The sequence below is a fragment of the Lithobates pipiens genome, unplaced genomic scaffold (assembly GCF_037356315.1).
Source record: "Lithobates pipiens isolate NorthernLeopardFrog02 unplaced genomic scaffold, aLitPip1_a1.2 Scaffold_27, whole genome shotgun sequence".
Classification (NCBI taxonomy): Eukaryota; Metazoa; Chordata; class Amphibia; order Anura; family Ranidae; genus Lithobates; species Lithobates pipiens.
In genome coordinates, this window is record NW_027507788.1 from 153,467,583 (window position 1) to 153,755,940 (window position 288,358).

At 43.6% G+C, this 288,358-nt stretch overlaps 3 protein-coding genes and 2 long non-coding RNA genes across 7 annotated transcripts; 3 read left to right on the plus strand and 2 right to left on the minus strand.

Annotated features, from left to right (window-relative positions):
* The first annotated feature begins 21,611 nt into the window (after positions 1-21,611).
* Positions 21,612-114,242, plus strand: LOC143934237 (putative glutamate receptor). Its single transcript, XM_077457677.1, has 12 exons — positions 21,612-21,763; positions 41,155-41,220; positions 65,781-65,812; positions 66,122-66,172; positions 66,431-66,613; positions 74,602-74,828; positions 77,608-77,705; positions 92,199-92,419; positions 101,487-101,712; positions 103,803-104,050; positions 109,066-109,143; positions 111,545-114,242. Exons 2-12 carry the CDS (start codon positions 41,163-41,165, stop codon positions 111,584-111,586), a joined length of 1,464 nt encoding a protein of 487 aa, XP_077313803.1. The 5' UTR covers positions 21,612-21,763; positions 41,155-41,162; the 3' UTR covers positions 111,587-114,242.
* A 3,045-nt stretch (positions 114,243-117,287) lies between these two features.
* Positions 117,288-230,189, minus strand: PANK4 (pantothenate kinase 4 (inactive)). 3 transcript variants are annotated; one of them, XM_077457678.1, is made up of 19 exons: positions 230,035-230,189; positions 192,422-192,504; positions 190,936-191,144; positions 182,651-182,834; positions 182,251-182,343; positions 181,947-182,100; positions 175,720-175,901; positions 156,508-156,589; positions 155,651-155,751; positions 148,111-148,266; positions 144,850-144,962; positions 143,612-143,699; positions 139,026-139,177; positions 133,606-133,661; positions 132,396-132,445; positions 129,010-129,114; positions 128,156-128,256; positions 118,916-118,984; positions 117,288-117,677 (listed from the first exon to the last, which is right to left on the minus strand). In XM_077457678.1, exons 1-19 carry the CDS (start codon positions 230,150-230,152, stop codon positions 117,464-117,466), a joined length of 2,310 nt encoding a protein of 769 aa, XP_077313804.1. In that variant the 5' UTR covers positions 230,153-230,189; the 3' UTR covers positions 117,288-117,463. The 3 variants fall into 3 exon arrangements, 2 of the variants coding, with proteins under 2 accessions (XP_077313804.1, XP_077313805.1); XR_013263231.1 differs by lacking the exon at positions 117,288-117,677 and having other exon boundaries at positions 129,018-129,114; XM_077457679.1 differs by lacking the exons at positions 117,288-117,677; positions 118,916-118,984; positions 128,156-128,256; positions 129,010-129,114 and adding an exon at positions 129,150-129,194.
* On the plus strand, positions 131,606-135,077 carry LOC143934240 (uncharacterized). The gene is made up of 2 exons (XR_013263232.1): positions 131,606-134,211; positions 134,392-135,077. It is a non-coding gene; the product is annotated as an uncharacterized LOC143934240 (long non-coding RNA).
* A 9,030-nt stretch (positions 230,190-239,219) lies between the features above and the next one.
* On the minus strand, positions 239,220-240,910 carry HES5 (hes family bHLH transcription factor 5). Its single transcript, XM_077457680.1, has 3 exons — positions 240,753-240,910; positions 240,457-240,622; positions 239,220-240,344 (listed from the first exon to the last, which is right to left on the minus strand). The coding sequence occupies exons 1-3, from the start codon at positions 240,804-240,806 to the stop codon at positions 240,100-240,102; spliced, it is 465 nt and encodes a 154-aa protein (XP_077313806.1). The 5' UTR covers positions 240,807-240,910; the 3' UTR covers positions 239,220-240,099.
* A 4,638-nt stretch (positions 240,911-245,548) lies between these two features.
* LOC143934242 (uncharacterized) lies at positions 245,549-251,132 on the plus strand. The gene is made up of 3 exons (XR_013263233.1): positions 245,549-246,072; positions 249,144-249,254; positions 250,437-251,132. It is a non-coding gene; the product is annotated as an uncharacterized LOC143934242 (long non-coding RNA).
* The last annotated feature ends 37,226 nt before the right edge of the window (positions 251,133-288,358 follow it).

The window sequence follows — 288,358 nt, forward strand, 5'->3', positions numbered from 1 at the left end:
AGTTGTGCAAATCACTGTTTTCACAAAAAAACACTAAAATCGTTATTAGCGCATGTAAACACAACATAACTTACACAATTCCTGGTAAATTCCTACTAAGGCCTCATTCACATGGGGTGTACTAAAGTGTTAGGGTCCTTTCACACGGGGCGGATCAGTTCTGATCCGCCCCGTGGATATCCGTTTGCTCAGCGGGGATCACTCCGCCGATCCCCGCTGAGCAGGGAGATGACCGGTCCGTCTCTGCACACTGCGCAGGGACGGATCTGTCACAGCGCCGCTCTCCCCTATGGGAGATCGGATGACGACGGACCGCAGTGCCCGTCGTCACCCGATCCGATCCGCAGACGGATGGAAAAATAGCTTTTTCCTCCGTCACACTTTTTCGGATCGGAGCGGGTCGGATGTCCGCGGACATGTCACCGCTGACATCCGACGCTCCATAGAGCTCTATGGAGCACCCGTTCAGGTCCGCCTGAAAAACTGACAGGCGGGCCTGAACGGGACGTTAGTGTGAAAGGGGCCTTACCCGTGTGAGGGCCATGTTTATGTGCATGGTAATGCACAGCCGTTCTGTGCATCCATGTGCAGGCAATCCCATTCATGTTAATTGGGATACAGCAGCTGTACAGACACACTTGCTGCTCCCAAGTAGACACCTATGGGAAATAATAATATCCCATATTATTTTCCTTGCATGTCCCCATCGGATTTACAGCAACTGCACTTTCAAGTGCACTTGCAGTGCAAAGTGGATTTTACTTTAGTAAATAACCCCCAATGCTTTCCTTACTATTGGCCAGTGCAGAATTTCCCCTCATTGTGAAGCCTCTTACACCCACTTGTAAGAGAAGGCTTGTAGTATCTGCTCCATGTTCCCCTCCTCATTGCGCACCCCGGAGTAGGTTCTTCTGGGCTCTGCTAGTTAAAGTAATATTAAAGTCTTGTTTTTTTTGTTACTTACCTGTTCTGTGCAGTGGTTTTGTATAGAGCGGCCCGGATCCTCCTCTTCTCGGGAACCATGCAGGTGCTCATGTCTCCTCCCTATTGCTGGGTGCCCCCACAGCAAGCAGCGTGCACTCCCAACCTGCGGCTTTGCATGTGAATAGGCTTGGCCCTGCTCCATCCATCTCCTGATTGGCTCACTGGCTGTGATTGACAACAGTGGGAGCCAATCGGGAGTGCGAGTCCCCGGAGAGGCAAGGCTCTCTTGGAAATCACTGGATCAAGAGGGGGCTCAGGTAAGTATTAGTGGGGGCTGCTGCACACAGAAGGTTATTTACCTTCATACATATGCATCAAGGTAAAAAGCCTTGTGCCTTTACGATCACTTTAACACTCTTCACGTTAACATACACCACTGAGGTCACTTTTGCATTTAAGAGATACACACAGAACCGATGCTCTCTCCACCTGTCCAGCGTATATCTCTGCTACCTCATTCCCAGTAAAGGAATGGGATCCTGCCATATGCCTTGTCCGGACTCCATGTGTGCTCTCACTTAACTCTTCCTCTTCCGTAACTGTGCACATGCTAAGAACATCTGTGTTGCTGATCTGCTCCCACTGCTATGGGAGGCAGACCACTCATGGAGAGAGTGTGGACCACAACTACAACCTGCCACAGGCACACACTTATGACATGCCGCTGATGTAAACATTGTAACCCTTGGTAACCACTTGTTTCTTCATACCCCAATGTGTTTACTGACCTGAGCTGTAACCCTTTAGTTAATTCAGACCAGGCAAAGACAGAGTTTCAAAAGCTTTACCTAAATAACTTGGTATGACTATCAAAGGCAACAGTCTTTCACTAAACTAATCCCTATCTCATGCTTGTGGCTTCTCCATCATTCATATACAGGAAAAAGTAAAATTTTGGCAAAGTCCAAGGTGGCAGTATCCAGGGTTGGTATCTTCAGGGCGAACTGCAGGTTCCAGCAATCCCCTACGCTGTGGAATGCTTCTGAAACCAGATGTTCATTAGCGGGCACTCCAAGCCAAGTATTGCACAAGCGTTTTGACACGTATAAGTTCATATTAATTTATTCTGCCCATTGGAGTGCATTAATGCGCAAATGCACCTAAACGCATCTAGCTTTCAGACATGCTTTTCTTCTCCTGAACACACTTTGGATGTTTTTTTTCAGCCTGTAGACACTCCTCTTCTAAGAAGTGACTTTGGAGGGTATTTTTCAGCCTGTGAACACCTGCTAAAGCCATATTTTTTAAGGCCCAGTGTGCATGAGCCCTTATTGTGTACATTACTAAAATATCAACTGCTTTTACCGTGCATCACTAAGGCTAAATTTACACTAGTGCAGCTGCGACTTTCAGATTTTCAGTGCGATTTTGTAGAACGACAAACTATGCCAGGCCCTATAGGTCTGGTATGAATTTTAAGGGGGATCCAGAAAAAAAAACATAGTGTGAGGTCCCCTCCTTAAATCCATACTAGACCCTTATCTGAACATGCAGCCTGGCAAGCCTGGAAAAAGGAGCTCAAGAGTGTGAACCCCACACCTTGAACCATTACCGAGGCATATGCCCTAAACATGGAGGATGCCACAGGTTAAGGGTTCCTAGCCTGGAGGTTGTGTGGTCTGTAGTAGTGATGGACGAACTTCCGACGGGACGTTTCGCGAACGCGAAACGCGAACGGACACAAACGTTCGCGAAAACGACCGTTCGCCGCGGGCTCCATTGACTTCAATGGGAGGCGAATTTCGCAAACCTTTAGGTCGAATTTGCGGCCACGGGGTAATTATTAGGGGGTAGCACGTAGTCCCACCACCTGGACAATAGCATAATACATGTATGAGGTGAATTTGGGATCGATAACTACAAGCATTTTTTTTTTATTTGGGAAATTGTTCTGACAATTCAGGACTATGGAGCTAATGAAGGCAATGGAGGAGAGGGAAGGTCAGGGACCAGGGTAGGCAAACAAGAGGGTGCAGGAGATACAGAGCACTGACAGCAGCACCGTAATACAGAGCACTGACATCAGCACCGTGACATACAGCGCTGACAGCAGCTCCGTGACATACAGCGCTGACAGCAGCTCCGTGACATACAGCGCTGACAGCATCTCCGTGACATACAGCGCTGACAGCAGCTCCGTGACATACAGCGCTGACAGCAGCTCCGTGACATACAGCGCTGACAGCAGCACCGTGACATACAGCGCTGACAGCAGCTCCGTGACATACAGCGCTGACAGCAGCTCCGTGACATACAGCGCTGACAGCAGCTCCGTGACATACAGCACTGACAGCAGCTCCGTGACATACAGCGCTGACAGCAGCTCCGTGACATACAGCGCTGACAGCAGCACCGTGACATACAGCGCTGACAGCAGCTCCGTGACATACAGCGCTGACAGCAGCTCCGTGACATACAGCACTGACAGCAGCTCCGTGACATACAGCGCTGACAGCAGCTCCGTGACATACAGCGCTGACAGCAGCACCGTGACATACAGCGCTGACAGCAGCTCCGTGACATACAGCGCTGACAGCAGCTCCGTGACATACAGCGCTGACAGCAGCTCCGTGACATACAGCGCTGACAGCAGCTCCGTGACATACAGCGCTGACAGCAGCTCCGTGACATACAGCGCTGACAGCAGCTCCGTGACATACAGCGCTGACAGCAGCTCCGTGACATACAGCGCTGACAGCAGCACCGTGACATACAGCGCTGACAGCAGCTCCGTGACATACAGCGCTGACAGCAGCACCGTGACATACAGCGCTGACAGCAGCTCCGTGACATACAGCGCTGACAGCAGCTCCGTGACATACAGCACTGACAGCAGCTCCGTGACATACAGCGCTGACAGCAGCTCCGTGACATACAGCGCTGACAGCAGCACCGTGACATACAGCGCTGACAGCAGCTCCGTGACATACAGCGCTGACAGCAGCTCCGTGACATACAGCGCTGACAGCAGCTCCGTGACATACAGCGCTGACAGCAGCTCCGTGACATACAGCGCTGACAGCAGCTCCGTGACATACAGCGCTGACAGCAGCTCCGTGACATACAGCGCTGACAGCAGCTCCGTGACATACAGCGCTGACAGCAGCACCGTGACATACAGCGCTGACAGCAGCTCCGTGACATACAGCGCTGACAGCAGCTCCGTGACATACAGCGCTGACAGCAGCACCGTGACATACAGCGCTGACAGCAGCTCCGTGACATACAGCGCTGACAGCAGCTCCGTGACATACAGCGCTGACAGCAGCTCCGTGACATACAGCGCTGACAGCAGCTCCGTGACATACAGCGCTGACAGCAGCTCCGTGACATACAGCGCTGACAGCAGCTCCGTGACATACAGCGCTGACAGCAGCTCCGTGACATACAGCGCTGACAGCAGCTCCGTGACATACAGCGCTGACAGCAGCTCCGTGACATACAGCGCTGACAGCAGCTCCGTGACATACAGCGCTGACAGCAGCTCCGTGACATACAGCGCTGACAGCAGCTCCGTGACATACAGCGCTGACAGCAGCTCCGTGACATACAGCGCTGACAGCAGCACCGTAAGCAGCCCCAGGAGGAAGTCAGCACAGCACAGGGATGGTGTGATCCCCTCATAATAAGAACCCCCAGGAGGAAGTCAGCACAGCACAGGGATGGTGGGAGCCCCTCATAATAAGAACACCCAGGAGGAAGTCAGCACAGCACAGGGATGGTGGGAACCCCTCATAATAAGCAGCCCCAGTAGAAATATGACACCGCTCAACCTCTTCAAAGAGGAGGGTAGGGGCATATAGTACGGTGTGCTTTTTTGGGTCAGGGAAGTGAGCCAAATGAATTAAGAAGGTCTGTGTGCTTGATTCCAAAAATTGTTTATAGACATATACATGGTCTACTGATCACATGTGTTGAATTCCTCCGAGATCCATGCCTCATTCATTTTTAGAAATGTGAGGTAGTTAACACTGTGGTGAGCTAGGCGAGTACGCTTATCGGTCACAATCCCCCCTGCTGCGCTGAACGTCCTTTCGGACAGGACACTGGATGAGGGGCAAGCCAACAGTTCGATTGCAAATTGGGCAAGCTCTGGCCAGAGGTCAAGCCTGCCCACCCAGTAGTCTAGGGGTTCATCACTCCTCAGAGCGTCCACATCGGCCGTTAACCCAATGTAGTCGGACACCTGACGGTCTAGGCGTTCCCTGATGCTGGATCCGGATGACACCTGTCGATGGGTCGGCTGAAAGAATGACCTCATATCCGAAGTCACCAACACATCTTCAAACCGGCCTCTTCTTGCAGGCGCTGTTGGATTGGTACCCGCAAATCCTTCTCTGGGAGTGGGAATTGCTCCTCTGCCAGCGCACGCAAAAGCAGAATGCAGCATTTCTCGAAGCAAGGCCTGGAAGTGCTGCATTCTGACAGCCCTCTGCGACGGCGGTAACATTTCCGCCATTTTGTGTTTGTACCGGGGGTCTAAGTACGTTGCCACCCAGTACTGGTCCTTGACCCTCATGCTTTTTATACGGGGGTCCCTATTAAAACACTGGAGCATGAAGGCCCCCATTTGCACTAAAGTGGAAGCGGTGTGGTGGCCTGGCTCCTGCTCATCATCCAGGATAATGTCGTCCTCTTCATTCTCCTCTCCCCATCCTCGCACAACAGGGATCCCAGAAAGGTTTAAAGCATGCTCTTCTTGCTCCTGCTCATCCGCCCCGGCACCATCCTCCTCTGACTCCTCATCAGACTCCTGTTGTTGACTTGTCTCAGATAGAGTAGCCCCCCCTGGGAATTCATCCAGCATTGCGACTTCCTCATCTTCCCGCTCCTGCTCCTCCACAGCCTGATCAATGACACGACGCAATGCACGCTCCAGAAAGAAGGCATAAGGTACCATGTCACTGATGGCGCCATGGCTGCGACTGACCAGTTTGGTGATCTCCTCAAATGGCCGCAGAAGTCTGCATGTGTCGCGCATGAGCAGCCACTGGCGCGGTGAAAAAAAACCCAGCTCCCCAGAACCGTTTCTTTCGCAGAGTTCATACAGGTAGACGTTAACTGCACGTTTCTGCTGGAGCAGCCTATCAAGCATATAGAAGGTTGAGTTCCATCGCGTCGGGCAATCGCAAATAAGACGTCTGACCGGCAGATGGTGTCGCCGCTGAATGTCAGCAAGGCGAGCCATGGCCGTGTAAGATCTTCTGAAATGGGCCGAGATTTTCCTTGCCTGCCGCAAGATGTCCTGGACCCCAGGGTATTTGACAAGGAATCGCTGCACGACCAAGTTTAAGACGTGTGCCATGCACGGCACGTGCGTGATTTTGCCCTGTTTCAATGCGCTAAGCAGATTGGCACCGTTGTCACACACCACTTTACCAACTGTCAAATTGAGCGGTGTTAGCCACTCATCTGCCTGTGAACGCAAAGCTGAAAGGAGTGCCGGGCCAGTGTGGCTCTTTGCTTCCAGGCACAACAGACGCAGCACGGCATGGCAACGTCTCACCTGGCATGTGGAATAGGTTCTGGGGAGCTTGGGCGGTGCAGTGGAAGAGACGCTAGCAGCGGAAAAGGAGGAGGCAGCTGAGGAGGAGAGGGAGGAGGATGGAGTAGGAGGAGGAGAAGAAGAGTCAGGCCTGCATGCAATCCGTGGCGGTAAAACCAAATCTACACGGGTGCCACGGGTTACATGCTTGACGGCCGTCAGAAGGTTCACCCAGTGGGCAGTAAAACTGATATACCTTCCCTGCCCGTGTTTGCTAGACCACGTGTCTGTGGTCAGATGTATCTTGGCACCGACACTGTGTGCCAGAGATACATTCACTTGCCGCTGAACATGGCCATATAGCTCTGGGATGCCCTTCTCTGAGAAATACTTCCTTCCTGGGACCTTCCATTGTGGTGTTCCAATGGCCACAAATTTGCGAAAGGCCTCCGAGTCCACCAGTTTATATGGCAGTAGTTGGCGGGCTATGAGTTCTGACAAGCCAGCCGCCAACCGTTGGGCAAGAGGGTTATCCGGCGTCATCATTTTTTTACGCTCAAACATTAGGCCCACGGAAGCCTGCCTTTTTGCAGAAAAATGTGAGCTTGGCGTGATGGAAGGTGGAGTGGAGGACAATTGTGAGGAGAGAGGAGAAGGAGAAGTAGAAGACGAGGCTGGACGGTGAGAGCCTGCAGTGTGGCTTTGTGTGTTCCGTTGCTCCCACTGGGCTCGGTGATGGCTGCTCATGTGCCTTCTTAAGGCGGTCGTCCCTAGGTGAGTATTGGGCTTACCGCGACTAACGCGTTGACTGCAAAGATTGCAGATGGCAACGCTATTGTCAGCAGCGGACACGTTAAAAAAAGCCCACACTGCGGAGCCATGTGCCGGTGTCCTGGGAGCGCCAGATGTGACCGTACATGGTCGATGACTCGCTCCTGATACATTTGCAGTCTGCTTTGTCCCTGCTGTGCAATGTAAGTCATTGCTGCTTCTCCTCCCTATCTGCTGGTCCATATCTCCCTCTGAACTCCCCTCCTCTTCCTCTCTTGTGGGCACCCACGTGACATCACTAGACACGTCATCATCAACGTCACCTTCCCCACCGCTATAAGTAGAGTAGGCAGCAACACCGGGGACCAACCTCCTCCTTGGGCTGATCTGGGTACTGGCGTCAGACTGCTGAGTAGCGCTTGTTGCTACCTCCTCTTCCTGATCCAATACCAAGAGTGGCTGCGCATCAGAAATGTCCTCTTGATATGGATCGGAAAATAATTCCAGTGACTCAAGCGGAAGGTATGTGGTGGTGGTGGTGGTGGTCGTGTTGTTGGTGGTAGTGTCTTTGGGGGTGCACATAGCAGAGAGTGAAGAAGAGGGTGCAGATCGAGAGGATGAGGAGGGTGCAGAAGAGTAAGGCTGAGCGAGCCACTCAACCAAGTCTGGTGCATCCTTTAAAGTAATTGAACGCACCTTCTGCAACTTCCCACTTTGGCTCAAGCCTGTTGCTCCTGCCCTACCCCTACCACCCCTGCGGAAGGGCCTGCCTCTTCCTCTGCATGTCATTTTTTAAATGACCCTGTGACAAAACTCTTAGTCCCTATACCGCTGAAGGACTGCTGCAGTATAGGTGAGCGGTCAGCAGTGGTGCACGTCAACCCTATCTATTGTGGACCTATAGCGGTCCTTACAGAACAGCAGACTGTACCGCACTCAAGCCTATGTACCGTAGCACCCTATACCAAGTTACCAGTCCTTATAAGAACTTTTGTGGACCAAGCAGGTTGTGTATTAGTGTTTAGCAGACTGTACGTCAGTCCCTATACCGCTGAAGGACTGCTGCAGTATAGGGCAGCGGTCAGCAGTGGTGCACGTCAACCCTATCTATTGTGGACCGATAGCGGTCCTTACAGAACAGCAGACTGTACCGCACTCAAGCCTATGTACCGTAGCACCCTATACCAAGTTACCAGTCCTTATAAGAACTTTTGTGGACCAAGCAGGTTGTGTATTAGTGTTTAGCAGACTGTACGTCAGTCCCTATACCGCTGAAGGACTGCTGCAGTATAGGGCAGCGGTCAGCAGTGGTGCACGTCAACCCTATCTATTGTGGACCGATAGCGGTCCTTACAGAACAGCAGACTGTACCGCACTCAAGCCTATGTACCGTAGCACCCTATACCAAGTTACCAGTCCTTATAAGAACTTTTGTGGAACAAGCAGGTTGTGTGTTAGTGATTAGCAGACTGTACGTCAGTCCCTATACCAATGAAGGACTGCTGCAGTATAGGGCAGCGGTCAGCAGTAGTGCACGGCAACCCTATGTATTGTGGACCGATAGCGGTCCTTACAGAACAGCAGACTGTACCGCACTCAAGCCTATGTACCGTAGCACCCTATACCAAGTTACCAGTCCTTATAAGAACTTTTGTGGACCAAGCAGGTTGTGTATTAGTGTTTAGCAGACTGTACGTCAGTCCCTATACCGCTGAAGGACTGCTGCAGTATAGGGCAGCGGTCAGCAGTGGTGCACGTCAACCCTATGTATTGTGGACCGATAGCGGTCCTTACAGAACAGCAGACTGTAACGCACTCAGGCCTATGTACCGTAGCACCCTATACCAAGTTACCAGTCCTTATAAGAACTTTTGTGGACCAAGCAGGTTGTGTGTTAGTGATTAGCAGACTGTACGTCAGTCCCTATACCAATGAAGGACTGCTGCAGTATAGGGCAGCGGTCAGCAGTAGTGCACGGCAACCCTATGTATTGTGGACCGATAGCGGTCCTTACAGAACAGCAGACTGTAACGCACTCAGGCCTATGTACCGTAGCACCCTATACCAAGTTACCAGTCCTTATAAAAACTTTTGTGGACCAAGCAGGTTGTGTGTTAGTGTTTAGCAGACTGTGCGTCAGTCCCTATACCGCTGAAGGACTGCTGCAGTATAGGGCAGCGGTCAGCAGTGGTGCACGTCAACCCTATCTATTGTGGACCGATAGCGGTCCTTACAGAACAGCAGACTGTACCGCACTCAAGCCTATGTACCGTAGCACCCTATACCAAGTTACCAGTCCTTATAAGAACTTTTGTGGACCAAGCAGGTTGTGTATTAGTGTTTAGCAGACTGTACGTCAGTCCCTATACCGCTGAAGGACTGCTGCAGTATAGGGCAGCGGTCAGCAGTGGTGCACGTCAACCCTATCTATTGTGGACCGATAGCGGTCCTTACAGAACAGCAGACTGTACCGCACTCAAGCCTATGTACCGTAGCACCCTATACCAAGTTACCAGTCCTTATAAGAACTTTTGTGGACCAAGCAGGTTGTGTATTAGTGTTTAGCAGACTGTACGTCAGTCCCTATACCGCTGAAGGACTGCTGCAGTATAGGGCAGCGGTCAGCAGTGGTGCACGTCAACCCTATCTATTGTGGACCGATAGCGGTCCTTACAGAACAGCAGACTGTACCGCACTCAAGCCTATGTACCGTAGCACCCTATACCAAGTTACCAGTCCTTATAAGAACTTTTGTGGAACAAGCAGGTTGTGTGTTAGTGATTAGCAGACTGTACGTCAGTCCCTATACCAATGAAGGACTGCTGCAGTATAGGGCAGCGGTCAGCAGTAGTGCACGGCAACCCTATGTATTGTGGACCGATAGCGGTCCTTACAGAACAGCAGACTGTACCGCACTCAAGCCTATGTACCGTAGCACCCTATACCAAGTTACCAGTCCTTATAAGAACTTTTGTGGACCAAGCAGGTTGTGTGTTAGTGATTAGCAGACTGTACGTCAGTCCCTATACCAATGAAGGACTGCTGCAGTATAGGGCAGCGGTCAGCAGTAGTGCACGGCAACCCTATGTATTGTGGACCGATAGCGGTCCTTACAGAACAGCAGACTGTACCGCACTCAAGCCTATGTACCGTAGCACCCTATACCAAGTTACCAGTCCTTATAAGAACTTTTGTGGACCAAGCAGGTTGTGTGTTAGTGATTAGCAGACTGTACGTCAGTCCCTATACCAATGAAGGACTGCTGCAGTATAGGGCAGCGGTCAGCAGTAGTGCACGGCAACCCTATGTATTGTGGACCGATAGCGGTCCTTACAGAACAGCAGACTGTACCGCACCCAAGCCTATGTACCGTAGCACCCTAGACAGACCAAGTTACCAGTCCTGATAAAGAGCTTTGTGGAACAAGTGAGTTGTGAATGATTAGCAGACTGCAGCAGAAGGGCAGCAGTCAAGTATAATATTCTTTCTATATTTGGAAGAAAGAATATTATACGTGTACAAGCCTATTACCGTACCACTGATACCAGTCCTGAAAAGAACCTTTGTGGAACTAATAGTAACAGCAAGTCTTTAAAATTATCCTCACTGCCTGACACACTGCTTCCTGCCTGTCCCTATACAAATTGGCAAAAAAGAGTAGGCTGGAACGATTAGCTGGAACAGCTCTTTTGTGGACCTGATAGTAACAGCTAATGATGATGATGATGATGATGATGAAGAAAGACTAATCTGGCTGAGCTGTCCCTAAAATAGCAGCATACAGCGCTCTGTCCCTTTATCTAAACTGACAAAAGAAACTCAGGCTGCTGACCTAACACCTATACCAGTCCTGAAAAGAACTTTTGTGTACCAAATAGCTAGCGTTTTCTCTGTCCCTACTCCACACAGGATCCTTTCCCTACAGTGACAGAAGAAAGAATGTAAAATGGCCACCGGATCGGGTGTATTTATAGGTTAGGGGGAATGTCCAAGTGTCCATGAGCTGTCATGTCTCAATTGGTTGTCCTGTAACACATGATAAACGTGTCACGAAAGGTTAAAGTTCTTGTATACATTAAACACGTAAGTCCGCCGGGGCGAACGACGGAAAAAGGCGTTCGAACCCGCGGACGGCGAAAGTCGGAAATTCGCCGCGAAACGACCGCCGGGCGAACCGTTCGGCCATCACTAGTCTGTAGGCAAGGGGCTTATCTGAATCTAGAAGCCCCATTTAAGAATAAGGGTGGCCCCCCAGATACCACCTCCCTCATGTGAATGAGTAAAGGGGTACATAGTATCCCTACTCATTCACAAAAAAATAGCAAAAAAATTGGGATGAATTAGAGCAGAGATGGGGAACCAGACTTTCCTGTCCAACATCAGTGCCTGACCTCACATATGTGTTTCTGGAAGAATGGTCAAACATTTCCATAGACACACTCCTAAACCTTGTGGACAGTCTTCCCAAAAGAGTTGAAGCTGTTATAGGTGGGAAAGGTGGGCCAACTTAATATTTCACCCTACGGACTAAGACTGGGATGCCATTAAAGTGCACGTGTGTGTAAAGGCAGGCGTCCCTATACTTTTTGTAATATAGTGTAGGTAGGCTTGTGCTGTAAAAGGGGGGGGGGATATAAAGGTAGTACTGTGATGTAAGGGGGGGGAGGAGAGTGTGTTATAAAGGAAGACTATGATGTAAGGGGAAGGAGGGGTTAACGTGAACTAAAAGGAGGACTATGATGCAAGCGGGGCTATAATATGGGGAGGGCTACATATAATATAAAGGGAGGACTGTGCTCTGAGGGTAGGGGCTTTAATATGAGACTGAGGACACAGATGTAAAGAGGAATTGTGATGTGAAGGGGAGACTTAAGGACATTGGGTTGGGGGGGGGGGGGGGACTGTTGACACTGATGTAAGAGCTTATTCAAACTTGTGAAGTGACCTGCATTTCTCTACACTAGAAAAACACAGGTCTCTGAAAGGGCACATAAAACTCAATTGTTTTCTATGTCCTTTGTTCACACTGCAGAGGCGCCCCTGGGTGCCAAGCAGTGCAGCATGGCAATGTGCTGACTGTATAAATTTTTCGTCAATAAACCAGAGCTCGCCAGAAAGCTCCATGTACTGTTTGTTTCCTCACATCACTGACAAGCTGCGGTGCATAGAAACAAATAAAATTAAATTTTGATATTTCAATAAAGTTAAATGAAAAAAAATTCACAATGTGACGTGCTTAAAAGCCCCTTTCCAAGACCTTACAATGACAGGCGCCTGTCATTGTAAGGCTTGCATTTTTCTATGTAGGCCAATATGACGAGCCCTAAAAGGGGGTACTGGGGCTGTGAAAGATCAAACATGGAAATTTGGACTGCTGCTGGAAGAAAATTTTACAGAGTGAACCTTCCTGAATTTGAATTCAATGCACTAGGCCCAAACAATGAGAAATAACAAATGTGTTTTTTTTTTAGTTAGTTTACTTTTATGATTTACGTAAATTTATGTGGCATTTACTGCACATGTTTACGGAATTAGTGAAAATAATCAGAATTTTGTTATTTTACTTTGATGAATTTGCTCTTGCTATAACAGTCAGTAAATTTACCCCCCTAAGTCCTCTAAGCTGTCTACTTTTGCAGTGGGAAAGCATCCATGACAGACCAAGTCAGCAGAGACCCCCTCCTCCACGAGAAATGTCATCACCACTTGATAAACTAAAGTTTGGAGGACAACTTCTAACATTTGTAAACTATTGTTTAGACCATATGTTAGTCAAATGGGTTTGAAAATTGGTTTTGCAAGTCTACATTTTTGGTCCTTCATAAGGACAAGGTTTTTCTGCCTAGAGCGATATCAAATTTCCACTTGAAAGAAGAAATCGTACTTTCACCATTTTCCAAACCAGTCTACTCTATGGTAGCTGCCTTACATTCTCTGGATATTGCCAGGTCAATTTTGGTCTATTTGAATGTCATGTCTGGGTTTCATAGGTCAGATTTCTTGTTTGTGGTTATAGAAGATCCATGTAGGACTACTGCAGCTTGACTGCTACTATGTCACGCTAGAGCTGGCAAGGTATTTCCAATTGCCATAAGCTATAATATCTTATCTAGCATAGAGGAACACTGTTTCCAGTTACAGAGCATTCTATGTGAGTAGCAAGAGCATCCTGGTCTTTCTTTCACTTACCTATAATTTCGGAGGTTTTTTACAACAGTTTGACATGATTGTCAGTTTATATGTGTAGCGCTGGCATCCTTGCCTTCTAAATTATGTTAGCATTTACAATGAAAGTCTATGGACATTTCTATGGCTTAGTGTTTGGCGTCATCTAGCGGCCAAACACTGACAGTGGACTTAAATAATTTTTGCTTTATCAAAGCATTTAACTTGGTACAGGAAGTGACTGTTATTTACCCTGGAGAGTTGACCTTTTTACCCAGGATGCCGGGTGACCTACCCATGGACACTCTCTCTGACAGTGCATGCTGGGTAGGACATAAATGGAGCCTGAGCGGTCATCTTAGGTCTCTGGGGAACGCATGGCCTGCCTGTGAGGACTTGGGAGGAGGCCCCCCGGAGGAAGCGGCTTATTGCACTTGCGGAGCAAAACCCTTCTCGGTTGTGTGAGTTACCTGAAGTGCCAGAGACACAGTGATCAGATTGGGAAGATCCAGAGACACTCGTTTGAGCATCGGAAGACCAGGTTCACCTATCGGAATGGAATGGAGTGACGGAGCCGGCTGACATAGAAGCAAGCTGCAAACACCGGACCAAAGTTACCATACCGAGTTTTTGATCCAGTTGGTGAGTGGGTTGCGGCTCACGGTTTACTAAACTTTGCACCTAGTCAGACTTGTATACAGGCCTCGCTGGGATCCATGGTCCCACGGAGGAGGAGCAACTGACACTAGGCAGGCATAAGGCCTACTTACTATCGCATCTCAAGTATTGTATTATAATTACAGAAGCAACACTGAGATTATCCTTAACTCAACTTTAATTACTTTAACCCTTGGATTACAAATTATAAGGAATTATCATTGCTAGCGAAGACAAGAAGACCAAAAAGACTGAGTACTTTAAATGAGATCTCACACAGCTATCTCACACAGATATAAAAGTAGGGGGAGCTCCTTTGTAATTATATTGTTTATAATTATTATATTAAAAGTCATTGTTCTGTCATTCTATTTTGGGATGACAGCACAATTTTTGTAACCACCTGTTTTCCAATACTTATAGTAAAATATACTTTGGTTAAGTACACCGTTGTGTGGAGTATTGTTTTCCCCCAGCAGGTGGAGCCAATGGATCCTGAAGTGTCAATACAGGTATATTGTGTTATATTGTACTGTATTTTATTGCACCACAGCTGTCAAGGAGACTGAGTCAAGTTAGTGGGGTTTATTAACAGAGTGCAGGCCCAAATCAAACCAGCAGCTCCTTCGGGGGTCTGTGCTACATATGTTTATCAAGTTTTGAAAAGTGGATGTGCTAGCATTAGCTGATGCCAGGTCTGGGTGTAAAGTTTTGCAGGTGAAAGTCCAGTTGGCCTGTATACCTTTCTTTTAAGACTTTCAGTCTGGTTTTATTTTTGCCTCCTCTGTTGTAACACTGTCCCAGTAAGTGATGGTCTAAAAGTAGAAATTGTCCTCCAGTTAAAAGAAAAAAATAGGGTTCACAGAAAAATTATTTTTTTCTGCATTTATTGGAGAACACAGCACGCACCTTCTAATTTTCTGCTGCCTGTGTGTATAAATACTAGACATGTGCAGAGTAAAATATTTCGTTTCGGAATTTCGTTTTCGTCTGAAAACTTAATTTATTTAGTTACTCCCGAAATTCGTTTTTATTTATTTCGTTTTTCGTTCAAAAATTGCATTCGTCCGAAAATCCACATGAATTACGGTCGAATCTGTCTTGGAAGGCTTATGGTGTCTGTCGAATGTATAAAGAAGATTCGACGGAGCTAACTATATAGCATACTTTAGAACCCTATTAAAGTCTATGGGACTCCAACGTTCAAAATCTAAAGTGCTAATTTTAAAGGCTAATTTGCAAGTTACTGTCCTAAAAAGTGTTTGGGGACCCGGGTCCTGCCCCAGGGGACATGTATCAATGCAAAAAAAAGTTTTAAAAACGGCCGTTTTTTCGGGAGCAGTGATTTTAATAATGATTAAAGTGAAACAATAAAAGTGTAATATTCCTTTAAATTTCGTAGGGGGGGGTTGTCTATAGTATGCCTGTGAAGGGGCACATGTTTCCCGTGCTTAGAATTGTCCCTGCACAAAGTGTCATTTATGCAGGAAAAAAAGTCCTTTAAAATCACTCGCAGCTATTATGAATTGTCGGCTCCCGTAATACAGAGAACACTCATTGAAAGTCATTGATAAAAAAATAAATAAATAAATAAATAAATTAAAAAAAAAGCGTGGGGGTCCCCCAAATTCAATTACCAGGCCCTTCAGGTCTGGTATGGATATTAAGGAGAACCCTGCCTCAAATTTAAGAAAAAATTTGACGTGGGGTTCCCCCTAAATATCCATAACCAGACCCTTCAGGTCTGGTATGGATATTAAGGGGAACCCCGCGTCAAATTAAAAAAAAAATTGACGTAGGGTTCCCCCTAAAAATCCATACCAGACCCTTTATCCGAGCACGCAACCTGGCAGGCCGCAGGAAAAGAGGGGGGGACGAGAGAGCGGCCCCCCCTCCCTCCTGAACCGTACCAGGCCACATGCCCTCAACATTGGGAGGATGCTTTGGGGGTCCGTGACCCCTCAAAGCACCTTGTCCCCATGTTGATGAGGACAAGGGCCTCATCCCCACAACCCTGGCCGGTGGTTGTGGAGGTCTGCGGGCGGGGGGCTTATCAGAATCTGGAAGCCCCCTTTAACAAGGGGACCCCCAGATCCCGGCCCCCCCCCTGTTTGAAATGGTAAGGGGGTACAAAAGTACCCCTACCATTTCACAAAGAAAGTGTAAAAAATGTTTAAATAAAACAAACACACTTTTTAAAAATTCCTTTATTAAAAATAAAAAAAAGATTCCAGCGGCGGTAATCCACTCTTGCTATCCAGCGACGGACGGTCAGCTCTCCATCGATGTCTAATGTCATCCAGCGCAGCGCAGCATTCTTCTTCTGTCTCCTCCACGGAGACACTGGAGGCATTCCGGCGCTGACGTTTCTTATATACGGAGGGCGGGGCCACCCGTCACCTGACCCCGCCCCCCTCTGACGCAAGGGGAAACCCGGGGTTCCCTGTGACGTAGGGGTGACCCGCACCCCTCTGATGTAACACAGGCAGGTTTCCGTTACATCAGAGGGGGGCGGGGTCACCCATACGTCACTGGGAACCCCGGGTTTCCCCTTGCGTCAGAGGGGGGCGGGGTCAGGTGACGGGTGGCCCCGCCCTCCGTATATAAGAAACGTCAGCGCCGGAATGCCTCCAGTGTCTCCGTGGAGGAGACAGAAGAAGAATGCTGCGCTGCGCTGGATGACATTAGACATCGATGGAGAGCTGACCGTCCGTCGCTGGATAGCAAGAGTGGATTACCGCCGCTGGAATCTTTTTTTTATTTTTAATAAAGGAATTTTTAAAAAGTGTGTTTGTTTTATTTAAACATTTTTTACACTTTCTTTGTGAAATGGTAGGGGTACTTTTGTACCCCCTTACCATTTCAAACAGGGGGGGGCCGGGATCTGGGGGTCCCCTTGTTAAAGGGGGCTTCCAGATTCTGATAAGCCCCCCGCCCGCAGACCTCCACAACCACCGGCCAGGGTTGTGGGGATGAGGCCCTTGTCCTCATCAACATGGGGACAAGGTGCTTTGAGGGGTCACGGACCCCCAAAGCATCCTCCCAATGTTGAGGGCATGTGGCCTGGTACGGTTCAGGAGGGAGGGGGGGCCGCTCTCTCGTCCCCCCCTCTTTTCCTGCGGCCTGCCAGGTTGCGTGCTCGGATAAAGGGTCTGGTATGGATTTTTAGGGGGAACCCCATGTCAAATTTTTTTTAAATTTGATGCGGGGTTCCCCTTAATATCCATACCAGACCTGAAGGGTCTGGTTATGGATATTTAGGGGGAACCCCACGTCAAATTTTTTCTTAAATTTGAGGCAGGGTTCCCCTTAATATCCATACCAGACCTGAAGGGCCTGGAAATTGAATTTGGGGGACCCCCACGCTTTTTTATTTATTTATTTATTTATTTTTTTATCAATGACTTTCAATGAGTGTTCTCTGTATTACGGGAGCCGACAATTCATAATAGCTGCGAGTGATTTTAAAGGACTTTTTTTCCTGCATAAATGACACTTTGTGCAGGGACAATTCTAAGCACGGGAAACATGCGCCCCTTCACAGGCATACTATAGACAACCCCCCCCCCTACGAAATTTAAAGGAATATTACACTTTTATTGTTTCACTTTAATCATTATTAAAATCACTGCTCCCGAACAAACGGCCGTTTTTAAAACTTTTTTTTGCATTGATCCATGTCCCCTGGGGCAGGACCCGGGTCCCCAAACACTTTTTAGGACAGTAACTTGCAGAATCTTTTCTCTCTGTCAAATCTTTTTTCTCTGTCGAATATTTTCTCTATATAATCTTGGACTAATAGAGGTAAGGTTAAGCAAATTCGACCACAGGTTCTATAGAGATTGTTATCGTCAGAGTCATGTCGAATCTCCTATTCTATATCGAACTGTTGTAACAATGAAAACGAAAATAAAGCATTTATTTATGTCGGATCTTTCGTTTTTCGGATTTTGTGCTTTCGTTATCGTTTGTCAAAACGAAAACGAAAATAGCTGAAATTCGGACGAAAATGCATTCGGACGAAAACGAATGCACATGTCTAATAAATACTGTATTTTGTTTGGTATGTAATGCTATGCCATTTAAGTTGTTCCAGAGTGTGGGGGTTCTGCTTATCAGCTGGGTCCTTCCTTGTCTTTAGTTTTTAATTTTTACCTATCACCCTATACCTGCAGGTGGCACTATACCCCATTAGGTGATCAAAAGCAGAAGCTGTGTCCTCCAGTGAATGCAGAGAAAAGGAGTTTACAATAAGTACAATTTTTTTTTTTTTTAAGTTGAGTAGAGGAATGCTTGAACTTGCTTTTTACTGTTTGCTGTGTTCCTGTTGCTGATTTTACCCACACTTCCTATTTCTTCCTATTTAGTAAAACATAATCCCCAGAACAGAAAGTGAGGGGAAATCTTTCCAACGGAGACCTGGTTGGCAAACCTGACAGTGGTTCTCCTTTTACTATTCTATACAAAAAAAAAAAAAAAAGGAAAGTTTTGGATATAGATACACTTTAATGGGTACTCAACATACTGGTAAGAACAGGGTGGTCTAGGCAATTCAGAAATGTTCCAAGTGATTTATATTTGTCTAGTGTCCTGATTTTCTACGCATTAAGGTAAAACAACTTTCTGCGTGCACCCCTTATCCCCACCTTATAATTACCTGAGCTCGATATCGATCCAGTGATGTGTACGAGAGCAGACACTCTCCCGGCTCTCTCTGTCCTCATTGGATCAGACACAACAGGGGAAGCCATTAGCATCAATCACAGCCAGTGAGGAGGGAGTGGGGGGGGGTTCGGGAGTAAGCATGTGTAAGAGAGGGGGTGTAGGTGGGTGATACCTCCCTCCAAACTCCTCTTCTCAAGTGGGTCACATGGAAGGCCTACCCCTTTGGGTTTTTCTAGGATACACAAGGCACCTGTTACAGGATCACTTTACTTCACATGGGGTACCTTTACTTTAGTACCGTTATTATCAATGCCTGCGACAAGGCTGAGGCTGCTGTGGGGAAATACTTGACCTTAAGGTGGACCTCTGGTTTCAGAGATGAACTTTACACCAACGTTACACTTGCACTGTAACTGTTCTCCAGTCAACTCTCGGGTCCCTGTGACAATGTACACTTTCTCTGTAAATTGCATGTGGGAGGTACACACTGAGCCTTGTCCAGATCCACCTGTCTAGTGTACTACCGCTACCTTCTGTTACCCTAGGTAACCCTTTTGCCTTCACGCTGTATTACTCTTGTACCAATATCTTCATAACCCCAAAGAGCCTTATTAACCTGATCTATAGAAGGTTGCCAGTTACTTCCATTATACCCCTTTCAATAACCTCAGACCAAGCGGGAACAAGGTTTCAAACTTTACTTGAAAAAGTGCAAAAGGCATTACAAGTCCAACATACAGAAACATTCTTCCTTTCTATGTCCCTAACCCCAACTCCGGCTATGTGCTGCCTTGGCATACCTGCATGTATAATACAGAGTCCATCAGTGGCATACTCTAGCAACTGGTATCTTCGGGGCGAATCCCAACATTTTTGATGACTTTTAAAAGAGAAGTATGGGTTTGGGTCCCCCCCCCCCCCCCCCCATTATACTTACCTAGATCGATGCTGCATCTGTACGCCAGCGCCTCTACACTGAGAACCGAGCGATCAAACGTGGCTCAGTTCTCACAGCTCCCCGAGCAGAGAGCTGCTGACTGCATCTCTCCTCTCTGCTTCTCCATGTTCACTGGAGTGCTGAGCTGTGGAGGGGCAGGGAGCGGCCGTCTTAGCCTCTCAGCTGGGAGCTGAGAGGCTGAGACGGGTGTCAGTCCAGGCACCTGGCAGATCCAGGCTGTATTGTCGTGATGACGCAGTGCCTGAACTGATTCCTGTGACGTCAGCAGAGAGCAGATTTCAGGCCACTCTCTCCTGAAAATGGAACACAGGAGTGCAAAACAAATTGCACTCCTGTGACCCATAGGAAAAGCCCAGCCAAACAAGCTCAAACTGGAATTCTTTAAATCTCGGCAGTAGTAAGCGACATTCTTTTGCTCCTCCTGGGTGCTGTTCTCTGACTCTTACTTTTGCTTTCTCTCTGGGCTCTCTTGCACACCCGTGAAAGGGGCTCTCTGTTCTGTCCATTGTACCTCTTTTATAACACAGGATTAGTGAGTCAGACCTAGGGACAATCTGCCAAAACCAAAGAACTGGGAAAGTATTAACTGTTGCCCTCCTATCCGGGACAGCACCTAACTGGTGTAACTTTCAACCCGCTTACACACGCACAAATCTGTAGCAAGCTGATTGTTATAGGGGCACTCGGCCGGGTGGGAGGGGCCAGGAACGTCAGCAGGGAACCCATGAAGTGGATGACCGGGGCTGCTCTGTGCAAAACTATTGCCCAGAGCAGGTAAGTATAACATGTTTGTTATTTTTTTTAAAATATAATGTAAACCTTTATAATCACTTTAAAATGTATAGTCAAAATCATAAATTCTTTTCCACATTGTATTTTAATTATTTCTAACCTACTCCTGTTATTCTGAACGTTCTTGAATTTTGTAAGCTTACTTTGTGAAGACCCTCACACATTTACTTGCATGTATTCAGTATGCCCTGTGGGTAACCACTGCCGTGTCACACATTTCACAGCGCCTGCCTTCTGAACTACAGAGGTACTAAGAGGAGGAGTTTCAGGAGGCGGAGTCAGTACAGGAATCACTGTTTGCAGGCAGCAAAGTACCATGGGATGTGTAGTCCTTAGAAATTTTAATAAACAGCAGAGAAGAACCTGTTGAGCATGCTGGGAGCCCCGAAGATTGTGGAAAGAGATGGCCAACAGACAGACAGCACTCACAACATGAACATAGATTTTTCAAGTAAGCTTATATTGGATTGTCAGCAATCATTGTTAGTATTACTAGTACAGTGCTGATGTAGTAAAATGAATGTGTATACTGTCTGCCCTGTAAAGCGCTGTGCAAAACTGTTGGCGCTATATAAATACTGTATAATAATAATACGGTGACCATAGAACTCTCTTAAATATGGCAGTTTTTGGAAAGTGACCAATGCTTACTAGTACAATACTAGTGGAATGCTTAAAAAAAAAAAACTGATAATTCTAAAATCATAATAAACAAGTCTAATATTATACAGGATTTTATATAAATTTATTATAACAGATTTTTATTTGGCATGTAAACTTTTCTCACATTCTGCCACATTATGGTAATAATATTTTTTACAGCTATAATAGAGAGAGAGAGATTGAGATCACAGTGTGTGTGGGTGTTCTATGTAAATATACTATATTTTGCTATATGCGAGGCAAAACCACTTCCACGCACGTTGTGCTGTAATTGCACAGAATCCAATGCTTTTCAAATCTTATATTTTCTTTCCCCTATGAGTTTATGAATGCTTCTCCCAACACAGTCTGGTTGTATAATATTACTCTATATTATTATTCTCCCAAAGGGAGCAAATAATTATCCTCCAGTCAATCACTGTGAACAACAGAAGCAGTAATACTCACATTCCAATAAGGGGCCACTAAGCCATAAGTCTTGCTCGCTCCTCCTTCTTCAATCCTCAACATCTCCTATTGAACCGAAAGATTTGCAGCTTTTTCTTGAGCAGATCTCTCCTCTTGCATTGCTGTTCAGGAGTGAGTAAGAGACGGAGGAGGCTCAAACACTGCTGGAAAAAAATGTAAGTGCAACATTTTTTCAATTTATCTATTGTGCTTTTTTTTTTTTTCTCCTTTTTACTATATTACATTTAGATTTTTTTTATATATATTTTTTTCTTTCTGCTTTGTTGACTTTTCTAGGATAAGCATGCCTTTATGTACATTTTTAATGTTCACCTATTTTTTGAATCATGTGTTTATCCAACAGATGCATAGTTTATTCATAATAGCTGAAGCTACTGAACAGAAAATGCTAATGCAAATATATATATATATATATATATATATATATATATATATATATATATATATATATATATATATATATATATATTATTATTTACCAAATATGAATATATTGTCCTTTGCTAGGAAAAAAAATAGAATTTAAAGGCGGACAGTATTTTTAGCAGAAATTTTATTTTTAGATCACATTGAAAGTTTTGAGAAGTTTACTATCAGTCTAAAATTAGAATAATTTAGTAATTAAGACAAAGCAGAGCCCCTGTATCCTATTGTAGGTTTCTATGATAACTCTGTGAATGTCCATTCAGAAACAGAGCAGGTTAAGGTGGGAGAAAAAAAAGGATGCTATTTTTAGTCAATGTGGTACTGATTCAATTACCTAGCAACGCATCAGAAATCTATGATAGCTCGCATACCAAAGATTTTATTAATTAAAAAAAAAAAAGTCTTGTGAATTTGTGATTAGTAGCCAATGACTTTATCCAGATTGCTGCCTACTCCCTAATACCGGGGAGGGAAACACCCACATATATATATATATATATATATATATATATATATATATATATATATATATATATATATATGTTTTATATAAACACTGAATCTTGCATAAGAAAATGAAACACAACATTTTTCAATGCAAATTTCAGCAACATTGGTTTAGCTATTAAAATTCTGTAGGTGAGAAATTTAAATATAACCTATTACATATGTAATTCTTATTTGGCTGCACCTTTTTAAAATATTTTCTTCTTGGGTCCTTCAATATTTTATACTTTTTTTGATGTGGGGTTCTTGAAAAGATGCAAGCTTTGATTTATCCTCAAAGCATTGTTTTTTTACTCATATGCATATATGCCTAGTATATAAACAGCACAATGCATGTCTTTTGATCTCCCGATATCACTAGCCATGGCTCTGGCTTATCTCTGTTCTTTACGGAATCTATCAGGATAGGAATATGGGAGCTGCCATTACTGACTTGTTTTTTTTATTTTTTAAGTGCATGTTCCTGAGCTATCATCCTTATCCTGCACTGAATCATTGACCTGGAATAAGCATGCAGACAGTGTGAGAAAACCTAATGGACAGTTGTGAGCAAGCTGACAATTTCTAAGGTCACTTAGAATTTCTAAAATTGATGGGCAAGAAAACATCTTGTGATTGTTGTGTTGCCCCTCGAGGCAGTTCCTATTGATTTTGTAAAATTTTCTTTACCACATTGATGACAGAAAATTAAAATGTGTATTTTTTTGTTATGCAAACACAATATAATGCATGTGAATACTTAAAGCGGAGGTCCACCCTAAAATGGACCTCCGCTCATCGGAATCCCCCCCCCCCCTCGGGCGCCACAATTGGCACCTTTCAGGGGGGAGGGGGGTGCAGTTACCTGGATAATCCAGGTAACTGCACCCACTTCCGGGATAGCTGTCTGCGGAAAGGGGCGTAGATTACGCCCCTTTCCGCAACTGCCCGCCCCTTTGCGCAAGTGCCCCGCTGCCTGCTGGGAAACACACAGTTCCCAGAGGCAGCGGGGACCGTCCGGATTGCGCCGCGCGGCTCGCGCATGCGCAGTAGGGAACCGGGAAATTAAGACGAAAGGCTCCATTTCCTGATTCCCATACCCAAGATGGCGGCGGCAGGACCCGACAGACGACCTAGCGATCGGCTTCGGGTGCCGACATCGCGGGCGCGCTGGACAGGTAAGTGTCACTATTTTAAAAGTCAGCAGCTGCAGTATTTGTAGCTGCTGGCTTTTAAAAAAAAAAAAAAAACGCGGAGTCCCAGTGGACTCCCGCTTTAAAATGTACCATGTGCATTCAGTATATTAAGCTCTAGACTAGAGTCTGCTGAATACAACTTTTTGCAGTTCTTCACTTCTGTAAATAGAGTATTTTGGATCTCCCACTGTTCAATTCTATTCAGAACACACACAGATGTCAAGGAAGTGACGCATTCTCTCCCTGTCTCCCGTTCATACAACTGTATATGGTTTTCAGTTACAGAGAGACAGTCCACAAGCGAGCAGCTGCTACTTGGCAGCTTTATTAGAAATCCCAGAATGCTCTGTGAACACAGTATCATATAGTACCCTGAATTAAATATTTATTGCTAAAATACAGATTTTATACAAGTAATTAATGACGTTACACAATAAGCTTTTTTTTTTTTTTACCGAAAAAAAGTTCCTATTCACATTTTTTCTATCTCTTTGCCACCTTGTTCCCAAAAAAATCTTGATATTTACATAGCTTAGTCATTCAAACTGAATGTACATACAGTACACAAGTAAATGACTCATTGCAATGTCTACTTCCTAATACAACAGCTCAAAGTTTTAGCTAACCCATAGTGTTCTGGAAATCCTTTGCCATTTATTTATACACGATTTATATAGCGCCAACAGTTTATGCATCGCTTTACAATGTATAAGGGGGTCAACACAATTACAGTACAGTACAAAAGATACAGGAGGGCCCTGCTCATAGAGCTTACATTCTAAAGGGAGGTGGTGGTGGTACAAAAAGGTAATAGCTGCAGAGAATGATTTGATGGGGGTGTATCCAATTAATGTAAAATTAACCAACATCAACTTATAAAACCTAAAGAAAAAATATGTTTTAGCACGAAATATTAACACTACCACTGTAAAACATTTCCAAATGGTTATTTACAATACATATCTGCGCTCACATTCTTAGTGGTTTTTAAGCTCTCTGGTGAAGTTTTTTTAAGTGCTGCTTAGCCTCTCTTTTGAAAAGCTTGTTTTATACAGAGCTCAGTGGCACAAGCTGAAATTTACCTGGTTTTAACCTTCTACGTGGCATTACCCCTTCCCTCATTGTCTGAAGTTTTAAAGCGAGAAGGAGGGAGCTGTTTATAGCATAGCGACCTTTGTCTTCTCTCCAACAGGCACTGCAGTGTTGCATTTTATGTGCCATGCATAAAATGCAGGCTGTGGTATAAAGCTTATGATGCCCATTGGAATGTTTTGTGGCTAATGCTGTAGAAAACATTTTGTGATAAGAGAAGAAGCAAGTCATGTGACTTTGACAGATTTTAATTTCCATGACTCGTAGAACTGTGGTTAGAGAATACCGCTTAGAGAGGAGTTCCAGGCTTCCCCCCCCAAACAATTTAAAGTCAGCAGCTACAAATACTGTAGCTGCTGACTTATAGTATAAGGACACTTACCTGTCCAGGAATCCAGCGATGTCCTCATCCGAGCCAGCTCTTTAAGCAACTTTGGGTGCAGGCGCTGGCATCTGAAGTAAGGGAAACAGAAACTGAAGCCTTGCAGCTTCACAGTCAGTTTGCTACTGCGCATGTGCCTTGTGAATGGTTCCGTAGTCTTCTGGGACCTGTGATATATCCCAGAAGACTGAGGCCGCGTACACACGCGGGGACTGTTCGCTCAACTTTGTCCGCTGAACAGTGTTTCGGCAGACAGTCCGCTCGTGTGTGGGCTTTCAGCGGACAGTTTCAGCGGACAGTCTGCTGAACAAAGTTTTTCGGAAATTCCGAAAAACTGTCCGCTGAAACTTTGTTTCAGCGAACAGTCCCCTCGTGTGTACGCGGCCTGAGGGTGAAGGAGGGGTGCTGATCTGAGCTGGAAGTGGGAGCAGGTGCTTGTCAAAACCAGTCACCCACCCGCCAAAAAGTGCCAAATGTGGCAGTGGAGGGTGCAAACAAGTGGAACTTCCCCTTTTGGGTGGGGCTCCACTTTAAGCACTTATGGACCGCCTGCCACATTTTTACGCTGGCTGTTTGAAGAAGGATATCATTGTTATGGCAGCAGCTAGCTGCCATAACCCCGGTATCCCCTTCCTCAGCAGGCAGTCCGCTACAAGATAAAAGTGGTATCTGAGGCGCATTCGCTGCAAGATCACTTTTATCAGCAGCGGGAGGGGAGACCCGATCCGGTGCCCTCCGCCGCTGCCAACGGCTCTGGTACGTGATCACGTCCTGTCACTAGCTGGGTATGGAGATGAGTGAGGGGAAGATGGCCCCCACCCGTCCCCATACAATTTCTGGGCAGAAGCAACGTCAAAACATCACTTCCGCCCACAGCTCTTAAAGGGCCATTTTTTTTTTAAATTACAATTTATTTTTACTTTTTTATTGTATTTTAGTCTAAATATGAGATCTGAGGTCTTTTTGACTACAGATCTCATATTTAAGAGGTCCTGTCATTCTTTTTTCTATTACAAGGGATGTTTACATTCCTTGTAATAGGAATAAAAGTGACAATTATTATTATTTTTTTTAAAAACAGTGTAAAAATAAAAGGTAAAATAATTGAAAACATTTTTTAAACGAGCCCCGTCTCGACGAGCTCACGTGCAGAAGCGAACGCATACATGAGTAGCACCTGCATATGAAAACGGTGTTCAAACCACATTTGAGGTATCGCCGCAATCGATAGAGCAATTATTCTAGCACTAGATCTCCTCTGTAACTTAAAACATGCAACCTGTAGAATTTTTTTAAACGTCGCCTATGGAGATTTTTAAGGGTAAAAGTTTGTCGCCATTCCACGAGCGGGTGTAATTTTGAAGCGTGACATGTTGGGTATCAATTTACTCGGCGTAACATTATCTTTCACAATATAAAAAAAATTGGGCCAACTTTACTGTTGTCTTATTTTTTTAATTCAAATAATTTCCAAAAAGAAGTGCGCTTGTAAGACAGTTGCACAAATACGGTGAGGCAGAAAGTATTGCAACGACCACCATTTTATTTGCTAGGGTTTTAGAAAAAAAAATTATACTGTTTGGGAGTTCTAAATAATTTTCTAGCAAAAGAAAAACTTTTTTTTAACTTGTAAACAACAAATCTCAGAAAGAGGCTTGGTCCTTAAGTTAAAATCTAGAATGGACTACTGCTTATGTGGGTTTGTGGTGGACAAATGCAGAAGGTGTACAAACTACAATGAGCTTTCTAAATACAGGTCAGACTCCAGTACAATTGCAGCTTCTCCTCCCATTGACTAACCAGTCCATCATGTAAATGGTACACATGTCAAATTTGCCAGTCCTGGCCAGACTGTGTTTCACTCTTTCTGTGTTTAAATCCATGTATGGGCCAGGGGCAAGTAGAAATTATTTGCATGGCTTTTCCCACTAAATAAGGAATAACCCTCTTATGGTTTGGATTTGTAAGGACCTGATGTTTAAGTCTATGTAAAAGCGTTTTTGTATGAAATGAATAGGTGCCCAATTAGCTTAAGCAAAATTACTCTCAATAAAATTACTTGAAAACAAACAATTTTTACCTTTTATGCAGTTAGAAACATAGAAAAGTGACAGCAAAAAAAAAGACTGAGTAGTCCATTGAGTCTGCCAGTTTTATTTTTGTTTGTTTGTTTCTTTTTTTTGTGTTTTTGCTTTGTTTCGTTAACTTTTTGTCTAAGTATAGCTTTATGTTGTCCCAAGCATGTTTGGAAGTGTTTACTGTTGACTGTCTTAATACCTTTCAGTAAAATAATGCTTTCTATTTTTTTATTGGTAAGAAAAGAAAAAACATTTTTATTCAACAGATGATTTTGGAAAAATAATGCTTTCTGAATTAGCTTTTAATATCTAGAATTAGTTGTTGACGTGTGTTTGATGTGATCAGCACACGGTTATATTATGATTTACCGCCAGGTAAAGGGAGAGGGGCTGAACAGAGCTGCTTGACAAACTATATCTTCCATGAGTAAAAGGAGATGTATAAGTGTCTTGTGATCAGTGAGTAGGAAGGTGGACCTAGGTACGACCAAGTGCTAATTGACAATCTACAGGCTTAGTATAGTAATAGCAGCAATGCTGCAAGCCATGCCCATGCCATGGATCAGCTTGTACCTCTGTAATTGTGGAAATAACGGTTGTAAGCATGACAATTGAGCTGTCATATTGTTAGGACAAGCTAAGTGTTGTCACCTTAAAGCAGGAAGTGAAAATCCAGTGGTTCTACTGGCAGGAACAACAGTTAACATATAACAGTGCAAGGGTTTAGATGAAATCAGAAAGGGCAGTTTTTCTGATGCGTTGCGTAACTTATCTAATTTTATAATGTGCCTGTAGTTTTACTTTCACAAACATTTAAAAGGAAAATTTAGATTTTTTTTCTATTAACCCTTCTGTGTAGCAGTCTATCCTCCCATCACTCTATGCCCTTGTACACACGGTTGGATATTCCGACGGAAAATGTCCGATCGGACCGTGTTGTCTGATAATCCGACCATGTGTGGGCTCCATCGGACTGTTTCCGCCGGAATATCCGACCGACAAAGTTTGAGCTGAGCTATAAAATTTTCAGACAACATGGTCCGATGGGACTTTGTCCTATCGTTTGTAGAGAATTCCGATCGGACAAAGTGCCACGCATGCTCAGATCAAATTCCTAGACCAAAGCTATTGGCTACTAGCCTGAACGTAGTCCCGTCGTAACAAAATAACGCCATCATATTCTGAACGGTCGGATTTTCCGACAACTTTGTCCGACCGTGTGTACGCAACACAAGTTTCGATGGATTTTGTTGTCGGAATGTCCGACCGTGTGTACAAGGGCTATTGATGACCTTGCTTCGGTGTAGGGAGTTGTGGAATGTTTTTTGAAATGGGTGCAACAAGATTCACCAGCCTGATACTGCAGACCTAGCATCATTTTATCGGGATGGTCACGACTCTCTTTCTATTAGAATTATAGTTCATAAGCCTTATCTGGAGGGCTAGGTCCAGTAGATCAATGAAAGGCCAAAAATACTAGCCATCACTTTATCAATGTGATGTCTGCAAGGTTCCTCATCACTACAAAAAGGAACACAAGTAAGTGCAGCATTTATGGAGCCATGTGCAATCTCATATACAGGTGCAGCTCAAAAAATTAGAATATCATTAAAGTTAATTTATTTCAGTAATTAAATTCCAAACGTGAAACTCATATATTTTATAGGTTCATTACAAACAGAGTAATATATTTCAAGCATTTCTTTCTTTTTAATTTTCATGATTATGGCTTACAGCTAAGTGAAAACTCAAAATTCAGTATCTCATAAAATTAGAATATTGTGAAAAAGTTAAATTTTGTAGACTCATGGTGTCACACTCTAATTAGCTAATTAACTCAAAACACCTGAAACCGGAGCCTCTACATTTTTTGAGATGCACCTGTAAATATAAAATCAAACAGTTTTTCTGCAGCTATACCTCACTGGATGAAAGAGCCGCTTGTGACAGCAAACAGTGTGTTCTCACTTACAGTGGACGATTTCCATCCAATGTGGCATGGTTGAGGATAAGATCTTTGATTTTATATTTCTGTAAGTTTACACTCTGCTTTTTAATTGTAATAAACCCATTGATACTGTGCTTTGCTGGCGCCCCCTTGTGTTACTTTTTTCAAATTTCAGAGATCCGTTCCTGTCTCGGGTGGAACTGCCTACTGAAGTACAGAACCCTTCCTATGGGATTTTTATGGACTCCCTATAAACTTTTTATGTAGGTAGTTCATAAAGCTACTCTTTATGTTTATCTGGGGGGTAGAGGCTAACTTATGTAGATGGTGCTTTAGCATTTGTTTGTGCCACAATTTCATTTGTTGTTTGAAGATTCCTCACCACCACTGACATCTTATTTTTTTCTTCTGTTCAAAATCTTCGACCATCTTGATTAGCCAAGCCGAGATAATGTAACTCCTGTACATGCTTCTGGGAGGTGTACATAGAAAATGCTCAGGCTGTACACAGCACATTGTACGTGCGCAGCTCAGCATACACTGTAGACAAGTTTGTTAGGAGGGTCAAAATCCTTTATTGCAGAAGAGACATAACTATGTCTCTTATATAATAAAATAAAAAACCTTCCAGCTCACAAATTTTGTATTTTTGCTAAGGTTCCACTTTGTAGTGTATGTAAACCATGAAAATCCACTTCTTTTATTTGTTCTCTGTGTGTTATATATACTATTAAACATTTTCATATATCTGTTGTGCAAAGAAATACCTGTTGATCCTACCAGAAATCCAGTGCTACCTTGTGTACTCTGCAGTGTTTTGTCGAGCATTGTTAACAGCCCTGCCCAAATTAATTCTGTAGACTACAGGACACCTCCACCTATGTTACTGAGATAAAAAAAAAGATCCTTTTTTAAGGATCAATAAGGTCATAGGTTCTGCAAGTATTATCTATTATTACTGTTTTACCCAACCATTTTTGGTGCACTCTGGAAGGATATTACCTGTTATATTTTGTGACACTGTCTTGAAGATTTTATGCACTGTATTATTATTGTACTATTGTACATTGACTACATGCTTACATGTGTTTTATCCGGTTGTAACTTCTGGTTAATAAATATCCAAGCAGGTTCACCAATATTACTCTTTTGCATTCTCGTGCTTCATAAAAAGTCCCACCCCATGTTCTCTTTTTTTTTTATGACTGATAGGGATGGAACTGTGTGACCTTACCGGGCCACAGTTTCATTTAAAGTCCCAAGTGATGGAATTACTAGCCTTACCAGGCCATGTGTTCTTAAAGTCCCTCAATAAATCCTTGATTCCTATGTTACTGAGATGAATAAATTACTTGGTTGGCTTTAAAATGGCACATCCCAATCTGAAAGCATAAAGAGAAGAAACAGTTGTTTTTTTTTGTACCCCCCCTAGATATGGTGGGATTTTAACGGTACTAGTCCATATACTGTATAGTTAAAATATACAATGTTTATTACAAAAATATGTTTTCTGACAAAATAAACAACATTTAAGTAAAACAGAACTTTTTTGTCAATCCTTAGGGGTTTACACCAAACACGCCATTACAGCATACAGACTTATGTCCAGTTGTGAGTTTTAAGCATTATATATTTTATATCAAAATCTCTGTAGAACTCAGCGCGTTTCTTGGACTTTGGTCCACTTCATCAGGAGCTTACTAGAGAAACATGTAATACTTGATTGGATGGGGTGGGGAGAGTCGTATCAATACCTCATAGATGGTGAACAAGTGAGCACCTAGACTGGAGGGATGGAACAGGGGGATCCACACAGATATGTATTATATGAAGACCTCTAAAATGTGTTTTATGGTATATTGGTCTATATATAAGGTAATATCTGTTGCATTATAGCATATGCCATACAAAACATTTTAGCAGTGGTCCTGCTAGCATGTCAATAGGTGGCCTTTATCCCTTGGTCTTCATATATTACATAACTGTGTGGATCCCCCTGTTCCATCCCTCCAGTCTGGGTGCTCGCTTGTTCGTAATACCTATGGCTTGATGAACAAGTTGTGTTTTAATGAAAGTGTTGTTTATTTTTTTTAGAAAACTTATTTTTGAAATAAACTTTATATATTTTAACTATATATGGACTAGTGCCCTTAAAATTCCGCCATATCTAGGGGGTTAAAAAAACAAAAACATTTCCTTCTCTTTATGTTACTGAGATGAGAGCGAAAATAGTTCTGAAGTCCTAATAACTTCTTGGGGTAGGGTGACAATGCTGCTGCTCCATAGAATGCAGTACAGTAAGTAAGCGTTGCCACCCTAGTACAGAAAGGCCTTTTTTCTATGGGTTTCAGCTTGTATATGAGTGGTATGTATGGTAAGGTTTTTCAAAGCATTTGCAGAATTGCAAGCTTTGAAGAAACCTTAATTGTACCATTTTGCTCCATTTCTGCAATATCAAACACAGATTTTAATGCGAAAGCTGACGGCCATTTTAAACAAGCTTCTAGTGATATTGATTAACTTTCTGCACTATGTGTTACCAGCAAGATCACCAGGGGAAAAGGAAAGAGAGCCTGAAAACAATATTTCATATATCCCTAAACAACCATTTACTGTTCAATATACTTTATAACTTGTAAGCCAAAGTGTTGTAGAACAGTAAGAAACAACTAGCAGAGCGTTGGCTTATCGAGACATGAAATCTGCTTTTAAATTCCACCTTTGTATTTCTTGCTCCATCTGCTGTCTCAAGGAGTGGGTAGAGATATATAATTCACCCCTTATGGTAGACCTGGCCAGATATTGCATGCAATGTGAATATTTTTCTTAAAGTCCTTTTGATGCATAGCCAACTTCTGTTCCCTTGGGTGGGTTTTTCAGCCACATTGCTATTTATCAAATATAAATTTTATTGAAAAGTTTTAAGACTAACGGTTTCCTTCAGACTATTTTTCCTCCGCGACCTTCTCCAGGGAACAAGGAGTTATGCAAGCCAAGCCTTTCTTAGCAGCTAGTCTGCTTTCAAGATGGACAAACAGTGAGGGCTATGAATCACATTAGTTAATCAAATATGAATGCAGATCACTGCCAGATTGTTTAGCAGAACATATGTCCGCTATAAAACAAAGATGAGCTTGTTTGACTGAAGGCCTGGAACCCACCTGGTTTCTTCCAAATAGTATCAATCAGATTTCACACATAGGACTGAACACTCTAACCTCCTTGTAAAAAAAAAAGAAATATGGGTTATGAAGTTCCTAAGCTTTTAACGTTCAGGTGTATGAGCACAAATTCGAATTTTACCCTAGGTTTACAATCTACGCGGCTCTGGTTAATGCATTTTTCCAGCACGTTTTGTGTTTTGAACCCATGTTTTTGCAGGCAGTTTTCATGAGTTTAGATTTTTTTTTCTCTTTAACCACTTCCCTACCGGCCTATTGTGGAATGACGTCCACAAGGTGACGGGGCGGCATATGACATCCAGCAGGATAAGCCACTCGTGCGTGCCCCTGGGGGCGTGCAGAGCCGTGATCGGTCTTGTGTTTTTTTGCTCTGACACACAACATCTCCTATCCTGTTAAAGAGCCGCTAGATTTAATTTGAGGGACATTATTTTTGTTTTGTTTTTTAATAAAGGGTTTTTCAAAAACTGCCTACTGTAATTTTTACACTACACTGGTGAATAAGTAGGAGTACTATGTACCCCATACTCACATAAGGGGCCTCCAGACTCCAATAAGCCAACCCACCCCACAGACCCCCACAACCACCTGCCATGGTTGTGGGAAAGAGGCCCTTGTCCCCATCAACATGGGTACAAGGTGCTTTGGGGGGCAGATCCCCCCTTGCCCCAAAGCACACCCCCATGTTGAAGGCATGTAGCCTGATATAGTTCAGGAGGGAGGGGGACTGCTCACTCATCCCCACCCTTTCCTGACTTGCCGGGCTACATGCTCAGATAAGGGTCTGGTATGGATATGGGGGGGACCCCATGCCATTTTTTTAAAAATGTTGGTGTGGAGTTCCCCTCAAAATCCAAACCAGACCCGAGGAGCCTGGTATGGATTGGGGGGCATGTTGTTTTTTTCCCAATTTTTTTTCCCTGCTGATAGCTGAATCTAAAATTGGTTGCTAAAGACACGGAGGCCAATCGGTTGTTAAAGACACTTCCTGGACCGCTCCTTAACCAGCTATTCACAGTTTGGTATTGAAAAATAAAAACGCATGTAAAAACACATCAAAAACACAACACTTGCATTTTTGGTGCCGATCCATTGAAGTCTATTACACACAAAACGCAATCTGCTCTGGGATCCCTTCCAAAAACGCACTAGCTGAAAAACACATAAATGTGAACATGTGCCATAGAAAACCATGTTAAAGAGACTGTAGTGCGTTTGTGCAAACAGCAAAAAACTAAAAAATGCATAGGTGTGAACCTAGTGTTAGCTCAAATCAGTGCTGGGACAAGACCATTTGGTGCCCAGGGCGAAGATGGCAAACTGCACCCCCCCCCCCTTTTTAAGAAAGAATCAATGTTGTTTCAAAACAAGAATATACTTGTTATTATTATATTAAGGGACACGCTGATGGGCAAATTGTATGTTAAGGGGCACCCTGATGGGCACATTTTATATTTAGGGGCACTCTGATGGGCACAACAAAACTTTTCCCCTTAACGTAAAATCTGCCCATCAGAGTGCCCCTTAATACAAAATATGCCCATCAATGTTGCTCTTAAAATAAAATATGCCCATCGGAGTGCCCCTTAACATAAAATGTGCCCATCAGCGTGCCCCTTAACATAAAATAAGGGTCACGCTGATGGGCACCTTTTATGTTAAGGGGCACTCTGATGGGCACATTTTATTTTAAGTGGCACGGTGATGGGTGTATTTTTAATGTGCATGCTGATGGATATATTTTTAATGTGCACGCTGATGGGCACATTTTATGTTAAGGGACATTCTGATGGGCACACCAAAATGTGTCCATCAGTGTCCATCAGAGTGCCCCTTAACATAAAAAAATGTGCCCATCAGCGTGACATTTAACAAAATATGCCCAGCAGTGTGCACAATAAAAATATGCTGATTAGTGATCACTGGTTAACATGTGGCCCACATACCTTGAATGCAGGAGGGCATAACTGAAATACCAAAGGAGCGGAAGCTGCGAGATATGCAGAGCCAGAACTTGGAAACCGCGAGTAGCAGGAGGGCGGGGAGCGCACGTTACGTCACATCCCTACTCGCGACCTGTGAGTGCGAGCTGTTCTTCTTTCAAATCCAAGACCTGCGGTAAGGAACAGGGGGAGCGCACACAAGCAGCGTCACTGGGGAAACCCGCGATCCCAGCAAACTAGTGATGGCTGTTTTAGAAGGACGCTTCACTGCACCTCCCCACCCCCAATAAATTGTGCTGCCCAGTGCATCTGCCCCTTAAGCCCCCCGCCCCCCCCCCCGTACCGGCTCTGGCTCTAATGCCTGTCCATTGCTCATCATGATGTCATAGCAAAGAGGGCCTTTGCTTGTTCTGTTCCTGTACAAGTCTGGATATCCAACCCAAGTGGGCAGAGATCCTTGGCTTGCAATTGTGTCCACTGTTTTCCCCAGGATTATTTTGCTGGGTGCTCCATCCCATCTATACGGCTTTTCTGTCTGTACCTCCTTTTCTTTCTCACCTCTTGGACTGATCCTGTCACACAGCCCCGCCAATTCAGCCACGGACCACTATATACCCTTTTGCATTTTTTTGGACATTGCAACAGCCGTTGCTCTCAACTCAATTTGATATATGCTTGGTTGGTGATGTAGTTACCTCAATCTGTATACAGAGTACAATATTGGTGACAATACTTTATTTTGTGGCGTATATTGTTTGTCTTGTGTGTGTTTATTGTTTGTCCTTGTCCCCAGACTATTTATAGTGTTAGGTTTTGAATTGCTGTATTTTTAATGAATGGTCTTTTTTTTATTAAATTATATTAAAATCACCATTATGCTATTCTGGTAATTATTTCCCAGGACTCACTATGTGGCACTTGGTACTGTGTCGTCTTTCTGACAGTGCACATTTTTTCATATGCTTTTTTGGTCTCTGGGTCCCGCTCATACTAAGTGGATAAATACCGGTTGGTACTGTGATGTACCCTACTTTATTGATTCCCTTCCCTCTTTTTTTTGTTATATCATTCAGATATCCCCACTTAAAGTCAACAACGTCATATGATGATGATGGCGGGAAGTGGTTAAAGTGGTTGTAAACCTCAGACATGAAATATGAACAAAGCATAGCCCTCTATAGTGTTTAATGTGTCATTTCTGTCTGCTGTTGTGTTCCTCTGCTATCAGTATAAATCACTTCTGGCAAGTTTTTCTGGCACCAAGAGAAAAAAGGTGACAGGGGAGGGAGCTCCAGCTGATTGACAGTCTCAGTTTTGTTCCTTTGTGTTGTGTGAAGGGGTGTGCCCCTTCCCTCCAATCAGCTCTCAGAGCTCTCCTCACTGAGTGTTATTTCAGCTCTCCACCCCTTTTTTTTTGACAGCTTTATAAATTATGGACTTTGGCTGTAGAAAGAAGGAGGTTGCAGATAAAAAAGTACAACGTGTGTAGGAGCGCCCAATATCCAGTGAATGCAAGTTGTAAGGTGAATTTATAATCATTTATTGAAAATAGCAACAAGTGTTAAAGCCAACGCAGTTCAGGGAAACAAAGATTTCCCCTTCCTCAGGGCTGTTGCTGCATGCTAATAACAAAAAGGAGGAGGATCCCAAACAGGTATGTTTGTAACACCAAGATTGGAAAGATAGATGTTGGCTGTGTTTACAGAGGCAGCATTCAAGCTTTGTTCTGATCTTGGCGTTACAGACACACCTGTTAAGGATCCTGTCCCATTTATTATTAGCATGCAGCAACAGCCCTGAGGAAGTCTTTGTTCCTGAAACACATTGGCTTGATTACTTGTTGTTCCGTCCAATAAACGATTACAAATTCACCTTCCCACTTGCATTCCCTGGATATCGGGAACTCCTTTTTACCTACCTTTTATATGTGTAAATTACCTTACAGCCATACCCAAAAGTAGCAGCTCAAGCCTCCATAGGGGCTCACCTTCTTTTTAAGCTGGGCATAAATAATTGGAAGAGAACTCTTCTTACTCCTCCCATCATCACCTTTCCATTGACCTATGACTGATTGAGGCAGTCCAGCGCAAACTCCATCCCTGAAAAACTTAAGTAGGAGTTTCAGCTTTGTTTGTCACTTCATTGGGTATACACTATATTACCAAAAGTATTGGGACACCTGCTTCAACACTTCTAGGAAGGCTGTCCACAAGGTTTAGGAGTGTGTCTATGGGAATGTTTGACCATTCTTCAAGAAGCGCATTTGTGAGGTTGGGCACTGATGTGGAGAACTGGCTTGTAGACTCCGCTCAAATTTATCGCAAAAGGTGTTCTATTGGGTTCTTGATCATTCATGTCATTCATGTGTTTATGGACCTTGCTTTGTGCACTGGTCCAAATAATTTGGTTGAGGGGGGTTATGGTGTGGTTTTTCAGGGTTCGTGCTTGGCCCCTTAGTTACAGTGAAGGGAACTCTTAAGGAGTCAGCATACCAAGACATTTCGGACAATTTCATGCTCCCAGCTTTGTGGGAACAATTTAGCAATGGCCCCTTCCTGTTCCAACATGACGGCACACCAGTGCACAAATCGAGGTCCATAAAGACATAGATGAGCGACGTTGGGGTAGAGCAACTTGACTGGCCTGCACAGAGTCCCGACCTTAACCCGATAGAACACATTTGGAATAAATTAGAGCGGAGACTGTGAGCCAGGCCTTGTCATCCAACATCAGTACCTGACCTCACAAATGCGCTTCTGGAAGAATGGTCAAACATTCCCATAGGTGCATTCGTAAACCTTGTGGACAGCCTTCCCAGAAGAGTTGAAGCTGTTATAGCTGTAAAGGATAGGCCAACTCAATATTGAACCTACGGACTAAGAATGGGATGACATTAAAGTTCATGTGCGTTTAAAGGCAGGTGTCCCAATGCTTTTGGTAATATCAGGGTTTACAAGTACTCTAAAGTGGTCATGGATCAACCCCTGCTGAACTGGTCAAATTTCGATCCATGCGTGGCCACTTCAGTTAAAAAGAAGGTGATCCACTGTTCGACAGCCCTGTCAGTTAAAAAATGCTCAATTAGGGACTGCGATGATTAGCTGCAACCCTGTCTGTGTATTCTGACAGCAGGGGAGTCTCACCACTGTCAGAATACAATAGCACAGTGGGGAGGATTCTCCTATCCACCTCGAGTGTGTGGATGAGTTAATCAGTGCAGTTTTTTTTTTCTGTTAAGCCGCTATTAACGTACGCCCAGCACTATAGAACCATATACAAACTCACTTTAACACAGCAGAATGCAAATGCACATAAAGTACCTAAAAAAAAAAAAAAAAAAACCCCCAAAAAACATGACCCTTTAAATCATTCTTGGTTTAGCCTTGGACTTTGCTCCAACATTCACTTTAACATTAAACAATTCTAATGGTGATGTCACGCGTGGCTGGAGAAGATGATTATACCTGTTCTTTCTCCAATTATACTCATTAACACAAGTTTTACCCTCAACCCCTGGATATTCTGGCACCCCACGTGATTTAGACATGTGCAATAATGGTTTAATAGATGATCTCTGTAATTACTGTTGTCCCAGGACATTCTAAAGACCATCGCCTACATAGGTTGTCTAGACTTCATTAATTCTACTATGCCAACCCAACGTGAGTTTGTTTAGATTTCTTTTTACTATGCTATGCCTTACTAAGATAAGCAACCTCAATGAAAAAGAAAGAGTTACAGCAGAACTAAAATGCATATGAGCACCACAAACCAAAAACGCTATTTAAATCATTTTTAATATCCAAAGCAGACTCATCCCTCCAGCCATGTCTTCATGTTTTATTTTTCTGAGAAATCACTTTGAAAAACACCCCTAGCATTTCTGTCCATGAACTTCTTGAGTAAGGGCAGATAATTTATGTAGCATTTACTTCTTGAAATCCATCTGCCCATGCCTCAAGCATGCTGGCAGGAGGGTGTGCTTAGATGAGAAAACCCCTCCTCCCTTCTGAAGACTCCTGGGAAGTTTGACATCATTTGCCAATGCTTGGAACCAGGAAGTAGATGAAGAAATGTAAAAAAAATGTTTAAAACAAGTAAACATTATATATTTCCTAACTATTTACTGCATAAGGATTTAAAAAGAGTGAAGTTTTGCTTTAAAGTAGAAAAAAAAGGCTTGTGGTCAATTAATTCCTCACAATCCATTAAACAATATAAGTCCACTGCTATGTCTACAACTTTTTTTAATTTGTCTGTTTGTACCTTTTTTTTTAATTATAATGCATTGTAGTCACATGACTGCAATGTCTCTGCGTTCATACAGCTAGGGCAGCTGGTGGGCATGTCTTCTTCCTTCTGCCAGAGTACTCCAATGAATGAGGATGCTTGTGTGTTCTTATTCATGAGAAGACATATGAAATCAGAGATAAGGGCTGGGCTGATGTGGAACTTCACCTTTATCTCAAAAATTACAATAACCTTTAGAAATGTTAAAGTGTTAATAATGTTAAAACAATTATAGTCTCTGCAGTACTTTTCAATGCAATTGTGTGCCATTTCTCTTTTTTTTTCTCAGTAAATAGATTTTTAACAAAAAATACCTGTTGATCCTGCCAGTGGCCTTGCTATTAGTGGTGGCAGCAGTTTGTAGGGCTATCTACCCTCTGCAGTGTTGCCACCTAATGTGTGCATGCTCCATAAGCTGTGTCTATGGCTTACTCTGCCTTTGCTCTGTTCAGACTCAAACAGCCCAGGTGGGGGTGGGACTGTTCAAGTCTGGACTACGGATACCAGGGTGTCTTGGTCGGTGCTCCGTAGCTTATGTATGCATTTGCAAATTTATGCAGCTAACCTCTATTATAAATGCATACTGTTAGACAGGTTGGTCACAGGCTGGTCGGTAAGTAGAGCTTGGAATTTTCCTTGGTCCTTTTTTGTTATGCGTTGACTTCCAATGCTCCTTGCTGTAAGGGGCAGTTATAGGTGAGGGCAGTGGACAATTTTAGGTATGGTGGGTGGGACCAGCCTGCCTTTTTGCGAATGGCTACAACTGGAGAAGCTGCTGTGGGATCAAGCACTCTTACCTGCCCCATCAGGTGGTGCTGCTTGTGACATCTGGGAGCCTGATGGTGTGGATAAGAGTGATTGACAGAGGCTCCTCCTATCATTGCCTTTCTCAACAGGGCAGGCTGGTCTGCCCACTGCCTGGGCCATTTGGCTCCAAAAAGTTCAAACCAGTCATGTGACCTGGAAGGAATAAAAGGTATTGTGGAAGCTCTTTTTTAATACTTTGTTTTATCACTTGATTTGGGAGTAAATTCACAGCCCCTCTTTGAAAAAGTTGTGATTTAGGTTTAGAATCACTTTAAGTAATGGCAAACAAGGCCTTAGATTCTTTACCCATTCATCCCATGGTGGCCATATCCTCTAAACCTCGTACACATGGGTCAAATTCTGGGGCGACATGAGCAGGTCCAATAAAAACCATCCGACATTGGGCATGTGTGTATGGGAGTTAGTGCGACAGAAGCTGACCATTTAGCTGGCTTCTGACAGACGAACATGCTGGAAAACCAGCAGCCGACTGGCTCCGAATCAGCGCTCTCGGCCAATGGCTGTTCAAAAATACTTGTGAACAAAAATACAAGCCACAGCAGGAACAGACAGGACCTAAGGCGTTTCAAACTTCAATGTAGTGCTTAGTCATAGCTTATATTTTGGGAACCCCAGCTTTGAATAATTCAGATGTGACCTCCTGCCAGTGACCGTATATTTAGGAAATAAAGCAACACACAGAGAAATAACAGTACAATGGAGTATGTGCACAAGACTTCCCCACAGTTCCTCTATCTAGACAAAGTTCAAGCTACAAACATTATATGCATTTACATTACAACAGGGAGGAGATCCAGACTAAAAGTATAGCAATTAAAATACTTATTACACACGGGCAGAGGTGGGAATCACAATGTTTTGGAGTACAACCCCCTTTCTCAAGTGGATCTCGTTTAAGAAATTGGGTTTGTGCTCTGAAATGTTGTGATTCCCACCCCTGCCTGATCCTTAGGGGGAGATTTACTAAAACTGGAGCACTCAGACTCTGGTGCATGGTAGCCAATTGGCTGCACACTTCAGCTTGTTCAATTAAGCTTTGACAATAGAACCTGGAAGCCGAATGGGTTCTATGCACAGCTGCACCAAATTCTGCACTCTACAATTTTAGTAAATGTTCCCAGAATGTGTCTGCATGTCAGCTGAAAGCTTTTTTCTGGTATCTATCCATGTGTATTGATATTTGTTAATTGCTGTACTTTTAGCCTGGATCTACTCCCTTTTCTAATGTAAATGCATATGGTGCTTGGGGTTTGTCTTTGTCTAGATAGAGGAACTGTGGGGAGATCTTGAACATTGTTCATTGTACATTGTCCAAGAACAAGGAGCTGCAAGGCAGAGCGGGTAAGGTAAGCATATGGGGTCCATGGATGCCCAAATACATTGTCACCTTGTCCTGTACAAACAAGGTGACAGTGTCTCTGTGAAAGAAAACTACATGGGCCTAGTCACACCTATGTATTTGCATTACCACATGCGCTGCAAAGAATGCGTCAATGGACCCTAAAAGGTCTTTTTATCCAGTCTGAAGCGTGAGTCGTTGTAGTCACTGTCTGATATAGGAAGTGCTAATTGCTAGATGTGTAAGATAAAAATAAGACATACCTAGTAACCAGTGTAAAATATATCCTTGGTAACAGAATGCAAAATGCTGAAATGTACATGTAATGCAGATTTCTATTTCTTCCTCCTTTTCAGATACAGCCATGGAGAAAGCCCTAATGCTGCTTTTGGCAGTTTCCCTCCTCTCCTTGGGTCACACAGGTATGTATAATGTTTTGTTTATAGAAAACTTATTTTTTTATGAATATTTCTGTTAAATTTTCATCTAACATTCCATGAGTCCGCTTTCAGTGGTAAAATAGGTAAAATAAAAGCTTTACTATATATTAAATACTTCAAGTATTCCAAAGGCCATACTAGATGGAGAAATTGCAAATATAGCGCCCTGCTCCTAATGAGCAGACACTATTGTTTTCTAAATTTAAGTTTGTCTGAAGCTGCAGTTTTGGCTCAGACTAAGTCAAAGTTCTGGTTTCTGTACCAGTTCAGCTGGGTTGTGCTAGTTTCCACTGGGCCATGGGTGTCGCTGTCACCACCGGTAAGTGTTGGAAACGCAACAGGCTGAATGCATTGAATACCCCTTTTACTCAGAAACAGCCTGGTGGGAGTGGTTCACCCGCTGTACATTCTGGGTAAGGGTATTTAAGGTACTGACGCCATTTTGAGGGGTTTTTTTCGGGGTTCGTTATCCCGACCTCATGGCCCTCCTGGCCTGAGGTGTGTGCTGCCTGTTTCTATGTCTCGGGGCCGGCTGGCCCGAGGCTCTGTAACTGAAAGGGGGGCCCAAAAGTCCTACCGATCCGGGGGTGGTCCAGTGCTGTCTTGCCTGCAGGGAGAAGCTAAGCGACTGGAGAATCCAGGGGAGGACTTGTTCAGGAGAGGACCGAGCAACAAGGCTGGCAGCTCTGGAAGAGCCTGGAGACTCAGTTGGAGGATGCATCCCGGGTCACCTATCACGCAGTATCACCAGATCGGCTGAAGGAAACTGGTACTGTGTGACAACTCTTTAATTTCTCAACAAGTTGCTGGTTGTGCTTTTCTGTGGCAGAGTATTGCACAGCGATTTTATTCAAATTGACAAATCTGTGGCAGAGACTTTGTTTGAGCATCTCACCGGCTGCTAGGTGAGTGAGAGAGGCCTATCCAGTGATCCAGCCTGTGGAAGCTGTTTGCCCTCTGGATAAAGGAAATGGCTCTAACCCGCAATTACAAGGCACCTGAATTCCCCTCTATTGCAAAACGTTATGCCTATCTCAAATAAATCTTTGGAAAAAAGGACTAAGTGTTGGAACTAACATTCTTTAATTCACTCTACAATGGGACCCCTAAGACGGACACAGTGAGCAGGTGAGGTAATGGTAAGCCCAACAAAAAAGACAGCAACTCCTTTGGGGGTCAGTGCTACACAAATAAGACTCCGATTGTTGCACTTTGATGTACAACCCTATCAAAAATATAAGTCAGCAGTAGGCTCTAGTCATATATAGTTTTATATGAGCCCATTTACTGTATGCCCTTTGATTGTGACTTTTCCATATAAATAAGCAAAGTTTTAAGATTTAAAGTGATTTAGTAAATATTTTTTTGCATCGAAGGCTCCCTATATAAAGTAGAAACAAATAGGGAACATTAGACCATATTCTATTGTTGCTGCTCCCTATATAAATTGATTACCCGCAGATGCTGTTTGTTTTATCTATAAGTCTTTGTGCAAAAAGAAAATATCCATTGATACTGCCAGGTAGCTTCACTTCTTTGTTGCTGGAGGCAGAGCTGTGCAAGCACATCTAGTCTCAACAGCGTTGCCACCACCATGCGCATGCTCACATTCCCTCCACCAAAAAGCTTTGCTTATCCAATGCATGCTCTGTTCTATGCATCTCCCATCTGTCAAAGTCTCGGGCAGGAATGCCTTTCAACGTAGTTCTAGATTGACAACTAAAAAATGGAGTGACACAGGGAAAAAGTATTGAACACACTAACTGAAATGTATTTAATACTTCATACAAAACCCTTTGTTGGTAATGACAGCTTCTAGATGCCTCCTGTATGGAGAAGCTAGTCGCATTCATTGCTTAGGTGTGATTTTGGCCCATTCTTTCACACAGTCTACAAATCTTGAAGGTTTTGTGGGCCTCTTCTATGATCTCTGATCTTTAGTTCTTTCCATCTTTCTATTGGTTTCAAGTCAGGTGATTGACTATACCATTCTAGCAGCTTTATTTATTTTTAAGCCAAATGAGAGTTTCTTTGGCTTTGTGTTTGGGATCATTGTCTTGGTGAAGTGTCCACCCTCGTTTCATCTTCGTCATCCTGGTAGATGGCAGCAGATTTTTATCAAGAATGTCTTGGTACATTTTTCCATTCATCCTTCTGTCAATGATATGAAATTTGTCAGTACCGTATGCTGAAAAACAGCCCCGCCCACACCATGATCTTCCCACCTCCAAACTTCAGCAAACTGTAAACGGGCTTCAACCTGCTTTTTCTTCAGCAATAAAGTCTTGCATGGTGAGCGTGCATACAGGCCATGACGGTTGAATGCATTTCTTATTATTTTTTTGAAACAATAGTATCTAATTCCAGTTCTTACTGAAGATCTCCACAAGTTGCCCTTGGCTCTTGGACAACTCTTCTAATATTTTTTTTCACTCCTGTGTCAGAAGTCTTGTGAGGGGCACCTGGTCATGGCCGGTTTATGGTGAAATTACGTTCTTTCCACTTGCAGATTATAGCCCCAACAGTAGAGATGGCCTTGCGGTTCGCCCGGCGGTCGGTTCGCGGCGAACTTTGCTCGTTCGCAATTCGCCAAACCGGTGGACTTCTGGCGCTGTTTGTGGCGGACATATTAGTTTACATTGTGAAGAACTTTGACCCATGACACATCCGTCATGGGGTACAGGACAGCCAATTGAGACATTTCAGCACATGGACATACCCCCTACCTTTTAAATAGACCTGATCTGGCGGCCATTTTACATTCTGTCTTTTGTCAGTGTAGGGAAAGGATGCTGTGTGGAGCAGGGACAGTCAGTCTAATCACTAGCATTTACTATTAGGTCCACAAAAGTCCTTTTAAGGACTGGTATAGGTGTACAATATATAGGGTTGTAATACACTTATAATATACTTTCTTTCAAATATAGAAAGCATATTATAGTGCACTGCATGCAGTGCTGTTGACCGATTCTGCAGCTGTTGTTTCTCAGTGTAGGGACAGTTTGGTGTTTGGAGCAGGGACAGTCTGCAATTCACTAGCTAGCTACTATTAGATCCACACAGGTCCTTTTAACCACTTGCTTACTGGGCACTTAAACCCCCCTCAGTCCCAGACCAATTTTCAGCTTTCAGTGCTCTCACATTTTGAATGACAATTACTCAGTCATGCAACACTGTAACCAAATGATTTTTTTGTCATTTTCTTCATACCAATAGAGCTTTCTTTTGGTGGTATTTGATCACCTCTCGGTTTTTTATTTTCTGCGCTATAAATGAAAAAAGACCGAAAATTTTGAAAAAAAATGAATTTTTCTTCGTTTCTGTGACAAAATTTAGCAAATTAGCAATTTTTCTTCATAAATTTTGGCCACAATTTATACTACTACACATCTTTGGTAAAAATAACCCCAATTTTTGCATATTATATGATCTGTGTGAAATTTATAGAGTCTACAAGCTATGGTGCAAATCATAAAGATTTGCAAAAAAAGATCACATCTGATGTACTAAGGCCTATCTCCATTCTTGAGACCCTAACAAGCCAGGAAAGTACAAATGCCCCCCAAATGACCCCTTTTTGGAAAGTAGACATTCCAATGTATTTAGTAAGAGGCATGGTTGGTTATTTTAAGTTGTAATTTTTTCCCATAATTCTTTGCAAAATTACGATTTTTTTTTTTTTCCACAAAATTTTCATTGTAATAGCTTATTTCTCCCACACGGAATGTGCATACCACAAATAACACCCCAAAATACATTCTCCTACTCCTCCTGAGTATAACGATACCACATGTGTGAGACTTTTACACAGCCTGACCACATACAGAGGCCTAATTTTGAAGTAGCACCTTCAGGCATTCTAGGAGCATAAATTACACATTTCATTTCTCAACCACCTATTACAGTTTTGAAGGCCCTGGAACACCAGGGCAATGGAAACGTCCAGAAAATGACCCCATTTTGGAAAGCTAACACCCCAACGTATAATCTATGAGGCATAATGAGTCTTTTCAATGGTTCATTTTTTTCCAGAAGTTTTCGGAAAATGTGGAAAAAAATGAAAACGCATTTTTTTTTACACAAAGTTGTCCGTTTATAAGATATTTCCAACGCATAGCATTTACATAGCAAAAATAACACCCCAAAATACGTTCTACTACTCCTCCTGAGTATAACGATACCACATGTGTGAGACTTTTGCACAGCCTGACCACATACAGAGGCCTAATTTTGAAGTAGCACCTTCAGGCATTCTAAGAGCATAAATTACACATTTCATTTCTCAACCACCTATTACAGTTTTGAAGGCCCTGGAACACCAGGGCAATGGAAACGTCCAGAAAATGACCCCATTTTGGAAAGCTAACACCCCAACGTATAATCTATGAGGCATAATGAGTCTTTTCAATGGTTCATTTTTTTCCAGAAGTTTTCGGAAAATGTGGAAAAAAATGAAAACGCATTTTTTTTACACAAAGTTGTCCGTTTATAAGATATTTCCAACGCATAGCATTTACATAGCAAAAATAACATCCCAAAATACGTTCTACTACTCCTCCTGAGTATAACGATACCACATGTGTGAGACTTTTACACAGCCTGACCACATACAGAGGCCTAATTTTGAAGTAGCACCTTCAGGCATTCTAGGAGCATAAATTACACATTTCATTTCTCAACCACCTATTACAGTTTTGAAGGCCCTGGAACACCAGGGCAATGGAAACGTCCAGAAAATGACCCCATTTTGGAAAGCTAACACCCCAACGTATAATCTATGAGGCATAATGAGTCTTTTCAATGGTTCATTTTTTTCCAGAAGTTTTCGGAAAATGTGGAAAAAAATGAAAACGCATTTTTTTTTACACAAAGTTGTCCGTTTATAAGATATTTACAACGCATAGCATTTACATAGCAAAAATAACATCCCAAAATACGTTCTACTACTCCTCCTGAGTATAACGATACCACATGTGTGAGACTTTTACACAGCCTGACCACATACAGAGGCCTAATTTTGAAGTAGCACCTTCAGGCATTCTAAGAGCATAAATTACACATTTCATTTCTCAACCACCTATTACAGTTTTGAAGGCCCTGGAACACCAGGGCAATGGAAACGTCCAGAAAATGACCCCATTTTGGAAAGCTAACACCCCAACGTATAATCTATGAGGCATAATGAGTCTTTTCAATGGTTCATTTTTCTCCAGAAGTTTTCGGAAAATGTGGAAAAAAATGAAAACGCATTTTTTTTTTTACACAAAGTTGTCCGTTTATAAGATATTTCCAACGCATAGCATTTACATAGCAAAAATAACACCCCAAAATACGTTCTACTACTCCTCCTGAGTATAACGATACCACATGTGTGAGACTTTTACACAGCCTGACCACATACAGAGGCCTAATTTTGAAGTAGCACCTTCAGGCATTCTAGGAGCATAAATTACACATTTTATTTCTCAACCACCTATTACAGTTTTGAAGGCCCTGGAACACCAGGGCAATGGAAACGTCCAGAAAATGACCCCATTTTGGAAAGCTAACACCCCAACGTATAATCTATGAGGCATAATGAGTCTTTTCAATGGTTCATTTTTTTCCAGAAGTTTTTGGAAAATGTGGAAAAAAATGAAAACGCATTTTTTTTTACACAAAGTTGTCCGTTTATAAGATATTTCCAACGCATAGCATTTACATAGCAAAAATAACACCCCAAAATACGTTCTACTACTCCTCTTGAGTATAACGATACCACATGTGTGAGACTTTTACACAGCCTGACCAAATACAGAGGCGCAACATGCAAGAAACACCGTCGGCGTTCCAGGGACACATAGCCTGCACATACCAAGAATTACACCCCCAAATACATTATGCTGAGCAAAGGGTAAAGAAAAGATTACCTGTGGTTTTAGAAGCGCAGTTGTCCACAGGAGGATATCACTGGTCCAGGCAGCAGGCAGGGACTTGGTCAGCAACAGCGAACACAGTTTTTCAGGCAGCAGGCAGGGATACTGTCCATATTACAGTCCAGGGTTAGTGCAGAGATGTCAGCAGTGCCAAAAATATTGGTCCTGGTAGTAGGCAGGTCCTTGTGGTGTGGTCAGTGCGGCATGATGGCAGTAAGTCCTACAGGCAGCAGACAGAAGTAGAGCCTCGTTCAGGACAGAATGGGGATAGGGGTAGAGGCTTCTCCCTCCCAAATCTCTTTGAAGCCTCCGAGTCTCCAGACCCTAATCTAGGAATAAGAAAACAAAGAAAATTGTTTTCTTCTTCCAGAAATACTGGAGCCCCTCACATATGTGAGACCCCGTGTTGAATCCCACTAGTCCAGTTGCAGAATACAAGATCAGTCCAAGAGGCAGGCAAATATCGTGGTCAAACAGTCCAAGGTCAGTTCCAGATCAGGCAGAGATATATACAGAATCGTTAGACAGAAGCATGGTCGAATAACAGTCCAGGGTCAGTTCCAGATCAGGCAGAGGTATGTACAGAATCGTTAGGCAGAAGCGTGGTCGAATAACAGTCCAGGGTCAGTTCCAGATCAGGCAGCGGTATGTACAGAATCGGCAGGCATAAGAGTGGTCAAATAACAAGCCAGGGTCAGTTACAAAGCAGGCAGTGGCATAAGGGGTGTGAAGGTGTATGAAGGCAGGAACTGAGGATTATGTTTACCATACTTCACTAAAAATGTATTGAAGTATGGTAACGCCGAAAACAGTCGCCTATGCAGAGGCCTGGTTGGGAAGGACATTGTGCACAATAATAAGATGTGTCTCTTCTGACTCCTGCTTTGGTACACACCTTACATCTTTTTTGGCGTCTTTTGCCTGTTGGTGTGGGGGGAATTTTATCCGGAAAGTGGCGCTCGGAGAGTCGACTAACAACGTCTGATCTGATATTTTCTGGTGGGCCGTTTGGGAAAATAAGGGCTGTGAAAACTTCCTCCTGGTAGCCAAAGAAACGTTTGGGGTTTTGGGTGGCGTTGCGGTAAATTACATATGAATTATAAATGGCCAATTGAAAAAAATAAATTGTTACTTTTTTGTACCAATGATATGTCCGTCTTGAGACCAGATATGGTTCCATCATTTGGTCGTTGAAGTCGACTCCTCCCATGAACAAATTATACTCGGAAATACATTTGGGTTTCTTTACTGGGCCATTCCTTCTGGGGATTTCCACGAAGGTATCGTTGTGGATAGAAGACAACATATACACATCCCTTCTGTCCCTCCACTTCACTGCCAGAACCTCCTTGTTTCTTAGACTTGCGGTTTCTCCTTTCCGCAGCTTCTTGTTCACCAGACTTTGAGGAAAGCCCTTCCGATTCTTTTTTACAGTGCCACATGCTGGCGTCTTCTTCCGGTGAAGGTTGTGGAACAGGGGCAGAGATGTGTAGAAGTTATCTACATAGAGGTGGTAGCCTTTATCCAGTAGGGGGTATATGAGGTCCCAAACAATTTTTCCGCTGGATCCCAAATAGTCCGGACAATTAGGGGGCTGTAGCTGGGTGTCCTTCCCTTCGTACACCTTGAAGGAATATGTGTACCCTGTGGCTCGGTCACATAATTTGTAGACCTTCACCCCATAGCGGGCCCTTTTGCTGGGCATAAATTGCTTCATCCTAAGCCTGCCACTAAATTTAATAAGGGACTCATCCACACATATGTGTTGGTCCGGGGTAAACAATTTGGGGAATATTTCAGAAAAATAATTTAGTATTGGTCGAATTTTGTAAAGGCGGTCATAATTTGGATCATTTCGTGGAAGGCATTGGGAATTGTCACTGAAATGTAAGAACCTCAGGATCATCTGATATCTGCTTCTGGGCATTACCGCGGAGAAGAGCGGTGAGTGGTGGAGGGGGTGGGTTGACCAGTAGGTACGTAATTGGTTTTTTTTGTTGAGTCCCATATTAAATGTGAGGCCTAAAAAAAGCTTGAACTCCTCCACCGTTAGGTCTCTCCATTCGTAGGGACGGGCATAATAGGAAGTCGGATTTTGAAAAATAAATTGTTGTGCATAGAGGTTGCACTGGGCCACAATTGACGCCAACATGTCCTCCGTAAAAATTAAATTAAAAAAATCGATAGGGCTAAAATTCTCTGTGTCCACCTGGACTCCTGGCTGGGCGGTGAAAGGGGGAACATTGGCCTCTCCTGAATTAGGAGGAAGCCACAAGGGGTTCTGAAGGGCATAGGGAAGGCCAGCATGGCTCCTAACCCTTTGGGGCTGAGATGACACCCCACTGGTACTTGGCCTTTCTTGCTGGGGCACTGCGGTGCTGGTGGACCGCATTGCGGTGCTGGTGGACAGCACCGCGGTGCTGGTGGACGGCACTGCCTCACTAGAACGCCTTCGCTTGATGGGCCGGATATCTTCCTCCTCGGATTCATCAGTCAGTGTTTCACTGCTGAGGACTGGCTCATAAGTTACGTCGGCTTCAGAATCCGAATCCGAAAAGGAATCGGAAGAGGAGAGCTCCCCGTTGCTCTCGTCGGCCGCGGAAATAATTTGGTACGCCTCCTCAGCGGAAAAGACGCGTTTAGCCATGGTAGCACTGATGGGCACTGATGAGGTGGCACAGATGGGCGCTTTTGAGGTGGCACAGATGGGCGCTTTTGAGGTGGCACAAATGGACACTGATGGGTCGGCACAGATGTGCACTGATTTATTGCACAGATGTGCAGATTTATTGCACGGATGTGCACTGATGAGGCGGCAGATGGGCACTGCTGAGGCGGCAGATGGGCACTGCTGAGGCGGCAGATGGGCACTGCTGAGGCGACACAGATGGGCACTGCTGAGGCGGCACAGATGGGCACTGCTGAGGCGGCAGATGGGCACTGATGGGTCGGCACAGATGTGCACTGATTTATTGCACGGATTTGCACTGATTTATTGCACGGATGTGCACTGATGAGGCGGCAGATGGGCACTGCTGAGGCGGCAGATGGGCACTGCTGAGGCGGCAGATGGGCACTGCTGAGGCGGCAGATGGGCACTGCTGAGTCGGCACAGATGGGCACTGCTGAGTCGGCAGATGGGCACTGATAGGTCGGCACAGATGTGCACTGATTTATTGCACGGATGTGCACTGATAAGGCAGCAGATGGGCACAGATGGGCACTGCTGAGGCGGCACAGATGGGCAATGCTGAGGCGGCACAGATGGGCACTGCTGAGGTGGCACAGATGGGCACTGCTTAGGCGGCACAGATGGGCACTGCTGAGGCACAGATGGGCACCGATTGGTACAGATGGGCACTGGCGGGCACTGGCGGTGCACAGATGGGCACTGGCGGGCACTGGCGGGCACTGGTGGTGCACAGATGGAGCACTGGCGGTGCACAGGTGGGCACTGGCGGTGCACAGGTGGGCACAGGGGGCCACAGGTGGGCACAGGTGGGCACAGGTGGGGTAGATCTGGGCACAGGTGGGGTATATCTGGGCACTGGCAGGGTAGATCTGGGCACTGGCAGGGTAGATCTGGGCACTGGCAGGGTTTATTAGTATGACTGGCAGTTTTTTATTACTGACGACTGGCAGAGAAGCTGACTCACTGTTTGCTGTCTCCTCACACGCTATCGCTGTGTGAGGAGACACATTCGGCAATGGGTGATGATCTCATTTGTTTACATTTGAGATCATCACCCATTGGAGGAGGCGATCGCGCTGTAAACGGCCGCTGTGATTGGCCGTTTACAGCGATCTGTGATTGGCTGTGTCCAGCGGACACGGCCAACACAGATTTTCCCCGATGCGCGCTCCCGGGAGTGCGCGGGGAACTCTTAAAGGGGACGACGTCAATAGACGTAGTCCCGGAAATTGAGATCCGCGCTGTAGCCGTCATTTGACTATAGCGCGGATCTCAAGTGGTTAAGGACTAGTATAGGTGTACAGTATATAGGGTTGTAATACACATATAATATACTTTCTTTCAAATATAGAAAGCATATTATAGTGCACTGCATGCAGCGCTGCTGACCGATTCTGAGTGTAGGGTCGTTTCTCAGTGTAGGGACAGTTTTGTGTTTGGAGCAGGTACAGTCTGCAATTCACTAGCTACTAATAGGTCCAAAAAGGTCCTTTTAAGGACTGGTATAGGGTATAGGTGTACTATTTGGTGTGCAGTATATAGGGATGTAATACACGTATAAAATACTTTCAAATATAGAAAGTATAGTATAGTGCATTTCCACTGTGCAGCATTGTGACTGCTGAGCGGTTCTGCAGCGATACTACAAAGAGTGACAAACGCAATTAGAAAAAAGTATTATAACTGGTGTGATAGACCAGTGTCCCCCCAAAACGACAGATTGAAGCGGGGTGTTATATACCTTCTTCCACATATACTGCACTTCTCTAGAGACTTTTGTCACAGAGTCATTTGAAAAATGACATGCAGAGGAAGAGGCAGGCCCTTCCTCAGGGGTGGTAGGGGCAGGGCAGGAGCAACAGGCTTGAGCCAAAGTGGCAAATTGCAAAAGGTGCGCACCAGACTTGGTTGAGTGGCTCACTCAGGCTTACTCTTCTGCACCCTCCTCATCCTCTCGATCTGCACCCTCTTCACTCTCTGCTGTGTGCACCCCCAAAGACATTACCACCACCACCATCATATACCCTCCGCTTGAGTCACAGGAATTATTTTCCGATCCATCACAAGACATTGTCGATGCGCAGCCATTCTTGGCATTGGATCAGGAAGAGGCAGCAACAACCGCCACTCAGCAGTCTGACGACAGTACCCAGATCAGCCCAAGGAGGTTGGTCCCCAGTGTTGCTGCCTACTCCGAGATCTCTAATTATAGCGGTGGGGAAGGTGACGTCGATGATGACGTGTCTAGTGATGTCAAGCTGTTGTGCCTGGAAGCCAAGAGCCAAACTGGCCCTGCACTCCTTTCATATTTGTGTTCACAGGCAGATCAGTGGCTAACTACTCAATTTGACAGTTGGGAAAGTGGTGTGTGACAACGGTGCCAATCTGCTTAGCGTATTGAAACAGGGCAAAATTACACACGTGCCATGCATGGCACACGTCTTAAACTTGGTCGTGCAGTGTTTCGTTGTTAAATACCCTGGGGTCCAGGACATCTTGCGGCAGGCAAGGAAAATCTCGGCCCATTTCAGAAGATCTTACACGGCCATGGCTCACCTTGCTGACATTCAGCGGCGGCACAATCTGCCGGTCAGACATCTTATTTGTGATTGCCCAACGCAATGGATTCAACCTTCTACAGTGCCTTGCGAAAGTATTCGGCCCCCTTGAACTTTTCAACCTTTTGCCACATTTCAGGCTTCAAACATAAAGATATAAAATTTTAATTTTTTGTGAAGAATCACCAACAAGTGGGACACAATTGTGAAGTGGAACGAAATCTATTGAATTTTTGAAACTTTTTTAACTAATAAAAAAATGAAAAGTGGGGCGTGCAAAATTATTCGGCCCCCTTGCGTTAATACTTTGTAGAGCCACCTTTTGCTGCGATTACAGCTGCAAGTCGCTTGGGGTATGTCTCTATCAGTTTTGCACATGGAGAGACTGAAATTCTTGTCCATTCTTCCTTGCAAAACAGCTCAAGCTCAGTGAGGTTGGATGGAGAGCGTTTGTGAACAGCAGTTTTCAGCTCTTTCCACAGATTCTCGATTGGATTCAGGTCTGGACTTTGACTTGGCCATTCTAACACCTGGATACGTTTATTTGTGAACCATTCCTTTGTAGATTTTGCTGTATGTTTGGGATCATTGTCTTGTTGGAAGATAAATCTCCGTCCCAGTTTCAGGTCTTTTGCAGACTCCAGCAGGTTTTCATCCAGAATGGTCCTGTATTTGGCTGCATCCATCTTCCCCTCAATTTTAACCATCTTCCCTGTCCCTGCTGAAGAAAAGCAGGCCCAAACCATGATGCTGCCACCACCATGTTTGACAGTGGGGATGGTGTGTTGAGGGTGATGAGCTGTGTTGCTTTTACGCCAAACATATCGTTTTGCATTGTGGGCAAAAAGTTCGATTTTGGTTTTATCTGACCAGAGCACCTTCTTCCACATGTTTGGTGTGTCTCCCAGGTGGCTTGTGGCAAACTTTAAACGAGACTTTTTATGTATATCTTTGAGAAATGGCTTTCTTCTTGCCACTCTTCCATAAAGGCCAGATTTGTGCAGTGTACGACTGATTGTTGTCCTATGGACAGACTCTCCCACCTCAGCTGTAGTTCTCTGCAGTTCATCCAGAGTGATCATGGGCCTCTTGGCTGCATCTCTGATCAGTCTTCTCCTTGTCTGAGCTGAAAGTTTAGAGGGACGGCCAGGTCTTGGTAGATTTGCAGTGGTCTGATACTCCTTCCATTTCAAAATGATCGCTTGCACAGTGCTCCTTGGGATGTTTAAAGCTTGGGAAATCTTTTTGTATCCAAATCCGGCTTTAAACTTCTCCACAACAGTATTACGGACCTGCCTGGTGTGTTCCTTGGTCTTCATGATGCTCTCTGCGCTTTCAACAGAACCCTGAGACTATCACAGAGCAGGTGCATTTATACAGAGACTTGATTACACACAGGTGGATTCTATTTATCACCATCAGTCATTTAGGACAACATTGGATCATTCAGAGATCCTCGCTGAACTTCTGGAGTGTGTTTGCTGCACGGAAAGTAAAGGGGCCGAATAATTTTGTACGCACCACTTTTCAGTTTTTTATTTGCTAAAAAAGTTTAAATTATCCAATAGATTTCGTTCCACTTCACAATTGTGTCCCACTTGTTGGTGATTCTTCACAAAAAAATAAAAATGTTATATCTTTATGTTTGAAGCCTGAAATGTGGCAAAAGTTTGAAAAGTTCAAGGGGGCCGAATACTTTCGCAAGGCACTGTATATACTTGATAGGCTGCTCCAGCAGAAACGTGCAGTTAACGTCTACCTGTACGAACTCTGCGGCAGAACAGGTTCTGGGGAGCTTGGTTTTTTCAATGCGCCAGTGGCTGCTCATGCGCGAAGCATGCAGAATTCTGCGGCCATTTGATGAGATCACCAAACTGGTCAGTCGCAGCCATGGCGCCATCAGTGACATGGTACCTTATGCCTTCTTTATAGACCGTGCATTGCATCGTGTCATTGATCAAGCCGTGGAGGAGCAGGAGCAGGAAGATGAGGGAGTCGCAATGCTGGATGAATTCCCAGGTGGGGCTACTCTATCTGAGACAAGTTAACAGGAGTCTGAAGAGGAGTCAGGGGAGGATGGTGCCAGGGCGGATGAGAAGGAGCAAGAAGAGCATGCTTTAAACCTTTCTGGGATCCCTGTTGTCCGTGGATGGGGAGAGGAGAACGAGGAGGACGACATTATCCTGGATGATGAGCAGGAGCCAGGCCACCACACCGCTTCCAGTTTAGTGCAAGTGGGGGCCTTCATGCTCCAGTGTTTTAACAGGGACTCCCGTATAAAAAGCATAAGGGTCAAGGACCAGTACTGGGTGGCAACGTACTTAGACCCCCGGTACAAACACAAAATGTCGGAAATGTTACCACCATCACAGAGGGCTGTCAGAATAGAGCACTTCCAGGCCTTGCTTAGAGAAATGCTGCATTCTGCTTTTGCGTGCGCTGGCAGAGGAATTCCCACTCCCAGAGAAAGAGTTGTGGGTACCAATCCAACAGCGCTTGCAAGAAGAGGGCGGCTTGAAGATGTGTTGGTCACTTCTGATATGAGATCATTCTTTCAGCCGACCCATCGACAGGTGTCGTCCGGATCTAGCTTCAGGGAATGCCTAAACCGACAGGTGTCCAACTACATCGGGTTAACGGCCGATGTGGACGCTCTGAGAAGTGATGAACCCCTCGACTACTGGGTGGGCAGGCTTGACCTCTGGCCAGAACTTGCACAATTTGCAATGGAACTGTTGGCTTGCCCCTCGTCCAGTGTTCTGTCCGAAAAGGACATTCAGCACAGCAGGGGGGATCGTGACCGATAAGCCTACTCGCCTAGCTCACAACAGTGTTGACTACCTCACATTTCTAAAAATGAATGAGGCATGGATCTCGGAGGAATTCAACACATGTGACCAGTAGACCATGTATATGCATAACTCTATAAACAATTTATATAATCTAGCACACAGACCTTTTTTCTACCTTTGGCTCACTTGTACAAAAAAATCACACCGTACTATATGCTTGTACCCTCCTGTTTGAAGAGGTTGAGCGGTGTCATATTTTTGGGTCCCGCAGCGAGTTGCTGGTATCAGTGCTGGTGTCAGTGCTCTCTATCATGGTGCTGGTGTTGTGTCAGTGCTCTCTATCACGGTGCTGGTGTCAGTGCTCTCTATCTCGATGCTGGTGCAGTGTCAGTGCTCTCTATCATGGTACTGGTGTGGTGTCATTGCTCTCTATCACGGTGCTGGTGTCAGTGCTATCTATCACAGTGCTGGTGTCAGTGTTCAGTCTCTATTGTGGTGCTGGTTTCCAGACAGTGAGGGAGATAGCAGTGTAGAAGCCAATCAGCAGGCTGTGCCAGCACCATGGCTGAGGATCAGCACTGGACTGGCACCTCCGGACCACTGCAGTGGAGGCCTGCATAGGTGGGGGTAAGGGCCAGGCAGAGGGAGGGGCTCAAGCACAGGTTGGCACACTGGGACACTGGCACAGGACTGCACTGCCCGGACTGTGGCACTGATCATCTCCTGCACCCCCTTCATAGCCTGGCCTGAACTTGCCTCTCCTCCATGGCCTTCATGCGCTCCTGAATTGTCAAAATTTCACAGATAAAAAAAGAATGCTTGTCGTTGTCGATCCCAGATTCACTTAATACTTCTGGTATGTCAGTGTCCATGTTGTGGGACTATGTGTGCACAGCTAGTAAGTATTTTGTGGCTGAAAATATGAACTGGAGGTTTTTAAGGTTCGCCTGCCATTAAAGTGTATGGGGTCAGCTGCGAACCGCAAGGACATTTGGGCACGTTCGCGGATCACGTTCACGAAACGTCCTGTCAGAAGTTTGTCCATCACTACCCAACAGTGCTCATTGGAACATTTAGACGTTTATAAATCCTTCTGTTATCAATGCCATCAGTATGTTTTGCAACAATAAGGTTGCAAAGGTCTTGCTCTTTGCTTTTACCCATCATGGAATGTTTCTTATGTGGCACACTGGTAATGAGACACCTTTTTATAGGTCACCAGTTGAGGCTGAACCAGCTGATATAAATTTGCACTGACAAGGGGCAGAATTGCTTTCTAATTCCTGAGAATCAGCTGGTGTCTTGGGTTTTTATGCTTTTGTTGCACCTCCCTTGTGTTAAATACTTTTTCCCTGTGTTATTCCATTTTATTACACATAATTAATTTCTGAACTTACTTGTTTTGGTTTCTTTGTATGTATGGATTGCATGGGTTGTTACCAACATGTGGTGAAAGTTTAATGTCAATAGCACCTTTAGAAATATATTTAGCCAGAAAAATGGTGACGTGTTCAATACTTATTTTACCCGCTGTATATGTGTGTATGTATGTATATATACACTGTGTGTGTGTGTGTGTGTATATATATATATATATATATATATATATATATAGCATCTATCAGAACTGTGAAGGAACAGTCTGTTCATTGTTGCACTAAGTAAACCAGAACCATATGTTTTACTGTCTAATGCCGCGTATACGTGATTGGAATTTTGGCCCCCAAAAAACAGATGAAAGTTTTTCGTCGGAAAATGCGACGGTGTGTATGCTCCTTCGGTCTTTTGATGGCAGAATTCCAGCAAGCAAAAGATTGAGAGCATGCTCTAAATTTTTCAGTCGGGAAAAGTTCCTATCTGAAAATGCGATCATCTGTGGCAATTCCTACGTGCAAATTTCCTATGCATGCTCAGGAACAATTCAAAGCATGCTCAGAAGCATTGAACATAATTTTCTTGGCTCATCGTAGTGTTGTACGTTTTTGACGGTTGTAATTTCAGCTAACTTTTGCGTGACCGTGTGTATACAAGACAAACTTGAGCGGAATGCCGTCGGAAAAGCCGTCATATCTTTTTCCAACGAGAAATCCAATCATGTGTACGTGGCATTAGAGAGCAAAACCCTTTCTTATACTAAGAAATGCATTGTACATCACTGTTCAAGAGGGAATAAGAAAATAAGATTTGTGTTCATAGATTGATAGCATTGATTTTGCCTAAAGGTCCCACGGAGTCTTATTCATTGCAAACTGTGTTTTCTGTTGTTTTACAAAACTACACCTCTATCCACATGCATACTGTATATAACAAATCTAATTGTGTCTATGAACTCTTAAGCTGGCCATACACTATACAATTTTCTTATTCAATTTAATTTAGATTTACCTTCAACGGTGTAGTATAAGGGCCTGTCTGATTGCATACACACAAATTGAAAGTGTTTAGATTTGATCTCATATTATATGATTTTGGTAAATCTAAAGGAAATCTATAGAAGAAAATTGCATAATGTATGGCCAGCACTAGAAAGGAAAATGTTTCTAAATGCATTTATTACCATGAAGATAGTAATTTGGACTTGATTTAAACCATTGTGTTGAGGTAACGTGGTAAGATATGTATTTTGCTGCATTTTACCGTAACTAAACGTGATGCCGTTTGTTTTGAATGGCACCTTACGGGCACCTTGCAAACGTACCCTAACTCAAGTAATGGTACCCCAAGGAACCTTGCCAATGCATCTCCACTCAAGAAATGATACCCAAAGGCATCCTGCAAATGGACCTAAAATTATGTACACAAGGCACCTTGCAGACACTTCAAATCAAGTAATGATACCTCCAGGCACCTTGAAAATGCACCTCAACTCATAAACAACATAGGCACTTTTTGGTAGAAGAGACTTTGTATGCCAAGAAAAAACTTGCGCCAAATGTGCAGTGCAGTTTACACACTTGGTATTTATGACATGCTGAGAATTCAGATGACTGCTAGGATAATATAACAGCCCACACACATGAAAGTTACATCATCACTGTGTCTAATAGATGTATTTCCATCTAGTGACCATAATGCAGTATTTTGCCAAAATCTTGAAATCAGAAAAATACTGTATTATGATCACTAGATGGGGCTGCAATCACAGGCAATACACTTATTAGACACATTACAGGCATTTGTTTGTGACAGCTGTGTGAATACTCAAGCACTTGACAGCATTTTATTTTTATTTTTTTTTCATTTTTATTGAAAAATTTTTATATAGGCATCCAACATAAAGGAGATCATCGTACACAGATAGCCAGATGGTAACTCAACAGTAGCCCAGGAAAGCAGTAAGACATTATAGCAAAAGAACCCAGCCACTAAACATAGCAAGGAGGCCTTGACTCTACATATGTTTCCAATATGAACTCATATGAATCCAAAGATGGCACCCCTCCTTACTCATTGGCAGGGCTAGACAGTACAATGATCTACAGCACTATTATAGAAAATACATAAATAAATACATAAGATGAATGCAGGAGAAGAGAAAGAGAGAAAAGAAAGGAAAGGAGGAAAACGAAGGATCCCATGGACTGCAAAAACAATATACAAGGTAGCCCAAATAGTTCCAGTCTAAAGGTCAATATGGATATAATGTGCCCATGGGACCCAAACTCTTTCAAAGCGGCTATATGAGTCCTGAATAATACTCATAATTCTCTCATGAGACATGATCCATTAAACTTTTTGCAGTACTCAGTAGACTGGAACTGAGGTCTTCTTCCACGATCCAGCATTAGTTATTTTGACAGCAAAGAAAATAAATAAGGCCAGCCTCTGAGTGGATCAAGAAACCATGTCCAGCGGATCATTAAAAAAAAAACATTTGTGTGGATTGTGGAATATTGGCCCCACTGACTTGTAGACCAAGAGCAAAAACTCTGTTCCAAAAGCCCGAAGTCTAGGGCATTTCCACCAGAGATAAAGTATTGTCCCTGGCATTTGGCAACTTCTAAAGCAAAGGGGTGACACATTGGGATAAAGCTTTGACAGCCAGGGAGAAACGAAATACCATCTAGACATGGGCATCCACATTTTAGTAGTGTTTTCTACTCCTATTTTTTGCCATGAACTTGAACTCTTAATATGCTGGAACCATCTGGTTACCCTGGCATTCGTGTGTCTGTTCTGTCTCATCCAGGTCAGTGGGCCATGGTCCAATGCCAGATGAAACTTCCTGCCAAGGAGCCCAGAGCCAACTTAAGCATCAGGCACTCCTGCTCCACTTTGACGTAATTTCTCTTGGTGGCTGTCAACTTTCTACTAAAAGATTATTGGGTGGTTCTCCTCATGGGAGAGAACAGTTCCTAAGCCCGCCCCTGGAGTCATCTGTTTGGACAATAAACTCAGACTTGTGCTGGCTGTTTCCTCTTCCTTTTATGCACTCTGATGCAGACCGGTTTGCCCCTTCTGGACTAAAGTTCCTGTGATTAGGGTTTGGAAGTTCTTTCCTCCCAAAACTCTTCAAACCTCTGAAATTCCAGGTACCTAATGAGGACTTACCAGTCCAGAGAGTAATGAAAATCAGTGCCCTTCAGCCATACTACCCTGTATGGTTTATAACCCCTGAGTACTTAACAATGTCTTCAAACTGTCCCCCTCAAATGGGCCACAACCTAAATAGTGGGGAAATAGTCTTGCTGTCCAGGACCCATCCCTCTCCTTGTGTTCACGAGTTTATAAGTTCATTTTGTATATAAAATACATATAAAGTTAGATTTACATGTTGCAATTTAAATGGGAAAAATAAATACATGCATTTAACTTAATGCAAACACTGACATCCATCTACAGCAGTTGCTAGGCAGTATCAACTGGTCTTAGTAACCAATTGTGACCTATTCTGCAGTTCAGCATTACAGGTTTAGAAAACAAGATGTTCTTAAGCACAAATGCCTTTAGTTAGTCTTTTCTTTTCTTTAATAACAAGGGAGGCAAATATCATGATTATTAAAAAAAAAATTTTTTAATAACTGATATAGCTAGTAGCAGTTACATTCTTGATTTGTAATCTTGAATTAGTCTCACCACTCATCCAAATGGATTCTTCAGTTCCAAAATTTGATCCAAAAAATGGTAAAACATACTTAGTTACAAAACAAGTCCAGTTAAATGTGACTAATACTACTAATAGCTATACGATGACCTGGTTAAATGAGGACCTTCACAGACAGTGTTTAATGGTAAGGGTACGTGCATACGGGCGATGAGAGGTGAGTCCATATCCCGGGAGTAGAGAACTGGAAAGCAAATTATCTTGGCCGCCAACAGATCTGCCCAGGGCAATGGTCCCTTCACCCATGGGTGTTGCAGGAAATTTCCCAATTTTGGGGATAGCCAGAGGACCACCTACTGGCATCAAGGTCCAACAACAAGCTACGGCAGTTTGTGTCCCGAAGAACAAGAGATCCTCTGGTAATCGGAGCAAATGCTATGGTAATTCCATGGAGCCAATACTTCCTGGTTTATGCTTTCCCTATGATCCCTCTCCTTCCACATTTGTTGCACAGGATTCAGAGAGCAGGCATTCCAGTCATTCTGGTGGCACCAGCCTGGCCCAGAAGGCCCTGGTTCCCAGAGATTGTGAGACTGACAATAGACGGGCCATGTACACTTCCACATTGCCCAATCTACTGCCTCAGGGTCCCATATTCCACCCCAATTTACAATCTCTAAATTTGATGGCATGGCTTTTGAAGCCAGGGTGTTAAAGGACCATGGCATCTTGGGAACAGTGGTGTCTACCCTAGTGAATGCTAGAAAAGCTGTCACTAGGAAGATCTATCATGGGTCTGAAAGACTTATATTGCTTAGTGTGAAGCCAAAATTTGCCATCCTCAGAAATACTTGATTGGGAGAATTCTCTCTTTTCTACAGTCAGCTGTGGAAATCAAATTGGCTTTGAGTACAATGAGAGGTCAGGTGGTGTCAGGGGTATAAAAGGGTATTTATTTTATATATATATATATATATATATATATATATATATATACATATATTATAAATACCCTTTTTTTTGTTTTGTTTATACCTGATCACATACAGTGCCTTGAAAATGTCCAAAGTCCAGACCTAAATCCAATTAAATCCAATTTACAGATGCTCTCCATCCAATCTGACAGAGCTTTACCTATTTTGCAAAGAAGAATGGGCAGAAATGTTACTCTCCAGATGTGCAAAGCTGGTAAGGACATACCCAAAACGATTTGCAGCTGTAATTGCAGTGAAAGGTAGTTCTACAAAGTATTGACTCAGGGGGGCTGAATATAAATGCACGCAACACTTTTCACATATTTATTTGTAAACATTTTTGAAAACCATTTATCATTTTACTTCCACTTCACAATTATGAACCACTTTGTGTTGGTCTATCACTTAAAATCCCAATAAAACCATTTACGTTTTTGGTTGTAACATGACAAAATGTGGAAAATTTCCAGGGATATAAATACTTTTTCAAGGCACTGTATTCTCTGTTCTCAGCTGCATAGGGGGTTTAGACAAGTGGGGGTGGAGAAGCAGCAGTACATTGTCCCAGTGAATGGCTGTGCAGGGATGCGTGTCAGCACAAGTCTTGGTCACGGGAGGACAGGCAGGCAGGCTGTGCTCCCTGCACAGCTAGAAAACTGACCACTTTGGAATGGATGTGCTGTCATGCCTAGCGTGGTTGGTTTGAAATAGGAAAGCAGGGGGTCTGGCAGGAACACCAGGAATTGTAAAAAAAAAAGTAAGCAATACAAAGGATACTTTTTAACACTAGTACATTGTACAACAGGCACATATCAGGAATATGAACATTCTTTAGGGGCTAGTGTTGTTCTGGACCTCTGCCAGGACACTCTAGTGATGTAAATGCCAGCGTGTAGATCCACAATGCATAGGAGAAGGTGCAGGTATCCAACCCATCCAGAAATTTTTGATGCTGAGGATGCTTGTGGTGACTGTAGCTTTGCAAGGGAGTAAAGATTGGAGTCATGGGTGGGGGAACTGGTGAGTACTAGTTGTGTATTTTTAGAAGCTCTATTAATTTTTTCAGTGACAACATTTATTTGAGCAGAGAAAATCAAGAGTGGGTCAGTTTATATATCGTTCTGCCTAGCTGTATATTTAACTCTTTTATGTTATGTATACAGTATATCCTTGTCTTTCCATTGAACGTATCCATTAGACGTTTTCTGTAAGACAATACAAAAGGAAAAGATGACATGATCTTTTTAACTGCTCTTCCTTCATTAATTAGGGTGACATCATTATAGTCATTTTCAAGGTTCCCTGAATGGAACCACTAAGATGTGTGAAAGCTTGCACCATTAAACTATCTCACAGCAGTGTAATATTTTATAATACCTCCCAATAATTTATGGAACTATAAAGGGTGACAGCTGGAATAAAAAACAGATAAAGGTTTTGCCATCTTCATCCTGAGAGGCCATGGGACATCTAACAACTTCAATAGAGATACCAGTTTACTTGGAAGTAGATCCAGCTGGAATTCAGTTTGTCTTGAAAAGGCCTTTTCTGCAATAGAGCACTTTGAAAAAGTGTAACAAAACGATGCATTCTCTGAATGGTCATCTCCAGCTGAGAAGCAGAAAACGGCCTTGTTTTACACTGCTTCCAAGCCAAGCCAAAGATTTCATGAAAGAGAACTTTGAAAGAAAATGAGGCCAATACAAATGAAGTAGGAAATAATTTTCTTATGGTGTTATTTTAAAATATTACATAATGAAAACAATGCAGCCTTTTCTTTATTGTGCAGAATGTCCTTCTCCAGGGTTTGGTGTGGCGCTCTTGCTGATGAAGAATTGCACATTTCGGCTTTGTTTATCAGATAGATTTAAAAATCTTGAATTAAAATGTTCGCAGGTAACAAAGTATTACGTGAAGCTAATCTAACTAAGCTAGGTAGGCTAGGTTTGTAAAGACAAGCAATAGTAGAGTGTACTTGAAAGTGGTTGACAAAACTATTGTTGGCCTTATATTTCTCACAGCATGTTTACTGTAATCGCAGGGTCTCAATTAGATTTGTATATGTCATGTAAGTTTTATTGATTTTTTTTTAATACATTTTTTGGGTGTGTATGTTATTCTTTCTCTGTGTAGGGATCTTTTAGTGTAAGTCTGGTACTGTGGTTGCTGGTAGCTTGCTATATTATACCCTCCCCCCTTAGTTGGGAGGGTTTAATGAAGAGGTGGTGGTTGTGTTTTTGGAAGGTACCCGTGAGAGAAGGACCTTTGTTTGTTGGGAGAACTCTGTATCAATCTGTGACTATGTGAGTAGCTCAAGAATTAATCTCCCACTTCAGTGTGTGTAGAGAAAGAGACTGTACAACCCAACACTGTGGACATTGGGTTTCCCTGGAGTTTGTTGAAATTAGCAGTTACACATAAACTTGGAAGTATAGATACTGTAAGTGATTGAGCTTTGCCTGAGAAAGAGGTAGTTGGTCTGCTTGGAAGTAGACATGGGCGGCGTCAAAAAAATGTGTTTTGTTTCATTCCATTTCGTATTTAAAAAAAAAATCATATTTCGTAATTCGTGTCCGAAATTCAATTCGGATTCGTACGAAATATGAATTTTCGTTAGATTCGTAAACTTTTCATAAAAATAATGAATGTTCGTTATGATGAATTTATCATTATGAGGTGTTCCCACCATCCCTGTGCTGTGCTGACTTCCTGGGTTTTTAACTTTTAGGTTCGTTAACGTTTCGTATCAATTTTCATTACGAATTTGGATCCAAAATCGTACAAATTTCCGGAAATTCGTACGAATTTTTGATTCGCACATGTCTACTTGGAAGTACAGTATAAATAAGTGATTGGGCTTTTCCTGAGAAAGACGTAGTTGATCTGCTTGGAAGTATAGATACGTGGTTGTGCATTGCCTGAGAAAGAGGTAGTTGGTCTGTTAACAAGCCACCTTGCTGCAGTGTGGAGAATTTGGGTTTTCCCTCTTCTGATCTAAGATATATAATCAAGTGTTTTGGCTTCCTGATGACCCTTATATTGCAGTGGGGCCCCAGAGCTATCAGGGATAGAGAAGCCCCATTGAAGCATTGAAGCTGTAAAAAGTGAGTGCAGAGTTATGACTTTTGGGTCTCTGACCCCCATAACTGGAAAAATAAGGAAACATGACCTATGACTGAGCTAAAGAGCACAGTCAAACCTGTGGACTTTCTCAAAGTTGTCCTTTTCTCAGCCTATGTAGGGAAAAGTAAAAGGGTCACATAGCTCTTCCCCAGCTGCAACTTTGCTTTGTTCTCTCCCAGCTTTATTCAGCCACCAAAAACCAGATGAAATACCTGGCATTTCTTGTTATGAGCAAGCATGTAACTCACCCCCCCCCCCATCATGTGACAGTGCTGATGTCTCACGATTGGACCAGCTCTGCCACATGATGGCAAGCAAGGAATCCATAGCCTATTGTAAGTTCCAACAGGCCAGTTTGGTTCTTACACAGAGTTTTCTTCCACCAGTCCTGGCAGCTGAATGGAGTAACACTAGAACAGTGGAAGGGGCAGATATGCGTCTACAGATGGGTAAAGTTAAAATTAAGCTTTTAATTTGCCCTGTATGGGAAAAGGAAAGGAAACCCAAACCTTTGCTGCCCATCCACTCTGAGGTATATACACACAGCAAGACTACTTTATCACCCAGCCATTTGTTGTTCTGCAACACAGTGTAATCTGTAGGACTGAAGCTTGGTAACTAAAGCAGCATTATAAGGGAAAAGGGGGGGTTGCAACAGAGCTCTGACTGAGAATGGGAGGAGAAGAACAGAGAGCCGATCAGAAGTGCTGCTGTGGTAACAAGAACCAATGCATGCTGATAGAAGGAGAGAGAAGAGTGATAGAGGGGTGTGCTAATCATTGGGTGATTGGCTGGGGGAAGGCCTAGACCTGTCAGTGTTACTTCACTGCAGCTGAGAAAAATCAAGTCCCCTGCCTTGCCAGAGAGAACTGTGCTGTGTGACAGGTCTGTGTGAATGGAAAATAAAATCGAGATCTCTGGTCTCCAATCAGAGATGTCAAAAAGGTATGAGCAAGGGGACTATCACGAGGCACGTACATATATTAAATCAATATGAAAAAAGCAATATTCCATAAAAATAATTTATTAAAAATACAAAATATTACAGCTTCGGGTAAATATCACATTTTCATAGGGGAAGGTGAGGTAATTCGACTAGTTTCGCTTCTCAGCTTCTTCAGGATATTACCTACATCTAAAAAATACATCAATTTAATAGTAAGTATAAAAACGGGAAAAGCCATAATCACATAACAATGCATATAACAAATCGATAATGGAGACAATATTACGATATATAGTGGGTGTGTGGTCTTACCTTTTACGTGAGGCCACCCATTATTTATAGGTCTGTGTGAATCTCAGAACTGAAGGCACAGAAGTGCAAATCCTTGGTAGGTAAACCAGTGCCCTTATATGTATTATATGTGTGTCTCTTTAAAAGACTTAAAATGTTTCTTTCTTCAATTTTAAATAACATTTAAGTTTTTTATTGTTTTTAAAGATGGTAAAGAAAATGCCGGAACTTTGTTAAAGGTACGTTTAAAAATAAATACTTTTTAAATTACAACCCCAGACAAAATGTGTTTGTTTGGGTGGGGGGGGGGGGGCAGGGTTAGAACTCCTTTTGGGTCTTTACTCTTTACTCTTGCATCACACTTGGGAAGATTTCTTCTTATTCACCGCCAGCCCACATATCTCCCAGCTGGCAGGAAGACGCCATGGATTGCTGCAATAACAACTAGTGTGCATGGCCATACATCTTCCCCATTAGTTTACTCAAATCATACCAACATTTCAATGTATTATTCATTTTTTGTGATTGTCATCTTATTTAAATTATAGGAAAGAACAAAACGTCAAATTCCAAAAACTCTGACTGTCACCACAATTTTGGTAACCTATTTTTTTTTTAAGTTCCTTAATCATTGATTCTTTTTCAGTTTGTATTTGAAGCAAAACAAAGAAATATTGAAGTATTTTTTCTGTGTTTATTATGTGTTTATGGTTATGTTTTGGTTTAGCCAGATTTTTTTTATGTTTGTTTTATGATGTCATGTTTTTGTTTTTTGCTTAAATTTTTATCATTTTATGCATTTTTGCCGAGACTGGAAATCTAAAACTTTTCACATTTGGTATTTTTTTGGAATACAGGAAAAGCCTTTTGCGATGAAGACTGAATCAGATGCCTTGGAAGGATATGCCATTGATCTTCTCTCTGAACTCACTCAGTCTCTGGGATTCAATTACACATTGCATATAGTGAAGGATGGAAAATATGGATCCAAAGACCAGGAAGGAAACTGGAGTGGAATGGTGGGAGAAATCATCCGAAAGGTCAGTCAATGCTGAACAACGAAAATAAAAAGTGAGCCCCCCCACTGGGAATTTGATGTGGCAAAGATGCTCCAATCCATTGGTCTGTTATTAAACAAGATTAATTAATTTCTAGGTAATCTTGATCAAATTAATATTTATTTAATCAAAGTAAAAAAAGAAACCTTTTTTATGTGTTTCCAATCCTACCATGGTCTAGCAAGGTGGTGTCCAAACTGCAGGCCTTTGCTTGCCTTTATCAGAATCCTGGTGCACTGTTCCTTCCACTGACACCACTGATAAGATTCCTCCAACAGACACCATAAATGGGGCATAATTCTCCCCCACTGATTTAAATGATGGAACACTATTGCTCCCAATCACATTAAAAAAAGGGGGTACTATTCCTTCCACTGACACCAAGGATGGGGCGCTTACCTCCCACTAATACAGTACCAATGATGGCATTTTTTGTTTATCCCCACGGACCACAGAGCCTAAGCATTGTTTACTCCCTATGGCCACAGACTGCCCCCCCTTGAAGCCTGTGACCCTGTAGGTAAATGCTAAAAAACACAGCTCCTAGTACAAACAAAAATCATGTAAGCATAGGGGGCATCTTGTGATGGACAGTTGACATCCTTTCCATGTGCTCACCATTAACTCATTGGGTGTCAAGTGTAAGTGACTTTTAGGAGGCCTACCCCAGGGTGAGTTCTTCTGGGTTACTCAGGCAACCAGAAGGATATGTTGTAACAACAGGTTTACAGCTTGCCAAGGGCATACGCATCATTGTCAGGACCCAACAAGGACTGTGGTCATTGAAAAGTCAAACATTAAGGCAGTCCTCCAACTCCAAGATGAGCTACTTGTGTACAGTGTTATGTGAAGTCCTTGCAGAAGACATGGCCCCATATGATACTCAATTGTAAGGGTGTATGTGATGCATTAGGAGGGACATGCAGAGCTTATGTCCACTACACCAATCAGCGTACTGGTTGCAGTTAACCTTTTGACATGTTACTAGAACTGTTGCAGTTGAAAGCCGGTGCTCAATAGTCTCTTCATGTCCTGTACAATCCTGTCCTTTTGTTCACTGACCCAACGCCCTTGAGATCCGAACCTTTGCCTTTTATATATCGCAGGACAGGAAGCTTGACCCCAAAAGCCCACAAGCAGTTGAACATAACGGATTTAACTCTTTCTCCCCCCAACCTGGGCAGCCATACTAGTCTAGAAAGCATTAACACAATAGGCAACCTGCCTACAAGTTGATGGGAGAAAGGACTTTTCTCTTGTTATATAACAGATGTGACACAATGGGAAAAGTAATATTTTATCTAAGTTGGAGAATTCCTGTAATTTTTTAACATTTTGTATACATTGCTAGCAATGCATTTCTTTTTTATGAACACTGTCCATCATATGTCCTTGGTCCATCTTTCAATGCAGCACATTGTTTGGAAACCTTGGAATTTCCTATTAACTAATGGGGGTTAAAAAGGTGAACTGGCAAGTTTGTGAGGCTCTGTAGCCAGCGGGGCCTTATACACAGGCAATTGTCACAGTGACAGATGCATTTCATAGCATCCTAGGAGTATTTGCAGCTACAGACCCAGATGTTTCTTGACATTTCTATAATGTGATCAGACAGCTATGCCTGATAATTATGTTGCTGAGAATCAAATTTCATCATGAGTCGTCTCTTGGGGAACACAATCTCCTGGAACAATGGGGGGGGGGCTATATAAAAGTTTATAATGCCTTCAGCAACAAAGTTCACCCTTCCAAACTCCAGACTGCCAAATCATAGCACAGCATGAACAGAGGAATTCCTGTGTGAAAATTTCCAATCACCTCATCTTAGTTTATGTGTTTGATATAAAACAGGAAAGGTTGGAGTGCTATTAAGGGCTAGACCATCCAAAAGTTACATTTTAGTTACAGGTGGAGCCTAATGGGCTGAGTTAGCCTTTCCCCTCTTATGTATCATGGATAAATGGGCAGCACAGTGGCTAACTGGTTAGCACTTCAGCCTAGTAGCACTAGGGTTGTTGGTTTGAATCTCCTACACTCCAAAGACATGCTGGTAGGTTAATTGGTTCCTGTCTAAATTGGCCCTAGTATGTGTATGTATGAATGTGAGTTAGGGACCTTAGATTGTAAGCTTTTTACAATGGTACTGATAACTCGAAAAGAGGTTTCACCAAAAGTGGACTAAAGCATTGTCTTATCCTTTTCACTCTCTCCTTGTCTCCTACATCCCATGCTGCCAACCTACAAACCACTACCCGCAGAAACCTTCGCAACCTCAACCCTTCCCTTTTTCATTCTGCTACTGATGGCCTTTATGACAAAATTGCCCCCCTGTCCTGCCCAGACCTAACCACTTCCATCTACAACAACACGCTGTCATCCTCCCTAGACATACTTGCTCCTCTTTCTACATGCAGAACAAGGCCCTGTCTGCCACAACCCTGTCAAACAGACAACACCAGCAGTCTTAAGAGACACAGCCGTGCTCTTGAGAGAGCGTGGCGTAAATCTAAGTCCCTGCAAGACTTTACCCTCTACAAATCTGCCCTTCTCAAATACAACTCCTGCCTCCACACTGCTAAACAAACCTATTAAAACACTCTCATCCAAACCACGTCAACTCTTTTCTACCCTTAATTCCTTACTTCACCCCCCACTGCCCCCACCCACCAACTTGCTTACCGCTCAACAGATTGCCAACCATTTCAATACCAAAATTGACACAATTCACAAGGAGATATCCAGCATTCAACTTCCTCCCCTACCCAACACAACAGGTCCAACACCACGCTCAGTACTCTCCTCTTTTTGCCCAGGTACCACAGAGGAAGTTAATAAACTCCTCTCCACGGCCCACCTCACTACCTGCTCCCTGGACCCTGTCCCTTCACAATTACTGCTACCACCTTCCCACTCTATCCTTAACTCCCTAACCCACATCTTCAACCTCTCCCTCTCCTCCGGCACCTTTCCTTCCCTGCTCAAACATGCACTGGTGTCCCCCATACTCAAAAAATGCTCACTAGACCCCACCTGTTTGAACAACTTAAGACCCATCTCCCTGCTCCAGTTTGCCTCCACGCTCATTGAACGCCTTGTCCATGACCAAATGAGTCGCTACCTCATGGACAACAACCTTCTTGACCCCTTACAGTCTGGCTTCCGCCCACAACATTCTACTGAAACTGCCCTACTAAAACTCACCAATGACCTACTAACTGCTAAAACCAACGGCCACTACTCCATATTCATACTTTTAGACCTCTCTGCTGCCTTTGACACAGTTGACCACCTGCTCCTCCTCAGCAAATTATGCTCCCTTGGCCTCTGCGATTCTGCTTTATCCTGGTTTTCCTCCTACCTATCTCAGCGCACTTTCAGTGTCGCTTACAACTCAATCTACTCTGCTCCCCTTCCTTTTTCTGTTGGGGTACCCCAAGGTTCTGTCCTTGGGCCCCTCCTATTCTCACTCTATATCTCTTCCCTGGGCCAGTTGATAAGCTCCCATGGTTTACAACACCACCTCTATGCCGACGACACCCAGATCTATCTCTCCACTCCTCAACTCACCCCCTCAATCTCCTCACAGATCTCCAACTTACTGAATGACATATCAGTATGGATGTCACACCACTTCCTTAAACTCAATCTTTCTAAAACTGAGCTTGTTATATTTCCTCCTTCACGATCCCCCCCCCCCTGTGACTTCACCATTAATATCAACAACACAACCATTGGTCCCTCCACTCATGCCAGAGTCCTGGGTGTAATCCTTGACTCTGACCTCTCCTTCAGCCCCCATATCCAATCACTGGCTAAATCCTGCCGCCTTCACCTCCACAACATCTCCAGAATTCGACCCTTCCTGACTAATGACACCACAAAGCAACTCTTTCACTCCTTGATTATTTCCCGCCTTGACTACTGCAACTCTCTCCTTAATGGCCTACCCTTAAGCAGGCTACCCCCCTTCAGTCTATTATGAATGCTGCTGCTAGACTAATAGACCTCACTAATCGTTCCGTGACTGCTGCCCCTCTCTGCCAATCTCTTCACTGGCTTCCCCTACCCCACCGTGTAAAATTCAAAATGCTAACCATAACATACAAAGCAATCCACAACCTCGCCCCCATCTACATCACCAACCTCATCTGCAGATATCGCCCAAATCGTCCCCTCCGCTCCTCCTGATGACCTCCTGCTTTCTAGCTCCCTTGTTACCTCCTCTCATGCTCACCTTCAAGACTTCTCCAGAGCCTCTCCCATCCTCTGGAACTCCCTGCCCCAGTCTGTCTGCTCAGCCCCTACCCTGTCCACTTTTAAGAGTTCCCTGAAAACTAATTTATTCAGGGAGGCCTATCCCACACCCACCTAACTGTCCCCGAGCTGCCCCCCTCAAATCATTCTCTGCAGCTATTACCTTTTGTACCACCACCCCCTTCCTTTAGAATGTAAGCTCTATGAGCAGGGCCCTCCTGTACCTTTTGTATTGTACTATAATTGTGTAGTCTCCCCTATACATTGTAAAGCGCTGCGTAAACTGTTGACGCTATATAAATCGTTAATAATAATAATAATTGCCACCATCCCATACATAGATATGTAAAGAAAGGTCCACCAAAGAGGGGTGGGACTTGGAAGGCAACTAAATATAGGTACAAAAAACAAGTTTATAGTAATGTAATTTACTATAGAACACTATCAAAACATAGAACACTATCAAAACATAAACATAAGTACAAAATCACACTAGTATATTCTCCTAGTTAGAAATTGAGCCCAACACATTTCAGGATCTTGTCCTTTCTTCAGGGGCATTCACATGTGGAGAACAGTGTGCATCTATATTAAAAACATACATTAACGCTGAGACACATGCAAACAAGGGGCAAGAAGTGAGCATCGTTGAGGGTAGGAAAGTAATCACTAAATCACCCACCACAAACGCAGGCATGATCTAACCACCAAATATAGAAAACAAATGTAACCTGGTATCAGAAAGAGTAAATTCACTGTTGAATCTCAACCGAAAGTAAAGTCCAAACATCAAGCTGAGGCAATCCCTTGGGACCAAGTACTGATTGGTAACACTGGGTTCAATTGTTAGTTGTCGTCTTGGACTACCTAATCTTTGGTGGTATTATCAAGCGGCGCAGTTGAGCCAGATCTCCTGCATCTATACTAACGGTAGGAAACCGGATTGGGTGGAAATGGAAAGACAAGCTATTCCCAACTTTACCATAGATTTTCTTATATGGCGACCCCCCAAGTCCAGGCCTCCGATTATGTCACCCACTCTGTCTCACTCAATGGCCCTCTGCGATTCGGTTCACTCCAAGACCTCCCTGACTTCCCCGTGGCGCCCTCTAGCACACATTTTTAACAATCCTCAGTTTCCTCCTGGACTAGACGTCAAAACATTTCAATGGTGGCTTAACAAGGGTCTCATTAGAATTGGGAACTACGTCAACTCTAATGGTCCCCTCACATTAGACCAGTGTATCTCTAAACTAGAGATGCCTCTGACCGAGAGATTTCGCTTCCGCCAAATCTCTCACTTCCTACACTCACTTTCTTCCCGTACATTAGGCCCCCTGACAGTCACCCTCTATGAACAATGGTGCACATCAGCTGTGGTTATGAGAGGTGGTATCTCCCTGATTTATGCAGCTCTAGCAGATCCACAGGTTAAGGCAGGATACATGCTGAAATGGGAGCGGGATCTGGATTTCGATTGGGACCTGGATACTTGGCATTGCAGCTTTATGAGAGGGCTCAAGGGGATCATCAACGTCTCTCTAATGGAGGCCAGCCTCAAGGTGATTTCCAGATGGTATTTAGTCCCGCAACGACTTGCGTCAATCTTCCCCCAATCTTCCCCACTTTGCTTTAGGGGCTGTGGCCACCTAGGATCCCTGATTCATACTTTTTGGGAATGCCCCAGAATCAGAAGTTATTGGAATGGTGTTTTTAACCTCATCCGCAAAGTCACGGGGCTTGGAATTCCCCAGGACCCCAAGATCGCTCTCCTCAATCAAGATATCCCTCGTGCGAAGAAATTCTCACGAATTCTGGCCCAATTCATCCTTATTGGGGCGAAATTGTCCATTGCCAGGCCCTGGAAATCACCTAGAGTTTCCCTCCATTCTACTAAACGAAAGATTACTTGGATCATGCTCCAAGAACAGACCTCCAGTGTAATTCTAGACAAAGTTGACCGGTTCAAGAGCATATGGGAACCCTGGGCGAGTCATATGGGGATTTCACTTGGCTATAACCTGTTCTCTTCTCCCCCCACTAGGGGTACTCCCACAGACAGGTCGGGCCCTCCCTGAGGTCTCCTCTCTACTCTCCTCTTTCCTCATGTCTTTCTTCTCTTTCCTCCCTCCTTCCTCTATCTCCTTCCCTAACCCATCCTCCCCATTGCCTTTTTTCCCTTATCTGCTATTGCCCCAACTAACAGAGGCTGAAAATTTGGACCCTGCTCAGAGCGGGCCCCTGCTATCAGTATTTTGTCTTAGATTGGGGGAGCTCTGAGTCCCTGACACAGCAAGATCCCGGTAGGGGTGTTGGGGGCTCAGGGCAACTCCTGCCTCAAGTTGACTTTGGAGCCTTGCTCAATGTTGTAATTGAGAAAATTTCAGATATGAGCAGGCTGATGGGTATTGTTCCATTCACTCTCTGCTTCACCATGCAAACTATAGAACTTTTGCCAGTTATGTTGTACCTCTGTTGTGTAAACTCCTTTTTCACGACTCCCCTGCGTGGGAGACCCTCTGTTCCATTTTTTATTATATTTCAATAAAGCTCTTTTGAAACTCAAAAAAAAAAAAAAATTGTTAGTTGTCAAGAGGCAACCAAGGCAACCAAGGCCAGATGATTTATTTGCAGGAAGCCCATAAATTAACATATAATTGTTAAAAAAAAAAAAAAAAAAGGATAGTAGTACCTGTTTGATCAATATAAGATGACAAAAATTTATAAAAATAATGAATTGTAATGCAACTGAATTTAACTATATTAAAATAGATTACATATTTTATATAGTTAAGTGAGCTATCATGAATGGCATGGATTAAATGACAGTTAACCATATATATATGGCGATTCAGTTCGCATTGTGCGCTATACAAGTATTTCATTCATTCATTCATTCATATATATATATATATATATATATATATATATATATATATATATATATATACTCGAGTCTATCTATCTATCTATGTAATCCATGCAATTTAGCCTCGATGATATCACTCCAGTGCACGTGGGAGCTGCCAGTCACGGCACGATCTCCTTTAGAAACGACACGATCGCCGTTTCTAAAGGTTTCTACAATGCGCCTGCTCTGTAGACGTTGGTGCCCGTCTCTTTTGCAAATATCTCCTAAACCGTGGAGGCTTAAGAGATATTTCAAGCACCTACAGGTAAGCCTTAATCTAGGCTTACCTGTAGGTAAAAGTGGTTGTAAAGGGTTTACAACCACTTTAAGAAACATTAAGTGCCAGTTCACACAAGACGCAGTTCCATTCAGTTCCGTGCGCTTTTTTTTTCTACACTAAAAATACATGCACAGTGTTTTCCATGTATTCCAATGGCTCTTGTTCACACCAAGTGAGTTTCTGTACCGCAAACTGACTGCAAGGTGTGAACTAGAGCCATTAGAATACATGGAAAACACTGTGCCTGCATTTTTGCAGAAAAAAAGCGCACGGAACTGTGTCTGATGTGAACGAGCACTAAAAGGGCTCCCAAACCATTTTACTGGTCTATCATTGAGCTAGGCAGTGGAAGGTAGGGGGCCAAGGGCCATCTTCCTGATTAAAGGTGGTATGTGCATAGTGGAGTATTACAGCTTTCATGACCCCCAGGCCACTTTCGAAGCTAAGTTCGGGCATATCTGTATGCCAGTTTTGCAATCCTGCTAGCAGTTTATACCCATGACGTGATGCATTTTCTTCTTCTAGGAAGCTGATTTGGCCATAGCACCTTTAACAATTACATCTGTGAGGGAGAATGCCATATCCTTCACCAAACCCTTCATGCAGACTGGGATTGGTATACTCCTAAAGAAAGATACAGCCGCTGAGAGCTCATACATGTTTGGTTTTCTGAACCCTTTCAGCAAGGAATTGTGGATAGGAATCATTATATCCTATGTGATCACCAGCCTCTGCCTGTTTCTTGTTGGAAGGTAAGAATGGGTTGGAGTAGCTAAAAAATATATGCATGTGAAATATGTTATTTTTGTCTGATGTAGAAGAAAAATCGACTTTAATAACAGATTAACCACTTATATACTGCACCATTTACGTAGAAACTATGTTGGTGAACAAAGGGTTAAAGAAGGACACACAGAAACCGTTTTTAGGGCTAATGAGGGTAAACGCAAGCACCAGGGCTATATACTCTTATGCAGGACATAGAGATGACAGGTTCACTTTAAACATACTTTAGGTGGTAATTGATACAAAATATATTTCTGTTTGCCAAAACGGCAATACACGTTGATCAGTTCAGCGGTGTCAGCCAATGTTTCACATAGCAGGTTTTCCTTTTGACAGGGCCCCTTTATATAAAAAATGTAACATTAAGTTCCTTGAACTAAATTAGTTATGCATTAAGACCAAAATGACTAATAACCGATTGCCTGAAATTCTCTTATATTTTTACAGATTTTCCAAGGTGCAAATGATGTATTCCCATTTAGCTCATACTTCTGTCCCTAGCTGTAATGTCAATGCTGTATTAAAATGCAATGAGTAATGTAATTTACATGTATATAAATTAGAGATGTAGATGGCTGAAAGTGGAGATAAAAACAGCACTGGCATAAAAAACATCGAATTTGTATATGTGAAGAAAGTTTACCATGCCAGGAGCAAGAATATGTAAGCACTGCTGATGGACTGTTCTGTGACTAGGTGCAGACATGTCTAAATACAGTTGTCTTATCAAAGAGTGGGTGGATAAAGAGAACCTGTATAAAATAAAGCTACAATGACAGAGATATGGGAGAATAGTATAAGGCTGAACTCTATAGAAAGTAGAAATACTCCCCTCAGTGGAGCTGCCCCAAAAGCTCCTTTGCGCTGCAAGACCTCCCCCCCATGCTCTAGCATGTTGATGCTCCTGATGTCATCATGACTGGTCCAGTGTCCATAGCCTTGCACTGGATGGAGGGGACTCAGGAACAGTCCACAAACTGCTTTTTCCAGGGACCACTAGACCCAAATGAACATTTAACCCTTGCAGTGTGGGTACAGCCCTATTGCAAGGGAGAATTTACAATTTTACAGTAGTTGGGCTACTTCAGCCCTGGAAGACTTGACTGCTCAATGACCAGGCTATTTTTTGCGATACAGCACTCTGTCACTTTAACTGACAGTTGCGCAGCTGTGCGACGCTGTACCCAAACAAAATTGACGCCCTTTTTCCCCCACAAATAAAGCTCTCTTTTGGTGGTATTTGATCACCTCTGCGGTTTTTATCTTTTGCGTCATAAACAAAGGAAGAGCAAAAATTTTGAAGAAAAGCATAATGGGGTTTATTTACTAAAGGCAAATCCACTTTGCCCTACAAGTGTACTGCAAGGGCACTTGGAAGTGCAGTCGCTGTAGATCTGAGGGGGACATGCAAGGAAAATAAAAAGCAGCATTTTTGCTTGTACATGATTGGATGATAAAATCAGCAGAGCTTCCCCTCATTTCAGATCTTTCCCTTAAAACGAGTGCACTTCCAATAATCCATATGCATAATATCAGGACTCATGAGTGCACACTAAAAAATAGAAGTATTAGCGAATGAATAATCAGTTCCAGGTTAGGTGAGAAAAAATACTGAGAATGACACCCAGCATATAGAACAAGAGAAGTAGTATGTGCAGAGTCCATACATACAAAATGAGATCAAATACTGATGTAGCACCCTGATGTTCAAGCGGGGTTGATATTAAATGTATTTGCCAAGAGATTGTTGCCTTGGCCAATTGTTAGGTCAATTGTTTACGCCCTAACTCTGGAATAGCTGCACTTCTCTCTTCTGTCGCTAGATGGCCAGGTATCTGGTGACATTAGATAAGACAAGGCCATTGCAAGGACAGATTAGGAATGAATAGGGTGTCTCAGCCAAGGGGCAGAGATTTTCTTGGGTCCCTTGGCCTGCTGGGAAAACCTATTTACTTTGGTGGAGTCAGATGATCAGGGTTCTGTGCCACCTGGACAGCTGTCTGGCTGGACATGTGTTGTATTGCCCCAGGCTGCTAGGCCAGAAACCTAAGGCCTATCCCAGGGACATCTGGCTGCTAGGCTGTCTGAGGGCCTATCCAGAAGCAGGAAAGCACCGTAGGGTTGGGACTGCGAGCTTATAGTCCAACCAAAAGTAATGGTGAGTAAGCTGAGGCCAGTACCAGAGGAGACTGCTCGCCAGCCGGGGACGGTGAAGAAGTTGGAAAACTTCAGCAAGTGCCAAGTCAGGGACCAGGCGGGACAGCAGAGGTGACGCTTTTAGAGTGCCAAGCCAGGGACCTAACATGTTAGGAGGGGTGAAGCTTGAAGCGTATCTGTGAGTGCCAAGCCAGGGACCCAGCAGGGAAGGGGGGGGGGGGGGTCACGCTTGAGGAAGATACTGAGTGCTACAGTGAAAGAGCTCAGGGGATCCAGTGGCTAATGGTCTAGTGAGACTGGGAGCTCATTGATTGAAGGACCGACAGTGAGTGAGTGTAGGGTAAAGGGAACTGTTCGTGTTGCAGTTAGTTTTCAGGGGAGCAATGAGTGGAGTTGTCTCTTGTCTTGGAGAATTTGTAAAAATAGTTTTTGCTGTTTGCTGCTTTTTGCTGTCAGCTGCCTGTTGGTTTTGTCATTTTCGCCACAATTTCAGATTAAGGTTGAGCTGCCCACAAGACATAGCAAATAATATTCAGATTACATATCTGGGCTGGGTGATCTACCAATGATTTTGATTTGTTGTTTCAGGTTAAGTCCCTGTGAATGGACTGAACCCGCCAGTGAACAGAATCAGTTCACTCTATTGAACAGCCTTTGGTATGGAGTTGGAGCATTAACACTGCAAGGTAAAGTAATGGGTGACTCTTCTACTGAAAGTGAACAAAACCTCTTTAATACTGCATGAGCATATAAAATGCATTTAATAAGTATATATATATATATATAGAAAAGTATTGGGACACCTGCCTTTACACGTACATGATGTTTAAAGGCATCCCAGTCTTAGGCCAAAGGGTTCAATGTTGAGTTGGCCCACCCTTTGAAGCTATAAGCATGAGAGCTGAGACTGCGAGCCAGGCCTTCTCGTCCAACATCAGTGCCTGACCTTACAAATGCGCTTCTGGAAGAATGGTCAAACATTCCCATAGACCCACTCCTAAACCTTGTGGACAGTCTTCCCAGAAGAGTTGAAGCTGTTATAAGTGCAAAGGGTGGACCAACTCAATATTGATTCCTAGGACTAAGACTGGGTTGCCATTAAATTTTGTGTGTATGTAAAGGCAGATGTCACAATATTTTTGACAATTGTGTGTGTGTGTGTGTGTGTGTGTGTGTGTGTGTGTGTGTGTGTGTGTGTGTGTGTGTGTGTGTGTGTGTTATATATATATAAAAGGTATGACCAAATGCAGTTTACTTTCATATATTATTGCCAATTTTATCTTGGGGGGGGGGGGGGTGGAGGATATCTTGTCCTTCTAAAACTTGACATAGTTATAGGTTATAACATTTGTGTATAAATATAAATAAAATTTCTTTGAGTACATCACGGGACACAGAGCCACTGTAATTACTGTATGGTTATATGGCACTTTCAGGTGATGGACACTGGCACACCCTACACAGGAAGTTCAATTCCCCATATAACCCCTCCCCCCTCCCCTTACTGGGAGTAGCTCAGTTTTGTAGCAAAGCAATACATATGTAGCCAAAGAGGGGAGGGACTTCTGTGTCCCACGATGTACTCCAAGAAAAGGATATTAAAGGTAAAATAAAGAAAATACGATTTTTGGAACAGCTTATTTGTAAAATCCTTTTCTTGGACATCACGGGACACAGAGCCACAGTAATTACTGTATGGGATGTCTCAGAGCAATGCCACCTGAGGGGAGGGGATACAAACAAAAGTAGAGTGCAATCAGACCAGAGAACCTATACTGCCTCCTGCAGTACACTGTGCCCAAGGCGATATCCTCATGCCTTCTTACATCCACCAAGTTGCGGCCTTGCAGATTGGAGCCATGGAGGCTTGGTGATGCACTGCCCATGAAGCATTAACAGCCCTGGTGGAGTGCCCTTTGATTTGAAAAGGTGGAACTTTCCTCTTCAAGCCATAAGTTTGAATAATTACTTGCTGAATCCATTTGGCAATAATGGATTTCGATGCTGCCTGTCCTTTCCTAAGACCTTCAGGCAACACAAACAAAACATCTGTTTTGCGAATCTGAGCAGTCACCTTCAAATAGATTTTGACTGCTCTCACTATATCCAAAGAATGTAGTGACTTATCTTCCTTAGAACGAGGTTCTAGAAAAAATTAAGCTAAAACAAAATCCTGGTTTAGGTGAAAACCTGAAACCACTTTTGGCAGAAAGCTAGGATGGAGACGCAATACTACTCTATCCTTGTAAATGATTTAATATGGCTCTTTACAAGAAAGAGCCATAAACTCTGATACACTTCTTGCAGAAGAAATGGCTACCAGAAAAACTAGCTTCCTTGTCAAAAGGACCAAAGAAATATGTCGTATCGGCTCAAAAGGCTGTTTCTGTAACGCCAACAGAACTAAATTCAAGTCCCAAGGATTCAGGGGTGCTCTAACCGGTGGATTAAGCCGCATTACCCCCTGTATAAAGCTTCGGACCAAAGAATGCGAAGCAAGCGGACTTTGAAACAATACCGATAAGGCAGAGACTTGGCCCTTGATAGTACTCAAGGTCAGTTTCATCTCTAACCCCATCTGCAGAAAGACAAGGATTCTACTTATAAGAAAAAGACAACTTCTCCTGCGCTCTGGTGTCTCGGTCTTCAAAGTGTGATACCGACAGTTTAAGATGGTAGTGTCAAAAAGGTCTTGCAGCCCTCCTTAGAATATTGGGTATTCAAATACTGGAGAAAAACAAAACAAAAAAGGAAGGCGCACTGACCTAGTGCATTACCATAAAATAGAGCTTTATTGAAAACAGAACACAAAGCAAAATGGTTACTCACAAACGAGTATTGATAAAAGGCATAATCAATACAATTGGATCCATCGCACCGAACATCAACACATCCAGATCTGATGTCAGATAAATTGATTGATGAATACCCCAACGTTGGGGTAGCAGGCTCCGATCCAACCAGATCGCATGTGGAGGAGGACTGGGGTGGAGGAGAGGAGGAGGGCCGCCGGATGGAGGCCCGTTGTAATGGCAGTGGGAGTGGCACGGCACCCTGCCGACTGAGCCACGCTCCCTCTGCCTCCTGGGGTGAAGTTGTCCAGGTGGGGAACCCAAGAGGAAAAAAAAACCCTTCCCTACATCTTACCTGGGGCTTGGGCTGGAGGAAGGAGGAAGCATGCAGCTTGCAACACAGATGCGAGACTGTCAAGCATGGAATCAGGTAGTGCTCTTGACAGCCCCCCCGGTGGTGACTAGAAGCATGACAACATTTACTTTAAAGGATAAATACCTACAAGAATTCGAAAAATTCCTTAGGAATCTCCCTTAACTTATCCAGCTGAAGGGTTCTGGTAAAACCAGACCCGATCAAACCATCAGAAACCGGGACCCCTTTTTATTGTGGAATCCACACTTCTGGGCCTGTAAAGCACCTTGCAAGGAATATGGCTGAAAAAAAACAAATACTGGATCCCAGGGTCCAGCTCTCTAAAAAGAGAAGCATTACAGGCAAAACCTCATTTCTTCTGACACAAGGCCCGGGTACCATTGAATTTGTCCTGGAAAAGACACTTTGAATGGATCTGGTTGCATGGCTTGCCCCAGCAAAGGAATATTCCAGCGGGGCTCAGCCCAGCACATCTTTACTTGTGACCAACACCTAAGACACTGGCGAAAAAACTGAGGTACTGCCAGTAAGGGGAGGGGTTATATGGGGAATTGAACTTCCTGTCTAGGGCGTGCAAGTATTCATCACCTGAAGGTGCCATATAACCATAATTACTGTGGCTCTGTGTCCCATGATGTACGATAAAGAAATACTTTTTTCCCCATTTTTTTTTTATAAGTGATCCCATTCTCTCTGTTCCCCCTGTTCTGCATAAGAAGCTGGTGGGGAGGAGACGCAACAGTACAATGCTGTGCAGCAGGGGCGTGTCAGGACAAGTCTTATCATTGGAGGAGAGCAGGCTGAGTTCCCAGCATGGCTAGAGAACTGACCATGTTGTGCTCTCCTGCTTAGTGTGGTCAGTTTTTAATAGGAAAGCAGAGGGACTGTCAGGAACACCAGTTCCAGAAAGCAATACAAAGAGAACAGGATCATTTTTCTTACAAGTACATGGTACAGCAGGCATATATCAGGAATATGAAATGTTGGGGTAATAAACACTTAAGTACATAGCTTTTCCTACTTTACTAGTAGTAGTTGAGTTTGACAGTGGTTTTCTTTGATACCGAAGAGTGAGGTTCCTGTGCAGCGGTGGAGCTAATAGTGCCTGTAGGAATAGTAAGATGGTGTTAAGGTTGTGTCCAGCTCTGCTTGTTTCCATGGAAATGGGCTACGTAGCACATGACCATAGAGCAGGAGCCATATGGTAGATCTTGGTTAGTGATGGACGAACTTCCGACGGGACGTTTCGCGAACGCGAAATGCGAACGGACCCAAACGTTCGCGAAACCGACCGTTCGCCGCGGGCCCCATTGACTTCAATGGGAGGCGAACTTTGCAAACCTTCATGTCGAATTTGCGGCCACGTGGTAATTATTAGGGGGTAAAACGTAGTCCCACCATCTGGACAATGACATAATACATGTATGAGGTGAATTTGGGATCGATAACTACAAGCATTTTTATTTTATTTGGGAAATTGTTCTAACAATTCAGGACTATGGAGCTAATGAAGGCAATGGAGGAGAGGGAAGGTCAGGGACCAGGGTAGGCAAAGAAGAGGGTGCAGGAGATGATCACCAGCAGCGTGACATACCGGAATGACACATGCACCGTGATAGAGGCATCTGACAGCAGCACCGTAATACAGAGCACTGACAGCAGCACCGTGACATACAGCGCTGACAGCAGCACCGTGACATACAGCGCTGACAGCAGCACCGTGACATACAGCGCTGACAGCAGCACCGTGACATACAGCGCTGACAGCAGCACCGTGACATACAGCGCTGACAGCAGCACCGTGACATACAGCGCTGACAGCAGCACCGTGACATACAGCGCTGACAGCAGCACCGTGACATACAGCGCTGACAGCAGCACCGTGACATACAGCGCTGACAGCAGCACCGTGACATACAGCGCTGACAGCAGCACCGTGACATACAGCGCTGACAGCAGCACCGTGACATACAGCGCTGACAGCAGCACCGTGACATACAGCACTGACAGCAGCACCGTAAGCAGCCCCAGGAGGAAGTCAGCACAGCACAGGGATGGTGTGATCCCCTCATAATAAGAACCCCCAGGAGGAAGTCAGCACAGCACAGGGATAGTGTGATCCCTTCATAATAAGAACCCCCAGGAGGAAGTCAGCACAGCACAGGGATATCATAAGCAGCCCCAGTAGAAATATGACACCGCTCAACCTCTTCAAAGAGGAGGGTAGGGGCATATAGTACGGTGTGCTTTTTTGGGTCAAGGAAGTGAGCCAAATGAATTAAGAAGGTCTGTGTGCTTGATTAAAAAAATAGTTTATAGACATATACATGGTCTACTGGTCACATGTGTTGAATTCCTCCGAGATCCATGCCTCATTCATTTTTAGAAATGTGAGGTAGTTAACACTGTGGTGAGCTAGGCGAGTACGCTTATCGGTCACAATCCCCCCTGCTGCGCTGAACGTCCTTTCGGACAGGACACTGGATGAGGGGCAAGCCAACAGTTCGATTGCAAATTGGGCAAGCTCTGGCCAGAGGTCAAGCCTGCCCACCCAGTAGTCTAGGGGTTCATCACTCCTCAGAGCGTCCACATCGGCCGTTAACCCAATGTAGTCGGACACCTGACGGTCTAGGCGTTCCCTGATGCTGGATCCGGATGACACCTGTCGATGGGTCGGCTGAAAGAATGACCTCATATCCGAAGTCACCAACACATCTTCAAACCGGCCTCTTCTTGCAGGCGCTGTTGGATTGGTACCCGCAAATCCTTCTCTGGGAGTGGGAATTGCTCCTCTGCCAGCGCACGCAAAAGCAGAATGCAGCATTTCTCGAAGCAAGGCCTGGAAGTGCTGCATTCTGACAGCCCTCTGCGACGGCGGTAACATTTCCGCCATTTTGTGTTTGTACCGGGGGTCTAAGTACGTTGCCACCCAGTACTGGTCCTTGACCCTCATGCTTTTTATACGGGGGTCCCTATTAAAACACTGGAGCATGAAGGCCCCCATTTGCACTAAAGTGGAAGCGGTGTGGTGGCCTGGCTCCTGCTCATCATCCAGGATAATGTCGTCCTCTTCATTCTCCTCTCCCCATCCTCGCACAACAGGGATCCCAGAAAGGTTTAAAGCATGCTCTTCTTGCTCCTGCTCATCCGCCCCGGCACCATCCTCCTCTGACTCCTCATCAGACTCCTGTTGTTGACTTGTCTCAGATAGAGTAGCCCCCCCTGGGAATTCATCCAGCATTGCGACTTCCTCATCTTCCCGCTCCTGCTCCTCCACAGCCTGATCAATGACACGACGCAATGCACGCTCCAGAAAGAAGGCATAAGGTACCATGTCACTGATGGCGCCATGGCTGCGACTGACCAGTTTGGTGATCTCCTCAAATGGCCGCAGAAGTCTGCATGTGTCGCGCATGAGCAGCCACTGGCGCGGTGAAAAAAAACCCAGCTCCCCAGAACCGTTTCTTTCGCAGAGTTCATACAGGTAGACGTTAACTGCACGTTTCTGCTGGAGCAGCCTATCAAGCATATAGAAGGTTGAGTTCCATCGCGTCGGGCAATCGCAAATAAGACGTCTGACCGGCAGATGGTGTCGCCGCTGAATGTCAGCAAGGCGAGCCATGGCCGTGTAAGATCTTCTGAAATGGGCCGAGATTTTCCTTGCCTGCCGCAAGATGTCCTGGACCCCAGGGTATTTGACAAGGAATCGCTGCACGACCAAGTTTAAGACGTGTGCCATGCACGGCACGTGCGTGATTTTGCCCTGTTTCAATGCGCTAAGCAGATTGGCACCGTTGTCACACACCACTTTACCAACTGTCAAATTGAGCGGTGTTAGCCACTCATCTGCCTGTGAACGCAAAGCTGAAAGGAGTGCCGGGCCAGTGTGGCTCTTTGCTTCCAGGCACAACAGACGCAGCACGGCATGGCAACGTCTCACCTGGCATGTGGAATAGGTTCTGGGGAGCTTGGGCGGTGCAGTGGAAGAGACGCTAGCAGCGGAAAAGGAGGAGGCAGCTGAGGAGGAGAGGGAGGAGGATGGAGTAGGAGGAGGAGAAGAAGAGTCAGGCCTGCATGCAATCCGTGGCGGTAAAACCAAATCTACACGGGTGCCACGGGTTACATGCTTGACGGCCGTCAGAAGGTTCACCCAGTGGGCAGTAAAACTGATATACCTTCCCTGCCCGTGTTTGCTAGACCACGTGTCTGTGGTCAGATGTATCTTGGCACCGACACTGTGTGCCAGAGATACATTCACTTGCCGCTGAACATGGCCATATAGCTCTGGGATGCCCTTCTCTGAGAAATACTTCCTTCCTGGGACCTTCCATTGTGGTGTTCCAATGGCCACAAATTTGCGAAAGGCCTCCGAGTCCACCAGTTTATATGGCAGTAGTTGGCGGGCTATGAGTTCTGACAAGCCAGCCGCCAACCGTTGGGCAAGAGGGTTATCCGGCATCATCATTTTTTTACGCTCAAACATTAGGCCCACGGAAGCCTGCCTTTTTGCAGAAAAATGTGAGCTTGGCGTGATGGAAGGTGGAGTGGAGGACAATTGTGAGGAGAGAGGAGAAGGAGAAGTAGAAGACGAGGCTGGACGGTGAGAGCCTGCAGTGTGGCTTTGTGTGTTCCGTTGCTCCCACTGGGCTCGGTGATGGCTGCTCATGTGCCTTCTTAAGGCGGTCGTCCCTAGGTGAGTATTGGGCTTACCGCGACTAACGCGTTGACTGCAAAGATTGCAGATGGCAACGCTATTGTCAGCAGCGGACACGTTAAAAAAAGCCCACACTGCGGAGCCATGTGCCGGTGTCCTGGGAGCGCCAGATGTGACCGTACATGGTCGATGACTCGCTCCTGATACATTTGCAGTCTGCTTTGTCCCTGCTGTGCAATGTAAGTCATTGCTGCTTCTCCTCCCTATCTGCTGGTCCATATCTCCCTCTGAACTCCCCTCCTCTTCCTCTCTTGTGGGCACCCACGTGACATCACTAGACACGTCATCATCAACGTCACCTTCCCCACCGCTATAAGTAGAGATCTCGGAGTAGGCAGCAACACCGGGGACCAACCTCCTCCTTGGGCTGATCTGGGTACTGGCGTCAGACTGCTGAGTAGCGCTTGTTGCTACCTCCTCTTCCTGATCCAATACCAAGAGTGGCTGCGCATCAGAAATGTCCTCTTGATATGGATCGGAAAATAATTCCAGTGACTCAAGCGGAAGGTATGTGGTGGTGGTGGTGGTGGTCGTGTTGTTGGTGGTAGTGTCTTTGGGGGTGCACATAGCAGAGAGTGAAGAAGAGGGTGCAGATCGAGAGGATGAGGAGGGTGCAGAAGAGTAAGGCTGAGCGAGCCACTCAACCAAGTCTGGTGCATCCTTTAAAGTAATTGAACGCACCTTCTGCAACTTCCCACTTTGGCTCAAGCCTGTTGCTCCTGCCCTACCCCTACCACCCCTGCGGAAGGGCCTGCCTCTTCCTCTGCATGTCATTTTTTAAATGACCCTGTGACAAAACTCTTAGTCCCTATACCGCTGAAGGACTGCTGCAGTATAGGTGAGCGGTCAGCAGTGGTGCACGTCAACCCTATCTATTGTGGACCTATAGCGGTCCTTACAGAACAGCAGACTGTACCGCACTCAAGCCTATGTACCGTAGCACCCTATACCAAGTTACCAGTCCTTATAAGAACTTTTGTGGACCAAGCAGGTTGTGTATTAGTGTTTAGCAGACTGTACGTCAGTCCCTATACCGCTGAAGGACTGCTGCAGTATAGGTGAGCGGTCAGCAGTGGTGCACGTCAACCCTATCTATTGTGGACCGATAGCGGTCCTTACAGAACAGCAGACTGTACCGCACTCAAGCCTATGTACCGTAGCACCCTATACCAAGTTACCAGTCCTTATAAGAACTTTTGTGGAACAAGCAGGTTGTGTGTTAGTGATTAGCAGACTGTACGTCAGTCCCTATACCGCTGAAGGACTGCTGCAGTATAGGTGAGCGGTCAGCAGTGGTGCACGTCAACCCTATCTATTGTGGACCGATAGCGGTCCTTACAGAACAGCAGACTGTACCGCACTCAAGCCTATGTACCGTAGCACCCTATACCAAGTTACCAGTCCTTATAAGAACTTTTGTGGACCAAGCAGGTTGTGTATTAGTGTTTAGCAGACTGTACGTCAGTCCCTATACCGCTGAAGGACTGCTGCAGTATAGGGCAGCGGTCAGCAGTGGTGCACGTCAACCCTATCTATTGTGGACCGATAGCGGTCCTTACAGAACAGCAGACTGTACCGCACTCAAGCCTATGTACCGTAGCACCCTATACCAAGTTACCAGTCCTTATAAGAACTTTTGTGGAACAAGCAGGTTGTGTGTTAGTGATTAGCAGACTGTACGTCAGTCCCTATACCGCTGAAGGACTGCTGCAGTATAGGGCAGCGGTCAGCAGTGGTGCACGTCAACCCTATCTATTGTGGACCGATAGCGGTCCTTACAGAACAGCAGACTGTACCGCACTCAAGCCTATGTACCGTAGCACCCTATACCAAGTTACCAGTCCTTATAAGAACTTTTGTGGACCAAGCAGGTTGTGTATTAGTGTTTAGCAGACTGTACGTCAGTCCCTATACCGCTGAAGGACTGCTGCAGTATAGGTGAGCGGTCAGCAGTGGTGCACGTCAACCCTATCTATTGTGGACCGATAGCGGTCCTTACAGAACAGCAGACTGTACCGCACTCAAGCCTATGTACCGTAGCACCCTATACCAAGTTACCAGTCCTTATAAGAACTTTTGTGGAACAAGCAGGTTGTGTGTTAGTGATTAGCAGACTGTACGTCAGTCCCTATACCGCTGAAGGACTGCTGCAGTATAGGTGAGCGGTCAGCAGTGGTGCACGTCAACCCTATCTATTGTGGACCGATAGCGGTCCTTACAGAACAGCAGACTGTACCGCACTCAAGCCTATGTACCGTAGCACCCTATACCAAGTTACCAGTCCTTATAAGAACTTTTGTGGACCAAGCAGGTTGTGTATTAGTGTTTAGCAGACTGTACGTCAGTCCCTATACCGCTGAAGGACTGCTGCAGTATAGGGCAGCGGTCAGCAGTGGTGCACGTCAACCCTATCTATTGTGGACCGATAGCGGTCCTTACAGAACAGCAGACTGTACCGCACTCAAGCCTATGTACCGTAGCACCCTATACCAAGTTACCAGTCCTTATAAGAACTTTTGTGGAACAAGCAGGTTGTGTGTTAGTGATTAGCAGACTGTACGTCAGTCCCTATACCGCTGAAGGACTGCTGCAGTATAGGGCAGCGGTCAGCAGTGGTGCACGTCAACCCTATCTATTGTGGACCGATAGCGGTCCTTACAGAACAGCAGACTGTACCGCACTCAAGCCTATGTACCGTAGCACCCTATACCAAGTTACCAGTCCTTATAAGAACTTTTGTGGAACAAGTGAGTTGTGAATGTTTAGCAGACTGCAGCAGAAGGGCAGCAGTCAAGTATAATATCCTTTCTATATTTGGAAGAAAGAATATTATACATGTACAAGCCTATTACTGTACCACTGATACCAGTCCTGAAAAGAACCTTTGTGGAACTAATAATAACAGCAAGTCTTTAAAATTACCCTCACTGCCTGACAACACTGCTTCCTTCCTGTCCCTATACAAATTGGCAAAAAAAGAGAACGATTAGTGGTTACTGGAACAGCTCTTTTGTGGACCTTGATAGTAACAGCTAATGATGATGATGATGATGATGATGATGAAAGACTAATCTGGCTGTCCCTGTAGCATACACCGTCCTTTCCCTTTCTCTAAACTAACAAAAGACACTCAGGCTGCTGCAAGAATCAGCAGCACAGCAAACCTATCAACACCTAACACCTATACCAGTCCTGAAAAGAACTTTTGTGTACCAAATAGCTAGTGGTTTATCTCTCCCTACTCCACACAGGAACCTGTCCCTATCTTAACAGAAGAAAGAATGTAAAATGGCCACCGGATCGGGTGTATTTATAGGTTAGGGGGAATGTACAAGTGTCCATGTGCTGTCATGTCTCAATTGGCTGTCCTGTATCACATGATAAACGTGTCACCAAAGGTTAAAGTTCTTGTATACATTAAACACGTAAGTCCGCCGCGGCGAACGACGGAAAAAGGCGTTCGAACGTGCGGACCGCGAATGTCGGAAATTCGCCGCGAAACGACCGCCGGGCGAACCGTTCGGCCATCACTAATCTTGGTTGGTGGTGTAGTGAGAAACAGGTTTAAAGAATAGTCAAGGTGGAAAATAAAAAAATGTAGGTGGGGAAGGCATTGGTAGGAATGTCACGACTAGGAGCAGGGAGAAGGCCGGAAACTGAATCTTTACCAGCAAGCAGTACCATGGGGGGCCAGTAATAGGAATAATCCACTTCAAATCCACTTCTTAAAAAAAGTTAGTGTTCTACCTATGGGATTCATATGTGGTCTTATTTAAGTATTTTATGCTTAAGAATTGTGGTCCTGAACAGAGTACCAGAATTTTAGTTGCCTTGGACTTGGAAAAGGCATTTGACTCTGTCACCTGGCCCTACATGGAAGAGCAACTCAAGTTATATGGCTTTGGCCCCATATTCAGGAAATGGATACAGATCCTTTATCGGAAGCCGACAGCACAGATTAAACTAGGCAGGGTACTATCCTCTCCATTCCATGTTGAGCGAGGCACCCGACAGGTGTGACCTTTGTCTCCTGCCCTCTTCTCCCTAATGGTTGAGCCCTGGCTGTTGCACTGTGGTCCTCAGAGGCTGTCAGGGGGGTACGAGTGGGATCCCTTGTTGAAAAGATAGCACTTTACGCAGATGACATCATTCTCTTCCTTTGGGATCCGGGACCCTCCCTCCAGCCAGCGTTGGAGCGCCATTCACGCTTTGCTGACATGTCAGGACTTATGGTAAACTGGGGCAAGTCCCAGATACTGCCAGTGGACCCGGATGCTGCACAGTTAGCAGACCTGTCACTTCCACTGCAACGGGCTGAGAGCTAGAAATATGGGTATTCAGATTTCCCCTGGAGTCCAGGGCTTCTGTAAGCTTAACCTTCTTCCTCTCTTACAAATTTTCCAAAGTAGGCTAAAAACATGGGCCAGCATTCCCCTTACATTAATTGGAAGGATCAATTTGATAAAAATTAAGCTACTTCCCTCTCTTCTTTATATAGTGCACCATTCTCCGATATGGATACCCAAGGTAATCTTCAAGAGATTAAATTTTCACATATCAAGCTTTCTGTGGGGCTCTCACCCCGCTCCTCCCTGTTTCAGATTATCTATTCTTCAACGACCTTGGACCCATGAGGGCCTGGCATGCCCTGACTTCTTTTTCTATTTCATTGCCGCAATACTTACCCATACACACAATTGGCTTGTATCGGATGTCTCCAACGCAGCAGTTGCCCTTGAGGTCGAAGGGCATCCGATGTTTGCATCACATTTGCGAGAATGGCGTACATTTGATTTGCCTAATGTTTATCTCTTCCGGTTCCTGCAGCTCCGCCATGCCTACAGAGCACAGTTCAGGGTTCTCCCCTGACTCTGTATCAATCAAATATGGAGCTGCTTCTCCGTCAGGAGACATTGCCCAAACCATTATCCACAATTTACAAGACACTACAACCTACTGTACCACCATGGTAGGAATGTCATGGCTAGGAGTAGGGAGAAGGCCAGAGACTGAATCTTTACCAGCAAGCAGTAAAATTACCCTTCCATCAGGGCGGAATCGCTACTGGGGAAAGTGTGAGCAGTATTTGCTCCATTGCCCAGAGTGCAGAGTATTTGTAGGGATGAATTATAAGTTATAATTCCAGTGAAGGAATCTAGCTCTCTCTGGATCTATTAGGCATAATTAGGGAAGCAGAACAGCTTACTATCTATGCTGCTCCCATAGTTCTCCCTCTGGGGGATCCACCAAGGCATGAATTACGCACTACAACCTTAAGATTGAGACAATCCACTGTACATAGTTTGTCTGCACTTTCCAGATACCTGCACCCTATTGTCCTACCCACAACCCATTTGTTAACTAATGTCATCAAATCAGAAGACAATGTCTACCCTAATTTATTCACGATTATTGTTTTGATTAATTAATTAATTCACCTATTTGGTTTGTTTGATGTTATCTTTTTTTTTTAAACTTTCTTTATTAAATATATTTATTTTGATTACAAAATACATCATAATTAAACATCCCCTCAGTCCCCCTCCCTCCCATCGCCTTATCAGATAAGAATATAACAAAAAAAAAAAAAGAATTGTTCATATCTTGGGTGGCCTAAGAAGGGATTGGTATCATGGGGGCCATCCTATCTGATGTTCCATTTAATCTAGATTCCTACTCTATCACACTTCCCTCTCACCCCCATTCTAGCACACTTCCATCCTCTTCATTTGCCCTCTTACTTTAATTCCTATTGGGTCACTTTTCATTGTTAAAATATTTTTCCACACTATTATTATTCACATATCAATCCCTCTGGCTTGCCACCAAGGTTTCCACATCTTGTCATATTTCTGTAAAGTTCCTTGTTTTATATATAACACTTTCTCTTTAACAATTCTCTACCGGACGGAGGCGACACCGACAACCATCTTAGGGCAATCAGTTTCCTTGCCTGAAATAGGCATCTCCGAACCACCGCTTCCTGGGTTTCCAACTTCTTCAACTAATCCCAGCAGACAATACTTTGCCTCCATCCTGGTGGAGGATCCAAACACCCGATCAATGGTTCCTGTCACCTCCGTCCAGTAGCGGATCAACTTCGGGCATCTCCAAAACATGGGAATCATGTCTCTCTCCATGTCCCCGCATCGGGGGCAGCTTGCGTCCGGCCGTCGGCCAAATTGAAAAAGTTTACGAGGAGTATAATAAGTTCTATATAATAAGAACAGATGTGACATCCTCTGAGAGGGAGGGAGTGATACCAACGGAGCCAGTTCAAGAATTCTATTCCATTGTATTTCGGAGATATCTCCCACATCTTTTTCCCACTTCCTCTTGTACATAGGGGTCTCTATCCCTCCCATTCTCCCCTTGTTTATATGTGGGTATATTTTCTAAATTAAACCTTTCCCTGTTTCTGCATTAATTGTTTTTTGAAGAGCTGGGATTGTGCTCCATTTTAAAGTCCTCCCTCTAAACTGCTCCTCCAGTGCGTGCCTTACCTGCATATACTAATAGAAGGATTTATTTTGTAGATTAAAATAGTCTCTCAGTTCCTGAAAGGTTTTCAGGGCACCATCTTGGTATAGCTGGGCGATAAATTTTATTCCACATCTCTTCCATTCTCTTACTGTCCCCATCTTCTGCAGTTCTCCCAATTTGATTGATATTATCAACACTGTGATGGGATTCTAAAGGGGATGATGTATATTAATATCTAGGGTGACAGCGTGTATATAAGACACTATTGATTTGTTTTTATATTTATTGTCATTCGGTAGTTAGTTCATTTTCCAATTTAGTAAAGCGCCCCCTATCTAACAGTCACATTCTATAGGAACAGCACACTCTTTTGAGGGGAGCAGCATTATTCGTTATTCACAAGTGGCACAGAGTTTTTTATCTTTAATGTCTACCCTATACCAAAACATCCATCCCTTATGAATACAAGATGTCTAAAATAAAGTATCAACCTAACACATACTCCCATACATATTTGTATGGCCTGAATGTACAGTCCAACAGAGATATATTAAGACATATTTTGGATTCATCCAACTTGCACTTTGTGTCTGGAAATCTCAGCTGCATGAATGTGTAGATCCAATGCAGCTATGGTGAACATATTATACTACACACATACCTTGTATAAGTGTATTTACAGCTAGTTGGTGGCCTAGAAAGACAGATAAAACAAAATAGGTCCTGTAGCTGCTTTTTGTATCTTGCTTTCCTTATTGGCTGTGAAAACTTTATTATTAAACTGGGATCATGATTTTCCTACTTAATTTTGTAGGTGCCGAACCTCAGCCTAAAGCCTTATCTGCCCGGATCATCGCTGTCATTTGGTGGGTGTTTTCCATCACTCTCCTGGCTGCCTACATTGGAAGCTTTGCTTCATACATTAACAGCAACACCAACCAAACTCCAAATATTCAGTCCGTAGAGGATTTGCTGAAACAAGATAAACTTGACTTTGGGACATTGAGCAACTCTTCCACTTTAAATTTATTTAAGGTGAGTCCTGACAAGCCTTCTAGGTAAAAGATTTAGAAATAGCTTGACAAGTACTGCAAAAAGAAACCTCTGTGATACAGAAAGCCAATCCATGGTGTAAATAGTTTTTTTTGTACAGAGTAGGTAAATTGTCAGGCTTGGCTGGCAGCCAAGCCTGTGTTGCTTTTTCCTGGGTTGGGCAGAGATTCAGGGAGGGCTGGATGACTCAGAAACCTCCCCCCTACTTCTCAAGCTTACTAGAAACTTCCAGAAGAATGGGAGGGGAGGCAAGGAGGAGCTGCCTGCAGTATTCATGAGGGCTCTGACTAATCCCCAGCAGATGGGTTGGCAGGGGGTAGGCCCCCTCAAATACTCAGGGTCAGCCCAGATGGGGCAATGGAGTTCAAAAGGAAGATGGAGATGAGCTGTGAAGTTCAGGTGGAAGATGGAGATGGGGTTTTAGATTGTCAGTGGCCCTTGTAGGTGCCCCCTAGTCTGGGGGGGGGGGGTGACCTCGGGCTGGGGCTCAAGTGCGAAAGCAACTCTCTTAATGACACACAAAGGTGTCTTGACCTGGAGGCATGGAAGCAAGATTGAGGACAGCAGGAGAACACTGCTGGGCAAAGCTCCAGGAAGGAAGACAGCCAGGAAGTTGGTGAGTATACAGTCAGAGAGGCATGCCTGAGAGAACTGGGTGCAAGCAGTCTGGCATGGATGCAGAGTCAGTCTGGATGGACTGTGAAGTCTTAGCCAGGAGGGCTAGTGAAAGAGGCAGCTGCAGCCAGGTGAGCTGGCAGTGCCTGCAGAGGTGGTGCTGAGATCAATAGCCACAGAAGTAGGACAGCTGAGCACTGGGACTTCTTTTTGCCACACAAAGGGGCCTGTGGTCCCTGCCTGCAAATGGCATTTGCTACAAGTCTAACTGAGCCTTTGTTAGACCCTTTAAACATTGCCAGCTGCCTCTGATGATATCCACATAGGATGAAACATGTCAGGCTTGCCGATGCAAGCACGCTGTGAGCCGCATAGTTTTTATATGTCATAATGTTCTTTTTTTCCTGTAAATAGACTACAATAAACAATGTGTGTTTTACCTCTACGGGCTTTACTATTGTTGCTTTTATCCTTATTGGGTTTATATCCTGTTGGTGATTGCATAATACATCCATCCTCTTGTGTTAGTCCTGATGTCTTTCTGATATTGATGAACCTGGATATTTCTATGACCTGCCTATCAAGTTTGGTGTGTGCCATTTGAGTCCATTACTGACCTCTTGCATCATATGATTACATTGCTTGTTTTCATATCTTTCTGGTAAGCACATTGATAGCATGTGGGTGTGGTGTGCTTTTGCTTTGCATGGTGGAGGCTTGGTGGAGGCTCTACATCATCTCTATCTTATATTGATTTCCACATGGACTATCACGTATATTTATACATTTTGCTTTAATGAGAGCCGGTTCACACAGGGGCGATTCAGATCTGACTTCAGGTCGCCCCTAGTCGCCTCAGGTCGGACGACATGTAAAAATCAATGTAAGTGAATGAGAGCCGTCTTAATGCACACTACTGAAGTCACTCCGACTTCAGAAAAGGTTCCTGTACTACTTCAATCCGGCTTGTAGGCGACTGGTACCCATTGATTTCAATGGAGGTCGCCTCCAAGTCAGATCTACGTCTATACGGAGGCGACTCTCACAGAATTATCAGCTCTCAAGAGGGAACCCCACGCCAAATTTATGAAAAAAAATTGGCGTGGGTACCCCCTCCGAGGGCATACCAGGCCCTTAGGTCTGGTATGGATTCTAAGGGGAACCCCCCTACGCCGAAAAAAACGGCTTGGGCCCCCCCCCAGATCCATACCAGACCCTTATCCGAGCACGCTACCCAGGCCGGCCAGGAAAGGGGGTGGGGACGAGCGAGCGCCCCCCCTCCTGAGCCGTACCAGGCCGCGTGCCCTCAACATGGGGGGGTGCCTTGGGGAAGGTGCCCCCCCCACCCTATGTGAATGCGTATGGGGTACAATGTACCCCTATCAATTCACCTGTGAAAAAAAAAATTTACAAAAAAAACACAACACACAAGGGTTGAAATAGTTTATTGCACAGCTCCGGGGGTCTTCCGTCTTCGGGGGTCTTCTCGCTGGACTCCTCCGCTATCTTCTGCTAGCTCTTTCACTAGCAGAGGAGCCCGGCTTTCTTCTTCTCCGCTGCCCTCTTCTTCCAACTTCGGGGGTCTTGTCCCCCTCTTCGGTTCTTCTTGCCGGGCCACTGCGCCTTCTTCTAGCTCTTTTACAAGTGGTGGCCCGGTCTTCAGTCGGCACTGTCGCCGTCTTCTGTTCTTCTCTTCAGATGTTGCCACGACGCTGCCTCCGGTCACAATGACAAGGACACGGCGTGTGGCAACTTATATAGGGACATCCTCTGGGACTGTGACATCATAATGGGCGGGGACATCCTCCGGGGATGTCCCTATATAAGTCGTCGCGCGCCGCGTCCCTGCCATTGTGACCGGAGGCAGCGACGTGGCAACATCAGAAGAGAAGAACAGAAGACGGCGACAGAAGACCGGGCCAGTGCTTGTAAAAGAGCTAGAAGAAGGCGCGGTGGCCCAAGAAGAACCGAAGAGGGGGACAAGACCCCCGAAGAGGGGGACAAGACCCCCGAAGTCGGAAGAAGAGGGCAGCGGCGAAGAAGAAAGCTGGGCTCCTCCGCTAGTAAAAAAGCTAGCAGAAGATAGCGGAGGAGTCCAGCGAGAAGACCCCCGAAGACGGAAGACCCCCGGAGCTGTGCAATAAACTATTTTAACCCTTGTGTGTTGTGTTTTTTTTGTACATTTTTTTCACAGGTGAATGGGTAGGGGTACATTGTACCCCATACTCATTCACATAGGGTGGGGGGGCCGCCTTCCCCAAGGCACCCCCCCATGTTGAGGGCTCGCTCGTCCCCACCCCCTTTCCTGGCCGGCCGGGTAGCGTGCTCGGATAAGGGTCTGGTATGGATCTGGGGGGGGGCGTTTCGGTGGAGGGGTTCCCCTTAGAATCCATACCAGACCTAAGGGCCTGGTATGCTCTCGGAGGGGAAACCCATGCCATTTTTTAAAAAAAAAATTGGCGTGGAGTTCCACCTTCAGAGCTCATTCTCTGATTGGCCACGGCAAAAGTCGCCTGGCCTGGGGCGACTTAAAGTCGTGTTGTAAGGTGCCCCAGGTCGTGTCTAAGCCGTGTTCAATTCGTCTCCAAGTTGCCTCACAAAGTCATCCTGGAAGTCGTGTCGCCCCTGTGTGAACCGGCTCTCAAGTGCTGCACTTTGGACTTTTTATATTTATGTTTGATGAATCAACAAATTGTGCTGGCTGCTTTTCTTGTTCTCTTTTTTTTTAGTTTCAGTTTAGAGCAGATATTCATTTACCCAGATTTACTGGTCCTGGGAGTTGTTGTTCTACAAGCATGATTTAGCTGGAGGTAGAAAGAGAAGTGTATATACAGGCTGTATACACTTTGTGTCCCTGAAGAGTTCTGAGTTTGATCAAGTGGGCATCCCATATAACCCTCAACTCCATCCAAGTTCAAGGTCCCCTAACAAAATAAAAAAACAAAGCTGCAAGTACTGTTTTCTGACTACAGTGTGCTGTGGAAAATTTGTGTGCCTGGCTGTGCAAGGTGGGAGTCTTTAAGAGGTTGTCCATTCTTTCCAGTTTCATTGGGAAATCAAAGCTGTTGTTTGGGGCAAGATTTGTAAAACTTTTACTAAAATCCAGATGACCAGTGCAACATTTCTTTTAGATTGTAGCACAACCTCTTTGCTCATACTTGCCCTTCCTTTTTTCATAAGTTTGACTTTCAGGTTTTTCTGTAAGCAAGTTCACATTTTTTGGATAATAAGTATAATGTCTGCAAATTAGGCAACTAGAGGGATTTATGGATTAAGGCAGTCTGTCCGATCTACCCTAAGGGCCCTGCGAAAAATAGGCAGGCGGACCCGATTTGACCGATAATGTGAAAGGGGTCTAAGGCTGTTTCACACTGATGCACAGCTGTTTACCTGTTCCTCAACTGACCTAAATCTTCACTTCTTCCTCAAGATTCCTGCAGCTGGCTGGTACTGCCGGTGGGTACTGCTGACTGGTACTGGTACTGCTGGCTGATACTGGTGGCTGGTACTGCTGGCGGGTACTGGTACTTCTGGCTGGTACTGGTACTGCTGGTTTATACTGCTAGCTGGTACTGATGACTGGTACGGATAGTCGGTCCTGGTACTGCTGGCGTGTACTACTGACTGGTACTGGTGGCTGCTGTCCCAGATCGTTGGTTCCTGTGTCCCAACCCGCCATCCCTAAGCATAATTGTGACAGAAGCATGCAGCTGCAGTAGAGAGCAGAGCCGATGCTTCCTGTCACAGGCGGAGTACATTTGGTATCACTCCGCCTGTGAAGGAGCCGGCGCTATACAGGAAGCATCGGCTCTGTTCTTCTCACTAATGCTCGGAGATGGCAGGTCGGGAACCCGCGATCTGGGCTTGCTGACCTGCCATCTCAGAGCAAGACATGGCGGGCCACATCGGAGGGCGCCGGGGGGCCACTGGTTGGGCACCCCTGCTATAGAGTATCACTTGAGCGACATCTATGAGGCTGCGGACATCACATTCAAGATGATAGTAGTACCCAACAGCAATATCAGGACTTTTGGATTTCTACACAGGGAGGCTTTATAAAGGAAAATAACATGCATAAAATACATTAAACGCACATATAATCTTATAAAAATATGTATGTTAGTCTGATGAAAGGGTCTTTTAAGTAATGCCATTTCTCAAACCTTGAAGGCACTGTGGAGCTTTCACACCCTGCCAGTCACCTACAGAATCAGAGGTCTGAACACTTAGGTGAAGAGGGAAGGAGAGGACTGTCTGGAGGTGAAGAGGGAAGGAGAGGACGCTGGCGTGGCCTGTTGCTTGTTCGCCGCTTCTCCGCTCCCTGTTGTTTCTCCGCTTTGGTGGGCGGGTTCCAGCCAGCGCTTGTGTGTTCCACTTGTGTGTCCTGTGTCGGGCTGGAGACGAGGAGGGGACGAGGGGAGGACGAGGAAGGAGGAGCCCTATGACATCTGTTGCCAGCTGAGCGGCCGGCCAGTCGATTCCAGAGCCATTGATCAGGCGGGCAGCCGAACGGCCGAGTATTCAAAGAGCCGAGCGGCCGATTATTCAAACAGCCGAGCGGCTGAAATCAGCTATCTGGAGATGTGGAAGGAAAATGGAGTGACGAGGAACAGCTGAATACTATCACTGGCAGAGAAACTGAGTAGCAGAGTGTTTGAATGGCTGAGCAGGTCCTCTCCCTTAGGCTACACAGTTTTGTTGCTCTTGTTTGAACTTGGAAGCTGGTAAGCAGGTGCGGGGACTTGGATTATATTTTTTTAATTCTGCATTTTCCTTACTGTATTTTGCAATTTTTCACATAAACTGGGAACAGTGCAATTCTGGAAGGACTACAGTGTATTTGGCCTAAAATGAACTCCTGCACTATGTGGTAGCTATCCAGGGTATAGATTAATATAACCCTGATTGTATTTTATTTGTATTTCTTCATAGACATTTCGTGCATTGCACTTTAGTGCTACGGATATTTATTTTGTGCTTTTAAAATGCTGCCATTGGTACCATTATTACGTCTGAGTTATTCAGTTAAACAGCTGATGAATTATACCAGTTTTTTGGCTCCACCATGTATTGCGGTGATTAAACAGCTGGGACTACTCCGCCGCCCACGTTATATCCATAGAAGCTCTCGGCGAAAGTTTGTTTGTTCACAGACTAATCATACCATCCCGACTCTTTGGTCAGCAATACGAACTGTTACTTCACGCATGCGTCAGCGGCGCGCTGGTGATCATCAGTTATGTGGTTTAAACATTTCTATGGCAACATCGCTTGCTGAGTTGAAGGAGAAACGTGGGGTCGATTTTAGTCTGTTGCGACCGGTGCGAAGATGTGTTGCGTTTTCAAGTAGCAAAATTGAACTTTTAAATGCACAATCTATCACAAACAAATCGTGTTTTATTCATGATCATATTCTGGATAAATGTTTGGATTTTATGTTCGTTACAGAGACTTGGCATCAGCCAAATATTTTTTCTTCTTTAAACGAGAGCTGTCCTAAAGGGTATAGTTATCTTGAAATAGCCCGTAGCACAGGGCGAGGTGGGGGCCTGCTAGTTATCTACCGCAGCCATTTGGAGCTATCTTTGCAATTAGTACCAGATTTAGTGTCATTTGAATGTCTTGCTTTTAAATGTAAAATTCCTTTCCCTGTGTTGTTCATTCTTGTTTATAGGCCACCGAAAATTAGCTCATCATTTACTGCTGAGTTGTCAAATCTTTTAACAACCTTTTGTATATCAAATGTAAATGTTATTATTTTAGGAGATTTAAATATTCATGTTGATACCCCTTCGTGCCATCCCGCAGCGGAATTTCTTCAGCTGCTGGATTGTTTTAATTTAAAACAACTCGTTGATGTCCCCACACATACTAGAGGGCATACCTTGGATCTGGTCATTACGAATTTTGCTCCTTTGACTAATTTGCAGGTGTATGACCTAGGTGTGTCAGACCATATGGCTATTTCAATGGATTTGATATCATCATCCAGTTGTTATAAGCCCAAGCGGGACATTTGTTTTAGAAACTTAAAAAATATAAATCCTGAACTTTTGGCAATGGATTTTCAGCATCTATCTACACAATTTTGCTCTGTTGATGATGCGGTGGCTTATTATAATAGCCAGCTTAGCAGTCTGTTGGACTTTTATGCCCCACTTAAAACGAGAGCTGTTACTTTTACTCACTCAGCCCCGTGGTATACAGATGAGCTTCGTAAGATGAAGGCAGTGGGGCGGGTTCTTGAACGGCGTTTTCGAGCCTCTGGCCTCACTGTCCATAAACAAATTTACCGGGAGCATCAACATCTATATGCACAGTCCCTTAAGGAGGCTAGGTCGCAGTTCTATTCTAAAGTTATACAAAATAGTTCAGGAAATTCTAAGCAGCTCTTTTCAACTATAAATCAATTGCTTAAGCCAAATTCGCCATCGACTACTGCTATTTCGGAAGAGCGGTGTAATGAATTTATGGATTTTTTTAGATCCAAGATTGATCATATCCGTTCCTCTCTGTCTGGTCCTTTGGCTCAAACTGTCCATTTAAACTGTTTTGTGCCACGACAAATGGATCATTTACCAGAGGTGTCATTGGAAGAGGTACAGGGTATTGTTAAGCGAATGAAGCCCACAACCTGTTCCTTGGATCCTTTTCCAACTCCACTGGTAAAAACGTATGTTTTAGTTTTAAGTCCATTGATTACTGCTGTTGTTAATTACTCTTTTCGAACTGGCCATGTTCCTTCCATTTTAAAAAGTGCTGTTATTAGACCACTGCTTAAAAAATCCACTTTTGATCCGGAAGTCCTTTCTAATTATAGGCCTATTTCTAATCTTCCCTTTTTATCTAAGGTACTTGAGAAAGCAGTTGCAAGTCATCTTCAGGATCATCTCAAGCATAACAGCCTTTTTGAAAAATTTCAATCAGGCTTTCGTTTTGCTCATAGTACGGAGACCGCTCTTGTTCGGGTTACAAATGATCTTCTTATGTCATCTGATGCCGGTTCTCCGTCTTTACTTATTATGTTGGATTTGTCAGCTGCGTTCGACACTGTCGATCATGGCATTCTTTTAGATAGTCTTCGTGATAATGTTGGACTAAAAAATTTAGCCTTCAGTTGGTTCGAGTCATATCTTACAGATAGGATTGAACAAACTACATTGGGTCATTTTAAATCTAAACCGCATATGGTTACCTGCGGAGTTCCCCAAGGGTCAGTGCTTGGCCCGATTTTATTTATTCTATATCTTACTCCCTTGGGCCATATTATAAATCGTTATAATATTTCTTTCCATTGTTATGCTGATGATACACAGCTTTATGTAAAAGCTGCAGCTGAAACTCCTTCAGTGCAGTCACCCCTATCAGTCCTTACCGCCTGTCTGGAGGAGATAAAGGAGTGGATGGAACAACATTTCTTGCAACTAAATAGCTCCAAAACTGAGTTTATTATGATTGGAACATCTCACCAGATTAAATCATCGCTGATAACAAGTATTGCCTTTTCAGGCTCTAAAATTCCAGTTTCGTCTGTTGTCACTAATCTTGGTGTAAAAATGGATTCCCAACTCACTTTTGAAGCTCATATAAATCAAGTATGCAAGACTTCTTTCTACCACCTTCGTAATATCTCTAAACTTCGTCCTATCCTTTCTTTTTCCGATGCTGAAAGATTGATTCATGCCTTTGTCTCCTCCAGGCTGGATTATTGCAACGCACTTCTCATTGGGATTCCGAGAAAGAGCATGCAGAGGTTGCAATACGTTCAAAACTCTGCAGCGAGGATCCTAATGAGAGTGCGGAAGCATGAGCATATCACTCCAATTTTAAAATCTCTTCATTGGCTGCCGGTCTCTACAAGGATTGAGTATAAGGTCTCTCTTCTTGTGCATCAATGCATACATGGACAAGCTCCACCTTATCTTAAGGAACTTCTTAGATTGCAAAATCTACCGCGTTCCCTTCGCTCAACTAATTTGAATTGTTTAGAGGTTCCAAAAACTAGGTTGAAAACCATGGGAGATAGGGCTTTTTGTGCTGCTGCCCCACGTCTGTGGAATGCTTTGCCTGATAGTCTGAGGGTTTCTCAGTCTACTGAAAATTTTAAAAAGGGGTTGAAGACTTTTCTTTTTAGCAAATGTTTTGTAAATTAAGCGGTTTGTTTGTTTTTATTGTAATTATGTAGCACTTTGAGGTCTTTTGATGGAAAGTGCATTATAAATAAAATTTATTATTATTATTATTATTACTTAAGTGGGCTAAACCAACTGCATATTCCAAAGGAGAATGCAAATGTTTGAGCATTCCCCAAATACGACTTTTTGACACCTGCGTTTTACTGTCGATTAAGTTATTGTGTAATGCATATGACTCTGCATGTCTGTTTACGGCAATAACTGTATTTCTCGTGCATATATTTGCCTCCCCAATGCAGAATTCTAAGAATCCAACATTCCAAATGATCTATGAGTACATGGACAAGAGGAAGGACCGTGTGCTTGTGAAAACTTTTTCTGAAGGAGTACAGCGAGTCCGAGAGTCAAACTATGCCTTTCTGGGAGAGTCCATCAGCCAAGACTTTGTGGTGGCCAAACACTGTGACCTTATTCGCGCCCCAGAAATGATTGGAGGCAGAGGATATGGCATCGCAGCAGAATTAGGTATTTCTGTGTGAGAGAATTTATAGTAGAGCTGTTATGAGAGAAGCATGAGGGCTGCCATTCCTGACCTTCTGCAAATCCTAGATTCCTGGCTGTTATGCTGAACCTTTGATTACAGTACATTTTTTTTTTTTTTTTTCATTGACCATGTAGTGTTATTGCAAATGTAACAGAACTATAATATCCAATAAGTACCGTAATGTTTACCTGTTTCTGGCAGGTACAAAACTAAACCCATATTAATGATTTATCGAACCAAAATTATTAATTACATTTATTTAAAAAAATGTCAGACCTCTGCAGGGAGACTACTACTTCATTACGGACAGCAAGGGTATTTCTCTGTTACACGTTGGCAGATTACCAGAAAAAGATGTGCATACAGTATATGGAAGGAGCGCCAGACCAAAACATAAGAGTCCAAATTAATTTATTGATATTGTGTTAAAAGACAGCCAACAAGTTTTGAGGGATCAAAGGAACTCCCCTTTCATTAGGGCTTCAGTTAAAAAATAGAACCTTGAGTAAGGTTTTCCTGTTTGAATCTATGCAGGGAAGCCGATTGCTGGATTAGGATTCCTAGCCAGCAGCATCTGCACCAACAGTCAAAAAAATAACATGTTGGCAGATGACAGGCATTTCTCTAAACACTTTTTGTTTTTTTTATGCACTTCTAGTGTATTTAGCTGAATTAAACTTAAGGTTCCTTTAGGTTTTAATTAAAAAAAAAAATGACTGAAATTTTTTTTATTAAAGTGTAACTTTTAGGCTGGGTTCACACCTAATGCAGATGTGGCTCACAGCAGGGGTCCAGTGCGTTCCTGTTTTCCATTTCAGGGATGTATCAGGCCCAAATTTTTGCCTGAATTCGGACCTGAAACAGAGCCAAAGACGCAGATGACCCCTGTGCAATCCGCTCCACAGCCACCCCAGAGATGTGTGAACAAGGTCAATTAAGAATCAGTCACAATCTCCTGCCATGCTTATTGGATGTAGGGAAACCTGCATCCAAGTTTCGTAAGTGTGAACTAAGCCTTATTTCATTTTGGATAAAATGGGGAAGAGTTACATCCTTTGTTAGGCTTTTTATTGCTTTTTTAAAAAATGTTTTTACTGCAAACAGTCACTTCCTGTCCTGGTGACCGCATGAGAATATTCTGCAACAGGGACAAACACAGCAATAAAACATGCTCAGAGACTCAAGCTTTTCCCAACTCTATAAAAAAAAAAAAAACGAAATGTTTTTTATTTTGGACTTTTCCCTTTGTAGAAACTTCTTCTCATTTTCCCGATTGGGCCACAGAGGTTGTGGAGGTTCTAAACCTATCCTGCTCCAAAAAACGAAATCTAAAAACACCTAAAATATTATTTTCATAGTTTAGTGATTAGCAATCCTGCCTTGCAGCACTAAATTCCCCAGTTTGAATCCCAACCAGGACATTATCTGCATGGAGTGTGCATGTTAACCCTGTGCTTGCTTAGGTTTCCCTTGGGTGTTAAAAATACATGTTGGTAGGTTAATTGGCTCCTGTCTAAATTTGCCCTAGTAACTTCATGTATGCATGTAACATAGGGCCCTTAAATTGTAAGATCCTTGGGGGCAGGGATTGATGTGAATAGACAAAATGTAAGGAGCTGCATAAATTGACACTTTTTAAATAATTATAATAAATAAATGAAAAAATATTTGAAGCTTGATCACTATCTTTCACCAGCTCCATCAATTTTCTAGCCATAGTAGAATCCTCCCTTGATCAATGCAATTGAGGTGGATAAAGGAAACAGAAGTTGATCTAAAGATTGACTTTTATTCAACACACATGGACTGAAATTTGGACAGGTCCCTGCTGAACTGAACCAATTTCAACTCATCTATGGCCAGTTTAACTCAAAAGAATATCACAGAAAGTGTGATGGTGATTTTCAGCCCACTCTACTAATTCAAGCATAATGTAATTGGCTCTTTAAAAAGAGGTACTGTGCCAGTGCTGTTAGAGAAATCATCATCACACCCTGCTATGTGAGTCTTACATTTTCTGTTGCATAAAAAGATGTACAGTAGTGTATATAGACCTGTCATGTTTTCTCAGACTCTCCCCTGATCAGACCTCTGACTATCGCCATTTTGGAGCTGTTTGAATCCGGAAAGCTGGAGTACCTGCGTCAGAAGTGGTGGGAAAACACCTGCTCTACACAAGACCAGACAGGTTGGGTACCCGTACAACCTCACACTTTGGGTGGCATCTTCCTTATCCTGGGTATTGGCTTGGCTCTAGGGTTGATTGTCTCCTTCATGGAGCTCATATGTAAATCAAGGAGCAATGCGGACCAACAGAAGGTATGTGCAATTCCATAGTGCATGTGAATGTTTCTTTTCTGGATGTACTTGGCAGTCTGTTTCACTACCCAATGACAGAAGTTAAACATTTTAATAATATCGGCAACAATATCTGCACAATGTTTCTTTACCCTATTTATTGGTAGGTTTCCTATAAAAAAAAAAAAAAATGTTTTGCTCCCACATTCAACCTATTGGATCCTAAATAGATTGAATGTATGTGTGTCATATGACTAATATATTTCAGGAGTAAAGATTAATTGGAATAGTTTTATTTCTGATTCCTTTTGGATTTGTATGGCTCTCATGGAGAAGATCAGTGTTTGAATTTCTACTATTGGCCTATTAATTTGGCTGGGTTTGATCAGGGATTGCAAACCTCTAGAGTATGAGATATCTCCTATGTTCTTAAATGCAGTTGTGCTGTATATAAGCTTAAATCTCAATTTAAGGCAAATAAATAAATGGTCATATATAGATGGTGTCTTACAATCAAGGCTTTTTTTTCTCCAAGAATAGGTGCAGGAACTCCCCCTTTCTGAGTCACCCCAGTTTCTCCCCTCTCCCCACCTGTGAGCATGTTTCTTGGCTCCCACCTCCCAGTACCACCCCTTTTAAAGGATACAGAACCAAGTATCATTTTGTGGTGCTAAGTAATTAGAATGGAATTTGATAACGAGAAAAGCAGTAAAATAGTTAATCTGCAGCCAGGATCAATAGACCCCCCCTTCCCCTAGCAACAATAGATCCACCCGGAACAAAATACCTCTCCCTGCAACAATAGACTCACAGCAGTAGCAACAACATATCTCCCCACAGTCAGCAATAATAGACCCCCCTCCCTCAACAGCTGGCCCCACGGGCAACAATAGATCCCTCAGCACCCTTTGCCATTGCAAACATGCAGTGTTAGAACTGTGTTCCCACTGAAAAACAAGCCCTGCTTACAACTAAAACAACTGTGCAGTCTAAGCCCTTGTACACACGGTCGGAGAATCCGTCGGAATGTGTCCTATCGGACCGTGTTGTCGGATAATCCGACTGTGTGTGGTATGCATCGGACTGATTCCGTCTGACCCAATTTTCCAACATGTTGGAAATATTTCCCGACCAACTGGTTCGATCGGACATACTCCGATCATGTGTAGAGAATTTTGATCGGACCAAGTGCCACGCATGCTCAGATCAAATTCCTACATCAAAGCTATTGGCTACTAGCCTGAACGTAGTCCCATCGTAACGAAATTACGTCATCACGTTCTGAAAGATCGGATTTTTCAACAACTTAGTCCGACCGTGTGTATGCAACAGTTTTGGACAAGATCCGATGGGCAAAATCCGACGGATTTGGTTGTGGAAATCTCTGACCGTGTGCACAGGGGCTAATAGGCAGCAGAGTTATACCCAGTGCTCTCAGTAATCATCACTCGGTAACATATCTGGCCACCCTCTCTTCATCTGCAATATAAGTGGCACTTGGGGTAAAGGCATGTACTGTAGTTATTACCCAGCATATAACACTGCAGTGGAAGGGCAGGAGTCAGCATTATTATAGAAAGGGGCATTGTTCTGCAATCTGGAACAATGTTACTCAAAGGGCAGGTAGCTGCATCATGTATCCATTTACATCTGACTATGTCAGAGTCCAGCTACTGTATGTCTGGGAAAAAAAATGGAAAATGTTTGCACACATCTCTGTTTTTTCAGACCTAAATGTGATAGATTGGTGGCGTTTGTTTATGGATGCATGCCTGCCCATGGAAGCAACATGGGGCCCATTAGAAGATGCAGGAAAAAAAATTAACACATATCAAAAAAGTGACATCTGTTAGATTCTGCTCTGCTTTAACAGGGGGATCTGTTCATGGATCCCCTGGTAATAGGAACAGACACCACCCATTTGGTCTTTAAGGCATTTTCAATAAAAATAAATCAATCATTCACATATCCTTATAGAAAAGGATAAAGACTGCACTACAAAGAATTAAAAAGGTGTAAAGCTAAAGGCAAAATGCTTTTGGGGGGTAAAACCAGCATCCAGTTCTTTTTGTTGTCTGTCACCTTTAGGAAGATTTACTCTCTGTAATTGTCCTGATCACCACAGCCATTGGAAATGAAATGGAGCATAAATGTAACTTTTAAATTGCCACTTAAACAAGAATTAGAAGGTGAAGCTTCCAATGTTGACACATTCTTGTGACAACTGTTTGAGATCCTCTCATTTTCTGTTAAGATTGTGGAACAGGAAGTCAATGGAAGTCTCCCTAATGAGGCAGATAGCAAAAAAAAGCTGACCGTGGCTTTAACCTTTCCCTACCCTATCCACAGTGAAAATAAAGGGTTGGCTCTAGCTATACTTCACAATTATACCATTCACAATATTCATCTCAAGCTGCACTGACCAATCTTGTCAGTGAAGTCCTAATGCAAAAACAAAGCAATTCACAAAACAAGCCACTGTGTTGTGGCGGGGTATGCTAAAAAACGTACTCTGCATGCAGTACCTTTTTTTTAGTGCCACATGTTGCTATGCAAAGCATCACTTTGCAAAGGTGCTGCAGCGAATCAAACTGGATCAATTCAATAAAGTTCTAAAAGTGTTTTAACGGTGTCAAATTCATCACAAGGACATTGTTCCTCCCCGTATACACCAACAGTTGTACATTCAGCACAGCTGCTGGTGTGAATGAGCCCTAAGGCCTTCAAGTTATAAAAGCTCCTTATAGTGTTTTAGTGCAAAAAACAAACAGGAATTAAATGGCCTCAAACATGCCCATTGTCCTGGATTATAATCACTTGTCAAAAGTGGCAGAGTTTAGCCTGGTACATGCATTTTATTATATTTTTTTCAACCTAGCAGGCTGAACGAAAGAGCCTGCCAAATCGCTGTACCAACACATGCAATGTTAGTTCCGCAATCTCACCCGCTGTGCATTTGTGTTCAGATAGGGGGACTGACTGATCAGATGTGGGTTAGGTGCCAGCATGCCCTTTTGACAGAAGCGAGTTGCGAGACTGACTTCTGTAGAAGAGACAGCTGTATATGTGGGCCAAAAGTTGGTTGGTTCCTCCCAAACCAATTGATTTTGTCCAATTTTCAGCCCACGTGTACAAGGCTTTTGTCACCTGTTCGAATCAAAAAGTACTCCTTGGGAAACTAGAATTGAACACCTCTGGTTATAATTTCCAAAATTCTTGCTATTGTGACTCAACCATTGATTTAACCACTTATGGACCGGCTAGCTACCATAACCCTGGTATCCACTTCTTCAGTGGGCGGTCGGCTTGCAGATAAAAGTGGATTCTCTACAAGATCACTTTTATCGGTGGCAGGGAAGGGCCACCCACACCCCCCCCCCCCCCCCCCGCGCCGCTCTCTGGTGCACTCCCGCTTACCGCAGCTGCTAGCAGCGGTGGAGGTGATCGCGTCCTCTCCACTGCTTGGTATGGAGCTGAGTGAGGGGGAAGATGGCTCCCGCTCAGCTCCATACAATTGCAGGGCTGAAGCGACGTCAAAATGTCACTTTAGCGCATAGCTCTTAAAGGGACATTTTTTTATTTTTTTTATTTCCAAACTACTTTTTTATTTTATTGTAAATATGAGATGTGAGGTCTTTTTGACCCCAGATCTCATATTTAAGATGTCTATTACAAGGGATGTTCTATCCTTGTAAAAAGGAATAAGTGTTTAAAAAAAAAAAACACAACAGTGTATAAAAAAAAAAAAAACACAACAGTGTATAAAAAAAAAAAAAAAATAAAAAAAAAAAATTTACGGGCCCTATCCCGCCGAGCTCACGTGCAGAAGCGAACACATCACGAGTAGCACCCACATATGGAAACGGTGTTCAAACCACACATGTGAGAGTTCACCGTGATCGTTAGAGCGGGAGCAATAATTCTAGCCTTAGACCACCTCTGTAACTTAAAACATGTAACCAGTAGATTTTTTAAAGGACTATTTTATTCTCTAGGGTGTTAGAAGCCACAAACATTATCCTAAATATATAATATATATATATATATATATATAAATAATTTTTATTTATATTTTTTCTAGCAATTATCTAGCAAAAAAAAAAAAAAGGATTTTAAACTTGTAAATAACAATAGGCCCAGTCTTAAAGTGGTTAAAGTAATATTATATTTCAAAAGATCACATTATGCAGAAAACTAACTATTTAATTTTTGAGAATACTCTTGTTTAAAGCAGTATTAAAACACCAGAAAAAAAAAAAAAGCCCCCCTGCATACTAGCACATTATGACAGACTTGCCGGAACACAGAGCCCTCCAGTTCAGCGCTGTCATGGCTCACCGGTGCTTCCTATTTCACCTGGTCTTCCTTCCGGGTTTGCGGACTCTGGTAGTATGAATGGGGGGGGGGGGGGCCCAGTGCAAAGCGCTGAAGGTATAGTACGGGTATGCAGTCTCTTGAGAGCGCATGTACTGGTGATATTACCAGCTGTATGCTGTGTGAATATCTCCTAAACAGTGTTGGTTTAAGACAGGGATATGCAATTAGCGGACCTCCAGCTGTTGCAGAACTACAAGTCCCATGAGGCATAGCAAGACTCTGACAGCCACAAGCATGACACCCAGAGGCAGAGGTATGATGGGACTTGTAGTTTTGCAAACAGCTGGAGGTCCGCTAATTGCATATCCCTGGTTTAAGAGATACTCGCTGTACCTACAGGTAAGCCTTATTATAGGCTTACTGTAGGGGTACAATTTAAAAAGTGGACTTTACTTCCACTTTAACAACCCCAACCCAGCTAGCCCATGTACTGTCAGGGGTCCTTCACAACTGCATAGCCACGATGTTAGGACAATCAAAGTTGATTTGCCTAAATTACCAGTTTGGTTGAACTTCTATATATATTAAAAAAAAATAATAATAATTGTGAGAATTAGTGAGATATGATCTTATGAACTGCTTTTATTTTTAAGTTTATCTTGCTTTAAGATGCCAAAGTATATACTTTAAATACACTACATTTTATTTTTATTGTACAGAAGTCCTGCTGCTCTGCATTCTCAGAGGAGATCGCTCAGCGCTTTGGAAAAACACAAAATCAGGAGGGTCTGGAAAAGGTACAACCATAGGTTTGGAATTCTGCTAGAAGGAAAAGATCTGTTAATATACAACCAAGAATCATTATCTGTTACCTGTAGTGGTGCCTCTCTGTAATAGTGACTTTACCAGTTGTAACTATGGTGCTCTAAAGGTGCTTTGTCTTCTCTTTAAAAAATAAAATAAAAAAAATAGTCCACGCAAAAAATTACTTATTACTTAGTCCTATTTTAATGGGCTGAACCCATTACTAAGTCACCTGGCCCCAAGTGATTAAAGAGGAACTAAACCCTCCTTTTCAGCCAAAGAGGCAGCCATCTTGCCTGTTTGATCTGCAGTTCCCATGGTGCTGCATGTGATCAGTTATAACACCAGCTGCTAGTTAATAGTTTGACAGTTTGGTTGAGAGCACAAGCAAATGTGAAAGTTCTTTTATTGCCGGCATGCACCTGTTTTTCAAAACCATTAAATAATGGGTTTAGTTCTTCTTTAAAGATGCCAATGGCTAATTCAGCCGGCCAACGCCCCGTCTTCCAAATCTAAAATGAGTTTCCTTAAGGAATGCCTTGTACAGAAGCAGTACATACAACAAGCTTTGTTGAAGTAAGTTTTTAACTCCAGTTTGAGGATGTTAAAGTGGAAGTTTAGGCAAAAACAAACTGCCACATTCTAGGACTAATCTATCTAGCCGTATCAAGCAAAAATTGCTGTACTTACCTGTTCTGCAACCGATCCAGTCTGGTCTCCAGCGGTGGGTTGCTGTGTGCAGGAGAGAACCGACAACGACTGGGACCTGTGATATTTTCCAGAATGCTGTAGCGGGGAGGTGGAGGGTGGTGCAGAGGGAACTTCCATGCTGATCCAAAACAAAGTGGGAGCAGGCACCTGTCAAAACCAGTTACACCCACCCCAAAAAAGTGCCAATTGTAAAGCTGGCCATACACCTATAGATTATCTGCAGATTTGCTATGGTTTGATGGAAAAAGTGGGAGATTCCTCCATTCACACAGCTTAGTGAACATGGAGGAATCTGTTGCAATTTTTCCATCTAACCATAGAAAATCTGCAGATAATCTATAAGTGTATGGCCAGCTTTACCCTCATGGGTGAAGTTCTGCTTTAAACACAGATCAGGGGTGTTGGCTTGTAGTTTAAATCTGAATTCTAGCTTTCATTTCACTTTATAAAGTTTGTTTGGGCCAGACAAAAACTATTTCCATTATATAGCTAGGTTACTGCTGTGTGTATTGAAATGTACAGTAGTACCCCGTTTCCCCGAAAATAAGACCTAGCTTGATTGTCAATGATGGCTGCAATATAAGCCCTACCCCCGAAATAAGCCATACCCTGTTTCCCCGAAAATAAGCCCTACCCTGAAAATAAGATCTACACGGGCTTTAACTAGGGCTTATTTGGGGGGTAGGGCTTATATTGCAGCCATCACCGACAATCATGCTAGGTCTTATTTTCAGGGAAACAGGGTAGCATTAAATACATAAAGTGACACCACCTGTGATTAGCCAAGCTGGAGAGGTGAGCGGATGAAGTCACAAGTTCCACCTCAGCCAGAGAAATCCCGTTATTCATTGATAAAGATACAAGGATTCTCCTGAATAGCAGAGAAGCACTTGGGCTCACTGTTTTGAATGCCAACAGGAAGCCACCCACACAGCCGTCAGAACACATACTTAATGTATACTGCTTACTTCTACACATTAAAGTAAAACTGGACCCAGTTTTGTGTAATAACACGTTCCTTTGCTGCAGTGAACAGTGTTAAATACCCATACAGAATGCAAATGGTGACTACAACAGGCTCTTAATAAGCAACCGATGTCATACAACAGTAAAATTTCGTTTTTTTGGAACATTCGTTCTATTTTCTAATGGTTTAGTGGGGGTCAAAGTGAATTTTCTTGATTATAGTTGAAAATAATTGTCTAAGGAGCAGAAGGAATTTATTTCATCTAATGAAACCTAATTACTACAACTGAATTTCCATTCTAATAAACAGGCTTGGAAAAAAAAAAATTGTTCAGGGCTTTCAAACAAAAGTTGATTCAATGATGACAAGAAAGACTGTTTCCGATGAACAAACTTTCCGAATTTTCATATAAATGACAATCCTGAGTATGATCAGCTCAAAGGGGTCCGTTTATCTTTTTCAGAAAACTGCCATATAGGTAGGGGCAACTCTAGATAAAACACAAAAGCATCTTGGGGCGCCCCTTAACGGCATGGGCAGTTTTGGGTAAAGGTGAGCAAACCCTTTAACTCATAGCTAAACTTTTACCCTTTGCAGATTAAGGAGATGCCCTTACTTACATTCGTTGTGTGTAAATCTCTGTAGCCCAGCACAATGTTTATGTTTCATCTACAGTAAATACAATGTTTATATCACGATAATATCTGGTTCAACAGAAATCCCCTACTTCGAACAGCTGTGATGAAGTGAAGGCATAGACCCGTGAAGCTCAGACCACTTACCTTGGTGTATACATGAAGATTACAAGCATTTAAACGATTTGTTTACATTTTCAAAGTATAAAAGAGGAAAAATGTAATTGTAACAAATGTTCTGCCTTTGTATCACAGTTTTAGACATCAAACAACCATCAGCCTCACTAATTTACTATAGGTGTTGTGAGTGATCCACTAGCCAGTTTACATTACAGAGCCCAGTATTGGCATGGATCTGGATAAACCAGAGCAGTATTAGTGACCATCAGTGATAAGGTTTTGACTACAAAAAGGGACTGATTTACTTATCTTTGTTTGTGAGGCCAGCAGCGAGCTATTCCTGCTAGAATTTCCTGGCAGTTTAATGGCAAGCACACAGCTTTGTTTATTAATAGAGCACCTGACCACATTCATGTGGTTTTGTTCATTAAGTAAACCATTTGCTCAAAATGTCATGGCCATCAATTTATCAAATTTTTTGTGAAAGTGTTTGTGTTTTTTTTTTTTTTTTTTTTAACAACAATATTATATGCATCTGTACGTAGCAGAAAAACTCATTACTAAAATTTTTTTTTAAGTACAAAATAAAATCAATGCAGGAAGAGCTTGCTGCCGCTTCTTAGGGTAGCCAGTCAGCAGATCTTTGCAGGAAACTCTTTGAACTGCATTCGCTCAGGACAATCACTGCCAGCGTAAGGCTGGCCATACATTATACAATTTTCTTCTATAGATTTCCTTTAGATTTACCAAAACCATATAATATGAGGTCAAATCTGAACACTTTCAGTTTGTGTGCAATCAGGCAGGCCCTTGTACTACACAGTTGAAGGTAAATCTAAAGGAAAATGAGTAAGAAAATTGTATGGTGTATGGCCAGCCTTGGTTCACACCAGTGCAGGCCATGTGGACTACATTTGCTTGGGCACAGCATCTCATACATTTTAATGGGCTGCTGTGCATAATCTATGGCCTACCCCAACTTCCTGCAGGAAAAAGGTGTATGCACCTTTGTAAAAACAAAGCCACAGGTCAGGCACTGATGTTGGACATGAAGGAACTTGACTGGCCTGCACCTCAACCTGATAGAACCCTTTTGGGAAGAATTAGAATGGAGACCTCGAGCTAGGCTTTCTTGTCCAGCATCAGTGCCTGAACTCACAAATGCGCTTCTGGAAGAATGATCAAGTATTCCCATAGACACACTAATAAACCTTGTGGACAGCCTTCCCAGAAGAGTTGAAGCTGCGACGGGGGGCCCCCCCAACTCAAATCTTGAACCCTACAGATTAATACCATTAAAGTTCATGTGTGTGTAAAGGCAGGCGTCCTAATACGTTTGGTAATATAGTGTATATTCATATGACCAGCCTAAATGAAACATGTCAGTAATGTCACACTTTCAGCTGAGAACATATTTCAGAATTTTTTTTTTAAGTTGAAAATTTAAAACATTGGTTTAATAAAACCGGTTTGTAGAATAAAGATTTTATATGAAGAATTACTAAATATTCAGTACAACTGCCTCCATGACAGTGGTTTTTCACAACACACTCGCATTTCTGAAGACAAACAGTACACTGGAATCTTGGATTACAAGCATATACTGTTCAAGGAGAATACTTGTAATCCAAAGCACTCGCATATCAAAGTGAGTTTCCCATTGAAGTCAGCGGAAACTAAGATAATTTGTGCCACATTGACTTCTATTGCATGCAATAACGCATATGGGTCGGGAGGGGCGACAGAGAAACTCGGAGACCGGAGTATTTGAACGGCTCCAAACTGCTCCGAGTGTCACTGCCACCCCTGGTCAAATGCAGTACTGCAGAGGCTTGATTCCTGCTCATTTTGCGAGACAACGCTCGCGAACTGAGTCAGGATTAAAAAAAAAAAAAAATTAAAAAAATAATAGATCGTATCGCGAAACGCTTATTAACCGCATTACTCGCAATCCGAGGTTCCACTGTATAGTGGTAGCTTCACCCCAGTATCCCTCAAATTTAAAACACCATACAGGACATTTTAAACGAACAGGGGAGTAAATTAGTTATCTGACTTGATGCAGCTGTGTGTGGAATTTGAGCTTCAGCTATATTTTATAGCAAGGAAATTTATGTTTGTAAGGTTACGAAGATCTATACAAAACATTCCATGTAACATGCAAAATCTTGACAGCTGGGATTAATGAGCTGCATAAATTCCCTGTTAATTGTTGAATTGATACAGATGCTCATGATTTCACCTACATTGTAACACAACAGTACAATGGATTTGCCTATTCCTAATAAGATTACTTTCCCGTCTCAGATTTTAGAACACACTGGTAAATACAGGGATTAGCAAAAGTCGTGCAGTCCTGTTTACAGATGTCAGGTGTTTTGTCTACAAATTAAATATTTCATACAGTATGCAAGACAAAGGCAGCTACTAATGTTAAAGCTAAAGATTTTGTATTGTTTTATTCTATCCAGACAATTATGTGAAATTGGCCTGTGATTCTGTTTAAAAACTGTGCTGTGTGTTTTTAAAATCAATGAATAAATGTTAACAAATGTAACAAAAGCCCATGTGCTCATTTATGAGGTTTGTATGGCAAAAAAAAAATAGGTTTTCTAACCTGTATTAATGGATGTGCTAATAAACATGGACTACAACAAAATCAGAGTGCTTTATCTTTTCTAAACTGTAACCACTTGCCACTTAAACCCCCCTCTTGCCCAGACCAATTTTCAGCTTTCGGTGCGCTCACATTTTGAATGGCAATTACTCAGTCATGCAACACTGTACCCAAATTAATTTTTTGTCCTTTCCCCCCCCCCCCCCCCACAAATAGAGCTTTCTTTTGGTGGTATTTGATCACCTCTGGGGTTTTTATTTTTTGCGCTATAGATTAAAAAAGAACGAAAATTATGAAGAAAAAAAAAAAAACCACATTTTTGTTTCTGTGATAAAATTTTGCAAATTATTAATTTTTCTTCATAAATTTTGGCCACAATTTATACTGCTACATGTCTTTGGTAAAAATAACCCAAATTAGTGGATATTATTATTAGAGAGTCCACAAGCTCTGGTGCGAATCATAAAAAATTGATCACACCTGATGTACTGGTGGCTGATCTCAATTCTTGCAACCCGAACAAACCAGGAAAGTACAAATATCCCCCAAATAACCCCCTTTTTTTTTAAAGTAGACATTCCAAGGTATTTAGTAAGAGGCATGGTGAGCTTTTTGATGTCATTTTTTCCCACAATTCTTTGCATAATTAAGATTTTATATTTTATTTTCATTTTTTCCACAAAATTGTCATTGTAATAGGTTATTTCTCTCACGTGGCCTGTGTATACCACAAATAATGACCCAAAATAAGTTCTGCTATTCCTCCTGAGTATTACGATACCACAAGTGTGGGACTTTTCCACAGCCTGGCCACAGAGAGGCCCAACATGCAGGGAGCGCCATCACGTGTTCTAGGAGCATAAATTACACATCTAATTTGTTGACTACCTATTACACTTTTGAAGGCCCTGGAGCACCAGGACAATGATACGTGGTACTGATGACATGTGACACTGATAACAGATGGCACGTGACACTGATATGGCACCGATGACAGATGGCAGTGGGGGCAGATGGGCACTTTATTTTCATTTCATTTTTTTATACTAACCGCTGCATCTCTGCAGCGCTTCATCTCTCCCCCCTCACACGCTGTTTGTGTGAGGAGGGAAAACCGGCGATGAGAGACTATCTCATATGTTTACATATGAGATCATCTCTCATTGGGAACGCCGATCACGCTGTAAACCGCCGCTGTGATTGGCCGTTTACAGCGATCTGTGACTGGCTGCATCCGGGGGAAACGACCAGCACAGAACTTCCCCGATGCGCGCCCGCGGCGGGGAAGTTAAGGGAGGACGTCCAGGGACGGCCTCCTGGCAGATAGCATCCGCGCTGCAGCCATCTTTTGGCTATAGTGCGGGCACGAAGTGGTTAATAACAGTGCGAAAGAAAAATGACAAGCCCTTTATCACATTGGCAATGCCCAAGATCAGATTGCATCTCTGATCTTCCTCAAGTAAAAAAAAAACATTACACACTTATTCTGGTAGCCAAGACAAAGAACTGAACGCATAAAGCCAACCAAACATGGATCAAAATTTGACCAGTTCAGCAGGGACCAGCTGAATCTAGATCCATGTACGGGCACCCTAGTTGTACACAAGTTGAACTATCGATCGACTTGTGTACAACCAGGCTGTTGGGTTTTTTCCAAACAATTAGCGCCACTGGCTATCGCCTGCAACACTAATCACCGTATTCTGCCATCAGGGAGGGCTCCACACTGGCAGAACACAATAGCGCTACAGGAGGGATTCTCCCATCCGCACTGATTGCGTTGATTGGGGTGAACTGAGCAACTGGTGGAAGGAAAGAAAATTGCATAATCTATGGCCTACCCCAACTTCCAAATTAAATCATTCAGGGCCTGTGTTGGCAGACTTTGGGCTTGTGTCAATGGCATCAATGTAATACACTTGTAAAATCATTCAGAATTGACAGGTGCACTTGATTTGTACCAAATAAAACACTTCTTGCCATATAAAAAAATATTTAGATAAGCAAATAAAGCTAAGTTAATTTAACTTTCCTGGAAGTATTCTCAAGTCCGGTTAGGGGTGAGATTTCAGTACCATAAGCGGTATTCCAGAGCCAGACTCGGGATCCCATTGCAGGATCCATGTAGGGGTTTACTTACCTTGTCCCCTGGATCCAGCAATGTCTCATCTCCCCGCTGTGATTAGCGAGCCGCCATGTCTCGCTCAATCTGTCACAGTGCCGAGCTCCGTTCCCTGCAGGCGTTGCGACGCACAGGGACGGAGTTCGGCACCAAATTCAAAAAGTAAAAAGCACAGTATAGCTACAGTATATTGTAATCTTACAGATTACAGTACTGTATCAAATAATTACACATCCCCTTTTGTCCCTGGTGGTTTGTCCAGTGTCCTGCATGCAGTTTTAGATTATAAATACTATTCTTTATGCCAGGAGATTGTCCATAGCAACCAAAAAATGTCCGTTTACATCAAAAGTGCCTTTAGACCAGCTAGAAAACAGCGATACTAGATTAGAATCACTTGCAGAATTGAGCGATAATAACTTGTGGGGAAATGCATCCTCAAACACAAAAGTAATGACAGCGGCAATTCTGCAACTCAGCACATTTCTGTGTTTTTGATTTGATTACATTATTGAATAGTTTTTATTGTTAAAATAAATTATATATACACACATATATATATATATATATATATATATATATATATATATATATATATATATATATATATATATATATATATATATATATATATACACACACACATACATACATACATATATACACACACACACACACATTTTATGATTTCCTATTTCGAATTTGATCATACCTGGGATGTCCATTACTCGTTTGGACGGATTTAAGTGAATTATTTCTAAAAATGTCAGGCCTACAATATAAAACACCACATTTCCATGCAAAATAATGGTACCACTTTCAGCACCTAAAATCTTAAATAATCATACCACCAGGGAGGGTAACCAACATATATGGATACTGCAAAGTTTGGCCTAGGCATCCAAGTAGTAATGAACTCTGGTCATGAAAGGTTTAAAAAAATAGATACAACAAGAAGCAAAACGTAATATATAATTTAAATTTATTTATATCGATGCATATTGTCCGTTTTCAGTTCAGCACAAAAGCACAATATAAATACAGCAATTGTTACCCCCATCCCTGTAATAAAAATACATTCTTTACAACGGAAGAATAAAACAAGTGCTGAGGAATGGAGAGCAGTGGTGCACTAGTGGTCTCACTTGGGTGGAGCCTCATATTTGAAAACAACGCTAAAGATTTTGCCCCCCAGTCTTTCTGCCAGCCAGGAGTTTTTGATGACAGCCAGCTTCAGACTCTCACACTGAAGCACAGCATAGTAGTTGGTGTGGATCGCTCGGCCCATGCCTTCGATAATGACCAGGTCTGTGTTTCTCTCCTTCACCAGCATGGCCAGGCCTTTGTCTAAGCGGCTGTAAGCAGAAATGAATGCAGTTTGAAAAAAAGGATAATACCAAGATCAATAGAGTTTTGTATTTTTTTTTAACCTGGATTACAAGCTGTGATGGAGTTAAAATACAAAGGAGCACGTAGAAGGTTGCACCGTGTAAATCATGAGAACTACAAAAAGGATAAACTTGGCCAATCATTAAAAAAAAAGTCATGATAAAAGGTCAAGTTACAAGGTCAACTCACCGATGACTCAAATTTGTTTCAACACCGTTGAGATAAAAATCATCCAGTGACTTTTCATCCCTTTGGAACTCTTACAGTTTGCCCAATCATTTAAGAGACACTGCCAACAGGCTGAGCTTGGAACTTGTAGAGATCTCAAGAAGCAGCCATCAGGTGACTCAACCTGACGTCATTTGGCCAAAACGAAAATATTCGTTTTTGGTGGATTGGTCATCTAGTTGTGCACATGCACCCTAGATTAACTGGTTCAGTCCTAAAAAATATAAAAACTGATACTTTGGGGAGGATTTACTAAAACTGGTGCAGCTGTGCATAGTAACCAACTTCACCTTGTTCAATTAAGCTTTGGACAACAAAACCTGTAAGCCGTTTGGTTACTATGCACAGCTGAATGTGATGCTGTGTGCACCAGTTTCAGTAAATCCCCCCACTTTGTGTCAGTATCTTATCTGGACATAATTAGACAAATTTGGGGATCATGCCTCATTAAGACACTGATGCAAAAGGGTTGATTTACTAAAACTGGAGCATTCAAAGTCTGGTGTAGATCTGCAAAAAAGCTTCCAGATTTGTTTTGTTCACCAAAGCTTAAAGCCAGGTACACATTTTTTTTTCGTTCACTTGGGTTGAACGAAAAAAAAAAACCCCATCAGCTCTGGTCAGAGCTGTTGTACTAACAATGCGACATTCGTATATCGATCTCCCCCACTGAGCTGTTGCATTCTGACAGGGGGGATGCCATTGACTGAGAGCCCTGGTCGGGTGTTGGTCAGCTGCTGGTTTTCCAGTATGCTTGGCTGGGATCTGCCAGACAAGGTGACATACACATGGGCTGAATGTCGGCCATTTTTATTTTTTTTAACCGGCCGATGTCTTGACAGTCAGCCTGTGAACGGAGCTTTACTGAACAAGCTGAAGTTAGAAGTGGATTGGCTACCATGCACAGCTGTACCAGATTTTGCACTCTCCATTTTTATTAACGCAACACCAAAAAAAAAAGTCCATCAGAGCTCACCTAAGATCAAGGCAAGGAGAACTGGAACCTGTCTGTACCAGAATTAATCTCTCACTCTGTAGAGCAGACCTGAAAAAAAATCAAAACAAAAAAACTTTAGTTTATGCAATAGAATGCAGATTATTTTTTTTAATCGAAAACAAACAATAGATTCCAATATCTGTTAGCTGTAAAACAGGCCAAATCTAGGACTTCTGCCTATTCTTTTGAAAGGAAGTCAGACAGAAATGTAGAGGCCACCATTGCTTACTTGTTTCAAAGTGAATCTGTGGGGAAGCTTTGGATATTCAATTTTTTAGATTCCTAACAAAAAGTTGATAAAAACGAGCCCTCACTGGGGGCGTGGCCTGAGGTGCAATGGAGTAGGACGTTTGCAGTAGGAGCTCCGCTCGTCCACACTCCTGCAACCTCCATCCTGCAGCATCCTGCCTCGCTATTGTGCTTGGACGTCCCTGCCTTCTCCCTCGCAGCACACCTGGAGCCATCCGCCCGTTCGGACGCCGCACGGAGCCGTTCCGGTAGGATTTCCCCACTCGGGGACTGCCTCTAGGAAAGTCCGCGGCTTCGGCCTAGGCGCCGGAGCGGCGGCCATCTTGCTATACCCGGCGGTGGCTCTCTCGGGCCTCCCCAGTCCTCTACACTACCCCAGAATCGCCCCGCGGCACCCACGGCTGCCGGATCGCCCTCGGCCGCGGGTGTGGGGCCTATCTTTCTGGCTGTGACCGGTGGGACAGTCCGCGGCTTCGGCCTGGTCCCTCTGCCGGCGGCCATCTTGCTACACCCGAGGCGGCCTCTACAGACCTTTATGACTGCCTGCGATCTTGTATCCTTCTGCTGTGGCTGCCAGGTTGCTTTTTACCACCTGTGAAGTCCCCCTTTACCTTACTGCGACCGGTGGGACAGCCTGCGGGACCGGCCTGGGCCTAGGAGCAGTGGCCATCTTGCTATACCCACTGCGGTCCTGTGATCTGTGACCCCCTGTCCCCGGTTCTTTCCAGTTGTAGCCGCTGATCTTTTCGGGCACGGTCCATACCTTTACTTGCTGCACTGTACAGTTATTGTGGGCGGGGAGATTTAAGAGGCTGGCCTAATACACAGCGGCCATTTTGGAACGCCTCTGACCCCTTCCGGACCATGTCCCCACCTAAAAAGTCTGCCGAGGCTGCTGACAAGCTCGCGAGGTACCGCCGCCAAGAGGAGGAACACCGGGTCAAAGATGGCACTGGCACTCCCTCTGCCGCGGACCATTCTGCGTCAGCGACTAACCAAGTCCTCGAGGCTATCGCCCTATGCCAGAGCACGCTCACCTCCAAAATTGAGGAGGTCAAAATTGATGTGTCCCTCATCCGGCAAGACCTCTCCACCCTCCGGGAACGCGTGGCGGAGACAGAAACCCGCATAAGTAGAGTTGAAGACATCGTGCACCCCCTGCAACACACCACTGACGAGGTGCGCCGCCAGCTGCAACAGCTTAGCGCAAAACAGGATGACATGGAAAACCGCCTTCGGAGATGTAATCTCCGCTTTATTGGCCTCCCTGAGACAGCTGAAGGCAACGATCCGGTGGGTTTCCTTGAAAACCTCCTTACCTCCACCTTCGGCAGAGAGGCGTTTTCGGTGATGTTCGCGGTGGAGAGAGCTCATCGCGTTCCGGCCCGCCCTCCTCCCCAGGGAGCCCCACCGCGCACCTTGATAGCGAAATTTCTTAATTTTCGGGACCGCGACAAAATCCTCCGCCTGACCAGAGAAAGGGGTAATATCCCCCATACCAATACGCATGTGGCAGTATTTCCAGACTTCTCCAGCGAGGTACAACAGCGGCGCTCCAGGTTTCAGTATGTTAAACGTCGCCTTCGGGTTCTACACCTCAAATACGCAATGTTGTATCCTGCGAAGCTTCGCGTGGAACACGAGGGCCGAACCCACTTTTTTGAGGACCCTGCGCTGGCGTCCACCTGGATTGACCAGAGGGAACACCGAGACTGAACATGCTACCCTACCTGGGCCCCCACGACTTTCTGCTTGAGCCGTTGATGGGCACAATACCACTTAGGGCCCTTTGCGGAAGCAGGGGGCTAACCCGGAAATTCCTTTCCCACTAGTTCTGGCTCTCACGGCATGATTACCGACCTGCGATCCCTGCCTCCTTTATACCTGTGGAGCGCCTGGGGAGGACCGTAGGCTAAACGACGTCCACACCTTTCCTACTATACTTTAAGCAATCATCCCTATGGCGGGCGGAGCTGCCCCCTGCTCAGCCATGATGGTGTTACACCTTTTTGGCTCCTACTCCCCGAGCACCCTTCAGAGAAGAAGTCGCCCCCCTAGGCTTTTTTGGATTTCTGTGTACTTCTTCCTCCCCTGTTTGACTCTTTTTTTCCCCCCTTTGTTTTTTTCTTTGTTGCCATGGGTATCTATGCCCCGCTGCTATCAAGTTCCATGCCTACAATGGGTCCTACGCATTGGATGTCCCCTGTTGGTACCCGGTTATGGGGTTTGATGTCCAAGCCGTGTTGGGGTGGCGCTGGACTGGGTGGGGGAGGGAATGTTGTGGTTTCTATTTTTCTTACACCACTATGTTTGCAAATGTTTGTTTATGCTGAAGGTACTATGTTAAAGTTATACATGCACTATTGGTATTGGCTGCTATTGTGTTTTATGCTGTCTGATATAGCCGTGACTGCTCTGCTGACTCTAGTACACCTCTGGTTTATTGTATGCGCCCTGCACCCGCCATGAGCTCTCTAAAGTTCCTTACGTGGAATGTCAGAGGCATGCGGAATAAGATAAAACGCACCGCCGCCCTGGCATTCCTTAAGTCCCAGCGTGCTGACATAATCGCGCTTGTTGAGACCCATGTTACTGGCCATCTCCAATCCTCTCTCAAAAAGCCATGGATAGGTTGGGCATACCATGCCACCCACACCTCATACTCCAGGGGGGTTTCGGTCCTAATTGCTAAAAGGGTGCCGTTTGACCTAGTGCTGCTCCAGACGGATCGGCAGGGCAGATATGTGTTTGTACACGCCACCATTAACAGTTCCCCTATTTTGCTACTAGCCTGCTATGTCCCCCCTCCCTATAATACAGTTGTAATTAAGGAGGGCCTTGCATTTATGGCACAATACCCCTCAGTGCCGGCAGTGTGGATGGGGGACTATAATATGACCCTCACTCCCGCTCTGGACCGAATGGGCACACCGGACTCCCCTGCTGACCCGCCGGCCTATACCAGACTACATCGTTTATTGACCGAATTTGCCCTTGTGGATACTTGGCGTTACAGGTATCCGCATGCTAAAGCATATTCGTGCTTCTCCGCTAGCCATAACACGATGTCCCGGATCGACTTTATCCTCATTTCACAGACCTTGACACCCACACTGGTAGATGTGGGCTTCGCTCCGAGAATCCTCTCGGACCACGCCCCCTACTGGATCACGATGCGGCTCCTGAAGGCCTCTCCCCCTCCTGCTTGGCGGCTTAACCCATTTTGGTTGACCGCCCTGCGGGAACAAGAAGACATCCCTACGGAGTTCCAACACTATTTTACGGTTAACGAGGACTCCGCTACGCATGACATAGTGTGGGAGACATTTAAGCTTTATGCCCGATCCCTGCTCACCACGCGTATTAATAGACTTAAGCGGTCGTCAAACCTCCTTATCCAACAGGCGACAGATCACCTACAAAGACTAGAGGAGGTGTTTCATCGAGACCCCTCGCACGACACGGCAAATAATCTTAAGGTTCAGTTACGGCAGGTCTCCCAACTGCATACGGAGAAGGCCAAGCAGCGCATCTTTTTCTGTAGGCAAAGGATATTTGAGTACAGAGAAAGATCGGGCAAACTACTTGTTTACCTTGCCCACTTAGATTCCCGTCCCCCAGTTGTGGTATCACTGAAAGACATCCAGGGGAATGATATTACTGATCCACAACAAGTGGCGGAGGAATTTGCGAGATTCTATCGCGCACTCTACGCCACCCGGGTCACTCACACCCCCAAGACACCAGAGACTACTTAGCGAGAATTACGTTTCCCAAACTGACAGATGCCCAACGTGAGCTCTTAGAGGCCCCCATTACTGAGGAGGATATTTCCGGGGCTATCTCCTCTCTGGCCACCTCTAAAGCACCAGGTCTGGACGGCCTACCGCTTGAATTCTATGTCACCTACTCTGAAATTTTGACCCCTAAACTCCATGACCTCTATGAATCGATATTTGACACGGGAATCCTACCCCCCTCTATGAGAGAAGCTCAAATAGTAGTAATTCCCAAGCCCGGGAAGGACCCAAACTATCCAGAATCATATAGACCCATCTCCCTACTACAGGTCGACATCAAAATATTGGCTAAGATTCTTGCCTCCCGTCTTAACCAGGTCATCCTTTCACTGATCCACCCGGACCAGACTGGCTTTATGCCTGGGAAAAACACTGCCATGAATATCCAGGGATCCCATGATGAAGTCGGCTCGCGGGTCGTGGTAGCTCTAGACGCTGCCAAGGCCTTCGACTCCCTGGAGTGGAACTACCTGTGGGAGTGCCTCTCGGGATTTGGATTTGGCCCCAACTTTATTCGATGGGTCCAACTTCTGTATCAATCCCCAAGGGCCAAGGTGTTCGTGAATGGCTGGCTCTCTGACCAGTTCCCGCTGGCGAGGGGGACCCGACAAGGCTGCCCCCTCTCTCCCATGCTATATGCTTTGGCTGTGGAACCACTTGCTATTATGGTTCGCGCAGACCCCAGAATCCGTGGCCTTAAGATAGGGAATCTGGGAGGAGAAGATCGGGATGTATAACGACGATACACTCCTCTACCTAGCCGATTCGGGTCCCTCCCTTCTTGCAGCCCTTCACACCATGGACTGTATTGGTAGTCACTCGGGTCTGAGTATCAACTGGTCCAAATCCCAGATCCTCCCACTTGATCATTTCCCCCCTGTACCCACTTCCCCTCCTCTGCACCTCCCTAGAGTCTCTGTGATCAAGTATTTAGGAGTGCAGGTCACTAGATCGCTGACAGACTACGTGCCTCTAAACATTGAACCCCTGTATACCCTGATCAAGAACAAGACACAGACCTGGGCCAGACTACCTCTAGGTGTTATGGGATGCATCAGTCTGGTCAAAATGATACTTCTACCTAAGATACTTTATTTGGTGTGGCATGCACCCCTATACATACCACAAAAGTTTTTCAAAACAATTGAATCAATTCTTAATTCATTCGTATGGGGTCACAGCAGACACAAATTGTCTTGGAAAATTCAGAAGAATCCGGTGACATTGGGAGGGGCTGCTCTTCCAGATTTCCAGGATTATTATCTTGCCTCCCAATTGTCCCACTTTTATCATTTTGACAAGAGCGAGCTACCAAGATACCAGACACTACTTTGCCAACACCCGGGCGACCCAGCCCATACCCCACTCCAGTCGGTCCTTCGGGCCCCATTGTCTGGACGTTCCCCCCATCACAAAGTAGACATGCTGACACATCACCGGAGGATCTGGCGGATGGACCTGAAAAAAATTGGGACCCCGCAGGTTCACTCCTATACACCTCTCTGGTTTAACACTCAGTTGCCCGAACTGTTGTCCGTTCCGGACCCTACGGTCTGGATACGGTATGGGATCTTATACGTGCACCAAACTATGACTAACACTGGGCTCAAATCATTTCAAACGCTAAAGGAAGACTTCTCACTCCCTAACCATCTCCTCTTCAGGTACTTACAGCTCCGACATGCTTTACAGACTCAATTCGCCGGCTCCAACCCAACCCTGACAGTCCCTCCTATAGTTGACATAATCAAAGGTGATGAGCCAACCAAGTTGATTTCCACCCTCTACTCCATCATCCGTCTCCCTGGCACCGCGACATTGGCTTATGCTGCTAAGACCAGATGGGAGGTGGATGTTGGAATAATTGAGGATGAGGAGTGGGATGAAGTCTTGGGGGATGTGAAGAGAGTTTCCCCCAAGCTGTCGGACCGCCTTACGCAGTTGTACATCATACATAGGACATACTTGACTCCCCAGAGGATAGCACGGTTCAAACCAACGTATAATCCAGGATGCCGCCTATGTGACCACACCCCAGGCTCCTTTTATCACCTCATATGGTCCTGTCCAGTTATCCAAACGTACTGGATACAGGTGATTCGCTTTCTCCATGATCAGATGGGCTCTCCTGCTAGCCTTGACCCGAAGATGTGCCTGCTTGGTCTGTTGCCAGAGTTAGACGCTGACAAACCCCTTCGCACCTTTTTACATGAAACGCTGTTCCTAGCGAGAAAAGCGATTGCTCGTGGCTGGATGCAGGCCCTCCCCCCCACTGTCCAGTGCTGGAAGAAGGAGGTTAACAATACCCTTCCATATAAGAAATTGATTTATGCACATAGAGGATGTCCACTTAAATATGAGCAGATCTGGGGTAGATGGCTGGAAGATGGGGAGACATGTACCTGATTTGCTGCTATACTGATCCCTTACCCCCCCCTCCCCCCTCTGCCTCTCCTTTTCTGTGTTTCTTCCACCCCTTGGGCCTCCTCTTATTATCTCCCCCCCCCCCCCTTAGTTTTTTGTTATTTTTGTATTAATTTTCTCTTTTTTTTTCTGTTTTCCCCTCCTCCCCCGGCTGATACACAGTGGCTTTGGCATGACTTTACCAATGATGAATGTCTATTCTTATACAGCACAGCTAATCCAATGTACCCATGTATGCAATACTGCCTTGGCCATGTTGGCCCATGTTACCTTTTGTACCGTTGGCATGTTTGCCATGTCTGCTTATTTACACTGTTTTCTGCTCCTTTCAATAAAGTTTGTTTTTCGATTAAAAAAAAAACGAGCCCTCACTGACCGCTGTGACAATTACTCCTCAAAGTTCACAGCAGAGTCTTCAAGTTCTCTAAGCAGCTCTCCTTACCCTACTGGGGCATCTGATCTGTGTTTACATTAGAAATTAAATTTGATCTTCACCTTCTTTAATGTCCCTTTAAATAATTTGTTTAGGCCAAGCTGGCCCAAATGAGCCATTTACTGCACTACCGGGTGTGCCTGTTGGGTGCTCTGTATTGTAGCTTTAGCTACATACAGTGCTGGTGTTCCACTCCAGAACCAAAACAAAATTGGGCTGAGTGCCGCTGAGCCATTAACAGGAAGCTTTGTATGCTATGAATGACTAGTGGCTAAGTAGTTAGCATTTCACCTATCAGCCCTAGGGTCATCGGTTTGAGTCCAAACCATGGCACTACCTGCATGTAGTTTACATGTTCTCTCTGTGCCTGTGTGGGTTTCTTCCCACACTCTAAAAACATGCTGATATGTTAATTGGCTCTTGGCTAAACTGGCCCTAGTAAGTATATAAATGTGAGTTAGAGACCTTTGATTGTAAGCTCCTTGAGGGCAGAGACTGATGTGAATGTACAATTGAGGTGTAAAAGTGCTGTGTAAATTGACGGCCCTATAGAAGTACCTGTAATAAATAAATACAAAGCTTCCTCCAGGTGGCTGAGGTGGAAGGGTGAGCAGATTACATCACAATCTCAACCTCAGCCAGAGAAAGCTTTGTATACATTCAAAAAAAAAAAAAAAAAGGATTCCAGTGAATGGCTTAGTAGCACTTAGCCTGACCATTTTGTTCAAGTTACATAGTAGACAAGGTTGAAAAAAGTCCATCCTATGTGTGTGATTATATGTCAGTATTATATTGCATATCTCTGTATGTTGTGGTCATTCAGGTGCTTATCTAATATTTTTTTTTTTAAAACTATCAATGCCCCCTGCTGAGACCACTGCCTTTTGGAAGGGAATTCCACATCCTTACCGCTCTTACAGTAAAGAACCCGCTATGCAGTTAAAGGTTAAACATAATTTCTTCTAATTTTAATAAGTGGCCCCGAGTCTTGTTAAACTTCCTTCTACGAAAAAGTTTTATCCCCATTATGGGGATACTAGTATGGCATTTGTAAATTGAAATCATATCCCCTCTCAAGCGTCTCTTCTGCAGAGAGAATAAGTTCAGTGCTCGCAACCTTTTCTCATAACTAATATATCTTCCAGTCCCTTTATTAGCTTTGTTGCCCTTCTTTGTACATGCTCCATTTCCAGTACATCCTTCCTGAGGACTGGTGCCCAGAACTGGACAGCATACTCTAGGTGCGGCCGGATCAGAGTTATAGAGCGGGAGAATTATCGTTTTATTTCAGGAGTTGATTCCCTTTTTAATGCATGCCAATATTCTGTTTGCTTTGTTAGTAGCAGTTTGGCATTGCATGCCATTGCTAAGCCCATCATCTACTAGGACCCCCAGGTCCTTTTCCATCCTAGATTTCCCCAAAGATTCTCCCCCCAGTGTATAGATTGTATTCATATTTTTGCAACCCAAATGCATTAATTTACATTTTTCTACATTAAACCTCATTTGTCATGTAGTTGCCCACCCCGGAAGTCCCAGTGCCAGTCTGCCTGAACACAGTGCTGTATACTGTATGTAGTAGAGGCTACATACAGTTAATACTTGCGTGCCTAAACGTACCTGTTGCAGTAAAACGTACGTTTGGGCTAGCTTGGCCCAAACAAACTATTTAAAGGAACATTAAAAAGGTGAGATCAGCTTTAAGAGAAGGAAAGGTGGCCAAGTCACTGTTGTGAAGGACACTGAGGCAAGCCAAGCTGCTGAGAAAGGGAATTGGTGCACCTGTGCCCAAACTATGGACAGTTAAGTATTTAAATATTTTTAAGAAGTGAATAGCTTTAAAACAAGCCATAGACATCTGTAGGTGCAGGGATTGAAATGTTGGTAAGATAGGTGGACTTAGCAGTTACTGTTCTCCCATCTCCCTAGACCCTGCTCTTCATTATTACACATAACCATCATACCTCGCCCTACACAGTGACATGCAGCTCCAGATTTTCTTCACTACACTTGCAATAGATGGTTGGTGCACATTCTTGTGAAGCCCTTCTTATCATTTACACCCAGCTTGAGATGCAGGAGCCATTAGTTCTGATGGACACACAGTATACAGGTGCCAGAAAACAGAACAAATGGTTGAAACTGTGACCTGTAAAGCACTGAATGGTGGACCAACAGAAAGCCAGTCAACGAGAAGTAGGATAGGCAGAAAACAACAGTTCAGGCTGTAAACAGCAGAGGCACCAGTGGACACTATACTCGCCCATCTACAGCTCCAACAGATCTAGTAAAGTCTAGGTTTTCTATACTTACTGTATGATTGAATCCATCTCTGCTATACGTTCAACTACAATGAGGGACTCGTTATACGTCACATCATTAAGAGCAGGTCCTGAATTACATGCCAGGATGACCTGTAAAAGGTAACAGTCGGCAGTCACACCCTGACAAAAATAAGTAATACAATGACTAAAAAGCAGGAACTGAACATTTTTTGTTCCCATTTACATCACAAAGCCCGTTAGCATGTAAACTCTTCATGTAAGGTGTTTCTGTAAGAAGAAATGCAAGTTATAAGTATATTGTATGTGGCAGTTACAGAGTGATTCCATTTGCAAGAGGAACATGCTTATAGCACACGTCTAGTGTACATTAGGTAGTGTCCCTCTTTTTTCCTAAAGTGGTTCTTTTAAAAGGTAGGTGTTTTTTTCATAATGCAGTCTGTGCATGAAGGTAAAAAAAAAAAAAAACCTATCTGAAGCTCCCCCAGCCCCCCTTATAGTTACATGTGGCTGGCCTTAATCCCTCACTGTGCCCAAGAGCAGTGGTTCTCTCCTCAATGGAGATCAAGGGAGCAGGAGACATTAGCTGCTCAGGTCATTTACAGCCAGTGAGGAAAGAGCACGAGGCAGGGCCGGGACATATTGTGTGTCAACAGACACGCAGGCACCAAACTGCATTGTGTGGGTCAGTGGAGGCCTTGCTATGGGAGCCCCTGGGGGTGGGTGAAATCAGGGCTGCTCTGTGCAAAACCACAGAGCAGGGAAATGTACTTTTTTTTATTATTCCTTTAGAATTACTTTAAAACACAAGTAATGTGATGCAAGCATTGCTCAGCTAATGTATTATAGACTATACAGAGTGGAAAGATGTTAGTATTACTGTACCTCAGTACCTCTGGAGATCAGCTCCCGTACAAAGGGAAACACTCCTAGAATGATGTCTATGCCACTGTTGTCTACAAAAATTAAGGCACAATTATGCGGAGGACCCTAAAAAAAAAAAAAAAAAAAAAAAAAAAAAAAATACTGCTGAAAGCTTATTACTTACAGATAAAGAGCAAATACGGTGCCTAAAAGAAAAAAATTATAAAATAATGGACAGTACAAAGAAAAAATATGTGCAACCCAAAATACACCATCAAAAAATAAAAAAAATTATAAAATAATGGACAGTACAAAGAAAAAATATGTGCAACCCAAAATACACCATCAAAAAATAAATCATGAACACACATTCAATTTTGCTAAACACAAGTATCATGAAAGTAAGAAAAAAAAAGCACCCATCAAAAAGTTCAAAGAGATTATCACAGTAAGAATAGGATTTTTAAAACAGCTTACCTGTAACATCCTTTTCTTTGAAATACATCACGGGACACAGAGCCATAGTAGTTACTATGTGGTTAGAGGCTACCTTCAGGCGATGGACACTGGCACGCCCCAAGACCAGAAGTCCACTCCCTATATAACCCCTTCCACCACTGGGAGTACCTCAGTTTTGTAGCAAAGCAATACACGTGTATACAAAAAACAAGGGAGGGACCTGTGTCCCGTGATGCACTTAAAAAGAAAAGGATTATACAAGTAAGCCGTTTTAAAAATCCTATTTTCTTATCGTACATCGTGGGACACAGAGCCATAGTAGTTACTATGTGGGATGTCCCATAACAATGCCAACTGAAGGGAGAGAGACAACAAAAGTAGGGCACTAAGAAACTAGAGGACTTATACTGCTGCCTGCAGTACACTGTGTCCAAAGGCAATATCCTCATGAACTTTTACATCTACTTGATAGAATTTGGTAAATGTATGGTCTGAAGACCAAGTTGCGGCCTTGCAGATTTGAGCCATAGAAGCTTGGTGATGCACCACCTAGGAAGTACTAACAGCCCTGGTGAAGTGCTCTTTAATATGAAAAGGTAGAATTTTTCTCTTAAACCATAAGCTTGAACAATCACTTGACAAATCCATTTAGAAAGAATAGATTTCAATGCTGCCTGCCCTTTCTTAGGACCATCTGGCAACACAAAAAATCTGTTTTATGAATCCGAGCAGTACTTGACTGCTCTCACCACATCAAGAGAATGTAGTCACCTTTCTTCCGCAGAACAAGGTTCTGGAAAAAAATGAAGGCAGAACAATATCCCGATTTAAATGAAAACCTCATACTACCTTCGTAGGAAATTAGGATGAGGGGGTAATACAAACGTATCCTTATAAATAATCAAATATGGCTCTTTACAAGAAAGAGCAGCCAACTCTGATACTCTTCTTGCATAAGATATGGCCACCAGAAAAACAAATTTCCTTGTTAAAAAGGACCAAGAGAATATCTCATATTGCCTCAAAAGGCTGTTTCTGTAATGCCAACAGGACTAAATTCAAGTCCCAAGGGCTCTCAGGGGTGACCTAACTGGAGGATTAATCCGAGTTACCCCCCGAGTAAAGCTACGAACTAGAGAGTGTACCGATAAGGCCAACACCTGGCCTTTGATAGTACTCAAGGCCAGCTTAATTTCTCATCCCATCTGTAGAAATTCAAGGATCCTACCTATGACATATTTCCTGGGGTGCCGACCCCTGGATTCACACCAGGAGATATATGCCTTCCAGACTCTATAATATAGGACTCTGGAGGCTGGCTTCCTAGCATTAACCAAAGTAGAAACTACTGAACCTGACAGCCCATGGTCTTTCAGAATGTGGGTCTCAATAGTCAAACCGTTAAATTTAGCTTTTGCGAGAAAAGGTCTGGCCATGGTGGTAGGGTCCATGGGTCCCCTACCTCCATCTTTATGATCTTTGCATACCAAGATCCTCTGGGCCACATGAATCACCTCCTTCCCTTCCTGCTTGATCCTGCAAAGAAGGCGCGGAATCAGCAAAACAGGAGGTAACGCATAGATCAGTGAAAACTGATCCCACAGAAAAACAAAGGCATCTGTTCTGCATGCCTGCCAGCAGATCCTTTGTCCTTGACACATAGATGTCGATCTTTTTGTTGAACCTGGATGCAAACAGATCCATGTCCAGAATTCCCCATTTTTGATATATTGATAGAAAAATGTCGGGTGAAGAGACCATTCTCCCCGGAACAACTGTTGGCGACTCAAGTAGTCCGCCTGCCAAATCTCTATTCCTGGAATGAAGACTGCCAATAGGCAAGGAATGTGGTCTTCTGCCCAAGATAGGATATGATGCATCCCCCTGCTCAGTGGGGATCAGCAGGCAGATCCCCCGCTGAGCAGGCAAACTCCAATGGGGCCTGCCGTCTGTAAGGGGTCTTAAGTGCTGCATTTGACCTATACTTTGATAGTCACTTTAAGTCTATATATTGATATATGGACAATTTTTGCTGAACATTTTCCTACTTTTGTGATACTTGTGTTTGGCACTAATCTAGGTTTCATTATTTTGATTTGCACTTTTTTTTTTTTTTTTTTTTTTAGATAGTAAAGTCCACCAGGTCCTTGAAAATAGGGTCATCTTACACAGGAAAAGATAACGAAATGCAAAATTTTTTGGAGATGGATTAGAACACGTTTCAGGTTTTTACTGCTGTCTGTACCCCCGTTAGGAAGATCCATCCAAAAGTGGAAATCAAAGAATACAAAATATTGGGTGGTTCCCAGAACAGGAATAGGGGAGAAATCTTCCAGTGGGGACACTAGTTCCGATGACACCCCGGGATTCCCCTCACACTTCCTGTTCTGGCTATGTGACAGAAAGTGAAGGAAAATTCTCTCCCCTCCCCTCCAATGAGATACAGGGCAAAATATTCTATTTAAAAAGCGGAAAACCAAAAATTTTTGCCTTTAGTTCTTCTTTAAGGTCTTGTTAAAGCAAGAATGGCAGGGTCAACCACAGGTCTTTTTTCTGAATAAAATTCTCCTCAGTAGATGAGGGCAGTCACTGTACAAGAAGGGCTGTAATATTGAGTGGTCTTTAGGGTCTGGGTTCTATAGCAATGGACTGCAGCCCTGGATAGCACCCTAGGCTGACTACAATGCATTGCATTAAAGTGTAAAGGTGAGCCCTCATGCAGGATCCAAAGCAACATTACAGGCCATCCCCACAACATACTGTTGCCATGTTTTTACCAAGGTCGCACCCATCCGGATGTACCGTTCCTTTCAGAACCTATGTCCTTAAGTTCAACAACCAAACATTGACTGAACATCAAAGAAGACCTTAGAAGTGTTTTACAATTTTTTTTTTTTTTAATCGGAACACAGTAATTTTGCCAAACTGTAAATGTCAAATACTTTTACCTGTAATCTTTTGATCCATTCACAGTAGGAGTCCACAAGCCATGGTCTTGCTGTTGGAAATAATAGAAAATGGAAATCATGAAACATAACCTGGAATTAATCCACTGCATTTATTAGGAGGAATTTAGTATTACATTAGGGTTTATATGAGGCACAAAATAATGAACAAAGTGCAATAATCTAGAACAGTTAATTAGAAACCAATTCATAAAGTGCAACAACTCCTAGCGCCCAACCAGAAAAGATTTTGCAGTCTGATTGGTTGGCAGGGTTTATGGTGTTTCGCCATAATACATGATCCAATATGGCATATAAAAAGTATTTTAAATTTGAATTCAAAAATAATAATTTAATATAATGCAGCTCACCTATACTCATATGGTGGATGTATTCGTTGTCTTTTTTCCTCTTTAATTTTCACCTGATGATCCTACCAATAACACACTTCCTGTCCTACGGTGAAAATACTCACTTTATTGTATCCATGGAGAAACAGCGATGTCACCCTAGGACAGGAAGTGCAATAGGTCTATAGAACTTCTCTTTGTCAACTTCATAACAAGTGGGAAGGTTAGTTCACAGAAATCTGAAAACAATTCTAACAGTGCAGAAGCTCTAGAGACAGGAAGTCCACTCATTAGATTTTTGTTCACTAGCTGGACAGATAACACAAAATGCTTTTAAATGGTATAATTTATCAGACCAAAAAGCAGCAAAAGGAAAAAAAAAAAAAAAAAGTTGTTCACTGTTAAAGTTTCCATAAACTTAATAATCAAATACTTTACAAGGGGAATACCTATAAGTATTTTTAAGGGAACCTTTGTGTTTGGGGGAGTGGGTGTACTAGACAGCCAACAAAAATCATACAGATGTAAACAAGCATAACACTTGCCAGTCACCCCTTCACTTCTGGCTGCGTTGCCAAAGCCCCTATGCAAATAGCGATTGACAAACACAAGCATGCCTCCCACACCCAAACAATAGTACCCAGAACTTCTGATGGGTCACGTGGGGCCCAGGTATTCTATTGAGGATGAAGGCATACATTAAAAGTACAGAAGAGATGTGCAGTAAACGTCTGTACCAACGCTAAATGCGGTCGGACAGCCGATCCTTGCTTTTCTCTCACAGGTTTGCTTAAAAACCCTTAAATACATTTTTTTTAATTAAAAAAACCTTATGCAAATATCTAAATTTTCATCAAGCCAACCTTGTAATTTTGTCTTTGCTTCTTCAAATCCAAACTCGGGATCAGACTCCAAGACGCTGAATTAAACATGAGAAAACAGCATCATGTTACAATTTCCAGCAGCCTTTAAATAACATATTATACAGCAATTCGGTAATAAGAACCGTTATGCGCTTCACTGCCTTCTGTACGAAGACACCTGCATTAATCCGGAGGGGTGACAGAACTACAACTCATTTGGTCTGACAGTCTGAAAAAGTATGGAATATTTTGATGGCTTTAGTTTTTAAACAAAAATTGCCTAAATACTCATCATACACTGTAGTAAAAGCCCAAGTATTGACACAATGGGGTTTATTTACTAAAATTGGAGCGTGAAAAATGACAGCAACTCTGCATAGAACCAAACAGCTCCAGGTTTTATTGCCAAAGATTAATTGAACAAGCTGAAATTAGAAGCCGATTGGCTACCATGCACAGCTGCACCAGATTCTGAGCACACCAGTTTTATAAATCTAACACAATGTATTCTGTATTCTTTACAGCGGACCTTTTTCTCCATTCACTAAAAATCACATCAGAACCTGTTTGGAGGCTGCACACCTGTTAGTTTGGGTATGTGTAGTGGTAAGTACACATTAGGCCCCTCTTACCCTCTGCCTTAAAATACCAATATCATGTCATACATGTCATGCTTGTGGCCGTCAGATCTCGCTATGCCTCATGGGATTTGTAGTTCTACAACAGCTGGAGATCTGCTAATTGCATATCCCTGCTATATACCTAATCTGTATCCTTTCACCTTAGGTACAATTCATACACATTTACCCCTGAAGAGCGAGCTAGGACTTGCGAAACATGTCGGGTACACCGGATGTTTGTATACTATGTAATTGTTCATACACAAAATGTACAATTATTGCTATTATATTTATTTTACTCATTTATATGTACTCTGTATGAATTGGCTCTCTTTGAAGATATCAATGCATGTATTACTTTTACTGAATAACTATATACTTTATTTACTGTTACTTTTATTGGTTTAGCGGTGCCCACCTCAAAGTTTCAGGGCGAGATTTTTCCTTTTTGTTGTATATTTTAGGGATGGAGGTGTCACTGGTGACACCAGATCTCTCTTTTTCTTGTTTGGACTCCATACATCCATTTAGCACAAAGACTATTGTTGTTTCTTTTTTGTCATTAAACATGTTTGCCTATGCTTACAAATGGTTTCTAATTAGTGACTGAGTGAGACACTGGTGAGCTAGCCCGGCCCCACAGTTGCATCTTGGGAAAACTACATCACCAGTGCTTTACTGGGAAATGTATGTAAAACTACAAGATCTCAGGGGAAAGGCATTTTTTTTTCTCCAGAGATGATATGCACTGTCACATGTTCTTGGAGGCATAGCGAGTTCCCGGATGTAAAGGAAATGGATTAATCTGGCCTTAGGAAAATGGCCGGAGGAAAAGAAATGGTTATGATGACATGAAGCCACAGAAGGCAATAAAGCATCTTATATAAAACGTTCAAACCTTTAACAAAAAAAAAAAAAAAAAAAAAAAAAGTCTGTCCCCTTTGGAGAGCAGTGGAACAGGAGTAAAAACCCAAGAGGGTTTTTACCCTTACCCATATTTTGCAAAAACAAAAACATAGTTTTGACTTGGCCTCATCACACTTGTTTACTATGATGCAGCATACCCCTTGCACTATGCTGTATGTCAAGCAGACATTCCATTATTTCCTATGTGACAGCTCCACGTCTATGTGCTGCAGATTAGTGGTAAAGAAAGGGAAACTATGGGCCAAATCACACCATATGTGTACATTACCACGTGTGCTTGCATGCGCATGGGAACAGTGTAAATCCAGCATGAAAAATGTGTTACGAGAGCGCTTTTAAGATCCAGAAGTTTATACCTGCAAGGATCTGTCTCAAAAATACTGCAATCTTGTCAGGATCTGAGCATTTCCCATAGTGGACTGCTGAGAGTTTGTAGACATCAGGTAGAACCTTGCACAATATCAGTGCTTGAGGCGAGTCCTCACAGACTTCACCTCCACTTCTACTGGTAGCTTACACCGATAATCAATAACATTAGGACTACTGACAGGTTTAGTGAATAACATTGATTATCTTGTTACAATGGCATCTGAAAGTTGGTGGGGTATATTAGACAGCAAGTAAACATGGTGTCTTGTTATTGAGGAGGAGATGGCACCAATATGCACTATGGGAAGAAAGCAAGCAAGCTGGCAGAGGCAGTGTGATTGCTTTGGGCAATGCTCTGCTGGGAAACCTTGGGTCCTGCCATTCATGTGAATGTTTGACATGTACCACCTAAACATTATTGACCAAATCCGCCCCTTCATGGAAACACTATTTCCTGATGGCAGTTGCCCCTTTTTAGCAGGATAATGCACCCTGCCACACTGCAAAAATTCTTAACCACTTCACCCCCGGAGGATTTGGCTGGCCGAAGACCAGAGCACTTTTTCCAATTCGGCACTGCACCGCTTTAACTGACAATTGTGCAGTTGTGCGTCATGGCTCCCAAACAAAATAGACGTCCTTTTTTCCCACAAATAGAGCTTTGTTTTGGTGGTATTTGATCACCTCTGCGGGTTTTTTTTTTGCGTTATAAACCAAAAAATAGTGACAATTTTGAAAAAAAATGCATTATTTTTTTACTTTTTGCCATAATAAATATCCCCCCAAAAAATATATAAACAAATCCCTGGTAAAATTGCAATAAGCATTTATTGATTGGTTTGCACAAAAGTTATCGCGTCTACAAAATAGGGGATAGTTTTATGGCATTTTTAATTAATAATTTTTTTTTTTTTTTTTTTTTTACTAGTAATGGCGGTGATCTGCGATTTTTATCGTGACTGACATTATGGCAGACAGATCGGACAATTTTGACAAATGTTTGGGACCATTCACATTTATACAGCGATCAGTCCGATTAAAATTGCATTGATTAGTGTGCAAATGTGACTGGCAGTGAAGGGGTTAAGCGTGTCCTAGGGAGTGATTGTAACTGTGGGGGGAGGCGCTGTGTGTGACACATTACTGATCATGCTCCCGATCACAGGGAGCACTGATCAGTAAACTGTCACTAGGCAGAACGGGGAGATGCTCGTTTACATTAGCGACGTGACGTGACATGACATGACATGACATGACATGACATGACATAGATTGTGCGACAGAGTACGCGCGATCCGACTCACCAGGCCAATCTATGGAGGCCCCACCTCGCAACTTACAGGACTTAAAATCATTTGCTACTGACAGCTTCATGCCAGATACCACAGCATACCTTCAGGAGGTCAAGTGGCATCAGGGTTGTTTTGATGGCAAAAGGAGGAACTAACCAATACTAGGTGGGTGCTAAAGTTAAGGATCAGTGTAGCTGCTTAATATATAGGTCATGTCACCAATCTCATACTCGTGGCTTCTTTATGAAACTTTTACATAATGTTCAATAAAGCAATTCACAAAGAATATTTTGTACTTTATCATCAGTTTACCATGGAATAGGAGATTTAACAAACACCCACACAGAATACATGCAGCAAATTTTACACAATATGATACAAATGAAAGGTAGAACGAGAAGAGGTCTTTGTTTTTCCAGCTATGAAGGTTTATGAACATTTTGTAAGGATTATGTCCAGCCAAGCTTCATATATCAGCAATATCTATCCCCCCATCTATGCACTGTAGAGTGGGTATTTAAAGTGGTTGTAAACCCTTACAAACTACTTTGACCTACAGGTAAGCCTAGATTAAGGCTTACCTGTAGGTCCATGAAAAATCTCCTAAACCTATACAGTTTAGGAGATATTTACCCGAAGACAGCCACCGCTGTCTACGGCGCATGCGCCGCAGATTGCGGCGATATGCCGCGAGTGTCGGCTCCCGTGCGCATGACGTCATCGCTGGTCCGGCGAATCAAAGCGCCGGAGCAGCAAGACCCACCAAGAAGATGGACGCTCGGAACTACAGGGGACAGCAGTGACTTTGCTGGCTCCTGTGTTAGGTAAGTGACACATAATGGACTACAATGCGATGCATAGTAGTCCATTATGCTTTACCTTTACAGGGAATCAAAGAGGAAGTAAACCCATCAGGGTTTACTGCCTATTTAAGAGGGTTGCCAAAACTGAACTGCAGATTAAAGAGGCCACTGCTATAATCAGATAGCAAATCAGTTTCTTTCATTCCTCTTTCCTGAGTATTGGTAAGGGTACGGGTCCATACCTAAACTTTCCCAGTGTGGCCATGGTACAAGCAGGAGGAGACTAACAGAAATGAAGGTACATTTAAAGTGACTGATCACTTAAGCACCCGATTGGTGGCAAGACTGCCTCTTGACGTACACATGTTGCAGAGCTCCAGCAGCCCTAAAGCCTGCAGATAGATATTCTAAACCAGGGGTCTCCAAAATTTCCAGCAGGTGTGGACATTTTTCTGGCATCAGTGGGAGTAAACATCACCAAATTTGTCATTAGGAGGAGGCATAGCGCCCCATTGTTGGTGTCTCAGTGGAAGAAATGGCACCCCCCATTGTTATTGTCAGTTGGCAGTATAGTGTCTCCAGTGGAAGAAATAGTGCTCCAGGTGCCAGATAAAGGCAAAGGGCAGCATGTGGCCCCTGAGCTGCCATTTGGAGACCACTATTCGGCACAAATAGTGAATTCCTGAACCGAAGTTTAAACTACAAAACTCTTTACTAACCCATGATGCTGCTCAGCATACCTATGAGCCAACAACGAGGAAGGCAGGAAATGGCTAAGCTCAAATAGTTCCCGGGGTCATTATCTACACATCAGATTACCAGATATATGGTGCTTGAGCACAGAGGAAGCTCTAGGTGCCTGGAAAAGGCATCATAGTTCGTAAAGTAAACCTTTCCTAAGAGAAATATGAAGGCCTCCCATTATTGACCTCCCAATTGCCTGGTTATGATGTGGACTTATTGGCTTAAAAACCCTCTAATGACTGACCTGGAACAAGTATTAATATTGAGAAAGTTGGAGACCGAAGTCATCTGCAAATTAGCCCTGCATTCTGTTGAGTTGGTACTGCAGCATGAGAATCAGCATGGAAGCCAGGCAGCCCTTTTCTCTTGTAAAGGGTCACTGATATTTTTACACAAGCCAAAACCTTCATTACTGGAAGAACCAAGAACACTGCCTACATCCCCCACCCTCCTTTACATATTTATGTTTAATACTAGAGAACTGGTACATTTTAAGATCAATGCTAAGGGAAAAGGAAAAAGGGGGTTCAATAACTAAAACAGCAGCAAGCATCCTGACATGTGAAGGCTCCTACATATTTCAGGGTAACACTGCACTTCAAGACTAGAAAGCGGAGGACATTAGCTATATAAAACATGGTGGTTGTAAGACATGGAACACCTACTCAGAGACTGCTTTTGCTCCCCAGTCAAAGACATTGCCTGCTAACAGTCCTTTCACCAGAGCAAACTGTTTGTCCTCCCAGCCCAATGAATCCAAAGATCTGATAACTTTCTGATAACATTTTAACGCTATGTCATTCTCTTTCTGCTTTACCTGGAAGAAAAACATGAGAGACTGGATTTTACAAAAGGAAGAAGATCTTACCCAGGCTTGGATCGCTCGTTCCAAGACCCCCTCCGGACATTCTCCTCTTACGCTGATGGCCTCTATTGGACCAACAAGTCACTGTTACCAGCATGCTGATATGAACAACAGTTACACGGGGGTGCTAAGTAAAGTACACTAAAATGGCACATATAGAATATAATTACATTCACTGATTTACCAGACATCACATACTGTACATCAAGTGAATTGGAAGAGATGTCTACACAATGAAAAAAAGAGAACATCTAAAAAGGGAACCAGTCATAGGATAGGCTACCAATGTTCTGTCTTCAGAGTCCTGGAACAAGTATCCAGAGCAGGACTTATGATTAATAACTTGTTTTCAAAATTCATGTTCCAGGGACATCATTGTTATCCTTGCTTTATAGATGACTGGTGCGAGGCATGCACAACAGCAAGTTCTATATTAACACCTGAGTATCCAGATTAGGGATGGAGGTGCATTCCTCGTTGTGCACTTCATTTAAAGTCCCAGTATATGTAGATATTCATTCCCCCTTTCCCTGTATGCATGAACCAGGGATGGAGGCAGAGCTCTAACCCATCAGGTAGAGCTGCACGTTTCTGCTAAAATGAGAATCAAAATTCTCTCACGATTCTCGTGGCTTAATAATCTTTCACATTATACAAAAAAAAAAAAATGCCCTAAATTTACTGTTTAGTTTTTCTTTTTTTGTGTTTGAAAGCACACTGCGCAAATACAGTGTGATAAAATATTGAAACAATCACCATTTTATTCCCTAGGGTCTTTTTTCTTAATGATTTATCATGCAGCTCTACTATCAGCTAGCTCTTAGCTACTTTCTGAACGCTCACATGCATGTCCACGGGTTGTGAGGAACTTTGTTTTGGTCCCCACCCTTTGGACACATGGTGCGTTTGCAGTTTTGTATGTATTTGTACGTGTGGTACACTTATGCACTGACTCTTTTACACCTACTCTATTTTTACAGCCCTTGCATCCCCGTTTTTTGTTCCCAGAGGTCTGTTTTGCTCGGGCTGCCCTATTTTCTCCTCGGAGCTGCGATGCGCACCAGGCACCACCCCTAGTCTCCCCCTGCTGCCCTTTTGGTGAGGGATTGAGGGCATGTGGTCTCCCACGCATCAGCGCCATGCACATGCTGTACAAGAGACATCCTTTTTGGGCGCTGCCTAGTCCCTGCGGCTTTCCCACCTTGGCTGATGCGTATGACGAAATAGATTTTGGCGCCAATTGGCGTCAGACACCTCCCACTTGTTACCACGCCAGCATGATGCTCTATATAGCGTGCCCACCCGGACATCCCCATTTGTAGCTTACCAGACGATCTGGTTGCACTGTCTGACTCACTACACATCTCACACTGCATCTGCCACCAGAAGGTAACCTTATGTGTCACAGTTGTTTTCACTCATTTTCACCCTCATTTTCTCTTTATCTTCTCGTTATCCCTTTTCAGAGCCTTACGTTTATCACTATGTAGGTTTTCCAAGCCTGCACTTCACCTGATACTTTTAAATCATGGAATTTTCTCTATTTACCCCAACCTTTGGGCTTGTATGCACTCCTAGTGGACAGTGTTTCTTTCAAGCTATTTTGCGACAGTACTACCTGGCTTGCTACATATACCATGTTATAGTTATTTTACAGATTCTTTGTAGCCAAATATTGGCACAATACTTCCTACAATATGTACAATCCTAATATGCTGGGGGCGCTCATGTGTGGGCCTGTTTTTCCGATGGATCCAAACACCTCAACTCGCTGGGAGACTTGTATAGCAACTCTTGCATACCAGTACCGGTCAGGTTGAACTTTTAATGGGATGCAATTTGTGGAGTATACCATCTATGGATTTATTGTACATAACTTTCCTACAAAATGGGTTCTTATTTAGACCATCTTACATTTTTTACAGACACAAAAATCCGCTCCTGGGGAGTGAGATTATGGACAAAATGCATCAAGCTTCAAAGGACCCACTCCCCATTTTGTACAATTGGTCCTACTGACACCTGTACAACATGGTTTCATTTCATCACATTCATGTATTTTGTTTATTTCCTCCCATTTTATGGTACCAATGTTTATGGTCTTATGTTTGTACTATTTTTCAAGTTTAGTTCACTTGATAATCATTTTGTATTGCATGCTTTGAGCATTTACCCTTCATGTACATTGCTATGCATCCTTTTTAACCTTGTTAATAAATGGATATACTACTACATTATGTTGCAGCCTGCCTCACTCAAAGTCCCATACTTTTATTTTTTGTGTACTTACACACCGCAGCCTGTTTAACCCTCTCCAAATTAACCCATTGAGTGGACATCTCTCAAATTCAAAAGACATACAATAAAGCAACATGCACGTTTATAGACACATGTAAAAACCTCATGTCTTATCAATCTAATCAATTAAAAAGATCCTCAGTAATGGCATACTGACCATATTTTCGATAATTTACACCTTGTTTATAGCCACCTACAGGTGCATAGTGAAATTTTGCATAATTTTAATTAAAAGGCACTGAAGACTCAATGATATTAATTGTCCAAAATAAGTTAGTGATTTGACACTATACAATTACCAGCTGTAGAATATATTATATATGCTATGCACATTTGCACCACTAGCAAAGAGCAATGCAGTCAAGGACTTTTTTTGCGTGACCTTTTCTCATCGCCCACCGAAGCATTAGTAGTGTTTCTGCAGAAAACCTTGAGTGGGCGATTCCTCTTGAATGAACAATTTGGTGGAGTGGGAGATATGAAGGGTAAGTATACACTTTGTTGGATAAGCTTTGTGGCAATTTTAATATACCTGACAGGGTAGTTACAACTTAAGGTCACGATGTTTAAAGATCACAGTAAAATATTCAATTAATTACATATGCAAGACATGTGACAAGAATTTATGACTTTGAAATTAAACCTTGCAATATATTTATTAGAAGTGTAATTTTTTATGAACTCAGCTTTACCATGTTGCTAAAATGGCACAGGAGCTTGTCAGGTACACTGACAATACTAGTGACATGCAAGAGAATAAATGCTAATTACATCATTACATATTCACAGCCACCAGGATCCTGAAATGTTGCTAACATGATATTTAAATGAGCACAGGTGACTCTTTATACACTGAGGTATGAAGTATAATACAGGCTGTTACCCAGATCTGGTAGCTACAACTCACTCATGTTAATTTGCTACTTGAATGACGCACTAATCTGTACACCTGCTTCACTGTCTTGTTGTGTTTCTATACAGGTGCAATAGCACCATTATAGTAAAATACATACGATTATAAATCTCAAGATACAAAAAAAACTGCCTCTGATATTATGCATGCACCAAAAACTACAAGTGTTTTATCCCTGCTACACTTAGACTTATTTTTTCTTCTATATTTCTCGGTCTCCCAGTTCCCAGTCTCCCAGTTCCTTTAAGAACAAGCCACAATCAACATTCTATAGCTTGATAATGCAATTCAGTAATAAATGGTGACCAAAACAGTTTTTTTCAATTTTCCCATCTGTAGATTTTAAAATGTTTCCATGATCTCTCGCAGTCAGATTTAGCAGGGTTCTCACACTGCATCCGAGCAGGACTGTATTCTCTTGGTGTTCTGTACAACCCCCTCTATATGTAAAGCTCCATGCAAGTAAGCCATTCATTGGAATACAGCTGGTCAATTTAGGAATAATGTCAAGACTACATATGTATCAGCCTGAACCACGTGCGTACGCACGACCGGACTTCCCGGCGGACTTTCAGCGGAGTTCCGACTGACTTTCTGAACAAACTGACTTAGCCACACACGAAAGTCAGTCCGTTTTGAACATGGTGACGTAAACGGGACTAAACAAGGAAGTTCAACAGTCGGTAGCCAATAGCTGCCCTTCATATATGGTCTGTCGGACTAACACAGACAAATGTTTTTCCCAATTTTTAGACCGTCGGATAGATATGAAACATGTTCTATTTCTAGGTCTGTCAGATTTTTTTTCCGGTCGGACTAGCCCACACACGATCAGATTGCAGTCTGCCGGAAAGTCCGGTCATGTGTATGCGGCACTACATTAGAGCGGACATAAAAATGCAAACTTCCATTCATGTCCAAACTTACAGAGATGGTTTCCATTAAAGTACAACGTGAATGGGCTATACACAGCTTTTACTTCCTTTCTCAAATTAAAGCGAGGACCGTGGTTCAGTGCAGCTTCACACTGGATTATGTACTGTACATTATATCAGTAATAAGCCAGACAACCAGATACTATTGTGATCCATAAGAGAGCAACTTACCTGTATATCACTACTTGCAGAGAATCTGGCTGACAAGGAGAACCGTATAATGCAGAAATTGGGGCTCACCTTTGAGTAGGGGTCTGGAAAATTGAATTCATTTAAACAGTGCTCCCGAGTGTCTAGTAAACTGCGGACTGTCAGCGATCCATAAGCACTGGAAAAGATTGCATAAACATTTTATGAGGAAGGAACAAAGTATTGAAAGAAAGCATGTTCTTTACCAAATACAGCCTACTGTACTAGACTACTGGTCCCATTATTACATTTCAAACTTTGTTAGTAGGGAACATGCCATCACATTGCACTATTAAGAGAAATAATAATCTGCCCGCAATGTCACGGGGCATGAAAAAAAAAAAAAAAAAAAAAAATAGAAAGGCCATCCTCTTCTGCTGAAAATGCTAAGTGCCTGACATTCATACAGGCATTTAGCTTTAAATGTATTTGCATGCTTGTTTCGAGTCAGTAGTTAGGGACAGAAGTCGTTTCTCCAAAATTCCTTATTGGCAAGATATCGGTCCAATCACAGGGTAGAGGAGGACAGTGACTAAAGGACTAGAACTTTTGCAGACACATAAAAAAAAACATACATACCCTCATTCATTCATGAATAGGAGTGAGTATCACAGGAAGGACATATACAGTACATATGGCATATAAATAAGATCCTAAGATGCTTTTGACCAAGTTTCAAAGTTCCTTCTGCTCCTCCCCCTCCTTTAAAAGTTAAGTCCGCAGCTAAACATACTGTAGCTGCTGACTTAACATTAGGACACCTGCCTGTCCTGGAGTCCAGGGGATATTGACATCCGCTGGTCGGGTGCTGCCGCCATTGCTGGCAAGAGAAACCGTCAGTATAGCCTTTCGGCTTCATGGCCAGGTCCCTACTGTGCATGCGTGAAGCATGCTGCACTCTCTCATTGGCCCAGCAGATGATGAGGGAGGCCGAGCTTCTGACATACTTCGCCATGGCCCGGTCCCCCGCCCCCCTGAAAGGTGTAAAATGTGGCATCACATGGAGGAGGGGTTGGGTAATCAGATAAGCGCTGAAGTTCCATTTCTGTGTGGAACTCTGCTTTAATTGTGCACTCATGCCTGGTTGAATGTGTTACAGACTAATGTTTTAAATTTTTTACATTCATGATTATCCATGGCTACAAAGTTACAAAACAAACAGGAGTGTATTTAGTGGCAATATAGGGCCAAAGCAAGCAGAATACAAATTCAAACATGTTACCAGTACAGCTCTAGTGATCTTATACACAAACACAATCTATACCTTCTAGAGGCACCAACATACTCACAAGGGCTGGTGCCTGAGAGTCTGTAATTTGTTCCAGTACTTCTGCTGGAACTTTTCTGCCCGCTCCACTGCATCCCTGGCATCCAGCTGACTGGCAACAGCACGTTTAGCAACCTTATTAATAAAAGAAGGTGTAAGAAAAGGGTTAATTTGCAGGTTTCCTTGTAATGCAGTTAAACAAAAATACACTTCAGCCAACTACTTTTCATATACACACCCCCAACAGAATTTGAAAACACTAAAAGGAGGTAGGTTTTAAAAAGGCTCCTGTCACTGTTGCTTAGTCACCATGTGCTGACCAGCAGCTATAGGGGTAGATTGGATCTTCCAGTAAAGATGACTGCCACTCTTCCGGGACCACGGTGGAACGCACACACCAGAAGTGACGCGTTTCAGAGCATGCACACAGGGTTTTGAAGAACATTTTGCACATACTCCGAAACACATCACCGCCCCTTTCTTGACGTCACATCGGGCGTGAGAGTTCCCCACACACAGCATGTGTTCCACTGCGATCCCGGAAGAGTGACGGTCAACTTTACTGAATGATCCAGTCTATCCCTACAGCTTCTGGTTGACAAAGGGAGATGGAGCACCAGAAATAGGACATCATGCTGAGCCTTTTTAACACCTACTTGTTTTTAAAATGTTTTGGCTAATAAACTGCTGAAATTCTGCACTTAGAGGTGCCTTCTCTGGTCTTCTCCTGTAAAATTGTTAATGCCAAACACTGCGTTCATTTTTTTTCCCCCAGGCTGCAATACTCGCCCCCCCCCTTGATGCTGTCCCCACTGTACTACTTTTTTCACAACAAAATGTCCCAAGTTTTCCAGGTGGCATGATACCCAGCATCATTTACCTGGAAGAGGGAGGCCAACCTGTAAGTGAAGGGAGTCATGGGCATGCTCTCTAAGGGGCAATTGCTAAAGCGCCTTGCTCTCACAGTATAATGATGTATCATCTGAAAATAGGACACTGCTCATCATGTGACTGGCTTATAGAGACTTTATGGAACGGTTATGCATATATCAAAAGGAGAAAAAAAAAAAATGCATAACACACTACTGAGAAGCATGAGAATGCTTACCTAATGATATGGCTAAACATATGATAGATAATTCTATCAGCTTTAAAATATATTAGACTGCACTGCCTGTAATCAGTTCTACAAGCTGTCCAGGACCCCAAAGAGAGTTGTCTGTTGTCCCAATGTTGAGATTTACATTTGCGTTCTGACCAAAAGACAACAGGAAATGAGGTGAAAGCTCTCCTACACATGTCCACAGTGGAAGATTTCCCCTCAATTCTTGTGATAACATTTCTCTATCACTTACTATCCAGGTGACAACGGTCACCAAGACACAGGGTAAATCTCCCCAGTGGGGACACAGACAGCAGAAAAACCTGATAGGGGCTCTTAAAAGGCTTTGGCCTTAGATATGCTTCAATTGCCATTCAAATTGACAGTTTAAAACTGACCTAGGTCAACTACAATTAAAAATGGATCTAAGGCTTCCATCAACTCAAAAAAAAAATTGATACAATTTTATCAAAAATAAATGTGTATATATATATATATATATATATATATATATATATATATATATATATATATATATATACACACACAGCTAATCCTGTTCTAACACCTCTAACATAATTAGTTGTGTCCTATTGAAAGCATTAACTGGAAAGCAACATTTTGCTTAAAATGCGATTTGATACATATATTTTTTTAATGCAAGGTACAGAGTTATAGCTGGTCACTATAGATCTCTTGTACTTTACAATTATCTATGCACCAGGTTTCACCTAATGTGCTACTATAGAAAAAAAAAAGAAAACTGCAGATGTCAAACAAAATCCCCACTTGATGGCACCAAACTACATCTCCTGAGGAGGAGACTGTCAAGTCAGGATTGCTAGAGAGATCTACTTTTCACAGTTTTGGTTTTATCAAGCTGTATTTACTAGTGCAACTTATAGCATCCAAGTGAAAGATATTGCACATACATTTAAAAAACAAAAAAAAACAAATACAAAAATCAAAAACAGAATCACCAAGTTGGAAAAAGGATCACCCCCTTATGTCAGTCTATCTAGATCCAGGGATTTTGTAGGATAGATTAAAGGCTATCTGGGACTCTCCTTACTCATTGGCTCCTGCTGCAGTCAAGTCAGTCAGTCAAATCTGTCAGTGAGCCAATGAGGAGAGAAAGGGGGTGAGGGTGGGCTGTAACTCCATGTCTGAGTGGACACATGGAGCTGCAGCTCGGCTTGGGTGCCCCATAGCAAGCTGCTTGCTCTGGAAGCACTCAACAGGAGGGAGGGTCCAGGGGCACTGAAGAAGCACCCGAGAAGAGGAGGATCTGGGCTGCTTTGTGCAAAACCACTGCACACAGCAGGTAAGCATAACATGTTTGACTTTTTTTCTACATTAAAGCGGAGGTCCACCCTAAAGTGGACCTTCCGCTCATCGGAACCCTCCCCCCCTCCGGCGCCACAATTGGCACCTTTCAGGGGGGAGGGGGGTGCGTATATTACGCCCCTTTCCGCAAGTGCCCCGCTGCCTGCTGGGAAAACACACAGATCCCAGAGGCAGCGGGGACCGTCCTTATTGCGCAGCGTGGCTCGCGCATGCGCAGTAGGGAACCGGGAAATGAAGCCGAAAGGCTCCATTTCCTGATTCCCATACCCAAGATGGCGGCGGCAGCACCCGAGAGACGATCTACAGATCGGCTTCGGGTGCAGACATCGCGGGCACGCTGGACAGGTAAGTGTCACTATTTTAAAAGTCAGCAGCTGCAGTATTTGTAGCTGCTGGCTTTAAAAAAAAAAAAACGCGGAGTCCCGGCGGACTCCCGCTTTAAGAAGAAAGGAGGCTTTAGTAATACTTTAAACCCCATTGAAAATTTGTGGAAAGACTGCAGTCCACAAACAGTCAGCATCAGATTTAATTGAACTTGAGCAGTTCTGCAAAGAAGAGTAGACAAAAGTTGCAAAGTATAGATGCGCAAAGCTAGTAGAGACATAGTCCAACAGATTAAATGCTGTAATTAAAGCAAAAAGGTGGTCCAACAAAATACTGACACAAGGGGGTGATCCGTTTTCAAACTCCGTGATTACGTTTTGAATCCTTTTATTTTTTCCTGACACGTTGGTATAATATACTGCAGATGGATCTTTGCTTCTCATCTATTAACATGTTTCACCAATACAATGCTTCTTCTTTGGGACTGTAGGCACAAGGAAATATACTCACTCCTTCTAAAGCATCTTCAAAGCAGGTGAGCCAGTACTGCCGAGCCAATGCATCTTCTGTAAGATCCATAGTATCAGGAACATAGGAAGATGGGTCAAAGAGCAGAGGGAGGTTTACTAGTTGACGCTCCAGCCGGTCCATCTCCAACATGTCAAACTGCAGGGCACAACAGAGTCTACATTTGAGACAGCACCACAGTCTGGGCAAAGCATAGAAGATTATGCATTTAATGTATGAAAATTTGTGCTGCCCATAATATACTGTATTACTCTCCTTAGGTCAGAGTAGCCACAAACGGGCACCAGGCAGTTTAAAAAAAAGCAGAAAGCAATGGGTTCTAGAATACAGAGTATTGGGCTGGTAAAGGTACAAATGCATCCCCCCCCCCCGTCACATGGATGAATATATTGCTAGAAGTCAGGGGTCCTCAAACTTTCCTTCATACTCTAGGGGTGGCCAGTAGGAGTATTAAATGCCACAGTGTCAGTGGGAGTAAACAATTCTCCAGGGTTGGTGGTCAGTGGGAATAAAAAATGACAGTGCCTGTGGTCAGCAGGATGCCCCATTACTGGTGTCAGTGGAAGGAATTATGCCCTAGCAATGGTTGTCATCAGGAGGATTTATGCCCCTTCATTGGTATCAGTGTGAGGAAATATGTCCCATTGCTGGTTGCAGCGGCAGGAATAGTGCCCCATTGTTTGTGTCAGGGAAAGGCATTATACCCTATTGTTGGTATCGATGGGAGGAATTGCCCTTGTATTGGTGTCACTGGGACAAATCGTGCCCCATTACTGATGTCACGGGGAGGAATTATGCCCCATTGCTAGTGTCACGGAGGAATTATGCCCCATTGTTCGGTGTCAGGAATAGTGCCTGAGGGCCAGATAAAATGGCTAACAAAGGGCCATATCTGGCCCACAGGTTGGAAGCCACTGGAAGTAGTAAGGATTCTTTCAGTCACATTTATTTAACCAAAGTGTATATATATAAATCAGGGCTGCCAATAAGGCAGTACAGCCATCCCTCCAGTACCTGGCCCAGGCCCCATTAGTTTAGGAGTGGGGCCCAGGCACTAGCCAAGTAGGAGGGACAGCTGTACTGCCTTATTGCACCTCTTGCAGTTCTGCTGCTGGCTTCTCCCCCCTTTCTCCCTCTGGCTGTGCTGCAGGGGGGTTTGGTATCTGTGCGCCCACCCCTTTGCTGTCTAGGCCCCCCTGGGTACCCACCAGCAGTATATATGGTTGCAGGATGGAGAGCAGAAAAGGGGCCGGTAAGCCCCCCCAACAGGACTGTTAAAAAAAAATAATAAAAAAAATAAACGAAACATTATAGAAAAAATTAAAACGCAAAAATTAAGGGCTTGTTCAAATCAAACATGCTTTGCTTTTTGAAGACCTGTCAGTATTTGGATCACTCTTCAAAGAACATTTAACAGCTGGCGAGAAGGTATATTGCCTCCTCACCCTCCGCTTTAATTCTGCGCTAGTATGACGCAACCACGTGCTTTGAACTTGCACAGCAACGCTATTTACTTGAATAAGCCTTGTTGGGGGTGTATATGGGGTACGATGGGGTATAATTTCTTTCATGGTTCGCCAAACATAGAATCGCAGTTGTGGAGTTCTTACACCTCCTGCCATTGCCTCTGTTAAAGGGGGTAGCAACTGGTGGATGGTAAAACAGCTCAACCATGGAGTTTTACCACTCCCCAACCTTATGTGTGAATGAACCACAAGGACTCACAGTGTTACTCTGACTGTGTGAATGAATGAATTGTTCATGCAGCTAAAGCTGCCTGTTACTCGAAAGCAGTGATGGCAAACCTTAGCACCCTAGAGGTTTTGGAATCACATTTCCCATGATGCTCAACTACACTGTAAAGTGCATGAGCATCATGGGAAATGTTTTTCCAAAACATCTGGGGATCCAAGGTTCACCATAACTGCTCTAAGGGGATGCAGCAGCAGCTGTACAAATGCAGCCGCAGGCCCTTGTTTGAGAGGTGTGGGTTAGGGATGAGCACGATGTGCGAGTCGAACATAAGCCGAATACCGAACATTATGGAGCATTCACGGGAAATCAGAGCGCCCGCGGAATGCGCCATAATAAACAGCGAGATGCTGCTGATTGGCCAAAGCACACACCTGACTTGCATGCTATGGCCAATCACAGCGCACCATGCTATGAGAGCCATGATTGACCAAAGGCAGGGTGCCTTTGGCCAATCATGGCTCAGGGGGCCGAGTGCATGCCCCACACTATGTAAGGCTGCTTACATAGCAGCCATACATAGTTTTATTAATGAGAGCAGTAAAATTACATTTGTAAAGGAAAAATTGTCATTTAAAAAACTGCTTGCGACTAATGTATATAGATACCATTCTTTAAAATAAAAACATGTTATGGGGGGGGGGGGGGCGACATGCAATCTTGCGCCCCCCCCCCTCTTTTCCTGCCGCCTGCGTGCTCAGATAAAGGTCTGGCATGGCATTTGAGGGGGACCCGTGCACCATTTTTTTATTTTTTTGCCACAAGGTTCCCATTAATATCCATACCAGACCTGAAGGGCTTGGTCTGGATTTTTGTTTTTCTTTTTCTTTTTTTTTTAAATAAATGATCTTGTCCCAAATTGTCATTTTTACAATTTGGACACTTTTTCAGAATGTGTAGGGGTATCATGCGATCTGGGGGTCCCCTTGTTAAAGGGGGCTTCCAGATTCTGACAAGACCCCTGTCATCCCCCACAACCATCAGGCAAGGGTTGAGGGGACCCCAAAACACCCTCCCCATGTTGAGGGCATGTGGCCTAGTAGGGTTCGGAGGGCAAGAGACCCCCCCCCCTTTTCCTGCAGCCTGCCAGGTTGCGTTCTCTAATGGTCTGGTATAAGGGGAGGGGGGACGCATTTTGTTTTTTTGGTGCGGGGGGGGGGGAAGGGGTTCCCCTTTTCATACCAGACCCATAGGGCCTGGTAATGGACTGGGGGGGGGGGGGGTAGAACCTGTTGCTGTTTTTTTTCATTGATTTTTATATATATTGTTGGGATCCGTCAATTCATACAGCCACAAGCAGTTTTAAATGACCTTTTTTCCTTTAAAAATGTAATTTTGCTGTGGTACGGTCCTAAACACGGGAAAGATGCGCTACTTTACAGGCATACTATGGAAGCCCCCCAGGCATGATATTTAAAAGGAATATTTCATTTTTATCATTTCACTTTAAGCATTATTAAAATCACTGCTCCCAAAAAATAGCAGTTTTCAAAACTTTTTTTTGCATTGATACATGTCTCCTGGGGCGTCCCCAAAATTTTTTTATGACAATAACTTTCAAACAAGCCTTTAAAATTAGCACTTTTGATTTTTCATGCTCGTGTCCCATAGACTAATGGTGTTAGCATTCATTTTTTGCCTGTTCACAAGTTTTGGTGTGAACCGAACCGGGAGGGCGTTTGGCTCATCCTTAATGTGGGCGAGTGGCTCTGAATGCACACCGTCTATGTTCAGGATCAAACACATGTACCCACATGCCTATCAAATTAGGACCTGTGGCTGTGTTTGTACAGCTGCTGTATCCCCATAGTGAGACATAGGCTAACCTGCATACAGCTCAGCTCCAGCCATATCAATAAGCCACAACACCCATTTGAATGAGCTCTAAAAATGATTTTAGTGCATCTTTAGCAAAAGTTTGATTTTATATGGGGGCCGCCCCGATATTTTTAACAGCAGCCTTGTATATAATCCATGGGCTGCCTGACAGCATAGTATCACCTCGTCATGCCTACTCAGTACACTGCAGACTTAAGGTTAAAGTCATCTTTTGTAACCCATATTTAGGGTGTAACATGTTAGATGCACCAGCCCCCGCATCCCCGACATGACAGTGATCAGTGGATCTTCTCCCCCCACTCCCTGTCACAAGGAAAAAAGCAAAAGAAAAAACACACACACACACGCCTGCCCAGCCGCCTCATTCTTTCATATTGTTTTCTGAATGTGAAAACTACAGGTACCGACAGCACTTGCAGCTGTTTGCTTTTAGTTTTCAATGAAGTACCAGGGCACGGTTGAGCGCTCTAGGTAGTTCATGGAGTCTTCCTGTTGGAGTAACTTCCTGCTCATACGAAGTATGAGCAGACAGCTTATACAGACTGCCTGCAAGAACCCTGCATTGCATCGATCTGCTGAGGCTTTGCAGGATCATAGTAAAAAAAAAAAAAAAGAAGAAAAAAAAAAGTGTTAAAGTGTTCTAAGAAAAAAAAAATCACTTTTTTAGCTGCAAAAAAAAGTGCATTTATTTTTATTTTTTTTACAAAAGGTGAACTTATCCTTTAACTTTATCCCAGGCTATAGCATACTACGAGCTACAGCCTTGATTCCTCTTCTGCATTGCATCTTTGAACTGGGACAGCTGGATCATATGACCTGATCATAGATTATCAATTAGTATATTTTATTTCAAAGTTGCCGAGTTCAAAATGTAATAATTCACTTTAAAAAATACTTGATGGTGCTGTGACAATGCCATATTTAAATCTGAAGTTTAATGGGCTTATATTTAAGTATTGCTTTTGTCCCCCCCCCCCCCTTCTGCTCAAAATGTTATTGAATTATAAATAATAAAAATAAAAGTTCTCATTACATCACTTAGACCCAGTGACCTCATTACTAAGGCCGCGTACACACGGGCGGACTGTATGGCCTACTTAGTCCGTCGAAACACATTTCAGCGGACAGTCCGCTCGTGTGTGGGCTTCTGCGGACTTTTTCAGCGTGCAGTCTGGCGTACTAAGTATTTCGGAATTTCCATAATTCTGTTCGTCATACTTTGGTTTCAGCGGACAATCCGCTCGTGAGTAGGCTAGTTTGACGGACTAAGAATGGCGCATGCTCAGAAAGGATTTACACGGCGGAAGGTTGCATTGCTGTGTATTGGACTTCCTATTTCTAGTCCCGTCGTACGTGCTGTACACGTCATCGCGCAAGCTTTCGATGGACTGTTTGTGCATCCGTGTGTGGTCAAGTCTGTTCATTCGAAAGTAGGACGGACTGTCCGTCGGATTGTATGACGGACTAAGTAGGCCATACAGTCCGCCCGTGTGTACGCGGCTTAAGTCTTTGTACTTATCTATGCAATTCAGGCAGATCATGGCTGGCAGGAAGGACCAGCAGGGTGCTGTACAGGTCTTCCTGAAAAGAGGAAGCTGTGGTAACCCCCATATATGTTGCTGAACTTCTATGATTTAAATAACTAAAGCCCAATGAATGAAAGGAGTGGGCCAGGAACAGTAGGACTGGGATTAAAAGAGAATACAGATAATAAAAGATCATGTAGGATGTCTTCCAGACAGGACAGGAGACAGGCTCTGTCTGACTTGCTCTAGCTGTTAATGTAGTGCAGGGAAATCAGTCATGTCAGAGTAATCAAGTCATGTCAGTACAGGAAAGACGCCTGTACAAAAACATGGCACTAGTCGCATCTGAAACACAAACTGTACAAATGGCAGGGCAGACGTATGCAGCTAAATGATTGATACACACAGAGAAAGTAAATATTGGTTTGCCAGAACAAGCTCAATGAAAACAAAAGCTGATCAATTCTATAAAAACATATTTCCTAAGAAATGGCTGGCTGTATTAGCGGCCACGGTTCCCTACTGTGATCATAACTTGGCACTACAATACCACTGCCCCCACTTGTAGTAGCTCTGTGTACATTGGAAAACAGACTGCCAACCTGACCAGCAATTGACTTTCATTGCAACTAAAACAGCGACACAATGCAATTCTACAAGCACTGACATGTAAAATTACTTACTGAAAACTGATGTTAAGAGTGATGAGAGGAAACAAAAAAAAAAAAAAAAAAAAAGTAATAAGAATGTGCAGAAATCAAAGCGGTGAAATGATTAATAAGTAAGAAAACAACAGATTACAGGTTACAGAAAGATAAAACGTGTAACTAAGCGTGACTTCTGTATCTGAGATTATAGTCAACTTCCTTTATGATCTTACATTTTCTGATTACAGAGATGACTGTATAACCTGTAAACATCTTTAATTATAAGAAACTTGCACTGAGAGAAGGATGAACACTATTACTAGTAACCTTATTCTGGAAACGGGGACGTGGCCTGGCGGGAGCCCAGGCTGAGGTTGTCATTTCACCAACACCTACGTGGATGTGCGCCATCAGGGATTCTTTCTCTCTGGCTTCAATAATTCTGGAGTCTGCAATGGCAACCCACTTATTCTTTTCAGTATAGATTGCTTTCAAAATGTTTGTTAAATTGCTGACCTCCATCAGAGAATTCTAGTTTCCTGGCTAGTATGTTGGTCCAGTAAATTTTAAACTGAACTGCAAGGATGATATATTCTGCATATTTATATTTAAGCCAGCTTGGTCCAAAGTAAGTATGCATAGGCGATACCCGATCGGCCTTCTTGGAAGCTCTAAATCCCTGCAGAAGCCTGAGCTACTACAGTGATGGCTGGGGAGTTCACGGTGCCAAGCTGAGTTGCTGCCCTAGCTTGTTAGGCATGGCATCCATTTAGAATACACCCTGCATTTTTTTTTAAGATAAAAATTCTCAGAGGTCAGGCTTTTTAACTTGGGCTGTGCCTGAAAAAAAAAAAAAAAAAAAAAAGGAAGACCCTGCACACCTTTTGTTTTGATGTAACTCAAAAGTTCAGTTGGGCTTTAACTCACTGAACAGGTAAATAGCATTATCAGAATGAGCATACAAGTACCACCACAATTAAACTCCAGTTGGAAGCTAATGGAAAAAAAAAAAAAAAAAAAAAAAAAAAAAAAGACAGGCTTCAGCTGAAATTCCTGCTCATTGGTCATGCCCCTCTGACATGGGCTTAATAGATTAAAGAGGTTGTAAAGCTTTGTTTATTTTCTAAATAGGTTCCTTTAAGCTAGTGCATTGTTTCACTTACCTTTTGCTTCAATTTCCCTTCTAAATGTTTTTTTTCTTTGTCTAAATTTCTCATTTCCCGTTTCTCCTCAGTAAACTTCACACCATCATCCGAGCGGTGTTTAGTCAGCCAGAACAGCTTACTGAGGAGGAACAGGAAGTGAGAAATTCAGACAAAGAAAACAAAAGAAAAAACATTTAGAAGGGAAAATCGAAGGAAAAAAAGGTAAGTGAACCAACAATGCACTAGCTTAAAGGAACCCATTTGTGGGGGCTTAGTAAACATGTGTTTACTAAGCTCCCCGCTGTAGTACACCGCGAGTGTTCCTATGTATCAGACTAATTTTATGAATGAATGAGAAATCTCTATACACAGATTCCTCATTCATTCAAGTAAAGTGCTGCAGAGAAAAATAAGGACCATCTCCAGTCCCTTTCTTGGTCTCAAAATAAAAAAAAGGATGGACAAACTGTACCATCTCTAGAAAAGTGATTGTCAAGAAAATGAACAGGAACGCTGACCAAAGCTCACACAGAGAAGAAGGTAGTCATTTATTGACTGAATAAACCTGTGAATGGATCCAGGTCTGTGTGCTGTGGTCATTAACAAGACTTACCGTCCCACTCCGGGATCGCTGCATTGGGTAGACATCTGGTGACGTGCTCATAAGCCCGGAACTGCCAGCATAATTTTCTCCCCAGCTGTACATATTAGGATCTAGATGTACGCAATGAAAAGGATGGTCATTTGCCTAGCTCGCTAGTAAACAATGCAATATCAAGAAGGCTAATACATTAAAGTGTATGTAAACTCTAACGATTACTTATTCTTATTCGCTACCCCTAAGCAGGAGCCTGACAAATTTTGATCCATTTAAGAGCAGGCTGGTTGTACGGAAGTCGATCGATTGACTCCAGTACAACCAGCCTCTCTGGCTTTTGTTAGATCACTGGTATGGCATGATGCAAGCAAGGACTTGACAACGGACTTGCCAAAAAACATGTTGTAGCAACAGCTCACAAACCCCAACAGCATCCATTTGCTCACGTTATGTGACCCAAATCATGGTACTGGCTTGTCCGGCCACTGGGAAGGTTTCTTGTGTATGTTTATGGTCAGCGTGTATATGGTCAAACATAGCAGTGGCTGCATTCGGTTAAGGACTGCTGCCATATTCACATTGTTAGATGGAGCTCCTATCATGGGTGATGAAAGGATGTTGGAGCACAGTACATCGGTGGAGAGATGTTTTTCCTTGCCCATTGCACATTTATTTAGATGTACTTGCATGGTCTGCTCAGAAAGTGAGAGAATACACCTAAAAATTATATTACAGCTTAAACACCCATCTAGAAGACAAGCTGTTAAACCAAAGGTGGAAAATCAGATGGGCCTTACAAAGGTCTACTCCTGTTGGTTCTCTTGAAGGCTCAAGCTTAAAACATTTCAAATATTACGTTTTTCTATACTCACTGTCTTGCTCAGCTCCTTTCAGAAATGCCCCAATTGCACCAAGGTAGCCTTCATGCCTGAGGAAAAGTGCCTGGACTTCCCCCTATAATAAAACAGAAAGCCATGAGTTTGAATTTACAAAACAGCACCACTGGAAAAACTGAAAAAAACGAATGTGCAAGTCGTGAAACAGTGGTAAGGTCCTGTAGCACTAGGTCTACAATTGTGAAAGGTTTCTACAGTTATAGGTGGAGCCTGGTTAGTCCTGGACAACAGTGATCTCTCCCTACCAAAATTCTTTACCAGTTGTGTGTGTACGCGCGTTTCTGCTCAGCACCTCCAGCTGCATGCGTCATGTTAATAAAAGAACAGGGTGCAAGCAGGTAAGAAGAATCTGAAATAATGTTTGTAAAAACCCTTTCAATGCATATAACAGATCTAAAGATAAGGCCGTCGTCCTGCTGGTATATCAGCTGGGTCAGCAAATCCCATCCTGAAGCTGGTGGTAGCAGATTTCAATTACACTACACTGTGGGAGGAAACCCCCACAATCAGCATAGAACCAGCAGACAGAAGAAAGTCTTCCATGTTGTACTACCCTCATGAGACCCATCACAAGATCATTTTTTTTTTATTATAAAAAGGAGATCATGTTACCTTATAGCAGGTTAAACAGCACAGTGTTTGTGCTGTCTAACCCGCCGCTCCTCTGCAACCTGTAAAAAAAAAAAAAAAAAAAAGGAAGAAGGGCTGATTATGCCAGTTCCTGCCTTCCCCTGTAAACGGACCACAGTTTTAGGGCTGCTAAGCCCTGACACCGTGGTCAGTTTACGTGCCTCCGTCATCCGCAGCCCTGCTCTGGGCATTTAGAAGCATCAATTTTAACAAAAACTTTTAGGGAACATGGATGCATGCAAGTGAGGGACTGGCAGCGTATGTAATGGTTAGGGTTACAAAACACTTTAAAACAAGACTAGGTCAGTTGTAAAACACAGTTTTTAATTCCAGGTTATGAGCTACTATGTCCAATAAAAAGCAAGAAGGAGGGAGCATGGCTGGGATTGGCTTTTATCCACCGCAGTCAGGTCTGGAGGACACTGGACAGAGTCCCCACCTATGCATTTTCCCGAGGATCCAGGTTTGGTAGGTGGTTCAGAGTGCCTGTGTTTATCCGGTCTGGTGGTTACTGAGAGGGGCATCTTATGTGACCAAGCAGATTTGGCATTCGCATTGGAAAGCTTAGAGAACAAGCTTGTTAATATGTTCACTTCACTGATGCAGGGAGGAAAATCATGGATGGTCTCCCTCTCCTGAAGCCCCTCCAGAGTTTAAACTAGAATGGGTGGAAGTTGAGGAAGAGGCAGAGGAGGTGGAACCCGAAGAGGGTCATTTACAAGATGGCGCTTCTGAGGAGTGAGAGCCTGAGGATTTTGAGGACCAGACTGTCGCAGATACAGAAAATCCTTGTGAGTACTTCTGGCGGGGTCTACAGTTCCAAAGTGTCTGTGGTGCTGGGTTGGTGGAGGCCTCCACAGGGTGCACATTTGTTTCCATTACACCCCACTTAGAGATTTTTTCTTTTTTTGTAATGGGCCAATCCAGATAGGATGCTTTCATCAGAAATGTCTCCAGTTTTCCATAGAAGACCAGCATTATCAGTTTGTGGCGTTGCCATTCAGTCTGGCCCCGCAGCTCTTCACAGGTTCCGACTCCTGTCCTGGGCCTCTTAAGGATCAAGGGCGTGTCTATTCTTGGATACTTGGATGACCTGCTGATCAGGGAACAGTTGCTGCAGCTGCAACACAATGTGGACTTCATGATTAAAAACAGTGGAGAGGTTTGGCTGGTTTCACAACCTTCGGAAGTCAGGGATACGTCCAATCCAGAGGCTGGAATATTTGGGCCCGATCTAGGACACAGTTCGAGCAAGGGTCTTTCTTCCCCCAGAAACATTTGTCCGTGGAAGGGCAGATTGCTTCACTCAAGGAAAAAAAAAAATAATAATAATAAAATCAGGAATTCCTCAATTCCTTTTTGTATGAGGGTTCTAGGGAAGCTGGTGGTCTCATTCAAGGCAGTGCCTTTCGCTCAAATTTTACTCCAGGCCTCTGAAGCTGAATGTTCTGTCAGCTTGGCACAGGAGATCTCAGTCTTTGGACTCAGGGATGCATCTAAGTCCCAGTGTCCGGTGGTCATTGCAGTAGTGGATGTTGCCATGAACATTGGGGATAGGGAAATAATTTCTTCTCATTTCTTGGAACGTAATCTTGAAGATGGCAGTCTGGCAGGATGGGGAGGCATGTTGGATCACCTTTCAATACAGGGAACATGGTCCCCAGAGGAGAGTTTGTTTCCCATCGTGTTGGAGCTGCTGGTAATTTGCTCGGTGCTTCAGCATTGGACAGATCTATCACAGGGTCTCAAGACAAGTTTAATTTTAAGTAAAAAAAAAAAAAAAAAAGGTAAAAAACTTTTCGTTTCAAATTGAGCAAGGCTGGGTATAACCCGCGGTTTTGCCATCTAATATATTGGGGAGAATTCCCTTCACTTTCCGTCCCATAGCAAAAAACAGGAAGGGAGAGAAAATCCCTCCAAAGCAAGGGAATCCCTGGTTGTCACCAAAACCTATGATGCCATTAGATGGATTTACCCTATATTCTTTTCCTGGTGACAACCCAAAATTTCTCTCACTAGAACGTGATAACTCTAAACAGGACAAATAGAAATTTATTTATATATATATATATATATATATATATATATATATATATATATATATATATATATATATATATATATATATTTATATTTATATTTATATATTTATATATTAGGGTTGTGGAAATTAAAGATTAATTCCTCGATTAATGGTTAAATTCTTTTGAACGATCAAAATTCTTTTGACCGGTACCCACCTCTCCGCCGGCTTCTGGGTCTTCAGGAAGTTCCGTCAGAGGGCTGGTGACGTCAAGGACAGCGACATCACCAGACTCCTCTCCCCTTCCCCCAAGTGTCTCTATCTGCTAAGGAAGGGAAGGGGGGAGGTCGGTGACGTTGAAGTTCTGATTGAACGTAATGCATGTGGGGGGAGGAGCTACACATGACGTCACCCACTGCTGCTCTACAGAACTACCACGATTGTTGGCTTTACACGCAGTGTTTTTATCATCTTTATGTGAGTAGTTTGTGTTTGAACACAAAAATGTAATCTTATACTTAAGCGGTGAGCACATTTTTTTTTTTCTACCCATGACCTAGCGTCCTTGCTGAAATCTAAGGAGACGTGAGAGAAGTTTATGGTCTGTGTTAACCCTTTTGACACCCGCTTGCATAATCAGGGGTCCATGCCATAAGGCGAGAGTGATTAGTTAAACCGGAGGTGAAGGGATTGTCACACTACTTTGGAAAAAAAAAAAAAAAAAAAGACTTATGTCAGTGCTACAGTTTGAATTTAAAAACGTATTTGTGTGAACTGTGAAGTTAAGTCATGGATTGTGGAAACTAACTAGTGTTGGGTGATTGTATATAGGGTATACCACATTTACCACTGCCTAATGCAGAGTTGCAATGTAAAGAGATCAGCTAAAAGTAGTTGGATCTGTATGTGCATTATAATTAATCGAAATTAGTCCATTAAAAAAAACAAAAAAAATTGATTAAATCGAACACAAATTTTAAATCAGTAACAGCCCTAATAATATATATATATATATATATATATATATATATATATATATATATATATATATATATATATATATATATATATATATATATATATATATATATATATATATATATATATATACACACACACACACACACACACACACACACACAGCATAGAATGCTTGTTATACTCAATGTGGAACTTAAGGGGTTAAGTAATCTGGGGAAGGCCAGCTAACACAGTAGCCAACCTGCACCTGCTCAGTTGTGTCTTATACTGGAGAGAAGTTGCTTGTTCTTAGAGATAGCTAGGTCACAAGATATTGACCGCTTATCTGCTAAACTCCCTTCCCAATCTGCAAGCTTATACATGAACACTTCTCTGCATTCTCGGGTCTCCGGATTAACCCTTCCAAAATTGACAGCACTGAATATTACTCTCCCTACAGAGGACGTGGAACGCCTTCAACAATACTTTTTGTACTGCTGGGCACCTCACTCTCTCGACTATTTAGGGATCAATCTGACAACTTCCTACTCAACCCTATTCCCTGAAAACCATTATCCTTTGTTGTGCTCTCTGACATACCTTATGCATTCCAGGCAATATCCTCTCTCCTGACTGGGAGGATTTCTGCCATCAAAATGACAATCCTTCCTAAGGTCCTATATTACCTTCATACGCTACCAGTGATCGTGCCCCCCTTCTTGCTTTGCCTCCTACAAAACCGGATACTTAAAATTCATTTGGGCCCAAAATCACCCTAGATCTACTCTATGTTCACCGGTTGTAAGGTGGCTTGGGGGTGCCCTACGTCTTGTGATATTATACGGCGGCACAGATCTCCTTGCTGACTATGCTTCATGTGGTCTCAGATGTCCCTCTTTGGGTGTTGCTCGAATTGTCCATCTTTAATCCCTCTTCAATACAGGCCTTGCTCTGGCTCCCCCACAAGCTACACCACCCTTGAACTCCATGATGTCACATAGTCTGAGAATATGGTATTCGGTTCACTACTCGGGCAATTTGAGGTCCCTTTTTTGCAGTTACTTCCTATTACTTGTATACGCATGAAGCTCCACCAAGGGGGCATTTTCATTAACGTAAATATTGTGTCGCTGCTCTGTGCCGTACGTCTTTCTACCCCTGTCGGAAAACTTTTGTACACACGTGTCAGCATGCCCCAGGGGCCCCTAACCCAATTTCTGCCATTTATGCATCCTTGAATGGATGCCAGTTATCAGTATCCCTCTCCTATGTAATCTCAATGGGAGAGGGACCTCCAGTCCCCAATTGATCTGGTGGACTGATTTCAAAATGTTTTCAGGTGGTACAGAGCTCCTGCTCGACTTGTTCATGCCTACCCAGGAAGTGGTGACAGATGCTTTCGCAACGGTGAACAAAGTGGGGTGAGATTTCCTCCATACCTGGTGGTCCTGTCCCAGACTGGTGGTGTTTTGATCCAAAGTCTCTGGCCTGCTCCAGACCCAGTTCCATGTAACGGTCTACAGAGACCGTAAGTTTGCCCTTTTGCATTGCCCGATACCTGTATATATAGGCTCCCCAGCAGAAGCTGGCCACTAAACTTTTTATCTCTGCCAAACAGACCATAGCACAGGCATGGAAGACCCCACACGTTGCCTTCCAATGGGTGAAGTCGCGTATGACTGCTCTAATGCTCCATGAGCAGATGTCCAGTATTGTAAATGATTCCCATTACAAATTTCTCAAAATCTGGGAACCATGGATCTCATATGAATTCCCCCCCCCCCCCCCCTTTCAACTGGCTTGTCCTGGCCTTATCGGATTGCCAGCGGCACAACTTCAGAGTCAGAGTTTCTTCCTTTTTCTTACTCTCTCTGGATCTTATTTCTGCTCCTTTTCCATCTTCTGCCTTCTCTCTGGCACCGCCTCCTGTTTTTTTATACAAACACTGATGGAAGATGTCGTGCCACCCCAGGAACAACTGTAAATAGGCTGTGAACAATGGCCTTTTTTCCTCATCAGCACTCATTTTTTTGATGCAATCTTCATAGTATAGAATAGTTTTTTCAATAGTTGCTATGTTTGCAATTTTCTTTTTACAGAATCTTTTGTACTATTTGATCAACCTTTAGCCCCTTCGTGGGCGATTTATGATTGCACTGGATCTTTTACACTGAATTGTAAAACCAATAAATACATTGAAAACAGAAAAGAGAAGAAGTATGGTTAGAGTTTTGTTTTTTTTAGAATCATATTTCCCTAGGAGGATGCAGCATCAGTGTGATGCCAAATCTGTCCCTGCCAGCTCTAACACTGAGAACCATGCAAACCCCACTGATTGCTTGGTTCTCAGGAGCTCCCTGAGCAGATAGCTGGTGAATGTCAGTCACTGGCACTCTGCTCTGCGTGTGCATAGATAAAATAGTCTGTCAGACTCACCTGTCTTAACCAGTTACCACAATGTTAATCTTGGTATAGAAGAGGATTCTAGTGTAAAAGGAAGGGTGGAAGATCATAACTGCAGCAAGAACATTTCCTCCTCCCTGATAGCAGAAAGGGAAGCCACATCCTGTTAGAGCTACCCAACATTTAGTATTGCTAAAATTTCAAGTCAAATGCCAGGGTGAGCTTCCTTCATGGAGTTAAGTGAAGTGGTTAGAAAAAGGAAAGTGAAAACATTTCACAATCCACCGAGGCACTGACACCCAACTGGTGGCTTACCTCACATTACACAGAATCCCTTCTACATTGCAACATTTTTGGGGCTGGCCACAAATTGCAAATTTCATCATGAATAGGGTTAGCTAAAGCGATTGTAAAGTAAATTTTTATTTTTATTTCTTTAAATAAACATGTTATACTTACCTCCACTGTGCAGCTTGTTTTGCACAGAGTGGCCCCGAACCTATTCTTCTAGGGTCCCTCGGCGGCTGTCTCTGCTTTTTCTCGCAGGTACTTCTCACGTTCATGCGAGCTCCCTCGCATGGTGAGAAGCACCTGCAGACGCGCTCCCGTGATACAGCAGGCGGCTATAGCCGCTCGCTGTATCACACGGCCCCGCCCCCCGGCGTGCCGCGTAATTGGATGTGATTGACTGCAGCGCGAGCCAATGGCTGCGCTGCTTTCAATCCAGCCAATCAGCGGCCAGGCTGAGCGGCGAAGAGGATGGCAGGGGCGAGCGCGGGACTTTCGAGGGGTGGGGTAAGTAAAACGGGGTGACTGGGGGCGCCGGCAGTGTGAGATGTTTTTTCACCTTAATAAATAGAATGTATTAAGGTGAAAAAACATTTACCTTTACAACCCCTTTAAGCTGAACCCTAGCTTTACCTTAAAGTCTAGCAGTGCTGTACAGGCTTTGCTCATGTAGTGAAATTGCTTACTCCGATTTTACTGCACACTGTGCCCTTCTCACAGTGTACATTAGAAGCTGCAGCAAGCCATATGAAACCTGCCTAAATTTTCAAGCTGGAGGACATCAGCAACATCTAGTCTTTTCCTACCCAGCCTGGCTGTCCCTGGCCTATGCCTACCCCTTCCATGCACTAGATTTTTTATTTTTTATTTTTTCCCCAGAGTATCACATGCAGGTTGCATGCCTGCACTCCTCCACGCTGACACCCACACAAAGAATTTATCACACATCCAATGCATTTGGGGGGGGGGGGGGGGGGGGTGTCGGAAGACACTCAAATTCATCAGAGCTTCAAATAAATATGTATTGGACTGGATGCAAAGCATACAGTAGTTAAACTGGGCAAGTATTGAAGCACCGAGTGTGTACAATGGGTTTAAGCAGCTCAAACTACTACTAGGATACCTATATAATCATAGGGTGCCGGTGCTTTACTTCCACACCACCCCCCACGTTTACCCATTAAGGTATTCTAATACTTTCATAGCTCCTCCCAAGAGCCCAGCCCACTGCTTGCATCAAGAATATAGGATCGTGCCTTGAGGAGTACCAAGGCAGGTTGCTGAATTGTTTTCGGGTAGCCACTATAGGTACAGCCCCCTGCTGGCTCCTGCCACCAGCAATGAGCTGCCTGCATAGCATTGAGAAACACAGAAGCCCAAGCATGATATTTCTGGGGCTAAACAGGATTTTTAAAACAGCTTACCTGTAAATTCCTTTTCCTTTGATGTACATCAGGGGACACTGAGCCATAGTAGTTACTATTTGGGTTATAGGGCCACAAATAGGTGTTGGACACTGGCACGCCCTGAGGCAAGAAGTGTACTCCCTATATAACCCCCCCCCCCCCCACTACTGGGAGTCCTCAGTTTTGTAGCCAAGCAATACAAGTGTATACCAAGAAGGGAGAGACCTCTGTGTCCCCTGATGTACATCTAAGAAAAGGATTTTACAGGCAAGCCGTTTTAAAAATCCAGTTTTCTTTTCATACATCAGGGGACACAGAGCCATAGTAGTTACTATGTGGGATGTCCCATAGCAATGGCAACTGAAGGGAGGGAGACGCAACAAAAAAGGTAAGGCAAGAGAGGCCAGAGGACTTATACTACAGCCTGCAGTACACTGCACCCAAAGGCAATATCCTCATGACCTTTAACAGCGATTTTATAAAATCTGGTAAATGTATGAACTGAACACTAAGTTGCGGCCTTACAGATCTGAGCCATAGAGGCCTGATGATGCACCGCCCAAGAGGCACTGATCGCCCTGGTTGAGTGTGCTTTAACATGAAAAGGAGGAATTTTCTTCTTCAAGCCATAAGCTTGAACAATCACTTGACAAATCCATTTGGAAATAGTAGATTTTGATGCTGCATTTCCCCTTTTTGGACCTTTTGGCAGAACAAACAAAACATCTGTTTTGCAAACCTGAGCGGTCGCCTTTATATAGACACTGATCGCTGTTGCTACATCAAGGGAATGTAGCACCTTCTCTTCCCTAGATTGAGGCTCTGGGGAAAAAAAAGGAAGAATAATATCCTGGTTTAAATGAAAACCTGTCACTACTTTTAGTAGGAATTCAGGACGAGGGCGCAAAACCACCTTATCCTTATGCATGATCAAATATGGCTCTATACAAGATAGAGCCGCTAGTTCCGATACTCTTCTAGCAGAAGAAATGGCAACCAAAAAGATTCTCTCTTGTCAAAAGAACCAAGGGAATTTCCCAGCAAAGGCTCAAAAGGCTGGACTCTGCAAAGACGAGAAGACCAAATTTAGATCCCAAGGATTTAGAGGTGGCTTGATAGGGGGATTGATCCATGATACCCCATGTATAAAGCTACCCACGAAAAAACACTGACAAGGCCACGATCTGGCCCTTGATAGTACTCAAGGCCAGCTTAAATTTTAATCCCATTTGTAGGAAATCAAGGATCCTACCTATGACATACTTCCTGGATTGCCAACCCCTGGATCCACACCAAGAAACATATACCTTCCAGACTCTATAGTAAATGATTCTGGAAGTCGGCTTCCGGGCATTAACCAAAAGTAGATACTACTGAAGGAGATAACCCACGATCCTTTAGAATGTGGGTCCCAACAGCCAAACTGTTAAATTTAGCGTCCGTAAGGTAGGATGGAATACTGGACCTTGTGCGAGAAGGTCTCTATAATGGCAGAGTCCAAGGGACTCCTACCGCCATCTTTATGATCTCGGCAAACCAAGATTTTCTGGGCTAAGCTGGAGGCACCAGAATCACCTTCTTTCAATCCTGCTTGATCCTTTGGAGAAGACGCGGAAGTAGCAGAACTAGAGGAAATGCATAGATAAGTAAAAACTGATCCCATAGGAAGACTAATGCGTCTGTTCTGCATGCTAGCGGATCCCCCGTTCGACAAAAAGTTGTCGCCTTTGTTGTTGAATCTGGACGCAAACAGGTCCACGTCCGGAATACCCCATCTCTGACATATCGCTAGGTAGATGTCAGGGTGAAGAGACCATTCCCCCGGAAATGATTGTTGGCGACTCAAGTAGTCTGCCTGCCAATTTTCTATTCCTGCAATGAAAATCGCAAGGCAAGGAATGTTGTTTTCTGCCCAAGCTAGAACATGATTCACCTCTTTTTTGGGCTGCATGACTTCTCGTGCCACCCTGGTGATTGATGTAAGCCGGATTGAATCCTGACAGGACAATCCCGTACCCTGACCGCCCAAGACTCTAGGGCCAGATGTACTGCCCAAATCTCAAAAATGTTGATGGGCAAGGTCCTTTCTGAGTTGGACCATGTCTCCTGGACAGAATCTTCTTCCAGGACTGCTCCCCAGTCTAGAAGGCCGGCATCTGTCGTTACCACTTTCCAGGATACTGGCAGAAGAGATTTCCCCTTTTGGAGGCTGCTGGATATCAACCACAAAATTTAGGCTTGAGGGATAAGCGTATTGGAAAATCCAAAGCCTGAATATTTTTGTTCCAGACCGACAGGATGGTGTTTTGTAGCAGTCTTTAGTGAAACTGCACGTAAGGGACAGCCTCAAAAAAGGAGGCTACCATTTTCCCCAACAATCTCATGTACAGCTGAATGGAAGGATTTTTCTGACAAGTTGAATGTTTTGACAAGTTGAATTAGTCCTATAATGGAACCAATTCTTGTCTGGGGTAAGAATACCTTCTTCTGTATGGTATCTATGACCAGCCCCAACAATCTCCTAGATTGTTTTAAAAAGTACAACCCAGATATTCCAGGTAGTTTACATCTGTGATCAGACTCTGGTTTAGACCTGAGACTGAATGGTCCGTTAATAGTAGATTGTCTAAATAGGCTAGGACCATTATGCCTTGAGCCCTTAATCTGGCTAAAGGACGTGCCAGAATTTTGGAGAACACCGTGGTGCTGTGGCTAGACTGAATGGCAGGGCCACAAACTGAAAATGCTGATTTTCTATTTCAGGCGTAGAAATTTCTGGCGAGCGGGAAATATTGGCACGTGGAGATATGCATCTTTGATATAGATTAAGGCCAAAAACTCCCCTCCTTGCAGAATGGAAACAACCGATTGGACTGACTCCATGTGAAAGGATCAGATATTTAAGCGCCGATTCAGATCTTTGAGATCTAGAATGGGTCTCACCTCTCCATTTGGTTTTGGAACCGTGAAAAGGTTTGAATAAAAACCTGTGCCCTGTTCCTCTAAGGGAACCTCTGATATCACCAGCTGGGATAATAGATGATCCAGAGCTAGACAGAGAGACGTATTTTTATTTGGATCCCTGGGAACAGTTGATCTTAGAAAACAAGGAGACGGAAACTCTCGGAACTCTAGTTTGTAACCTAGAGACATCGAAGAAGCCACCCATCTGTCTTGACATTGTTCCTGCCAGATCTTTGAAAATTGCAGGAGCCTTCGCCCCACCAGAGCGAGCGGGGGCGCCCCTTCATAAGGAGGCTTTAGTATTCTGCGTTGTGGGCTTTCTGCCCCAAAATCTCTTTTGACCCTGGTGCTGCCCTTGGGGTCTTCCCGTTGAACCTGACGGTTGAGGCTGTCGAGACTGCCTAGAGGCTGATGCCCCTGACACAGGTGAGGAAGCACGCTTAACCACCTAAGGACCAGCCTCGTTTGGAAATTTAGGTGTTTACATGTTTAAAACAGGTTTTTTGCTAGAAAATTACTTTGAACCCCCAAACATTATATATATTTATTTCTAACAACCTAGAGAATAAAATGGTGGTCATTGCAATACTTATTTTCACACCGTATTTGGGCAATGCGCTTACAAACGCAGTTCTTTTGGAAAAAATTTTAAAAAAATAATAAGACAGCAGCAAATTTAGTCCAATTTTTTATATTGTGAAAGATAATGTTACGTCGATTAAATTGATACCCAACATGCCACAATTCAAAATTGTGCCCGCTCGTGGAATGGCGTCAAACTTTTACCCTCAAAAAATCTCCATAGGCGACGTTTAAAAAAATTCTATAGGTTGCATGTTTTGTGTTACAGAGGAGGTCTAGGGCTAGAATTATTGCTCTCGCTCTACCCATCACAGCGATACCTCACATGTGTGGTTTGACCACCGTTTTCATATGGGAGCGCCACTTACGTATGCGCTGGCTTCTGCACGCGAGCTCATCGGGACAGTGCGCTTTAAAAAATAATTTTTTCACCATTTAAAAAAAAGAAAAAAAGTCACTTTTATTCATATTCCAACGAATGTAAAAATCTCTTGTAATAGAAAAAAAAGCATGGCAGGGCCTCTTAAATATGAGATCTGGGGTAAAAAAAAGTAATCAGATCTCATATTTGGACTAAAATGCAAAAAAATAAAAAAAAATTTGAAACAGAAAAATGTTCCTTTAAGCAGTATGACGTCGCTTCCGCCCCCCTATGGTATGGAGATGGGTGGGGGCCATCTTAGCCTCACTGGTCTCCATACCCAGGACATGAAAGGACCCAATCGCCTCCGCCGCTACCGACGGCTCCGGTGCGTCTGATGCACCCCCCCCCCCCCCCCCCCCCCCATTGCTAGGCCTGCTGATCAAGCAGAATCTTAAAGAGGGATTTCACCTATAAAAAAAAATAAAAAAAAATATATAATAATAATAATATTATTATTATTATTATTATTATTATTATTATTATTATTAAAAGCCAGCAGCTATAAATACTACAGCTGCTGACTTTTAATAGACACTCACCTGTCCCAGGGTCCAGTGATGTCGGCAGCCGAGACCGATCGCTTGGCTCTGGGCTGCTGCCGCCGCCACGCTTGGTGAGGGAATCAGGAAGTTAAGCTTTGCGGCGTCACTTCCCACGGTTCCCTACTGCACATGCGCGAGTTGCGCAGCACAATGGAAATGGCCCGCGCCGTCTCTGGGACCCGTGTGTGTCCCAGCAGACAGCACGCCAGGATAGGAAACAGCATAGTCTATGCCCAGAAGTGGGTGCAAATACCTGTCTTAGACAGGTATCTGCACCCCCCCCCCCTGAAAGGTGCCAACTGTGACACAGGGGGGGGGGGGGGGGGGGGTTTCCAAAGAGCGGAAGTTCCACTTTAGGGTGGAACCCCACTTTAAGTATCTCCACAAACTGTTCCTTAATGGACCAAGATACACCAATTGCCGCAAGAACCGGCTGCGCTACTGAACTTGGTAAAGACATATTGCTTTTGGAAAGAAGTTCCAACTTTTTATCTGCTGGATCCTTTAACATTAGCGCATTATGCACCGGACACGCAAGACTTGTTCACTGAGGCAATTGCAGCATCAATTGCTGGAACCCCCCTATTTCTTATAGAAATCCTCTTTCATAGGATAAAGTGTGGAGAATTTCTTAGGAGGATAATATTGTTTATTCGGATGTTCCCATTCAGAATACATAAGCTTTTTTCGCCATTGAATAAATAGCAAAAGCATCCCCAGATGGGGGAGATTTTAATGATCCCAAACCAGAGGTGGGTTTATCAAGAGCCTGCACTGCAGGCAGCAAAAAGGTTGAATGAACCAATTTAGTAAGAGTGCACAAGCAACCAGTTTTGTGATGCTACTCCCTCTATATTAGGATCCTCAGAAGAGGATATATTAGGATCTTCCAAATCTCTTGGAAGATCTTCCTGATCCCCTGCCCCTTGCACCTCAATAAGAGGGTCCTGAGCACTAGATGTGGATCTTCTACGTTTAGACCCACTATGGAGAGATATCATAACATCAATTTTTTCCAAAATTAGAAATGGTAGAAGAGAAAACCTCCAGTGTGATATATACAGGGACTGAAGTGTCCAGTGCAGCTGCAACAGTCTCCACTGATGGCTCAATCAGACCGGCCGCATCACTCTCAGAGGAGGATGACATTCTTTTGGAAAAGAATTTAGTTGTGAAACCATTGACCCTTTAGAACCCCAAGAGGTATTCCAGGTCCCTCTTCCACTCATAGCCTGAAGCACAAAAGCAGAGGCACTGCCAAAAGGAATGTACACTGGTAGGTTATAGTCCAGCGCTATAAGCTGCTATTAAACACTTTCAGACCAGACCATTTTGCTGGATTAAGATCAGGGCACTTTGTGATTTGGCACTGTCGCTTTAACTGACAATTGTGCGGTCGTGTGACGTGGCTCCCAAACAAAATTTACATTATATATATATATATACACATACACATACACACATATATATACACATATATACATATATACACAGAATGGTTGTCAGACAGAACAAGGGAGGAGAGAGGAAATCTCTGCAACAGGACTTCAAAAACAGGACAGAAGTGGCTCGGATGAGTTTACATTCAGTGTTTTTGGCAGCTAGAGACATTTCCTCAGGATAATCGCTTCTGTTTTCACTTTGCTGTCCACATTCCTGTCTGACATTTGTCTAGTTTCTTATATAGCTACTAAAAGGGTCTAGTTTTCTGTGCATGGATGTTCAACATATTTTTACTTCTTTCTATTTTGTCTTTTTTTGTTGAGTCATTTAACATATTCATAAAAGGTGGTGTATTTTTAGCAGTGTGAATTTAGTACACTTCTGCAATGCCAATATAAAAATGTACTTCTCTATATACACCAAATAAGCATAATGCTCAGTTTCCACAGGAAAGGAAGTCCGCTATTCTTGTACAGGCACAGTTCAAGGATAGCGGATCCTTTTCTATTGGAACGAAGTAGAATAAAAGGGAAGTATCTTACCATTTCATATATTATGTATATTGCATACACAGCAGTTTATAGAATTGTGCAAAACTGGGTTTTATTATGTGATTTCACACAACATGTTGACATTGAGATCAGATCATTTCTCCAACTGCAGAAAGAGAGGGGTAGAGGTGTTTTTGTAGGGTCCCCCCCCCCCCCATTTATTACTTGGATTCCCTAATATTTGAACATTTTAGCTCTTGCTGATGTATTATGGGAGATATATATATATATATATATATATATATATATACACACACACACACACACACACATACACTATAGTAAGCTCTCTCCCTTTTGTTTTGTTGCATATTTAGGACTCATTTACACAAGCCAGCAAGCTAAACCATGCACATGCTGCTATAAGTTGTGTAGGGGTTGAACATGGACTTGAAGATCTTTACCAATAATCCTGCAAGTAGAACTGCTTTAAAATATTTGTTGTGCCACTTTTCAAAAAGGTGCCCGTAGAAGTGCAAATAGGGTCCAATTGCATTTTTTTCCTACAGTATCTCACAAAAAAGTGATTACACCCTTCAAACTTTTGTAAATATTTTATTATATCTTTTCATGTGACAACACTGAAGAAATGACACTTTGCTACAATGTAAAGTAGTGAGTGTACAGCTTGTATAATAGTGTAAATTTGCTGTCCCCTCAAATTAACAACACACAGCCATTAATGTCTAAACCACTGGCAACAAAGGTCCACATTGGGCCCATTTTCCCTTCCTGGTGTCATGTGACTCGTTAGTGTTACAAGGTCTCAGGTATGAATAGGGAGGAGTACAAAGACAAATGTGTCTTGCCTACAGTCAAGCAGGGTGTTGGGAGAGTCTTGGTCTGCATGAGGGCTCCCGAAACTGGGGAGGTACAGTTCCTTCAGGGAACCCACGAATGCCAACATGTACTGTGACATACTGAAGCAGAGCATGATCCCCTCACTATGGAGACTGGGCCGCAGGGCAGTATTCCAACATAACAACCCCAAACACAGCTCCAAGACGATCACTGTCTTGCTAAAGAAGCGGAGGGTAAAGCGGATGGACTGGCCAAGCATGTCTCCAGACCTAAACCCTATTGAGCATCTATGGGGCATCCTCAAACGGAAGGTGGAGGAGCGCAAGATCTAAAATCCACCAGCTGTGATGTCATCATGGAGGAGTTGAAGAGGAGTCCAGTGGCAACCTGTGAAGCTCTGGTGAACTCCATGCCCAAGAGAGTTAAAGGCAGTGCTGGAAAATAATGGTGGATACACAAAGACGGGGTAAACCTAGACAGACTTAGCACCACATCCCTAGATAGGTCAACACATTTGAACACAGGGGAGAGTGGGGTTACGCAAGAACCCCAGGACTTTTAAAGGTGCTAAATATAATAAGTAGATATTGGCCATAAAAAAAAAAATAAAAGTACATATCTTTATTTTGATAACAAATTTTACAAAATTATTTACACACAAATAAAATTGATTATCCGCATCAAATGTTTTAGAAAGGACTAAAAAAATTGTTCACATTTATCACTTAAGAGTATACCACTCGACATGTTTCGCTCATCTGAGCTTCCTCAGGAAGGTACACTTAGTGGATAAACTAAAAACAATAAAAGGATACAGATCAGAGTTATGTCATACAGATGTAGTCAATGAAATAATTATCCATTTAAGACAATTCAATGTTGATCATAGTATTCTATAAACAAATATAGATAATATATATCGCAGTAATAGGAATATAGTAAAAATACAAGCAGTGTATAAATGTATGTCCATGTATGATCTTACCTACATATGCCCATTTGCCCCACAAACGTTTTTTTTTGGCAATAAAGCCACTAAAGAATGTTGAAACGGGGTCTTGGGCTGAACATCAAAGCGCCTGATTGGGGGGGGGGGGGGGCACACAGAAAGGCTATTCCAGGTTAAACTGTGTAGAAATTTGACATAAAAAAAAAATATGTCACCCATTACTGGTAATAGAACATTTAAATTAAAATATATAGGAACAGAGTACATAAATTGTATGCGGTTACCTGAATAGTTAATATGGAGTCAGCTAATTTTCTGTTTACAAAATATCCATACTATTGCATGGGAGCCAACAGGGTCATACAGGATGGGTTTGTATTTATATGCGAGACACCGCTAGTAAAACAGAGCCAAATCGGCGTATAGCTGCAAAGATATCGTTAAAGTGGGGTGCCCCAAAAAAAAAAAAAATTAAAAATTCAGCAGCTAAAAATACTGCAGCTGCTGACTTAATAAATCGGACACTTACTTGTCCCAGGGTCCAGTCATGCGGGGGAACGAAGCCCCCCCCCCCCCCTCGTTCCCTGCTCTGCTTGCAGCGCCGTCATTCGTACTGTGGGCACCCGGCTGTGGCTTCACAGCCGGGCACCCACTGCGCATGCACGAGCGGCGCAGGGCGCTGTGATACACCGCACAGACACCTGGGACACATGACAGGTCCCAGATGACTGTGCCGCGCGAGGGGAAGTGATGTCACCAGCCCGGGCAAGGAAGAAGGCAGACTGCGAGGGACCCCCTAGTAAAAAGGTATTTAGAGGCGAGTAAAACATTTTTTTTTCAATTTTGTTTTTATTTTTTTTAAGAATCAGGGTATATAGATAATGCATGGACAATTGCGTCAATAATAAAATGATAGATATTGACGCAATTGTCCATGCATTATCTGTATACCCCGAGCCCTAATTTTTCTAATTGGACAACTTAAACTTTAAAAAGTTGAATGAGGGGAACTTTGGTTGTCTGATATAGCGCCGTTTAGTGAGGGTGGGTCACACGGACGCCCGGGGCCACAGTGTGTGGTGGAGGTGAATAATCAGCCGCCTCCCTAATACTATGCCTGCTTATATAAAGATTGGGTTAATCCCTTTGGGTTGGGAAATAGGAATATTGTCTACAGTGTGGCCGAGTGTCTTGGTTTCCTTAATCTCAATGGATTTCAGCACTCAAGATGGCGCTGGTATAACAGGAAGTTGCTTTATGCCCATCTTCCCATTTACAGCCTCATGTATAAACGCATGCGCAGAACTGAAGATGAGATGTTGTGACATCACTTCCAGGGACTTTGGCCCTCACCTTCAATTGGTTGGATGGCACGCATGCGCAGTACCAGTGATTTGGCACTGTATGCTCCATCTTGATTTATCCTTCCAATCCCCTCCCAGGATCGCTCTCTTTACAATTCGTCCGCAGCGACGTCAGACGCCGCCGGGTTGGTAAGGCTATTTATATGCGATTGTAATGATCGCCTATTGTTCTGCCTCTGCTAGATGCGCCAGTAGGAGGATATCTGTATTTTGTCCCACTATGTGGTAGCCATTAACCATTTCAACAAATTACAGGTATTTTGGGGTGGGCTGTGTGGTGGTGGTCTCAGTATGTATTTTATATGCTGGAGATCAACGACGGATTGTCCCTCAATATCTGCTTAACTATATCTTTGCAGCTATACGCTCGTTTGGCTCTGTTTTACTAGCGGTATAAATACAAACCCATCCTGTATGACCCTGTTGGCTCCCATCCAATAGTATGGATATTTGGTAAACAGAAAAATGAGCTGATTCCATATTAACTATTCAGGTAACCGCATACAATTTATGTACTCTGTTCCTATATAAATTTAAATGTTCTAATGTCAAATTTTTACAGTTTAACCTGGAATAGCCTTTCTGTGCCCCCCCCCCCCCCCCCCCCCCCCAAATCAGGCGCTTTGATGTTCAGCCCAAGACCCCGTTTCAACATTCTTTAGTGGCTTTATTGCCAAAAAACTTATGTCGCAAATGGGCATATGTAGGCAAGATCATACATGAACATACATTTATACACCGCTTGTATTTACTATATTCCTATTACTGCGATATACATTATCTATATTTGTTTATAGAATACTATGATCAGCATTGAATTGTCTTAAATAGATAATTATTTGATGACGACATCTGTAGGACATAACTGATCTGTATCCTTTTATTGTTTTTAGTTTATCCACTAAGTGTACCTTTAACTCCTGAGGAAGCGCGGATGAGGGAAACATGTCGAGTGGTGTACTCCAAAGTGATAAATGTGAACAACTTTATTAGTCTTTTCTAAAACATTGATGTGGATAATCAGTTTTATTTCTGTGTGAATAATTTTGTAAAATTTGTTACTTTATGATATATTTACGGCCAATATCTACTTATTATATTTAGCACCTTAAAAGTCCCGGGGTTTTTGCGTAGCCCCACTCTCCCCTGTGTTCAAATGTTTTGTTGCCAGCGGTTTAGACATTAATGGCTGTGTGTTGAGTTATTATGAGAGAACAGCAAATTTACACTGTTATACAAGTTGTGCACTCACTACTTTGTAGTAAAGTGTAATTTCTACAGTGTCATCACATGAAAAGATATAATAAAATATTTACACAAATGTGAATAGACCGTGGAAGGGATAGTGGTGTCCTCTGTCCCCAACCTACTGCATGGACTGTAAAAGAGCAACAGTAGACTGATGTGGTCATCATTCTGCTCATTTTACTCTCCATCAGAATGATCATATCAGCATGCCCTTTGTTAGCACATTAGCACACTTGATTGGCTCCCAGTCCTGCCCCTCCCTCTCCAAGTCTGGGTGCTGCTGTATAGGGAGTTGCAAGGGCCTGATAGCAATCCAAAGTTCAGTACTTTTACTAGCTGCTTTTAAAAATACACGAATAATAATGTGCTTAAATACAAAGCTATATTTATAGGTGTCCTTTATATCAGTCTGGAGTTTCTTTTTAAAGACTTCTGATCATGTCAAGGAGTTTGAGAATGGCAGCAAATTATTTTACCACTCATACAAAATAATTCACCCCGACACTGCCAAATTGTGGCTCGGCGATGCTCAAATCATTCACATCACAGCAATAACTGGGCTAAAGCCTAGAATATTGCTCTTTATAGCCCTTAATAGTGCAAGTCCCACCTTAGAGAAGAAGTTGATACTGTAGGTGATGGTGTGCATTGTGACAGGATGACCTCGAATGAAGAAGCCTCCGAAATACACCTGAGATAGGTTGTGCTGTTTGGCATACAGACACGCCAACTGGCCAATGTCATTGCTGATCATGTGCAGTAAGCTCTTTGCCATGTCTTCTTTGGAGAATTCTAGGGTACATAAGAGAAATATTGAATTAGACTTGCCAACAATTCCCTTTCCAAGAATCTTCCACAGCTGACCACTTAACCTATACTTAAATGCAAACCGTTTTTTTTTTGGATAGAGTGGTGAGGGGATAGAGCCCGTGTCATGCATTTTATTGTGGTCGGTGTCCCCATTAGGGAAGTTTGTTCTCCCCAGTTGTCGTGCTCTCCAAGGTTACCAGAAACGAAAGCGAATGGCAAAAAACACACGTAAGGGGGCACCAGCTTCTAGTGCATTACCACCAAGGCTCACGCCCTTCCTCAGGGGTGAACCAACAGTGTCAAATCACACTTCAAATGGTCCAGGGCCAGAAGCCTTCGCATCATCTGGCAAGTCAGTGGACAGGGACCTAGTCAAACACTCTTTGCAGCCAAAGTACCATTCTAACTGACACTGTTGCTTCAGCTCTGAGGAAGGGAGAAAGTCTACCAAAACGTGTGAACTTTCCAACCAGACGGTGTAATAATGGGATGTATCATCTGTGGCTGAAGCAGCTTTGTTACATGTCGGTTTTACTTTTACGTTTGTGAGTATCTATTTGACTATAGGGTTTTAGTAATTTGTTTGGTGGTAATGCATGAGGAGCTTGCACCCTCGTGTCTGTTTTTCTTTCAGTTTACTGAAGATGCCCCGATCTGTGGGAGGGCTGTACCTGAGGAAACATTATGCACCAAAGTGTCATTGGGAGCATCTTGCACTGAGCGCTGGAGTGTTTTTGGGGATTCTGAAATGAAAGTGAGGATAAATCCACATTTTTTTTTTTTTTTTACCACCAGAACAGAAATATGGGAGAAATATTCTAATAGGGCACTTGTACCCATGACAGCTCTTGGGGGCGTTCGAGTAACATTTTAATACAATGTCAGGTGCCAGCATCTCTTGATTGTTTGATCGTTGTTACACACTTAGGCATTTCTTCACCATTTTCTCAGCAAGAACTGCCCACGTTTCTAAGAAGTTTACATCTGAAAGAAGATTCCCACTTCCTCAAAATGGCATAAGTGGGGAGTTTAAAAAGCTTTAACCAGCTGCAATTCCTTGAGGTTTAATAAAGAAGAATGGATACAATAGAAGGGCATACTGTAAATATTATTTGGAAAGAATTACTGTATGCCAGGAGTCATTGTGGAAGATTACTGGAAGGAGAATTACAGGGAAGTCTGGTTCAGGGTTTCCAACTTCCCAGATGACACGCTTCATCTGAAAGGATCCTAAACATTAACCCAAGAGGAAATTAGATCCTCTTATTACCAAAGCCCCCAGACAAGTGATGTTTAGTGGTAGACAGTCAAGGTATATGCTGAAAGCACCAATTCTGAAAATGTACAGAACTGAACAGTTCCCTTTAAAGAAACACTGTGCCGTATTAAAGAAAGGATAGGGAATAAAAAAAAAAAAAAAAAAAAAAAGGGATACCCCTGTAAATATGCAAAAGAGGGGGGTTTGGGACTTTATATGAGACACGTGATAACATGCATCTCTAGCCTTGTGTCTAGTACACAGGGGTTGGAACTTTGAATGAGGCAAGTATATTGTGGTTAGTCAAATGGGTCAATAGGATTACATATTTATTGTCTGCCATAGCATTATAAGTACATCACAATCAGTACAGATTATATGAAAGGGACACAAACATGTTGCAAACCACAAATGAAAAATATGGACATGTTAAAGTGGTTGTAAACCCTTACAAACCACTTTGACCTACAGGTAAGCCTAGATTAAGGCTTACCTGTAGGTCCAAGCAATATCTCCTAAACCTATGCATGCGCACTGAGCGCGGCATTCTCAGCGACGGAGCTGCCGCGCGTGTCGGCTCCCGTGCGCATGCGCGGGAGTGACGTCATCGCGGCTTCGCCGAATGACAGCGGCGGAGCTGCGAGACCCCACCAACAAGATGGATGCGGCAGACTACAGGGGACAGCGGCGACTTCGCTGGCTCCTGTGTCAGGTAAGCGACACATAATGGGCTACTATGCGATGCATAGTAGTCCATTATGCTTTGCCTTTGCAGGGAATGAAAGAGGAAGTAAACTCATCAGACCATGTAAAATTGTACAATGACAACCAAGATGAAAAACAAAAAAAAAGGAGACAATCCTCCATAGTAGAAATCGCTAAGGAAATCCGTAGATCCATCTGGATCATATTGCATCTGTGTAAGCCTGACACGTTTTATGGACTAACTACAATCTTTATGGGGCAAATGCGTCATGAATCTATAAGGAGACATGGAGATGTCAAAGTGGAACAGTCGCAAACCAAAAATTTGAAAATATTTAATGGGTAAAAGGGAAGGTAATGATAACCATCCCTTTAAAACTCATATGTCTGCTGTATGTAGAGCAATATTGTTTGATTGCTGGGCCAGTGTGTCTGTTTCCTCCTGGAGCTGCGATTTCCCTCCCACCCATCTGCAGTTGGATGTGGGAATTTGGGTGGGTGTGTCCGTCTGAGCATTGGCACCACGCTGGCACTCGTGTATTTGACATCATCCAACGTCGATCTGCGGTGCATGCTTTCATTACCAACTTGGCTGCCATTGGGAGGTCTTCCTGAGTTTTAGTGAGAAGCGCCTGCCATCCTAGCTTCGACGTCTCCACTTGACGTCATGCCTGCATGATGCTGGGCAGGGCCCGTTGGATATGTTGGGAGCATTTAACATCCTCTCGTTGGCAGCAAGTCCTTTTGTTGAACACATCTTGTGCACGCTGCACGCCCATTCCTTGCCCCCATTTCATGTTAGCTAGGTAATTATCATATGACACTCACCTAATTTTCAATGCATTTTGGATCCTTTTTGTAACCATTCCTTGGGGATACTTGCTGTCTTACATGTCATCTGTGCCATTCATTGGGTATGGGCCCCCCCCTCACTTGTTGATAGTATACATTTGTCATAATTTATAGTTTTATTGATCCACAGAATGGAGCCCACTTCCTCCACTGTTTCAGACACATTTGGGGAATACACGTATGCTCCCTGCCCTTCCACCATATAGAATGTAACAACGAATATAGCTCTTCAGACAAGAAAAGAAAGGGAAAAAAAAAAAAAGAAGGTATAGGAGCAAGAAAGGAAGCAAAATATGAAGGGTGGGAGAGGGTAATGGAGAAGGGGAGGGGAGGATCTCAGGACTGAAGGAAGCCCCTCTAAATCTGTCAAAAAGTCATTCAAAATCATGTGGGAGATCAGGAGTTATGCACAAACCTCAAGCTTTTCATTGAGTCATTTTCATTTATTCTTGAATTGGACTATGGTAGTTTGAGCAGACCACTGAGCTTTTGCAAACATTTGCAAAGCCGTTGTAAAAATGAAAGTGAACCATTTCTTTTGGTGTTCTGTGCAAGCTTCAACCCTTGAAGGATCTCATATGGATGTTTGTGAATGCTCTGCCTAGTGCTGGGTATATTAAACTAAGACAGTTTAAAAAATATTTAAAATTTCACAGCCCAACCATATAGGTTTCAGGATATCTAATGCATTACAGCCTCTAAAACATCAGTCTGATATATCACTACAGTCCCAGATTCAGAGGTGATGCTCCTTTTCCCAAGTGGAAGTCCAGGTCACTTTTACACATGGTTACATATAGTCTGGTAGCAATAGTCAAAATACAGGGATGGAAGAATATATTTGAGACACTATACCCTCCCCTCAAGAAGTGTCCTGAACACTGGTGCTCGAAAAGGCAAAATGTAGAGGGGCAAAGATGTGAGTTTAAGAGTGCTTTGGACAAAATTTGACTAGTAGGTAGCAAAACCTACTGAAGGAGGGACTTTGTGATAAAAGTTTGCAGGGAAGGATCTGCTTCCCCTGCATAGAAGGCAACTTGTAGATTTTATGAAATCCTTGGTTCAACCAACAAAAGCAAACTTCACAGTTCTCCAAAGCCCAGCGGAAATGAAGCAAAGGATGGCCATAGTGGCGTGGGATGAGATTAGCTTTCCTAAATAAATGCCCATCCCATTTAAGGAAGTGTTTAGTATTGGGAGTCCATAAAATGTTATCTATGGCTATGGGATTTATTTAGCATGCTTCAAAAATAATTTGTATAGGCTTTAAGTACTTGATGGAGATTAATTATACGTATAAACTGCATTAACTTTTGAGTTTAGGTTCACTGTACGACAGCATAAGTTAGTCATTCTAGATATTTCTCTGTCTGGAGTATCACAATTCTACAGCTCTGAGAAGTTATATCTCAGCCACCTGAAATAACCCAACCCCATTTAGTAAACCAACTTATGTATATTATTTACAATAATTTTATCTTTACTACGTAACTTTCCAGCTGTGTCTTAGACTGGAATGTAGACAGACTGTTTAGTTCAAAGAGGAAACTGTTCTTTGCAGACTCAAAATTCTCCTATTCTGCAGGGAACCAAAAACTGTACCCACGTCATTTTGACTAGAATTATAGGCTTCAGAAAGGTTCTCATGATCAAAGGATACACTAAATAGAAAAGATCAAGCTCCCGCTGATCGGGGGGCCCTTACGTGGAACCCTCCCCTCTCACTAGAAAAATGGTGGAGGGCGAAACCCTTGGACAACCCCCCTCCCCCTCCCTTAGCGCACCATCTGTCCCTTTCCATCCCTCCCCCTAGTCATTTCCCTTCAGGTTACACCCCCCCCCCCTTTTTTTTTTCTTTCATACTGATGACTGACTTTCTTTAGCTCTTGACCACCCTAGCCTAGACGACTGTCTATTTTCCTATTCATCCCACCTACTGAGACAGATGATATCAATTTTGTCCGTCCAAAGTCTCCTAATCTGATTGCCGAAATGTAGATTCTAAGCTTCATACTCTGAAATATGTATAAATGACCAATGCATCGAGAGACTTTGCTTAATAATACAAAGTGGAGACATATGACGTTGGTGAATTACCAGTACACCCTGTTAGTTACACCTGTAAATGTTTGCAATGTATACACATTGTCAGTTCATTTATCTGATACTTTTGTATTTGCATTTTATTTTCATTAAAAATTCGTTCCCGGAAAAAAATAAAAAATAGATCAGAAATGTAGAATTTGCAGAATACTAAATCTGTGGAAAGGGGGAAAAGAAAAACCTGAAACAAACTGAAGGTATTGTCCACGAGTTTTGCTCATGTGGCCGATAAACAAGAAAACCTTATGGGTTTTTGGTTGGGTGTGTCCTTTTAACCTGGTTTACTACTATTAAACTAGGTCAATGTTTGCATAATATCTTATGCGGGCATGAATCACAAAATAGGTGGGAAAAGTTTTGATGTGAACACCATGCACTTCGCCATTATTATTTCTCACATTAAAATATGTTAACTTTAATCGTGTACACTGGAAAATCCTTTTGGAACACCAAATATATAATATACCAAAGATGTGATTTACAGGCCGTTTGGTCCAATATGTAGATTGTATGACAAGGTGCCTGCGAGACTGCATACTGCAAGACCACCTGTGTGACATTGCAAAGAACCATTCCACGAATTGTTGCATGCCACTTTAATGAGTTCCATGGTGGGGATGCATCAGCCCTTAGGGTTCAAGCTATTCAGGGTGTTAAATGTTCAGCGCGTGGAGGCAATGGTTTTGGGATTTTATGTAGGCATGAGATTTGTCTACTAGGATACCACTTGGTTTAAATTATAAATTGGATGGAACTTAGTTTTTATCAGAAATCGTGGATGATGCCTACATGAGTTAGCATGGAACAGCTGCTTACTGCACAACACACTCCTGAGCCCTGCACTCTGTATGTACTCTAATGCACCCCAGGTACAACCGGCCGTTTGAGGGTGTCAATACTGCTCCTGTGGACTGAGATAAAATGGAGTTTGACACCCCTGTGTTTACATGGCAATACAAAACAACCTCTAGTCTCACAAGTGCATACATTCAAATGACTGGACACTAGGGTAATCAAACTCTTCCTTCAACAACTGACCCACCAGTAGTTGCAAGGATATAACCCTCCCTTCTAACCCCAAGCAACAGATTTGTTCCCATCTCTCATACCTTTGTCTGTTGTGGCTGACTTGCCAAAGCTGCTGGCAATCAGGTCACCCGTTAACCCGAGAATTTGGTACGCTCCTCCATATATATCTTTCACCAACATGTCAACATTCGTATGTTGTCCCTTTGCAGCTAGTTGTAATAATTCATCAAACTTCTGTTGGTGATAAATAGGTTCATTTTAGAGAGAAGAAATTAAAAAGAAAAAAAAATGCCTCACGAAATGCTATACAGGAATTGCGGAATAAGGTTTAATAAGGCAACAAAGTCTTAACAAAAGAAAATGCACTCTTTTGCAATGTCTGACCTTTGTCTTTGTGAGCAAAGCACCAAGTCCCCAGAAAGTACCCCCACCTATTGAACTTCCTCCAATCCGCTCAAACTTGTCCTCCGTTTCTACCTGACACAAAAAGGAAGAATTTTCAGAATAATGTTAATAAAAGATGTGGTATGTTATCACGGCATAGACATTTCAAAGAAAAAAATAAAAAATAAAGAAGAAAGTAGGTAACAGTGTCTTGACCCCCAAGTCAATTGATTTCCCACTTTGATTTTCAAAGAATGCAAAAAAGGGAGAATATGATTTAGAAATTCATTAATACATCCTATATGATTTAGTTTATGGAAGGCTTTCTTGCATTGCACCAAGAAGTTTTACAATTTTGCTACTAATAAAATAAGAAAAACAAAACAAAAAACAAACTCACCTTGACTATGGATACCCCAGAACCTATATTAACTAATAAATATGGGAAGATGTTGGGATGAGTGGTTTGAAATCGAAATTCAGGATCTGCATGCCTTACATAGACAAAAGCTTCGTGAGGTATATTTTTCAGTACAAAATTACAGCCCTTTATAAGACAGGTCATTTCATCTTCCTTATCCACTCTAGGAAAAGAGAAAAATAAGTCAATACTCTTTGGCAACAAATCTATAAATATACAAAGCTACAAACACATTAGGAATAACTTTATTTTATACTCTTTAAATATAGCTTCCCCTTATGAAGTGCCAAGATGCTCTATTGTTTCCATGTTATAATCAACTAAACTTATTGTTCACCATCTGTTCCAGTTTACAAACAACCAAGGCATCAAATCAAAAATTAAAAGTAGCTTTCCATATAAAAAAAAAAAAAAAAAAAGTGGGGAAAAAGGGAAAGTGTGCAACTGGGTGGAATAACCCTTGATGTTAAAGCTGAACTCCAAGATGAGCAAATATTTTCCAAATACAAAAGCCATTTGTATGCTTGAATACCGGTGGGTTTTGTGTGTTTTCTTCCAGATGTGTGTAGTAATCAAAGTGTGAAACTTTGCTTCTGTGCTGGAGATCCTGAAATAAAGACCAGTCACTGTCACTCATTCCTTATGCAGGGTGACTGGTCTCATCTCCGCCCCTTCTATAGTTTTCTGCAGGCAGCCTAAAGTAGGTGGACTCGCTAGGCCCTTCCTACAGCTTTGCACAGGCTATGTGCCAACAACTTTTACAAGGTAATATTTGGGTAAAAAAAAAAAATGCATTACATGTACACAAAAGATTTATATCCTTTATGGCTAATGTAAAATTATATTTTTGTGCCCAAAGTTCAGCTTTAAAAGTAGCCTGTCAATATAGATATGCAAGAGCTGAAATGACTAACTCAGGGCTTGACAAATTTGCTTGGAATCTAGGAGCCAGATAAAAAAAAAAAAAAAAATTAGGAGCCAGGTCCGTAGCGGCGATCTGGACCTGTCCCTGGCCTGACATGGAGATGAGTGAGGGGAAGATAGCCGCACCCACCTGTCTCCAAGTCATTGCCCATAGCTCTTGGAGGGACATTTTATTTATTTTCAAATGACAATTTTTTTTTTAAAATTGCATTTTAGTGTAAATATGAGATCTGAGGTCTCTCTGACCCCAGATCTCATATTTAAGAGAACCTGTCATTCTTTTTTCTATTACAAGGGATTTTTACATTCCTTGTAATAGGAATAAAAAAGTGACACAATTTTTTTTTTTAAAAGAACAGTGAAAAAATAAAAAATAAAAGTCAAAACAAGAAAAAAAAATTTTTTTTAACGCGCCCTGTCCTGCCCTGCATATGAAAGCGGTGTTCAAACTACACATGTGAGGTATCGCCGTGATCGGTAGAGCGAGAGCAATAATTCTAGCCCTAAACCTCCTTCTGTAACTCAAAACGTGCAACCTGTAGAATTTTTTTTTAAACGTTGCCTATGGAGATTTTAAAGAGTAAAAGTTTGTCACCATTCCATGAGCGGGCGCAATTTTGAAGCATGACATGTTGGGCATTAATTTACTCGGCGTAACATATTTCACAATATAAAAAAAAAAAATTATAATGGGGTAACTTTACTGTCTTATTTTTTTATTAAATTCCCCCCAAAAGTGTGCGCCACTGCCGGCTCAGTCCCCCTAATGTTTACTTCCTGTGTCCCTGAGCTCAACTGCGGCTGGCACCCTGTGATTCGGTGAATGGGGTCATGTGCGGTGGGGCTGGCCAATCTGCGATGGCGGCCGCTAGTGACTGGAGTCCCACCTCCGCCACCACCTCATTGTGAACGCTGCTGCTGCCTTTACCTCCTCCAGGCTCCCTCCTCTCCTCTAGACTGATGGAAGCTACAAGCTGCAGGTGAGGGGGTGGATACGGTCTGGGGAGAGAGGGAGCAGCCAGCCTTCAGATGACGGAGAGATAAGACTAGCAGTTAAAGTCAGTATAAAAAATAAAATAAAAAAAAAGGCTGGTGTCAGTATAAGTGTAGTGTGCAGTGTAGTAATCAGTGCAGTGGACAGTGTAGTGGTCAGTGTGGTGTATACAGTGTAGTGTAGGGCAGTGGTCCCCAACCTTTTTGGCACCGGGGACTGGCTGTGTGGATGAAAAATTATGCCAAGGACCGGTCACGATTTTTCACGGGCAATGGCTGGTGTTAGTGATTCAATCATCATGGCACCATGCTTGATCTGGTGTCGGGGTGATTGAAGAGCATTATTTCCATTATTACATTGCAGTAATAAATGAAATAGTTCAACTCGCCCTACTGTAGAATCAGTGGGAGCCCTGTGTGTGTCACTTGCCACTGTCGCCTGCTACTAGATGTGTATAGTCACTTGCCACACTGCCTGTCACCAGATGCGGAATGTCACTTGCCACATCACCTGCCACAAGATGTGGATTGCCACCTGCCACGTTGCCTCTCACCAGATGCGGAGTGAGTGGAGCGCCCCTTGTGGTATGTCAGGCAGACAGCTGAGGGGGTGAACTATAAGTCCCAACACACCTCACCTGTACTCCCACACACAGCTCACCTGTCACTGATGACGTCAAATCTCTGTGTTGCAGGGTGTCTCTCTCCTCATGCTGCAGCTGGTCTCATCTGGCAGAGGGAGGGTCCGGGACTCCTTCGGCTGCCAGTCTCTGGCGCCACCCTTTTGACATTACCGATTAGCTGTCCGGGGGGGCAGGCAATTTGCGCCACTGAACAAGCAATATATACGTTTTCACACACCGAGGAGCCACAGGAGAGCGGTGATGTGGGCAGGCAGTATGAGATTATGTCATCTCTCTGCTCCCCGCTGCACCTCCAACACTGAGACAGAGCACTGGCTTTGAGGGCGGAAGAGCGGTGATGCAGAGGGGGCGGAGAGAGATGATATCATCTCTGCTTGCCCGCCCGCTCGCTTCTTCCATCCACCCAGTGCTCTCATGCCGGTAGCCCAGCATGTCTCTTGTGGCCGCCTGCACCCGCGGCCCACCTGCAGAAGGACCATGGCCCGGTAGTGGGCCGGGGGTTGATGACCCCTGCTGTAGGGGACAGTGTAGTGGTCAGGATAGTGGACAGGTAGGTCAGTATAGGAAGCAGGTAGGTTAGTGTAGTGGTCAGTGTAGGAATCAGGCTGGTCAGTACCATTGTAGAAAAGGAAGGGGGGGTGCAAATTCATGGCCTTGCCCCAGGCGCTAACAACCCATGCTACTGTTTATTTCTGAAGCTGCAGTCTTCAGGGCAGTCATCCTTTATGCACTAACTTTGCAAATTTTTCTTTATATGTTCCTGATCTAGGCATATTTATTCCTTGTCATTGACTTTCAAAAAAAAAAAAAAAAAAAAAAAAAAAAAAACGTATCCTTCAGTGAAAACCTCAAAAGCATTAGTAGATTCAGATGTTTAAGCTTGGCCCAGTTCATCCCAAGTTCCAAAGCCTCTCTAAGTAAAAGTAACCACCCATCGATCATGCGACGTGGCTCCCAAACAAAATTGGCGTCTTTTTTCCCCCACAAATAGACCTTTCTTTTGGTGGTATTTGATCACCTCTGCGGTTTTTATTTTTTGCACTATAAACAAAAATAGAGCGACAATTTTTTTTTTTTTTTTTTATATAATATTTAAAATAATATTTAAAATAATATTTTTTACTATAATAAATATCCCCAAAAAATAAAAAATAAATTTCCCCCCTCAGTTTAGGCCAATACGTATATATATATATATAAAAATATATATAAAAAAATATTAATAAAAATGCTATAAAACTATCCCCTATTTTGTAAATGCTATAACTTTTGCGCAAATCAATCAATCGCTAATTGCGATTTATATATATATATATATATATATATATAAATATATAAATCGCAATTAGCGATTGATTGATTTGCGCAAAAGTTATAGCATTTACAAAATAGGGGATAGTTTTATAGCATTTTTATTAATATTTTTTTTTACTAGTAATGGCGGTGATCAGCGATTTTTATTGTGACTGCGACATTATGGCGGACACATCGGACATTTTTGGAACCATTGTCATTTATACAGCAAATCAGTGCTATTTAAATGCACCGATTCCTGTGTAATTGACAATGGCAGTGAAGGAGTTAACCACAAGGGGGCAGTGTAGGTGTTAGGTTTTTTTTTTATTGTAGGGGGCGTGGCCTGGCATGTGATGTCACTGATCGTCCTTCCCTATAAAGGGCAAGAGACGATCGGTGACAGCCACACAGGGAAGCATGGGGAGAGGTTTGTTTACACAGACCTCTCCTCGTTCTTTGCGGGACACCAGCGGTGATCGGGTCCGCTGGTCCCACAGCCACGGAGCACGGCTGGGCACTTAAAAAGCCACGTACAGGTACATGCTTGTGCCCAGCCGTGCCATTCTGCCGATGTACATCGGCATGAGGTGGTCCTTAAGTGGTTAGAGGAGGAGATCATCCAGCCAGTAAGAGGCAGTCCCAACTCCTAAAAAAGGAAAAAGTTGAATTTTTCATACGATCATTTACTGATCTTTTTGAGATGAAATTTTGAGTGAAGGTGGCCACCTCTTAGCATTTTCCTTTAAACTGTACAGGCACATTGCTGCCTCCGTCTTCAACACCTTAGGTCAATGGCTCAGACTAGGCATATTGCAAGTAATGTCAGAACTCCTGATGTTAAATATGGTTGTTATAAGTTGCATAGAAAAAGTAACCAAACCAAAACCAGAGGGTCAACATGACAGCCAGGTAGACTAACATTTTCAGAAAGAAAGCCTATGCATTCTTCTCAAAATAGGTTTTGTTCAAAGGAAAGCTGAACTTAAATTTTCAGGGGAGGTGCGTACACAAGAAAAACACCCTAACACGATTTATTTCATGCCCTCCAGGCCTGAGAGATCATGTAACAGTGCTCTGAATGGGTCAGCCACCAGTAGAAGAGGATACCCGTCCAGAAGGTTTGACCACAGTACAACTCTAGCAACCATTTCTGAACCCCGATGAAAGCAGATCCTAAAACACATTGGCTACCTTATCCCATTGGTTGGAATATCATTGTCAAGAATTAAAGATAAATGGACTTTTGAACCAATTCGTTGGTGCTTGGTTCACGCTCCCTCCTCCAACCTGCTGACTGTGGTTGGAGTGAAATATAAAAAGCAGAGCAGTATTAGAATGAATTGCTCAACAAAATTACTAATATTCGATGGACAAAATGTGAAGGAACAGGGGGTAAACTGTATTTAGAAATCTAATTCATCTAGCCTCCTCTTACACTTTATATAAAACAAATAAAATAAAAAAATTAGTGGAAAACTGACAGTGTCTGTAAACGGCCCCCGCCGACCCGCTGATCCAACTTCAGCAATACATCACCATTCCTTCCCCTATCTCAGCTGGCAAAAATACCCAGAAACACATGATATGGAGGAGCATGTAACCTCATTTCATACGTAGTGCTTGGATCTGGGGAAGGTTAACATCACTGATCCCTCTAGGCTCCAAAACCAGACAAAACAGGCCATTTTGGTGGGGCTGCAATAAAAAGGAAGGAGCAGCAGAAATTGCAGAAAAGAGAGCAGTGGTTTGGGGCATATTTACACACATGGTCTTTTTTGCCATGAATAGGCAAAGTAATAGTGTCTCTAAAGTAAAATGTGTGTTTTACCAATTCAGTTCAAAAGCAAAAGATTTACCAATTTAGACCTCCACAAAAGCACGTGCTTGCATTTCTTTCACTAACTACAGCTCCATTCTGCTGCAGGGAAAAGGAAAGCCCTATAATACAAACTGTTGTACCCCACATTATGGATGCCTGCATGACAGTGCTGATTGGCCAGCTGCTGCTACATGGATACATCACATTTTTCTTCACCAAACCGTGGAAGCGAGAAGGAATAGCACTTATGTGCTACCACTTTCTGGTAGCGGCAAGCCCAGGCATTGCCACAAGGTGGAACCACTTCCATACCGAGCTTATTCTGGCACTCCTCCTCTTTATGTAAAAATTAGGGCTGTGAAAATTAAATATAAATTCCTCGATTAATCTATAAATTTTTTTGATCAATCAAAATTCTTTTGATTGGGAATCCAAAACTCTCCGCCGGCTTCCTCAGGGAGTTCCGTAGAAGATCCGGTGACGTCACGGACAGACACGTCAAAGTACATATGACATCACCCGCTGCTGCCCTATGGAATTAACACGATTGTTGGCTTTACACGCTGTGTTTTTAGTATCTTTATGTGAGTAATTTGTGTTTGAACACAAAAATGTAATCTTATACTCAAGCGGTGAGCACTTTCTTTCTACCCATGACCTGGCATTCTTGCCGAGATCCAAGGAGACACGAGAGAAGTTTATGGTCCGTGTTAAACCTTTTGATATCCGCTTGCATGACCACCTGTTTGCACAGGGGTTCATGCCATAACGTGACAGCGATTACTTAGACCGGAGGTGGAGGGATTGTCACGCTACTGTGGAAAATAAAAATGACTTACGTCAGTGCTACAGTTTGAATTTAAAACGTATAGTGTGAACTGTGAAGTTAAGTCATGGATTGTGGAAACTAACTAGTGCCGGGTGATTGTATATAGTTTATACCACATTTACCACTGACTAATGCAGAGTTGCAATGCTTGGAGATCAGCTAAAAAGTAGTTGGATCTGTATGTGCAATATAATTACTCGAAATTAGTTGATTCATCGATTAAAAAATAAATCTTTTTTTTTTTGCTAGAAAAGGACTAAGAATATATATATTTTTTTTAGCAGACGCCCTAGGGAATAAAATGGCGGTCATTGCAACTTTTTATATCGGATGGTATTTGCGCAACAATTTTTCAAACGTGCTTTTTTTTGGGGGGGGGGGGGGGGGGAAGTGTCACAATTTAAAAATCAAAACAGTAAAGTTAGCACAATTTTTTCATACAACGTGAAAGATGATGTTACACCAAGTAAATAGATACCCAACATGTCATGCTTTAAAACTGCGCACACTCATGGAATGATGCCAAAACTTCAGTACTTAAAATCTCCATAGGCGACGCTTTAAATTTTTTTTTTACAGGTTACACGTTTAGAGTTACAGAGGAGATCTAGTGCTAGAATTGATGATCGCACTCTAACGCACACAGCGATACCTCACCTGTGTGGTCTGAACGGCGTTTACATATGTGGGCGGGACTACTGTGTGTTCACTTCTGAGCGCGAGCTACCGGGGACAGGGTGTTTTAAATTATTTTTTATTCTATTTTTTTTATAGCTGCAGGCATCATTCAAATATTCCCAATGAAAGTCCAGGATGTCATATGACGTCCTTGGGCAGGAAGTGGTTAAAATGAATCTACAACTATGTACTGCGATGGCCTACGTGATCGGGTAAAGTGAATGGACCGAGGAATTCCCCAACATCACAGTTTTTGGCAAGTCTAATAAAAATTGTACAGAAACTACTCAATCGGGCTGTAATATGTGCAAGCAGCTTCAAGTTTTGCTACAAATTACCTTTAAGCTGGCCATAGGCTGATTCAAATTCAGCTACTTCAGCAGGAACTGGACAAATTTCAATCCATTGGTGGGCACACTGGTTGTACTGAAATTGATCTATCGATCGACTTCAAGTATAACCTTCCTTTCAAACCTTTTCATTTGATCACTGCTGGCGGCTATAGCTGCCAACATTGATCGTATTCTTCTGATGGCTGGGAAAACTCCCACTGTCAGAACCCAACAGCCCAGCGGGAGGAATTCCCCCATCAACACTGACCGTGTTGCTGGAGGAACTAAGCAATACTTGAAGAAAAGAAAATTGCATAATGCATGGCCTGCCTTTACACTCCTTCAGCTACTGGGACTAGACATAGTTGTAGTGTTGACCTTGTGGTCAGCAAATACCTTTTGTGATAGGAGTGGCATAATATGATGGCTGTGCATTCATAAAGCATATAATCAACAACTCAGCCAGTTGCTTCCAGGTCAAAGAACAAGTGAACCTAAAGCCAAGCACGTTATTATGAAGTTAAAGACTGATTATTATACAAAACTATAGCTTGTAAAAAAATGGAGTCTGCTCATTGCCAACTACTGTCACTGTAATAAATCGGCTTAGCTGTACTGAATTTCTCAAGCACTTTGCTCTATAAAAAAAAAAAAAAAAAAAAAAAAAAAAAAAAACGCGTGACACAAGGCATTGTCTGTAAACTCGAAATTCAACAGAAGACGTTCCTTTGCTATGGAGCAATACTCACTTTAACCCCAATTTTTTCTCTATGAGGTCTTTGAACTTGTAGGCTCCTCCGCCTGTTGCCTTGATAACTTTTGTGTCTGTATTCACTAAATGATCTTTAATAAAGTTCAGGCAGGTTTCTATGTATGTGTTCTCAAATTTTATGAAATGAAGTCGAGCTGTAATTTCTTCCTGCTCTGAAATTTCATATAACAATTTTCGATCTGCATCCTTTGAGGGGAAAAAAACAAAAACAAAAAAAATAAATAGCTAATAGTAACATTGTAGTCATCAAAAAATAAATAAAAAAAAAGTATTGTGTGTGTGTGTATATTATATATATTTTTATGTTATATACACACACACACACACACACACAAATCAAGAATTAAATAAAAAATAAATGGGCCGGTTGCACAGCGAATACTGTAGTGCATATAAAACAGAAGAGCGGCACTCACAGGTCTTGAAAGGTGAATGCACAATAGCGGTTTTATTTCAACAAGGTACAAGCTTGTGAGGCTGACTAGCTTGTGCCTCGTTGGAATAAAACCGCTATTGTGCGTTGCATGGACATCCAAAACACATATACTGTCCAAAACACATACTGTACAGCACAATTGCATTGGTTAATTTCCTGCTTCAGATTTGCAGATTTCCAGGTCACATTTTCACCTCCAGCCTGCTCAGTAATGATTTTGCATACCTATTTTTTTTTTTTTCTTAAACGAAATATACATAAAAAAAAAAAAAATGTATTTTGGAATCAGAAAAACAGTCATCTTGCTGGCTCCACAGCAATGGCTGGGTGAATCACAATACTCCTGAACACCATTTCGAAGTCACTAAATAAGTGATTATATACTGAAAGCATTTCAAATATAGAGTGGTTAGCCGTTCACTTGCTGTTCTGTATGAGAAGAAAAAAAAAAAAAAAAAAGGAGAGAGAAAAGGCTAAAAATGTTCCCAGCTAATCCAGACTCTCAACTAAGGTCCTGTGGATCATATGGTTCCTCCAAGAGTTACTAGGAGTTCCTTAAGCATTGAGCAATTTCTGACTCCCAGATAAGTAACCAGCGACAGCAATGATCTTGCAACTCTATGTGAGAGAAGGGACGTTCTTCCCATCCACCACCAGTGTAAGGGACATTCTTCTGCCTGACAACTCATGTAAGAGGCATTCTTTAACCTGACTACCAATGTAAGATGCAGGTCTTATTTTCTATAAATAAGCCTCAAAATTCACTGCAAGCTGCAGCTATAGTAATCATAAGCCAGGGTTTTCTGAGACATTTATTTCAAGGTTTTCTCTGTTAGAAAATGTTGAGAAAGGCTGATCTTATCTGACTGATGCGGAAGCTATGTGTGTCAGCAACAATACAAGTACAACTAGGGGGAAAAAAAACAAAAAAAAAAAACAAACACACACACACACACACACACACACACACACACACACACACACCTCAACAATAACAAAATGTGTAAAAGACAAGAAAATTGCTTACCTTTCCTGTGTGATCAAAAGACCTGACCTTGGCTACCCTATGCTGAACAGTAGAATAGTATGCCAACTTTGTAAGTGAGCCACCTGGGGAGGAAAAGCGGACATTAATAAAATGCATCAAACAACTGGATACTTGCAGAAGGGCCACATAAAAACACATGCCTCTTCAAAGAAGTTATTTGAGAATTTTAACAAACATCATTAACTTAACAAGCAGACATTGTATAAGCCAAAGGCTTAATAAGGTCTTTGGAGAGGGGTTTTCTCAGCTAGGCTGGCCCTCCTGCGTCATAGTTGCCAACGGTCCCGAATTTCCCAGGACATTCGTCCCGGGAAATTCAAATTTCCCGTTTATCTCCGCTGGCCGCCATTTTTAAGAAGACCAGAAGCTGGTCTTCAATAGAGAAGTGCAGTGGGCGGCGCCACGGTTCAAAGTCTCCGCGTGGCAATGACGGGATGTCAGAGGGGCCAGTCTTGGGATACCCGATGTGAGGAAGGGGACCCTGCTGGGGGCACCCGATGTAAGGAAGGGGACCCTGCTGGGGGCACCCGATGGCAGGCAACGTGGCTAGTGACGCGCTCATGGCTCCCACTGATTCAGCATTATGGCGAGTTGAATGATTTCATTTCATATTACAATGTAATAATAGAAATAATGCGCTTCAATCATCCTGACACCATAACAATCATGGTGCCGGGATGATTGAAGCGCCAACACCAGGTATTTGGAGTATCTTTATCTGCCGATTGTCAAACTCTGGAAAACACATTGCTATTGTGGTGTAGAATCGGGGGGCTGCTGTCCCTCCACCCCCCCCCTTTCCCTCTCCATTCATCTCAGACACTAACCACACCCCCTTTGAGTCACGCCACATGCAAGCCACACCCACTATTTTACGTAAACCACGCCCATATTTTGCCACGGCCTGTGCGCCGCATTTTCACCCTTTCCTATGCCACACCTATAACCGTATGCCCCGCCCCTAATTATAATACAACTCCGCCTTTTTTTTTTTTTTTTACAATGTTGGCAACTATGCTGCTTGTATGGTGGAGGTAAGGGCAGATGGATTCCAGGAAGTAAATGCTGCATGAATCATCCTCCCTTACCCAAGATGGCCACAGCCAAAAATGCTAGGGGTGTTTACAAAGTGATTTCTCTGTAAAATTAATTATGGGGACATGGATGAATATATATATATATTCATCCATTCAGTTTGCTTTGAATTTCAAAAAGGAGCTGAAAAAGTGGTTTTGGCTTGTGGTGCTAGATGCAGTGTAGTTCCACTTTAAAGCGGAGGCCCACCCTAAAGTGGACCTTCCGCTCATTGGAATCCCCCCCCCTCCGGCGCCACAACTGGCACCTTTCAGGGGGGAGGGGGGTGCAGATACCTGTACAGTACAGGTATCTGCACCCACTTCCTGGATAGCTCTCTGCGGAAAGGGGCGTAGATTACGCCCCTTTCTGAAAGTCCCCCGCTGCCTGCTGGGAAACACACAGATACCAGAGGCAGCGGGTCCATCCTCATTGCGCAGCGCGACTCGCGCATGCGCAGTAGGGAACCGGGAAATGAAGCCGAAAGGCTCCACTTCCTGATTCCCATACCCAAGATGGCGGCGGCAGCACCCGAGAGACGATCGAGAGATCGGCTTCGGGTGCCGACATCGCGGGCGCTGACATCGCGGGCGCACTGGACAGGTAAGTGTCACTATTTTAAAAGCCAGCAGCTGCAGTATTTGTAGCTGCTGGCTTAAAAAAAAATATATATATATATATATATATATATATATATATATATATATATATATATATATATATATATATATATATATATAAAATTTTACTTAGTGTGAGAAAAAAAAAAAATTATTTGATCCCCTGCTGATTTTGTACGTTTGCCCACTGACAAAATGATCAGTCTATACATTTTAATGGTAGGTTTATTTTAACAGCGAGATACAGAACAAAAAAAACAAAAAAAACGCATTTCAAAAAAGTTATCAATTGATTTGTATTTTAAATGAGTCAAATAAGTATTGACCCCTTTGCAAGACAACCCTAAGTACTTTGTGGCAAAACCCTTGTTGGCAATCACAGAGGTCAGATGTTTCTTGTAACTGGCCACCAGGTTTGTACACATCTCAGGAGGGATGTTGTCCCACTTCTCTTTGCAGAGCCTCTCCAAAGCATTAAGGTTTTGAGGCTGACGTTTGGCAACTTGAATCTTCAGCTCCCTCCACATATTTTCTATGGGATTAAGGTCCGGAGACTGGCTAGGCCACTCCAGTGTCTTAATGTGCTTCTTCTTGAGGCACTCCCTTGATGCCTTGGCCGTGTGTTTTGGGTCATGGTCAGGCTGGAATACCAAACGGGGGGGGGCCAAGGGCTTATAGAATGACAGAAAACACGACACAGAACACTTTATTCCTAAAAAATATAAGACATGGTGGTTAACTATGGTTACTAGTGCAAGAACTGGGCCTTGTAAGAATAACAATTCAACACAGGGCGTCAAAATCATTGAGGGATACTTACCAATACACAAGGAATAGCCCAAATAGGGGGACCAACCCCCAAAATGGTAGCCAGAAATTTGGGCAACACCCCAAAATGTTCTGAATACACAAAAACGACAGAAAGAACGTGGCTATCACAATTACCAAGAAGAGGACGTGCCCCCGTGGGCACTGCCAGGTTTGCCCGTATGTTCACAGAACGGCAACTTTACATGACTTGCAAATTAAACAAAGTTTACAGATTAGGGATCTTATCAATTGTGCTACAACTAAAGTTATCTACATGCCAACACTTCCCCGTAACAAATCTATATTGGAAAAACCAAACACCAGTTGAGAATACGTTTGGGTGAATACATGAGGGAAATTATTGAAAATCACCCCGATAAGCCCGTGGCAAGATACTTTGTCCAATTCCAGAAAGGAAACTCAACAGACATGAAAGTCAAGGGTATATATTCACTTAACCTTCCACCAAGGAGAGGCGATTTTGACCAGATCATCCTGAAAGAAAAAAAATGGTGGATTTATAGATTGGGTTCCCTCATGCCTCTGGGCCTCAACAATGAACTCAATTTACAGCCCTTTTTGAGACCTAGGATATTGATATGCATCATCTCTATTGACTATGTAATTAATGTTTGTCTGTGAAATCATGATCCCATTTTCCCTGTAAATATATCTAAGTATCCAGATCTTTTGACGAAACAATTAGATATTTTGAATAATTGGACATCTGATATTTATAATACCTACCGGACACCACATACCCAGAGACTAAAAATCCTTTTAAAGGAACGGTTAAAATGTTTGAGCTCAACAAGAGACACAAATCCAATTTCTTTTCACTACATGTGCATATCTCTCTCTCTCTCTCTGGAGTCCATACCTCTCTTAATACAAGAAAGGAAACCGCAGCTTGGCATTGCGTGACATTACTGGAGCTTATAATCTACCAAGACCACCAGATCCTTCTCCACCAAGGATTCCCCCAGTTGTACTCTCCCTAGTATGTATGATGCATATTCATAGCCCCAAGTGCATAACTTGACATTTATCAACATTTGCCACTTAGTTGCCCAAATAGCCAGCTTGTAAATTGGAAACATCCTGTAAGAACATTATTCCACTGCATAGCTTGGTGTCAAAGACAGAAATTGTACTTTTAATCCCAGACCCGATATAATTTATACAAGTTATTAAAAAGTAAGGGTCCCAACAATGAACCTTGGGGTACACCACTAATAACCTCAGACCATTCAGAGTAAGAATCATTAACCACTACTCTCTGAATTCTGTCTTAGACAGTTTTCCATCCATTTACAAAATTGATCTTTCCAAGCCTGTAGACTTTACCCTACACATTAGTTGTGTGTAAGGAACTGTGTCAAATGCTTTTGCAATATCCAAGTATACCAAAATATGTAAATACTTTGTGCATAGTTGGGGTACAGGTTCACTTTTGGTTATTTTTTTACTGTTTCCCCACAGTGCATATTTTTCCATTCGCTTGGTACAATTACCTGTGAAAGGATTAGGTAGGCATTTTGAAATGTTACTTTTTAATATACCCATGTAATTATTTGGGAGTGTTGAACCCTTAGATTGTAGCAGTCCCTACAGATCAGAATTGCTTACATGGAGCTACAGACAATAGAGAAGACTGTACACTTAGAACATTTTCCAATGTAACAGCAGTACACGTTGCAGAACAATGGGTCACTCATGAGAATTATTCAAGCCATTTTCTGCTTGAGTCAACAGACACGTGCGGATAGTACAATCAGCAATGTTTCCTGCACACAGTAAATAGTCAATGTGCATTCAGTTCAGGAATTAAGCCCATTTATATAGAAATACACTATTTGTTATAGCACCTTCTGCATTTTAAATGGTGATCCAATGTTTTATGTTCAAATTACAGTATCTCACATAAATTATTACACCCCTCACATTGTTGTACATTTTTTATTTTCATTTTCATGTGACAGCACTGAAGAAATTACACTTTGCTACAATGTAAAGTAGTGAGTGTACAGCTTTTCTATAGTGTACATATGCTGTCCCCTCAAAATAACTCACAGCCGGGGGGCGTGACCGGAAGCCGCGCTGGAAGGACGCTGTGAGTGAGAGCTCTCCTCCAGCCCAGCACTACAACGGCCTCACTCGGGGGTTTACAGCACCGTACAATGGGGAGATCGAGAGCCACCAGGTCCTCATCCGCCCGGGGATCATCTCAGCCGCCCCCGGGCTCGTCATCCTCCCTGAAGTCTTATTTCCAGCCGCCCGTGCTCCCGCCGGGCGAAGGCCGCAAGATGGCGCTGGACGGCCCGACCGCGTTGCCGAGGGACCTCCCGCCGCCGCAGCAGATGAGCGACCGCCGAGCGGAGCACCCGCACCCGTCCGCCGTGGACCCCCTCCGGGAGATGGAGGATTCAGGACGCCCCCTGTGTGAGCCTCATGATTCCGGGCACGATCAGGCCGCGATCCGGCCTAGGCCGCATGGACAGTATGGAGCCTGCAGGCCTGGAGGCCCAGCGCAGGCACCTAGAGCCTCTACACTTCCCTGGCCACACGGGATCCTGGGATGGCCGGAGGTCCCAGCAGGAGCTCCTGCATGCCGGGTCAGCACGAGGGGTGAGTGAACAGCCTCCCCCCCCGCTTCGCCCCCCATCTCCCCGGGGACTCTGACCGACATCCTGCAGCCCCATCTGCCCTCCACGCAATGCTCAGAAGCATTTCCCCGCTTGTTGCGGACGGCCTCAGACCCAGCGATAGGAGGGTCCCCTATCCCCGTTTCTTTAGGCGCTCCAGGAGACCCCCAAAGCCTCCCCAGCCAAGCGGAGGGAGCGGCTCTCCCTCTGTCTGATATGAGGGCCCAAGATGCCTGGAGACCACTTGCTCCCCCCAAGGCCCAGAGGCAGCCCCGCTCCCGGGATTCCAGCGCATCCAGAGGCCAGGAGGCCGGCCGTCTTTCTTACGCTCAGGTAGCCCATCCCCGCGATCGCAGGGGGCCTCTCCGGACCCCTTGACTCACTCTCCGCACGTCACGTCCTGGCCGGACCACGGGTACCCCTTGTCCTCTTGGCCCCCCTCCAAGGCCACGGGGCCACAACAGGAAGGCTCCCCCCGACGTCCATCGCATCCTCACTCCCCCACGGAGCAACATGGGGATGGATATCCCCCTTGGCACGCCTATCTGACCGCTATCCCAACTAAGGATGACTTCAAACAACTCGTGGCGGATGTGAAAGCCACCTGCCGAGCTGAAATCCAGACTCTGCATGCTGGCCTTAAACACCTAGCTGAAAGGGTCGAGATGGCGGAGGAGATTCAGGAGACTAAGCTGGCCGTACACCGCACTCAACTGGAGAACTCGGCTCACCGCCTCCTCCTGCGGGACATGCAGCGCCATGTAGAGGACCTCGATAATAGAGGTCGGAGGAACAACATTCGTGTTCGGGGCCTCCCGGAGACCGACGGACCCGAGGACCTACAGGCCTCCCTGCAAGCGCTATTTAACGAAATGCTGGGAGAGGACCCGGCCAAACATATTGAGATGGACAGAGCACATCGGGCCCTCCGTCCCAAAGGCCCTGCTTCCAAACCGAGAGACGTTGTCTGCAGGATACACTCCTTCGCCCTTAAGGAAGATATTATGACTAAATCCTGCTCTATTCGCAACCTTACGTTTGATAACGCCCCGGTCCAGGTGTACCCGGACCTCTCCTGGATAACCCTCCAAAAACGTCGGATGTTGCAGCCTCTCCTCCGCATCCTGCAAGACAGAAATATGCCCTACCGTTGGGGTTTCCCCTTCTGCCTCACGGCCAGACATCAGGAGAAGTCGGCGTCCCTTCGCTACCCGGAGGACCTCGCCTCCTTTTGTGACACTCTGGGCATACCTGTCCCCAAACTCCCTGCCTGGGATTTGATAGCCTCCCCGCCACCTCCGCCGGTGCTCTGGCAGAAAGTACCCTCGGCCAAAAGACACAGAGGACCGGATCTGGATCGCAGACTGCCTACGCACAAATTAAACGGATTCCCCCACCGGTGGAATTCCCTACAGTTTATTTTTGCCTCTGTTTTTTTTTTTTCTCTCTCTTTTTGCTCTCCCCGGAGTGCTCTCTCTCATTTTTTCCATTTGGGGGCTGCTCCCCCCTCCCTCCCCCGAGGGCCTGAGTTTAACAAGGTTTCTATTTTGAACTGTCTTTTACCCAGGGCTGGCCTAGGTAGAGTCCGAGGACAGATCGACTCCCAGGTTACTGACCCCCCCCCCCGTGGTTCAATCCACCCCTTGGTTCCTTCGGAGACTATAAACTGTTGGTGTCTACCTGCCCGGCTTTTTCCCCCCCCATTTTGGTTTTGTTTTGGGCTTCCCTTTTTTTTTTTTTTATTTTTTTTTTTGGGCCAGGGGACGCCTGGGCCAGGAGGCCTACCGGAACCGCTTAGGCTCGGTGTCCCTATAGGGCATCTGGACCTAGCGCATGTTACAGCTAATACTGGTTATGTATTTTGTTTATGTTTCTCTCCTTTCTAGATTCTCTCTCTACCCCGTCCCCTGTGCGGACATCGCTAAGAGGTCATCTTGGTCGCCAGTCCTTCCCCGAAGGTCGCCTCTCTCCCGGGACACGCATCTCTCCATCGGCTTCAGTTAAGTATGACTATCCACAACCACCCCCCCGATTATGGCTAAGATACTGTCGCTTAATGTCCATGGTCTAAACTCCAACAAAAAACGCCATCTTGCGCTCCGGGAATTTTGGCAATCCGGGGCAGATATAGCGATGGTCCAGGAAACTCACTGCAACCGGGGGGATTCCTTTAAGTTTGCCTCTAGACATTTCCCCCAGGCATTTCAGGCCTTCAGCACACGCAAGAGGGCGGGGGTGGCCATACTTGTCAGGAAAGGTTCCCCCTTTACGTGCACATCGACATACCTAGACCTGCGGGGCCACTATGTTATACTCCGAGGTACCTGGCACACGCAGGCCCTCACCCTTTGTGCCCTTTATGCCCCTAACGCACGCCAGCACCGCTTCCTGACTAGCGTATTATCCCGCCTCTTTAGAACGCCGTCCGAGCTTCTGGTGATAGGGGGGGACTTCAACCTTACTCCGTCAGTCCCACAGGATCGCCATGTGGGGAAACCGCATGTGCCCCAAACCAGAGTCTTGAGGGACTCCAAGTTGTTCCGCCAGATCACCAGAAGACGGGCTTTATTTGACGTATGGCGAACCCTGCACCCCCAGGATCGCCAATATACCTTCTACTCGGCCCCCCATCGCACTCATTTGCGCATTGATCACTTTTTCGTGAACAATAACACGTTGCGGGCCGTCCGCTCCGCACACATTCTACCTATCTCCTGGTCTGACCACGCCCCGATTACCATGACGCTAGACATTGGGGTCCCACTTCGCAAACCCTGCAACTGGCGACTGAATAACTACCTATTGCAGCATCTCCCGTCCAAAGCGGAGCTGGAATCTTTGCTCCAACTGTATTTCGCTGAAAATGATACTCCAGACGTTACCCTTCCCACCCTGTGGGCTGCCCACAAAGCTGTTATTCGGGGCCGCTGCCTTGCCCTCTCCTCGGCACTGAAGAGAGACGCACAGGCCGCCAGGCTAATGGCTGAGGGACGGTTGAAGACCCTTGAGGCTAGGCTTCAGGGAGCCCCCTCCCTGTCACTGATTAAACAAATTGTACAGGTGAGGATGACTCAGAGATCTTGCTCTGGGATCAGTGGAGAAGGCGCTTATACGTCTGCGACAGCTCTATTATGATAAGGGGAATAAAGCGCAGACCCTGTTGGCTCGGAAACTGGCTGATCAAACACAAGCCTCTACGCCTTCCCAAATCAAAACCAATAAAGGAGACCTTTTGTCTCATCCGCAGGCCATCGCAGACACGTTTGCGGCCTTTTACACTGATCTCTACAACAAGCAGGATATACCCCATAATCCACCATCCCCCGCATTGACTGCCCGCATCACTAGGTACCTGGAAAACATGACACTGCCCCGACTGAAGGACACGGACCTTCAAGACCTTAACGCCCTAATTACAGATGAGGAATTGCTAGTGACTGTGAAAGCACTCCCGGCCCACAAATCTCCGGGGCCTGACGGATTCCCGTACGAGTATTATAAGACATTTCTACCTATTCTGAGCCCCTACATGACCAAGCTGTTTAACTCCTTCCTCAAACGTTCCCCGGTCCCGACAGATGCTGGCCTCCTTTATTTCCGTCATCCCGAAACCAGATAAAGACCCGACTCTCTGTGCCAGCTATAGGCCTATTGCTCTATTGAACTCAGATTTAAAAAATTTTACAAAAATTCTAGCGAACCGCCTCAATGCGATTCTTCCTGCTCTGATCCATAAGGACCAGGTGGGCTTTGTACCTCACAGACAGGCGGGCGATAACACCAGGAGAGTCATTGACCTTATCGACATAGCTAACAAGACTGCTCTCCCCTCCCTGGTCCTGAGTCTAGACGCTGAAAAGGCATTTGACCGCCTGAGCTGGCCATTCATGACGGCGACTCTACGCCACATGGGCTTCCAGGGTCCCATCATGCACGCCATACAACACCTCTACACCACCCCCACCTCGCAAGTTAAAACCCCGTATGCTACGTCTCCGATCTTCTCTAACGCCAATGTGTGGAGCCCCTAGCGGAGGCCATTAGAAGCAATCAGGATGTCAGGGGAATTTTGGTTCGGAATAGGGAATTTAAAATATCTTTATTCGCGGACGATGTCATCCTCACCCTGACCCAGCCTAGGACATCCTTGCCCAACTTGAGTGCGGAACTGAAGCGATACGGGGAGATCTCGGTTTACAAAATTAATGCCTCCAAGTCAGTGGCCCTCCCGATCAATATACCTGCGGCAGAGGAAACTCACCTACGTTCGGTGTTTCCCTACAGATGGGAGAACTCCTCTCAAATATTTGGGGGTTCTTATTACCCCGTCCTTCTATACCCTGTACCAGGCCAACTTCCCCCCCCCCCCTTTACAGGGAGATTAGGGCACTTATCCACAAGTGGAAGGCTCACCAAATATCGCTCTTGGGGCGGCTTGCGTCTATTAAAATGGTAATTCTCCCCAAACTCCTTTACTTGTTCCAGACGCTCCCGATCCCGATCCCCTACGCGCACCTCCGTCTGCTCCAGAAGGACTTGCTGAAGTTCCTGTGGAACTATAAAAAACATTGGGTTCCTGCCTCCGTTATGACTGCCTTGCGTTTGGATGGGGGCCTGGCGTTCCCCGACCTGGTTAGGTATTATCAAGCGGCGCAATTACGGGCTATAGTCTCATGGTTCACGCAGCGGTCGTACAACAAGTGGTCAGAGATAGAGAAGCTATGGCTAGCTCCGGTGCACCCGAATAGCCTGCTCTGGAGCGCGGAAACACAGATTGATACGAACCGCTTACTGGGGCCGATGGCTCAGCTTAACCAGCTCTGGAGGAAACTCTCCCGGGAACGCAGGCTCCACTCGGAAGCATCCTTGCTAACCTCGTTTCTTTGTAACCCTAAACTCCCGGACAGCCTAACCCACCAGATGTCTTGGCCCTGGGCGTCCCGGGGTTTATTCCACCTGGGACATCTAGTGGACCCCAGATCGAGAAAACTGCTGTCTTTCTCGGAGCTGCAGACTAAACACGACCTCCCCCGGCGGACGTTCTACAGTTACCTACAGATCAGACATTTTGCGCAAACCTTAGCACCGAGACTCCAATTCTCCCCGCCCAATCCCTTCAAACTGTTTATACTAGAGGGACGGAATCGCAGGGGAATGATATCAGACCTCTACCGCATCCTCAACTGGCACCACTTTCACGCAAAAGGCAAGCACAGGTATATCCTGCGATGGGAAAAGGAGTTGGGTGAGGAACTTCCACTGGAAGCTTGGCAGGGGGTATGGAGACAGGCGGCCAAGTCCTCCCTATGTACCCTTTACAAAGAAAACTTTTATAAAATTCTCTACCACTGGTACCAGACCCCAGCTGTGCTCCACAAAATTTATCCCTCCACCTCTGATCGATGCTGGCGCTGTCTACAGGACAGGGGTACCTTGTTCCATATATACTGGACTTGCCCTTTGATAGCCCCATTCTGGAAATCAATCCAACAGCTCCTTGTCCGGGTATTTGAGGTGTCTGTCCCGTTTGTACCCAAGTTCTTTCCATTTGGCCTGTCCCAACCGAGGATGGCTAAGCCGTCCCGGAAGCTCCTACGGCATATTCTTACAGCAGCCCGTTGCCTAATAGCCCTTAACTGGAAGAGTCGACTGGCCCCATCTATGGAGGCCCTCTACTCCAGAATAAAGGACGTGGAACTAATGGAGAAAAGGACTGCCAGACTGAGGGACAGGCTGGAGGAATTTGACCAAGTCTGGGAGAGATGGCAGCTGCGGGAAGACTAAGGGCGAATTGGTTAAGGTATGGCGACCTGGATCTCTGGCATTTTCTTTTCTTTCTCTTGTCTGTCTTTTCCCTTTTCACCTCTCCTGTTTCTATAGCGGATCTCATCTGCTATGCATTTTGTGTTTTGCATAGGCCGCAAGGCAGCTCATACTGGGCCGTGGAGGTTGTGGGGTGGGCGGCTGACTTTTGGTGTCCTCTGCCCCCTAGCACTCCGCCGCCCAAACTACTGGATTCTACTGCACATGCCTGTGACTTGACACTGCTTATCGCATATCTATTCTTACTCTTGCACAGCTCTACAGATGTTTGCCTTCCATTGTACTTCTGAGTACACCCATATGTGAACATTTCCAAATTGGCCCAAAGTGTCAGTATTTTGTGCAGCCATCATTTTCCAGCACTGCCTTAACCCTCTTGGGCATAGAGTTCACCAGAGCTTCACAGGTTGCCACTGGAGTCCTCTTCCACTCATCCATGACAACATCATGGAGCTGGTGGATGTTAGAGACCTTGCATTTGAGGATGCACCACAGATGCTCTATAGGGTTTAGGTCTGGAGACATGCTTGGCCAATCCATCACCTTTACCCTCAGCTTCTTTAGCAAGGCAGTGGTCATCTTGGAGGTGTGTTTGGCGTCGTTATCATACTGGAATACTGCCCTACAGCCTAGTCTCTGAAGAGAGGGGATTGTGCACTCTTGCAGCCCCAGACCATGACACTCCCACCACCATGCTTAATTGTAGGCAAGACGCACTTGTCTTTGTACTGCTCACCTGGTTGCCACCACACACGCTTGACACCATCTGAACCAAATAAGTTTATCTTGGTCTCATCAGATCACAGGACATGGTTCCAGTAATCCATGTCCTTAGTCTGTTTGTCTTCAGCAAACTGTTTACAGTTTGCATCATCTTTAGAAGAGGCTTCCTTCTGGGACGACAGTCATGCAGACAAATTTGATGCAGAGTGCGGAGTATGGTCTGAGCACCAACAGGCTGACCCACCAGCCCTTCAACTTCTGAAGCAGTGCTGGCAGTACTCATACGTCTATTTTCCAAAGACAACCTCTGGATATGACGCTGTAGCACGTGCACTCAACTTCTTTGGTCGACCATGGCGAGGCCTGTTCTGAGTAGAACCTGTCCTATTAAACAGTTGTATGGTCTTGGTCACCGTGCTACAGCTCAGTTTCAGGGTCTTGGCAATATTCTTATAGCCTAGACCAGTGATGGCGAACCTTGGCACCCCAGATGTTTTGGAACTACATTTCCCATGATGCGCTGGCACTCTGCAGTGTAGTGGAGCATCATGGGAAATTTAGTTCCAAAACATCTGGGGTGCCAAGGTTCGCCATCACTGGCCTAGACCATCTTTATGTAGAGCAACATTTATTTGTCTCAGATCCTCAGAGTTCTTTGCCATGAGTTGCCATGTTGAACTTCTAGTGACCAGTGTGAGAGCGATAACACCAAATTTAACACACCTGCTCCCCATTCACACCTGAGCCCTTGTAACACTAACAGGTCACATGACACTGGGAAGGGAAAATGGCTAGTTGGGCCAAATTTGGACATTTTCACTTAGGGGGTGTGCTCACTTTTGTTGCCAGCAGTTTAGACATTAATGGCTGTGTGTTGAGTCATTTTGAGGGGACAGCAACATTTACATTGTTATACAAGCTGTACACTCACTACTTTACATTGTAGCAAAGTGTCATTTCTTCAGTGTTGTCACATGAAAAAGATATAATAAATATTTACAAAAATGTGAGGGGTGTACTTATTTTTGTGAGATACTGCGTATGCTGGCGACAAGAGCTTCAATATTTTGAAACGTTGCCGTGATGTTGCTCCCCAGCACAGCACTTCCAGGTGTCTGTATTCCTGCTGCCCTTACCGCATGCACTGGTTCCTTTGGCAGCTTCATACATCACTACATAGGAGCCAGTGGAAGGAACCACAGCATACAACAGGGAAAAAAAAAAAAAAAAAAAAAAAAAAAAAATGGGTATTTGACTTACAGGGCCAATTGAATACTTTCAGCAGAAACGCAGCTTGTCTGCGAGACATGGGTCAATGGAACTGTAATATTGCCTTTTCTTTCTATAGGTATTGCTTTCCATATAATTGCTCCTTTTCACCTCCTTTCACACAATTTCTTCATTTTTTTTCCCCTAATCAGCAAATCATGTCCACCATTCTCACCTAGATGACAGTCCCCAGCCTCCTGAGATACTCATGTCATGCATCCCAGGAGGCAATCTTACAGCTGCATGCACATGCATTATGTCATCAGGGGGAAGGAAGGAAGGAAGGAAGGAAGGAAGGAAGGAAGGAAGGAAGGAAGGAAGGAAGGAAGGAAGGAAGGAAGGAAGGAAGGAAGGAAGGAGAGAGAGTGGATCTGTAGTTTCCAAGTACTGTTTTATTGAAGCAAGTGGTGTCCTTGGAGAATCCCTATCAACACACCTAATGGAAAATATACCCAGATGGCTGCAATTACTTAGCACCCAACATCAACTACACTGAAGTGTAAACAACTTTTCAGCACGCTTCAAAATAAGTAGCTATACAGTATACAACTATACAGAGACCACTGGGAAGCTGACAAATCACTAGTGTGTAAGGTATGTCTTTTTGCTGATGACACAAAGGTGTGCTATATTCCTTGAGGCGTCTGTAACAAGGAACATGATTTGCCATGGCTGGAAGATTGGTCAAAGCAGTGGATACTGCCGGTCAAGGTCTCTTTCGTTTCATTTAAAATACCGTGTCCAGTTGTGTAAACCTCATTTACAAATTTATATGAATAGGTTAGAGAAAGTCCAGAGATGGGCAACAAAAATGGGGAAAGGCCTGGGGGATAAAATATATCAGGAATAACTGCAGGAACTCAAAGTGATACTAATTGCATTTAGTTTGCCCTCAAATGAATATAATAAAATATGAAGTTACACTTACCTATTTTGTGCAACAATATTGCAAAGAGCGATCTCTTACTACCTCTTCTATAGTCTCCCATCAGCGCTCTGCTCCTCCTTCCTCCAGGTGTCCCCCCCCCCCCGAAAACCGTGTATTTACCAGACTCCTGAGGTCGGGCTGTGTGCATCTATAGACACACTCAGACAGTGACCCCAGGAGGTAGTCTGGCTCTTGCTGCTGCTTGCATCTGCGAGACCAGGAAGTGGTATTGCAGCCAGGACATGGCTGGATTGGTGGAAGGTGCTAGGTAAGTGTTTAGGTGCTAAGGAGGAAAAAAAAAAAAAAGGAAGAAGCACATGTACAGTCTGAAGTAAAGAAGGGAAAAGGACATGACAAACCGTTAAATACATTAAAGTTCCCCTTTGGGGAAAACCTAATAAAATGCACATATTTTTGCAGGAAAAAAAGAAAAGGGGGGAGCCTACAAAGTATTGCACCCACGATCCGTGGCTCAAAAGGTGCAATGTCAGGCTCCTGCTGAAAATTGTAGTTTATGCATTTACAGAGGGCTGTAAATGAATGACACAGCTGCACCAAGTCTGAAATGTGTACGGGCCCTGAGTGGCACACACTGTCACGTCATGGCCATGATTCTGTGCTTCACATGTGAATTTTAGATTAAACAGCATATCGCATTCAGCATGTGGTACTGATGCCAAACGCAACCCATGCAAATCTACAGGTCTGCAATGCAACCATGTGCTATGCATGCAATTGGGAGTGGTTGTGCAGCATATACAGGGTTAAAATAGGCAGTGAGGAGTAGAGGTCGACCGATATGGATTTTTCTCTGGCCGATGCCGATATTTAGAAACCATGACGGCCGATGGCCCATATATGATGCCGATTTTTTTGGGCCGATAAGTTAGGCCGATTTTTTTTTTTTTAATCCCTTCATGTCATAAAATCTAACAGACACCTTTCCCACTGGGGCGTTTTCCAGGCGCTTTTGGGCTAAAAATGAGTGCCTGTAAAGTGCCTGCAAAACGGCTTCCCCTGCAGTCTGTGTGAAAGACAGAATGCTTTCACACTGAGGCGATGCGCTGGCAGGATGTTAAAAAAAAAAAAAAAAAAAAAAGTCCTGCAAGCAGCACGTTTGGAGTGGTGTATGCCGCTCCTCCAACACTCCTGCCCATTGATATTAATGGGCACCACTGCTGAAGCGCATTCAATGCGCTTTGGCAGCGGTGCTTCGCGGGCACATTTAACCTCTTCCTAGGCCGCTAGGCTGGGTTATATGCGCCCCACTATCAGCCGAATAGCACCGCTAAAACTAGCAGCGTTTTACCATCAACCCCTGCCAGCTCCAGTGTGAAAGCAACCTTCATAAGTGATACAGAAAATTTATTGCATTTAAACATTTATTAAACAAAACAAACCTCCAGTTTACTTGTATGTATGATTTAGATAAAAAAAAAAAAAAAAAAAAAAAAAAAAAACCTAAACTAAACTGTATATTAAATAAAAACAGGTAGTCAAAACTTTTAGACGAAAAAAAAAAAAAAAAAAAAAAACAAAAAAAAAAAAAAAAAAGGAGGCCCAACTTTACCTTTTTTTTTTTTTTTCTCTTAAATCATTTGTGTAGTTTTTTCCCCCCCAAAAAATTGCATTTGCAAGACCTCTGCGCAAATGCCATGTGACATAAAATATTGCAACAACTGCTATTTTATTCCCTAGGATCTCTGCTAAAAAAAATATATATAATTTTGGAGGGGGCTAAGTGGTTTTCTGGCAGAAAATACAGGATTTTTACTTGTAAGCAACAAGTGTCAGAAAAGATTTAGTCTTTAAATGGTTAAACTGAGAAATGTACACATTGAGTTGAGTTCATTCAAGTGTAAACATTGTATCTCTTTGCTCTTTTCTTGGCAGACTGCCCAGAGAGGAGGAAAGTCGCTTCTATGAAGACTCAGGCAACTTGCATTGACTTCTATTACAGAAGTCATTTGTAAGTCGCTGTAGTTCTAAATCGGCCTTTTTATCAGCACAATCGGCCAATGCCGATTAATTAAAAAAACTGCAAATATCAGCTGATATATCGGCCGACCTCTAGCGAGGAGGTGACGTATCCAAGTGTGAAGAGGGGAATCCACTTAGCACAGGACCTGCAAGATCAGAGATACAACTGCAGTAGCACAGACTGTTACAGCGATTGTCAGCTTCCCCAACAGCCCCGGGTATGAAATATGCATTCTGAGATCTCGTGCACATGGTACTGATGTTTGAACATCTGCATTGTTGGACATGTCAGAAGTTTATGTTGGACGTATTTGCACGCAATCCTATTCTCGTGTTTGTCCAGCTCCCAGTATGTTGTTGTATTCAAGACCATACAGGCACAACATACTGACTGGAAATGCAGACTTTTCTATTGGTTTTATTTATTTAGGAATATACAGCGGTTGTTTACACACCAAAAAAATAAATAAAAAATAAAGCTTCATTGAGCTTTTTCCAGCTGCAATGTGCAAGAGTCCCTACACTGGTCCAAGCTAGACCAAAGTATGAAATAAACATAACGGCAGTTCTGATTTAAAGCCCAACCCAAGAAATTTGACGAGATAACGGCCAGTGCCCCAGATGCGGGTCAACTGGAGAATTTATCCATATGCTCTGGAAGGGACCAAAGTTATTTAGATATTGGATGAAGGTTATAGAGGAGATTAATAAAACCTTCAAAATAACATTACAAACGACGGTCAAGACCTACCTCCTGGGTTTGAGGGGTCTAAAGGCTCTTTTCAATTACAGTCTGATCTCTGTCTTGTTTCCATTATATTTTTCACACTCATCTCCTGCTTTCCTATTTCTGTATACCTCGCTTGGAGTACATCTCCCTGAACTATCAGGATAATTGACTTTTCCTAATCAAATAAACTCCTTTTTTCAATTTTATTTTAATAGGCTTTCTATATACGATTTTCTTGTATATGTACATTTTGTATAGAATTCATTCTTTCATCATTTGATAGATAATAAAACATGTTGATTACTATATAAAAAAAAAACTAAACAATAAAAATTAACATACTAACAAACAATTTAAATTTTCTTTTTTAGGTTTCCTCTTTTTTTGCTTTTGAAAATTCCTGCTTATGTGACTGCATGGCTTTATTTTAACAACTATTATCTTGGATATGGGCTGGACAGATTGGGAACTCCAAGCTCAGAATATCCTCCTTTCAATCTGGGAACAGTATCCTACTGTTAGTATTGAGTCCCTCCTCCATCTTTGCTCTCTCCTATCCGCTGGCTTGCCTCTCCCCAGCCTTTTTCCTTGGCATCTTTGATGTAACAGGGGCAGCCTCCCTGGATGGACCGGCCCCCTTACCACCTGTGCCTGTATGGACACCCGGGGTACAGTATTGTGGAGACAGGGCCCATGTATGCCGACACAGCGGCAGGATACCACCTTTAGCTATACAACTGATATCTACCATTCCCCCTATGGTATTCTTATACCTTCTTTTCCATCGGGCTTTGCATCCCTTCTCGCGTATATACCTGGTTGTCGCTCCACTGCCATGGTGACGCGCGATTCGACGCAAAGCATTCTGGGGATTGTAGGCCTTCGCTGTATACCGGGTGCATGCGCAGTGTCGGCTTTGGTCCGCTCTCAATCGGCGATGACGTTTACATGCCGAGTGAGTGGGGGGTATTTAAGGCATCCGAGCCGCACATTCAGTGCTGGCTCTGCGGGGACGCCGACGTGTTTTTGTTGTTACAAGAAGGTCTGTTTGCGGAGAAGGCAGGGTCTGGTCCACACTCTCCTAGCTTGCCCGGTAGTTGGTAATCAAGGCTGTCTTTGTCATTGCCCCTTTCTCTTTTTTGATAGGGACGTCAAAACCAAATACTGCGCTGTGCATTGATCTTTATTACACCTTTATGGATGTCTTGTCGGACACCGTTTGACCATCTTAACCCAGCTGAGTGTCATCAATCTTTGCTTGGGTTAGGCAAGTCTGTATAAGGTTCACTAGATATACCCATTATAAGCACAATACGTGGAATTTTTGTGTCAACATACTTTCTTTCATCTCTTTTTTTTGTCACTATAGCTGCACCCTTTGATAATTAAGGACTATTCATTTCTTGTTAATTGATCAATTATATCTGTTCTGGCGCCCGCGTTCTTTATATTTTTCTTAGCAATCAATCTCGGTATATATGGAGGCCATGTTGGCCCCATGTATCTCCCCCTATATGGGAGCGTTTAACTATCTGTAGACTTCATTTCTGACCATGTCCCTTTCCTTTAATTAGTTTTGGGGCCACCTGTTGCCCTCTCTGCAGTCATAATAAGGTGGTCCATTAGGTGGGAGTGCCCTCCACCCATCTTATGCTGAGGACAGGCTCTGGGGTATGTATGCACCCAGCGTATTTGATATTGATACACACTTTTATGGGGAGTAATTTGGGGTGAGCACATTTCTCAATCAAATTTCATCTGATTGTAAGGTTTCTTTAGATAATAGCCATGCAATACATAACCCTAAATTTTCTTTAAGGTTTTTGTTATTGTTATTTCTTATAGCCTACTACATGGTGAAACATGTTGGGATATTCTTGACCACTGAGTACCTTTAAGGTCGCCACCATCTTCGGCCAACTTGATCTATTAGACGTGTATTTTAACTCTATTGCCCTTGTGTATTTTGTCTGTATTTTGATTATCCCCTTTTGTAATAAATAAAATCCTTGAATTTGTGTTTTATATATAGTTTTTTTTTTTTTAGAACTATTTGGTTTTCGTCTGACTGATAGGCACCGTAATAATCCCCATCTTCCCAATTGCTCTACAAAATTACTAGATTGGAGAACCAGTAATAAGATGCCTCTTCCAGGCAAGAAAGCCAATTGCCCAACAATGGCAGTCGCAGCTGCCCCCGCTAGTTGAGACTTGGCTAGCGAGTATAAAATCAACAATTGGCAATGAGAGAGTTTTCTTTATCAAACAGGGCAATAATAAGAAGTTTATAAGAATGTGGGGGCCTTGGTTGGGGAGACTGGGCTTTCCCTCCATAAGCTGGGAGGAGGGTCTAGTACTGGCCATAAACATTAGAATTGTCCCCTTCACCGGAAATGTTTTCTCCTCTCTTTCCCCCCCTTTTGTTTTGTTTTTACCCGCTTTTCCCCATAATCTTTTTAATAATAGGTGTACAAACTTAATTGAGCGGTGGGGAGAGGCGAGAGGAAAGTGAAGTGCAAATTAAGTGTATAATAACAGGACATCGAGATAGCGGGGGGGATTGGGTTGTAAATTATGGCATAAGGGAGGAAAATCCTATTATGGGTAATGTATTGAATAGTATCATAGAAATTCATTTTGATAACTTCAAGGAACTTATTGGCGTTGATGCTTTTATTCATTCTCTCATTCTCTCCCTTTGTAAAGTGTATAAATGTTGTGATTGTAATATAAGTTTGTATAAATGAATAAAAAAAAGTATGAAATAAACATAACTGCAGTTCTGATTTAAAGCCCGACCCAAGAAATTTGCCAAAATCTAACTTTGAAGTTGGGCCTTGGCATGTCCACCAAGAAAGTCATTAATTTGGTCCAGCTTAGACCAATATAACATTGCATATACCATACCTGCGGAATCTCTCTAGAAGCTCGGAGTAGACACTGCTACTCTTGTGATCTCCACTAGCTTCCGATTACTGAGCCAAGTGGCTGCCCTGTTGCATTCTGAAAACAAGGGTTCAGTAGCTTGGCATGGGCACCAAAGAATGCTTTGCATTCTGCCAATGAATACAGAACTTTCTCAGATTGGAATAGGTATCACCCATGCCAGGCTTCTGACCTCCTGTGAATGCTGCAAGTCAGCCACACGGCACAGGACTCTGAAGCTAGTGGACATTACTGATGTAGTGATGTTTACTGGCGATTTCCAGCTTCTAGAGCAGTGATCTACAAACTTTCTAAGCAAAGAGACAATTTAATGTCCCTGAAGCGATTGTAACTTATTTATTTTTTTTTTTTTGCCAGCTCTGCAGTGGTTTTGCACAGAGCAGCCCAGATCCTCCTCTTCGGTGCTCCTGGTCCCTTCCTCCTGCTGCGTGTCCCCACAGCAATTAGCCCGCTATGGGAGTCACTCAAGCCAAGCCACAGCTCTGTGTCCATTCAGGCACAAAGCTGCAGCCTGGCCCCACCCCCTCTCTCCTAATTGGCTGACTGACAGCAGCGGGGGCCAATGGTGCCACTCTGCTGTTTCAGCCAATGAGCAGGGGAGTCCCAGGCAGCCAAAATACTGCTGCAATATTGTTGGATCTAGAAAGGGCTCAGGTAAGTGTATCCACGGCCCCGACCCCTAGAGGCCTAATAGCGACCTCCGGAGTCAGGGAGAGCCGACATCCATCTTCAGTGTGGGTTACTATGCATGTTGAGTGTGAAGATAAAGCAAGTTGGGCGCCAGACACTTTGAGAATGCAAAAAAAGACTGTCTCTTAACAGAACTGAGGAGAGAGGGTTAGGGCCTGAACACCCTTAGGCAGATGCAAAATACTTGGCAGACTGAGGCAAAAATGGAGGAACAGCTATAAAGGACAAGGGGCTTTAAGCTGAATTGCAGAAAACCATCTGTAGACCGCTGTCTTCTATAGCAACTGATCTGGTGACTTCAATACAGATTACAACTCACAGTATCCTGTTGTAGATCCTTTCACTGAGCTCCCAGTCTCTCACTAGACTCTTCAGATCCCAGCCGCCACTGGATGCCTTGAACTCCATCACAACTATCCCACTGTGGCTTCCAAGTGTCACCCACACTTGGCCTCATGCCTCTGGCCTAGCAACCGGGAGCTTTTCAACACACTTCCATCACCTAACCAACTCCCCCCCCCCCCCCCCCCCCCGAATAAATAGGCTCTCTCAGCAGGCCAAGGGCAAAGAAATACCTGCCAATTGGCCAAGACAACCCATCCACTCCTAGTCTGGATTTACTAAGTCGTTGTCAATCTAATGCCATCTAGTGACAGAAGAGAGGTGCATCAAACCCAGATTTAGGAAAAGGTCAGTGGATCTCCCTAACAATCAGCCAGGCTGGTTATCACCGAGCAAACAAAACTTGTTAGTGACCCTGCCCAACACCAGGGTCCTACATACGTGGTGCTGAGTGGTTCTGCTGCAACAGAAGGTTTTTTTTAATCTTAATGCATATAATGCATTTGGATAAAAAAAAAAACCTGCCTTTACAACCACCTTAAGGCTTTAGGGGGGGCTGGACCGTGGCCAGTGGGAGTAGAAAATACCCCAAAAATCACTGCCCCATCATTGGTTCTAAGGGGATAAATAGATGGTGTCACTAGGGGGAATGATACCCCATGTCTGATGTCAGTTGTTGAAATATTGCCCCAAAGCCCAGTTAAAATAGGCGAGCAAAGGGCCACATGTAACGATATAAAAAAAAAAATGCAATAACTGGAATTCTTCTTTACATAATAGCCCATTTAAATATTCAGCCTAAACAAAAATTGTACAAATACAAGAGTTATGTGTATTCTTACTTTAGTCTTGCTGTCCTGTGTGTATATTTTCTAGATTTGCGCAGAGAGCAAATTCCTGCACTTTGCCTTTATGCAGCAAAATCCTGTAATAAAGACCAGTTACTGCTGCTCTCACTCATTGGGTAGGGTGACTGGTCATGTATTAACCCCTTCTAGTTACTGGCAGGCAGTCTGTTGGAGGTGGACCAAGCTCAACACGTTTATGATCATATATTGGGGAAAGGAAAGGAGGCTTTAATATTGCCAAAGGACTGGAACAATGTGTTCCAGTACAGTGATACTTTGGATTACGAGCATAATTTGTTCCAGAATAATGCTTGTAATCCAAAGCACTCGTATATATCAACGCGAGTTTCCCCATAGGAGTCAATTGAAACTCAGATAATTCGTTCCACTGTGACTGCTAATGTATGCAGTACCGCATGTGGCCAGAGGTGGGGGGCGCCAGAGACACTTGGAGACCACTCAGAGAGGATCGGTAACAAAGTGTTTCTGAGCAACACCAGCACCCCCACCCCCCTGAATCCTGTTCGTCTTGCCAGAAGACGCTCGCAAACCGAGTCAGGATTTAAAATAAATAAATAATAATAGTTGCTCGTATTGCAAAACCCTCATAAACCACGCTACTCGCAATCAAAGGTATTACTGTATTTTGTGCCATTAACCAGTATGACCACACAGATTCCAGCCAAGGAACAAAAACTGGTTTGAAGGGAAAGAAATTGCTGGAAAATAAACTGCTATATGCAGCGGTGTATAATATACAGGTCATTACAGCTATTTACAGAAAGGACGGATCTATATAAAGCATGTAGCGAGCATTGCATATATAGCTTAGAGGACATCTCCTATAAATCAATCTAAATAAAGATCACCACATTTAGAAAGATTAGCTGAAGCTACCTGCCTCTCAGTCCTGATCCGTCTCAGTACTGGGCCATTGAAGGTGAAATCACATAGGCTGGATCCACAAGGACAGTGACAATTGGAGTGCCATTTGCAACACATACTAGGTTCAAAGGCTAGCTTTTCAAAGTAGCAGTGGCGGATGGTGCTCAATATTTTTTGGGGAGGGGTGCAAACAAACTGAAAAATTAAATTTATAAGCCCCATACACACTATCAGATTTTCTGCTGATTTTTTTTGTCTTCAGATTTACCAAATCCGTGTAGTACAAGGGCCTGCCTGATTGCATACACCAGGGGTTGACAAATTTGCTTGGAATCTAGGAGCCAGCTAAAAAAGTTAGGAGCCAGGTCCGTGACGGCGATCTGGACCTGTCCTTGGCCTGACATGGAGACGAGTGAGGGGAAGATCCCCCCCCCCCGCCACCTGTCTCCAAGTCATTGCCCATAGCTCTTCCAGGGACATTTTATTTTTTTATTTTTTTCAAATGACAATTTTTTTTTTTAAATTGCATTTTAGTGTAAATATGAGATGTGAGGTCTCTCTGACCCCAGATCTCATATACAAGAGGACCCGTCATGCTTTTTTCTATTACAAGGGATTTTTACATTCCTTGTTTTAGGAATAAAAGTGACACACAGTGAAAAAAAATAAAATAAAAGTTAAAATAAGAAAAAAAAAATTATTTAAACGCGCCCTGTCCCGCCAAGATTGCGTGCAGAAGCGAACGCATGTATGAAAGCGGTGTTCAAACCACACATGTGAGGTATCGCTGCGATCGGTAGAGTGAGAGCAATAATTCTAGCCCCAGACCTCCTCTGTAACTTAAAACTTGCAACCTGTAGAATTTTTTAAAGTTGCCAAGAGATTTTTAAGGGTAAAAGTTTGTCGCCATTCCATGAGCGGGCGCAATTTTGAAGTATGTCATGTTGGGTATCGATTTACTCGACGTAACATTATCTTTCACAATATAAAAAAAAAATTGGGCTAACTTTACTGTTGTCTTATTTTTTTTGTTATTAAATACATTTTCCCCAAAAAAGTGCGCTTGTAAGTCCGCTGTGCAAATACGGTGTGACAGTCAGTATTGCAACGACCACCATTTTATTCTCTAGGGTGTTAGAATAATATATATATATATAATGTTTAGTGGTTCTGAGTAAAGGGAAGGAGATGGAGCTTCCCCTGCCTGCCAGCCTATTAACATTGCTGGTTGTAATTCCAACGGCCACCACAAGAGGGCGCCCGATTCCAGAAGGAACCATAGGATCGTAGAAGGCCTCAAAGCCGGGGGCTCAATTACCGGCCGCCGGCTGCGCGGCCCGACGCGATCACGCCGGGGGGTCTGCGGTGACAGGATACCCCCAGCTGTGATGCCCCAGGCGCCAGGTCGCTAATTCTAGTCGCAAATGCGACCTGGCGCCCGGATTTTGTCACGCCCTGGCATACACATTGAAACTCCTAAGGTCTGACCTCATATTATATGGTTTTGGTAAATCTGAAGACAGAAAATCAGCAGAAAATCTGATAGGGTGTATGGGACTTTACTAATGCAGGACTGTAAATAGCCATTTAGCAGGTGATGCGTCATTAACCACTTCAGCTCCGGACCAATAAATACCTTAAGGACCAGAGGTCTTTTTGCAATTTCGCACTGCGCTGCTTTAACTGGTAATTGCGCGGTCATGCAATATTGCACCCAAACGAAATTTGCGTCCTTTTCTTCCCACAAATAGAGCTTTCTTTTGATGGTATTTGATTGCCTCTGCGATTTTTTTTTTTTGCGATATAAATGGAAAAAGAGCGAAAATTTTGAAAAAAAAAGATATTTTCTTCTTTTTGTTATAAGAAAAATCGAATAAACTAAATTTTAGTCATACATTGAGGGCAAAATTTATTCAGCCACATGTCTTTAGTAAAAAAAATGTCAATAAGCGTATATTTTTTGGTTTGCGCAAAAGTTATAGCGTCTACAAACTAGAGTACATTTTCTGGAATTTACACAGCTTTTAATTTATGACTGCCGATCTCATTTCTTGAGGTGCTAAAATGGCAGGGCAGTACAAATCCCCCCCAAATGACCCCATTTTGGAAAGTAGACACCCCAAGGAAATTGCTGATGGGTATGTTGAGCCCATTGAATATTTATTTTTTTTGTCCTAAGGGATTGAATAATGACAAAAAAAAAAATAAAAAAATTTTTTTTTACAAAAAGTTGTCACTAAATGATATATTGCTCACACATGCCATGGTTATATGTGGAATTGCACCCCAAAATATATTCCGCTACTTCTCCCGAGTATGGGGATACCACATGTGTGGGACTTTTTGGGAGTCTAGTCGCGCACGGCACCCCGAAAACCAATCACCACCTTCAGGATTTCTAAGGGTGCAAATTTTTGATTTAACTCCTCACTACCTATCACAGTTTCGAAGGCCATAAAATGCCAAAATAGCACAAAACCCCCCAAAATGACCCCATTTTGGAAAGTAGACACCCCAAGCTATTTACTGAGAGGCATGTTGAGTCCATGGAATATTTTATATTTTGCCACAAGTTGCGGGAATATTACAAACTTTTTTTTTTTTGCACCAAGTTGTCACTAAATGATATATTGCTCACACATGCTATGGGCATATGTGAAATGACACCCCAAAATACATTCTGCTGCTTCTCCTGAGTGCGGGGATACCACATGTGTGGGACTTTTTGGGAGTCTAGTCGCGCACGGCACCCCGAAAACCAATCACCACCTTCAGGATTTCTAAGGGTGCAAATTTTTGATTTAACTCCTCACTACCTATCACAGTTTCGAAGTCCATAAAATGCCAAAATAGCACAAAACCCCCCCAAATGACCCCATTTTGGAAAGTAGACACCCCAAGCTATTTACTGAGAGGCATGTTGAGTCCATGGAATATTTTATATTTTGCCAAAAGTTGCGGGAATATTACAAACTTTTTTTTTTTTTGCACAAAGTTGTCACTAAATGATATATTGCTCACACATGCTATGGGCAGAAGTCAAATTACACCCCAAAATAAATTCTGCTGCTTCTTCCGAGTACGGGGATACCACATGTGGGGGACTTTTTGGGAGCCTAGCCACGTACGGGACCCCGAAAACCAAGCACTGCCTTCCGGATTTGAATATAAAATGCTACCAAAAAACCTGTTAGCGATGGCAGGGATCAGGCCTGACTCTGCGATCGCTGCAGTTATGCGTTTAGTGTTTTGTAAGTGACAGTGATCGATCGATACTGCACTTGGGTGGGCTGGGCAGAGGGGCAAAACGCAGGTGCCAGCAGGTATTTGGGCTGATCCCGCTAACAATGCGTTTTTTTGGAACCCTAAACTGCTGGGGACGCTAGTATAGATCTGATCAGATCAGATATTGATCTGTTCAGATTCTATACCACTACGGGAGGTGTATGCTTTGTGTGTGGGTGTTAGCGGTACTGGCACTAACCTAGCGCTGCCTGGGGCGACGCAGACCCTGACCCTAAAACCTAATTGATATCACCCGCCGGGTGATCAGGGGGTTAAACCTTTAATTGGGTAATAAATGGTGGGTGCCCTGATGCTATAAAAAACAAACTAACCAGAGTCACCCGTAACACTTATACGGTGATCAGTGGTGAAAGGGTTAACTAGGAGCAATCAGGGGGTTCAAATTTTTATTAGGTAGTATATGGGGGTCCCTGGCGCTATATAAAAACCTGACGGGGAACCTAAATAACTAACTGGCTAACCAGCGTCACCAGTGACACTTATACTGTGATCGCTGGTGAAAGGGGGTGAAAGGGGGTGAAAGGGTTAACTAGCAGCAATCAGGGGGTTAAAACCATTATTGGGTAGTATATCGGGGTACCTAGCGCTATAAAAACCTGGCGGTGAACCTAAAAAAATAACTAGCTACCTAGCGACACTAGCGACACTGATGCAGCGTTCAGAAAAATTATCGCTTAGTGACACTGGCAAAAGGGGGGTGAAAGGGTTAACTAGCGGAAATCAGGGGGTTAAAACCATTATTGGGTAGTATATCGGGGTACCTAGCGCTATAAAAACCTGGCGGTGAACCTAAAAAAATAACTAGCTACCTAGCGACTGTAGCGACACTAATGCAGCGATCAGAAAAACGATCGCTTAGTGACACTGGCAAAAGGGGGTGAAAGGGTTAACTAGCAGCAATCAGGGGGTTAAAACCATTATTGGGTAGTATATCGGGGTACCTAGCGATATAAAAACCTGGCGGTGAACCTAAAAAAATAACTAGCTACCTAGCGACACATGCAGCGATCAGAAAAATGATCGCTTAGTGACACTGGCAAAAGGGGGTGAAAGGGTTAACTCTAGGGGCAATCAGGGGGTTAAATCTTTATTGGGGGGTGATAGGGGGCTACCCTGGACCTAACACTAACTGTCCTGACAGTTTTTACTGTCACAACTGACACTGAATGCATTGATCAGTAAAGAAATGATCAATGCAATCAGTGACACTGTGACTGGGGGGGGGAGGGGGGGCGGGGGGGGATCGGGGGGCGATCGGGGGGGGGTTTGTGTGCCTGTGTGTACCTACATGTCAGTGTAGTGTTGGTGCACACTTACTTTTACTCTTCTCCTCGTAGTCCGGTCAAAAAGACCGCCCCGAGGAGAATGACATCACTTCCTCCTTCCTGTGTAAACAATACACAGGGGAGGAAGCTTCTCATTGGCCAGGAGCGATCCAGAGGGGGTGGCCGAAAACCAACGGCCATCCCCTCATCACGGAGCGCTCCTGGACCGAATCGGACCGCCGTAACCAGCGGGAGGGGGTCCGATCGGACCCCCCACCCGCTGGAAGGCAATCACGTAGATGTACGTGATTGTGCCTGCCTGTGCCAATGTGCTGACGTACATTGGCAATACGGCGGTCCTGAAGTGGTTAATGCTATATAAAACTGTGGCCATCAATTGCAGCCTCACTGTGGCCACTATATGCAGCCTCACTGTGGCAATCACATCCACATTTCAAATAAAGAAAATAAAACCACTTAACGTAAAAGGTGCCCCCCCCCCCCCCCCCTCACAGCACAGCAGGTGTCCACATCAGAGCCCCCCCCCCTTCACTGCAGATGTCACTATCAGAGCACCCCCCCCCCCCCCTTTACAGATTCCTCCATCCGCATAAATAAGGTCGATGGAGGAATCCTCCCTGAAAGAACAGTGTATTCTGACAGTAGACCTCGCTACACTGTCAAGTGGAGACAACCGCACGTGGATCGAAATTCGGCCACAAATTTGTCAGCTTGTGAATCAAATAATGATATAAAAACAATAGGCCATCTAAACACATTTTCCACAATGGCCTGCGCGTTACGTCAATAAAGCCACTTCAGCATAACGTTTGCCATGTCTATATGGGCAAATCAGGCCACTGAAGGGTTTTTTTTTTTTTAGATGTTCCTGCTAGATGCTGTAAATTGCATTTAGAGGTGTCTGATCAGATCCCGAATGCAGAGAATTCCATTTCCTCCCAAAGCAGCTAACCTGACCACACCCAAATGCAGGTAAACACCACAGTGTGAGGCTGGGTTCAAACCATAGCGATGCGGGAACGCCGCAAATCCGCGGCGTTTTCCCGCATCGCATGCCTCCCGCCGGCAGTTCACACTGCCCTATGCGGACTGCTGGGAGTGTCAATGAAATCTTAATGACACCCCCAGACCAGTCCGCATATCGCAGTGCGATCTGCAAACTCGGACAGGAATCGGATCGCATGGTGTGAACACCCATGCGATCCGATTCTGCTGCGGACCAAAAAAAGGGTCCTGTGCGAGTTTGCGGCGGGTGCGATGCGAATTCAGCCATACTATCTGTATGGCTGAACTCGCATCGCACAGACAGATCGGATGTGATTTGCACTGCAGTGCGGTGCGAATCACATCCGGGTCTCCCACCCGCAGCGGTGTGAACCCAGCCTGAAGGGCGCAATTGAAAAATGACCTGCATTTAAATGCGTTTATAAAACGTACTCCAAATGCAAGTTTTTGACAGTGTGCCAGTGTGAATAAAGCCTTTGCAGACATGGTACAATAATGTTTGTGCCGGGGTCAAGTGCACCAAAGCAAGTGTCAGAGGTTTTGTTTCAGTCTCTAAATCTGCACATAGAGAAAGGCAACGTAGATCTGGCCGATACCTTCAAATGTAAACTTTAAGGCCCCATTCACTTGGGCCATCTGTACACCCATGCAAAGCCTGCATGGGAATCACACACACATCTGCATGCAATGCGCCATCATTGGCATTAGGGGGAGTAATAGTAACCCCATCATTGGTGTCAGTGGCAGGAATAGTATCCCATTGCCAGTGTCAGTAACTATGCCCCACTGTTGCTGACAGTGGGAGGAATATCGCCGCAAGGGCTGGATAAAAGCAAGCGAGGGGCCGCATCCGACCTCTGGGCCACAGTTTGAAGACCACTGCTCTATGCATTTGAGTAAAAAAAAAAAAAAAAAAAAAAAATAAAAAAACACCTTGCATGGCTGTCACATTCAGACCAGAGGCTGCTGCATCCCAACAGACATAAATGGAATAGTCTGAATGCAGATGCACACAACACCAGTGCATCCTGTGCAGGCAAACACGGTCTTGTGTATGAATAGGTACATCACATGAATGAGGCCTAAAGCTGAACTCCAGACAAACAACTAAAGAAATAAAGTACATATAACGAAGCAGTGTACCTGCCAAAGGAGTTGTATTTCTATATATCCAGTGGAGAATTGCACAGGCCCGCCACACAGCACAACCCTGCTTTACAGGGAAAGAGGAGCTATTTTTTCTGTTACTGTAACACAGGTCTCGTTTCTCCCTCAAACTGTACAGTGAAAAGAAAAGCAGCAGACTGATCAACTATCTGCACGATTCTGGCTAAAATGAGAATCACGTTCTTTGCTTAGAAGATAGATCACGATTCTCGCGGCGTAACACCTTTCACATTCATTAAGACAAAAAAAATTGGGCTAACTTTACGGTTTAATTTTTTTTTTTTTTTTTTTATTATTCATTGAAGTGAATTTTTCCCAAAAAATTGCATTTGAAAGACTGCTGGGCAAATACACTGTGACATCAAATATTACCATTTTATGAGACAGAGACAGAGACAGAGACAGAGACAGAGACAGAGACAGAGACAGAGACAGAGACAGAGACAGAGACAGAGACAGAGACAGAGACAGAGACAGAGACAGAGACAGAGACAGAGACAGAGACAGAGACTAAAAGTGGCACCATTTTTTTTTTTTAAAGCACAGAATTTTTATTTTTTTTAAATAAAAAGTTAAAATAAGAAAAAATAAATAAAAATTTAAATGCATCCCGTCAAGCTCACGTGCAGAGGCGAGCGCATACGCGAGTAGCGCCCGCATATGAAAGCGTTTTTCAAACCAATAATTCTAGCCCTAGACCTCCTCTCAAAACATGCAACCTGTACAATTTTTTAAACGTCGCCTATGGAGATTTTAAAGGGTAAACGTTTGTCGCCATTCCACGAGCGGGGCGCAATTTTGAAGCGTCACATCTTTGACAAAAATAAAAAATAAAAATTGAACTTTACTGTTGTCTTATTTTTTCCCAAAAAAGTGTGCCTGTAAGACCACTGCGCAAATACGGTGTGGCAGACAGTATTGCAACGACCACCATTTTATTCTCTAGGGTGAGATAGATATAATAATTTAGGGGTTCTAAGTAAAGGGAAGGAGATGAAAACAGGCAGGGGAAGCTTCATTAGCATTGCTGGTTGTCATTCCAATGGCCACCACAAGAGGACGCCAGATTCCAGAAGGAAGCATAGGACCGCAGAAGGCCTCAAAGCCGGGGCCTCAATTACCGGCCAGTGCGGCCCAGCGCGATCACACTGGGGGGGAGGGGGGGTGTACACGGAGACAGGATACCCCCCCAGCTGCGCTACCCCAGGGGACAGGCCGCTAATTCTAGTCGCAAATGCGACCTGGCACCTGGGGTTTGTCGAGCCCTGGTCATGGGAACAGGTGTGCTCACTGGAAGAGGTTTCAACTCTTGCCTTTTCATTCATTTCAAAACTGAAGAAAAACCTGAAATCCTTAAACTATTTTTTATACCCCCTTGTTTCTACAGGTCTACTGCCACAATGGGCATGTTTAATGGCCAGTAAAAGTAGGTAGTTAAAGCCATCAAGGCACTCACAATCAGGAAGCATTACAAAACACTTACAGTAGGTCAATGCTGGATTTCCCCACTCTACGCATTTCACAGGACAGAGCTCACTTCCTCAGGAGTTAGGGGTTCAAGGGTAATAACACCACTCCAGCTACTGTTACCACTAGGAGTCTTTCATGCCATGGTAACAACTCAAAAGCAAGAGATTGAATGCCCTGCTGTGAATGGAATGGAAATCGCATGCAAAAATGACAGGTCAATCTGAAGAAACATACAAGCCTTGATGGTAGTACAGGACTAAGTATAATGGATCCTACACGCCAGCCCCATTGGCTATTGTTGCCCAACATGCCCCTCCCACTGAAGTTTCCCTAGGGGGTAGGAAAACTGGCAATATTACTTCCAATTTCCCCACAATGGCTGGCTCCGGCCTCTCCTTGAGTTCCAGGCGGTCCCTAAGCAACATCATGTAAAATGCAAGGCTATTAACCCTGTACTGTATATAGTGGGGGTGACTACGACCAGGAGAGGCTCAAAGCAGGTTGTGGGGGACCAGTCGGTCTCACTGGACTAAGGAATAAAGTATTTACACTTTATTCTGCCACCACGTAATGACAATGGGTAGATTTGGTCTCAGTCTCAAGAGTTCAGCTTTAAAGAGGAGTTTCAGTCCCCCGAAATACAGTACTAGTCCAGTTCCTGTTCTCCTGCACTGCCATCTTTGAATATCTGGTGCGTGTGCCAAAGGTCTCAGATCTGTTTTTGGGACTCAGGAGAGATCTGCGGCATATACATCTTTACATACACAAGGGGGGGGGGGGGGGTGGTTTCCAAATACCTGAGCCGCATCAGTGTAGGAATGTAATCTCATTGCAAGCACACGCATGTCAGAAATACTGCCTATTGGGATGTGCTACATGGGCATCCCAAGAGGCCATAGGGAGGAGGGCACAAGGTTATTCTTGCCTAGGAAAGAAGGGAAGCACTCTGATGCAGCAATAAAAAGGACACGCTACTATATTGATAATACCACACCTTGTGCAAATATATAATTAAAATAATCAAATCATTGCAAGATCACAAAAACATAAAAGTCCTTCTTATAAACACAAGTCTTGATTGCTGTGATAATTTTTCACCACCTTGCTTTTCTTTAAAACGCTTAATTGTATGTGCACACCTCTCCACCAGCTATTTTAGCTGCTCACCTCAAGAATGAGTCAGACAGACTCAAACATATCTCTTTCTCTTTCATGTCACGTACACACGATCGGACTTTCCGTCAGACTTGGTCCGGCGGGCCAGAATCAGGCGGATAATTTGATCATGTGTGGGCTCCAGCGGACTTTTTTTTTTTACAAAAAGTCAAACGGACCTAGAAAAACAAAAACATGTTTCAAATCTATCGGCCGGACTAAAATCAGGAAAACCGCTCGTCTGTATGCTGGTCCCACGGACCAAATATAACGCAAGGGCAGCTATTGGCTACTGGCTATTGAACTTCCTTGTTTAGTCCAGTTTACGTCATCACGTTTCAAAACGAATGGACTTTCGAACGGACAAGTCCATTCATGTGTGGCCAAGTCCGTTCATTCAGAAAGTCCGTCAGGCCTAATCCATCGAAAAGTCCGGTCGTGTGTACGTGGCATCACTCTTCAATGATTTCTCCCTTCTACTGGGGATCAGCTGTTTATCATCCTCACTTTTGCAGTTTCAGCTACTCCCAATTAGGGATGAGCTCAGGCGTGTTCGCATGGAACACGTGCAGAGCCCACCAGGAAGTCGGCAGGGCACTGCGCTAATCACAGGCAGTGAGACATTCCCCCGATGTGTGGTTGCAGAGATCGAGCAATGTCTCATTGCCTGTGATTAGCGCAGCGCCAATGTCCTGGCGGGCTCTGCACATGTTCCATGCGAACATGCCTGAGCTCATCCCTACTCCCAATGTGTTTCACTTAGAGGGTTGATCTCCCATACAAAAAGCCTCTCTTCCACTCCTAGGTACTTGTTTCCAGTGTCATGTAATCAAAAATACAGCAAACATAGTGCTCTCTGTTTTTCAAATTTATGAAAAAAAAAAACCCCTGCTTAAAATAGGACAGTTACAAGATAAGACAAACACTCGCATGTGTGTGTATAATAAGAGCGTTCGCTTGCTCACCACTGTGGCTGCGTTACGTCACAGGCTCGGTTCCTCCCCTCTGCATGCATATCGACCTCTGATTGGTCTTCCTCAGCAGATGGGTAGGACGCCTCACCCGAGCTCTTAAATTTTCTACCGTTGTTATGGCAACCTCCCAGGCTTCTCCCCGGCAGTTTTGAGTGACTCAAGATACGCCCACTTCCTGCAGGCCCCGGAACTCACTTTGACTTAAAGTGGAAGTAAACCCTCCTATCGTTTTCAGCCAAGGAAGCTGCCATCTTGGCCTCCCTTTTAATCTTAAACTGCCATGAAGCTGCACATGTGATCAGTTATGACACCAGCCATTGGATGGTTTGACAGTTTGGTTGAGAGCACAGGCAATGCGACAGTTAACATTTCCGGCATGCCGGGAATGGAACTGTTTTTTCAAACTGTTAGATCGATGGGTTTACTTCCGCTTTAAGCCAGATCACAGAAAAATGGATAAAATACTACACTCGTAGCATCTTAATGTAATTTGACTACAAATGTTTCTGCTTCACTCTCCCTAGCTACCATGGAGACCGCCCCATGTACAGATTAGACAATCTCAACAATAAAACATTGTGTTGACCTGGAAGTATGACCAACTGAGTATGGTATTTTTGGATGTAGAGAGGTATATACACAAGGGGAAGGGATACGCACCAGGAATTACTGCAAACCCACAGAAATGTGTACATAGCTATGAACAGCTGTCATCATAGGCCATGGTTACTTAATATACCAAGGGGTCAATTTGTGTGATTAACCAAGTCAATACCAGGCACTTAGACACCTTCCGGCCCAAGCCAATTTTCAGCTGTCACAAACTGAATGACAATTGCGCGGTCATGCTACACTGTACCCAAAACAAATTTTGCCTCATGTTGTTCCTACAAACAGAGCTTTCTTTTGGTGGTATTTGATCACCACTGCAGTTTTTTTTTGCGCAAAAAAAAAAAAAAAGACCAAAAATTTTGGTCCAAAAAAAAAAAAAAAAGTTTCTGTGTTTCTGTTAAAGTTTTTTATAAATAAGTACGTTTTCTTCTTCAATGATGGGCACTGATAGGTGGCACTGATGGGCACTCATAGGCAGCATTGATAGGTGGCATTGCTGGGCATCACTGATTTTTATTGTGCCATTGAGGTGCCCATTTGTTGGCACTGACTGGCATATGTTGGGCATTCATTTTCACATGTGGATGGCCATGGGGAATGTACCTGGCCGTCCACGTTAGGCGACTCCCTGGTGGTCCAGTGTGGGCATCCAAGGGGGGGCTGCACTGATAAACAATCAGTGCAAACCCCCCCCCCCCCATCAGGAGAGCCGCCGATCAGCTCTCCTCTACTTGCGTCTGTCAGCCGATCAACGGCTCTTCCCATTTACATTGTGAACAGACTGACACACCGCACCACCGGCACTTCCACCTGCACCTAAATTTGTTTACAAAAAGGCCCCAAATTTAAGATATACGTTAGCTCCCGATGTACTGGACCCGCCTAGTAAAGGTACAGGAACACTTACAACTTTTTTAACCGACTTCTATTCGTGCGTTTGGCTTGTAAGACTACAAAAGGAATTAATGTGAAAAAAGCGTAAAGATTTTTTTGGCCAGAGCCACAGGAAGAACCAATAAGATAAAAGAATTCATCACATATTCATCACAGGGAGTTGTTTATGTGTTGGAGTGCCCGTGCAAGCTCCAGTATGTGGGATGTACTTCCAGACCACTGCTGGTGAGGATAAGAGAACACAAACAATATAAAAAAAAAAAAAAGGAAAGAAAGATCATAAAATGTTCCCAAACATTTTAGAGAGGTCCATGGTAGGAAATTCTAGGGGTGGAAAACGTGAAACATCATTGGAGAGGGGGTAACTACATCAGAGCTCTTCGTCAGTGTGAGTGAATCTGGGTATATGAGACTAAGGTCTTGGCACCCAGGGGTCTCAACATTGACCTGAATTGCTTCATCAGAAATAATTGATGGTAGAAGAGTACTCACTCCCCTGATGGCAGTGGAAGTTATTACTGTTATTATTATTGATTTTAATATTAATGAGGATAACTGTATATATTCCCTGTCATAGGTAGAAATAGAAGTCTCAGATAATACAAGGAGAATATCGTTAAATTATAACAAAGATTAAATATTAGGATTAACATTTCCCCGTTAGTAGAAAATAATAATACAATAAAATATAGAAGTACAGTGTAGCACGTTATATGTGGTCCATTAAGTGTTCAATAATTAGTTATATTTTAAGGTTCTTAATTTGTTTTATATGGAGTATCAATAATACGTGTATATTAATAATTTTAATAGGATTAAATAACAAAGACATTTTTATATTGTCAGAATTAAAGCGGGAGTCCAACGGGACTCCGCGTTTTTTTTTTTTTTTTTTAAAAGCCAGCAGCTACAAATACTGCAGCTGCTGACTTTTAAATAGTGACACTTACCTGTCCAGCGCGCCCGCGATGTCGGCACCCGAAGCCGATCGCTCGCTCGGCTGCCGGGTCCCGCCGCCATCTTGGGTATGGGAATCAGGAAATGGAGCCTTTCGGCTTCATTTCCCGGTTCCCTACTGCGCATGCGCGAGCCGCGCGGCTCAATCCGGACGGTCCCCGCTGCCTCTGGGAGCTGTGTGTTTCCCAGCAGGCAGCGGGGCACTTGCTGAAGGGGGCGGGCGCTTGCGGAACGGAGGCGTAACCTACGCTCGTTCCGCAGAGCGCTAGCCCGGAAGTGGGTGCAGTTACCTGGATTATCCAGGTAACTGCTCCCCCCTCCCCCCTGAAAGGTGCCGATTGTGGCGCCGGAGGGGGGGGGGGATTCCGATGAGCGGAGGTCCATTTTAGGGTGGACCTCCGCTTTAAGTAGCGGTGCATAATAGGTATTATTGTTGATTGTCTGGAATTATCTTGCGGGTCACAGGAGTGACCATACTTTTGCTCTCCTATGACCCAGAACCTGCTGAAGTTACAGAACAGCTCCAGACTCTGGAAGAATCCCAACCAAAATGTTGGGATCCACCCAGCTGCCCGCTTGAAGGCTGGCTCGGCCTCTCAGTGAGCCACAGCAAGCTGTACCTGCAACTCTTGTGAGCGCTGGAGGAGCAGAGAGCGACGATTGACTGTCACTCCTCTCAGATGAAGAAGTGAGTGATCAGCGGTCATGTGATCAATTAGGCTGCATTCACACCTGAGCGTAGCGTGTTTGAACGTTTTTAACGGCGTTTTGTCACACTACAACGAGCGTTTTTGTCACACTACAACGAGCGACAACGAGCGTTTTTGTCACACTACAACGCGCGACAACGAGCGTTTTTTAACTTCGGCGTTTTTTTTTCAGCCAATAGGAAAAACATTTTTCATCTGCTTATTTTTTCTTGAGCAGATACAGCGTCAAAACGCCCGTAGAAACGCTCGTTGTCGCGCTAAACGCTCGAATCGAGCGTTTCCATTCGTTTCTATAGGAATGAAAACACCCAAATCAGCCCAATTCGCGCGACAAAAAAGGGTCCGGAACTTGTTTGAGCTTCAGGCGTAGGGCTTCAGGCGACATGGAGTGGAGATGTGAACCATCTCCATTGAGAATAATGGATTTTTTCCCCTCCAGCGTTTTGTAGCTTCAGGCGTAGGGCTACAAAACGTTCAGGTGTGAACGGGCTGTTAGTGATCGGTTTTAGAGATGGGGGGGGGGGGGATGGGGGGCAGCTGTAGCATTGAGGTGAACGTGGATGCTTTTTCATGAACCTTAAATTTCCCATTTAGTGCCGGTTCACACATATGCAATGCAGGAACCAGTGCGGGTTCCCACATTGCATACAACTTGCAGGCACGCTACCCTCTGCAAACTGCTGGAAGTGTTAATACAGAGTAATTGACACACCCAGATCGGTGCGCATATTGCAGTGAGAACTGTGAATTTGGACAGGAATCAGATCCCATAGGTGTGAACACCCACTCGATCCAATTGTGGTGCAGACAAAAAAAAAAAGGGTCCTGCGCACTTTTGGTCCAAATTCAGCCATACAATCTGTATGACTGAATTCGCATGGCACAGACATCACATGATTTTCACTGCTATGCGAACCACATGTGATGTCTGTGATCACATGCGTGAATCGGCACTTAAAGACCCTTTCACCCTGCCGTTCGGCCTCCGTGCCGTGTACCTGCAGTATTCATACAGGTTACCCAAACTCTACTCTCATAGACTTCTATTAAATTGGGCGTTTTTTGTGCGTTTTCTGAAAGCATACCAAAAGTCCTCCAAGCTGCATCTCTGGTGCACTTTCAGAAAACGCACCAAAACGCCTAAAAGTCAATGGGAAAGCATGGGTAACCCTCGGGAGAAACCGCAGGTACACGGTGCCGGGGCCAGACTGGTAATAATCCACCAATCATGGTGGAGGGAGCAGCCAGAAGGAAGAAACGCATTTCCATGACTGAAGGTGAAGTGTTCCTCATTCACCATCCATACAGCACACTCCCTGTGTACATAACACCACTCACCACTGTGACATTCTACAATGACGCCCCTCTCCCCTCTACCACCCAGAGCTCTGCTCCAGCAGGTTGTTTACTTTCCACTTCTAGTCCCTGTAGAGCGTCACTGAGGCATGCTGGGAGTTGGAGTCCCCCGGACACGCTCAGCTTATCCTTTCCAAGTAACCTTGCCTCCATGGGAACTACGACTACCACAATGCCCCTCGCCCGAGCTCACTTCGCGGATTGTAGTTCGGCACCTTCCTCAATGAATGGAGCCGCTGCAGAAGGGGGGCGGGGAAGGACTACACTTCCCAGCAGGCTGTGCGCTAAGGGCAACAGCAGCATCCGACACCAACTTGTGATAGCTGCACGGCTGAGGGCATTCTTCGGTGTGCGGGTCAGGGTGGGGGGGTCACCGGAGCCGCTCACCTATGTCAATGGCGAAGCGCTTGGCGTTCTCCAGGTTACGGAATATCTCGTCGGGCGGCAGAGTGATGCTCTTGTCCATGCTGGCTCCACTCTTCTCTCTGCCTCCACTGGCCGCCATGTTCCTTCTCCAGCTCTGCTCTGTATGGAGTATGATAATGAGGGGGCGGTGCTGTCCGCACATGGAAAGGGCACGTGTGTGTGTACATCGCCTGTTGTATGTGAGCGACATTACTGACTGTCCATGCTGATCATTATGTTACCTTGATCACATTTCATTGGATCCCCCTCCACTTAAAGACATTATTAATTGTGAGCATAGGTGTGTACAGGGGGTGTGCCTGGGAACACCCGAATCACCCCAAATGGGCACATGCCCCCTGCTGGTATTTCATCAAAGCCCCCCTCCCCCCAATGGGGCTCCTAAAAACATTGTTAAAAATAATAAAAACTACTGACACCAACTCTGCCATACTGACACCAACTCTGCCCTACTGGCACCAACCTCTGCACTACTGATGCCAACCTCTGCCCTACTGACGCCAACCTCTGCACTACTGATGCCAACCTCTGCCCTACTGACGCCAACCTCTTCCCTACTGACACCAACCTCTGCCCTGCTGACACCAACTCTGCCCTACTGACACCAACCTCTGCGCTACTAACACCAACCTCTGCCCTACTGACACCAACCTCTGTGCTACTGACACCAACCTCTGCCCTACTGACACCAACCTCTGCCCTACTGACACCAACCTCTGCGCTACTGACACCAACCTCGCCAACCTCTGCCCTACTGACACCAACCTCTGTGCTACTGACACCAACCTCTGCACTACTGACACCAACCTCTGCGCTACTGACACCAACCTCGCCAACCTCTGCCCCACTGACACCAACCTCTGCCCTACTGTCACCAACTCTGCCCTACTGACGCCAACCTCTGCCCTACTGACACCAACCTCTGCCCTACTGACTCCAACTCTGCCCTACTGGCGTCAACCTCTGCCCTACTGACGCCAACCTCTGCCCTACTGACACCAACTCTGCCCTACTGGCGCCAACCTCTGCCCTACTGACGCCAGCCTCTGCCCTACTGGCACCAACTCTGCCCTACTGGCACCAACCTCTGCCCTGTTGATGCCAACCTCTGCCCTACTGACACCAACCTCTGTGCTGCTGACACCAACCTCTGCCCTACTAACACCAACCTCTGCCCTACTGACACCAACCTCTGTGCTACTGACACCAACCTCTGCCCTACTGACACCAACCTCTGCCCTACTGACGCCATCCTCTGCCCTACTGACACCAACCTCTGCGCTACTGGCGCCAACCTCTGCCCTACTGACACCAACTCTGCCCTACTGGCACCAATCTCTGCCCTACTGACGCCAACCTCTGCCCTACTGGCACCAACTCTGCCCTACTGGCACCAACCTCTGCCCTACTGACACCAACCTCTGCCCTACTGACGCCAACCTCTGCCCTACTGACACCAACCTCTGCGCTACTGACACCAACCTCTGCCCTACTGATGCCGATCTCTGCCCTACTGATATCAACCTCTGCCCTACTGATATCAAACTCTGCCCTACTGACACCAACCTCTCCCCTACTGACACCAACCTCTGCCCTACTGACACCAACCTCTGCCCTACAAATGACAGTGGTCCCAAAAATGTCCAATGTGTCCGCCAAAATGTCACAGTCACGATAAAAATCGCTGATCGCCACCATTAAAAAAAAAAAAAAATATTAATAAAAATGCCAACTATCCCCTATTTTGTAAACGCTATAACTTTTGTGCAAACCAATCAATAATCGCTTATTGCGATTTTTTTACCAACAATATGTAGAAGAATACGTATCGGCCTAAACTGAGGACGTTTTTTATATATTTTTGGGGATATTTATTATAGCAAAAAGTAAAAAATAATGCGTTTTTTTTCAAAATTGACGCTCTTTTTTTTTTTATAGCGCAAAAAATAAAAACCGCAGGTGTGATCAAATACCACCAAAAGAAAGCTCTATTTGTGATAAAAAAAAAGGATGTCAATTTTGTTTGGGGGCCACGACTGCGCAATGGTCAATTAAAGCGACGCAGTACCGAATCACAAAAAGTGCTCTGGTCAGGAAGGGGGTAAATTCTTCTGGGGCTGAAGTGGATAATGGGATATAATGAAGCTGCTTTGCTGGTGATACTGATGGAGTTATTGCAAACTAAGTTTCAAAGGGTTTTTTTTTTTTTTTTTTTTTTTTTAGTAATATCAAGAATAATATTATTATGCTTGTTATTTATTTTTTTGATGCAAGTTACCACAACACCATTATTCCGTAGTTTTTAAGATAAAAGATACAACTATGTTGGTGTCCCTTAAAAGTGGTTGTAAACCCTTACAGACCACTTTTATCTACAGGTAAGCCTTAACCTAGGTGCAAGAAATATCTCCTAATCCTAAACAGTTTAGGAGATATTTGCAAAAGACAAGCACCGATGTACATGGCACATGCACCGTAGACAACAGCATGCAGGTGCACTGAGCGTGCCGTTTCTAACGGCGATCGTGCAGTTAGTGGCGGCTTCCGCTCGCATGCGTGGGAGTGATGTCATCGTGGCTCCATCCAGTCACAGCACCGGAGCCGCGATACCTGGAAGTCACTCCAGGAGATATGGCGGTGACGGAGGAGGGGAACGAGAACCGCTGCGGGGGGCTTCTATCTCAGGTAAGTCATTTATAATGAGATAGTTGTATGCTATGCATACTAGCTCATTATGCCTTTGTCTTGCAGGCTGTTTATTTTATTTTTTTTCCAGAGGGTTTACTTCCTCCTTAATTTTTTTTAACATTGTATTTTTTTAAATGTAACTGCCTACTCCAAAACTGTCATTTGTAGTAAAACACATAGCCAAGTATTATTCTCCACAATTTTTTTTATTGTGCATTAAAAAAAGAAAACAAATATAATTAGACATGCTATCTGGCAATAGAGATAAAAGGGGGTTATAATAATATGCAAATAGCAAAGGAATAAGTATCTAAAAAAATGTGCAAAAATGGTAGTCCTATTTAAAGTGCAGATGAATCCAGCATATATAATAATATATATCCAGTAGAGATGCACAATTAATCGTCATCGCGATCTTGACTAAAGTGTTTCAGAATTCTTTCTATGCAAAGAATTCTCTCTGCTTTTCTGAAGCAGCAGCCTCAAAAGAAAGGAAGAGAAAAATGGGGCAGTCTGCTAAAAATCAAAACATTCTTTATCAGTTAGGGCCGGTTCACACTGCGACGCGAGGCGAGGCGACACGGCTCGCCTCGCTCCCGCAAGTCGCCCCCATTCAGTGCTATGGAACCGTTCTGAGAGGAGCGACTCGAGTCGCTCCGACTCAGAAAAAAGGTTCCTGTACTACTTCGGGGCGACTTCGGGGGCGACTTGCATTGACTTCTATGCAGAAGTCCTCTGCAAGTCGCCGCTGAGGTCCGTGCAGGTCGCGGCGAGGCAAGTCGGAGACGCCTCGCCGCGCATCGCTGTGTGAACCGGCCCTAAAACTTAGTATAAACATTGTAACAATTTGTCAATGAAATAGACTTTGTGTGTAAGCGAAAAAAGCTTAACCACTTAAAGCGGAGGTCCACCCTAAAGTGGACCTTCCGCTCATTGGAACCCTCCCCCCCACAATTGGCACCTTTCAGGGGGGAGGGGGGGTGCAGGTACCTGTACAGTACAGGTATCTGCACCCACTTCCGGCGTAGATTCTGCAGAAGGTACGCCCCTTTCCGCAGAATCTACGCCCCTTTCCGAAGGTCCCCCCGCTGCCTGCTGGGAAACACACGGATCCCAGAGACAGCGGGGACCATCCTTATTGCGCAGCGCGACTCGCGCATGCGCAGTAGGGAACCGGGAAATGAAGCCGAAAGGCTCCACTTCCTGATTCCCATACCCAAGATGGCGGCGGCAGCATCCGAGAGACGATCGAGAGATCGGCTTCGGGTGCCGACATCGCGGGTGCGCTGGGCGGGTAAGTGTCCCTATTTTAAAAGTCAGCAGCTGCAGTATTTGTAGCTGCTGGCTTTTAAAAAAAGAAAAACGGCGGACTCCCGCTTTAAACACTAAGGCCGCGTACACACGGGCGGACTGTTCGCCCAACTTTGTTCGTCAAACAATCCGACAAACAGTCCGCTCAAAATTTGCATGAACGGACTTGACCACACACGATGAACGAACAGTCCGCTGAAAGCGTGCGCGATGACGTGAACGGCACGTACGACGGGACTAGAAAAACGACGTCCTATACACTGCAATGCAACCTTCGGCCGTGTAAACCCTTTCTGAGTATGTGCGATACTTAGTCCGTCCAACTTGCCTACACACGAGCGGACTGTCCGCTGAAACCAAGTTTGGACGGACAAAACCAAGTTTCAGCGGACTGTCTTACGGAAATTCCAAAAAACTTTGTTTGTCAGACTGTCCGCTGAAACTGTCCGCTGAAGCCCACACACGAGCGGACTGTCCGCTGAAACACTGTTCAGCGGACAAAGTTGGGCGAACAGTCCGCCCGTGTGTACGCGGCCTAAACCTTTTTCTGCCATTTGTTGGTTTCAAGTTAAAATCTTTTTTTTTTTGCTAGAAAATTATTATATTATATATTATATATATATATATTTTTTTTTTTTTTCAGTTGACACCTAGAGAATAAAATGGTGGTAGTTGCAATATTTTATGTCACACTGTATTTGTGCAGCGGTCTTTCAAATGCAATTCTTTTTTTAAAAAAATGACTTTAATGAATTAATAAATCTGAAGGCAAAAATCTGCAGAAAATCTAATAGTTTGTATGGGGCCTTACTCAGGGTTGCTGTGAGAAATCATGGAGACCCATACAGCCTACCTGACAGGGCGCCCTTCCCCGGCGGAAAGTGACTGAAGAAATCGATTTATCAGTCCCTTTTCTTTGCAAAAAATAACTTGCAGCCTTCAAAATGGGGACTTTTGATTTTTCATGTTGGGGTGCCATAGACTTTAATAGAGTTTTCAGCTCGGGTCCAAATCTTTTCGCTGGGAGTTCTGGTGCGAACCAAATTGGGGGGTGTTCGGTCAGTCTCTAGTGATCATACAAGAATAAGGGCTGTAGCTTTGCACTTTGAAATAAACTTGCTATGGAAACATATTTCCTCCGTGTTGTACACTGTGACCAATCCAGAGCCATAGCAACAACCTTTGCTTTGCTAATTATACAGGCTATTCCAGTATGGTGTGTGAGAGGAATATGCCACATATCTCATGTAAGGGGACAATGTGATGGAGACATCTGATCTAAAGGTGGTGCTCTGACAGACACCTCTTTTAAGAGAGAGCTCTGATGTGCACATCTGATGAAAAGGGAGAGCTCTGAAGGGAACACCTGATGTAAGGGGTTACTCTCATGGGGACATCTGATCTAAAGTGGGTGCTCTGATGGAGACACCTGTTGTAAGGGAGCACTCTGACTGGGACATCTAATCTAAAAGGGGTGCTCTGATGGGGATATCTGATCTAAAGGGAGTGCTCTGATGGGGACAGCTGATGTAAGGGGGCATTCTAACGGGGACATCTGATCTTAAAGGGGTGCTCTGATGGGGATATCTGATCTAAATGGGGTGCTGTGATGGGGACATCTGATGTAAGCGGTTGCTTTGATGGCGTCACCTGTTGTAATGGAGCACTTTGATGGGCACACCTGATGTAAGGGGGTACTCTAATGAGGCACCCGATGTAAGGGGGTACTCTGATGGGGACAAATTTTGTAAGATGCACTCTGATAGGGACATTTGATCTAAAGGGGTTTGCTCTGATGGAGATATCTGATCTAAATAGGGTGCTGATGGGAACATCTGATGTAAGCAGGTGCTGTAATGGGAACATCTGATGTAAGGGGGTACTCTAATGGGGACACCTGATGCAAAGGGGGTACTCTGATTGGGACACCTGTTGTAAGGTGGCACTCTGATGGGGACATATGATTTAAAGGGGTACTCTGATGGAGACACCTTTTTGTAAGGAAGCACTCTAATGGGGACACCTGATGTAAGGGGATATTATGACGGGGACAACTGATGTAAAGGGGTGCTTTGATGGTGACATCTGATCTAAAGGGGTGCTCTGATGAGGACCTCTGATGTGGGGGGTACTCTAAGCCCTTGTACACACGGTCGGACATTCCGACGGAAAATGTCCGATCGGACCGTGTTGTCGGATAATCGGACCGTGTGTGGGCTCCATCAGACTGTTTCAGACGGAATATCCGACGGACCAAGTTTTCCAGCTTGGCTATAAAGTTTTCCGACAACATGATCCGATCGGACTTTGTCCAATCATGTGTAGAGAATTCCGATTGGACAAAGTGCCACGCATGCTCAGATCAAATTCCTACACTAAAGCTATTGGCTACTAGCCTGAACGTAGTCTCGTCATAATGAAATAACGTAATCACGTTCTGAACGATCGGATTTTCCGCCAACTTTGTCCGACCGTGTGTATGCAACAGTTTCGGACAAAATCCGTCGGAAAAAATCCGCCGGATTTGGTTGTCGGAATGTCCGACCTTGTGTACAAGGGCTAATAGGGATACCTGATGTAAGGAGGTACTCTGATGGGGACACCTGTTATAAGGTGGCACTCTCATAGGGGGGATGCGCTGATGGGGACAACTGATGTAAGGCAAAATTCTGATGGGGACAACTGATTTAAGGGGGTGCTTTAATGGGGACATCTGATCTGATGGTAGTGCTCTGATGGAGATACCTGATGTAAGGGGGCTTGTTTGAGTTGTGTTGCTGCCACCAAATTCAAAATTACCTTATTTTTTTTCTTAAAATTTTATATTTTCTCAGTTTCAACTTTTGATAAATTTTCTATTGTTAATAAAATATGAGTTTATGAAATTTGCAAATCATTTCATGCTTTTCTTATGTAGAATTTACTCAGCGCCCCAACTTTATTGGCGTTGGTATTGAATAAAAACCCTGTTTCTGGATGCAATCAAAGTACACCTCCCTAATTTCTCCCTTACTAAATTTGTAATGTGTGTCTAGACATTATTTAAAGGATGTATAGCGTCCACTCACATAAGTATAGGTGGTTCCATCGTTAATAGACATGACTATTATTACACCATTGGTGGGAACGGAAAGTGCTTACTTCTACAAGTTTCATACACTGGCTTCCACTTTTTCATCAGATGTTGAGAGGTGATATCTATGAAGCAAGGCAAGTCCAATTAATGGTGAAAGCCCAAATTACATTCTTCTACATGCCTTTTTCAAGACACTGCACCAAGAACAGGGAGGTTAGCTACAAAGACTGTACACTAGCTATCAGATAGTTAGATATGTTCTCAAAAATGGCCACAAGAGGTCACTCTTCTCATCCTGGGTACTGCGTGTTTTTCAGTTAGCATTGTGGGGTTGATTTACTAAAACTAGAGAATGCAATATCTGGTGCAGCTCTGAATATAAACCAAGCAACTTCCAGTTTTTTTTTTCTTTTTTTTTTTTTTTTGGGGGGGGGGTTGTCTAATTGAACAAGCTGAAGTTAGAAACTGATTGGCTACCATGCACAGCTGTACCAGTTTTCACACGCTCCAGTTTTTGTAAATCAACCCCTGTGTTCCCACTAAATAGAAATTCCTGGATGGTGGCCCTTATGCTGTATGTATTGAGGTACATCTAATAAAAGGTGCTAATACTCTAGCAGTAATATAGATGCTACCACCCAGGAATTTCTAATTACTGGTAAAAAGACATTAAGAGATGCTCCTACCTCTTATTTCTGCATTTCCGGGATTCCTGGGACCTCCACAATCCCTGCCAGTACTTCCAATAGCACTTGCTGAATCCCTACCAGGATTTCATAATCATTTCCAATACTTAGGCTGGCCATACATTATACAATTTTCTTGAACAATTTTCCTTTTGATTTACCAAGACCATATAATATGAGGTCAAGCCCAAACAAATCAAATTTGTATGCAGGCAGGCCCTTGCCTGACATAGGAAAATCTAAGCCCAGGTTCGCACTGAGTTGCGGGAATGAAGCCATGCGAGTCAACTGAACACACGATTTCACTCCCGCATGTCAGTCCCGATTTCAGCGGCGATTTCACAGACATCTGTGCAGGTTTCTGCACAGATGCCAATGGAAATCACAACCCTAAAATCGCAAAAAGTAGTACATAAACTACTTTTTGAAATGTGTGCAATATTGCACTGATTAGGACGGTGCCATTGCTGATGATTTGACATGTCAAATTGCATGTCAAATGGCACCAGTGTGAACCAGGGCTTAAGGAAATTACCAAGAAAATTTTATAATGTATGGCCAGTTTTACAGTGGTTCTCACAGAATCCTTGCATTGCCAGGACTACCAGTGCTCTCTGAAACAATTCTGGGTATGCCCTCTTACCCAAAGGATATTTAAGTATCAGCCCTGGAAGTGGCTGGTGCTGTGTCTCCTTGCCTGTTACCCTGTTTGTGTAAAAGAGCTGTATTATCCTTCTAATTTACTATTTTTATGCTGATCTGGATTCACCTGACTACGCTTTTTTGCTGCCTGTCCTGACCCCAACCTGGACCTAACTTTTGATTGCCAACTGCCTCAACCCCTGCCAGGTGCTGACCATTTACTCTTGTAAATCTCCTAGTGTAATAGTCTCCACATCATAGCCTTCCTTTTCTTGCTCACCCCTTAGTACTGTGATACTGGGGTCCGTGACCTGGTACCAGCACACAGCAAAACCCATCTTCACCATCAGCCCTTTATAACCATACCACTTCATTGTCTCCTCTGTAACTGCAGCTTTTTTTCACCCTTTTTTTTCCCCTGAGCTGCAGACTTTAGCCCAGGTAACCACATATAATATAAAAAAATAATGCAGACCAGAAGTCAGTGATTTTAGTTTAGGGAATATTTTATTTGATTTAAATACTCCTTGAGTCTTTTTGGACTGTTTCACAGTGCCTGTGTATATAACACACACAACAATATTCTTTAAGAATGAGAAATACAATGTAACATTTGAAACTGCATCTGCAGCTACAATACAAAAAAAATTTTTTACAAATCCTTTTTATACTTAAAAGCATCTTTACAAAAGACACAATGTGAACAAGGCACAGCTGATGTAAAATAACATCAATGTCATTTTGTCTTCTGCATCCAGAAGACATTACAGTTAATACATATCAACTTTATAAAAGTTAGTTAGGAGACAAGTACACTTTGCCTCCTTTTACTGTTGTCAAACTACAACTTCTAGCACAGCAGACTGGTTCTTGTGTTCCACAAGAGCTTCCAGAGCAAGCTTGCTCCATACTAATTTAGGACTTAATTCTGTAGACTACAGGAGACTGAAATCAATGATCCACAGAATAAAGTCCTTCTTGGCTAAATGCCAATAGCATTGCTATATACTTAGGCATTTCTTGAGGAAATATAGGTTAAAGCACTTGTTAAACAAATGCATTGAGAACAGATGAAAAGAGTCATTTACAATACTTGTTTTTCCCATTAGGATTACTACAAATAAGAATAAGAAATATACAAATATTATAGAAAAAAGAACTTTTGTTCACTGTCAGCTTAACTTCTTAGAAGTTACTTTTTCCTAATGAAGGAGATGGAGCAGATGATACTTCTTATGTTGTATAATTGCTTCCCTATATTATATTACTATACAGCCCTCCATTATATAAACCACATCTACACATATATAACCTCAGTACTTAGTACGGAGGAATCAAATAGCATGAACATTATCACAAATAATACACATTAAAAAGACCTTGCAAAGGTTAACGTCTCTGAGTCCTTTTTAAGTTACAGAGATTTCTCTCTCTTCAAAGAGAGATATTATACTGTAATCCCAAGGGATAACCTGATGCTTTACAGTCGTTGCTGCTGTTAAGTTTTTGCTGCTGTATCCAAGCATACTGATGAAAAATGAACACAGTTCCATACCGACAGAGGTCCACGTGACTTATTTCAAGCCATATCTGTCCCTCTTTGGTTGTAGAGTCCAGACCACATCACCAAGGCCTCCATATCTTGACTGGGCTGCTTGCTGCTGTGGCTTGCTTCGAATCGCTGGAAGATGCGAGATAAGGAAAGACGGGAACCTTTTGAGGCACGGTCAAGTGGTTAAGCAACTTTTTCTGGGCCTCTCCACTTTCCGGATAATGGCACAGGAACTGCAATGCTTCTGTAACACACCAGGAATATCCTTGGTTGTAATCCCGTTGTAAACGTTCCACACTGATCGTTTGATGTTGATCTAGAATAATAATAATACAATCCATTAGACTTATGTCCAAGAAGTTTTACTCAAAAGCAGCATCATTAGATGGGAGATGTGTTAGGAGTGTAAATAAAAGAATAAAACTTACTTTTTTGTTGTTGTAAGTAATTGACTGCCATCTCCAGTATATCAGCTTTCTCTAGCTTGACATTGGGTTGCTGTTTGTGGAACTCCTTTTCCAAGAGAACCTTCAGATGTTCAATGCTGCTGTTGATTCTGTCTCTACGCATCTTCTCCACAATGGGTTTTCTTAGCTAGAAAAATAAATAAGAAAAATGCATTAATTAACAATTCCCAATACATGGAGAGCAGGCAGCCATGTTGATTGGCTGCTAAAAGTTACTGTCATGCTGTTTGCCATTGGTTATCAGAAATTAAACTTACTTTGTTTTTTTCTTTTGGGGAAAGGTGGTCCACAGGAACGCTTGTAGGAGCCATGGTCCAAAGTATATGAGTAGCTGCAGCTGCTCTAGGGATGTGAGCGATGTGAGATGTACAGCTAGTTCTCCCCTATTTATACCCCAGAGCTTGCATACAAATGCCTGAGTCCCAAACTTGTCAGACTTTCCCACACTCGTATAGCCAATACATGCATTCAGCAGCACAATAGGAGAGGCATCTATTACAGCATGGTAAATTGACTGTGAATTGCCTGAGGATAATACCATGCTCCCAGCGGAGCAGGTGGAGAGTGTGTTAGACAATAGGGACAAGCTTTAGAATGAGGTGGGAGAATGTGGGAAAGAGCTTCCCATCACTGTAATCAAACTGATTCCCAATGAGAACATGGATGGGGCAGCATGCTGCTCTTTTTGAAGTGTGCCTGTCACACACGTATGCTGAAACCAGATGTTGTCGACCTGGGCACACATCTTTGTTCATCATCATATGATTCACATCACCTATAAAAATACAAGTGTCTTCAATTAAGAATTGTTGCCTAGAGCTGCAAATCAGTTGGACCAGTGAAAAAAGGAATCAAAATAAATTGTTCTAAATTAAATGCACAGTTCCTATGGAATTAGTGCATTCATTGAAAAAAAATATGCTACAACCAATGTTTTATACAAAGAAATGTCCTTACCAGAAAATTATTGTCCAATACAACTGTTCAAGATCAGAGTCCATATCAATCAATGTTTAATAGTCACAATTATGAGGCCTGTGATAAGGATAATTGCCAATACACTTTCATGTTCACCGCCTGCAAAATACATCAGCAGCTGCTTCCACGTTCTGGCACTTTGCTACATTATACTGCCTTCTTAGATATGTAGTAACATAGTAAGAGTAAAAGTGCTCACATGAAGAAAGGTTTTACTACACATGTTAATGTGTGATTCAGGCAAAAACTTTCAGAGGCTCTAAAATGATTTTTTTTTTATTGTGTGCGTGGGTCCCAATGGAGAGAATTCTCCTTGCTTCCCGCCCCCATAATCCAAATATCTAATATAAGGTCCGAGCTGTGATAAAGGAGCCTGCTAGTAGAAAGGTTGATATATAGAAGAACCCTAATGCCGCATACACACTATCGGACTATCCAGGGGACCAGAGTCCGCCTGACAATTCAACCGTGTGTGGACTCCGGCGGACTTTACCCGGTGACATTACCCGGTGACCTTACCCGGTGACCCTGCCCCTTATGCCTATATAAGTCACCGCGCAACGCGTCCCTGGCATTACAGCCGGAGAGAGTGTCTTGTCAACATAAAGGGGGCTCCCGGATTCTGATAAGTTCCCCTCCCGCAGACCCCAACAGCCAGGGTTGTTGGGAAGAGGCCCTTGTCCTCATCAACATGGGGACAGGGGGCTTTGGGGGAACACCCACCCCCCCACGCTGCCTGGTACGGTTCAGGGGGAGGCGCTCCCTTGTCCCCACCCCATTTCCTGACCGCCAGGCTGCGTGCTCGGATAAGGGTCTGGTATGGACTTTGGGGGACCCCCACACCGTTTTTCAGTGTAGGGGTTACCCTTAAAACCCAGACCAGGTGACAGGGCTCGTGAGGTGTCAATCTCGCCGATGGAAGCGGTGACATTGACTTACTTTGCTAGTCCTGTCGTACCTCAAGTCACGTTCAAAATGAAGTCCGTGTGTGGGCAAGTCCGTTCATTTGGAAAGTTCGGCGGACCTCCGCCAAAAGTCCGGCGGATTGCCCGCCGGACCTAGTCCGCCGGAAAAGTCAGTTCGTGTGTGGGCGTGTGTGGGCAAGTCCACTCGTTCGGAAAGTCCAGCGGATTGTCTGCTTGACTAAGTCCGCCGGATAGTCTGATCTTGTGTACGCGGCATAAGGAATAAATATAATCATCTGTAGCACCACACTATCAGAGAGTAACAATTAATTACAAGGTCACATATCTATGTAAAGTGGATAAATCCACATAAATATGAATACATTAATCTTAAAGTGCAGTATAATATCACAATAAAAAAAGTATATTTGTATAAAAGTGCATAAAGTGCCGATAAAGTGCAAAAAAAGTCCTACATATGAGTTATAATTCCTCTACCAACAACTCAACTCAGATTGTTGCCAGACTCTTCTCAGTGTAAAGAAGCACCAGCTACCACCTCATGAAATGAACACTCAATAGAAAATGTGCTACACATATATTGTATGCATTTGTTGCTTGAACTATACACATTTTGCATGTTATCGGCACTTTATGCACTTTTATACATATATACATTATTTTTATTGTGATATTATACTGCACCTTAGGATTACAGCATTTATATTTATGCAGATTTTTGCAATTTATATAGATATGTGACTAATTGTTGCACTTTGTGATTAAAGTGGAGCTCCATCCAAAAAGGAGAATTTCCACTTTAAGCACTCATCCCCCTCCCCTGCCATATTTGGCATGTAATTATTTTTTTGTAGGAAGCGGGTACCTAGTTTTGACAGGTACCCACTACCACTTTCACTCCGATCGCCTAGGCAATCTGAGTGGAAATTGTCATTTTTTTCTCCTTCCCTGCAGACTTCTGAGACACATGACAGGTCCCGGAAGACTGCCAGACCATTTAGGTCTGGCAGTCTTCCGGGACCTGTGCATTTAGGAGCGTTTCCCATTTGTTTTCTGCCAGAAAACTGCTCTCCAAAACACAAACAATAAGGTTTTTTTTCTGCCTCTAAACGCTGGGCTTACAATATGCCTCTAAACGTTCTAATATGCATGGGCACATAGGATAACATTGAACTGCTTCTACAGAAAAAACACAAAACTCCTGTAGAAACAGTGATTTTTAAGCCAATGTGCATGGAGCCTAGGAGTGTAACATTTGTGGCCAGCCAATGTGCTTGGAAATAGATATCTGCCTTCCAATGCTTGGATGTAGGATCAGCAGACAGGGCTGTCTGTGTGGCATCATATACATCCTCAAGCTGATTTTTTCAGAAGAGACTTTCTGTATATTGGTCATGGTGGAAAACTTTGCACAATATATTGTTGTTTTTCTTTTGAGAGATTAATAATGGTGTCACCTGGAGTATCGTTTTGTGTCTATCATGCCAAATTATCTTCAACCTGACAAAAATTGCAGTTCAATCCACAAAATTCATTCAGATAACTCATTTGTACCAATGCAGCTACAATTTTGGATAAAAATGACCATTTTGGAAATCAAAGACAGAATGTGGGAACTGCAAACCACCAACAGATAAACGGGGTCTTTATTGTGACATTCCCATAAGCCTACGCTAATTTGCATTACCATGGTACATCAAACAGACCCTTGTACTTTCTTTTAACAATGCCACGTTAATAAGCTATCCAACCCTTGAGTACATCCAAACTTCATATGACATGCTTGGCACTGGGGTGTGATTACAAGCACCTTAACATTCATTAGATAAGACTGAATTCTGAGTTTCAGTTCCCACGCACTTAGAAAACATCTTGTGAGCCCTCTGGTATGTGAACTCATTTCTAGACATTAAATCTTTGTTTTGGCTGCACCCTTTAATAGCTATGCCAGTTCATTCTATAAAGCGAGAGCTACGCCATGCTTTCTCAGGCGCGGTGATGGGACTCTGCATACCACAGAAAACATCAAGGTGGTCCATTGGCCTTTCAAAACCATTACACAAATGTCTGCAAAGTTACAGCTAAGCATACTTTATTAGCATTGGATCAAACAGCCATAATATAACGATAATCATTTTTGTATTTAACTTGCCAACTAGAAGCTGGCATATGAGGCATTTCTGGCTCCTGACTCACCCAACCATTCTTTGCTATAAAAATGCATTTGTTTGTGTTTATTTTCACATAGCTTTTGCTTTGCCTTGTGCAAGGTTTAGGGATGATGGTTAAAGTGTATCTATGGCCAAAATGTAAATTCATATGTTCTTTTCCACATTTTACTTCAATTATTTATAGCTTACTCTTATTAACCACTTCAACACCGGGCCTATTCTGACACTTCTCTCGTACATATAAAAATTGAACTTTTTTGCTAGAAAATTACTTAGACTCCCAAAACATTATACATATATATATATATATATATATATATATATATATATATATATTTTTTTTTTTTTTTAACCAGAGAATTAAATGGTGGGTGTTGCGATTTTATTATGCCCCACGTTATTCACGCAGCGGTTTTTCAAACACAAATGTTTTGTAAAAAATACACTTTCATGCAAGACACAATATAATACCCAATGATGATATTACGCTGAGTGAATAGATACAAAACAAGTCACACTTTAAAATTGTGTCCTCACATTGTGTCCAGCACATTATGGTACCTAAAAATCTCCACAGGTGACAATTTAAAAGCCGTTACAGGTAACCAGTTTAGAGTTATGCCACGTACACATGATCGGATTTTGCGATAAAAAAACCTTGGATTTTTTTCGGAAGGATGTTGGCTTAAACTTGTTTTGCATACACACGGCTACACAAATGTTGTCAGAAATTCCAAACGTCAAGAACGTGGTGACGTACAACATGTATGATGGAACTATAAAAAGGAAGTTCAATAGCCAGTGCGCCACCCTTTGGGCTCCTTCTGCTAATCTCGTGTTTATTTTGTGTTAGTAGAAGTTTGGTGAGAGACGATTCACGTTTTCAGCCTTGTGCTTTTCAGTTTGTTTCTGCTTTTCAGTTTGTGCTTGTGGGTTCGTATCTGTTCTTCAGTGCATGTTGTCAGTTCCTTCCTGTCTTTCAGTGTGTTCTATTTAATAGTTTGCTTCTGTTTTTCAGTGAGTTCTTGCCCGCTCGTTTCTGTTTTTCAGATTGTTCTTCTCAGGTTCTTTCTGATTTTCAGTGCGTTCTGTTAGTTCGTTCTGACCAGCTGACCGTTTTCAAGCCATGTTGCGGGTGTGTACTTGTCGTAGAGTTTGTGCTGCTTGGGCTTGGCTTTGGAGTTCTTGCTTTGACCCAAGTCCAGTCCATGAATAGGGTGCGGAGGAGTTCATAGACAAAGAATTTCTTTGTTGCAGGAGATCCAGGAGAATAATCCTAATGATTTCAGGAATTATCTCCGGATGACGGACTCCGTTTTTCGCTGTCTGTTGCCTTTGCTGTCCCCTTATATTATGAAGCAGGACACCTGCATGCAACAAGCCATCACTCCTGAACAGAGGCCCGACGCCACCTTGCAGTACTTGGCGATGGGGAGAAGTCTCCAGGATATCAAGTTTACGACTGGAATCTCCCCCCAGGCCTTCAGAAGGACTATATTAAGGTAAGTTTTATCCTTTAACATCACATTCTATGTATTTAATGTTTGCTAATGTATTGTATTTATTTCATCATTCCCTAATTACCATGATTGTAATATGCTGTGAATGTCCTCTTTGTCCTCATGCATGCTGGAAGCTTTTAATGCTCCTTTTTTTCCTTCATGCATATTTGCCTTCACTAACCTCCCCAGCATGCTATCCTGGGCCCATACACACCTAGCCTAGTCACGTAACAATGTATTTTGTCAGCTTCATTGTAGTGCTTACCCTAAACACCCCCTAAAATGTGTCCAAATGTTCTTGTTGTCATTAAATTCAGGCAGAGTGCAAAAGGCTTTTTTTATGGGTCCAAACTCATTTGGAACCCTCCCTCCCCCCAGCCGCTAAGTCAACCGATAACAATACTCTATCTACCGACTTTGCCAAACCCATAGACACTAAACCTACCTCTTTTGCGTCCATATTTATGGGTGAATTCACCAAATCATATAGTGTAAGGGCCTGCCTGAATACTTTCAAATGGTACGGTTTAAAGTTTTGTTTTCCTATCATCTTAATAGGTAATTGCAGAATGTTAAAAATGTCCTTCAGTTTGTACAGTGTGTATTCATATTTTTGTATTATGACACTTCTTACCTGTCCAGTGGGCTGCCAATAGTGTAAGTAAGGAGGGGCTGGCCAAAGTAACAAATCTCCCCCTCCTAAAATTTTTCCAATGGGCCATCAGAGGGGGTGAGGAATCTGATAAGTGGACCTTATATTTTTGCGGAAAAAAATTATCAAACTATGTGGCCTCAGTTGGTACTGAGGCCGGCTTGCCAGATCCAACAACTCTGATGGCCCTTGAACCTGGCAGTCCTGGCTTGCCCCCCCGAAGCGCCCGCAAAGTTCGCCAAAAGTATATAGAGCACTTTGCGGGTAGGGGGGCCATTGATATGCCAGAGAATATCTCAAAATGTTTAAAATACATTTTTTTTATAAACTGAACACATATTTTATCTGGTTTACTGCTTGCGTTTCTTTTAGCTGTCTCCTAGGTTCTCCAATGGCCTTTTATTTTGGTCCATTTTCTTCAATAGTGCAAACGTAACTTATTTGATACATGAGGTGACCATCTCTTCTTCAGCAAACTATTATGTTGTGGGTCTGCTACACACACACCTTGTTTTTGTTGTTAATGTATGTAATGCATTCATGATAAAAATAATCATGAATTAATTACTTGCAGTCTCTAAAATAGCCTGATTGGGGCAAATTTTAGAGCACTGTGGGGGTTATTTACTAAAGGCAAATCTACTTTGCACTACAAGTGCAATGCAAGTGCACTTGAAAGTGTACAGAAACTGCACTGAAAGTGCACTTGTAGTGCAACGTGGATTTGCCTTTAGTAAATACCCCCATTGTCACTGTAACTGCACCAGCTTACTACAAAAACTGGTATTGAGCATTGAAATAAGAAGTCACACATTGTTGAATATAAAAAAATGTACTCCAAGCACACATTCACATGTGCATTATAAAAGTTTAAAAAAAAAAAAAAACAACATCGTTGGTTTATAACATGTATGTTGTCAATATATAGCCTTTTTTGGCTAAACGGGCATGTTTAAAACCATAAAACATACACAACTCAGGAACTTACAAAGTTCAACTTTGATAAAGTGAAGGCAATATGAGACATTATTATGTAAAAATTGTGTTGATTTTGCCTTCATCAGATGGGGTGATGTCACTCCTGTAAAAGCCAAATGTTAAGGATGCGCACAAATTGGGAGTTAAAATGTGGATTTCCCTCCTGCTCCCATGCCTAATATCAACATGTGCTAGCTCCCATCATGGGGGATAAATGGACGTGTTTTGGGGATGCAACCCCTTCCTCTCAGCTACTTTAATTGCGAGGAAGGGGTTACACCCACAAAACATGTACATTAATATCCCGTGGTGACAGATAGCACATGCTGACACACTGTGTGCATCTTCAAAATTTGGCTTTCAAATTTCTTTAAAACTTTAGAAAAAAATTAAAAATACAACAAGCAACTTTTCAGTTTTTGGTGGTTTTAGATTCTGCCTAAAACATCAATGACGTTGGTCATTTTTTTTGTACATCAGTGATATTTTGCTTGACCATCTCTAAATCCCGATTGCACACCATGATCTCACCGATGAGGATCTGTGCACTTGCACTGTTGAAATTAGTTTCTTTTTCCACAACATCCACATCACCTAAAAAACAAACAAAAAACACCACGTATTATAAATATGCAGGCATACATCTATTACCTGAAGCTGTGATCTCAGACACTGACCTGTTGTGGTCACCATTTCGCCCACTTCACGAACCTCTCCCTTCACATATTCTTCATGGTGTGTGAGGATTTCTACTTCTTCATGAGTAGTGGGGTTCCTGGTGTCCTCAGATGTCCCGATTCTTTTCTCCCTTATGTGAATACAAAAAAGGTATACTTGGCACACAGATATTTGAGGCAAGAAATTGGAATATGAAAATTTGCTTGGAAGTGTCGTACAATTGTCTGTTTTGGCAGAGTTCCAAGCTGAAAACATGTTTTTTTCCCTTTCTAAAGCTGGAATACTTACCTTTTTTGTTAAAGTTTCACACATGGAGAGACCCCTAGTATCCACTGGAGCACCTGTGTGGGACACCCTAAAAAGGTTGTTCTGGTGTTCCACACTAGTGCTCCTGCGTCCAGATGTGCAAACAGCTGCTGAGTGTCCGCTCCTTACACTGAATCAAGTTTGCATTTCATTCTAGATACAAACACATCTAGACAACAATGTACTAAACTTTTTTTAAAACAAATAACCATGAACAAATGTAGTTAACCTGCATCTGCCAAAAACATTGTATTAGTGGGTGAACGAACAATGTTTACTATGAACGATTACTGTTCCGACAAACCTGAAACTTGCCATTTTAAACTGTACAACAGTAAAGAAAAGCACATGGAGTAGCACTAAAATAATAATCATAATAGGAACACAGGACAAATATTTACTTTTTTGCAGCACTTTCCTTGATCCTTCTATACTGATCCTACTCCTTCAATTTCAGGTCTGACCAGTGTTTCCTCAATTGCTCCTTGGATCGTCGTACCCCAAAAGTCCGGTGCAGACTTCTCACAACTTTAGTCATGATCTTGGCCTTTCTCACATTTGGGTTTGGGTAAGGTCCATACTTCCCATCATAGTTGTCCCTCTTCAAGATGTCCACCATCTCCACCACTTCTACAAAGGACATATTTGAGGCCTTATATCTCCTCCTGGATCAAGAACTGCCTTGCTCCAGGCCCTTAGCATCCTCCTCATTGCTGTTCTTTGCAGGCACCTGCTGTCTCTCCGCCATGTGCTCTCCCATTGCGCTGAAAGAGAAGGGGCAGGGAATACACTAGAAAGGTCAGGGGTGGAGTTTCATGCATGCACAGTGTATATAAAGCGTAACACGCATGCGTCGTATGTACGATCTGTAAGTGGAGGACGGAGTAGTGTAAGCGCCGATTGTGGAAATGAAGGTACAATTTTAACTTGGGCATCAGTGGTTAGTGGCCTATACTGCTTCTAGATTGAGGCCTATATTTGGACAATATTATGATAGTTTAGCCTGGGTTTAGGGTTTGTCTTGTGTTGTGTCTTGCAGAGAATATGGATAAATTTACCGATCCAGATTTCTTGCCAAACTTTATTGATAAATACAGAGAGCTGCCCTGTCTGTGGCAAGTAAAAAAACAATATTATTCCAACAAACTAAAGAGGAAGGCAGCACTGGAGCAACTGTTGGAATTAATGAAGCCTGTGCATCCCACGGCAGACATCCCCTATTTGAAGGCCAAAATTGGTGGCCTGAGGAGCACATATAATAGGGAGCGCAAAAAGGTCCAGGATTCTGTGAGATCAGGAGCAGCAGCTGATGACATTTATTTCCCCAGGCTCTGGTACTGAGGTTTTTGTCAGACCAGAGTGAACCCAGGCCATCATACTCAACTCTTCCTTCCACACTTCCTTCCACATCAGATGAGGCTTCAGATGTCCAACCTGGGCCTTCCATCCAGGAAGATGTGGAGGAGCCAAACTTGAGCCAAGTATAGCATTGTTCAACATATTTCTTGTCAAAAATGTAATGATGTTAACTAGATATAATTATTTATCACTAATGTCTGATTTAACAAAGTCGTTTACATATCAATAAGACAATAGTAGCCAAAAATGATTGGGACAAAGATGGAAAATGCTGGGGTCAGAATGATAGTCTTTTCTATTTGTTAACATTCAATTTGCAACAGTCATCAGCTCAAAAATGTGTGTGATAGATGACAAAAAAACTAAAACTATGTACCATTTTCATACACAGGAAAATCTCAGCCAGGAGGAGGCCATGGAAAGTGGCAGCCAGGAGGAGGCCGTGGAAAGTGGCAGCCAAGAGGTGGCTGTGCCCAGTAGCCTGACTCCCCTCCGCCTTCCAACAAAAAGGACCAGGAAGGCGTGGAACATGGAGGAGTCAGCGACTACTTTGATTTGGCAGGCTACTGCGGTCCTCACAACCACCCCTAGTGTCCACTAGTCCTTTGGATGTATGATGGGCAATAAACTGGAAGGAATGGAGGAGGGCCAGCGCCTCATCTGTGAGGAGGTCATACTTCAGGACCTAAATAAGGGGATGAGGGGCCAACTCACCAATAAAAGACATGTCTGTGAGTTGGACCATATTACTCCACCACCTCCAGCAACACCTCCTACACCACAGCCACCCAACCCACCACAGCAGCCTGGAAGGAAGTTGGTGTGGTCTGGCAAAAGACACAGGCTGTTGTAAGACCACAGCCTCGGGACATATATGTCACCTTCTGCTGCTCCCGATCTCTCAGAGTCCTGGACCGTATTGTGCTCAGTAATAAATGGACTCCCTAGGTTACCAATTTTGACAGTCAAATAATTGATGTCTGCCCTGGGGTACAAAGGCTTCACCAATTCCAACTGTTTCCCCAGCGTTGCCTTCCTCTTTATTTTTTAGGAGCCCTAATAAATTTTACATTTTTGTTTTGACAAATACTTGGCTATGTGTTTTACTTCAAAAAGGACAATTTGTTTGAGAGTAGGCAGGTACATTTCAAAAATACAATGTCAAATTAACAAGGGACACCAACACCAACCAACCTCTTTGAGGCAAAAAAATACAATATAATAATGGTGTTGTGGTAACTTGACACACAAAATGACAAAAAATATTATGGAGATCACTAGAAAAAATATATATATATATATTTTTCTGGAGATCTTCAAAAAAAAAAAAAAAGAAGATCACTAGAAAAAATTAAAAAAATTATTATTCAGGAGATCTTAAAAAAAAGAAAAACTTCACACACAAAACAACAAAAAATATTATGGAGATCACTAGAAAAAAAATATATATATATACTATTCTGGAGATCTTCAAAAAAAAAGATTACAGGAGATCACAAGAAAGAATAAAAAATAAGTTTGTCAGAATTCTGTGAATATCAGCAGCAAATCAACTTCATTATTCTAGCATTATAAAGAAGAGAATGCGCTGCATCGAAAGATGTAAAAAATGTCCAGCGTGACGAATGTGCTATCTCCATTACGAACACTAGTTTTACAAGACCGAGCACTTCTGTCTCGTACTTGATTCCAAGCATGCGTGGAATCTTGTGAGTCAGACTTGTGTACACATGCTTGGACTTTCCGACAAATTTTGTTGTGGGAAAATTTGAGAACCTGCTATCAAACATTTGTGTGCGGAAATTCCGACAGCAAATGTTCAATGGAGCAAACACACGGTCTGACTTTCCGACAACAAGCTCACATCAAACATTTCCCGTTGGAAATTGCACTCGTGTGTACTCGGCATTACAGAGGAGGTATGGTACCAAAGCGATTTCCCTCGCTCTGACGTTTGCAGTGATATCTCACGTGTGTGGTGTGATTGTCTATGTGCGCATTCGTGAGCATAGGGGAACGGGCACTTTTTTAAAATTATTATTATTATTATTATTATTATTATTTATTTATTTAATTTTTTAAAGTTTACACTGTATCTTTATTTTTATTTTTTTACACTTTTATTGCTATCAGAAGGGATGAACAACATCTCTTTTGGTAGAAGGAGCCATGACTGGTCTTCTTCATAGAGAGATCCGGGTTCAGTTAGACCCCATAACAGATTACAGTATTTGCATGAGGCTGAAATCAGAAGTGACAATATCCTTGTTGCTTCTGGTATATGACATCACACAGTGGGAGGAACAACATCAGTTCTTCTCATTGTGTCCCAGGAACCGGTTGCCACTAGTCAGTCGCATCTTTACCAGTCTGCCCAATTGCACATGTGAGCCCAGTAAAGGCCTCTCCACGTAATCCATCAGCTTCTTACTTGGTAGGATTGCTTTTACAGTGAAGGGAATTGCTGGTACATGTTCTTAAAGTTTGTAAATTTACTTTGTGAAAAGTCCCAGACGTTTATTTCAGTGAATTCCATAAAATGTATTCACTATGCCCTGTAAGTAGGCACTGCTGTGACACTCATTTCACAGAGCCTGCCATCTGAACTACAGAGGTGATAAGAGGAGGAGTTTTAGGAGGTAGAGTCAGTAGAGCAATCACTGCTTACATTTCAAGTGTGAAATTTAGGTTTGGCAGTAACTGACAGCAATTGTGTTTTTTTGTTTTGTCAAAATTTATCAGAAAAAGTAGATATTCAACAACCGTGAAAAAAAAAACTTCAGAGGAAGATTCCTTACTGGCTTGTTCCTTTTTATAAAAGTGCTCTTTACATTTCTTAATAAGATACAGTATATCATTTTCTCCATCAATTTGAAGTTTGTAAAATGAAAAATACGATCAACTTGACTATACCATCATTATTTTATACGTATTTTATTTCCTTTACTAAAATGTATTATTTTTATCAGTTTGTGGGAAAGATTGTATGGCTTTGTAATTATCACTTAATATCTTCTTAATTTCTTTTGATAGCCTTTTGTACTTTAGACAATAAGATTTGTTTAGTGCATTGAAAACCTTGCAGAAAGCTCTGGGTAAAGGGATGAAATGTGCTCACCCTGATTTTAACTGTTTTCTTAGGATGTCCCAGTAAGAAAAATGATAATTGTAAAAAAGGTACACAATGATGCTGTCAGAACAGAATGGCCGTTAGGAAAAAGGGACCTTTTCAGATTTTCCCTATTCTTTACCAGTACTTAAACCCAAACCTTTTCACCTCTCTCCAGCTCATTCTAGTGTCAAGGGGCATTGCATTCCCAGGTCTTAGATGGCTGTGACAATACTGAAGGATCAATGTATTCCTTGGGAAAAGTGAGATCCAGATGGCCTATGGGGACAGGAATTGCTGGTGGACACAATGGCAAGTTAAACATCATCAGTAATTTGCTTCTTGTTCGACACACTTCTTTTGTCCTCTATTCTGAAAGTTACAAATAGACGGAAAACTGTGGGGGACTCTGGGAAAATTCACATCCCATTCAGGGCTCAAGTTTCTCAGAGTTTGGGCGGCCAATGACTAACAACTTGCAGCCAAACTCAACTGCAACTGAGCGAAGCCCAATTAACAATGCTTATTATTGCTGAGCGAACTGTGGAGCTGAAGATCAAGGAAGAAGTGGAAGTGACCTCCAAATGATGCTTAACCCCTCCAAAAAAAGTCTGGTATGGCCATAGGACAGAACTGTATGTACCATATAATTAAACCAGACATGTCTAGGGTAGTAGTGTTGTTCACACCAAGATGTTTTGTGGTGTTTTTTTTTTTTTTAAACTACCTTTACAGACTGACTGACCTTCCTAGAAATAAATACCTCAATAAATAAAGAGGAGCAGAAACAGTTGTTAGATAGAGCAGTATGACCATGTACAATATCTCAAAAAGTAAGTACACCCCTCACATTTTTGTAAATATTTTATTATATCTTTTCATGTGACAACAGTGAATAAATTTCACTTTGCTACAATGTAAAAGAGTGAGTATACAGCGTGTATAACAGTGTAAATTTGCTCTCCCCTCAAAATAACTCAACACATGTCAATATTTTGTGTGGCCACCATTATTTTTCAGCACTGCCTTAACCCTCTTGGGCACGGAGTTCACCAGAGTTTTGCAGGTTGCCACTGGAGTCCTCTTCAACTCTTCCATGATGACATCACCGGGCTGGTGGATGTTAGAAACCTTGGCTCCTCCACATTCCGTTTGAGGATGCCCCATAGATGCTCAATAGGGTTTAGGTCTGGAGACATGCCTGGCCAGTCCATCACCTTTACCTTCAGCTTCTTACAAGGTCTCAAGTGTGAATGGGGAGCAGGTGTGTTAAATATAGTGTTATCGCTCTCACTCTCTCATACTGGTCACTGGAAGTTTGTCAGAAACCATGAATCAGACTGAGACAGAAGTACACTTAAATCACACTTGTTTAATATTATAAAAAAGGTAAACAGATTAAACATAGTCAAAACATAGCCAGAGTTCAGGAACCAGAATGGATAGTCAGACAAGCAAAACATGAGGGAGCCGGAGATGAGTTTAGTAAAAGAGTAAGTAGGATCTGGAGCCAGAAGGGATGTCAGCCAAGCAAGTCTTTAACATGAATGCAGGAGATAGTCTCTGTGATGTTGACCAAGGTGAAGGCAGAGATCCTCTGTGCAGGACAGCTTAAAGCGGAGGTCCACCCTGAAGTGGACCTTCCGCTCATCGGAACCCTCCCCCCCTCCGGCGCCCCAATTGGCACCTTTCAGGGGGGAGGGGGGTGCAGGTACCTGTACAGTACAGGTATCTGCACCCACTTCCGGGATAGCTCTCTGCGGAAAGGGGCGTAGGTTACGCCCCTTTCCGAAAGTCCCCCGCTGCCTGCTGGGAAACACACAGATCCCAGAGGCAGCGGGTCCATCCTTATTGTGCAGCGCGACTCGCGCATGCGCAGTAGGGAAGCGGGAAATGAAGCCGAAAGGCTCCACTTCCTGATTCCCATACCCAAGATGGCGGCGGCAGCACCCGAGAGACGACCGAGAGATCGGCTTCAGGTGCCGACATCGCGGGCGCACTGGACAGGTAAGTGTCACTATTTTAAAAGTCAGCAGCTGCAGTATTTGTAGCTGCTGGCTTTAAAAAAAAAAACGCGGACTCCCGGCGGACTCCCGCTTTAAGTAGGCAGGACTGACGAGCAGGATATCATCAACAGGTGCGTGGCTGTGGAGAGATAGGAGCTGGCAATTAGCCAACAGCTGAGTGGCCAGCTCAGGGAAGGAAGGGCTGAGCCCAGCCCTGACAAAGTTCAACATGGCACCTCATGGCAAAAAAACTCTCTGAGGATCTAAAAAAAAGAATTGTTGCTCTACATAAAGATGGCCTAGGCTATAAGAAGATTGCCAAGACCCTGAAACTGAGCTGCAGCACAGTGGCCAAGACTAAACAGCGGTTTAACAGGACAGGTTCCACTCAGAGCAGGCCTCGCAATGGTTGACCAAAGAAGTTGAGTGTACATGCTCAGCGTCATATTTAGAGGTTGTCTTTGGGAAATAGACGTATGAGAGCTGCCAGCATTGCTGCAGAAGTTGAAGGGGTGGAGGATCAGCCTGTCAGTGCTCAGACCATACTCCACACACTGCCACATATTGGTCTGCATGGCTGTCATTCCAGAAGGAAACTTCTTCTCAAGATGATGCACAAGAAAGCCCGCAAACAGAGACAAGCAGACTAAGGACATGGATTACTGGAACCATGTCCTGTAGTCTGATGAGACCAAGATAAACTTATTTGCTTCAGATGGTGTCCACTTGTGTGTAGCGGCAACCAGGTGAGGAGTACAAAGACAAGTGTGTCTTGCCTACAGTCAAGCATGGTGGTGGGAGTGTTATGGTCTGGGACTGCATGAGTGCTGCCAGCACTGAGCTACAGATCATTGAGGGAACCATGAATGCCAACATATACAGTGACATACTGAAGCAGAGCATGATCCCCTCTATTCGGAAACTGGCCTACAGGGCAGTATTCCAACATGATAATGACCCCAAACACACTTTCAAGACAACCACTGCCTTGCTAAAGAAGCCGAGGGTAAAGGTGATGGACTGGCCTAGCATTTCTCCAGACCTAAACCCTATTGATCATCATGGAAGGTGGAGGAGTGCAAGGTCTCTAACGCCCACCAGCTCCGTGATGTCATCATGGAAGAGTGGAAGAGGACTCCAGTGGCAACCTGTGAGGCTCTGGTGAACACCATGCCCAAGAGGGTTAAGGCAGTGCTGGAAAATAATGGTGACCACACAAAATATTCACACTTTGGGCCCAATTTGGACATTTTCACTTAGGGGTGTACTCACTTTTGTTGCCAGCGATTCAGCCATTAATGGCTGTGTATTGAGGTATTTTGAGGGAACAGGAAATTTACACTGCATTTACACTACAAGCTGTACACCATCTACTTTACATTGTAGCAAAGTGTCATTTCTTCAGTGTTGTCACCAGGGCCAGACTGGCCTACCGGGATACCGGGAGATTTCCCAGTAGGCCGCCTGCCCTGGGGCCGCTTTTAGTTGCGGCTGCATTGGTGCTCTCTACTGTGGATCACAGCACTGGCTGACTCTGTTTTCTGCGGCCACTCTGTAACATGCCCCCCCCCCAGACCAGCTCGTGTGATAGTAGATAGAATCAACGTTCCGCCTATCACACGAGCCGGTCTGGGGGGTGGGGCCATGTTACAGAGCGACTGACGAACACAAAGCCAGCCAGCGCTGTGATCAAGAGGAGGAGATGCCACCCATACAGCCCGCCCTGTGTGCCTGGATAGGAAGATCAGCAGGGGGGCTGCATATAGAGGAAATGAGCTTTCTAGATTCTTCCATGCAGCCGCTGAATGCTTGCAGGAGGGCAGCTGCATGGAGGAATATAGAAAGCTAATTTCCTCTATATGCAGCCCCCTGCTGATCCTCCTATCCAACTTCTTTTACTGCCCCCCAGTTCACCTCGTGTTCCCTGCCCCCCCCAGTGCTCTCCTCCCCCACCACACTCTTCAGCCCCCCTCCACAGTTCTCTCCACCCTGTTCTTACTGCCCCCCCAACCTGCTCTCCAGTTCTCCCCATCCTTCTCTTGCCACCATCCCAGTGCTCCCCCCCCAGCGCTCTTGATGCCTGCCCCCCCCCCAGTGCTCTTCTCCCCTCGTGTTCTCCCCCCCTCACAGTTCTCTCCGCCCCTGTTCTTTATGTCCCCCAACTTGCTCTCCAGTTCTCCCCATCCTTCTCTAGCCACCATCCCAGTGCTATCCACTCCCCCCCAATGCTCTTCACCCCCCCAGTGCTCTCCTCTCAGTGCTCTTCAACCCCCAGTGCTCTTAACCCCCACCCTCCAGTGCTTTTCTCCCCCCTGTTCTCCACCCAGTGCTCTCCACCCCAGTGCTCTCCCCCCTGTTTCCTCCCAGTGCGCTCCACTCCCCCCAGTGCTCTCTCCCTGTTCTTCCCCCCAGTGCTCTCCACCCCCCCAGTGCTCTTCATCCCCCAGTGCTCTCCCTCCCAGTGCTCCTCACCCCCCAGTGCTCTTCACGCCCCCCCCCCTGTGCTCTTCTTCCCCCTGTTCCCCCCCAGTGCTCTTCATCCCAGTGCTCTCCATCCTGTTCTTCCCCCCCAGTGTGCTCCACTCCCCCCAGTGCTCTCCCCCTGTTCTTCCCCCCCGTGCTCTCCACCCCCCCAGTGCTCTCCTCCCCCAGTGCTCTTCACTCCCCCCAGTGCTCCCCCCGTTCTTCCCCCCAGTGCTCTGCTCTCCCCCCGTTCCCCCCCCCCCCACAGTGCTCTCCACTCCCCCCAGTGCTCTCTTTCCCCTGTTCCCCCCCAGTGCTCTCCACTCCCCCCCAGTGCTCCCCCCCCCAGTGCTCCCCCCAGTGCTCTCCACGCCTCCCAGTGTTCCCTCCTGTTCTTTCCTCCCAGTGCTCTCCCCCCCTGTTCTACCCCCCGCCCAGTGCTCTCCACTCCCCCCCCCAGTGCTCTCCCCCCGTTCTTCCCCCCAGTGCTCTTCACTCCCCCCAGTGCTCTCCCCCCTGTTCTCCCCCCCCCCCCCCCGAGTGCTCTCCACTCTGACTGAGGCCGGAAAATGGGGACGGCTGAAGGTGCAGGTAGCCAGGGACCACTCCATCTCACAGCAAACAGATCCTCTGGAAAGCACCATCCCCATCCAAAATGAGAACAGACCCTGCCTGCTGCTGGCCGTCATGGATATCCTGCTGGCATGCAAGGTACCGTACCGTACCGAGCATCAAGAACACACCTTCCCACAGTCAGGTACTGCAGACTGGGACATGGGACACAGGAGGGGCTGCATTCATGTGCTCAGTAAGGCTGCAAACTAATGGGCACAGTGAGGCTGCATTCGTGGGCACAGTAAAGCTGCCTTTGATGGGCACAGTGAGGCTGCAATAATGGGCACAGTGAGACTGCAATGGTGGGCACGATGAGGCCGGGCAGAGTAACCCCCCTTACCTTAGTGTATTCTTTCTGTGGAAGGTGGTCCCCCCCCACGTTCTGAGTTCCTGGGGTCCCCCTTGATGATTGTCCACTTACCACTTTTAACTGGAATTTGCATATATATATATATATATATATATATATATATATATATATATATATATATATATATATATATATATATATATATATATATATATATATATCCCTATGTGATTCCATATCTATATATAATACACTCTTCATCAAATGTGCTTTAAAGTGTATGGTTTTCCCTTTCATGAACAAGAAAATAATTACATAATGCTGTTGGGCTGGTATAACGATGCTGTGGGGCTGGTATGAAGTTTTTTCCAGGGCTGGTTTTTATTCCCAGTCCGGCCCTGGTTGTCACATGAAAAGATATAACAAAATATTTACACAAATGTGAGGGATGTACTCACTTTTGTGAGATACTGTGGGTCAGATTCAGTCAATTTTAAGTTAAAATGTAAAATCTAACACCAAAATTTGCTTCCTTAGTTATTTATGCAGTAGGTATTTTTTTTCAATCTGTGTTTTTGGGGAGATTTCCCTTTGCATTTTGTCCCAGAAATACAAGAGGACATCAGAAAATATCTCTCCACAGCAAGGCAAAATCCCTTTTAATGCTCCATTCACACCAATGCTTTTTTATGCTTTTTGCAGAAACACAAGACTTTTTGTTAACATGGGTCCCTGTGGAACATGTTTAAATCAATGCATTTTTGTGCCTCTGCGTTTTTGGAAAGGGTCAGGGACTTTTTTAAATACAAAACTGTGGTTTTTGGCATTTTTTCTTAAATAGACTTCAGTGGAGAAGCTGCAGAAAAGCATGTATTGTGTTTTTGCAGTGATTTTGCCACAATTAGCACCAAAAAAAGGACCAAAAATGCAAATCGCCGCAAAATCGCAGTAAAAAAGCATAGCAAAAAGCACTGCAGAAACGCTCAAAAGCAACATGCATAGATCGAGCTTAAACTGGCCACACACTGTGCAAATTTCAGTCAGTTCCTGATGAACCTGGCAAAATGAATTAACAGCCCTGTTGGCCTCTTCTAGCTCTGCATCATTTAGCCCGCCTTAAGCCCCATACACAACATCCAGCAGTATCAACATTTGGCCCGTGTGTAATGCAGCCAGTCTGACAGAAGCTGGCTGAATGTATTACATCATTTTGGCCTAGGCCACCTGAAGAAATGTAAAAAAAATACATTCAAACAAGTAAATATCCAACGTATTATACCTTCCTATCTATTTACTAATGCTACCAGCATAAGTGGACTTTTGTTTTAGAGGTAGTATGTTGAAGTTTTCCTTTTCATTTTTATTTTTTTATTTTATGTTAAGGCCTTTTCTAGGTTTGGGGTGCTCAAAGCAAAACATTCACTAACCATGTATTCTTGGGGTTGCATCATTTGAAAGAAAAAATTTAAATGTTAAAACAGTTCACACCCAATCATCTGTTTAGCATTGGGGTAGACAAGTGGTTTTCACTCTTTCCTTGTGGTGTTGCATCATGGGTTTAATTTATGATATGTTTATAATCTGAGCCTCAGCTATTGTGTTCTGTAAACACAGCAATGCTACTAAAAATAGCCTAGTAAAAACAAGAAAACAGCCTAGAGCCACCTGCTTTCCATAAGTAGAACATTTAAAATATTTATATGACATATTTATTTTTAAAGGGTTAGTTTATATTCTGAACATGTTTTGTATAAAAAATAAAAATAAATGCCCACCTTCCAACACAGAAGCTGCTGCACTCCATTCTGGAGGTCAGCAATCAGATTTCCTTAGAAAACGATGCCTGGAGACCTACAGTTCAACTTACATGTTGATGGGACTGAATTGCAGCCTAATGCTGGCCATACATTGATCAAAATTCGATCCTTGTACGGCCATTCCCGCTCATAAAAAGTCAATCTATCGGGCGACTTCTCATGAACGGACCTGCTTGATAATTTTTGCTCAGTCAGTACATGATGCAGCACTGATTAGTGTATTGTAATGGAAGGGTGTCCCGTTGTCAGAATACAATGACACAGCGGGGGGGGATCCCTGCATCCAAATCAAATGAGGATGAACGAAAAGAACTGTAACATGTATTTATCTATTATTTAAATTCAAGCTATATATATATAGATATAAATATATATCTATACATATAAATCCATATATATATATATATATATATATATATATATATATATATATATATATACATATATACCGCATTTATACATACTGTGTATATATATATATATATATATATATATATATATATATATACATAGGCATTTTTACAAAAGATGTAATTAGAAATATGTGGAAATATGGGGTGAAAACATAATAATATAAAAATAAATAGACCCCATTTTTTATCCTGGGTGAAAACATAAATAGCCCCCACTTTTATGTTTTAGTACAGAGCATACTTAAAAAAATAATTATATAGTGTATATATATTGCTGTATATTGTATATTCCCTTTAAGAAATAGTAAAGACAACAAGAATTAAGACCTTCTGCTACTAGACTTGTAGTTCCTCAACAGATTGAGGGAAGCAAGTTTATAGTGTGTAGAGCCTATGTATAGGACGTTACTTAAATGTAATTTAATTAGGCAGTCAACAGGTAAGCAGCTTCTTCGAAAAGGCCCACGGGGCATCCCCTGCCAATTCTCCAGGCCATGGGAAAGAGCTGTTCTTACTGTATGAGAACTGATAGCCAGATGGTCTTTGTGGAGTAAGATTTCCCCTCCATTCATTCAAATCAAACAGCAGCACTAATGCGAGTACTAGTAGGAAGACACACTTCTATTGTGCTAGGCAAAGATGTCATCAATTGCTGGGACGGAGAGACTGTGGGAAAGTGGAGGAAGCTCAAATGTCCACAGTCTGATGCTAATAACTCTGTTGTCAGATTGCTATTATGTCCATAAACCATGAACTCCCAGGCTTTATTGGATGGCCCTTGTATTGAAGAGCACATGGACACTACAAGCTGTGGTGCATTTTCTCAGGGCTCTTTATTTACCAACAGAGGGGATGAAGGCTCTTAATGTACTTCTGTTCAGATAGCCATGCCAGATAAACACTTACCCATGTACTCATGTGAAAACATTGATTATTTTTTTCTAAATTAAAGAAAGCCACTCCATATACCACTTTATTTTGATTATCTTTCAAATTGGGCTTTGCCAGAAAATGTAAAGTTCTGGCACGCTTCCAGTGTGTTAGGCTGTCAAAAGACAGGCAGATGTCTCACTGAGAAGTATGGGCAGAAAAACTGACCATGAATGTCACAATCTGATTGTATAATCTCTGCTCAATTGCTTTATCAAAACCTATAAAGTGCAAAGGGCTACCTTTACAAGCCATTTAATTGTATATACAGTAAGGTGCATCCTTGCATTTTATATCTGTTGATTAATCTACAGGGGTTTGAACATTAGCATTCTAACATATAGGCCAATTTAAGACATTTTCTGATCCCTTCCTGAATCACTACATCTGTCTGACTAGTTCCAATTTGTTCCACAACTCTCAAGGCAAACGAATGTGGCACACCTAAGTTATAGTCTCATTCCCTTTTCACCATACAAAAATACATTCTCCTTTCTGCATAAAAAAGAAGCAATTGGTAGCCCTTTTTGAAGGCATTTTCATCATGACTTATTACTTTTGCATACTTAAAGTGGGGTGCCCCCTAAAATAATAAAAAATTAAAAGTCAGCAGCTACAAATACTGCAGCTGCTGACTTTTAATAAATCGGACACTTACCTGTCCCAGGGTCCAGCGATGCGGGGCAACAAAGCCCCCCTCGTTCCCTGAGGTGGCTTCACAGCTGGGCACCCACTGCGCATGCGCGAGCGGTGCCGGGCGCCTTGATACGCCGCACAGGCATCCCAGATGACTGTGCGGCGCAAGGGAAAGCGATGTCACCAGCCCAGGCATTGAAGAAGGCAGACTACGAGGGACCCCCTAGCAACAGGCATTTAGAGGTGAGTAAAAAATGTTTTTTTTCCAATTAGTTTTTTTTTTTTTTTTTTTTATGAATTTTTATGAATTTTTTTATTATTGTAATTTTTTAGTTTTTTTTACAATATGACCCTCTGGGACATATTGAGAGTTACTTTGTATACACATTTTCTGTGTATGGGTTTGGGACATTTCGTGAGTTATTTTGTATACATGTTTTTTCTATGTATAGTTATTGTGTAAGTTTTTCTCTTTTTTTTTTTATTTTATGATATGAAATAAAATAATTTATCTTATATTTTGGTGGTATTGATGGCCCATTTAAAGTTCCACTAAAAATAGGGGGAATATTCTTTGTCCATATATTCCAGGGATGGGACCACCTTACCTGATCTTTCTGACACACTAACAGCCCCGCATCTCTTTGACACCACTTTAAAGTGTTCCTAAACCCACAACAGTAAAATCAGTCTGTATATGCAGTAAAGCATACTTGTTATACTCACTATGGAACCTAAGGGGTTAATCATCTGCACAGATCCTCCTTTTCTTGCATTGCCCCCAAAAACATGAGATAGAGTTAGTGGAGTCAGTTTGCACATGCTCGGTTTGGGCTGTATTGCTAGGGAGTTTTTTTTTTTCTTGGGAGAGTGCATGTGATCAGCACAGTGCAAATCAGCACTATCCAGACAGAGGGTTAGGGGTCCTGCATCCTGATAGAACAGCCAGTGCAGTATGAAAACTCCTTCTACAAGCTTTAACCTGGCACTGATATACGTCACAAGACTGCTTTATTTACTGTTGATGACAAAAGTTATTTAGCCGTTTATATTTACTACAATAATTGCATTTCCGTGTTCTGTGTACTGTGGTAGACCAGATATAGTGAATGCAGGCTCTGGGTTTAGTAACACTTTAATAATCAAAAACCATTGATTATTCAGGTAAAAATTAAATGGGAAAATTGTGATTCCTTTGTAACCCCGTATTTAAAAAAAAATGGGGTACTTTTTAATTATTTTGTCTTTTTTTGTTTGTTACATCTTGATATTATTCTTCATTACACATTAGACAGCTGTCATTGTCACTTGGCTGCATATATACCTCAGGTCATGCATAACAGTACAATAAATATTACTTGTTATTTATGATTATAAATGGTCTGTAGTAGCAGAATTACACATTCTGCCTGTCATAATTCATAACTAGTTGTTTGGAGTGATTTTCAATAGAGAATTTTTTCCCCATGATTTTAGGATTATCAGGAGTGAAGCATTTCTATCAAACATTGAACACACCACGCAAGTGTGAGGCAGAATTAGAGAATAATTCTGTCCCTTGGTGCTCGTCGGCTATTGTCTTTGAGGCACTGTACATGCGCCTTCACAAGAGTTGATTGGGAAATCAGCTGTTGTGCCATACTGTACTGCGCATGAGCAGGCCGGAGCGGGCATTTTTCAATAGAGGGCACTTATCGTCAGAACACCGGCTATAGTTTCCTCTGATCAACTGTGGCACATCATAGAGAATAATTGAAAGTCATCCTTTAATGTTTTTCAAGCTGTTCAAGCTAGTTGAACAGCTATGGTGTATATTTAAATGTACGCAATGCTCAATTGAACTTTTCAGTTAAAATTAGCTTTATGCATTCCAGATAAATCAAAACAAACGGTGTGCGAATTCTTATGCCACAAACACACGACCGGACTTTCCAGCAGACTAGGTCCGACAGTCTTCCTGATGGACTTTTCAGCTGAGTTCCGACGGACTTTCCGAATGAACAGACTTGGCCACAAACAATCACACCAAAGTTGAATTTGAACGTGATGACGTATGACTGGATTAGAATAAGGAAGTTCATAGCCACTAACAATAGCTACCCTAGCGTCGTTTTTTGTCTGTTGGACTAGCATACAGACGAACGGATTTTTCAACCAGACTCGTGTCCGTCTGAAAGATTTGAAACATGTTCTAAATCTAAAGTCCATCTGATTTTTTGACAGCAAGGTCCGATGAAGCCCACACACGATCGAATTGTCTGGCGTATTCATTCCGTCTGACCTTTGCTGTCGAAAAGTCTGGTCGTGTGTACACAGGATTAGTTTGTTTTCTCTATAAAGCAGCCACAGCCTGAGGTCCAACATGCCAGCTTCTAAGACAGAGCCGGAACTCTCCAATTACCAAGGAACATGCTCATTACAAAGCTATAGATTTTACTCTGTAGGGAACATGTTGGACATCTACATAGAAACCACTCCTTATATACAGAGAGCAAGGGCCCACTCTGCAGCATGCTGGCAGGGGACAGGCTTTTCTACTAAGGCCCCTTTCACACATGCGGACGATATGTCCGTATTTCATCCATCTGCGGATGAAATACGGGCATACATTCATCCCTATGGGAACATCCGCAGACACCCAATATCGTCCGCCTCCACTACTGTCCGATTCTGCAGACGGAGGAAAATCCTATTTTTCGTCTGCAGAGCGGATCGGATGAACACGGACAGACAGTCCGTGCTCATCCGATCCCCATAGAGGAGAGCGGAGAGCTGACAGGGCGGTCCCTACACAGTGTGCGGAGACCGCCCTGTCCGCCGCCGGCTCAGCGGGGACAACGGAGCGATCCCCGCTGAGCGAGCGGATCATCACGATTACTGATCCGCCCCGTGTGAAAGGGGCCTTAGGCTGCACCTGTTTTAGAAAGAAACCAGCAAGACTTTGCAAACATTTGTTTTGATGCATCCTGGAATGTATTTAGCTAATTAGAAAGTGGATGTTTATCGTACAATTTCTCTATGAACATTAAACAACTATACAACTCATTAATTTTGATAAACAAATAGACATATTTGTCTTCCATTCATGCTCCAGTTGCCTAGCAATCAGTATTGTAAACTGCTGGTCATTTACCAATGACACCTGCAACCCATGATGCCACTCAGTCTCCATGTTAATTCCATTTTCTTGCAGACTGAGTGAGAAACATTTCCTCTGTGCCCTGATATTGTCAAAGATGTAGGTAGAATGAAGGGGGCTGATTGACACCATGAGTTGCATGGTGCCACTGGTAAATGGCTGGCAGTTTTCAATGCTGATTGTTGACAAACCAGAGCATGAACAGAAGTCAGTCATTTCAGGGTGAACTACTACTTTAAAGTGAAGGCTCAAGTGCAATATAGCCCTGACTAACAATTTTACTTGAATTGGTGGAGAATGATGATTTTGCTTCGTTGGATGACACAGTTAGGCCCCTTTGACATGAGTGGACAGATCATTTTTTCAGGCGGACCCGATTGGACCCCCCATTCTCCTTTATGGAGCAGTGGGTGAAAGCGGACATGTACTCATTTATACCCGCCTACATCAAAAACCAACAGATGGGGTTCTCCTTCTGTCTAGCAAATCAGATGGCAGTTGGGTGTAAATGGATAGGCAGTCCCTTTCCCTCCGAATGGCCATATAGGAGAGCAGGCTTTGTCTGTGTCAGTGGACAGATCCCCTACTGAGCAAGCAGACTCCTGGCCAGTCCACCCTGTGTGGAAGGAGCCTTATTGTTTGTATTTTTAAAAATCTTTTTTTATCAAAATCCCCTCTCTTGGAAGAAAATAAAATGGTGTGATTTCTACCAGTCCCAAACAAGATTCAATCAGGGGTGTCTGCTGGTACCCTACAAACATTAGAACTCTTGTATTGCCAACCTGGCAGGCTGTCGTCTTAGGTCTGTGAACTCAATAACACACAGGTAAATCAGAATGACTTGAAAGGCCTGGTGATAGTGTTATCATTTATTGACTTAAATATTAAGCATTGAAATACATTTACAGGCTGACTAGTGCGATAAGGTAAATAACATAAAGCCACAGAAGTGATTCCCATCACTGTTGTCAAGCGGAATTGTTTTTTCAAAAAAGATTTGAAAACTATTTCTGTGGTAAGCATTATTAAATTAATTAAAGGTGAAGAAATATCAAGAGGGACCTAGAAAATGTTAAAAGATTGTGCAGATTGAAGATCAGATGAAATACTCTGTCTCTGGGCCTGATATAGTATGTGGGAGGAGCCCCAGGAAAGGCCCAGAGCAAACATATGCCATATGTAGACGAAGAATGTTTGCACATTATGACACATCAGGCATTTTTTTCAAAGTTCTTTCCTGAGCAGACCCTAAAGAGCTACTGTCACCTTTTTCATGCAGGGCAAATTGACAGTACAGTATCTTTGGGAAGTGCATCTCTCGACCCCCATATACTTATCTTACCATCACTCTGGTAGCTCCTTGCTCCCCACAAGCCCTCAACACTTCCGTGTATGGAGGAGCATGTGAACTGCCCCCTGTGCCGGTGCGGGGCTTGTCACTGGCTACTCTGTCACATAACTGGGGTGTGATATCACCACACCACCAGGTCATCAACACAATCAATTTTATATATTATATCGGGGTAGGCAACCTTTGAGAGATGGAGATCTTCTTGAACAACACTAATGAAGTCAAAGACACTGCCCCCCCCCCCAAATAAAAGACAGTAAGACCGATCTGTTTTTTTGCTAAAATATATTTTTACTCAGAACAAAAATAAGTATTACAAGAGAGTGTAGGGTTTAGGAGTGCGTTGTGCAGAGAATGCAGTGTTCATCAGTGAATTATGCTCAGAATGCAGGGATCAGAAGTGCATTACGCTCAGAATGCAGGGTTCAGCAGTGCGTTGCGGTCAGAATGCAGGGGGTTCAGAAGTGCATTATGCTCAGAATGCAGGGTTAAGGAGTGCATTGTACTCAGAATGCAGGGATCAGGAGTGCATTACGCTCAGAAAGCAGGATTTAGGGGTGCATTGCGCTCAGAATGCAGGGTTTAGGGGTACGTTGCAGTCAGAATGCAGGGATCAGGACTGTGTTGCGCTCAGAATACAGGAATTGGCAGTGCATTATGCTCCAAATGCAGGCTTCAGGAGTGCATTGCTCTCAGAATGCAGGGGACCAGTAGTGTGTTGCACTCAGAATGCAGGGTTTATGAGTGCGTTGTGCTCAGAATGCAGGGTTTAGAAGTGTGTAGCGATCATAATGCATGGTTTGGGGGTGCGTTGCGCTCAGGGTGTAGGGTTTAGGGGTGTATTGCGGCCAGAATGCAGGGTTTAGGGGTGCGTTGCACTCAGCATGCAGGGTTTAGGAGTGGGTCGTGCTCAGAATGCAGGGGTTAGGAGTGCATTGCGCTCAGAATGCAGGGGATCGGGAGTGCATTGCACTCAGAAGGTAGAGTTTAGGAGTGCAATGTACTCAAAATGCAGGGATTAGGAGTGGGTTGCGAATGCAGGGATGGGGGGGGGTGATGTGAAGGGTGGTAGAGAACATTGCTCTGGGGGTGATCCTGCCCATAACAGTGTCCTCTGCCCCCTTCACATCACCCCGCCCCTCCCCACACACACACAAACGCACACACAGTGTTGTCTTCTGCCCACCCCTCTATTCCCCTATAGCAATTACCACTTTCATCCCCTCCCATAGCAGATAGTGTCCTACCTGTTTCCACAGCAGAGACAGGAAGGTTGTACAGTTCTGGACAGGGGAGCTGGCAGAGTGACTTTTCATATTAGCAAGCTGGTGATTGGTTGCTTAGGAATACCCTGTGTACTAGCAACCAATCACCAGCAGTTTAACATAAAAAGTTAATTTGGCCAGCTCCTGCTATCGCCCTCCATCCTGAGCTTCGCTTCCTTCCAGTCTTTGCTGTTCACATATCACAGCAGCGGAGAAGGATGGAGATGGGAGCGAGAGCGAGAGACCAGGACATGGCTGCGGCGGCGGAGCCATGGACCAGACTGGAGGCTGGTAGGGGAGACAAGGACCGGCACATAGAAGGCAGGGGTCGGCGGCACAGGAACATGTTCATGATTTACCTGTCACCTCCCTGCGGTCAACAGGTGGACCGAAATCGTCAGGATGCCGACCCCCATATTATATTTTTATATATATATTATATTATAACAAGCATGCTTTACTGCATATACAGACTGATTTTAATGTTGTGGATTTAGTAACACCTCTAACAAACCTGGGCAATGCCAATTGGGAAAAAAAATTAAGTAGATGTTACCATCCATAAAAAAACATCTGCATGTTAGAACAATCAGCATGTTTATAGGTATATAGGTATATAGGTCTAAAAGCCTCCTCTAATGATGGCAAACAAGCCAAAACTTTTTTATTTGTGTTGCAAACTTGCCATCCTGGATTTCCATTTGGCCCAAGGGCAAAAAATAATGATTTCCATGGCCTACCCACCATTCCAAAATGAGGAATAAACCTTGATCTAGTGATGGAAGTGAAGCATGCAGATACTGTATGTTTTAAGAAGGTGCTACTGAGCTTCATTCTGGTTTATTTGAGTGCTTTCTGCTTCCCAATAGCTCATGTCAGTATACATTTTTCTGTGAACATCCAGTTTGGTAACATCCTTTCCCGACTCTATATTGATCTTTTAATGTGACACTCATTGACAATTAGAAGGCTCAGGAGGTCGGAGAGGGTACAACAGGGTTGACTTTTGCAGATAAAGTCAATATTGGCATATATGCATACTGTATACATTATATACCGTTGTCTATATGTCCAGATCTACTATTCATCATATGCTAATTTTGGACTGAGTTTATAATGGACTTACTCTAAAGAAAAACAAAACCCGCATAGCAGCAGATCCAACCAGTAAACTTGAGCTGTCATACCTTTAATAAGACTGATATTATCACAAATGCTTAAGCCAAACTGTGACAGACAGGTAATCTTACAAAATGATATACTGTACATATAACAGAAGAAGAGTAAAGGTCCAATTATAATATCCAGTGAGACTTTGACATTTTATACTGCTCTCCATGTTTTAGTGCAATTTAAATAGTTTGTTTGGACCAAACAGGAGCAAAATCGAGTTGGGCTGAGTGCTGCTCAGCCATTCACAGCAAGCTTTGTGTAGCGCTACCCCCACAGGAGCCACTGGTTACTGGTTCCCCCTATTCCTGCACAGGCAGGCAACATGCATCCAGACATAAGAAATCAGGTCTTGGACTTGTTTATTGTTTTATTGGGTAAAACAACTTAGGGTATAGGGATTATTGGATGCCTAACTTGACTTGAAGGACAACAGATGAGGACAAACTTCCTTCTCTATGTGCAAAAGGAAATGAAGATCATGGACTGTACTCCCTCTGGAATAAACACAGTCTCTATGGATCAGTGGCAAAGGTCTTTACAAACTAGGAGCTCTCAGCCCCTTTAGTGAAATAGCACAAAGTTCCAAACTGCATGCAGGAGTATAGTGTCTCCTCAGTAGAACATCACACAGTCTTAATACTTGCAGTTACTACCAGCTCTCCTGGCTGCTTGACTACTAGCCTGCTTCTGAAGAACGCCCCAGGACAAGGAATTGGGATTTAGCACAACGCTGTCCCTGGAAAGTATGCTACGTCTAGCAGCCTCTCCCCTTGTATGCCCCTGAGTGTGCTGAGGTACACACACTGTTCTTTGCTCACCACTGCACTAGGCAAGAATCCTGTTCAGACCTAAACAGATCTTCCCATGCTAGCCCGGATGTCTTCTACACAAGACCCAAAGGTAATGGAGATCCCTCTCTTGGGCTTCGTCTCCTTCCTTAGCTCCAACTTGGAGGCAGTCCCCAGGAACTTCAGTCAGCGCTCCATCTTCCACCCGACTCTCACGCTGCTCAGGCTCCACCATATTTAATTGCTGACCCAGCCACCCTTTATTATCCAGATTCCGTCAAGTATGCAGATCAGGACCTTATGGCCTTTGCTCACTAACTTCCAGAAGCTTCTCCAAGCTTCTAGATTCGGGAGGGGTACATGAGACCTGACCTGTAGAGCCTTCCAGCCTGACCTGCAGTGACCCAAACTAATTACTGACTCGCACAACTACCATGAGTCAACAAAATAAATTTACCTACATTAGTTACACACTAATGGGTGCTACATATGTATGCTATAAATTAATACGCAGCTTCCTCTGATTCGCTGAGGCGGAAAGGCAGGCGTATGACATCAGGATCTCCAACTCAGTCAATCAGAGGAAGATTTGTATTTATTCATAGAGCGCTCAGCCCAACTCGATTTCATTCCGGGAGTGGGACGGTAAGCCTCAATCCCATTGCTAGAACACAGCGATTTATACTGCATTAGTGGCGGATAGTGTTTCTTTTTGGGGGGGGCGGCAAACAACCACCCCCCAGTCAGTCTGCGTCACCCACGACCCCCCCCCCCCCCGGTTGGACGGACTGGGTAAGCCCGAAACTTAGACCATCTAGGTAGCGGATGTCCTATGTGCAGCCGAAGCGTGTCCTAGCGTGATCCTCCTCCTAGGCATCTAATAGTATCGCACCTGCTTCTAAATGGCCGGATTGAGGATCAGTGTTTCAACAGCGAATATTCATTCACTGTTGTAACACACCTAGGTGGGCTCCAGTCAATATTCTCTGTGACCCGAGCCCACTCTATTTTGAAGCCTATTAGAGCCTCTGGCTCTAATAAGGTGCTTAAAAAAAAAAAAAAAAAAAACCTGCTGCTGTAATTCATGCGCCCGGTGCCCTGAAAGTTTGTATGTATTAGGTTGGTTCAAAAAAACTATTTAAATGTCACAAAAACATGGAGATCAGCTTTAAAGCTCAATATTGGGCTATAGTTTTATTCCCAACTGCAACTGCAATACTGTCATCCATAAGAATTCTTCTCAAAATGTTCTCAAGGTCCCTCAAGCCGGAAGACTGAGCACATAATGTGAGTGCAGGTCATCATGTCCCTACCTCATCACTATGGTGCCCTTCATCCATAGTGTACAGGACCAAAAAGCAGCATTGATGTCATTGTACAAGTGCTGCTATCTGCATCAATAAGAAACATTGAACCCAGAGAAGAGGTGAAAAGGAAGCGAACCCTGCAGAATCACATGACCGCACTGAAGACTTCAGAATAGGTAGGCATAACATGATACATGCATCATAATACGCTGCCAATGGGGTTGTTCTATTAGATAACCGCTACCCATCAGAAAGCCGCTACCGGCCTACTGCTCATGTGCGATTTGCAGCCAAAGTGACGTTGCCTCGTGGCCATCTTGGTACACCTGCACTCGTCCGCAGTAAGCTTGGATTTAGAAGTCGGCAAGCCACCCACCGGAGTATTGCTTTTCACAGTTATTTTTAGAAGTAAATTCTGCTTATATTTTAGAAGTCTGTAACACTGTTTTGATGTTTCATTTTAAAAGCAGCGGTGTTCGGTCACATCAGCAAACGTGTGAGATCAGGAGGCTTGCCGCTGCTTTTAAAATTCGACATCAAAACAGTGTTACAGACTTTTAAATCCTGCATTTCACTATATAAGCTGAGTTTACTGTTAAAAATAACTGTGAAAAGCAAGACTCCAGTGGGTGTATAAAGATGTCTGCTTGCCGGCTTCTAACTCTAGGCTTACAGCGGACGATTGTGGGTGTATCAAGAAGGCAGCGAGACAATGTCACTTCAGCTGCACATCACGCATGTGCAGTGGGTCAGGTTGTGGCTTTCTGATGGGTAGTGGCTATCTGATAGAACAGGGGCAATAATGAAGGGAAGATGTAGTCTAATCTCAGAAAGACACCACAGTATTTCTGCTATAATCCTATGCTTAGAATATCATCTTCCCTGACACTCTTTGATGTCATTTCACTTTATTATTGGGGCCTGCCTTCCCCAGATTCATAGCTTAAAGGGTAACTTCACTTTATAGTAAATATAAAAATAATATAGCATATACAATTGCTACAGCTGCCATGGTGAAATGTAATGATGTTAGAAATTACCTTTCTTTTTCTATCTACAGCTGCTGTAATTTTCTATAACATTCCCTACAATATGGCAACATAGAAATGTAACTTCCTGCTTGTGTAATTGACTCACTGAATTGCTTAGAAGTCTGTGCTAAAATAATGGTCACATCTTAGACATCCCCTGCAATAGGAATTTCAGTTTTGGTGAGATAATCCCCAAGGGTTAAAAACTTTTAAAGGGATGTAAACGCTGCAGTTTTTCTCACTAGAACACTGAGAGAGCACCGTCTGATTATAATGAGCCAAACCCTCCCATTTAGAATAAGTATCTAGGGACATGGTGAAACATATAGCTCTTTATGCAACGGGTAGGAATCTGCCACAAAGTTTAAAATCCCTGCAATGTACATTAAAGAAGCTTGTCTGGGTAACAAAGGTCATATTAGCAATAAAAGGCATTTTTTATGTCTGCCCATAAGTACGACTCTTACTTTTAAAAGTTTAAAATTGAACAGAAGTTATATATATGTATCGCTGGCTCCTGACGAGCAGGCGCTATTGTTTTTGTAAAGTTAAGTTGCCTGAAGCCACAGTTGGGCTTCGGGATTATTTCTCTAAATTTCTGGTTTCAGTACCAGTCCAGCTGGGTTGCACTGGGTTCTTCTTGACCGCAGGTGTCGCTGTCACCGCCGGCAAGAGTAGAAACGCAGTCTAGCTAGATGTTTTCAATGCCACTTATCTTTCGGAATCAGCCCAGTGGGAGTGTTTTCCTGCTGTGCATTCTGGGGGGTGGTATTTAAGGTACAGATGCCGTGTGGCGGGGGATTACTTTCTGTCTGTTTGGTTCTGGTGGTCCTCCTGACCCAGCCCCATGGCCCTCCTGGCCTGGGGTGCGGAACTATGCATCCCGTGTCTCGAATTTCGGGGCCTACTGATCCAGGGATGGTCCGGTGCCGTCTCATCAGAAGGGAGAGGCCCAGCAACTGAAGAACCCCAGGGCAGTACTTTTTCAGAAGGAGCCTGGAGGCTTACTTGAAGGACGCAATCTGGATCAACACTCATACGGTATCACCGGATCGGCTGAGAGAAACTGGTACCGTATGTCAGTTCTTTAAATTTATCCACATCCCTCAGTAACGCTCAAGTGTATCTCACAAGTCTGTGGCAGAGACTTTACCGAGCATCCCACCGGCTTCTAGGCCTAGTGAGAGAGGTCTATCCGGGAGTTGTTGAATCCAGTTGTGGAGCAGTTTTATTCTCTGGATTCTCTTAATACTTTCACCTTGCAATTTAATTGCCTGAATTCACCCCTAACCCTCTACCCTCCATTAAGAGACTTTGTTTTTCTAAATAAATAACCCAAAAGAGGATTCAGGGCCGGTTCACACAGCGGGCGATGCGAGGCGACACGACTCGCCTCGCCTCGCTCCCGCAAGTCGCCCCCGTTCTGTACAATGGAACCGTTCTGAGAGGAGCGACTCGAGTCGCTCCGACTCAGAAAAAAGGTTCCTGTACTACTTCTGGGCGACTTCGGGGGCGACTTGCATTGACTTCTATACAGAAGTCCTCGCAGGTCGCGGCGAGGCAAGTCGGAGACGCCTCGCCGCGCCTGCAGTGTGAACCGGCCCTCAATGTCAGTTTCAACATTCTTTGGGCCATTTACCACAGGATCCCCAAGACGGAGAAGCAAGCACTTGAAGTAACGGTAAGCCCAAATCAAACCAGCAGCTCCTTCGGGGGTCAGTGCTATATATAAAAAATAAATAAAAACTATCATGTAATTAATATTTATTTATGGGTAAGAATGATAAAAAGTCACATTGATTACCCTCTAAACAAACCACTGCTGACCTGGCTTTATTCAGACAGGGTTAGACAGGGCAGCAATTAAAGTTATTTTGCACATGAATGCCACAAGTGTGCTGGACAATAGACTATCTGGAGTCATGTGTGATTATCTAGAGGCAATCTGATCCCAGGCTTGAACAAGCTGATACTGGATGACAAGAAGTAAAGTTTGGCCTGTACTCACAAACTTTATGATGTGTGCTGCATATATATGGATTGATTATTGAGCTGGCTTAACTAAAATTTACTAGAGAGAACAATATAACTTGGCAAGTTTGGCACAAATTATTTCTTTAGCTTACACTAAGCCCCTGTACACACGGTCGGAGATTTCGATAACCAAATCCGTCGGATTTTGTCTGTCGGATCTTGTCCGAAACTGTTGCATACACACGGTCGGACAAAGTTGTCGAAAAATCCGATCTTTCAGAACATGATGACGTAATTTCGTTACGATGGGACTACATTTGGGCTAGTCGCCAATAGCTTTGATGTAGGAATTTGATCTGAGCATGCGTGGCACTTGGTCCGATCAAAATTCTCTACACATGATCGGAGTATGTCCGATCGGCCCAGTTGGTCGGGAAATATTTCCAACAAGTTGGAAAATTGGGTCTGACGGATATTCCGACAGAATCAGTCCGATGCATACCACACACAGTCGGATTATCCGACAACATGGTCCGATAGGACACATTCCGACGGATTCTCCGACCGTGTGTACAAGGGCTAAGATATGCATGTACAAAATGTCCTGAAAACCATGTGTATGTTAGAGGTGCACCAAATGGAAATTTTGGTACCTATCTCCCCATTGAAATGCATTGAAAACACATCAATAACGCACCATACTATGTTTTTGAGTCACATGACCCATGAAAAGCACAGTAAAATCATGGTAAAATTGTGGCATGGTAAAATTGTTTCCTTAAATCAAGTGCATTTTCGGGGGCCGTTATCGGCAACCTTTTTCTCTTATCGGCACAATGCCAATAACACCATACCAGAAAATAATCCTCACCAAAATGTACCCCAAAATATCATGGCAAATTCATCTTTAAAAAAAGAATTCCATGTGTGTGATTTTTATAGAATGTATCCATGTGGGTTTTTCGGACTAGGAACCGAGCATACCTGAGCTCATCCCTACTGTGGTAATGACTTGGGATAAGTATGGAGTTCTGACTTCACTCTGAGTTGCCCCTTACTTTGCTTGTTTTGAATCAGTAACTCAAAGTACTGAAGTCAGTGTAACCAGTTTCAACCCAACATATTTCTCATACTAAAAGGTTTTCTTTATAGCCTCTTTTCACCCAAGTTTTGTCTGTGCTCAATCTCTGTCATGTTGCAAAAAGTGTGGATGGAGGTGAAATTGACTAAAGCCGGTCATAGATCGGTTCAAATCCCAGCCGGTTCAGCAGGGTTGGGCCGAAACTCGAACCATGTATGGTCAGGCTGATTGTACCCAAGTCGATCCATCAATCGAGCATGTCAGATTTTTAGGATTGTGATTATTGCTAGTGGCCATATTTAAATACGCAAATTGCAGCAAAAACATACTACATGCTTTTCTGAAGCTTCTCCATTGAAGTTTATTGAACCAAAAAAATGCAAAAAAGCACCATTATGTGTCAAAAAAAGCCCTGCAAGCAGCTTCTTTGCAGTACTTTTGGAGCGGTGAATACACCGCTCCTAAAGTGCCCCTTCCCATGGGAAGCGCCTGCAAAACGCTTTTGGCAGCAGTGCTTTGTGGGCGCTTTTAACCCTTTATTTGGCCACTAGCAGGGGTTAAAAGCGCCCCAATAGAGCTCAAAAAACGCTAGTAAAGCGCTGCTAGTTTAAGCAGTGCTTTACAAGCATTTTTCGGGCGCTGACATTGTGAAAGGGCTCTTAAAGCACTTGGGCTTTCACATTGGGATTGCAGATGGGGCTTCTTTCAATCGCTTTACAGGCACTTTTTTTAACGCTAAAGCGCTTGAAAGACGCCTGAAAAATCCCCAGTGTGAAAGGGGTCTAAAAGCGGCACATCTAAGTATGCAGGCATCTTAGATAAAGCTGTCCACATAGACTGTCCTCCGCACCGCCGGCTCTCATGGCTGTCAGTCTGCAATTGTGATTGGAAAAAACCACCCTGCAGTAGAGCGATCTGAAAGCGAGGCTTGAAGCGCTCGTGGAGTACCACGTGGTAGGGATGACCTCGATGGTGGTGTGGAGGATGGTCTATGTGGACCACTTTACCCTGGATGCCTGCATATTTAGATGTGCCTGTTTTAATCATCAACCATGTGAGTTGCTAAATGTTGTACTTTCATTAAATGTAACCATATTTCTACACTTAGAGGCGCCTCTCTTCTCTTTTATACTGAGTTCTGATGTGAAGCTTTATAAAAAAAAAATGAGCTTGTCTTGCAAAACACTCTAAAACCAAAACACTTCACAATCCAAAGTTTTACTGTATTGGAAATATTGATTAAAATGCATTTTCAAAATTCATTTAGAATACGGGACAATTACAATCTAAAAAATGACTCTTGTTGTGAAATTGTCCAAAACATCTATAAGTTGCATAAAAAAAGAGGAAAAATATGTTCTTTGAGTTCATGCATTACATATTATTTATTTATTTATATAATTTATCTAACAATCTTCTTTGTGTCTTGGCACGTTTCGTCAATCCTAATGATAGCCTGGCATGTTCCTTTAGAGACAGAGAATTGCAGCGACTCTCTACATGATAATTTGCCTTTATTATGGCTAATAGAAACATAAGGAAATGTGTTTTTAATGTCCCTGGGTGTATTTAAAAAGGATATACAATGATGCTTCCTGTCTGATTTCCCAGCAGACTCAGACTAGCACAGCCTCCCTTTGTTGGCCTGTTATCAATGTGCAGCTGGGATCATTGGACAATGACGGACATTGCTGAATACATTTGTATGGCACTATTTTCATTTATTATGTATTGATTGGGTGCTTACAATTAAAACCAATGACATTAGAATCCCAGTACAGCCAGGACATCCCTGGAGAGCTGGCGTCATTTCCTGAAGTTCTACACAATTGGCTAAAGGAACTAAGATAGGTCATGTGACATCATACATCACATATAGACTTGTGTCTTTTTTTCACCCTCACCTACTATGTAACTATTTAACTATGGGCATTGCAGGGAGGATGTATAGGACTATAGGTGAGCCTATATGAAGATAAATATGGAGGTTCCCAGTGCTGAAAATGCAAGTTGCCTGGCTGTCTCCAGTCTCAGTACTTTTTGAATGTACTGACCCTGCCAAGCATCTGGCTAGTGAAGTCAAGGGGAAAGTCATAACTCCTGATCAGCCAGGTAATTAGCATTTTTGTAAAGGAGAGTTCAGCAATAGAAGTCTATATTTTCAGTACAGAATTTCCATAAAGTGCAGATGTACTCCTCTTTAATTGTTCAGTAATCCCCACCCCCAACATCCCTAGAGCTGAAACAAAGAAATTGAACAAATTTGTAATGGCGGACATCCATGCTAAACAGCAAGGATGGATGATTTTCCCCTACCGACTTTTGTGTTGACAGCCTGTGCCCAGTACCTGTGCCCTGTTAGAATGACCGAATGGTACCTGTATATAATTTCATGCAGGTGCTGTTTGGCTGACAATTTTCCAGCTTCTTCAACAAAAGCACATTGAACAGTGAAGTACTGTGGAGCTGGGTATTGCCAACACACTCAATCCTCAATCGGCTGAAATTTGAATGCTGTATGGCAGCCTTAAAGTGGTTGTAAACCCTTACACATGCCCAGTGAAGGGACTATCCTTGGGTGCTACATGGAGATGAAACGACTCCTTCTAAGTCGTATCTGTCCGTCTGCAGTCTTTTCTTCTCTACATCCATTCACAGTTATGAATTTATAAGCTTGTCTTAAGAATTCATAAAAAAAAAGGGTGGGGGGGGGGGTGGGGGGTTAGAGTTGGTTACACCCTGCAGAGCTCAGTGAGGAGAGGTCTGAGAGCTGATTGGAGGGAGGAGACACGTCCCCCTTCACATAGCTTATGAGAACAGAGCTAAGGCTGTCACTCTTCATGGAGGTCCCTCCCCTGACACCATTTTTTTCTTGGTGTCAGGAAAACTTATCAGAGGTGATTCATGCTGATAGCAGAGGAACGAAGCAGCAGACAGACATATCACTTTGGATTGAGACAAGCTATAGATGTATATGCTTTGTTCATACAGTATTTAATGTCTGAGTTTTAAACCCACTTTAAGGTAAACTACATTAAAACCCTGCATACCTGGTCCTCTCCATGAAAATGAACAGATTCCTCCATCCGCATAAATAAGGTCGATGGAGGAATCCTCCCTGAAATGACAGTGTATTCTGACAGTAGACCTCGCTACAGTCAACTGTCAAGTGGAGACAACCACACGTGGATCGAAATTCGGCCACAAATTTGTCAGCTTGTGAATCAAATAATGATATAAAAACAACAATAGGCCATCCAAACACATACTCTTTCCACAATTGCCTGCACATTGGGCCAATAAAGCCACTTTAGCATAACGTTTGCCATGTCTATATGGGTAAATCAGGCCACCGAAAGTATTTAGGAAAAATAAACAACTTTTATGCCTTCTAGATCACTTTTTTTTCTATTTTCTCCAAACGCAGCTAACCTGACCACACCCACCTTCAGGTAAACACCACAGTGTGAAGGGCGCAATTGAAAAATCATTACCTGCATTTAAATGTGTTTATGAACGTGCTCCAAATGCATGGTTTTGACAGTGCCAATGTGAATAAGGCCTTTGCAGTGCATTATATGGTACAATAATGTTTGTTGCATTAAGGTAGCCATTGGAAATGAATGGGCTGCCAACACACCCTAACATTCTGAAAATAAGACTTGACACTTTTTTTGTAATGCAACATACTATGCATTACCATGTAGTGTGGCATGCCGTAAAGCAGGTGCATTCTCCTAATGCTTTGGGCATCCATTCAAAATGAATAGCACTGCAGTGTGAATAAGGCCTTTGCACTGCATTATATGGTACAATAATGTTTGTTGCATTAAGGTAGCCATTGAAATGAATGGGCTGCCAACGCACCCTAACATTCTGAAAATCAGACTTCACCCTTTTTTTGTTATGCAACATACTATGCATTACCATGTAGTGTGGCATGCTGTAAAGCAGATACATTCTCCTAATGCTTTGGGCATCCATTCAAAATGAATAGCACTGCAGCACAGTAATGCATGCAGGTTACCACAATGTGTTATTGGTAAATGGGACGTCACAATATTCAAATGGTACCCAATTCATTTTAACAGCTTTTGAATCTTGATTTCTAATAGATATGTGACATGTTTGAACATGTCCCTCTTTACCACACGTTCTCATACATGGGGACTTAGGCCCATAGTCCGTGTATGGGTAGTGTTTATGAGGCTTAAGTCACCAGACACTACATACAGTCAGCCCATTTAAAGCGTCAATTCATCTTTTTAGAAAAAAAAAATGGTGAACCAATGGCGTAACCCCCCTGACACTGCGGTGCCATACAGTTTGGTGGCTGCTAATGTGCTCATTTTAATATATTCATTTAGGGTGCCATTAAAAATGGCAGCCATGTGCGTCTAGCAAAGGCAGCACATCTATCCCTTGCATAGATGGAAATGCGCACAGGAATGTGCCTTTCCTCCTCACGTTCTGGTGTGAGTGGGCCATAAGTCTTTCAAGAGTGACTACACAGACACAGCTGCTTGGCCTAATTTGAGGGGCGTGTGCGTGAGTAGCCCCAAATGCAGGCAGTGTGCTGGGTCTTCTCACCCGCACGCCTCTCAAATTGGGTTGATCTACTGTGTCCCTATAGACTTTAATGGGCTACCTGCATGCAAAATCTGGCAGCTTAAACCACATAAACACAATGCCCATTCATGGACTATGGGCCTCAGCGCCCTTGTAAATGAGGCCTAAATACCAGCCATATGAGGAAATCTCCCTAAAAGAGATCTAGATGCAAATAAATACATGACAGAGGTTCTAACTCTTCCCTGTTTTATCTAAGGCTGCTTTCACACTGCTCAGTTGAAAAAGAAAAGTATCAAAATGCATATACATAAAAAATAAATAAAAAAATGCATATACATTTTTTTGGTGCATTTCCAATGTTTTTTCTGGTTGCCTGACTCCCAGCATGCACCTGTGAAACATATGGACATGTGACTCAAAAAACGCACTTATAACCCAACCGCTGTGTATTTTTGATGTGCTTTTGACATGTTTTCTATTCATTTCAATGAATAATTATGTTTTTAGTGCAGTTTTGAAAAGTTCACCAAGGATGCAGCAAGCAGGATTTTTAAAAATGCAACTGACCAGTATAAAAAGTTCCATAGGATTTAAAAAGATGCAATTTTCATGCATTTTTCTTCCGTTTTTCCGTTAAAATTAAAAACGGATAAAAAACTGATCAGTGTGAAAAGGCCCTAAAACTGAAAGAAAAATAAGTCTGGCATTCTACTCTAAATGCCCTGATGTTATTTATGAGCTATTGATAGCATTTGGGTATTTCATTTATTGTGTCTTTTCTTATTATTATGTGGATTATTATGTTCCTTTTTTTGTTGTACTATTACTGTACGCATTTTCATAAAAAATGTACACAAGAAAATAATCCTCTCGCCATGTAGAAGAAACAGGAGCTGACAAGCCTTGATCAATGTCGCTGTCAGGACACAGTTGCCTCCAGATGGCCGGCCTGTGTTCTGTGATACCCAGAGAACACAAAACAAAGTTAAATACCATTGCTAATTCAGCATGTAGCCCGGCACACTTCTTTTGTTCTGTCAATGAATGAGCTGAATACAGCAAAAGTGTGGGAAACTCAGACCTACTTGGAACTCACAGAGTCAGAGGCTTGTAACCAAATCCTGTCACGGGCTTAACATCTGCCTGAGAGAGCGGGAAAGTGTCTGCCATGAAAAGAGAGGGAACAGCTACATCTGTCAGGACAGTGGGCGCTTTATTTACCTACCACAGGTTCAATTCACCTTGTGTCTAAATGCAAACTTCAATTGTTTCCATGCAATTTTATTTCCAGCCATGTTTTAAAATCAAATATATATATATATATATATATATATATATATATATATATATATATATATATATATATATATTTAACCCCCTATGTAATGGCAATAAAGTAATAAAGTAAAAAAAGTAAAATAAATAACAAGTTGAATAACATATTTAAAAAACACTCACAATTTTTTTTAACCACTTTCAGACCGGACCATTTTGCTGGTAAATGACCAGAGGTCTTTTTACAATTTGGCACTGCGCTGCTTTAACTGGTAATTGCGCGGTCATGCAATGTTGTACCCAAACAAAATTTGCGTCCTTTTCTTCCCACAAATAGAGCTTTCTTTTGATGGTATTTGCCTCTGCGATTTTTATTTTTTGCGATATAAACGTAAAAAGACCGCAAATTTTGAAAAAAAATGATATTTTCTACTTTTTGTTATTAGAAAAATCCAATAAACTCAATTTTAGTCATACATTTAGGCCAAAATGTATTCAGCCACATGTCTTTGGTAAAAAAAAAGTCAATAATTGTATATTTATTGGTTTGCGCAAAAGTTGTCACATCTACAAACTAAGGTACGTTTTCTGGAATTTACGCAGCTTTTAGTTTACTACTGCCTATCTCATTTCTTGAGGTGCTAAAATGGCAGGGCAGTACAAAACCCCCCCAAATGACCCCATTTTGGAAAGTAGACCCCCTAAGGAAATTGATAAGTGGCATGTTGAGGCCATTGAATATTTTATTTTTTTGCCTCAAGCGATTGAATAATGACAACAAAAAATTTTTTTTTTTTTTTTACACAAAGTTGTCACTAAATTATATATTGCTCACACATGCTATGGGCATATGTGAAATGACACCCCAAAATAAATTCTGCTGCTTCTCCTGAGTACGGGGATACCACATATGTGGGACTTTTTGGGAGCCTAGCCGCGTACGGGCCTCGAAAACCAAGCACCGCCTTCAGGCTTTCTAAGGGCGTAAATTTTTGATTTCACTTCTCACTACCTATTACAGTTTTGAAGGCCATAAAATGCCAAGATGGCACAAAACCCCCACAAATGACCCCATTTTAGAAAGTAGACACCCCAAGCTATTTGCTGAGAGGCATGTTGAGTCCATGGAATATTTTATATTTTGCCACAAGTTGCGGGAAAATTACAAACTTTAATTATTTTTTTTTTTTTTCACAAAGTTGTCACTAAATGATATATTGCTCACACATGCTATGGGCATATGTGAAATGACACCCCAAAATAAATTCTGCTGCTTCTCCTGAGTACGGGGATACCACATGTGTGGGATTTTTTGGGAGCCTAGCCGCGTACAGGGGGCCCCGAAAACCAAGAACCGCCTTCAGGTTTTCTAAGGGCGTAAATATTTGACTTCACTCCTCACTACCTATTACAGTTTTGAAGGCCATAAAATGCCAAGATGGCACAAAACCCCCACAAATGACCCCATTTTAGAAAGTAGACACCCCAAGCTATTTGCTGAGAGGCATGTTGAGTCCATGGAATATTTTATATTTTGCCACAAGTTGCGGGAAAATTACAAACTTTTTTTTTTTTGTTTTTTTCACAAAGTTTTCACTAAATGATATATTGCTCACGCATGCCATGGACATATGTGAAATGACACCCCAAAATAAATTCTGCTGCTTCTCCTGAGTACGGGGATACCACATGTGTGGGATTTTTTGGGAGCCTAGCCGCGTACGGGGCCCCGAAAACCAAGAACCGCCTTCAGGTTTTCTAAGGGCGTAAATATTTGACTTCACTCCTCACTACCTATTACAGTTTTGAAGGCCATAAAATGCCAAGATGGCACAAAACCCCCACAAATGACCCCATTTTAGAAAGTAGACACCCCAAGCTATTTGCTGAGAGGCATGTTGAGTCCATGGAATATTTCATATTTTGCCACAAGTTGCAGGAAAATTACAAACTTTTTTTTTTTTTTTTCACAAAGTTGTCACTAAATGATATATTGCTCACGCATGCCATGGGCATATGTGAAATGACACCCCAAAATAAATTCTGCTGCTTCTCCTGAGTACGGGGATACCACATATGTGGGACTTTTTGGGAGCCTAGCCGCGTACGGGGCCCCGAAAACCAAGCACCGCCTTCAGGCTTTCTAAGGGCGTTACAGTTTTGAAGGCCATAAAATGCCAAGATGGCACAAACCCCCCCCAAATGACCCCATTTTGGAAAGTAGACACCCCTAAATTTAGGGGTACACTAGTGAGACTAGGTAATAAATGGCGGGTGCCCTGAAACTATAAAAAAATAACTAACCAACCAGCGTCACCTGTAACAGTTATATGGTGATCACTGGTGAAAGGGTTAACTAGGGGGCAATCAGGGGGCTTTATGCGGTAGTATATGGGGATCCCTGGCGCTATAAAAAGCTGCGGCGAACCTAAATACCTACCTGCCTAACTAGCGTCACCTGTGACACTAATACAGCGATCAGAAAAACGATCGCTTATTAGGCTGGGTTCACACTGGAGCGATGCGGGAACGCCACGAATCCGCGGCGGGTTCCCGCATCACATGCCTCCCGGCGGCAGTTCACACTGCCCTATGCGAACTGCTGGGAGTGTCAGTGAAATGTTAATGACACCCCCAGATCAGTTCGCATATCGCAGTGCGATCTGCAAACTCGGATCGCATGGTGTGAACACCCATGCGATCCGATTCTGCTGCGGACCAAAAAAAGGGTCCCGTGCGAGTTTGCGGCGGGTGCGATACGAATTCAGCCATACTATCTGTATGGCTGAACTCGAATCGCACAGAGATCGGATGTGATTTGCACTGCAGTGCGGTGTGAATCACATCCGTTCTCATAAACCGCTGCAATGTGAACCCAGCCTTAGTGACACTGGCGACGGGGGGTGATCACGGGGTTAAACCTTTATTGGGGGGGTTAGGGGGGTACCTTAGAACTAAAGGGGGCTAACCCTAACTGCCCTAACAGTTATTACAGTCACAAATGACACCCGCCGGGTGATCAGGGGGTTAAACCTTTATTAGGTAATAAATGGCGGGTGCCCTGAAACTATAAAAAAATAACTAACCAACCAGCGTCACCTGTAACAGTTATATGGTGATCACTGGTGAAAGGGTTAACTAGGGGGCAATCAGGGGGCTTTATGCGGTAGTATATGGGGGTCCCTGGCGCTATAAAAAGCTGCGGCGAACCTAAATACCTACCTGCCTAACTAGCGTCACCTGTGACACTAATACAGCGATCAGAAAAATGATCGCTTATTAGGCTGGGTTCACACTGGAGCGATGCGGGAACGCCACGAATCCGCGGCGGGTTCCCGCATCGCATGCCTCCCGGCGGCAGTTCACACTGCCCTATGCGAACTGCTGGGAGTGTCAGTGAAATGTTAATGACACCCCCAGATCAGTTCGCATATCGCAGTGCGATCTGCAAACTCGGATCGCATGGTGTGAACACCCATGCGATCCGATTCTGCTGCGGACCAAAAAAAGGGTCCCGTGCGAGTTTGCGGCGGGTGCGACACGAATTCAGCCATACTATCTGTATGGCTGAACTCGAATCGCACAGAGATCGGATGTGATTTGCACTGCAGTGCGGTGTGAATCACATCCGTTCTCATAAACCGCTGCAATGTGAACCCAGCCTTAGTGACACTGGCGACGGGGGGTGATCACGGGGTTAAACCTTTATTGGGGGGGTTAGGGGGGTACCTTAGAACTAAAGGGGGCTAACCCTAACTGCCCTAACAGTTATTACAGTCACAAATGACACCCGCCGGGTGATCAGGGGGTTAAACCTTTATTAGGTAATAAATGGCGGGTGCCCTGAAACTATAAAAAAATAACTAACCAACCAGCGTCACCTGTAACAGTTATATGGTGATCACTGGTGAAAGGGTTAACTAGGGGGCAATCAGGGGGCTTTATGCGGTAGTATATGGGGGTCCCTGGCGCTATAAAAAGCTGCGGCGAACCTAAATACCTACCTGCCTAACTAGCGTCACCTGTGACACTAATACAGCGATCAGAAAAATGATCGCTTATTAGGCTGGGTTCACACTGGAGCGATGCGGGAACGCCACGAATCCGCGGCGGGTTCCCGCATCGCATGCCTCCCGGCGGCAGTTCACACTGCCCTATGCGAACTGCTGGGAGTGTCAGTGAAATGTTAATGACACCCCCAGATCAGTTCGCATATCGCAGTGCGATCTGCAAACTCGGATCGCATGGTATGAACACCCATGCGATCCGATTCTGCTGCGGGCCAAAAAAAGGGTCCCGTGCGAATTTGCGGCGGGTGCGATGCGAATTCAGCCATACTATCTGTATGGCTGAACTCGAATCGCACAGAGATCGGATGTGATTTGCACTGCAGTGCGGTGCGAATCACATTCGTTCTCATAAACCGCTGCAATGTGAACCCAGCCTTAGTGACACTGGCGACGGGGGGTGATCACGGGGTTAAACCTTTATTGGTGGGGTTAGGGGGGTACATTAGAACTAAAGGGGGCTAACCCTAACTGCCCTAACAGTTATTACAGTCACAAATGACACCAATGCAAAAAAATAAACTAAAAATGACATTGGTGTCACTGTGACTGGGGGGCAGGGGTAATTGGGGGGGTGATCGGGGGGGTGTGAGTGTGCCTGGCATGTTCTACTGTGAAGTGTCGTGTTGGTGCAACTCACCGATCCTCTCTCCTCGGTGTCGGAACGAAAAATACTGACACGGAGGAGAGATTACATCACTTCCTCTCCTGTGTTTACATTACAGGAGAGAAAGTGATGTCACGAAGGATTTCTATTCGTCGGGAGCGATCGCGAGGGGGTGGCCATGAATGAATGGCCGCCCCCTCATCCCGGATCGCTCGCGAACGAATACCGACCGCCGCAGGCACCGGGCGGGGGCCCGATCGGGCCCCCGACCCGCGGGAAGGCAGGGACGTACAGGTACCCATATGCCTGCCCGTGCCATTCTGTCGACGTACATCGTCGTGCGGCGGTCGGGAAGTGGTTAAAAGCCCACCCCCCACATACATATCCATACAAATACAAATGGGCATCTGGAGCACATGCATATGAAAATTATACTTGTGCTACACATTTTATTAAAAAAGAATTTAAAAAAATTTAATAATAAAGGTGTTTTTTAATATTATTTTGCATTTTGTATGCAAATGAAAACCCATATATAGAGCCAGTCAACTTCCGGTGGGGGTCCGCAACCTGTAGATCATGACCTACCAGTAGATCACGGATAGGTGAATGGTAGATCTCAGTCTGGACTTGCTAACCTTCCCTTCCAGAGCATCAAGCAGAGTGCAATGCAGAGGGATTACTTGTAATGTTGGGTCTGTAGAAAGGAGAAAGAGCCACATAAGCTAATGCCTCCTCTTTAGTGCTGGCTCCTGTCCCATATGGATTGATACCAACTGTACTCCACCTTTTATCCTGGCTAGTGGTCTTCAGAATGGTGCCAGCAGCAGGAAAGAAGAGATCTTCATGTCAGTGTGAAGCATTACACAGGGCATAATAGTATAGGGCTGCTTTTACATTGATGTCCTGTGGTTTAACCACAAAGTGGGTACAGTACAGGGTACCTGTAGTTTTTCTGTGGGTTTGCTGCGCTTAGCCATAGACTTCTATTATATCCTGCTGTTTTACCACCCTCCAACTTTAGTGTGACAGAGCCCTAAGGGTGCCGCTGCTGAATGCAACTAAGGGCTCATTCACAAGTGCAGCAGGCACTGCTGCTCCTCTGAAAAGTGATCCGAGTGTGTGTTGACAGATGGTGAGAAGGCGATATGTTGCTTCTTCACCACCTGATTTAAATTCATCAATGCCATGCAATGCATGCAATTGCGACACCGTAGTATGGCAATTAGATGTTTAAATCAGGTGTGAGGAGGCGATACTGTGCCCGGTGATCTTTGACTTCTCTCATGTTGTTCAGGTAGATCTCCACCTCTTTAAGGTTGCCGACCCTTGATTTAAGTCGTCATAGACATCCCTCAGAATTCTGTCAGCCTGCCACACCAAACTTTTCAGTGCGTGTGTCCGATTCAGTTTCATGTCAGAGGCAGGTACATGAATCTCACAATAATGAGACATCAACAGATCTTTGTTGCAAGCATATATATTCATTTATTAGTGTGATGTCACATTAGTGAAATAAACCAACATTTTGTGGTTTCACAGGCAGCAAGGCAGCACAGATACATTAGCTTTTTTAACTAATGTGACTTTGCACTAATAAATGTGTATATGTTTGCAACAAAGCGCTAGTATAACCTCATTGTTTTACTGTGATTTACACTGCACCATCCGCTACAGTCAGTATGAACACCCATGTATTGCCAAGGTTGAACACTGAAAGGAGCACAGCCTAGAAATGGGGTTGGAGAGTCCATATTGAACATTCCTTCCTCAGTGCACTCCCTGCTTCCCCACCACTGCACCGATCACACTGACAGGCCTGCAGCTGAGGAATTTTGTAGTGCGGTGGGCAGAATCTGATGGGCAACTGAGAGACTAGTTCTCCATCAGGGCTATGTTGCTCTTTATTGACAGTGCATGGCAGTGGGCAGATACATAGCTGCTTTTCTATACAATAGCAGCTTTCAAATCTGCCCATTGCCATCCACTGTCAATCAAAAATAATCAAATCAAAAGTAAGTCGGACCTGATGGGGAACTGATATTTCAGTTCTACAATAGGTTCTGCTTACCCAACAGGTGCTGTGGCCATGGGGACTAGCAGGGGCTGACTGGCACCTTTTGGCCTAGGGGGCAAGTACAACCCAGAGGTCCATGGTGCAGCTACTTGGCCCCCCTTCCCCTCTCCCGCTTCCCTGCCTCCTCCCGATCTTATCCCAGACTGAAGTTCTGCTCCAGGTCCTCTCTGCTCACCTCGTGGGTCGCACTGGACAGTGCGTGCTGCACCGACTCTAGGTTCCCAAACTGGCCAACAAGGGGTGGCCGGGGGCTGCAGGGGGGAGCCAGGGGGGCTTGGGGGGCTGACCTGGGGAGGAGAGCCTCTAG

Bases quoted from the DNA above. Each gene is read 5' to 3' on its own strand.
- HES5 (XM_077457680.1), bottom strand. From the start codon at position 240,806: ATGGCTCCTACAAGCGTTCCTGTGGACCACCTTTCCCCAAAAGAAAAA. The intron at 240,623-240,752 runs GTAAGTTTAATT...TTATTTTTCTAG, and splicing joins CCCCAAAAGAAAAAAACAAA to CTAAGAAAACCCATTGTGGA. The intron at 240,345-240,456 runs GTAAGTTTTATT...TTATTATTCTAG, and splicing joins TTACTTACAACAACAAAAAA to ATCAACATCAAACGATCAGT.
- PANK4 (XM_077457678.1), bottom strand. From the start codon at position 230,152: ATGGCGGCCAGTGGAGGCAGAGAGAAGAGTGGAGCCAGCATGGACAAG. The intron at 143,700-144,849 runs GTGAGTATGTTG...AATCTTTTCCAG, and splicing joins ACTCTCAGGCACCAGCCCTT to TGCTTATGGATCGCTGACAG. The intron at 139,178-143,611 runs GTGAGCCCCAAT...TTTTTCTTCCAG, and splicing joins TTCCAGACCCCTACTCAAAG to GTAAAGCAGAAAGAGAATGA.
- LOC143934237 (XM_077457677.1), top strand. From the start codon at position 41,163: ATGGAGAAAGCCCTAATGCTGCTTTTGGCAGTTTCCCTCCTCTCCTTG. The intron at 41,221-65,780 runs GTATGTATAATG...TTGTTTTTAAAG, and splicing joins CCTCTCCTTGGGTCACACAG to ATGGTAAAGAAAATGCCGGA. The intron at 66,614-74,601 runs GTCAGTCAATGC...TTCTTCTTCTAG, and splicing joins TGGGAGAAATCATCCGAAAG to GAAGCTGATTTGGCCATAGC.